At 42.5% G+C, this 288,358-nt stretch overlaps 4 protein-coding genes and 1 pseudogene across 5 annotated transcripts; 3 read left to right on the top strand and 2 right to left on the bottom strand.

Annotated features, from left to right (window-relative positions):
• Positions 1-33,222: 33,222 nt before the first annotated feature.
• Positions 33,223-35,310, bottom strand: LOC118842672 (annotated as a pseudogene).
• Positions 35,311-40,984: 5,674 nt separating this feature from the next.
• PSMD7 (proteasome 26S subunit, non-ATPase 7) lies at positions 40,985-52,553 on the top strand. Its single transcript, XM_036751638.1, has 7 exons — positions 40,985-41,178; positions 46,611-46,702; positions 47,418-47,510; positions 48,571-48,668; positions 49,009-49,089; positions 50,081-50,172; positions 51,524-52,553. The coding sequence occupies exons 1-7, from the start codon at positions 41,105-41,107 to the stop codon at positions 51,966-51,968; spliced, it is 975 nt and encodes a 324-aa protein (XP_036607533.1). The 5' UTR covers positions 40,985-41,104; the 3' UTR covers positions 51,969-52,553.
• A 19,496-nt stretch (positions 52,554-72,049) lies between these two features.
• WWP2 (WW domain containing E3 ubiquitin protein ligase 2) lies at positions 72,050-199,259 on the bottom strand. Of its 2 annotated transcripts, none has more exons than XM_036750360.1 (24): positions 199,159-199,259; positions 183,815-183,899; positions 181,572-181,719; positions 181,134-181,255; positions 165,449-165,586; positions 163,191-163,287; positions 142,989-143,113; positions 132,855-133,068; positions 111,043-111,132; positions 100,796-100,970; positions 93,842-93,896; positions 88,788-88,869; positions 88,181-88,309; positions 86,887-86,965; positions 86,460-86,531; positions 86,092-86,180; positions 84,056-84,215; positions 81,952-82,085; positions 81,415-81,555; positions 76,885-77,005; positions 75,519-75,623; positions 74,540-74,636; positions 74,221-74,293; positions 72,050-73,949 (listed from the first exon to the last, which is right to left on the bottom strand). In XM_036750360.1, exons 2-24 carry the CDS (start codon positions 183,882-183,884, stop codon positions 73,850-73,852), a joined length of 2,616 nt encoding a protein of 871 aa, XP_036606255.1. In that variant the 5' UTR covers positions 183,885-183,899; positions 199,159-199,259; the 3' UTR covers positions 72,050-73,849. The 2 variants fall into 2 exon arrangements, with proteins under 2 accessions (XP_036606255.1, XP_036606256.1); XM_036750361.1 differs by lacking the exon at positions 199,159-199,259 and adding an exon at positions 198,783-198,816.
• Positions 199,260-215,250: 15,991 nt separating this feature from the next.
• NOB1 (NIN1 (RPN12) binding protein 1 homolog) lies at positions 215,251-224,559 on the top strand. The gene is made up of 9 exons (XM_036752731.1): positions 215,251-215,341; positions 215,485-215,617; positions 218,808-218,941; positions 219,354-219,425; positions 219,582-219,713; positions 219,814-220,014; positions 220,659-220,756; positions 223,208-223,352; positions 223,945-224,559. The coding sequence occupies exons 1-9, from the start codon at positions 215,279-215,281 to the stop codon at positions 224,212-224,214; spliced, it is 1,248 nt and encodes a 415-aa protein (XP_036608626.1). The 5' UTR covers positions 215,251-215,278; the 3' UTR covers positions 224,215-224,559.
• Positions 224,560-262,249: 37,690 nt separating this feature from the next.
• Positions 262,250-286,991, top strand: NQO1 (NAD(P)H quinone dehydrogenase 1). Its single transcript, XM_036750475.1, has 6 exons — positions 262,250-262,445; positions 268,402-268,566; positions 268,669-268,799; positions 278,916-279,029; positions 282,243-282,344; positions 284,236-286,991. Exons 1-6 carry the CDS (start codon positions 262,439-262,441, stop codon positions 284,533-284,535), a joined length of 819 nt encoding a protein of 272 aa, XP_036606370.1. The 5' UTR covers positions 262,250-262,438; the 3' UTR covers positions 284,536-286,991.
• Positions 286,992-288,358: the final 1,367 nt, after the last annotated feature.

Here is a 288,358-nt window from a genome sequence, read left to right as displayed (position 1 = left end):
ATGGGTTTGTTCCACCAAGGCCAGTTCTCAAATGGTGAGGAAGCACAGCTGAACCTATGACCCTCCTGGGAGCTTCATCACTTTTTTGAGATGAAATCTTCCTAAGCTTGACTGATTCCTGGGAAACAGAAATCTAAGCAGAAAAGCATGTAGACAGGACATAATCATCTCATCTCTAGAAAGGACACAGGAGCCCAAAATAAGTGATTTGCATTTGCCATGATGACGGGGTTAGTGCTGGACTTGGCCTCTTGAACGAATTTACAGAATAGTAATCTATTGATTGCAGCACCTAGTACAGTGCCCCTCATAGAGTAGGTGCTTAATGAATGTGTGTTGAATTAAATTGGGGTCTCCAGTTCTGATTACGGAATATAAAACAAATAACAAGTATATTCATGTAAAAATACTCATGATCAACAATGAATACGATGACAACATTTAAAAGAAAAACAGCTTTAGCAGATTTCAAACTCTGATCAATGAAATGAAAGACCACGATGCCAAAGGACCGAAGATGATATATGCTACCCACCTTCTCACAGAGAGGCGACGGGCTTAAAATGTGAAAGGTGACGTACATTTTTTAGACATGGCCAATGAGGGAATTTGCTTAATCAGACTATGTATATTTTTGGCACAAGGATTTTCTTTTTCTTTTATTTGTTGATCATTGTGGGAGGAGAGAAGGGAGAGATAATATGTAATCATAATAAATAATGTTAGCCTGCTGGGTAGTGCAGTGTATAGAGTGCTAGGCCTGTCATCAGGAAGACCTGAATTCAATCTGACTTCAAACACTTATCAGCTATGTGACCTTGGGAAAGTCACTTAACTTCTATCTGCCTCAGTTTCCTCATCTGTAAAATGTAGGTGATAATAATAGCACCTACGTCCCAAGGTTGTTGTGAGATTAAAATGAGATGAAGATTATGAGCTCCTTCAGAGCAGGACCTGTTTGGGTTTTTCGCCCTTCTTTTGCCCTAAATGCTAGTTGATTTTTAAAGCAGTTTGAAAACCTTAAAGTGTTATATAAATGCTAGCCACTATTATTATCATTAGTGAATGATGAATAATAAATTAAAAAATAAAGTGTATAATATCCAAGTTTAGCTATACAATCCTAGAACCAGAGCCAGGGGAGCAATGGAGAAGCCTCAAGAGGTCATCTGGCCCATGGCCCTGCTTTCAAGTGTTATCATACTTAAGTGACCCAAAAGAAAATGATGGAAATGGAGCATCTAAAAAAAAAAAAGGTAGGAGGTTAAAAAAACTTCTTCATGGCCAGGAGAAAATACACTCACTTGCCAAAAAAGGCTCTCATACGACTCGAGCCCACATGTGGCATGACCCTGAATAAAGGCTCCTTTCTATACTCTCTCGCACAACTAACGATGAAAATGTTTTGCTCGTCAAACAGGCACGTTTAATTCAGCAGCAGCCCTTAAATCTGCCTTTCATTTTCCTACTGCCTTTCTGAAATTCCAGAGGAAGGCGTTATTGTTAAACAGCAGCAAGTGTTATTCTCACAGCAGTGCACATTAATAATAATTCAGTGTGGTGTCATGGAAGCCTGTGGGCTCTTAGCTGAATTTATTTGAAAAATAAAGTTTGTTTTTTTTCTCCGAGATCTTTACTTAAGTCAGCATGGAACTCTTGTAAAGATAACTACCAATAAGTCACAACTACCCAAGGATCAGCCTTTTTATTTTTTTGTAATTCATTACTCACCATGACAACATAATAAATGAGCCCTCAGAGACTAAGAAGTGCATAACTATTTAAAATTTTATATTTTATCTTACATTGTGTGCTTCCAGTCATAACTTTCAACTGTTTTTAAAAGAATTCTCTTAAATAGCATCTAGTAAAATGGTTCAATTCTCAACCACAACCTCCTAGATAATAGTACTTCAAAGTTAGAGGGAAAAAAATAACCCTTATTTGGTGAGTCATCCATAATTCTACAGTTTCTGATTTTTTTTTAAAAATGGATGCAACATCTGTTTTCTCCATTTTTGTTTGGAGTTCTGTTCGATGTCTCTGTATCCTTTCATATATGACTAATAGGAAAGATACAAGACTAATAAGAAACATAACTGCGACTTCATTGAGGGTTGGTTTTAGTTAACAGCTGGTCTTTAAACTATCCAACATAAAAGTACACATTTTTTAAAAAATGACCCCAAAACTGCTTCATAAAATAAAATATTTCATTTTTCAAAATCTTAGGATTATTCAAGAGATTATAGCACTAAAGGGTCCCTAGAGTTGAGGGTTGTATTGCTTTGTTTTTTTTTTTTTAAGAGAAAACAAGGAAAAAATAGAAAAGTTAAGTTTTCACCCTTAAATATGGGAGAAACTAAAGATTTTACAGTGCTATAAGTATCACAAATAAAACACATCCCTTCATAAGCTGTTATGTAAAAAGCAGGCTTCTAATACAAGTTTTTCCTTCCAAATTTTCAGGACCAATATAAAATGATAATGAACGACGCCAGCGCTGTCTTTCTCCCATGATGTGCAGTCACCCAAATCAGCAAGAATTTCCATCTTTCTATCTGTGTACAAAATAAGCTGGCAATATTGGACTTTCTCTGATAGCTCAACAGCTTTCTGGTGAAGTAAATCCCATTGTGGGGCATCATGAAGCCTGGCGTTCAATTTCTCAGCATGACGCTTCCTCAGGCGAACCTTCAAAATAACCTTCTCAGGTTATATAGAACATGTGTACATACTAACTACTTCTTTATTAATTAAATTATTAAATACTCAATTAAATATTAATTCATTTAAAATAAATCTTTTTTGTCCTCTCTCTCTCTCTCTTCCTCTCCCTCTCCCTCTCCCTCTGCCTGTCTCTCTCCTTTTCCCTCTCCCTGTCTCTCTCCTTTTCCCTCTTCCTCTCCCTCTCCTTCTCTCTCTCTCTCTCTCTTCTTTAACTGGATTATGAAAAATAGTATCTTTGGTCACACAACTAATAGAAAAATAAGAATTCAAAAAAGTTTAGGTTAGGATAAGTCAAGAAGAAAGTCATGGTCAAAAATCACTCTGAAAGTGACTCAGTTGTAATTATGTGATCCATCTATAAGGTCTGCCTAGTTTTCTCTACAGCCATGATAATGAACTTTTCAGCACTTTTGGTGAATTACTTGAAAGAAGAAATTACTCCCCCTTCCTATGAAAAGAAATCAATAGTGACCAACACAAGAGAAGAACATTAACCACTGGATTATAATTTTTAAAGGATAAATAAGTATATTTTAACACACATAAATTCAAAACAACCATGCCCGCCTCCCCAAAAAAATCTGTGTTCTAAATTTCTCCCCTACTAAAATATAACAGCTGCTCACAAAACTAATTTTCACTTCTCCTCCAGGATTATGCTTGCCTTTTGCTGCCTTACTTTGAAGGGAGACACCTTAACTTCTCATCAATAACTCCACCAGTGGGCAGTTGGAGGGAGATACAAATTTGACAATCAGTCCTAGGATAATTAAAAATTGATAGTAGTTTATAATTGTAATGTGTCATGTCCTTTCCAAGGAGTCTAAATGGACCTACATTACCCTCCACACATCAGGGATGACATGCACAATTTAGCAGTTGTACTCATTTTTCATTTTTCCCAGACTAGTGTGTACTGTTCCACAGCACTGAGATTGTTCCCAATAGCCTGTGTGCCTCACACAGCTCCATGTGAAGGTGAGAGCTTAATAAATACTATTTGGTGATGAATGTGCTCAATTTGCGAACATTCAAAATGCTGCATTTTTGAGTGCCCTAAAAATAGCCAAGTAGTCACGTCCTTTATGTCCAGATTAACTCCAAGTCCAACTAATTCATTTTGAACGTACAATCAATGCTTCATGACAGCTTCACTTTAAACAGTGGTTTTCACACCTGCCAACACCAGAGAGCAAATCTCACAACCAAAATCAAATACAAAGTCAATGGAAAAGGTAGATGATGCAGCTGCTTTTGTGTTGTTGTTTTTTTCAACATCAAAATTCTGGTGTGCCATTCTTTACTCTAACAAGAAAACTGTAATTTATTACAAAATCAGAATTCTATGATCTTTACCAAAGAACATTTCTACTCATCCTCCACCACACATACTGTAAATATATCAGGAACTCCCTGAATGTTAAGAGTCAATGTACATCACTTGAATGACCAGAGACTATTCCAGATGCATCCTCATTATTTACATCTAATCCATTCACTATTAAGCACTATGCAGAAAAAGGCCAAAATGCCAGCCAAGAAGTCTAACATGCACAAGTTTAGAGAGCAGGGAATAGAGAATGTGTCTTGGTTATAGAACAAAAGAACTCATTTTATCACTTGGCTTTACCGCTTGAGAAAATGGCTCCTGGTGTGCTGAACTCCATGATAAATGTGCCCCCTCTAGTTCTTTATTGCCTCTGTAAATCACAGGACTGACAGCAGTTAATAAGAAAAGCTTTTGAGTGGTTTTGAAGTTTTGCTTTGTACAAATAAAGTCTCATATTAAAGAATTTGCTAGTCCTCAAGGTGTGGAAAAATCAGCACAAGTAGGACTTCCATATTTTTAACTGTTTGTCTTCTTTCTTAATTCTAAAAAAAACCACAAACACACAAAACAAAAAAATACAACAAAACCCATAACCCTAGTTTCAGATGCAATTTTTTAAAAAAATATCCATTTAAATGATTTAGTATAGGTTTTTTATTTAATATTTAGGTTTTTCATAACCTAAATATTCAGAAAAACAATACCAAACACAAGAAGAGGTATGGGGTAGGAGGAAGGGAGTTACTATAGATTTATTGTTGGGCTTCTATCCAAAATGGTATGCTCTGCCTCTTTTAGCCAAAGCAAATTTTGGTGCAGTGTCTAGAAATAAGAATTCCAAATTCCACTTGGATAGTGTAAGAGGCAAAAAGTCATTTTATCAACTGTCAGCTAATGCATGAAGATAACTGAAATTCCTAAATTGGATATAAGATTTTAGGGGATATCCTATAAATAATATTTCCCACGATATATGCTATGTAAAAAAAGAATTTTTAAAATGACAATAATATGACATTCTTTTCTCTGATGAGCTCAAAGAATCTTAGAGAAATTATACCATTAATCATCACAGAATCATTGTTTCTTAATGAAAAAGACAGATACTGTCATCACCTTTTCGAAAAAGGAAACCAAGGCATGGTAAAGAAGAAATGCCTTTCCCCCAGATCATTTAATGAGTCAGTAGTAGAGTAAGACATGAAACTTTTAGTCCTGTATTTTTCCCAAAAGATTATAAATTCTTTCAAAACTCAGCACAAGCAACCCTGTCTACATAGAGTTTTTTCCTGATCGTCCCAGGAACTAGTGTTTCCCCCTCAGAAGTGACTTAGTGTCTGCGTACATATTTTTCCCCTGCTAGAACATAAGCTTCTCGAGGATAGGGGCTGTTTTACTTTTGTTTTTGTATCATTAGTGACTAGGAGAGTTCCAGGCAAAGAGGAGACTCTTATGAAATTCCTGTTGGCCGATTGATTGACTAATCGACTGATTTCATAAACTACAAAACAATGATTTTGAATTTATATTTCCTTAATGAAATTGCTTCTCCTTAACAAAGAGGCCCTTCTAATCTGGATGGTGTGGCTCAATACATTTCAACACAATCACCAAAGGGATACTTGCTAATTAAATGAAAAATGAACAACCTGGTTAGTTTACAGCAATAGAGGAAAAACTCCAGTTGGCAAAAAGCAATCAGATTTAGTAAAAATAAGACTTTCTAACAATTCACCTGGAGAAAGCAGTTTACAGTTTGGTACATACAGTACAACAAAGAGTGAAGAGCAAGACAATAGCTCATTTAAAATGCATTCTTTTACACAGCTCTGATTATTAAACACACATTTCATTGCAGTATACATTCAGTACACAGCTTTTAGCATTAAGGTTTCTTTGAATGGCATTTCAGTGAAACAAATTGGAACTAATGTTCTGATGATTTCGCCTTCTTTTCTGTGGCTTATATCATTCTAGACTAATTCTGGCCAATTCTTTCTAAAGCAGATTTTGTTAATTCACTCTTTCAAGTGAGCAAGAATTCATATTCATTCAGACTTCACTGATTGACCAAAAAAAAAAACAGATTTCCTATCTTAACAGGTAGTACTGAGATTGCATAACTCTCTTCTCAAACAGTTTTTGACACAGTTGTTGAAGGCCTCTTTGTGAATGACCTAACGAAGCTAAGACACTACTCCATGGCTCCCTACCAGATGGTAGTCGCACAAAGTTCAGACTTCCACAGACAACATGAAGCTTAAAATTAAATTTTTCCCCTAGAAACAGAACTCTTACTTCTGACTGAATTGACTGAATAAATTGCTGTATTTTTCTCCTTTGTTTTTCTAGCAGAAACTTAGGCAAATAAAATGGTAATGGGGCACTAGCCAATGAGGACTCAGGCTTTATGAGGATGCCCACCGTGCTCTGCCTGATGAGACCTCAAAATACACCCGGGTATTCTATGACTGTCTCCTGCCTGGAACGCTGTCCACTTAATAAATGTTTATTGCTGATTGAATGATGTACCGAATGGTAAAGAGCAACCTTTGGATTTGCTGCTGAATCAGAAATGAATGGGCATACAAAAGATTATTAATTTCCCAAACTGAGTTCCTTTTTTCCTGTTGACCATCAAGGTAAAACATGCTGTAAGCTCTCCTCTGGATGAGGAGACAGGCCTGCAACACTCCCCACCTGGGCCAACACATGGTCTATGTACACATGGCCTAGCAGTGTTGTATCAATTCTTACTTGCTCTTAGATGAAGGAATATTAGAAATAGAATGGGCTAGGCTACAATTGTGGGAGTTTCAAAACATTGGAAGAGCTATAAAGGATCCAGGAACTAGAGGCCATGCCAGAGTTTTCCAGCAATCAAACCTGGGGAGGCGGCAGCAATAACCCATCAGAGCAACCTGCTTGACTTAGGAGACAAGAAATAAACCAACCCAGCAGCCAAGATGCCCTTTTCTACAAAGATGGGAACCACTTCACCCATCAATTTTGCTGCATTCAGAAGTGAACTTATGGGGCGAATGCTTTATAACAACCACTCTTGAGTTTGAGCTTACTCTCCCCAGGGACCGAGGAGGTGCAGGGAGGAAGAATGTGTTTATAATTATTCTGTTCTTGCTCTATCTTCTCAATAAATATCCCTTTGGAAAAAGGAAAGACAACTCAGGGGTGTTTCATGGGCATTAGGGGAAGCCCTGAGGGGTAAGATGTAGATATCCAGCTTTCTGTGAACATGATTTGTCTGTGTGAGTGGGGGTTGGAATAAGGACCCTCAGCAATTATAGAAGCTGTAATACTATTATAGCATGAGGCAAAAGGGACAAGGACTCAGAGCTCATAAGAAGGTTAGGCTGAATCAAATATCGGGTAGGCTTTCTTCAGGTAGATCTATTCAAGGGTTTGCCCCTATAAATTTTCATCAAACTTCAGAATTAAGAGCCAGGTAGGTAGCACAATGGATGGAGTGTTGGATTTGGAGTCAGGAGGACTTGAGTTCAAATTCCACCTTGGCTGCTTACTTAGATGTGTGACTCAGATCATGTCACAACCAGTCTGCTTCCTTATTGACAAAATGGATGTAATAAAGCCCTCTCAGGGTTGTTAAGAGGATCAAAGGAGGTAATATATGTAAAGTGCTTTGCAAATCTTCAAACACTATGTAAATGCTAGTTATTAGCATTATTATTAAAATGGACTCTGGAAATTTAAACAGGCTTCCTAGGATTTGAAGCAATGATACAAGTGGTACTATTATTACACAGTCCTTAGGCCGAAAGGGACCTTGAAAGGCCCCTCTTCTAGCTCCTTTCCAAAACTAAACTAACACAATTTTGGAAAGAAAACTGCCTACTTTTTCCAAATTCGATTATTAATTAATCAAGTATTTTTAGGCACCCTAGTACGCATGAAGTAATGCACTAAGTTCTACAGGAATACAAGGATATGTAAGATAGCTTCTGCCCTAGGTGCAGTAGAGGGTATGACAGGTACATGAATAATTACAATATAAGGCATTATAGGATAAGTTTTCCCAAAGGGGTAGAATACTTTTTGATGTAACCCTCCTCAGTAGCCTGTTTCTATGGCCTTGCTGTTCCTCACACAAGATACTCCCACTCCCATCTCCATGTCTTTCCTCTAGTTATCCCTCATATGCACCTTCTGGCTTCCCTGGTCTACTTCAAGACTGTCAATCAGCCCACGAACATTAGCACCTTCTACGTGGCATGAACTCGCAGTAAGTACTAGGAACACAAAGAAGGGCAAAAAACAGTCCCTGATTTTAAAGGAGCTCACAGTCCAGTGAGGGTGACCACATGAAAACAACTGAGTACAAATGGGATATATACAGGCTAAACTGGAGATAATTAACCATGGGGAGGCACTAGCATTAAGGGGAATCAAAAAGAAAAGCTAAGTTCAAATCTCATCTTCTACAAGAAGCTTTTCCTGGTCCCCCTCTAGTGCCTTCTCTCTGAGGTTACCTCCCAGTGATGCTCTATATATTGGAACATGGGCTTTGTAATGACCATAGATATTGCGGGGTTTCCCTTCTTTGCAGGGGAGCGAGACAATGGAGTAGCACAACAACCAGCCAACCAGGACTTCTGAGGCTCAGAGTGCTTAAAATACCAGTGATCCTTTGTGAGCGAACTCTAGCCGAATTTAGAGATGCCTGGAGCAGCCAGAAACCACAGAACCAGCTCTGACCAGCTCAAGGACAGCCTTGAGCAGCAGCGGCAGATTCTGCTCAGGACTTTCTAAACATCCTGGCTTATTGTGTCTACAGATATCCACCTCCCCTTAACCCCACTCCCTGCTCAAAAGTCTCTACAAACTATTAATATCCCATCCCTTTCCACATCCTCTTTGGGCAGCTGAGAATTTCTCTCTCTCTCTCTCTCTCTCTCTCTCTCTCTCTCTCTCTCTCTCTCTCTCTCTCTCTTCTCTCTCTCTCTCTCTCTTCTCTCTCTCCCCCCACTTGGAAGTCTTCTTTTGCAAGCAAGCTCTTCTCAGACAACAAACACTTCGTAACCTGTGATCAGACTCTTTCATTTAGGGTCCCCTTTTGGGCCTTGGTTCTTCCTTTAACAATATCTTATGAGCTCTTGGGTGCAGGGACCATGTTTTTGCCTTTCTTATATCTCTAACATATAGCACAATGCCTAGCACCTAGTAAGTGCTTAATAAATGCTTGTTGACTTAGCTTGTTGCCAAACAATACTAAAGAAGTCATTACAAAGATCTAAACTAAAACTTTTCTATGCAGGATAGTTTTAATTTCTCTTATTTTGCTAAGGCAAATGAAGACCAACTGCCTGAGAACATGACAAAATTAAATGATAAACTCCATTCCTTTCTATGTCTATGAATGAACTAATTTTTAAAACTTCCTAATACCCTGTACAAATATTTCCTTCCTTGTGAGTTCAGTTCAGTTTTATGGAGCTATGTAAGCTTATCTACTTTGGATAATCTAACTGCCAAATATATACAGATGATGTCAAAGAAAACAAGGAGCAAGTTTCTTCATCCTACGGATTCCTGATAGGAAGGAGGCAAGTATTCTTGTCTTAGAGAACTGCATAAATGTCAGTGATGATGATGATGGTGATGATGATGAATTGAATCTGAGTGCATAAATAATCCCACAAAAAATTAAAAGAAATAAATCCTGCTTCTGTTAAGGGATCCACTCATTTCTAACACTGCTCTCCCACCTCACGGTATCTCCTACATGCACAGACACACAGACACAGACACAGACACACACACACAGACACACACACACACACACACACACACACCAAAAAAAAACCTTCTTTATATCAAGGAACTTTAAAATACAACAGTTGAAACACTGATAGGACTAAATAGGGGTGACACACTAAGTTTAAGGAAAAGGAATAGAAATGGAAATTCTTTAAGTTGAACAGCTGATAATAACTTCAGTATAGATTCACTCTCCCCACCCTGAAATTTGCTGTTGAGTCATTTTAGTCGTGTCTGTCTCTTCATGATCCCATTTAGGGTTTTCTTGGTAAAAACACACTAGTGGTTTGCCGTATTCTTCTCCAGATCACTTTACAGATGAGTAAATGGAGGCAAACAGGGTTAAGTGACTTGCCCAGGGTCACACAGCTAGTAAATATCCAAGGCCAGATTTGAACTCAAGTACTCCTTACTCCAGGGCTAAGCTCCATCCACTCTACCACCTAGCTGTTCAAAGAGAAATACGATTATATCAGTAATATAAATGAAAATAATTAAGGTTTATGCAATGCCTCTAAATATGAAGAATGGCACTAATTCCTTTTATGATAGCAGATCTATACTCTTTTACAGACCATTTCCATCCAGTTCTCAAAAGTCTCATCTATACAAGTGTGAGGCAAACTGTTATGAAATTCTAAGATCATCTATTTAGAGACAGTGGGGAGCTTAGAAGTCATCTACTTCTATCTCTTCATTTTGTGGATGAGGAAACCGAGGCCCAGAGAGGTGACATGATTTTCCCAGTCACCTGGTAGTAAGTGACACTGAGAATTCAAAAGAGAGGTCTGCAAAGCACAGAGGGAGTAGAAATTTGGGGCAATGAATCTAGATTGTGTAATTACTCCCTGAATACCTGTCAAGGTATGGCCTCCAGGCCACAGGTTTCCCCCCCACCCACCCACCTTGGTATACAATCTGAACTCACTAATGGCTATGGATTCCCTTTTGTACTTCGTCCCCTATTTCTCTAACCCAAAAGTGGAGAAGAGAGAAGTTACAGATCTTGAGATATGGAAGCCAAAGGGATGTATCACACCTTATGCAGGCATACAGTTGTTAGAGTAATAAAAGATAATGGCTGTGTAGAAGAATCCCATAGTCCTTAACCATGCCTAAATGCCTCAGAAATAAATCAAAGTTAAGCTCAAAAAAAGAGCAGAATGTGAAACAAAAAAGACCTCTTTTTCATATCTCTTTCCAGTGAAACTTAAAATGCTCTCATACAACTAGTTTGCTTACTGCTGACTATGCTTCTACTATCATTACTTGTAATTACCACCTTATTGTTACATGTTCATTTATTCATTCGTTTGTTAGTTCATTTACTTCCAAGTAGGCACTCCAAGCTCCCACCCAGGGACCTTGGGCTTCTGACTAGTGAGTATGCACCACAACTGTCCTCTACTCCCCAGCCATCTTGAGGCCATACATTTGTGTGTGTACCCTTCTACCTCAATCTCCCACTCCCCACTTTCTAACAACAGCTCTGAAAAATGTAATCAAATCAACACTATCAAAGCCCTCCTTCCAAGACTCCATTGCCCAAAATATATCTTCTTCCCCTATTAGAATGTAAACTCCTTCAGTCTTCCTTGCTTGTATTCCTATCCCCAGAGATTAGCACATTGCCTGGCATACAGACTTAACAAATGCTTTCTCTTTCTTTCATTCCTTTAGTCACTGATTCATTCAACAAGCGTTCATTAAGTCCCTACCCTTCTCCAGGCACCGGCCATCCAAAGACTAAAATAAAACAGTATCTTCCAGCTGTTTACATTCTTCTGGATCAGTGATGTTACATTTTTATTTGGTTTTCGTTTACAAACAGATTTCACAAAGGCATTTTCAATATCTCAGATATATTTAAATTGATGCCTATCAGCAGTTTTTAACAGGTTTTTGCTTTTTCTCTACCAGTCAATTGTTGCAATCATAAGTGTGAACTCATTTAAGAGAAAGAACCTGGCTTTCCCTAAAATCATTTAATAGATCTAAGCCAAAGTAGAAATTTTCTTGTGAAATTAATATTTAAGAAAAGAAAGGTTCTATTAATGATCAAAACACTTGACTTTATAGACCTAGTCTATTTAATGGGGAAAATCCCAGTCTCTCTTCTTGGTCTCCTGCCAGATCTTCTTTTTCCTGAAGAATCATTCTAAACTTCTAATCACAGTTCAACAACCATCTGCCAAATCATATACAGATATTGATATTTGCCACTCTACAGTTAAATTGCATCAAATGTCAATCAATGCAATCAACTCATTAGCTGGCTGTTATTGAGCTTCAAGATTCACTATATACTTCGGCAATTCTTTGATTAAGCAATGGCTGTATTCCCTGTCTGTATCTACTGACTGATCAGCTCAATGATACAGCTAATCTTCTGAAGCCAAATGAGTAAGAGAATCTTAGGAATTTTAGGGCTATTAGTGACTTTGGAAATCATCTCCACACAAATCCCTCATTTTATAGCAAAGGGAACTATGACCCAGAGAGATTTAGTAACTTGCCCAAGGTTGAAAGTAGGCTGAAAATAAAAAGCCCAGTGATTACTCTATTCCTCTTATTCAGAATATCAATATACCACAAACAATAAAATAATTCGTTAAGTGAAATTTTAAATTTTCTGAGAGAAGTTTTAAACAAAAGACATTCAATATCTTCTTATTGTCCCCAGCTCATAATCTGTCTTCATTCTACCATTTTCCAAGCTACCTGAGATTTTAAATTTCTCCAAATACGGTCACAACCAAGAAAAGATTGTGCGACTGTCACATACAGAATCTAAAAGCCAGAGGTCAAAGCCACTCACTGGTGTGCTGGCCCACTGCTCCAAATTTTATATCTCTTCTGTCCCTCAGTTATTGCCTGACATGATTTAACAACTGTAATTCCTTATTTAACGATGTCAAAGGTTTTTAGGAAATTGACTGTATTTCACCGACGATATATTTCTTCTTGATTACAGAGTGGTTAAAATGATTTTAAACCAAGACAGCAAAATAAAGCAGTAATAAAATCAATAAAAGGTGCTTAAAACATTCCTTCTATTAGGTAATGGCATTTAAAATATCCGTAGCTTGTAATGGCACTTAGGATATGCCCAAAAATCAATGAGCTGAATTACTTATTGAACTAGTTAATTTGAACATTGAGTTTTTTATGTATATTGATAAAATAGGCTACTGAATACTACTAGAAAGTAGCAATATCATTTTCGTGGTCAAATGTCTCCCTCTGCTGGGAAAAATAAATAAATTAATTCTCTCAGGGAAGGAACAAAAAGATATAGAAATTAAAAGCTGTAACCTCCAAAAACTCCACAAGAGGTCCCCGAATCTCTGTAGGCTTCCTAAATTCATGCAGCTTGGTAGACAATCTTTAAGGCTTATTTGGGTAGCAAGATTTCATACAAATACACTTCTTTATCTATTCACCTAAAGTATGAATCATATCCAAGTCCATGTAGATAATTAATGAAAAGAAAAATGAGTTCGTGGTCAAAAATCACCCTATGGATACCATAAGATTTTTCAGGCATCACTAGAATTCGACTTCTAATAACCTTGAATCCTTTCTCTTATGTCAAGGGGTTTTGGTTTTTGTTTGGGTTTGAGGGTTTTGTTTTTGTTTTGCAGTTTGATTTTTTTTTAAGGCTAAATCTATTTTCAAGGAAATGTCTACGTTTTTAGTGGCATACTGATATAAAGTAGTCTGTATAGGGCTACCTTTTAAAAATTCTTTGAGAACTCTAAAGTTTGAATTCATTATTTCATAGCACAAGAGAGCCTTGGAGTGTAAATAGGTAGGCTATGTGAGTTTCTGATAGTATTATTACCATGACTTTCTAAATATATTGGTGCTTGTAAAAGTTCATTTGCCTTTGCAAAGTATCTCGAGCCTTCATTTCCCCTCTTATCACTGAATCAATCTCTGTTCTCTCCTGCTCTGTGCCAGATGAACCCCAAGCTGATTCTGGAGTTCTGAAAAGTTTAGCTGGGGATTTTAAGCTATAATGACAAAGGCAGCTTCAGAAATTATTTATACAGCATGCTTAAGGAAAGAGGATGTTGAGAAGTCATCTGTAACTACTTTTAAAATTGTACCTAAAACTTTAAGGTAAACATTTTAAACTATGCGTATGTTTGAATTATTTTCATTGCAATGTTTTCATCAATAGTGGTTCACATAGCCCTGCATACACAGTAAAGTTCTATGCTTTTCAATTTTATTCAGTTTTTTACATTTAAAACAACATAGACTACTCCAGAGGAGAAGGTAGTAAAAAACCATTGTGGTTTGAATTGGCTTTTGGGTTTCTTCACAGGTAAAAACACTACAGCCCAAAGAATAAAGCAATAATCTCCATATATACAAGATTACCGGTGGAGTCTTAACTACGAGGAGAATCCTTCAAAGACCAGGAAAATAAATAAAATATCTTCCTTCATTCAAAGAAGCTTCATTCAATGAGTAACAAAGAGTGATTTTGAGAAGACTCATGAGCAAATGTTTATGTTTGAGTCTTGTTTGGCTAATAAAAAAACTGGATTTTACTATTAGAAATTGCAGGTCAAAGAATTTGCAAGTTGGAATGGACCTCAGTGGCCATCTATTCCAACCTATGTCCACTGTACAACATTCCTGGAAGACTTCCAAGGAGGAAGAATGTAATCACCATGAACCCAAATTAACCCTTCCTACCACTCCAGTTCAATCAAATTAATATTTTAAGTGCCTACTTTTTTGCAAGAGCAGTATGCTAAGTGCTGGGGATACAAAAATGAATAATGATACTGTTAAAATTCCTGACTTCAAAGAGCTTACAGTCCACTGGAGGTAGAGAGGAGGGTATGACATATACACAGCAGAATGTGATGGGAGCAAAAGGAGGGTCCAGACAAAGGGCTCCTGGAAGATTTTAGGAGAGAGAGAACTAGGAGGGAGTCACTGAGGAGCTAAACCTTGATGGAAAAGAATATTAAAAGGCAAAGATGAAGGAATGCATTCCAGACATAAGAGAGAGCTTGTACAAATAAACAGATGAAACAGAAGCTAAATTGAGACTAGGGAACCGTTCAATCTGTAGTACACTATGGCTGAAATGTAGAATTTGTGAAAGAATAAAGCTGGAAAGGTTGGTAAGAGCCAGATTGTGGGGGTCTCTACGTGAGAGGCTTCACATGATAAGGAGTGTTCATTTTACCCTATAGGTGTCAGCAGCATCCCAAGAGGGTGAGAGAGAAGGAGGCATCCCAGCTATGGGCAGAGGTAGACAAGGTTCAATCTTAGGAGACCCCAAAGAAAGGGATCAGGCTTGTCTTACACTTTATCACTCCTGACGCCCCCTCCCTGGGTTGGAGCTACAGGGAAAATCTCTTAAGTAAAGTTAAAGTGTGGCTCATATCTAAGGTCTTTCCAAAAAAAACTAAAAAGTTTCCTCTAGAAGAGTTATTGTGTATAGTACAATAAAAGGTATAGGACAGCTATTTTTTCCACCACAAAATGCTTCAAATGTTAAAGACTCCTACGTACACAAATACATAAAAACAAAATGGTAACTTTTAAATCCTATTTAATATTCTTCTTGGACGCTCATAATTAAAACACAAAACAGTTCATGGGAATGCTGAACAGGTATTTCATCTTCACCTCATATCTATACTGTCCAAACAATTCACTCAAAGACCCCTATCTTCTATTCAGCCAGCCACGCTGGCTAACCCTCCTGTTGGTGGTCATCTTCTCCTCCAAGAAGTGTACAGCTGCAGGGAGCACATCCCTTGGGCAACCAACACTTGATTCAATGACTCTAGACCTCTTAAAACTCACATAAGTAGCCACCTCTCTCAGAATTGCTATTTCCTCACTTATGCATAGGGAAAGAAACACAAAACAGAACTAGCAGCTAGGAACTTGAGATCCAGACTCAAGCTCACCTAGACATCAGATGTACTTGCTGTCATATGCATGAATCCACAACAACTATTGGTAGAAGAAGTGGGGAGGTCCCCCTCCATTGGAAGTCCAAAGGAAAGTTGACTGAGTTTCAAGCAACATGCTCAACAAGAAAGGGAGAGAGGAAGAGACTTTAGCCTCTCCTCTTAAGCCCACTGAGTAGGCAGCTCATGAGGATCTGACCAGGAGTCTCTGGTGGCTCATTCCCTCTAACAAGGAGCCAGAGCATGCATTTATGTCATTAAAAGTAGCCCAAGCACATGCTCGGTCCTATCTCATTTGTTATTTAGGCATGGGAAGTTCCTTGAGTTCACTTCCTTTACTCAGCTATATTGAAATGCTTCATTGGTATATAATCTTAAAAAAAAAGGAATAATGTCTCTGGCCCTTGAAAAATAAAAAGATGAAAAGCTTATGCTCTTTAATCTGTTTCCAGATCTCATATTTGTTTTGAAACAACTTGGTCCAAAGTAAACAAGTCAGGTAAAAAACCAAGGCATTTTTAGAATACTGTGCTGCTGGCAAGTATAAAATATTTGTAGCATAGACAAGGGCAAAAAATATAATTTAATTCACCTGAAAAGATTACAGTGATGTTAAGCTAGTTTTAGGCAATTCCTTTCATTATAATTGAAACTATCTAATAGAAGAAATGGATAGAGGGAGGACAGGCAGCAGTAAAATGAGATCCTGACCAACCCTAGCTGGAAAGGAAGCAGCTGCAAGGCCTGAATGTTTGTCTCCAGGGTTTCTTTGATATTTAACTGTCCTATGTGTTCGTGTGCCAAACATACATGTTTTATTTTAATCATAGTAATCCCTAACTCTGATTCTACAAGAAAATTAACTATTCAGATGGGAGGCTCCCTGTAGTTTATGCACCAAGATCTGTCTAAGCTGTCTAAGCTGAATCTGTCCAAGACAGAATGCCACCATATCCTGGGCTTTAAGGCTTCCAATCCAAAATGGAAAAATAATTTGTAATCCTCTTGTAGTGTGCCAGGCTTCCTACATGGATTAGTATTTCTGTGACATGAGGAAGAAATTGCAACAGTGTTGTTGGAGTTTTTCGTACTTTTTTTCACTTTCAAGCAAATAGACTATAATACAAACAAGAATAACAATGACTATGTAGTTACAAGAGGATAACATGATACTATCATTTATAGGAAAAATACAACAAAGGAAATAAACAAATCAAGTATTTCTACAACAATTATCCATTTGGGAAAATCAATACATTTGAAAAATGGGGGAAAGAGTAAGGATAATTTTCATATAGTTAAAAATAACTGATGCATATATTTTAATTAATTAGATAATAAATAAGAAAAATAAAGGCATTCTAACAGATCACCTAACATAGACAAGCCTGGGAATAGAAAAAGCAAAAATCATCATAACAGGTCACAATTACATTTCAACTTAACAAACATTTATTAAGCACCTAAGTGTATATTTAGCAACATAGACACATAAAGGTAAAATTGACATAGTTCCTTGCCCTCAAGAAACTTACATTCCACTTGGTACTAGCACACTAATACTTTCACATTCTTTATTTCAATGAGTTTTTGAGTGGAAGGGACCTTAGTGCTCATCTTGTCTAACCTTCTTTTACAAATGAGGAAGCCATGTTCTAGAGAAGTTAAGGCTCCCCCTCCTCCACTCCAACTACAGACCTCCCTTCCTGGCTTCCTTTAAGTCCCAACTAAAATACCACTTCCTAAGGATAGGATTTTATTTGTTTATCCTGTGTATATGTTGTTGTTGTTCAGTTGTTTCAGTCATGTCTGTCTGTTCATGACCCCATTTGGGGTTTTCTTGGCAAAGATACTGGAGTGGTCTGCCATTTCCTTCTCCAGCTCATTTTACAGATGAAGAAACAGAGGCAAACAGAGTTAAGTGACTTGCCCAGGGTCACACAGCTAGTAAGTGTCTGAGGCCGGATTTGAACTCAGGAAGATAAAAGTCTTCCTAATTCCAAGCCCAGTGTTCTATCCACTGTGCCATCCAGCTGCTCTATATATAACTTACTTTGTGTATATTTGTTTACATGTCTCCCCCATTAGAATGTAAGCTCCTTGAAGGTAGAGATTTTCTTTCACCTCTTTTTCCCCCAAGTCTTAGCATAGTGCCTGGCATATAGTAGGAGCTTAATAAATGTTTAATGAATTTAATTAAATTATTTTTCCAAGTTCACATGACTAACTGATAGCAAGAATAGTATTAAACCTACTGTCAACACCCTGAAGATTCTTAGAACAAACCTGTAAAGTGCGGGGCAGGTCCTACCCTCATTTTATAGAAGAACAAAATAAGGCATAAAGAAGAGGTAGGCAAGGTGACAGAGTAGAATGAGCACTGGCTATAGAGTCAACAAATATGGATTCAAATCCTGCCTCTTACAACTTCTGCCTGTGTGACCTTAGACAAGTCACTTGAGTTTCTCAGCCTTAGAATCGTCAACAGCAAAATGAGGAGGTTGACTAGCTGGTCTCTGAGGTACCCTCCAGATCTAGAGTTAGTCTCATTAAGTAACAGAACTATTTGAACAGCCACCCAAAATATATAACATGAAAGGCTTCCTGTAGCTTAATGGTGGTGCTTGAGCAGAATTTTGAAGGAAACAAATTATTCTAAGAGGAAGAAGTAAGGTGGGAGTGAATTCCAGACATGGGGAACAGTCTGTGCAAAGGCACAGAGATAGGAGACAGTATCACATGTGAAGATGAGCAAGCAGGTCATTTTGACTAGACTGTGGAGTGTGGGAAGAGGAGCAGTGTATAATAAGATTAGAGAGGTAGATGGGATCACTCTGTGAAAGGCTTTAGCTTTGAAAACCAAAGGAAGGTCCTTCCATTTGATCATAGAGGCAATAGGGAGCCATTGGGATTTATTGAGCAAGTAAGTAACATCAGGTTTACACTTCAGGGAAATCGCTTTGCCAGCTATCGGAAGGAAGAATTAGAAAGGAGAAGAGCTTAAATCAGACCCACTGGGAGGCTACTGTAAGTAGTCTAGGCAAGAGATGATGAGAGCCTAAACTTGGTTCATAACTGAGAAGAGAGAAGTAGCAAATAAGAGACGTGTTATATAGAAATGGCAAAATATAGCCCCTGATGTCAAGAATGACACTAAATGGGGACAGCTAGGTGGTGCAGTGAGTAGAGCACCAGCCCTGAAGTCAGGAGGACCTGGGTTCAAATGCGACCTCAGACACTTGACATATTTACTAGCTTGTGACCTTGGGCAAGTCATTTAACCCTAACTGCCCTGCCTTCCCCTCTCCAAAAAAAAATGACACTGAATTTGTGAATCTGATTGATGTGAAGGATGGTAGTACCCTCAACAGAAAGAGAGAAGCTCAGAAGAGGGATGTTTTTGAGGGGCAACATAAAATTGAATTCATCTTTTGAACATGTTGAGTTTGAAACACTTAAGGGACATCCAGTTTGATATATCCAATAGGTTGGTGAAGATGCACAAATTGATGTCAGGAGACCAGAGTTGGATATATAGATTTGGCAGTCACATGTGTGGAGATAATAATTAAACCCATGGGAGTTAGTGAGATCATTGAGAAAGAGTGCATAGTGAGAAGAAAAGAGATCTTGAGATGGATCCTTCAAGGACATAATTAGGAGTCCTGATGTGAATGATGATCTAGCAAAAGAGACTGAGAGACTGAGAGACTGAGTGGCCAGAGAGGTAGGAAGAAAGCCAGAGCTGAGAGAGCAGTCAGGAGAAGAATGGGGTCGACAGTGTCAAATGCTGCAGAAAGATCGAGAATGATGAGTACTGAAGAGAGATCACCGGATTCATCAATTAAGAGATCACTAAATAAAGATTCCACATACAATAAAATATTTATAGCTGTATTTTTTGTGGCCTAAAGAACTAGAAACAAAATAAATGACTATCAATTGAGTTCTAGATAAAAAAAATTATGGTATGTGAATGAAATGGATTATTACTGTTTTAAAAGAAACAACTAACATAATGAATAGAGAGAAGCACAGAAAGATTTATATGAATTGATGCAAAAATAAAGTAAGCAGAACAGGGGATACATTGTATACAATAACTACAACTATGCAAATGGAAAGAACAACCACCACAAAACAGTGTAACTGAGAGCTGTGAAATTATAAAAAACAAGCTTCCCCCCACCAAAAAAAAGAGATATAAGACACTTCTCCCCACTCCTTTGCAAAGGTCAGGGATTATAGGGAAGAAACGTTGCATGTGTCAGTTTTTTCTTTAACTGTTTGTCAGTTTTGTTGAATTTTTTATTCTCTTCCTCTTAAAAAAATGTTTTTGTTCTAAGGGATGATTTTCTGGGAGGGGAAGGGGAAAGGTATAGAAGGAAACCAAGGCAATGCAAAAAAAAAAAGAAATAAAAATCTATGTTTGAAAAAAGAGATAATAGCTACTTTGGGGAGAGCAGATTCAGTTGAGTGATAAAGTTGGAAGCCAGATTGCAAAGGGCTGAGAAGTGAGAGGAGAGAAGAGAGGGAAACGGATGTGGATGGAAACAAAGGGGCCAGAAAATGCAAATGGGTGAAGCAGTAGGAAGAAGATAGACAGGCATAGGAGAGAGGGATGGGAAAGGTTAGTCTGGACTGAACCAACCTAATAAATATCAGAGGAAAAGAACAACCCCGAAGTCTGATTAAGTGAATCTAAGTAATTAACAGGGAAAGGAGAAGGGAATAAGGATTTATAGAGTATCTGCTAGGTGCCAGGCACTGTGCTAAGAGCTTTACAGATATCACATTTGATCCTCACAACAACCATATCTTGGCTTTCTTCCTACCTATCTGATCACTCATTCTCAGTCTCTTTTGCTATATCATCATTCATATCAATCATAGAGTGCTATTATCATCCTCATTTTACAGATGAGGAAACTGAGACAGAACGAGGTTAAGTTACTAGTACAGGATCATACAGCTAATAATTGTCTGAGACCTGATTTAAACTCAAGTTGTCCTAACTCCAGGCCCAGCACCCTAGCCCCTGTTTCACTAGCTGCCCAACAGTGAAAGGAAGGTTTACAAATAATTGAAATAAGCATCCATCTATACTATAAAGCAAAAACAAAAATTTCCCAAGCCTCGATCCTTTTATAGTTAGTATAATTGTAATATTACAAACTTTAGGGGAAAGGAAGGAAGGAAAGATGGAAGGAAGGAGGAAACCTTTTGATTATATTTTGGAGAGCTATGTGGCACAGTGGATAGAATGCTGCACCTGGACTTAGGAAGACCTGAGCTCAAATCCAACATTTACCAGTTCTGTGACTCTGGGCAAGTCACTTAATCGCTGTCTGCTTCAGTTGTCTCATTTATAAAAGAAGCATAATAATAGTACCTAACAGGGGCAGCTAGGTGGCACAGTGAGTAGAGCACCAGCCCTGGAGTCAGGAGGACTTGAATTCAAATCCAGCCTCAGACACTTGACACACTTACTAGCTGTGAGACCTTGGGCAAGTCTCTTAACCCCAATTGCCCTGCCTTCTCCCCTCCAAAAACAATAAATAAATAATAGTACCTAACTACCAGAATTGTGAAGATAAGAGATGACATTTATAAATCCATTTGCAAATCTTAAAACACTATGCAAATACTAGCTATCATTATTATTTCCATAATTACACAAATACCTTCCCTGAACTGAAGGACAATTTGCAAGTCGTATTGTTACTCTGAATCAACTAGTGAAAACAATAAATCACTCATTAAAAACTGCCAAGGGAATGAGGTAGAGTCAAGATGACAGAGGAGCAAGGAGTACAGCCAAGGTCCCTAATACAACCCCTCCACAAAGATCTAGAAAATGAATCAGACTAAGTGATGAGCACAAAAAATTCAAGAAAAAAAAATCACAGTGTGTCACATCTCTAGCCCAGGTCAGCATAGCGAACTGGGCTAGAGGGGTCTATGGACACTGGAGAAAATAACAATGGACCAAATAATACAATGACTCAATAAGGCAACAAGAAATATTCAAAAGACTGAAAAAAATAGGGGAAATGGAAGATATAACTAAAACAACTGAACTGGAAAAAAGAAGAGAAAAAATTAATAATTATTGAACTACATGAAAATCAAGACCAAAAAAACCTTAGACACCATATTTCAATAATCATTAAAACTTCCCAGATCTCTTGGAACTAGAATAAGTAGAAATAGAAAGAATCCCCCAGTTACCTCCTAAAATAAACCCCAAAATGAAAACTCCCAGTAACATTATAGTCCAAATCCAGAGCTTCCAGATCAAAATAAAAAAACTATAATCAGTCAGAAAGAAAAAAATCAAGTATCAAGAAACCACACTCAGGATCACACAAGATTTGTCAGCCACCCTGGTAAAGAAGAAGAGAGCTTGGAATATTATATTCCAGAAGCCAAAAAATATAAACTTATAACTAAGAATAATACCCAGAAAAATAATGTAATCCCACAAAGGGAAAAAATGCATCTTTAATAAAAGACTTCCAAGCATTCTTGATGAAAAGACTAGAGCTGCACAGAAACTTTAAAATATAAACACAGAAACAAGATAAACATAAAAAGGTAAAAATGAATGATCATAAAGATAAACAGTTTATATTCCAACTTGGGGAAATGATATAAGTATTATCTCATAACTCAATCATCACCAGTGGTCATATGCAGAATCAAATTAGACAGAAGATCTAGGAGTGGTTCTATTATTTTTCAATCATCTAAAATCAGAATGAAAAGGGAGGGGAAAAGGAATGCATGGAGAGGTTGGACAGAAAATTATCTCAGAGGTACTCAAGCAGACATTTACAGAATCAAAGAAGAAGGGGTGAAAGAAGCAGGTGATACTTGAACCTCACTCTCTAGTCAAATGATGGAAGAATACATGCACACATGCTTACACACACACACACACACACACACACATGAAACTGGGTAAAAATACATTTCACTAAATACAGAAAAAGGGGAAAGGGGAGATAGGAAAGGGAAAGACAAGATGGATTAAGGGAGGGGTCAATCTAACTGTAGACAACATAAAATATTTGGGAGACTACCTGCCAAGACAAACCCAGGAACTATGTGAACACAATTACAAAACACATTTCACACAAATAAAGTCAGCTCTAAACAATTAGAAAAATATCAATTGCTCATGGGTAGACCAAGTTAATATAATAAAAATGACAATTCTACCTAAATTAATTTACTTATTCAGTGCCATACCAATCAAACTACCAAAAAATTATTTCATAGAGCTAGAAAAAATAAGTAACAAAAATTCATCTGGAAGAACAAAAGATAAAGAATATCAAGGGAATTAATGGGAGTGAGTGGAAATACAAAGGAAGACAGACTAGCTGTACCCGATCTAAAACTATATTATAAAGCAGCAATCATCAAAACTGTTTGGTACTGGCTAAGAAATGATGTGGTGGATCAGTGGAATAGGTTAGATACACAAGACACAGTAGTCAATGACTATAGTAATCTACTCTTTGATAAACCCAAAGACTCCAGCTTCTGTGATAAGAACTCACTATTTGACAAAAACTGCTGGGAAAACTGGAAAATAGTATGACGGAAACTAGGTATAGACCAACGTCTCACACCATGTACCAAAATAAGGTCAAAATGGGGACATGATTTAGACCTAAAGGGGAATACCATAAGTAAATTAAGAGAGCAAGGAATAGTTTACCTGTCAGATCTATGGAGAAGGGAAGAATCTATCACCAAACAAGAGACAGAGAACATAATGAAATGCAAATGGATAATTTTGATTACATTAAATCATTAAATTAAAAAGTTTTTGCACAAACACAATGGAATCAAGATTAGAAGGAAAACAGAAAGCTAGGAAACAATTTTTACAGCCAGTGTTTCTGATAAAGGCCTCATTTCTCAAATATATAGAGAACTGAATCAAATTTATAATGATACAAGTCATTCCCCAATTGATAAACGGTCAGAGGATATGAACAGGTAGTTTTCAGATGAAGAAATTAAAGCTATCTTTAGTCACAGGAAAAAAAATGCTCTGAATCACTATTGATTAAAGAAATGCAAATCAAAAGAACTCTGAGTACCAGCTCACACCTTTCAGATTGGCTAATATGACAGAAAAGGAAAATGATAAATGCTGGAGATTACATAGGAAAATTGGAACACTACTGAATTGCTGGTGGAGTTGTGAACTGATACAACCATTCTGGAGAGCAATTTGGAACTATGCCCAAAAAAGCAATCAAATTGTACATATCCTTTGATCCAGCAATACCACTGCTAGGTCTGTATCCCAAAGAGATCATATAAAAGGGAAAAGGACCTATATGTACAAAAATATTTATAGCAGCTCTTTTTGTGCCAGCAAAGAATTGGAAATTGAGGGGATGCCCATCAATTGGGGAATGGCTGAACAAGTTGTAGTATATGAATATAATGGAATACTATTGTGCTATAAGAAAAGATGAACAGGATGATTTCAGAAAAAACTAGAAAGATTTACATGAATTGATGCTGAGTGAAGTGAGGAGAACGAGGAGAACATTGTACATAGTAACAATAATATTGTGTGATTATCAACTATGATAGACTTAGCTTTTCTCAGCAATACAATGATACAAGATAATTCCAAAAGATTAATGATGGAAAATGCTATCCATATCCAGAGATAAAACTATAGAATCTGAATGGAGATCGAAGCATACTATTTTCACTTTGGGGTTGTTTTTCTTTTTCATGGTTTTCCCCTTTTGTTCTGACTCTTCTTTCGCAATGTAACTAATGCGGAAATATGTTTAACATATTGCTTGCTATCTTGGGGAGGTGGGTGGAAAAGGAGGGAGGAAGAAAAATTTAGAACTCAAAAATGTATTTAAAAAATGTTGAAAACTATCTTTACATGTAATTGGAAAAAATAAAATACTATTAAGTGGGGGGTGGAAGAAAGAGGATTAATCTCAAGCAAAATAAGTTCTAACTGAAGAGAGTGGATTTTGAAAAGAAGCTTAAAAGAAAAGAGATAGAGGAGAAGAACCTTTTATTGGGCTCTGGGTGAGGAAAAGAAAAGAGGGGCAGGGAACAGAAACAGATTACACTAAACATAGAGCACTGATGCTGAGCTCATTCCTCTCTCAACAACCTCTTCTTTATAAAGAGAGGATAGGAAATAAAGACAAGGAAAAGTATAACAGAAAAGGTATATACACAATTGATAATCATAATTAAATGTGAATGGGATGAACTCACTCACAAAATGAAAGAGGATATAAAAATGGATTAGAAAGCAAAATCCAACAACATGTTGTTTACAAAAAAAAAACATACTTAACAGTTAAAATAAGGAACTGGAGCAAAATCTATTATGCTTCAGCTGAAGTAAAATAAAAGGCAAAAGTAGAAATCATAATCTCAAAGCAATAGCAAAAACAGACTTAATTAAAAGAGATAAACAGGGAAACTACATTTTGCTGAAAAGCATGATAGACAATGAATATCAATAGTAAACACATATGCACCAAATGGTATGGTAAGAAAGTTAAATGAATTACAGGTAAAAATAAAAAGTAAAACTATAATAGTGGGGGACTTCAACTTTCCCCTCCTCAGCAATAAATCAAAACAAAAAGAAAGGACCTGAATTGAGTTTTAGTAAAATTAGATAAATCTCTGTAGATTAACAGAATGGAATAGAAATGGAATGGAATATTTCCCAGTTCTAGTGCCATCACAAAAATTGACGATGTATTGGGACATAAAAATCTCACAAACAAATACAGAAGAGCAGAAATATCAAATACATTACAACAAAGCACTAGGAAACAACCATTTTGTGGATTACAATACAATAAAAATTATATTCAATGAAAAGCCATTGATGAAATGATTAAAAATTAATCTAAGATGAAATAATAGAATATTAAAGAATGGTTAGGTCAAAGAACAAATCACTGAAACAATCAATAATTTTGTTAAAGACAATAACAATGAAACAACATACTAAGTTTTTGAGATACAGACAAAGTGTCCTTAAGGGAAAATTTATATCTCTAAACACTTTCATCAGTACAAGAGAGAAAGAGAGGATCAAGAAATTGGTCATGCAACATTTTAAAAAACAACAGCTAGTAAACCAACAAAGTAAAAACACCCAAGTAAAAGTCAAAATAGAAATCCTGAAAAATCAAAGAATAGAGTAACAAAATTCAAAGAAAAAACCTTTTGACTTAATAAATAAAATATTAGCTAATGATTTAAGAAGAAAACCAAATTACCATTATCAAAAATGAATAAGGTGAATTCCCAGTCAATGAAGAGGAAATTACAAAGTTATTAGGAACTATTTCACCCAATTATATGTCAGTAAAACTGACAATCTAAATGAAACAGATGAATAATTACAAAAACAATAAAATAAAATGCCCAGATTAACAGAACAAGACATAGAAATATGACAGTCTTAGAAAAAAGAAATAGAACATGCCATAAGTGAACTCTAAAAAGAAAAAAAGAGCAAAGACAGGATGGATTTACAAGCAAATTATATCAAATATTTAGAGAATAACTAATTCTAATATTATATTAACTGTTTGAAAATATAGGAAAAGCAGTCCTACTAATATCCTTCTACAATACAAATTTGGTCCTGACATCTACACCAGGGAGACTTCAAAAAGAGAAAGAAAACCATAGACCAATATCCTTAAAGAATATGTGTAAAAATTTTTCAATAAAATATTAGCAAAGAGACTACAGTGGCCTATCACCAAAAGTATATGGTATGATCAAATTAGATTTATAGCATAAAATCAAGTCTGGTTAAATATTAGAAAAACTACAAATATAACTGACCATATTAATAACAAGAACAAAAAAAAATCATGGTTATATCAATGGATACAGAAAAAGCTTTTGATAAGCTACTAACATTAATTAATTAATGTTAGTTATCAATGTTAAAAACCTAGAAAATATAGGAATAAATGGATCTTTCCTTAATATGATAAGCAGCAGCTATCTTAAATGAAAAACCAGTATTATCTGTGAGAAGAATCACTCTATAAACATTTATTAAGCACCTAGGCACTGTGCGGAGGACTAGTGATACAAGAAAAGGCAAAATGTAACACCTGCCCTCTAGAAGCTCACAATCTAATAGGTCCATTATCACTACCACTATTAAATCTAGTGCTTGAAATGCTAGCTATAGCAATGAGAAGAAAATGAAATTGAGAGAATAAGCATAAGCAAAGAGGAAACAAAATGATCACTTTTTGTAAATGATATGATGGCATATTTAGAGAACTCCATAGAGTCAAATAAAAAGCTAATTGAAAAAATTAACTTCAGAAAAGTTACAGGATATAAAATAAATCCACATAAATCATCAGCGTTTCTGTATGTTGCCAACAAAATCCAGTCAAATCCAATTCTTCATGATCCCATAGATGCCAGGCCCTTCTATCCTCCACTATCTCTCAGGGTCTGTCCAAATTCACGTTTGTTGTTTCCATGACATTATGTATCCATCTCATTCTCTATTGACTCCTTTTCCTTTTGCTGTCAATCTTTTCTGATATCAGGGTCTTTTCAAATGAGTCCTGTCTTCTTATTATATGGCCAATGTATTGAAGCTTCAGCTCCAGTATTTGACCTTCCAGTGAATAGCCTGAATTAATTTCTTTAAGTATTGACTGATTTGATCTTCTTGCTATCCAAAGGTCTCTCGAAAGTCTTCTCCAGCACAATTTGAAAGCATCATTTCTACAACTCTCAGATTTCCTTACAGTCCAATCTTCACAGCCACACAGTGTTGCTGGAAAAACCATAGCTTTGATTGTATGGACCTTTGTCAATAAGGTAATGTCTCTGCTTTTTAATGTGCTCTCCAGTTTTGTCATAGCTTTCCTTCCAAGAAGCAAGCTTCCTTTAATTTCATGACTGCAGTCACTGTCTGCTGTGATCTTGAAGCACAAGAATATAAAATCTGACATTGCTTCCATTTCTTCTCTCTCTGTTTTCCAGGAAGTAATGGGCCCAGTTGCCATGATCTTAAGTTGTTTTTTTTTTTTAATGTTAAGCTTTAAGGCAGCTTTTACACTTTCTTCTTTCACCCTCATCAAGAAGCTTCTTAGTTCTTCTTCACTTTCTGCCATCCGAGTGGTATTATCTGAACATCTGAGATTGTTGCTATTTCTCCCATCAACCCTGATTCCAGGTTTTGATTCATCCATCCTAGCATTTCACCTGATATATTCTGTATATGTTAAACAAATAAGGTGACAATATACATCCTTGTTGTACTCTTTTTCCCATCTTAAACCTATCAGTTTCATGTTCGGTTCTAACAGTTACTTCTTGGCCTGCACACAGATTCCTCAGGAGACTATCTGGTACTCCCATCTCTTTGAGGACTTGTTTCATTTTGCTATATCACCTATGAAGTAAGGATTAAAAATGTAAAAGGCAATAGCAAGTAGCCACTGAATACAGCTATGGAAAAGTATCTTTATAAAATAATGCTCTGAACATATATGGAGCTTATTTTTGCTTTTGTTGACTTTTCAACATACATATTTATTTTGTATCATATAGTTAATTCAATATCCAGCATTTTTTCAAAGGATAAGGAAGACTGTCAAGTCCAAAAACAGAAAGTAAAGCAAGGGCTACTTGAAATCAAAGCTTCAGGGCTCTCTCTATGGACCACTAGGTCCCCCAATTACTCTTATAACTATAAACACTACCCATCTTTGAAATCAATGAATTTCATCACTGAAAGAGATTTTAGCAATGATGCCCTTCAACATCCTGCTCTATTTGGAACCTGATACATGGATATGCAATTATCATCCAGCCTCTAGGATGACTAGGTGGCAGTGTGGATACAGTGCTGGACCTGGAGTCAGGAAGACCTAAGTTCAAATCCTGCCCCAAACACTAAGCAGCTATGTGATCCTGGGCAAATCACTTACCTTCTCAGTCACAATTTTATCTGTAAAATTATAATAATGGCACTTTCCTCACAGAGTTATTATGAGAATCAAATGAGATAAAATATGTAAAGTGCTATATAAATATTAGCTATTACTATTGTTTTAGAAAAAATGGAACAATATTCAAACTCAACCTAGAATTAAAGAAAATTGCTACATCTATAGTCAGTTTTTTTCCCACAAAAAGCTTTAAATTTTTTTCAGGAAAGATAAATTGAGATGAGGAACATGATTTATAAGAAAAGGTAGTCTGGAAGCTTGAAAAGACAAGAGATGACTGAGGAAAACTATAGATGGCTTCATCTTCTACTTGGCCCTCAAAAATCCCATCAAGTTCCTTCCTTTTGTAGTAGACAAAGACCCACCTGTGTCAAGGGATGGCTGTCACTGTGTGGCTCAAAGGGAGGCAGAATAGATATCTCTAGCCTCTTCTCCCCCCACCCTTCTCCAGGAGAGACTTTCATTCCTGACAGGAAGGGAAGCAGGAAGTTGGGGCTCGAGAGAGGGCTAACAGGCTGGACATCTAACTATCTGCTCCTTTAAATATTGTTCATCTAAGGGATATGATCTGGGTTCAAGCTAACTTCTGATTACTCATTTGGTGGGGAGGACCCCAAGCTCTAAATCTAAGGCTTGACCACTTTCTCACCAAATAATACCAGTTCCACAATTAACATCCATAATGAATAGCAAACCCATTTACCCAATCATAGCAAAACAGAAATGAGAGAAGGTATACATAGGAGAATATAGAAGAGACAATACAGAATGATAGAATTCTCCTATTGGGAGTGAGATAACAGTTCAAGCAGGAGAGAGGGTCCCAGTTCTCAACCAAAGGGAAATGCTCCACAATCCCTAGCATATAGCATAAGTTGAAGGTAGAGACATGATGGAGACTTGCCAGCTCCACTCATGTCTTCCCAGAGTCTTTTTCTTCAACAACCTGAAGTGGAACTGGCCTCTTCCATCTTCTCTCTCAAAGCTGAAAGTCAGAAGCACTCAAAGCAACCCAACAGAAAAGTCCCAAAGAAGACTCAAATTGATGAATGCCCAAAGGGGACTGGCCCTGAAGAATCCCAAAGGAGAACTGTCAGAGAACTGAAGCTCTTTCACCTCTCACCAACTCCACCCAGCCCCTCACATAGGACAGGGCATTCATCTCCATCAATAAGGAGGGAGTCCCATACTAATGTGCTTTGGGACAGGGATTACGCTATAAAACGTCTCTTAAATCTGTCTTTTCTTTTTTCCCATATTCATCATATAGTATAAAGCAGGAGTGGGGAACCTACATCCTCGAAGCCATATGTGGCCTTCCAGGGTCCTTGGGTATGGCTTTTTGACCGAGTCCAAGTTTTACAGAACAAATCCTTTTATGAAGGGGATTTGTTCTCTGAAGTTTGGATTTGGTCAAAGGGCTGCACTTGAGGACCTAGAGGGCCACATGTGGCCTCAAGGCTGTAGGCTCCCCCCTGCCCCCAGATAGGCTCTCAGGACTTCTCACATAGACCACTCTAAGATGCTTCTCTCTTCACTTATCTCCCTAATTCCAGGGTCTACCACCTCCTCTCCAACTCTTCCAATCCATCCTTCATATTACTAATTATATTAACCTTTCTAAAATGTTTTGAGAAATGTTGATGCTACTTCACTACTCAGAGATCTATAATGGCTCCCTATTGGACAAACCCTTCCCAGGTACAGTATACTCATCAGTTCCACCTACTCCATTCACTTTCCTATGGATGGCTATCCTAAGCTGTTTTTGATTTTTCAATTTGGATTTCTCTGGCACCCTTAACTTCAGTCTGATACAGAATTTGGATACATTTCCTGCCTTTCTGGAGAAAGATTGGTGGTTCAGTGGAGTGGCTAGAGTGCTGGGACTGAAGTCAAGAATACCAGTGTTCAAAACCAGACTCAATTGTGCGACCCTGGGCAAGTCACTTAACCTTTTTTGCTGCAATTTTCTCAACTAAAATGGGGATAATGATAGTACTTACCCCTGAGGCTTGTGGTGAGGATCAAATGATATAACATTTGTAAAGTACTTAACATGGTGCCTATCAGTAGTAGGCACTTCTTTCTTACCTCATCAAACATAAATTCTGCTTAGTTTCCAACATTTTATAATTAGGCCTTCCACACTACCTAAGAACATTATTTACCACTATTTCACCAAAGTTCAACCTCTGTTCTGGTCGCTATTGCATTTTTTTAATTCAGAAAATATTTGTTAAATATTTATGTGCAGGGCAGTTAAAGATAAAAAATGAAAAAAGATAGACTGTCCTCAAGGAGTTTACAATCCAACAGGAGGACAGTACATGCATAAAAACATCTATAATATGTTAGAATGTTATAAATGCATGGGAGAGATCAGAGAAGTATAAGAGAGTCGGTAATAAAAGAATCACTTCCAGTTGGTAGAAGCAAGAAAGACTCCAAGGAAGAAGAGACTTCTGATGTGAGTCTTGAAGGAAGAGAAGGATTTCAATAGGTGGAAATTATTTGTTTCTCAAATGTCCCAAACAGAAATGCAGAAGGAGTGAATAAATACAGCAGCCAAGGACAGTAACTGCAACAGAGTGACAGCAAGGAGATGGGGGGAAGACAGAAGTTCTGTGGAGGTAACACTGAAGAAGTGGGCCTGGGGCATTAGGGACAGAACTTGGCAACACTCTTCCTACAGAGGAATCTATCTTTTTTTGTTTTGTTTTCTCATAATACATATTGATTTGTGCCAATACAGACTAGTGCACTTACTGAGGTATACTGTTGGTAGAACTATGAATTGGTCTAATCATTCTGGAAAATATTTGAGATATTAAATTGTTCATATCTTTTGACCCACAGATCCCACCACTTGGCCCATACCCCAAGGAAGATAGAAAGAAAGGTCTCATATATCCAAATATACATTGCAATACATTTTGTGCTAGCAAAGAACTGGAAGGGAAGTGGGTGCCCTTCAATTTAGGAATGACTGAACAAACCATGCTTGCAATAGAATATTATTACATCATAAGAAACTATGAAGAATTTGGATAAACATGGAAAGATTTGCATGAACTGATGTTGAGTAAAATAAACAGGAACAGAGAAATAATATGACCTTGTGACTATAATCATGTAAATTTAAAAAAAAAGAAGTTGAATTCTAAGTAATTGTGATGAAAAAATCTTGGTTCCAGAAAACTGATAATGAAACATGTTTTCTCTCAGCAGAGAAGCAGGAGAGTATGAGGACAGGTTTCATTGACTAATAGATATGATCGATGTATTATTGTTTTTGCTTAACTTTTTTTTCTGTTACAAGGGAAGGTTCAGCGTTAAGGTGGAGGGAGATTCTAGCTGGAAATGTTGTGTTGCAAAAACAAAAAGGCATAAATAAAATTTATATGTTAAAGGTTTAAGCTTGGAACCCAGGAAAGAATACTTGGGCCCAACAAAGGCCAGAGTATAGTGGGAAAAGCATTGGATTTGGAATCAGAAAACCAAACTTGGAATTTTAGCTTTACAACTTATTAGCTGCGTGACCTTGGGTAAGCCACAGGAGCTCTCTCAGTCTCATTCTCTTTCTCTGTAAAAGGACAGGGACAGTAAACTAGATGATCTCTAAGGTCTCTTTCAGTTCTAAATCTTATAATACTCCACACAATGACCAATCACAATTCCAAAGGACCTATGATGAAACATGCAATCCACCTTGAAATAGAGCTGATGGACTGAATGTAGGTTGAAGCATATTTTCTTCATGCATACCCTTTTTTTGGACATGACAGGAATTTATTTTGCTTTATTTTACATGCATATATATAATATATATTTGTAATGAGGCTTTTCTTGCTTTCTCAATGGGTGGAACAGGGGTAAGTAGGAGAGAATTAAGAATTGAAAATAAAATCGAATATTATAAATATTAAGCTTTAAAAGTAAATAGTATGATATTGGTCTCTAATACTGTAAGGCACAAAGTCAATTGTTGAAAGCAGCTTACAGTGAATGAATTATCTCCATCATAAACTGCCTGCCTGTTTTTTTCCCCTAGAGGTAAAAGGCAATTAAGTAATAAAAGAGTTCCAAAATTTTATTTTAAAGGCAGTAAGAAAAACAAATTAAGATTTTTTTTCCATCTCTGTTCACCAAGATACTAAAAAGAATATATATAAGTTGGGTGTCCTGAATATCCTTCCAAGTCATGTCACTGTTGTCCAATGAAAGAGGCCATGGGATCATCTGGTCTCTGTTATTTCATTCTGGATGCCTCCATTTCCTCTTCTGTAGGCTCTCCAGCTTTGCACATGCTATTACAGGGCCTTTTCCTCTCATCTAGCTTCATGATCTCCTCAGTTTTTCATGTTTCTTCTTTTATTCATCTTCACCATTTGAACTACTCTTCTTGTGTTTCTTCTTTTTTCTTCTTCTTCTCCCCTTTCTGTTTTTCTTGGTGAAACTCCACCAGAGTTTTTGGTTTGCTCATTTGATCTTCTCCCACAGCATCATTAGCAATATATTCATCTGCATGAGCAATTTCCTTCCCAGTTTCTCCAGTATAGTTGGAGAATTTGACGAAGGAGTAATAGCACTTATACCCATCAACCTTCTTTCCAATAGGAACTCCCGATATGTATGACTGCTGATCTTGACATACTATTGGCTATTGAACAGCTATTGGATAGCTTGCTCTTGCTTTAATAATTGTTCCATGTCTTAAATATTCATAGCTTCTGTTTGAGTTAAAAGTAACAGAGGGAAGTGCATCCAAATGTTCTTGACCTCCATACTTCTTTAGGATGCTTTGAAATCTTTTTTGACTTTAAATGATTTATACAGCAACTCCAGTTTGTTGGATCTGCTTGGAGATGTACTTCAGACTCTGTTTTGTAAGTGTCCCAAGCAAACAACTATGTTTTTGACATTGAAATTATATCTTCAGTGTATTGAAACTAATTGTCTTCTGCATAACTAGCTTCATCAGGAGTATTTCCTATATTGGCATCGCTCTCATTTTTGGATGATAGCAGGAAGAAGTGACATCTAAATTTTGCAAGTATTTAGCAATATCTTTTTGAATCCTGAGATTCTAGACTATAATTTTGTCTTTTAGAGTCAAAATTCTGTCCAGACATATCAATGTTATCTGAATACTCATCTTCATCCTCATCTTCACTGGATGGCCTATTTCCATCTGAGAATTTGGTTCTTTTTCTCCCCACTGATATTTTGGGGAATTCACTTGTTCCATTAACTTTCCTGAGGCTAATTCTTCCTTTAGCTTCTGGGATTTCAGTGCATATTTAGCCAGATGAACTTTGGCATTTTCTTCTACAATCTTCATATGTTCTTCTAAGTTGTAGCAATTCCACCAATCCCTTTTCCCATCATAGTCAAACATAAATGAGGTTGGATATATTCATCTGCTGCTATATTCATTCCCATGAATTTGGTACCAACACACCTAGGTCTTTCAAAGCAGTCTTTTGGGGGGAGGCATGAATCAGAGCCCACATTTCTATCTGCTCCTTTGTGGCATTTCAGAGTCCTTCTCCTTCATTCCTCTCTTATGCCACTATCCAGATACTCTTTTTCTTTCTCAGACTGTGGTCTTTTTGATGGATCTACATACCATGGCACAGAGGAGATGTACTGAGGAATATGAAGACTGATAGCTTTTCCTTCTTCACCTGCTTCAGCTGAGGCATTCCCCAACTCTCTCTGTTCTACTTGACTGAGAAGAAAAAAGGGGTGGGGTGGGGGTGAATAATTGTATAACTGGATAAAAGTGAAAGACAGAAAGGGACTAATAAGAAAAACTACAAAGGAAAAGGGGTAACAAACAAAAGAAAAACAGGGGTGAAGGGAAATAGCGCTGCCTTAAAGAAAGATTAAAGTAAAGCCATTGAAGGAAGATACTACTGTATTTACAGCAAGAGTAGAGGAAAAGTCATAGCTTGAAAGGAAATCTATTTTAGAGACAAATGGAGGAAAAATATGAAATGAACTCATAACTTTAAATGTGAATAGATTAAACAATTCAATAAAATGAAAAAGAGCGACAGGATGTATAAGGAAACGAAACTTTACAATATGTTGTTTATAAGAAACACATTTTAAAAACACATTACAAAAAGCACATTTAAAAGTGTGCATGTATGTACACACATACACACAGAGTAAAACAGGAAATGGAAGATTTTATATAGATGAGAAAGCAGGCATATGAGTCTTTGGGGGGGTTGGTAATCAGGGTTAAGTAACTTGCCCAGGATCATAAAGCAAGTAAGTATCTGACGTCAGATTTGAACTCACTCTACAGCCAGTGCTCTATCTATTGAGTCACCCAACTCCCCTATAAATCAATCGTTACTGGTATTTTCTCAGTCACTTCTTTCCAGTATTAGTAAGGCCTTAAATTTTTTCCCATGATTTTGGTATGGTCCCCTCCTTCATACATTGCAAACTGATGCTTCAATACCATGACAATTGTTTTGCCTCCAGCATGTGTCACCTCTGTATACACTGGTCCCATCTGACTGCTTCTTCTGTATCTCCTACCATTTCTACTTCTAAGTAGAAATGTCAGAGTCCAAGTGGGATAATTCTACTAACCTTGATGGTGAAACTGTTGTTATAAAAATATTTGTGAATAACAAAAGACTGGCAAAATCAATATTGGAGGGACTACCAAAAAAATTAGTCACATTGTTGGTAAAACTGCAAACTCATTGGGATGAGAGCCTGAACTAGACTGGTAGCTGTGTGAATAGAGAGAAGGGAAAATAAAAGAGAGATACTATCAAGGTAGAAATGGCAAGTTTTGATAACCAGATCGAAGGTGTAAGGTGAGGGCAAAAGTGCACCTTCAATCTGGTTATCAAAACTTGCCATTTCTACCTTGATAGTATCTCTCTTTTATTTTCCCTTCTCTCTATTCACACAGCTACCACTCTAGTCCAGGCTCTCATCCCATCTCCTGGAATACTGAAAAAGATTTTGAACCGGTCTCTCTGTTCTCAAATCTCTGCCCACTTAAACCTGTCGTCTTCTACTCAACTGTCAAAGTGATTTTCCTAAGTCACAGGTTTGACCATGTCATTACACCTAGTCAATAAACTCCAGTGGCTTCCTACGGCCTCCAGGATCAAATATAAAGTCTTCTGTTTAGCTCTCCATAACCTGCTTCCTACCTTTCCAATCTTCTCACTCCTTATTCCCCTTTACAAACTCTACAATCCAGATCACTTCCTCTCCTGTGTCTATGCCTTGGCACTGCCCTTTCACGTCTACCTCTTAAATCCCACCTTCTTCAGGAGGCTCAGCTGCTGTATTAGCCACAGCACCACACACACACACACACACACACACACACACACACACACACACACACACACACCCATAGATTTCTCTCTGAAAATATATACCTTCTGAGAGATATGCCTTCTATGTGCTTCATTTACATGCTGTTGCCCTCATTAGAACACCATCCTGAGGGCACAGATCACGGGTTTTTTTCACTTTATTTAGTATCCCCAGCACTTAGCACAGTAACGGGCACATAGTAAGCACTTAACAAATGTGGTAACTGACTGATTGACTAATCTGTGGTAGCAAAGAATTGTGGATGCTTATCAACTGAGAAATGGCTAAACAAAATGGTTCATGAATATATTGGAATGTAATAACTGTATTAAAAGAAATAACTATGAGGAATCCAGGGAAGCATGAAAAGACATGGATGAGTGGATGTAAGATAAAGTATGCAGAACCAATAAACAATATACATAGCAACTACAACAGTGAAAGTGAAAATAAGAAAACAACAAAACCTGACACTTTATAGTGTTCATACAATTTGAGTAAGGGCAGCTAGGTGGCTCTGTGACCCTAGACAAGTCATTTAACCATTTTTCCTTCAGTTTCCTAACCTGTAAAATGAGATAGAGAAGGAAATGGCAAACTAGTCCAGTGTCTTTGCCAAGAAATCCCCAAATGGGGTCATGAAGAGTGGGACCTGACTGAAACAACTGAAAAACAAAATAATTATAGTGATCAAACTTGTCCCCAAAGAAGTGATGAGACAATGTACATAGTTCTCTTTTTGTAGAGCTGGGGGATTAAGGGTGGAGATGAAAGCATACATTGTCAAATCTAGTTGATGTGTGGTTTGGTATTACTGAGCTAATTTTTTTCTCTTCCTTTTTTATCCTGTGTTATGAGCGATAATTCACTAGAAAGGGAAGGAGGCAGGATACATTTTTAAAATATCTACAAAGGGTAACAACATAAAGTTAAATTAAGTGAATAAATTATTTGTAGATCATTTCCATTTTTCTTCTGCTTGTTGTTCCCATTCCATTTTTATCCTTAAATGCCTTTGGGAATTACTTTGCTTAGTTGGATCTCTTGCCAAACTGGTTTCATCTTCTACGGCTTCTCTTTGTTTTATGACTTAATACTGATCAAAATTATCCATCATCCTTATTTAAAAGATTTTACAAACTAGTTTATATTCAAAACCTGTATTGCCTGTGGCCACCATCCCTCTGCTTGTCAAGTGTTCACTAACTAAGGCACTTTTATGCTTTTTTGGGAGTTGATGTACAACAGTTAAATTTCTGCATAGACAATAATGTGTCAATGTCATTTCTACTGTCCATTACACATTTTCCATTATCTCGCTTGAAGATTTGGTTTAGAACTGCTTTGTTATTATGCCATATCTGGAGTCAAGTCTTCCCTCTGACAAATACTGGCTATGTGATCTTGAGCAAGTCAGAACCCCTCAGGGCTCTAGACAGCTCTCTAAAACTATATGTTGCAAAGAAGCCACCAACCTAGATGGGTAAAAGCATTTTCCTTACCTGGAAGTTCCTTATACCAATGAAATCACAGTTCTAGTCCTTATCCCCATTCCTATCTTTTTCTCAGTATTATTCTTTTTTCTAACTTTTTGCTAATTCTGACATCCTGACCTTTGCTCCAACAAGTCAGTGATCTGTACACAGATACCTGATTTAGAATGATTCTCACATCAACAAGTATTTTCCTGTTAAAATATAATGAATTTCATTTTTTGTGATGCCACTTGGTGCTCACCTCGCCTAGTGTCTATTGATTCTCTTTCAAAGAAAATATTCAAGATTTAATGATTTGAGGCTTCTGTATACTCTACATGTCTTTGTCCTCTCTTCATTCCTTATTCCTTAAATACATGCTTTACCATGTATTTATCTGATATCTTCACCTATTTCCACCTTTGCACTGAAATGCTAGGTGGCACAGTGGATAGACTATTGGGCCTGGAGTCAGAAAGATCTGAATTTAAATGTGGCTTCAAACACTAACTGTGTGACCATGAGTAAATCACATAACTTGTTTGCCACAGTTTCCTCAACTGTGAAGTGGGTATATAACAATAGTATCTACTTCTTAGGGTTGTTGTGTGGATAAAATGAGATATTTGTAAAGCACAGTGCCTGGCACATAGTAGATACTATATGTTAGCTAATATCATGATTATAATTTCCCTTTATCAATAGAATATATTGATTGCCATAGTATACATTCATTTAATTTGGAGGGTCTTATTGCATGCCTCATAAAATTGTTCTGCCCCCTCATCCTATACAATTGGTGTTGGCATACAAGCTGCAATTATTTTCATGGTAGACTTTTTGGAAATGCTTTTATGAACACTGTAGTACAAAGTGACCAAATGTACCATGAAATAGTATTTCTGATTGCCTTTAGTCAAATGATAAAACTGACTCTGCCATTTCTTTTCTTTGCTTCTCCAAAGAGCACTTGAGAACCACCTTCTTTAATCTTGAACTTTTTTTTTTTAATTTGTTCATGGTGAGAAGGTCAACCTTGGTAAGATTCAGTTCCTTCCGTAATATGTCCACTCATTGGTCATTGAACAAAGACCTCAAATTTGGAGAAATAACGACTAAGTCAACATTTACAGGATTAAAAATCATGAGATTCTTAGCGCTCTCTTCCCCCTTTTCTCTCATTTAACTACCATCTCAGTCCAGGAAAGCACAGGATTAGGGGATGTTTTGCATTTTGTTGTTGTTTGATGGACCGTTATGGACAAAGAATTCATTACCAAATGGCCAGACCACTGCTAGTGGTCCTCTCAATACTTAGGCTGGTGCTCAGAAAGCAGATTGTGTATGTTGCCAGAACAACACTTCCAGCATGGTAGAACTTTGCTAGAGCTTATGCTCCACTGGCCTAGCCTTTGAGAACCCAGGACCCTTCATATCACAACTGAGCACTAACATAAGGCTTTGTGTCTAAGAGGAGGCTGTGCTATTCTGGGCTGAACCTCATCGCACAGCAGCTAGTCAGGATTAGTAAAGCCAAACAGATTTCTGTAGAGCATACCTAGTTTTCATAAATGCTGAGCTCCACAGAAATCAAACAGAAAAGCTTTCTAAAATTCAAAGTATAGCATCTTAAGGAAATTCCTCTCAAAAAAATGACATTTTTAGATGAAAATTAACCTTCTGTTCATAAATCAGGACGATGGCATTGACCCTCGTTTATTAATTACAGGGAATCTTACTATCACCCATTCACTGACACAGCAGAAACTGGAACCAAAAGCCAATTGTATCTATTCAATTATCCATGACTTCAGAAAAGGAACATGGAAACTGTGCCAATTTTAAGATGCTACAAAGTGGACAAGTATGCTAACCTTGGAGTGTTGAAATTGGCATCAGTGGCCTGTAGTTTGAATTCTGGTCTGGGCAAGTCACTTAATCTTTATGGACCTGTTTCCTCATCTGTAAAATGAGAGGCTTGCATTAGATGTCCTCCAGGGAAGGTCCTGTCCAGATTTTAGCTGCAAGGTTATTTCTTCTCATTTTTCAGTGTCTGAATAACTCAGCCTAATTATCTGAAAATGGTCCCAGCTATCACTACATGAAGGCCTTTTAATACTTTATAGAGAAGTGACTATGAGATGTCAATATTTTTTCACTTAAATAGATGTTTTAGAGAAATAACTGCTTTGGGATTTGGACAATTGTTCATCCTTCATTTTCAGAGGACCAATGACATTATGGGGGTGATATCCTGATTTACATGTGAATTGGAGTTCTGTGAGCCAGAGTTGCACAAAGTCATCACCCTTATTCTCTCTTCCAGAGTCACAGAAATCCAGTGGCAAGACAAAAGTCAGGAAGACTGACAATGGCTCAGGTTGCCGTAGATGACCTTGGAATCTTCCATGTCTAACCAAGCTCTACGTGCTGCAGGACATCAGCTTTCAGCTGCCTTCCTGGCTTCATTGGAACAAATTGTTCTCATCAGCCCATTCCATCGGGGGAGTCTTCACATGCTTGGGGCAGTCCTCTCCCTGACTCACTGATGGGTTTGATGCCTGTGACTGGGATAAACCATAAGGGAAGACGGAAGCAGGGGGGTAGGACTAGGTGACCCCTAAGGTAGCCCTCCCAGCTCGGCTCTCTCTGCTTTACGGGCCCCTGTTCCATCTCCTGGAGCTAATAAATGCAATACACGGACTAAATCATCAGTCTTATAATTATGCAGTTGGTATACGGCAAGCAGGGGAGGTAAACAAAGACCAAAGGGGGTCAATCCCCTAAAAATATTAGGGAACGTAGGCGGCTACGAGTCTTAGCGGATAGAGCTCCCGCCTTGGAGTCAGGATTATCTATCTGTACCGGGCAGTTATTAGCTGTGCGGTCCTGGCAAGTCACTTCACGCCTGTGACTCAGTTTCCTCATCTTTAAAATGAGATTGGCTTCCATAGCCTTTAAGGGTCCTTCCAACTCAAATCTGGGCTCTTACGAAAGGAATAAAGACCTCACGCTAAGGGGGAAGGGCGAGATGGGGGGAAGGGGACTCTGGCCCGGGGCTCTCCAGGGCCAGGAAGCTCAGGGAGGCCCGGGTCTACCTGGGATGGGGGCTGGTGTAGACTTTTTCAGCGACCAAGGCCCCTTTCTGGCCCTCAGTTTCCCAATCTGTCAAACTAGAGTTCCGAACTCCTAAAGGGTCTCTGGTCTCCCACACCGGCTTTGCACCCGCCCGCGCTTGCCTTCTCAAGATGGCGGCGCTCGCTGGCGTGGTGCAGGCCGGGAGCGGAAGTGGAGGCGGGAGCGGGAGCGGAAGCGGAAGGAGGGTGGCTGCGTGAGGCGGCGGAAAGGGCGGAGTCGGAGCCTGGAGTTTGCGGACGCTGAGGGGAGTCGCTGCGGCTGCCGACTTTTGCCGGGAGACGGGCTTGGCGGGCTGGCGCGATGCCGGAGTTGGCGGTGCAGAAGGTCGTGGTTCACCCCCTGGTGCTCCTCAGTGTGGTGGATCACTTCAACCGGTGAGCGCGGCCCGTCCGGCGGGCGGACGGACGGAGGGGCTGAGGCCTAGGCCGGCGGCGGCGGCGGCTGAGGCTGAGTCACTGGGGCCGATGGGCCCGCCCGGCGGCGGGGAGGCCTCGGGAGCCACCGTGGCGCCCCTCGGCTCTTTCGCTCCAGGCTGCCTCCCCCAGCCCACAGCCCTCCACCCCCTCGCCCATCCCCCGGAGCCCCCACCCAGGGGGAGAGGGGGTTTAGGGTCAAATCCTCCGCCTGATAGGGTGGCCACGCTTGTAGCACCCACCTCGCACGGTTATTGATGTGCGCGATGTGTGTCAACGCTGTATTATTTATATATAGATATATATAGATAGATACGGGCCCTAGGTGGCTGGAGTAAGGAAGTCTGGTAAGGGGAATAAAACTCCCAAAAGAAACAGTCACAATATGCAGTATTAAAGGAAAACTGAATAGAGGTATTAAAACTGCCGGGTGAGATCTAAAGAATTAAGGCTCCTTTCTCCAGCCACCTTTGCCTCTGACAGCTGAACTGAAAACCCTGTACCAGCTCCCCGACGAGAGTTTACCTTTTAGAAAAGAATTATAATACGAGGGAAATACATTTTATTTCCTGCTTACATTTGGACTGTCCAGACTATCATACTTAAGTCAGTTTTTATGCTTTCAAATATAAACAAACACTTGTTGGACATACGTCCTTTGAACCTTAGATTCAGATTGTTTGTTCCAAGAAGATGGGTTCTGCTTCTTTTGAACTTGGCTTTATATAACAGAGTTCAACTTAACAACCAAAATCAAGCACACAAAACAAAAAAAAAAAAAAACAACCTATGTGGTGAATTGAGAATACCACCTAGTGTATAATATGTATGCTTTTTAGGGTGCTGATCATTGTTTTATTTTCCTTATGAATTAAAAACGATTCCAAAGGCATTCTTTAACTTCTGTTTTTTTGTGGAAGACCATCATTGTTTATTTTTATGAGTTGATTCATATGGAGTTTGATACTGTGCTCATTTTAACAGGTGTGGGAACTGTGTTAAACAAGTAAAGTCACTTGTCTGAAGCTAAATAAACAAATCAGTAAGATCCTGTAAGTAAGAGTCCCGAAGTTTGGTTGATCCCATATTTCTCTAGCTTTACCTGGCATAGAATAAATATCAACAGTAGCTTATTAAGAGAAAAATTGGGTCACACTGAAAAGCAATAAGGCAGTATGGCCACTGGAGTTTGTCAGTCGTCAGCTTCCCTGTTCTTTGATAACCAGTGGTGTGTGTGATAGAGTAGAGCCCTGGCCATGTCAGAAGGGCCCCAGACCCTAGGCAGTTTACTTGACTTCTCTAAAACTTAGTTTCCTGTGTAGATAATGATGCTTGTACCCACTTCACAGATTGGCTTTAGGATCAAATGAGATGATGAATGCAAAGTGTTTTGTAACTTAAAACTACCGTACGTCAATATCGGCTGCCACGATGGCAAGATAAATCATTCCATCTGTGTACTTTAAGATTCTTGTCTGTAACATGAGCTTGCCACCACCCATGCCCTCTGTCTCCTAGGGAAAAGCCAACACAAATTGGATGCTGTCTTATGAATAAAAATATTTGGAACACATTAGGAAAAAAAAAAGTAGAAATTTTAAATGATGATGGGAATATGTAAGTTCATCATTTTCCCAGTTCCTCTTTTCCTGCTCAGATAGGGTCACCAGATTCTCTCTGGTAATTGCATGCACAGAAGCTATAATAATAGTAATAGCTAAATTATACAGGGCTTACTATGTGTCAGGATCTGTTAAGTGCTTTTACGATTGTAATCTCATTTGATCATCGCAATGACCCTGGGAGGCAGGTGCTATTGTGATCCCCATTTTACACATGAAGAAACTGAGGCAGATGGAAGTAAAATGATTTGCCTGGGATCACACAGCTAGTTAATAAGTGTCTGAGACCAGATTTGATCTCAGGTCTTCCTGTCTCCAGACCCAGCCCTCTTACCCACTCAGTCGATTAACTGCCTTAATGGTTGATTTTAAGTATTCAAATCGGAGATTCTTAGATTCATGAACTTTGAAGAAAAAAATATACCTTTATTTTCACTAAAACTAAGTGAAATTTATTGTTTCCTTCAATTATGAATGTAAGCAACAAACATTTAGAGAAGGGGTCCATAGGTTTTACCAAAACACCAAAGGCATCCATGGTACAAAAAATGCTAAGGAATCCTGGTATGGCACTTGGATACGTACAAGATACATAGCATTATTAAATCCACTTGATCTTATGGACATAGATGAGATTCCCCTAGAAAAGCATAGCAGTCTCAGGATTCTCTTAGCATCTGTGAAACCAAGCCAGTAATATGCAGAAAAGTACTTGGCTTTCATGATAACATTCAGTTAACTTTGAAAAGATTTGGGGCTGTAACAAAATTGACACTTGGTCTAACCATTCTGGATATCATTTTGGAATTATTCAAGAAAATTGACTAAACTGTTAATACCTTCTGACCCAGCAAAACAGTTTCTAGCATTACACCCCAAGGAAGTCAAAAGGAAATATAGGTGTGGTATATGCCAAAACATAAGTGGCAGTTTTTATAGCAGCAGAAAACAAAGTGAGTGCCCATCATTTGGAGAATAGCTGAATAAACTTTGGAATATAAATATAATAGGATATTATTGTACAGTGAGAAAGGAATATGAGGAAATCAGGGAACTACAGGAATAGGATTCTAGATTTAGGACTGGACCTTAGAGGCCAAGTCCAACCCCTTCATTTTACAGATGAGGAAACTGAGGCACAAAAAGATTAAGTGATTTGCCCAGGGTTCTAGAGCTAATAAATATTTGAGGCAGAATTTAAACTCAGGTCTTCCTGGTATTTATAAACTGATGCAGGGTGAAAAGAGCACTAAAAGGAAGCCAGACTGAGTGATTAGAAAACCAGTAATGGTCCCAGAAAATGAAATTAAATATATTTCTTTACTCTCATCAGAGAGGCAAGAGACTACTACTAGGGCATAATGTTGTATGAATTGTTAGACATGATTTGGTTTCAGTGGAAGAGGTATTTCCAGAAGTAGCATTAAAAACAAAAGGCAATAAGACTTTAGGAGAGAAAAAAGTTTGAGAAAATGGGGGATACCGCGCTTGGAGAAACTTAGAAGGAAAAAAATTAAGTACAATAGCTTTTAAATATATTTTCCAAATTCTGGTCGAGTGACATTTGAAAGCCTTATAGTTAAGAAGCAGACCTATTTACTAAATTTTAACATTTTCTCCATCATTAACAGCGAAGCCAACCACATTTGGACTGTAATATCACAGCCTTGATATCAGGTGGAGCATAAAACCTGCTCACCAAAGGTGCTGAATAAATGATGCAAAATACTGTTCAGACTGATGGAGGGTGCCCATCACAGAGTTCAAGTGGAAAGAGGGATTCCCTATAGAAATGTGATCAAGTCCTCCAAATACCTTTGTTTGCCGATAACATTGCTCTGAGTCCCAGAACATTGAATAGCCTCCTGAAGGAGATCAATACTCATTCAAAAGCATTTAACCTTTACTAGCCACACCACAAAAATCAAGGGGATAAAGAGTACTTGTTCAAACTGAAGATACCTAGTTAAAGAGCTAGCTCACAGAGTTGGTCGGCAGCATGTTTATCTTGCACAGACACTGCAGAAGGTCAGTGACCTGGACCCATAATTGAATAGTAGGGAAGGAGTAGACTGGCTTGAATTTGGGAAATTTTATAGTGTTTTTAATGACCTTGGGCTTTCTTCCCTGAAACAAAAATCCCCTTTTAAAAATGCCAGTATTCTTCCCATGCTGTGATATGGCTTCAGATCATGGAATGCCACAGTCTTCATATAATTAAAATTGCGAGTCACCCACACAGCAATGGATAGATTCATAATAGGTGTGACTAGATTGTAGTATATTATTGTACGACAAAAATTATGTAAAAGTCTTCAAAGAGATTGTTCAGCCAGGGAAAAAAGTGGGCCAATTAAATTGCGAGAGTGAGGAGTAACATGAGGATAGTCAATGTACTCCATGCAGGCTCATATGATGTCAAAATCTAGAGCAAGAGCTCTTAACCTGGGGTCAATGGATAGATTTCAGGGGGTCTATGAACTTGGATGGGAAAAAAATTATATCTTTATTTTCATTAATCTAACATTTCCTGGAGGCAACAAACTGCTGCAATAATATTTGGCTTTATTAGACTTCCAAAGGAACGTATGACACAAAGATTTAATATCCCTAATTTCAAGAAAGGTCCCCATCACATGTGTAAATCTCCTTTCAAGAATTTATAAAAAGACACAACCAAGAATTGCGTGGATTGGGTTGGAGTGGATGAGTCTCATGCCATCAGAGGCTATGTCTCCATCAGAGATAGCCTCAGAATACCAGTGTTTCTGGATTGGATGAACTGCTCAGGACCGACTTGAAGGATTTCTAACTTTTTAGTAACAAATAGTTGATAATTAAAAAAACACCTCAAAACATGTCTGTTTCCTTTTAATTTAGTAACAGCTGCCAAGATCCATTTGTACCTATGCAATCAGTATTTTTTTTTATGTTTTTGTTAACCTTTTTTTTCCATATTATAATTTGCCTCAGTAACCCTCTCCCAGAGAGCCTCTCCCATGTCATAACAAATAATATTTTAACACAAAAAGAATGGGTGGAGGGGGGTCAGCATAACTGATCAGTATATCCCAAAAAGTCTGAAAATACGTACACTGTACCCCACTTACTCATGGACCTCCCACCTCTGCTTATTCTTTGTCATTTTACAACATTCACTTTTGATTTTGCAGGGAGGGGAGTGGGGGTGTTTCTTTCCATTTACATTGGGATAGTCTGTGTATATTACTTTCTGGGCTCTTTGCATCATTTTATGTAGAGCTCGTATTTTACTTCTCTGTATTCATCATACTTGTCATTCCTTACAGCGCAGTAATGTTACATTAATGCACCACCATTTCTTTTGGCCATTCCCCGGTCATTGGGCATCTGCTTTGTTTCCAATTCTTTGCCATCACAGAAAGTACTCCTATAAATATTTTGGTGTATATGGAGCTTACCAATGTCGTCCTTGGGATATGAGCCTAGTTTTGAACTCTCTTGAGTGTGAACACTTTAGTGCTTCATTTGCTTAATTCCGAGTTGCTTTCCAGAATGATTGTACTGATTCACGTCTCTACTAACAATGCACTAGTGTTCCTATCTTCCTCAAGTCCCTCTAACATTTACTATTACTGTCTTTTGTCACGTCTGCTAATTTGCAGGGTATGAGGTGAAACTTCACAATTGTTTTGTGATGAATATTTTTATGAGGCTGTAATTGATACCTGCAGGATTCACATGTTTGTGTATTTATTATCCAAACTGACTGTCTTCTGTTTTCTCTTTTAGAATAGGAAAGGTTGGGAATCAGAAACGTGTTGTTGGTGTGCTCTTGGGGTCATGGCAGAAAAAAGTACTTGATGTCTCCAACAGTTTTGCAGGTAACAGATAATATTACTTTCTGGCCAAAGGTAAGACCAAGAGTGGGGAAACCTGTGGCATCAAAGCCACATGTGGCCGCCTAGGTCTTCAAGGGCGGCCCTTTGATTGAATCCAAACTTCACAGGATAGATTCCCTTAATAAAAAGATATGTTCTGTAAAGTTTGGATTCAGTCAAAGGGCTGCATTTGAGGACCTGGAGGGCCACATGTGGCCTCGAGGCTGCAGGTTTCCTAACCCTGGGTGAGACTCGTTGTCAAACTATCCACCTTTGGTGCAGCTAGGTGGCTCAGTGAGTAGAGTAGTGGCCCTGGAGTCAGGAAGACCTGAGTTCAAATGAGGCCTCAGACACTTGACACACTAGATATGTGACCTCGGGCAAGTCACTTACCCCAATTGCCCTGCTCCCCCCTCCAAAAACAAAACCCGAAAAAAACCCGTCCACCTTTAAAGTTTTTATTTTTCTTGCTAATCGTTCCTCAAATATTCTGGCCATTTAACTAGTTAGGAATAACTAAAGTTGTCCACACAAATAGACATTATTGTTTATTTTTAATATTGATTCCAGGACAAGCCAGTAAATTGAGATTATATCTTTACTGATTCTAACATCTGTATAAATTATTAGGTGATAAGGTTGAGCACCATTTATTTTTATATATTTCTGTGCTTTTTATTAACCAACATAATAAACTACATCTTGCTTTTTTCTTTAGTCCCTTTTGATGAAGATGACAAAGATGACTCGGTCTGGTTTCTTGATCACGACTATTTGGAAAATATGTACGGAATGTTTAAGAAGGTCAATGGTATGTATTGTTTGAGAGGGACTTGTAACATCTTATAATTATGCATAGTCACAATCAAAAAGAGCTAGCTCCATGTAATTCTGACTTAATATCTAATCCAGCCCCCTTGTTTTGCAGATTAAGAAACAGACCTGCAGAGGTTAAATGAGCTGCCCACAATCACATTTTAGAAGGGGCAGAGCCAAGACTCTTAGCTCCTAATTCAGTGCTTTTTGCATTAGACTATATTATATTACAGTTCTATGACCAGAAATACATTTTAGGAAAATTATTTTGGCAGGAGACAGAATGTGTTCTTTCAGACGCTTACATTTTATCTTGCATTTAAATATTACTTTAAATTTTCTAGTTTTTCTGTTTATGTTTGTCTTACTTCAGATTAGATTCTTAACTCCTAGAGAAAGCATGAACTATAGTGTCTTTTAGGAGAGGAAGTCAATAAAGTGAACTTCACCATCTCTTCAGAGTTCATATTTTTCAGAAATATAAACAAAATCTGTTGCTAATTTTGTATTGTAGAACAGGGCTGTCCAAAATGTGGCCCACCATGCGATTTATGCGGCCCACCTACAAGCATAGAAATTTACATAAATGCTTTAATAAACAAAGCCGAGCTACTGCAGAGCTCTCACTAAAATGACAAATCAAAATATATCGTCTATTGTTTCAATTAAAACCTAAGGTTGGACAGCCCTGTTGTAGAAGATAAGTACTGTATATTCAGATATATATTAATATAGATTAATATAGGCTGCCTATAAAAATGTAAAATTCCCCTTATTGCCTCTCTTTTATTCCCCACGTTACTCACTGTAGAGTAGATGCTTAACAGTTGCTTGTTGATACTTCATTTCCTTTCCCCTCTTGGTAGAGAGTTTAAAGACTACAGGTATTGAATGTTGCATGCTCCAGCAGACCTAATTCCATTAGAGGGAGATGCCTGGGGTCTTTAGAAGTTCAGAAAACAAGACTTAAATCCTTCCAAACAATTTGGATTCCTTCCCTTAGGGAGTGACCTTTTCAAAATTATGCTTACAAGAATTCTTTTTTTTCTTCCCAGCCAGAGAAAGAATAGTTGGGTGGTACCATACAGGCCCAAAGCTACACAAGAATGACATTGCTATCAATGAACTCATGAAAAGATACTGTCCTAACTCGGTAAGTGCTCTCCAAAAAGTAACCCCTAGAGAGTGCCCCTTGGTTACTTGTATTGTCAGCTCAGACAGGATGGTCATAGAAAGGACTAATATGGGATTATAGTAAATTGTTTAAGCCCAAAGGGACATTAAATCCATTTATCACATGATAAATAGCTAATTCATTAATGATGATGAAAATGTAGAGCAGGTTCTGTAACGTGGACTTAACCTGGGCTCATTGCTGACAAAATAACCCTGTAATACAACCTACAGACGCATGGCTGGAGCCTGAAACTTGTCTCGTGCACTTTCTTCTCTGCCATGCCTGCGATGGTTTGCTAAAGTGTTTTCTCCTCCAGGTATTGGTGATTATCGATGTGAAGCCCAAGGACCTTGGGCTGCCCACAGAAGCATATATTTCCGTTGAAGAAGTTCATGATGTGAGTCATCCAACATTTTTGATTTTTAAAAGTCTTTTTTTTTACACTTTTCATCTGCTACAAGAACACATGGCTTTGGTTCTGTTTGGCATGTAACATTTCCAAGACAAAAACCCCTGTTGTATTTTTGGAAAAAAACATTGTTTCTGCTAACACTTTAGGTTTAAAAAGCTCTTCTTTGAGTTTTAATTCTTGAATTGTAGACTGTTAGAATCAGAAAGGATATTGAAGAACATCTAGTTCATTCCCTTCTTTTTGCAGCTAAGGAAACGGCAGCCTAGAGAATCAAGTGAAAAGTTGGTAACAAAACTGGACCCAGGTCCTAAGGAGTCCACACTCCTTCCCCCTCCCCCTCACTGCTCAGTGAGCGCCTTGGTGGTTTTGGTCCCAGGAACTGTTTTCAAATGATAGGATTATCTGTCCATCTAATAGATCAGTCCTGCAAAGGGCTAGCTGGCAGGACACCCAAAGAAAATATTTACCATGTGTGCACTGATATCTGCCTTGTACTCTGCTGCCCAGTGCCTCTCAGAAGAGTTGGAGACTGGCCAGAGAATTTTTGCAGAGCTGACTCTTGGCCTGACAGTGGCTCCTGACCTCTGTGTGGATCCTCATTATTACAGTTACAGGAGTGATGCAGGGATGGGGAAGAAGCAAGCCAGGGCCTAGTAGTATTGTTTTATTTTCAGGGCTTTTTCTAAACTATTAAGCAGCTACCAGGAAAAATTAAATTTAAGTTATTTCAACTCTACGAATGTTCCATCATCTAAACATATAAATACTAGGCAGGAGGTAGCTCCAGGTTTGCTCTAGTGTCTGTGTGGATCTGGCTTCTCAGCAGCTGCTGTAGATTGCAGCCCATTCACTGCCTTTCCCGGTGTGATTCTTGCCCTTGTCTGACTTGTCTCTTCTCAATAAAGGAGCCATCCAGAGCCTTGGTGCATTTCCTGTGAAGTATAATGTCATGACAGTCAGGCCTCCTCTCTTCCAGGACGGAACGCCAACCTCTAAGACATTTGAGCATGTGACCAGTGAAATCGGAGCAGAGGAAGCAGAAGAAGTGGGAGTGGAGCACCTGCTCCGGTGAGACCTGGTCCTAGTGGGTCATGGCCACTGTGTGGCAGAGCAAAGCTGTGACTGTCATAGAGGCACAGACCGAGCTCTGAAAGGGAGGTACCTCGGGAGCCATCTGGCTCAAACCCATGCTTTCCAGAGGGGAGACTGAGGCTCGCTTAAGATCACAACACAGGATTGAGCCCCATCCCCTTTCCACTATGCCACCTGCTTCCTATCATTTGCCTAGAGCACAGTGTAGTCATGTTTCTACATAAACTTCTTTTTCTAGGAGTCATTTATTTATTTTGTATCCTAGTGAGTCTGATTTGAATATGTCATATTTGTGTGGCTCTTCTGTTTGAAAAGGTACGATTGTTAAGATTCCTTTCAGTTGTGATTCTCTTACCTAACGAAGCTTCAGCATCCCATTGATGCGGCACTTTTTAGAAGTGGGAGACAGGAGTTACTGAATTTGACTTGTCTGTGATCAGATAAGTTATAGGATCTTTAGATAAGTTAATTTTTATCGGTATTATGTTTAACTTTGCAAAATACCATCTTCCCAACAGCACTATGAAATAGGTCATGCCATTATTGTGATCCTAGGATTTAGGGCTGAAAGGGACCTTAGAAATAAATTCTCTAGTTCAGTCTCTTTTCACAAATGAGGAAACTGAGATTTAAAGGGGTTAAGAAACTTCCATACCACCCTTCGTGACTTGGTTTCTAGATGTCCATGACCAGTATTGCTGTCATTAAGTAAGGCTTTTCACAATTCAGTAATGATCATCCTGCTAGAATCACCCTTTTCCCATATGGTACTTGAAGATTTGGAGGGTATGTGATCTCCTTGATCTGAGCCCGCCCCCCGCCTCACTGTCCCATCCTAGTCTTGCTGCTGCTTAGTAGGACATTTGTGTCCAAGCTGTTGAGGAGCTTCTCTGCCCTGAGCTACCTGAGTAGTGGGGGTTGATTTTAATTTAAAAAAAGAAGTATTTTGGTTAGTAAACATCTTTATTGATACCCTTTATGTTGTCTGGATTTTCTTTTGTAACCCTCATTCTTCCCAGAGAGCCATCCCTTTTAACAAAAAGATTTAATTTTCTCTTGTTCCTTGAATTCCTTTAGGAAGATTGAACTTTTTTCCTCTTTAAAGTCACTCCAGGTCAAAAATCTGTGATCCTATAAATTAATCGGGATTAAACCTAAGTCTAATAGTTAATATCTCCCCAAATCCTTAAATTTCCAGATAGTTTAGACACAAAATTCCTGTTTCACTTTACTTCCTTTCTCTGGCCAAGCTGGGTGTTTTCTTAGAGCCCTTGTTGGAAGGACAGTTGCCTAATACACTTTCCCATCCTATTCTGGACCATTGCAGAGACATCAAAGACACCACAGTGGGCACCCTTTCTCAGCGTATCACGAATCAGGTCCATGGCTTAAAGGGACTAAACTCCAAGCTTCTGGACATCAGGGGCTACCTGGAGAAAGTGGCCATGGGCAAGCTGCCCATCAACCACCAGATAATCTACCAGCTGCAGGACGTCTTCAATCTGTTGCCTGATGTCAACCTACAAGAGTTTGTCAAGGCGTTTTACCTGAAGACCAATGACCAGATGGTGGTGGTGTACCTGGCCTCACTAATCCGCTCGGTGGTTGCCTTGCACAACCTCATCAACAACAAGATTGCAAACCGGGACGCTGAGAAGAAAGAGGGGCAGGAAAAGGAGGAGAGCAAGAAGGAGAGGAAAGATGACAAGGAGAAAGACAAAGATAAGGAGAAGGGCGATGCCAAGAAAGAGGAGAAGAAGGAGAAAAAATAAAACTGGGGGTGTTGTTTGGAAATTAAAATATTGCAGGCTAAATGAGTATGCTGCTAGAGGGTTCTTTTCACTGTCAAGTGCTTGTTATAACGTTGTTTTGATAGTTCTCTGCCTTATCTCAGAAAGGGAAGGCCCTTGCTGTGGGATCATTCAAGTAATAGGAGGGTAAAGGGGACCGAGTTCCCCAAAGTGGCAGCTGCGACACAGGCATGTGCTATTGGAGTCTTATGGTCTGGGTGTCAAGCGTGTGGAAAGTGAGGAGGAGCAAAGATGTGGTGTAGCTTACTTTATTTTTTTCCTAATAAAACCATGTTTTGAAAAACCATTGTCTGCCCTCTTCTCATCCTTAAGACCATTTGGGTCTGTCCCCAGCAGTGCATAAAACTTGCAGACTATGCATAAATGCATGCACACTGCCTTTATCTGCCTGCGTTTTGTCCCTCCTCCTGAACTCTTGGTAGAGGATCCCACACCAAGGGATTTCACTTTCTGAGCCTGAGATTGCCTCAACAGCCTCAGGGTTTGAGATACAGCTCCATATATTGTTTACCTTCAAAGAGATAATTAAATGGTTTGGTTTGTAAATTTGTCTTCTAGTCATTTTTGACTCTGGAAGCTAATGATCAGGGAGTCTGGAATGAGTTCAGGTGATGAGACAACTCAGCTGAAGGTCTTGGAAGCAACAGAGCCAAGCCTGAAAGAAACTTACTTTACATATGACCCTTGAAAGGTATGGATCTCAACCCATTAAATATAGCTGAGATAGGTAGGCATCTTGGTGTAGAAAAGATTATACTGAACCAGGAGTGTGGTGATCCCTTGCCTAGTCCCAACTCTGCTCTCAACTTTACATGACTAGGGCCTAGACCATCACCCTCACTAGGCCTATGTCAGCATCAGTAAAATGAAGAATTAAGGATCTCTTAAGATCCTTTTATCTCAAGAAAGTCAATTGCAAGTAACCACTGGAAGGAAAAAGCAGACTGATACTAGTTTTAATTGCATTGTCTTATAAAGTCTGTAACTGCAGTTTTCAATGTCATTGACAAGATTCAAGTTCCAATATGCAAACCTGAATAAGTAGTTTCTAGCAGCCGCCTTCATCTTATTACCACTGAACCAAGTAAATTAATTTGCTGTCTGCTTTTTGGGCAGGATTTGATCCCTATTACTAAACAGGTATGTAGCTGAAACATAAATAAGAGGTGAAAGTTACTAGTGAATTTGGTGCCAGGCTAGTCCCTACTAAGGTACCTTCCAGCTCTAACATCCTATCATTCTTTGAAAGCTGCTTTTCATATAGCTGCATTACTGTAATACTGTCAGTTACACCATTCCTTCAGAATCATAGGAAAGACTGGTTCTGACAACAAGAAATGGGTCACTGGTGCTTCCCAGAATGGGAAGTTGGAACACCTTAAATAAAAGACATCAAGCACTAGTGTCTACTTGGGTAAATTCAGTGGACTAATTGATAATGTATAAGGTATGTGAGTTTCTGCCCTAAAGTTGATTACAGTTTTGGAAGGACATTAAGCAGATGATCTTATCTGTCAGTTGACTAGCATTTATTTAAGTACCAGCAAAGTGCCAGTCATTGTGCTAATAAGTCTTTGGAATTCAAAAAATAGACCCTGATCTCAAGTAGCTAACAGTCTGAGGGAGATAGCATACATGGAGTTAATCTCAGAAGGAAGGTTTAAGATTAAGGAGGACTAGGAAAGATTTTCCAGGCATGGGGGACAGCTAGGGAAAATACTTGAAGCTGGGATATGGAGTGTCACATTTGAAGAACAAGGAGGCCAGAGTCACTAGATCATAGTGAACATGTAAGGTATGAGAATACTGAAATGAGGAAGGGGCCAGGTTATAAAAGGCTTTGAAGGCCAAACAGGATTTTATATCTGATCCTGGAAGTAATAGGAGCCATTGGAATTTTTTGAATAGGGGCATGATATGGTCAGGCCTACTTTTTTAGGTTTTAGGAAGATCATTTAGACAGCCATGACATTGAATTTGGGAAGGACTGTAACAGGAAGACCAACCAGAAAGCTATTGCAGTAGTCCAGGTTTTAAATGATAGCACCTGCACCAAGGAGTGTCAGAGGAGAGAAGGGGAGTATGTTCAAGAAATGTTATAAAGGGAGAAATGATGACTTGGCAACAAGTGGATGTGAAGGGTGTGAGGATGGGTGGAGAGTGACACCTGCCTTTTGAGTTTGGGTGACCAGGAAGATGGTAGGACCCTCAACAGTAATGGGAAAGTTAGGAAGAGGGGGACATCAGAGGGAAAGCTAATGAGTATAGTTTTGGACATGTTGAATTTAAGATGTCTATGGGATATCCAGTTCCAGATATCTAAATACCAATTGGATATGCAAAACTGGAGGTTAGGAGAAGTTAGGGCTGGACAAGTAGATCTGAATCTTCTGAGTAGGAATGATAATTGAAAACATGAGAGCTGATGAGAGTTGTCTTATCTACCATGTAGGAAATACTAATTTTAAAAGAAATAAAAAATACTTAGTTCTAAAAATTACCCTGAATGCAAGTTGATGTGATTCAGAGGGCACTTTTGGAGTGATTGGCCTTATAATCAATTGTATGATCCGCTAAAGGGCTAGCTAACAAATGGCTGGTTAAAAGAATAGAAGATATACCAGTTTCACCATACAAATATAAGTGTATACAGAGCAGTGGTCACATTGTTGTTACAGAAAATGCCTATATTAATATTTAAAAGGCATAGTTCATAGTTTAAAAGATAGAAATGTGGTTTGGTGAGTAGAAACAAGGAAAATGTTTAATGGGATTTTTCTCTCTGCGGAAGTTCCAATACAGAAAAGGAAAGATTAGGGGAGCCCAAGTGTTGCCTGGAGGATGAGGGAAAGAGGAGAAAGCATGGGTTGGGTAGAGGAAGTAGCTTATAGATGAATACCTTTAAAGCCTAATTGAGAGACTGATTTGTTTAGAACCATTTCCCCAAACCTGAAGGAGTAGAGTGACAGCAGATGAAAGATTAACTTAGTTGCCATGTTTAGAAGAGGGGAGAGAGACAGGAGGAACAGAGGCTGGGTATATTTTGTTAGAGGTGAGGCCAAGACCCAGAGAAGTGACACGATGAAAATAGAATGGAGAGGGCAGATTCAAGACATGGTATGGAAGGAAAAATGGCATGTCTTCCTGATTGGGTCTAGAGAAATAGGATGGAAATGAGGGAAGAAAACTACCATTAAGCACCTCCTGGGTCACAGGCACTATCTAACCGAACAACTGAGCTTGAGGTTCAGTGAGGGATGCCTGATTGAAGATGATTGCCAGGCAAGGATTTAAAATCTGGCCTTGTTAATGGTTAGTCTGATTTGAACCCTTAACCATTTTTTCAGAGTCTGATAGAAGAGTAAAGTTATACCAGGTTGTGGGGTTGTAAATACTACACGTTTCTTACTTGATAGAAGTGACCATTGAGCACCAGAGTTAGAGGGTGCCAGTGACTCAAAAGGGAGGCTAATTATATGTTGAAAGCAAAGGATAACAAAACAGCCCGAGGTTGTACTCATATCCTAAGACCTCTAGTGTGTTGGGTAAATCCTCTGCAGAGGATTTTGGGAAGAGAATGGGCAAGAATGGTGCTGAAAAAAAAGGAATATTTAACTTGCACTCTGAACCTACAGGGGAAATATTCCTATTGATGACATCACAGACCCAGCAAAGTGTTGAGCAACTACGAATATTGGACCTGTCTAGTCCTTGTTACCGTATCATCAATGTGTCTCACATATGGTAAAAACAGCCGCCTCCTCCTTTCTGTTGAAAACTAGTATATGCCATATAGTATCACTAAGGGAGAATCAGTCCTCTTACAGCAAATGCTGCCTTCCATAAGATGATCAAGGGACCTAATACCATTGGAGTCACCATTTTGATTTACCTAGTAGCAGCTGGCTTAACTCCATAGCCCATAACCAATCATCCATCTTACAGGTGTGGTTTACCTAAGAGATTTGAAAAGTTACTGTTTTAAAAGTGAAAACTCCGGTAAATGACTGATCTCAAACCTACTTCTAGTCTCTACAGCATCGAGGTTATGCCATGTATTTCCATTTCCTAAAGCCCTCAGAATGACCGGTACAGATTTCTGCAATCTGATTGCTGCTACGCATCTTAAAAAGAGTGGTGTCGGGCCCCTGTCCTTAGCTGATTTCACATTTTGAATTCCCTAAATTCATAAGTAGATGACCTAAATTACAGATAGTTTGAGCAAGTAGAATGCCAAAAGATAATGGCCTACAACCAACCAAAACTTAGTACTTGGTAGGCTATCTCTTTTCCTTCCCCATTTTGATGATTAAATGTCTACTATATACTAAATACAGAGTGAAAAACCTAGGCCATTTCTGTACATCATATAATCCCTTGAGGTCACCCCCTATTCTCTCCTGTGCTGTAACAGTCTCTGGTAAAGAGATGACTCTTCCTCACCAAGGCCGACCCTTCTCTATGTACTTTTAATCTGTCCCCTCGTGTCTTCTCCAGTAGATTCCCCTCCCTAATCTTCACTCTCTCTCCATCTGTTGGCTCCTTCCCAGCTGCCTACAAGCATGCCTAAGTATACCTTATAAAATCCTCACTAGACTCCACCATGTGCTTCTCTCCACTCACACACCTGCCACCCTAGTTTTGACCCTCATGACATCACCTGGCCTACTGGAGGAGGCCCCACCCCCTGCCTCATCTTTCCTTTCTCCAGTGTTGCCAAATTGATTTTTTTTCATCAATTATATGTCCATGTTATTCCCCTCCTCCATAAAGTCCAGTAGTTCCCTGTTACTTCTGGGATCAAATATGAAATCCTCTGTTTGGCATTAAAAGACTTCACAACCTGACCACAACATACGTTTCCTGCCTTCTTACAGATGGCTCTCCTTCATACAAACCAGGCTGCAGCCAGACTGGCCTTCATACTTTTGCTCATTCATGGCATTCATCTCTCTCTCTACCTCTGCACTGTCTATCCTCAATGCCTGGAATGTTCCTCAACCTCACCTTTGCCTCCCTAACTTCCTTTGGGGCCTGGCTTAAGTGCGTCCTCCTACAGGAAGTCTTTCCTGATCCCCCAGGCTACCAGCACCTTTCCCCCAATATACCTTATATCATTATTACATATACCTTAATAATAATAACATTTACAGAGCAGTTTGAAGTTTACAAAGCACTCTATGAATATTATTTCATTTGATCCTCACAACAACCCTGGGAGGTAGTCAGACCCCCATGTAGATGAGGAAACTGTGGCAAATAGATTATGTAACTTGCCCAGAGTCTGAGGCCAGTTTGAACTTGGGTCTTCCTGAGTCCAGGTCCAGTATACCATCTGTTGCCCTATGTCACCTCCCCAGCTAGATTGTAAACTCCCTGAAGGCAGAGACTTTTTCACTTTTGTCTTTATATCCTCAAGATCTATTACAATACCTGGCCCAGAGTAGATACTTAAATGCTTGCTGACTGATTGATTGGATCTTCTGGGCAGGAAGTAGGGACCCTAGAATTTCACCCTAGTTTCCATTAGGTCTTCTAGCATAGAGTTCATCCACTTAAAACTATTCTGTTTCTTAAAAAAAAGGTATAAAGAAAGTTTTATACAAATATTTGGGTAGATCAAGTACTTATTCACTTGCCAACCAACTCTATCCACCATGCCATGTGCCTGCTAAATGCAATGAGGCTTGGAATTGGCCATGTTTGCATTGTACTCACAACAGCAGCAAATATTTTCAATATAAAAATTAGTTTATCCTTTCTCTTTTCAATATTTTATGGATGAATAAGTGAGAGAATAATCCCAACAAAATTACAGATTCAGACTCCATTCCTAGAGTCTGGCTATATGACCATTGTCTCTCTTAACTTTGGAGTCAATTTTTAATTAGGCAAATTTCTGCCAAGAAAATGTTCATTACAAAGGTTCCACTATCTACCTTCACTACCAATGCACACAAATGGTTGATTCCATGGATCAACACAATCTTACCTTCAGAAAATGCATGGGATCATTTGAATTTAAGAACTGGGGGGTGGTTAGCCTAGAAGAGAATATGATATCTACCTTAATGTGTCTTGGGGCTGCCATGTAAAAGAGAGATTCAATTTGTTCTCTTTGGCTCCAGAAGACATCTGGGGAGAAGCTAAAGAACAAAGGAGGCTCAATGCCAAGGAAAACTTTCTGATAACTGGAACTTGCCCAGAAATGGAAATGAGCGGCCTTTGGAGACAGTGAGTTCTCACTCACTAGCACAAGAGATTATTGCTGTGCTGATATGGATTAGGAAAGATGGCCTCTGAAGTCCCTTCCAAACATGAGATTACTGTGATTTTTCCTTCTTTCTTTCCTTCTTCCATCAAGGTCTCCCTATCTTGCCCACGTTGGAAGTACAGCAATAGCTCGTGGGCCTTGAATCTTTGACCTATTCCATTGGGCCAATTTGACCTTCCATAGGCAGCCTGGAGACTTTTGGAAGCTCATTATATTGGTGCTAGCTTTGGTGGGGACACCCAAACGGGAGTGGGGACTCCTGAACTTAAGAGATCCATCCTCCTAAGCTTCCCCTAAGAGCAAGGATTACAGGTGTATGCCAGCACATCCAGAGCTTCTGCAATTTTTCACATATCATTTCTGTTGGAAGTATGGTTAAGCTACATCATCTGCATTAACCAACTACCGCTGTCCATCTGTCTTTGGGCTGGCAAGTGGAGGAAAAAGCCACTGGACATACCTCCATAACTGCTGGCATTAATGGTGATAAAGGAGCCAAGAGGGTAGGAGATGGAGTTGTAAAGAGCAAAGCAGGAGAGGCACCCGTCTCCAATATGAATCGTATCATTTTGTCTGTTTTTGAAGCTTACCAGGCACTTCTTACCAACAACCCTATGTAAATATTGTCCCCATTTTATAGATGATGGCTCAGAGAACTGAATTATTTGCCAATGGCCATATAGTTAATATCATAAATAAGACTCAAATCCACATTTTCTGGCTCTTTTCACTATAGCAGACTTCTTACAGCCTGGGGAGACTTGGAACCAGTCTCCTCTTGCCTTCAAAACATTCAATACGTAAAAGAATCTATTCTGTTTTAAAGACTTCCCTCACCCCAGAAAGATTCTTACAACTTTTCTTAGCAAACTATTCCAGCGTTTAGTAGTTATAGGTCATTTCATAGGCAAGTTCTTATTTGCATTCCTGAGCTAAATGGTTTTTTTCCCATCGACTATCCAGTCTTTGGCTAGAGAGCATCCCAGTGTACATCTGCTTCAGCTTAACTGAGGGGAGTCAGTCAATGAACTTTTATTAATTGTCTACTATGTGCCAGGCACTATGCTAAGTGCTGGGGATAGGAAGAAAAGTAAAATACAATTTAATAGGGGAGACAACATGCAAAAGACTGTGTCCAAACAAGCTAAAAGCAGGACAAATTAGAAATAATCAACAAAAGGGAGAGTATAAATGTTTAAGGAATGAGGAAAACAAAAGTATGGAGGATAATCCAGAAAGGTGAGGAAAGTAAGAAGGGAGGGCAACCATGCAAATCAATAACATACCTTAAGAAGTAGGGTCGTTGCTGGTTTGATTTTCTTTCTAATCATCTCTTCCTTTAGATTTTCATGATAATTAATGAGATAATATTTGCGAAGCACTGTGCAGTCCTTAAAGTACTATATAAATATTATTATTATTTTTATTATTGTAGCAAAGTGGTGTAGTACAGCACCAGACCTGGAGTCAGGAAGACCTAAGTTCAAAATGCAGCCTCAGACACGTACTAGCTGTGTGAGCCTGGGTAAGTCTCTTAATCCTGTCTGCCTCAGTTTCCTCATCTGTAAAAGAAAGGCAAATGTCAAACCACTCCAGTATCTCTGCCAGGACATCCCCAAATGGGGTCACAAAGAGTCAGACATGACTGAAACGACTGAACAACAACAAAAAGCCTTAAGATCATAGGTTTTTGGAACTGGAAGGGGTCTTGAAGACCACTTAGTCTACTGATTAAGTTTGCTTTTCGTTCTTCTAAGGTCAACTGAAAATGGGCTTTGTAATACCAATTTATTGCCGTTTCGCTTAATCGTTCCCAGTAACCAGTTCAGTAATTCATGTATTTACCCTTGTAACATAAAACCAGTTGCATGGACTAATGGTTCTTTGGCACTAGATGGCAGTGTTGACTTGAGCCTATACCCTGAAATATGAAAAATTCAGTTCTCCACAAATAGCATTTTAGGGTCCAGATACCATCCGTATGACATTCAGAAGTAACCTTTAAAACCTCTCCACAGGACCCTTCTGGCTTTGGCTTCAGCTAAGGAAGGCTTGATTGAGTACGGTGGAAGTGAGCCCCACAAAAACTAAAACGTTTCTCTTTTGTCCTACTGATCTAACCCACACCATCCCAGCTAATCTAATATAGACTGACATAGTAAATTCTCTCTGCCAGCTAGACTTCTTATGCTCTAGATTTTTCACATGGCTGATCCAACACAGAATCTCTTGGAAGGCCATACAGCTCCTCATCCTCCTGGGCCGATTCAAGTGGACCATAATGTCCCTACTATCACTGATGCCCCTGTGGTTATTACCCATCATCTTCAGAGAACCCAAAACAGGGGCTGTTATTTCAGTTTTTTCTTATTATGTATCCTTGACAAGTCCCCTGATATTTCTTTCCTTTTGAGAAATGAAATGTTTTAGTACTCAATCTTTTTCAAATCAGCCCATTTCAGGGAACCACAAAAATTATAAATGAAGAACCAGTCTTGAGTAGAAGTAAAACTTGGTTTTGGTTTTGTTTTTCTTAAATTGTAGAAACATTTCAACCTAGTGTTTCTAGATATTTTAATGTAAATATTCCATATAGCTGTTTGTTTTTTAAACTTGATTGTAGAAAAAAGCATCAGACTTAGAGCCTGGGAGATAGTGATCTGAAATCCATCATGCTTACTAGCTGTGTGAACCCAGGCAAGTCACATACTGTCTGAGCTTCTGTTTATTCAGCTAAAAAATCAGAATGATAATCCTTGCCCTACTGATTCGCAAACATGAGAAAACTGCTTTGTGAACGCCAAAGCACCACATAAATGTTAGTTATTATGCTCCTTTCCTCCAACATGAAGGACATGCTCAACCTTCTCTCATATATGTTACAGCCAACATACGGAACCAGCAAATGTCTGCATTAATTGGCTAATCTCCTGACCAAAATAGCCAATTAAAAACCTAAGCTAAGCAAGAGAAAGATCTGTTCTAGCTCATGTCAACTAATGTTAGCATTTGTCTTATGACTGACCTTGTTGTGACTTGACCAAACAAGAGACTTCCCAAATACATACCGGACGTTAGCCAAACAGTGTAACTAATATTGATATTAGCCAGCTTAAGGTAATATCTCAAATACAACAAATATTTGGATTGATGATGAAAAAGTGGGTGGGTTATGGGGGAAAAAAACTAAGGTAGTTCAGGAAGAAAAACAGGAGAGGGCACTGATGAGTCATGATCAAAATAAAAGGCAAGCCAATAATGGCCCTTCAGCATGGAAATAAGGTTCTTAAGGAAGAGTCACAGGGCTTAGAACTGCAAGGGACCTTAGAGATCATCTGGGACAAGGATTTTTAACCTGGGAACCATGGATAGATTTCAGGGGGTCTGTGAACTTACGTGGGGGGAAATGACATCTTTGTCTTCACTAATGCCTAATTGGAATTTAGCACGTCCTTCCATTATGAATGGAGATGACAAACAAGGGGGTCCATAAGATTTCCCAGTTGGCCAAGTCCAGGGTCTAGGACACAAAAAATGTGAAGAACTCCTGATCTAGAAAAACTCTTCCATTTCACAAATGAGAAAACTGAAGCAGAAAGAGAGGAAGTGACTGGTCAAAGATTAATGAGAAACAAGTAACAGTTTATTTATTTAGAGTCAGATCTTCTGACTTAAACCAATGTTCTTTCTGCTAGACCCCTTTCACTTTGTACTTTTTTGGTGCCAACCCAGATACATATTAAACTTTAGATGACCAAAGCAAGCAAAAACTTCTCTAAAAGGAAATGAAAATCAAAAGTTAGGCCATGCTGGTGAAATTAATTCTGTTCCAGAAGAGAAATATGGATATTCCCATATTCAGCTCCCTTTTCTCTAAAGTTCTTCTAATGCTTGAGAAGGGGGAGCACAGGATCCCTGCCTTGTACTATCCTTCAAATTCACTGCTAATCACAATGGTGCCATTAACCCCTGCCTCTCCACCCTATAATTACCAAGAAAATGGCACAGAAATTGCCCTTGACCAATTAAATAAGACTTATGCCAAGTTGAGTTGGCTTGAGTCCCAGTCAAACATTAATGACATTCAGAGTCTGGACACTGCAGGAATGTAATGTGCCATACCAAAGGTGGCCTGTAACCATTGTTGCCACATGAAAGTGATGTCAGGCCTTTGGTAGGAAGCAGGGAAGAAAATTACTTCAGATTCTCCCAATTCTTTTGTCTTCCCTGAGACATTCAATAAGAGTAGGCTAGGAATTAAGATCTAAATTTCATTTGTACTGTCCACTTTTGATTACAGTTCTGGCCTATATGATCTGTATCTCTATAAAATGTCCATACTTTATTTTTATCTACAAAACAGGCTGATCTGACCAAAGTAATTGGCAACAGACTGCCAAAAATGTTTCTCTCTGTAACTTAAAATGCTTTCATTTATTGTACTGCAGACAGTGCTAGTTGGTTAGAGAGGCATAGGACCAGAGAGCTGAAAGAGATCTCAGAGGTCATTCTAGTCCAAGGCAACAAGAACACCCACTATGATGTATCCAACAGGTGGCCGTCTAGGCTTTTCTTGACAGCCTCCACGGCAGAGAGCCAACTACTTCCTAATACTGCCCATTCTATTTTTTAATAGCTCTAATTATAAAGAAATGTTTTTATTTATGTCAAGCTGCAATGTTCACCCACTGGCCATCCTAGTACTGACCTCTGAGGCCAGGTAGAACAAGTCTAATCTCTCTTCCAAATAAGAGCCCTTCAAATAATTGATAAAAGCTTTCACACCCCCCTTAGATTTTCTTCAAGCTAAAACATCCCCAGTTCCCTTTCACTTGTCCTCATATGGCATGAACTCAAAGTCCTCAACACTTCTGATCACCCTTTTCTGGATAAACTCTACTTATCAAAACCCTTCCCAAAGTTGTGTCACTCAGAAATGAGCAGTATTTCTAATATGACAAGGAAGACTATCTCTTCCCTAGTGCTGGACATTTTGTATCTTTTAATGTGTCTTAACATCACATTTGCTTTTTGGTTGCCACATCACACTGTTGACTTATATTGAATTTGATGTCCACTAAAATCCTGTTTTTCAAACAAATTGTGATCTACCAAGCCTTCGCTTTGGATCACTCCCACTCATTGAGGAGGCAAGAAATGTGATATCAGTTATACATGTGAAATCATGCAAAACATATTTCCATGTTAGCCATGTTGGGGGGAAAAAACAAGAAAAATGAAGTTTAAAAAAAAGTTGCTTCAATGTGCATTCAGACGCTATCAGTACTCTACCTGGAGTTGGAGAGCATTTTTTCATCCTAAGTCTTTCGGAATTGTCTCAGATGATTGTATCGATCAGAGTAGCTAAGTGTTTCACAGTTGACTATAGTTACAATATTGCTGTTACTGTGTAACAATGTTTTCCTGGTTCTGCTCACTTCACTTTGCATCAATCCATGTAAGTTTTCCCAGATTTTTCTGAAACCATCCTGCTCATCATTTCTTATAGCACAATAGTATTCCACCATATTACCACAACTTGTTCAGCCATTCCCCAATTCATGGGCATCCCATCATTTTCCAATTCTTTGCCACCACAAAAAGAGCTGCTATAGAAATATTTTTGTACAAATCAGTCTTTTTCCTTTTTCTTTGATCTTTTTGGGTTTGTCAAACATTAGATTACTATGGTCATTTACTATTGTGCATTGTGTACCTAACATTCCATTGATCCACCACTCTGTTTCTTAACCAGTACAAAATTGTTTTCATCATTACCACTTCGTAATATAGTTTCAAATCTAGCACTGCTAGGCTGCCTTCCTTTACATTTTTTTTCAGATTCCCCTGATATTCTTGACATTTTGTTCTTCCAGATGAATTTTATTATTTTTTCAAGCTCTATAAAATAATTTTTGTTTGATTGGTGTTGCACTGAATAGGTAAATTTAGATTGAATTATCATTTTTATTATATTGGCTTGGCCTACCCATGAACAATTAATATTTTTCCAGTTGTTTAGATATGTGTTTGTATGAAAAGCGTTTTGTAATTGTGTTTATACAGTCCCTAGGTTTGTTTTGGCAGGTAGACTCCCAAATATTTTATACTGTCTGCAGTTATTTTAAATGGAATTTCTCTTTCTATCTCTTCCTGCTGGAATTTTTTGGTAACATATAGAAATGCTGATAATTTATGTAGGTTTATTTTATATCCTACAACTTTGCTAAAGTTGTTAATTGTTTCAAGTACATTTTTAGTTGATTCTGCAGGATTCTTTAAGTATACTGTCATATCGTCTGCAAAGAGTGATGGTTTTGTTTCCTCATTGCCTATTCTAATTCCTTCAATTTCTTTTTCTTGTCATTACTATAGCTAGGATTTCTCGTACAATACTGAATAATTGTAGTGATAATGGGCATCCTTACTTCACCCCGATCTTACTTAGAAGGCTTCTGGCTTATCCCCATTACAGATAATGCTTGCTGATGATTTTAGATAGATACTACTTATCATTTTAAGGAACACTCAATTTATTCTTGTACTGTCTAGAGTTTTTAATAGGAATTAATGTAGTATTTTGTCAAAAACCTTTTCTGCATCTACTGATAATCGTATGATTTTTGTTCTTTTTGTTATTGATATAGTGAATTATGCTGGTAATTTTCCTAATATTGAACCAGCCCTGCATTGCTGGTATAAATTCCACCTGGTCATAGTACATGATCTTTGTGATATGTAGCTGTAATCAGAAAAGGAAAATGACAACTTTTGGAGAGGATATTGGAAAATTTAGATACTAAAGCACTTTAGGTGGAGTTGTGAACTGATTCAGCCATTCTGGAGAGCAATTTGGAACTATGCCCAAAGGGCTATAAGACCTTGCATACCATTTGACCCAACAATACCACCACTAGGTCTGTATCCCAGAGAGATTTTTAAAAAGGATCTGTATGTGCAAAAATATTTATAGCAGTTCTTTTTATGGTAGCAACAAATTGAAAATTGAGGGGATGCCCATCAGTTGGGGAATAGCTGAACTAGTTATGGTATATGAATGTGATGGAATACTATTGTGCTATAAGAAATGATGAGCAAGATGCCCAGAAAAACCCAGAAAGATTTATACAAACTGATGCAAGTAAAACCGTAACAGCAAAATTATACAGCGACCAACTGTGAATGATTTAGCTGTTCTCAGCAATACAAAATGACCCAAGACAATTCTGAAGGACTTATGATGAAAAATGCTATCCACCTCCAGTCTGAACGCAGATTGAAGCATACTTTTTAAAATTGTCTTCATTTTTCTTGTTTTGGGGGTTTTTTTGCCTTGTGTTTTCTTTTACAGCATGACTAATATGAAAATATGTTTTGCATGACTGCACTTGTATAACCTATATAAAATTGCTTGCCTTTTCAATGAGTGGGGAGGAGAAGGAGGGAGAGAATTTGGAACTCAAACTTTTTAAAAACAAATGTTAAAAATTGTTTTTATATGTAATTGGGAAAAATGAAATATTAGATTTATTGCTGTAATCTCATTGCTAAGTATTTTATTTAAATTTTTGCATGAACATTCATTAGGAATATTTACATGCACCCTGATCCCATCTCATCCATCTTCTCTAGCAGATTGTTCCTTCTATCATCCCCTCTCACTAATCTTCAATCTGTACCTTTCTACTGACTGTTTCACTGCTGCCTACAAACACAATCATATCTCCTCTATCATAAAACACTTTATCTGACTAGCCCAATTATCTATTATCCCTTCTCTCTCCTTCCTTTGAGAGGACTGTCTAGAATAGGTTCCTCCATCTCTCTGTCTTTCTGTTTTTCTCTGTCTCTTTCTCTCTGTCTGTCTGTCTCTACCCCCTCCTTCCTCCTTCCCTCCCTCCAGTTTGGGTTCTGACCTTATCATTCAGCAAAAACCACTCTCCCTAAAATTACTAACACCCTTTTAATTGTCACATCTAATGGCCTTTTCTCAGTCTTCATCCTTCTTAACTTCTCTGTAGCTGCTGAAACCATTGACCTCTTCTCCTGGATACTCCCTAGGTTTTTGTGACACTACTGTCTTCTTGTTCTCCTGCTCCCTGACTGCTTTATCTCAGTCTCCCCTTCTCGATCTTCATCCAGATCATACCAGCTAACCAGGGTGTCCTATTGGGCTCTGTCCTGGGCCCTCTTCTCCCTCTATAATATTTCCCTTGGTGATCTCATCAGCCACCATAGGTTCAATTATCATTTCTGTACCAATGATTCTCACATCTCCTTATCCAGCTTACCTTCTCTCCTACCCTTCAGACTCATATATCCAACTGCCTATTAACTATCTCAAACTGTATATCCAATAGACATCTTAAACTAAACATTTCCCAAAATGAACTATCTTTTCCCCAAGCCTTCTGCTCTTCCTAATTTTCCTATTAATGTGGAGGCTTCGTCATCCTTGTCGTCACCCAAGATTGCAACCTAGTATCAACCTTGAATTCTCACTCACCCCCCCCCATATCCAATTTGTTGCCAATCCCATCAATTCTACCTCCATAACATCTTTTGTATGTGACTTCTCTCCTCTGATACTGCTGTTGCAGGCCTTTATCACCTCATTCCTAGACCATTGCAATAGTCTACTGGTTGGTCTTCCTGCCTCAGGTCTCTCCCTACTCCATTCCACCCTCCACTCAGCAAAGTGATCTTTCAAAAGCACGGTTCTGATCGTGTCATTCTTTTATTAAATAAACTCCAGGATCAAAGAGAAAATCCTGTTTGGCATTCAAGGCCCTTTATAACCTGACCCCTTCCTCCTCTTCCTATTTTCTTACACCTTTATACCTTACTAGCCTCCTTGCTGTTCCTCACAGAAGACACTCCAGGTCCTGACTGTATTCTCACTGGTTGCCCTACACCTGGAATGCCCTTCCTCCCCAGCTCCAGCTCCACCTCCTGGCTTCCTCCAAGTCCCAGATAACATTCCATCTCCTATATAAGAAGCCTTTCTCAATTTCCTTTAATGCTAGAGTCTTTCCTGTTAATTATCTCCAATTTGCTCTGTATCTATCTTGTTTGCATATTGGTTTTGCACCCCAACTGTGATCTCCTTGAGAGCAGGAATTGTATTTTCCTGTTCTCTGTATCCCCAGTGCTTAGCACAGTGCCTGACATATAATAGGTGCTTAAATATGTGTTAACTTATTGATATCTAGCTACACAGTACCCACATTGTAAGGTTGGGTTTTTTGACCCCAAGTGTAAGCCTTTGCATCTATTCCTATTATTTTCATACTCTTAAACTTAGTTCCACTTTTTGGCCTACTAAGACACTTTTGAACCCAACACCCAATCCAATGTGTCTGTTCTCCCTCCTAATTTTGTCTAAGCTGGAAATTTGATAAATAAATATGCCTTTATCCAAAACACTGACAAAATGTTAAATGACATGGAGCCAAGGGTAGATCGTTGGGGTACTACATTAGAGACCTTCTTCCAAGTTGATATTCACCTATTAATAATTTCTCTTTTGTTCTGGTTGTTAAACCAGTTTCAGAGAAACCTATAGACTATCATCTGGCCCACATCTCTCCATAAGAAAAGCATGAATGACCTTATCAAATGCGTCACTAAAGTCAAGGTAAACTATATCTGGATCACCACTATGGGTGCAGAGGTGGAAGAGACCTCAGAGGCTGTCTATCTAGTCCAGACCCCTTATTTTATAGATGACTTGTCTAAAGTCACACAAATAGTATAGGTGAGAAGCAAGATTTTAACCTAGGTCCTCTGATTCTAGTGTGACCTCTTTCCATTGTCCCACTCTGTCTTCCACTTCCTTGATTTACCTGTTGAGTGGCCCCTTCAAAAAAGGAAATTATGTTGGTCTGGCATGACTTGTTCTAGATGAAGCCATAATGGCTCTTTGTGATCATTGCTTCCTTTTTTTGGATATTAACTATCCTTTGGATATGCTATCTTTGAGAGAGATTTATCCTTCTCTAGTCCTATAGGTACCTCTCCCATTTTCCATAATCTTTCAAAGATCTTCTGTGACTCATCAATACCAATGCCAATACTTTCAATATTCTAGCATGTACTTTGTCTTAGCGTGATAGCCTGAATTCAAAGGGCAGCTAGGTGCCACCTCTTATTATCTCCCTACTTATCTTGCATTTCAACTCTTTATGATTCTCTCATCCTCTTTTCCAGGTTATTTTCCTTCCCAGAAGTGGGAAGGGGAGACAAAATAAAGAGCTGAATAGTTCCACTTTCTCCTGCCATCTACCACCCTTGTCCTTGCCAACCAAAGTAGTGAGCCTAATGCTTCTTTGATCCTCTCTTTTCCCCAACATTGCTTAGGCATATTCTTTTGTTGTCTTTGACTTTCGTCTTGAGCCCAAGATAGTCTGAGCTGTATCACTTCTGTTCTGGGTTTGAATAATTTCTGGGAAATTCCTTTCCCTTAGTTTCTGGACAAATAGGTTTGGCCAAGCAAAGGGATTGGACTTTTGATTGGTACTTCATATACTGGGGTAATTTGCATTTGTGTGATGGGTCAAACAGACACTATTGGAAGCCAGAAAGGATACTCCATTACAGCTCCCAACCCTATTCTTACGGGACCATGACACACTTTCACATTCTTCCTCTGTTACCTGCCCTTGCTGCTATCTTTAGTTGGTATCTTTTAAAAATCTACATCGTTCATCAAGTTCCATGTATCTACATTGGTCTCATTAGACAACTTTCCCTCTTCTTCATTGAACTCTCTGTATCTTCATAATTTCGTCCTTGAGATCTTCCCATTCTACTTAGATTACTGAGTAGCATTTTGGTCCATGGAATCCGACTCTTAACCATTTCATTCTGTCAGCCCTCTGAAATCTGCTTTCCCTAAATTCATGGAGCATGTCAGCCAACATACTCAGCTTTCTTATTCTTTACCGCAAATTCTAAGATGGAGTGCTCATCTCCACCCATGGAATTTTCTCCATCATTTCTACTCCAAGACTTTGTTCCTCTTTCTTTGTAAGGACATCCGTAATAACAATCGCCATCGTTGCTTTCTCCACTTTCTTCAAGAAGCCATAGGTTCACAGGACCATTGATTTAGAGCTGGACAATAGAACAGAGGCCATGTGGTCCAACCTTCCTGCTTCACAGAAGAGGAAACCAGAGGCCTAGAGAAGGGGCAGGTTCTCCAATTCCAAATCTAGCACATTTTCTACTGTATTCTCAGCGTCTCAATTATTAAATTACCCTCCTATCTCTACGTTGCAATATAGCATTTTAAATCTTTCAAGGAACACATTCACAGCAGTAATATTGGTCTTAGTGGCACTGTTTTTTCTCTCCATGCCCTTTTCAAGGGCCAAGTTTGAATTGATGATTTATGTTCTGCTCTGGGACCTTGAATCTAACTAATTTCTGTCTCAGGGTGAAGCTGTGCCTAAGTTATCTTTAGTGAGATGCCTACATTACCCAAACAATTCCAGGTATGGAATTAGCATTTTGCCATCCTGTATCTAAAAACTGTCTTTAGGGAAAGAGACTACACACTTTCTGCTGGTCTCATTCTGGATCTACTGATCCTCCGTGTGTAGTTGGTAAGCAGAGCTCCAGGAAAATGTGAATGATGTTCTACATTGACTATCACGTCAGATGTGACCTTTCTTAAAATGGTTCCTATTAATCCACGTAAGCAAATGCCTCATTTTATCCCTTCACCCAGAGGATAAACACAACTCCTCAGCTGAAAGCCCTGCATGAAGAACCCAGGCTTTCTGGGCCAAACTCCTGAATGGGCATGCTTTTATTGGCAGACACAGACCCATAGGCTTGACTCTGGACCATCAGTTATGTGACAAGACTTTTCCAAAGTCTTTAAGGCGCTGTGGTAAGGAGCCCCCTTGCAAGTGGGCGTTCACAGTTTTCTTTAGCTGCACCTGGACGGTCCAAGAACTGACACCTCTGTTGGACTGGCAAAAAAAGAAATTGCTGTCAGCACCTTCCAGTCAAGTACAGCCCCATCGCCAGGGGGAAGATACAGCGAAGTCAACAGCTGGAAAGGTTGACAGGATTAATTGTGCCTGTCTCTTTCCCAACTCAGGGATGGGGACTTGTGGGCCTCGGCTGACCACTTCAGGTTTTCCACTGTGCACTGGTGGACACTGGCTGTGTAATAGATCGTAGGTGGAAGCAAGTTTTTGAAAATGTCTTGAAAACTTAGTGTGATGAGGTTAAAAGAGGCTCCACAGATAGATTTTTAAATTCTGCTGTAGCCCTGATGAGAGCTTTCCTGGATTTAACAAGAGAAGTACTTCAGGACATGGACTTGAGGATTCTGGTAGCACCGTTACCCAGAAATGGCACAATTCCCTGTAAGACAAACCACCCATTGCTATATAACACAGGAGGAAAGTGAGCAGAACTAGAGTTTTTTCTAGACACCATAAACAGCAGCAACATCACATGACTACAACCAATTAAGAAAATTAAGGTTTGACCATTTTCCTTAACAGCCAAAACCCCAAAACCAAAAAAACCCTGCAACAATTCAAGCTCAGTTGGTTGTGGGATTTGCAGTGTCACTGAAAAGTGGCCTCCCCAAGCTCTCACTGCTCTGGGGTTAACTCTGTAAGATGAACCAGGCTAATAATGTATGTGGCTATGCTTGGGATTATACTGAGTCCTGTGCAAAATATTGGGTATTGTTATTACTACAATGTTATACCTGGCAGTAACTTCGCCACACAGTGGGAGATGATGGGCAATGATGTCTTCCACTGGTATCCTCAAGATGGTGAGGGGTAGAAAAAGGCCCTGGCATACTGGATGGAACCGCGCCATGCAGCCCATTTGTGAAAAAGACACGAGTTCAAATGTAGCCTAAGACACTTACTAGCTATGTGACTGAGCATCATTTAATCGCTCTCTGCCTGAGTTTCTTCATTTGTAAAATGGGGATTATAATGGCACCTACCTTTCAGGTTTGTTGTGAAGATAAAATATTCATAAAGCACTTTAAGGTTTACAAAACACTCCTCATGACAACCTAATGAGGCAGGTAGCCAATAGCCAATCAGCTATCACTTTAGAACAGATGTCTTGGAGGCCTGCCTGTAGCTTAGCCACCTTTACAATGCTGGTGTTGAGTGATCCAGCGACACTAGCCTTGCTGTTGCATGAATGGCACTCCATCTCAGCTCCAGAAGCCTTATCTCTGACCATCCCCCACATCTGGAAGCTACAAAGGCTAATTCCTTTTGGATGCCATGGCTGAATATCTATGCTTCCCCAGCCCACTTTGTCCCCACCACTCAACTAAGAAAGGCCATAGCCCAGAAAGAGCATCTTAGGAGAAAGCATCTTCTCCATCAAACACCCCGGCCTGCCAAACCATCAATGGCCTGACATTCATGCCATCAATCTTTGAAACCCTGAGCTTTTCAGAAAAAGGCTTAAGAAGTCTGGTGTGGATAGCACTGAGCCATTACCCTCATGGAAACATTCTAGTTTCAAGGCCTACTGTAATTACCTACTCCAATCTTGGCACCTTTAAAACAAAGCAATCTTGGTATGTATGGTGATAGGAGTCCAGAAATGTCTGAAGGGGTGCAGGAGGGCAGCTGAACATAAGCCTGACAGCCCCAGGAACCCAAGAAGGTGACTCAGGCGTGCTTCCCAGAACAGCAAAGTGAGTGGACAACCCACCCTCTTCTCAGAAGGGGCAGTAAGTGATTCCACCGACTTCCACACCAACACCACCTGCAACTGCTGATTGTTTATTGCACAAGAGATCAGCATCACTGAGGCAGGAGGGATATTACAAAATGAGCTGGTGACCAGCCCGCTGCTACAGAAGTAGTTGGTTTTTTTTACAGACACTTCGTTTATGTACACATATGTACACACATACGAGCACACACACACATACACACACCTACTACTGACACCTCGTGGCTGAGGCAGGAAGCCCCAGCAGCGGCAGCCTGCATGATCAAAGGGGTTGCAGTACAACACGGCAAACAAGTGAGGAAACAAGGGCTGGTCCCCCCACTCCAAGCTAGGCATCATTCCAAGGAGGACACGACACACACTAACACGGAGCTGCCAGGCTCAGGTCCCCAGGAAGTGGAACCAGCCGGGAAGCAGCTGCCGAAGAACCCTACAATTAAAGCTAGAACCCTATGGCACGGGTCGGGTCAGGCGAAGAGGAGAGGGAGGAGGCATCTGGGGGCTGTTTGAGGAAAGCACACCTTCGGGAATCAAGAAGGCAAAAAGGGAAAGGCAAATACGGGGCCCCAAGGCTGGGGGGAAAGGTGCCACTTCCCGCCTTCCTTTCTGGCAGGCTGATAGAGCTTCATTCAGCAGGTGCAGAAAGAAGACAGCTCTTGCCACCAACTCTGATATTTTCTGTCTCACTCCAAAACAGGAGACAACGGGGTGCCCTGACGAGTGCCTCTCTGGGGTGGGGAAAGGGACCCTGCCCCTGGGAACCAGGAGCCTGCAAGTCAGGGTTTGCCTGCTGAAGCCCCTGGTCTGGCAGAGACACAAGGCCCCTGGGGGGAGGAAGCTGAACTAGCTGGGAGCCAGCTCTCCTGCCAAGCTGGGCCCTATTCCAGGGGAACTTTCAGAGAACTCGTTTCTGCATTGAGTCCCTGCCTTTAGGAAAATGGCCCTCACAAGCCTAGGCAGTCCTCTTAAGGCCAGACCTAGACTAGAGGACCTTGGACTGTGTGTCCCTGAGAGGGAGGAGGGGAGAACTCGAGCCCTTGGGGCCTGGTTCCCCAAAAGTTCCAGCCCAACCCAGAGCTAGGGCTCTATGGAGCAACAGCAGCATCACACCAAAAGGAATAAACAAAAACCCATGATCTGCTAATCGGGAATGACCACTGCATGGCCTCACCCCCTCCTCTTAGACTTAGAACGCTGAACCCCACTAGGCTCAAGCAGAGGAGGTGGGACAGGCTCAGCCTGGCCCTCAGGCTGCACCCCATATCCCTCACTCTCACATTCAATTTAAATGAATCACTAAAAAAATTTTAAACTTCTATTTCAAACACCAAAACTTCTATTGGGAAAGGCAAGGGAAACCTCCCCTCAGAAGCTCATCTAACCTGTATCTCTCATTACTACCCCTTCTTCTGGGTATTTGCTTGGTCCAATGAGAACGGGGGTTGCTTCCCCCCAACTCACATATGTGATTCTCCAGCACTGAGGAAGGTGAGCACACCTTCACTGAGGAGATTCTGGCCCTCTGGTCTCTGATATAGGGCACTCACACTCACACACACGCACACACCACACACACTGTGAGAAGAGGGGCGATGGGTAATCCTAGGCTCCATTTCAATCTCCCACCAGCTGGCTGCCAAGAGTGGGGGGGACAGGAGCTCATGGGCACTAGGGCCTGGGAAAATCTGCCAATGCTAGGAGAGGTAGAGATCCACCCCCACACCACCTGCTGGAGACCTCCTGAGAGTCAAATGTCCTGCTGCCACATGGACAGGACTTAGTGACTGCCCAGCCTAGCATAACAGGGAACTCAAGAGGGGGCTGCTCTTCATCACTCTTGTCCAAAACCCTCTGTCTCCTCAATGGCATACAGCAGCTTCTCTTTCAGCTGTTCATAGCTCTTGTAGGGGGGAAGATCCAGACGGTTGAAGCTGGAGAGAAAGAAGGAACAAGGCTGTCAGTGAAAATCCGGGGGCCTTGGACTCTCCCCCTGTAGGGCTGCCCACCCAGAGCAGAGGGAATCAGAAGGATGGGTCAGAGAGGCTGCATGCCTGAGCACATTGGGCACGTCTTCCCACTGCTTGCTTTAGGAAATGTCAGGCACAGACCACAGGCTCCCAATCAAGCACACGCATCAACCCCCATCTTGTTGGGGTGTTCTGTGTTCCCTAGGCCAGCACCTCCCCCAAAGGAGCAGCTTACCAGGTGTGGCTTCGAGGCAGCCAGGTTTCCTTGCCAACCTTGTCAATGCAGAACTTCTGGGGTCCATTGCTGCCTAGTGGCCATGATAAAAACACAGGGTTTAGTGAAAATTGCCTCATGGCTATGCCACCCCACTCCATTCATACCAGTTCCAGGCATGATCATCCCCAGCAAACACTCTGCCTGAGCCTATAGAACTCTGGGATTCCACAACTTCTGACAGTATTCATCTCAACCTACTCGATGGCTCTTCTCCTGACCACCCTGGACCTCCCCTCTCCTTGTACAGTCCCCACGTTTCACAGGGAAAAATACCAACCAATGAGTTCTGCAAATCCTCCCACAGGCAGGCGGCAGGTGCCGGTGACAAACTGTAGCAGGCGGATCCTCTTCTCATTGTCCATCTCCTTCACCACCTGAAACCCAAAGAATGGAGCCCCAGTCAGGCAAGACCTCGGGCCCCACACACTGTGTCCTAACCAACAACCTGATGAAACAGCTGAAGCACAGAAAGAGAGACACATTAGTTCTTGTCTCTGCCCTGGGCTATGACAATATCCCTATGGCTTTCTCAGTGGAGTTGTGATCCCAAAGCCAGATGAGACAGGGCTGGACACCCCACCCTAACCATCTCCCAAAAAATGGAACTGCTGAACATTAGAAGCAATCCACAAGGCAGTGCTGGGCCACTGGGGCCTTTTAGTCAGTCTTTTGGATCATAACATTCCAGCAGCAATCAGCCCATGGAGCCTAGGAAGAAAACTTGGCCCTGGGGCTCCCTAACCTTGGCTCCTCTTGGATCTTTGAAGGAGGAAGCGCTCAACTCAGGAAGACCAGGCCTGAACGTCCATCCCATTCCTCTTCCTGTCTGACTGGTAGGGAAGTCACTGACTGGCAAATGCTTCATCTCCAGCCACTACTCCTCATCCAGTGCTCTGCCTCCAGAACACCAGTGATTAGAACTGGCAGGAAGGTGACCACTAACTTCTACTTATCATCCCAGATTTGCCATGCCAGAGCCTTTCTAGGCCAGGAGAGCCCTGTACTTTCTTTTCAAGGAACCACATTTGAAATCCTGAGGACAAACAGCCACCGACAGTACATGTGTGTATGTATATGGGTGGGTGTTTCTCTACAAGCCACCAACACATGGGCTAAGAGGTAGGGGAGGGGTGGGAAAGGCAGCACAAGGTGCTTTGGACTGCCTCCCACTTAGGAGGCTCCTTGGGCCCATGCTCTGTGTCCACATCACCCACTCCTCCCTCCCTAGAAGGCACAAGGGCCTATCCCCCACTCACCTGCCAGAACCACTGGATGGGTCTGCTGTTCTTGGTATAGTGACGATAGATGGTGTTCTTCTGCCAGTCGGCCATATCAATCTCCTGCATGCCACACAGCATCAACTAGGAGACAAATGATGAGACCCATCAGCACCAGGGTCAGTTCCCATCCCCACTCAGGGGATAATACCCAACCCAAGAGGACAGTGGCCCTCTCTACCCCCCAAGCAGACACAGGCCCCAGCAGGAGAAGGATGTGTTAGAGCTGTAGAGGTATCTGGATTTTTCATTTCCCAATTAACTGAGCTTTACCCCCTTTAAGGGCCAAGGCTTTCATTTTAACCATTCGATATGGAAATCCTTCTAAAATGAATCGAATGCCTCCCTGCTTTCTTAAACAAAATGTTCTGCTCATAACTTAGCCTCTTCTTGCTGACTCTGGGCAAGCATTATGACTCAGTTATTGTACTGCATCGCCCTCAGACAGGTGTCTGAGGTCCCTAGGTCCAAGGTACCTCAAATTTTCATAAATTTCATTTCAAGGGTTTGATACTTTCCAGATTCTCATGCATTTTAATAGCTTTTCTGCCTTTTACTTGATAAGAGGCTGTCAGTTGTAATTTTCTGCTGTTGTCACTGTGCCAGGCCCACGCCTCCCTCACCCCTGAAATTTCTGATTTGTTGTTCTGATGCTTCTGGACTGGAAAATCAAATAACAAATCAAATCTGCTTAACTATGCAAAAAGGAAGAGAAAGTAGGCACTGACTGAGCATCTAAAAGCCCTCTCATGAGTATGGTAAGCATGGTTTATTTAGTGTGTGGACTTTTTAACGTGCGTTTTGGCTATTCAGAAGCCTCCTTTGCTAATTTTCTAGGGATTAATCTAAGTCCTAAAAGGCCAATGCTGCTATGAAAGCAGCCTCTGGGTATGAAAGGGCCATTCTCCCAAAAGGATACAGAAGAGGAAGTCTCTACAAATAAGTAACCCAGGAAGAGTCACCAGCTATACCAGCTGACTTTGCAACCCCCTGAGCATGTTAACCTGGGGCCTGGCCTCAAAGTCATGACTGTGGAGTCCAAGGAGGCCAGTTATCTAGTCTAACCCCTTCCTTTTACAGGTGAGTAAACTGAGGCCACAGAGATTAGGCAGTGATGAGTCTCAGATCCCTTGAATAACAGGCGTCAGACACGGGACTCAGCCTCAGCTGCTCAAGCTCTAAACCCTATGTTCTTTTCCAAAGTACCATAGGGCCTAGAGTATTGAGAAAGGGACTTCCCCAGAAGCAAGTTCTGACCTCTCAGCTACTTAAAAGGAAGCAACTGGGAGCACAGGCTATGGGGCCAACCAGGAACTGAGAGCCACAAGAAACTTGAGGATCTCACCTCTAGTTCCTTCTCATCAAAATAGCGGAGCCATTCCAATGGAGCCACTTCATTGAAGCCATCCAGGAATGCTTTGGTCTGCTCTTCTACGCCTCGGGTGAATCTCCAATCTGTCAGCAGCCTAAAACCAAAAGCTGGCCCATCAGCACCAAATAAGTTGAGTTTCCAACCCTCTTTGTCAGGTTCTCTGCCATCCATGGAGTCATTTTACATGTATCAACCCATACAGGCCAAGAAGCAAGCCTGGATTTAGCCCTGTGCTCCAGAGGCATGATTTTTATTCATTCATTAATTCAAATATTTACTGAGAGCCTACTCTGTGTAGGGTGCCACAGAGACTGAGATACAAAAATGAATAAGACACGATCCCCACCCTCAAGAAGCTTATAATCTAAGAGGAGATATAAGACAACTACATAAATGTGACAGTGTTGTTTTATAGGATATAAGACAGATAAAATGAGACATGAGAAGCCACCTCCCCTCACTGCTTTTGGAGAGGCGAGAAGTCCGCAGGTATGACACTGTAGGTTGTCAGATTTTTTGTTTTTACTGATTAGCTTTGTTGTTTTGTGATTTTCTCTTTTTCTTCTGATAAAATAAAAATTGTCATAAGGGGTGACTCTCTGGGAAAGAGGCAGGGGAAGTATACAGAAGAAAATTTTGGCCATGTAAAAAATATGTATCAATAAAAATTTATTTTTTAAAAAAGTTAAGTGCTCAGTGAAATCATGTCCAAATAGCAGATACTGAAATTATCTGGAAGAGAAAGAATTTAATCTTAGCCTTCAGGAATGGGTAGGTAGGATTTTCAGAGGCAGAGATGATGGGGAGACCATTCCAAGCAAGAAGGCTATGAGAATGTATCGTCTAGTTTAACTGGTATAGAGTACATGAAGGAGAGTAGTATTACAAGCCAAGGCTAGAAGGATGAAGCTAAGTCGAAAATGTATTTAATTTTTTGTGAAAGGAAAGTGATTTGACTAAAGACATGCATTAGGAAGATTAGTCTGACTATGTGCAGTATTTAGGAAGATCATAAGTGAGAGAGAAGTCTAGAGGCAGAAAGGCCAGCTAAGAGACTAATGAAAGATGTAACAAAGACCTAACAACAAAGGGGGAGATTCTACAGAACTTAGTGAGGTGTTGATAAAAAGAAAGAAGCAAAAAAAGGAAGGAATTGAAAATGAATACAAGACTTCAAGCTTGAGTGATGGGAGGAAGGAGTTGGTTAAAGCTGGAAGATGAGGAGTTCAGTTTGCAAAGGCCAGCCACGTTTGAGGTATGCCAGCAAGACACGCAAGGAAGATGTCCGATATATGGTTGGAATTACAAGCCTGGAATCTGAAAGAAATCAAAGCTGGAACTACAGACTATCCACAGGGGCTAAAGCTAGGCAGTTCAGTGGACAGAGTGCTGTGCCTGGAATCAGGAAGACCTGAGTTCAAATCCAGAATCCAGCCTCAGACACTTACTAGCTGTATGATTCTGGGCAAGTCAATTAACCCTGTTTGCCTCAGTTTCCTCATCTGTAAAATGGGCTAAATAAGGAAATGGCAAACCACTCCAGGATCTTTGCCTAGAAAACCCCAAATGGGGTCACAAATAGTCAGACACAAATGAACAACAAATATCATCCATATAATGATAAAATAACTAAAACCACGAGAATGGATGACATCGTCAAGGTAGAAGAGTGAAATGCTAATTATTTTAAAATTACAATTTATGTCATAATTACATTTTTTAAAGACTTCCTCTTTGAAGGTCTTTAAAAACTAAAACAGAGTCAGAGAAAGAACAGAAAAAAGAGGCAGAGACAGGCAAAGAAAGTTAAAGGCAGAGTTCTGAGGAATGGTTACATTTAGTAGGTAGGAAAAGAAAAGTAAAGGATATTCTTTTGTCACAGAAGCCCAAGAAAGAAAAAAGGGTCAAGAAACAGAAGGCAGTCATGTTAAATGCTGCAGAAAGATCAAGAAGGATGATAAGTGGAAAAAAAAAGTAGTGACATTTAGCAAACAGGTGGTCTTTGATGATCCTTGAGGGAATAATTTCAGTAGAGAGGAGGAAAGTTGGACAATAAGGGGTTGAGGAGTGAAGTGAATGAGGACGACGGCAGCAATCAATGACTACCAGCGTGGCAGTGGAAATGAGATAGCATGAAGAGACAATCTCTTTTTAAGCATGTCTGGAAGGAGGAGGAGCCATGGAGCAGATTGGAAATGCAAATATTTATTAAGCCAATATGAAAAGTAGAATAAAACTATGATGTGCTTGTCAGAGGCTCTAAAGTGTGCGGGAAGAGTTCAGAGTGCTTGTGCTGGACATTGCCTTTCCCAGAAAACGGGAGGCAAGATCACCTCCTGCAAGTGAAGTGAGTCGGGTGGGACTGGGGATGTGAGAAAAATGGAACGATCCGATCCCTGTGGTAGATGACAATGTGTGAATAAGATTAGTGCCATGCAGTAATGGGATCCCACGTCATAAATGGGCAGTGGTTCCAACCAAGAGTTTCAGGCCTTTCTCCGTCTACAAGCAATTGGCAGCTCAGGAGAGAGAATGTATAAAAACAATGTCAATGGAGAGAGGCTGATCTTGGGAATGAACACGGTGGGTGCGGGAGAGTTCAACAGACTTTCCATCCAGCAAACACTCATTAGGTAGCCCTACAGAGGCAAAAATCAAATGGTCTGGGAGTAAGGGATTTTTAGGGTAGTCGTGACAGTGTTGTTGAAACGGCTACACACCCATGGTGCTGTCTGGGCAGGGGGGCAGCAGAAGGCAAGAAGACATGCTGGACTGGGAGAAGGAGGACAAGGTAAGGGGCTAGAAGTCTGATGCACAAAAAGAGCAGTCAGTCAAAGTGAGCTGGGAGAAGGGCATAAGGCCACAATCAGAGAAAGGAATCACACGTGGTTCAGGCTCTTGGTGGGGGAAAGCAGTCAGAGTGCTTACAAGAAGAGCTGAGGACTGAAGCCTGTGTCACCACCAGACTGAGCAGACTAAGCAGAAGCTTTCAAAGGGGGGATAGGGGAGAGAAGGGGCTGCAGGTGCAAGAACAGAAAGGCTGGAACAAGCGAGCTGGGGGCTGGGGCTGGGGGTGGTCAGAGAAGAAAAGTCACACGAGAACATATGCTGAGGTAAGTGAAAACAGGACACAGAGCTCAAGAGGTTCATTTGGGAAGGAGAGAGAATTCTAGATTTTATTATCTGAGGCATTTTCTTCTCACTCACTGGAAATCCAGGCACAGGGCAGCCTTCATTATTCTAGGGGGCTGAAACTTTTTCAATATGAAAATACTCAGTGAAAAGGAGATAAAAATTCAATCAATCGATTAAAACAAGTCTTGGATGATGGGTGGATGGCAGTGCCAGCCAGCAAGGGATAATTCTTTGGCCTTGGGGTGATGCACTACATCTCTCTGCTGAACATCTCTGAAGCAGATTGGCTTCAAAGGCTTGGGATTATGTAGTGAAAACGCCACTTGTCCAGCAGCCAGACCTCGATGTCACCTGACCTGCCACTGACCAGGGAAGCCACTGAGGGTCGATCCCCCTCTTCCCACTGAATATCTGTGAAATGAGGCAGTAATGAATTCCTGCTTCCCTCTCGGCCTGATGGGAGGAAAGCTTGAGGGTGCCATGGAAATGGGAGTGATGATGCCAAGCCCAGTCTCATCACTGTTTCAACAAAGAACAAAAAAGGACTGTGAGACCACCCTCCATCCCCCTCAGTCTACAGCATGTAGGTACAGAGTTTTCCGCATGTTGCCTCCCCGTTAGAACGTGAGCTCCTTGAGGGCAGGGATGGTGTTTTTGCCCTTCTCTGCCTCCCCAAGTGCCCAGCAGAGGTACTTGGTAAATGCACTTGATAAATGCTTGCTGACTGACTGGCTGCTGCATTAGTTCTCCCTCCTTTACCACACTAGCTAGGTGGCATGACTATCACTCAGTTCACGTGCTCCAGAAATGAGTGTGCTTTCACTGTGGTGGAGGGAAGGGTGGTGAGGCAGACAGTGCCCTGCACTCGGGGTCAGCAGACCCTGCTCTGACACTCTGCCCACACTTCCTTGGATGTGTCATGGGATCTCTTGCCTATAAGATGGGGATCACAATACTTGTCCTACCCATGTCAGGGCAATAAAGCAAGTCAAGTGCCGCCTCAAAGGGAGTTACTGTGCGTCACTGGGGAGCCTTTGCCACTCAAGGCCTAGCCTGTGGCTGGCACCCCAAAGAAGGCCACAGGCATGAGGCGAACACACCATCTAGTGGGCAACTATGCTGTGGCTTCCTGTGCCCACCTCAGACCTGGGTTCCTTCATGTCAATGTACAAACGCTGACTCCAGGCAGTGTAATGGAAAGCCAAGGGCCCCAGAGAGGGGAATGAAGGGCCCCAGCCCCATCCCCCAGCTTCCATGACTTTCCAAAACAGGCCCATCATTTCTCTCCCCTGGCCTTTGCCCTATTGGCCCCAGAGCAGCTCAGGCTGCAGGCCTTCCCTCCCCCTCCCTCCATCCTTTGAGAATTACATGATGTATTCTTCTTTGTTCTCCTCTGTGACACGGATGCTCTCGCCACCTTCCTTCAATTCATGGGTTGTCACCTTACCCAGGATCTCCATGTCCTGGATGAAGTAGAGCTCTAGTCCACACTCCTCCAGGTTGTTTTCTCTGGGCGGGGAAAGGACCAGAAAAAAAAAAGATTTACATCATAGGGAGTGACCTCCTCAACCCACTCCCTCATCCTCACTTCAGGCCCAAGGCTGAGGACCCAAAGGGTCCGTGGGCTTCTAGTTACTGACTGCAGGATGTCCTGCCAGAACTAGAGGACCACTGGAATCAATCTCCTGATCCTAAACTTTGATCCAATCATGCAGCCTCAGCTCTACAACATATAAAGGTCATGATGTTTTCATTCCAACCTATCTGGGTTCTAGTTCCATAGGGAAGAAGCAAACAGTTGGATGATGGGGCTGGGTCCTGGATAAAGGGGCCCAAGGAACACTGGACACCCACCCACCCACCCATACAAAGGCCAGACCCCAGCTAGCAATGAAAACCACTCACTTGATCCAGACGATGGAGTTGTAGAATTCGGGATCAATGGACTCTAAGTCCTTCAGCGTTGGTCTCTTGTTTAGCATCCGCTTGTAGAAGGGGAGGGTGAAGCCAGTGTCGATAAACTTTCCATGATAGAGTGCCTAGGGAAGGAAGTGACAGGCAAAGTCACCTTGGCCTCTGGGCATTCCCAAGCGCTTGTGACAAAGCAGTAAAGCAAGTGCAAGTTCCACCCAGCCAGACCCTGGCCTCTACAGGGACCCAGAGGTGCTGGACGCTGGAGGGGGCTGAGGAGAGGAAAGCTCTTTCCTTCAAAACAAGGGCCCTCCCTGGCCCTCACGCCCCAACTTTGACACCTGAGTCAGACATGGGCCTGAGGGCCCCAGGACATGTTCCACCAACCACTGCTGCCATTCTTGGGCAGTGCCCGCAGAGGAGATCTGGGTGGCTGGCTTCTCCTTGGCTTAGCAGGCAGCTGCCCCTGGGCTTATTGGGAGCACTTGTCTAAACAGCTCCAGGGGGCTGCCTGACTCATGGGCTACAAGATCTGGGAGGCAGAGGCAGCCAAAAATAATGCAGACACTGGAGAGGGCTGGCGGGCCAGTCGTGAGTAATAGTCTGGGGTTTTACTGGTCTGTCCTGTCGGCTCTCAGGGCAGGCAGCCTTTGGGAGACCTGGAAGGAATGTACCCACTTCCTGAGCCCAGCACCTTGGCCAAAAACCTCTAGACAAGGGGGAAGGGCGACTCTGAGGCACAGGCAGTGAGGTCCCTGGAGTCCTCCAGGGGACGAAGGAGAAGAGGGAACTTGGCCACCCGGGGAAGCAGCTAAGTGACATCCAAGTAAGAACATGTCATTTCCCTCGGCCATCTTTGGTCTCCTGCCTTACACCACAATACAGCTCTTTGTCATTGCAACTGTCCTTCCGTGAGCAGACAAGCTCCTGGCCTGGGACTTCTATCACACTGCGGCCATCCTTCGGACACACTCTGACCCTCATTCCATGTGCATTCTGAATCTTCCTACTTGCACTCTCCTTCTTTATGTTTCCAAATGACATCTCACTAACACCTTCCAGTCACAGACAGTCCCTCAGGAAACTCCAAGTGGCTCCAATGTAATCAAATGGATGGTTTTGTAGTCAGACTATGACCTCCTACCATTCATTCATTCATGTTCTCTCTCTCTCTCTCTCTCTCTCTCTCTCTCTCTCTCTCTCTCTCTCTCATCTGATACTTACGGATATCCAGGTGCCTTAAATTGCTACCTATTTCTGAAGGGCCAGAGGGTCCTCAAATCCCTGCCTCCTCTCTGTTTCAACTGGGTTCTCTAAAGCTCTTACATTATGAGTTAGAAGTAATCAATTCATCCACAGTCATTTATCATGTGCCAGGAACTATGCAATAAGTCACTGGGGATACGAAAGGAAAAGCTTTTGCCCTCAGTGAGCTTATAATCTATATGGAGATTGCTAATTGACAATGGCTAAGCTTCAGAGATGTTCATCAGAGGGGTGTAGTGCATCACCCTAAAGCCAAAGAATTATCCCCTGCTGGATGGCACTGACATCCGCCCATTGCCAGCTCCTCAGGAGAGAGGAACTAGGCTGGGCCTTTTGGTTTCTGGTGGTGATCCTGCACCTCTATGACAGAAGATAGCCCCTCCTCCCAATCCAGCTATCCTGTGCCCACAAGCATAGCCAATGTGGCAGGAATGGCAGGGTGGCTACCAGATCAGTCAGGGAGAGGGGCAAAGGTTAAGAGTCCCCAGGACTTCCTTTCTGAATAAAGTGGGGTTTTTAGGTCAGTTGCTGGGAAAGGACCCTGGTACTGGTACCAGACAGGTCTTTTATCATGTCCATTCTAGGACAGAGTCCAAGGGGTTTTAGCACCAAAAAGCTCATAAACTCTTAGAGGACAGGAATGAAGCTCCGAGAAGGAATAAGCTGCCACCCGGCCATTCCACTCACAGAGTAATCCCCCTCCAGTGACAAGAGTCAGCATAATCACAACGCTCCCTTCACCTGGCCATTCCCTCCAAGGAGAGGACAGCCCTGCCTGGGTCTGCCCCTTGGGCATCAGAACAGGAGGGAGGACAGTCCCCAGAGCCCTTACCATCGCTATGAACCTGCCGATGAAGCGGAAGTAGGTGAGGTGGTCTGGGTTGATGGAGGAGGCCGGGTTGATCTGCAGACAGTAGTTGTTCTTCCCGGCATATTCAAACAAACAATACATGGGGTTGAGCACCTCGTGAGACAGGAGGAAGAACCATTCTCTGTGAGAGAAGAGAAAAGACAGAACCAAGGATAAAGGCAGCCTATCCTGAAGGTACCAGATTGCACTGATGTGTCTCTGCTACATCCTTAGGAGTGACACCTGGAGCAGGAATCCCAGGGACAAGGCCTCAACGGTCCTCCTGGGGGTCTTAAGGCAATAAATTGGTGGTAAAGGGCTGGTATGGGGGAGCAGGTGACCAGCCCCATACAGCAGTAGAGCCCAGGGAGGCACACGTGAGCAGAGGCTTCCTCAGGGAGTCAACATAACCAGCACCAGCTAAGGGCAGATGAATGACACTGATAACAGCAAAAACAGCAATGGTACCACCACCACCACCACCAACTTTTATCTGGCACGTTCACGTTTGCCAGGCACTTTACAAAATTCTCATGGCTCCTGTTCCTGCCTTCACTGGTCCTAGTTCAGACAGCTTGGGTACACGGCCTGTGCCCTACAACACAGAAGGAGGTGCCTTCACCACCGCCGCTGAAAGGCAGACCAGACAACATGCTGATGTGTGTGCTAAGATTTACCTCCTAAACCCAGCTCCCTGAACAGGTGTCCTTGCCTTGCCTCCTGTGGGTCTGGGTAATCCATGTTCTCTCTCAAATTGCCAATCTAATTTTCCATCATGTATTGTGTAGAGAATGTGCCAAACTGTGGTCTCCCCCTCACTCCTTCACACCCAAGGAAGCTGCTGTGCCACCTCCCCACCATGACACCCTCTCTCATCCTCCTGGACGGGTGCCTGAACCAACACCCCGCTCCTTGACTGTCCTTGCTCCTTGGGTACCAGGCTCGTGCCAGACTCACTGAGCTGAACCCAGAAGGAGCCATGATAAGTAAGTCGGGTTCCTTCAGTCCCTCCTCCCTGGCTCCTCAGCTGTTTGTGGCCAGAGAGACGAGGATTCCTCCGATGCAGAGAGCGCCCCAGTACCCTGTCCGTGGTTCTACCCTGTGGTAGAACAGCATGACGTAACCTACCATAGGGTAAAACCACTGGCAGGACACAGAGAGAGACACACACACACAAAGGGCAGGAGTCACACCGGAAGCCCACAAACCAAAGCCTGGAGGAGGACGTGGAGGAGGGTCACCACGGAGAAGGAACAATAAATCTAGAGTGGGACAAACACAAGAGCAACAAGAAGAGGACACGGTGGGCCGGAAGAGGCGTTAACCCAGAGCCAAGCACAGAGAAGCCCCCGAGCAGCAGAGGACACCTCCAGGAGGCCAGGGCCCCATGGCCTGGCAGACAAACTTCCTTCCTCTGCCCATGGGCTTGCTTAAGAATAGAGGGCAGCTTCTCCCACAGACTCTGTCTACTTGATTAGAAAGACAGAGGAGAAGGAAGGGCAATCATTCGGGGGTTCCAGTGGTCGAGCCAGCAACTTACTCTCTCCATTTGTAACCTCTTCTCCGCACACCACTGTCCTACAAATTGTGACCCAAATTACAGAAAAGGCAAGTGAGGGTACTTAAAACTCTGAGAACAACCTTGAGGTGAACACTGCCTCATCTGATCCAGGAACTGAGGGAAATGCCTTATTGACCTGGGGGAGTGGGTATGATGTGCACAATTTGGGCCCTGCTTGAACTTAAAGCATCAGAGTATAAAATGCATTTCCCCATCTTAAAAATAGGAAGAAGTCTCTGGTTTCTTTTCAGGTGCACACTTCACATTAACTCAGGAGGAGCCTGGGGAGGCAAAAGGTGATTTAACGCTGAGCCCATGAGAGAGAGGAATTCACCTGAGTTGATGCTACCTGAAACACGTCCGGCTATGGGTCTTGTTCTCCAAGGAGGGATAGAAAAAAAAAAAAAAAGGAACAGTCATCTGGTGAGGGTACTCAAGCCTCCATCACTAGGCTCACCTGGCAATGCCACCATAGTCCAGGCCCTCCTCACCACGCATGATGATGTACAGCCGGCGACGTAGGTCATATGGCTTCATGTTCATGATCTGAGAAGAAGAGAATACAGAGACACCCCCACCCAAAAAAAGTGTTAGTCCCCAGTTCTCCCAAAGCACAGCACAGAGCAAAACCAGGGAGGAATCTTAGGACACCCTTTCCCAAGCCCTTGGCTTGAAAAGAACAAGCATCTTTCTAAAAATGCTGTCATTTGGACCACTCCATGTTCTAACTGAGCAGCCAACAGATAAGAAGGCCAAGTGTGTGGCTTCTCCATGCTTCTGATCTCAGTAGAGGGGCAGAATTCTGGCTCCTTGCTGCTCTCCTACCTGTTGGAAAGAATCCTCAAAAAGCGTCTGCCTGGACACACTGATCTTCACGTGGCTGGGCAGGGCATTTGACTGGAAAAAAAAAAATTCCTTAGCAGGGAATCAAACGATCTTCACTTATTCTATGCCCTGCTCCACCCTTACAATCATTCCAACCCAGGGGGCCTGCACTGCAAGCAGCCTTAGCCCAGAAAGCCAACCTGAGTCCAGCTAACGATGAATGTCCAGCTTCCTGAACCACACCCACCACAAAAGTCAACTAGAGACAATGCATCTCCTCAGAACTAAACAGTCTAGCTTTCCTCCAACCCTCAAGACTATAGGACAATGCCTCATTTACTTCAGGCTGAAAATAACTTAGCAATCCTGATTAATATGGCTGGGGCATCCTCCAAATGTCTAAAGTATAACCAACAGTGTAACTCACATGGCAGAGAAAACGGAACTGGTGATACTTCCAGCGAAAGCTTCGATCATAGGCTCCAGGAGAACCACCTTGCTTGTTTCTATGAAAAGCAAACAGTTCCCATAGTTCATGAAATTTTCCAAGCATCAGCAATCTACCTGTGTCCTTTAAAGTGTTTTATTTTGGGAAAGTTGGTTAGTTTAACAATGAAGAAACTAAGACAAGGAGAAAGTGACTTTCTTTAAGCTATTAAGACCAGTCAACACTTAAATGACTTCACTGATCCAGGCCTTCAATGGTATGAACACTCTCCCCACAACCATTCCTTGGTAGATGGCTTCCTAAGCTGTCGTGCTGCTCCCCATCCCCAGTTAATCTGTTGAACAATCTTCTAGTGAGCAGCCTCTCTGCCAACCTACACCAGGTCTGTGATGATAAACACACATGTTGTCCATCCCTGGTCCAATCATCAAAGCCTTTCCAGTGTGGTAGTGCCCACCAGGGCTTATGCTCTGCCAAGATAGCAGCAGAGAAGCCAGGGTTGCCACCAGGCTATGATGAAGCATAGAGAAGGCCTTCAGTGGAGGACGGAGATAAACCTGGCACAGAAACACAGATTTCCTGCTTCCCGGAACCCTGACCAGGCAGCTCAGATCAGGTTCATTTTGGAGAGATACCAGAACCATTACTGTAAACCACATGGAAACGAGCTGAACTCCTCATCTGCCACCACTACCACCATCAGGCTGGCTGATTCAAGTCCACCAAATATATACTAAGCGTCTTGTATATAGGATGATTCGAATGTTTTTTCAAAAGAGATAATGGACTTTGGACAAATCCATCTGTGCTATTCCTACTGTTAAATATAGAATGATGGGACTGCAATATACTTGAGAAAGCTAGCTTGTTCCTGCCCCTGCCTCCAGGGATCCCCAACATCTCGGAGAGGTGTCCTCCCAGGCATTTTAAAATAGGGGTTTTTAACCTGAGAAGGGGTCCACAGGCTTCACCAGACTGCCAATGGGGTCCAAGACACAAAAAAAGTGAATAGCTCCTGTTTTAAAGAAACTCCAGAGTCCAAAGACCCTTCCTTCTTTCCAGGTAACTTTTGTCTACCATCCCTTTGGGCTTCCTGGGGATCCAAATTACAGCTTCAAACCTAGCCACCAGGGGGTGCTAGAGAGCAGCACAAAACCTGATGGGCTATTACCCAAACTCACCAGAGGAACCATCTCCTCCAAAGCTTCACTGTACAGAGCCAGGCTGAAAGAGACTAACTACCACAGCCCTGGAGGCAGTGGAAAGAACTTACCCTGATTCAAATCCGGGACGCGGGTCCTTAAAGGTTGTGGTGCGTGTATTGTGGTCCACAAAATAGCGCACTCCCTCACTGGTGTACTTCATCTCCCAGCCAGGGGGCAGGGCAGGCTCTTGGATCATCCTGCAGGACCCAAAAGAAATGTGTCATCATGAGCAACAGACGCAGGGAACACGTAACTTCTCTGCAGGGTCTGGGGCTCTCCCGTCCTTGTCCCACCTGTGTCTTGGCCAGTGAGTACAGGGACCTGGGCCTAATTATGGCCAGGCTCAAAGATCATCTTCGGCAGACAGCAGCAGAGATACCACCCCGAGGCCAAGAGAGATTGCCTCCTCCTAGATGGCACTGACACGGGGAGAATCTGCAATATTGGGGCACTATCCAACCCTCACCACCTTCCAAGGGGAGCCGTTTAGGTTCTCACTGGGGACCTGCCCGACTGCACTAGGGAGCGCAGGGCCGGGTTCACAAGTGGCTTCTTAGAGGTTACTAGCAGCAAATGCTAGATTCTACTGTCCCTTGGTGACAGATGCAGTGCCAAGCACAGTCATCAGGTGCTCTCTGTTGCCAGCCCAGACCCCAAACCCCCATCCATACATACCCTTGGGTACGAGGGTCCTCCCACTGGGTGGTGCGTGTGTTGTGATTAACATAATACACCCGCCCATTGTCCTGTCTCTTTTCTGGAAAAAGAGAAAAAGACAAGGTAAACAGCTGATCTGAATATTCCTTAGCATCTTTCTTTCCCTTTGAACTCATCCTGATACTCCTGCCCTTAAACCTTTTTAAAGGTCCAACTGATGACAACTTGGTACCTTCCCCTAGACTTCACTAGTGACAAGAGAAAGAAGCCTATTTCTGTCTCTGGGGTGAGCACTATCTCCTCTGTTGTGGCTTGGGCAAAGGGAGGTTGAGGAGAAGCAGTGGCACCTCTCCCAGCTGGGCACCAAATGCAACCACGGACCTGCCCTGACACATGCACCTCCCTACATTCAGTGCCCAGCACAGAGCAGGCGCTCAGTAAGTGCTGACTGACTGAGCCTCTCCCTGCCCCAGTTCTTGTCTAGCCCAGGCTTTGGGCTCTATGATTTTCCATCCATAAGGGACTGAACATTTAGACTTTGGGCACCTGAATGGCCCAGTCCTAGAAGCACCTAGAAGCAAAAAAGCTCTGCGGGCATCAGCATTCTTCTATTTTCTCCATCTTATCCAATTTTGTACAGGAGCACCCAATCACTGCCCCAACACTGCCTCAGATACTGAAATCCCTCTTCTATTAAACAGGATCCTAAGTTTTAAAGGTCCCACTGTCCAAACTCCTAATTTTATAGATGAAGAGAGACTGAGGCTCAGAGCAGAAATGGAATTCCAACCCAGGTCCTCTGATATAAGACCTCAGTGTTCCTTCCTCTAGACTAGGGCCTCCTTCCTTACATGCACACGGCTCCCCTTAATAGGCTCTAGATGCTTCACCCAAACGCCTACACCCCAATGACATTCATAATCTTTGTTTTGGTCCAATTGTAGGTCTACGCAGCTATGAGAAGAGTGCCCCTCTGGATAAGACACCCGAAGAGAGACAGACATTTGGGGTGACTAGTCTGAGAATTCTCTCTTTCAGCTTGCTCTTCTTACTCCTTAGGCTCCTGTGACCCTTTGCTGAAGGCTATCATAAGCCAAGGCCTGGCTGCTGCCTTGCTTCTTATACTGATGGAAATGTGTTCGATGACCAAACCTTCTGGAAAGGAAATATACCTTTTGGGGTCAAACAGAACATTTCAAGGTAAAAAACACTTGAGAATAGGTCTGTAAGAGTTGGCTTGGGTTTCTCCAAGCCAAGAGAACCCTAGCTAGTGACTCTCCAACCCCTATCAAGGTTCAAAAGAATTCCTGAAGGGCCCAAGGCTCTGAAGCCCACAGGAAACCAAGAGTTTCTATAGAGTCAGTCTTGAGGCCAAGAATCATTATGGAAGTGCTTTCAGCTCTCTGAGCCTAAGCTTTCTCATCAAAAACTAAAGTGATATTGGAACCCATTATCTCACAGAACTCAGAAAGCACCAATGTATGAGGTAAATATCACCATCGCCACTACTAAAGAGAGGAATCGCTTTCTCTTTCGCAAGGCCAAGGGATAAAAATCACCAGTCAGATCCAGAAGCAATAGCAAGCTGAAGCTCAAACAGGAGTCATCCCAGAAAACTTCAGCCAGCTGCGACCCCCTTTCTAAGGTCTGGCTCCAGAACTCCTGGGCATCTGTTTGAACACTTTTCCCCCCTAATCACACTAAACCTTTCCAGTAATCCTGGAATTTTAAGAGCTAGAAGGAGCCTTCTGGAGCTCATGCAATCCCACCCCCTCATTTTAGATAAGGAAACTGAGGCCCATGGAGGGAAATGCCTTGCCCAGGAACAGGGCTCAAACCCAGGTCTTTTTGACTCTATAAATTCAATGCTGTTCAACCTGACAGCCAAACCTTTTTCTATTGCTTTCTTCTCTCATCTGTACAGACAGGGAGAAAAGAAAGAAGGCCAGGAGACATGAAGTAGCTACAGTAGCCTCCAAACAGCCTGTGCATCCAGCCTGTGGCTGGAACCTTCCTTCTCCAGAGGCTTCTGTGGGCAAGAGCAGACCCCTCCCAGCAGAGAAGCTGCTGCTGCTTTGAATGAGAGTCTTCACGTCTGCCTCCCTGGGCGCAAAGCCAAGCTAACCACTGGGACTCAGGATCTGTCCAGCCTGTCTCAAGCCGATATAACTGAGTGTGCTGGTGATGGCTAAGCATGTTGACCTCGACTCACTGAAGCAGCTCCATCCTCTCAGAATAACAGGGTTTCAGATGTAGAAAGGGCATCTGAAATCATCTAAGAAAACAGAGGGAGTCTAGGGGGTGGGGGTGTAGAGTGGGGGAGGCGTCTAGAGTAGGGGTGGAGGAGAGAATCATTTGCCCCAAGGAGATACAAGAAGTTAATAGCGGTGCTGGGACCAGAACCCGGATCTCCTGACCCACCTTCTTCAGGGCTCTTTCCATAAGACCATTCTGCAAAGAGTATGAAAATGTGTCTCTTTTAGACTGTGTCTAAATCAGGGGTGGGGAACCTGTGGCCACCACATCTGACCTTAAGGCCAGGTTCCCCACCCCTGGTCTACATGGCTACACTGTTAGGCCAGTGACACCTAAGAAAAAGAACCCCCACCCCCACCCCCAGGGTATCCTGACAGCCTTCTGTGAGCCAGGACAATTTCTCATTTTGTTTGGCTGCTTGGTCCTATTTCTTTTTAAATATCCCCAGTAAAGCGGCTACTACCATGGACTCAGGCAGACCAACAAACAGTCCAAAAGAACTTGTGGTGAAGAAATGTTTCCTGACTCTTAAGCCAAAAAAATTCTTTTTCTCAATTTTGTCCTATTATAGCCTTCTAGTCCTTCCTGAACGCTTTTGCCTCTTCCCTTGGATTTTACATCCTGTAAACAGTTTTTAACCTGGCCCTCTGGCCTGCTCTCATCCCAATTTAGCTCAAGGCTTAGCACTGAAAAAACATTCTTCTCTCATCTGCTTACTTCTTTAAAAACCCTGAGTGGTTTTTCCTTATTGACAGCTTGACAGTGGGAGGAATTCAGAAATAAACAGCCTAAAATGTGGTACTCCTCCCCAGGGCCAAAGGAACAACTCCTGTTCCGACTGGGAGCGCTGGGTCACAATGCTCCAAATTCGGCTTGCTCTTTTCCACCAAATTAGATTACAAAATCATTTTAATTTGATGCACATTCTTACTTCTTGGAAACAGCTTTAGTGGAAAGCAAAGAGCACTGGAATGAGAGTCAGGTGACCTGGGTTCTAGCCCCGACCATGCCCAAGTCAGTCGCTTCTCCTACCCCAGCTTCAGTCTCGTCATCTGTAAAATGGGTAGAATGATACTTACAATACCCACCTCTAAGCACTCTGAAAACCTTCATTCCCATCCTAGATTACTGTGAGTTATCAACACCATCATTGCCCTTTACTGCCAAGAATACACACAAGAAGGGAGGGGGCTGGATCAGACGCACTCAAAGATCCCTTGGATTCCATAAGTTCACCCTTCCCGCTCTCCAAACTTCTGCAGCTTGTTGATGTGTGAAATCCCGATAACTTTTCTATTAATACACTTAGCCTGGCAGATCACCTGAGTAAGTGACGCCCCAGGAGCAAGTGAGGCACGTTCGGAACATACATTAACTCATCTGTGCTGCCAGAGAGACAACAGGTACAGAGCCCATTCTGAGCCCTTTAATGCGAGCATGATTCACTCAGTGATCTCCTTGTGGTCTAAAAGAACGGATGCTTCTTGCTAGTGTGACACCAAGGAGCAGTTTTTGGGCTGAAGAATCTAGTTCAGTAAATGTCTTTTTCCAGGCAGATACTTCCTCATCCTTTTCTTCCTTTCCAAGTCTCCGTGTCTCTGCCCTCCCTGGCAGCTGCATCTGATTCCCAATTTAATGCTATCACTCCCTTCTGCAGGACTTTGATGAAAGTAAAACCAGTACTCAGCCATCCCTACAGCTGTACCTGGCCACTTACCAGCTCGTCAGTGTCTCTTTAATGGCCCTCCTGGTCTCAAGCCTTTGTGACAACTCCAGACTCATTCATTAATTAGGAGAGCCTTCTTAATAAAATACACTAGAAAGACACACTCCAACCCAAAGAGCTGAAGAAGTCTGAGCAACCCTTCTGGGGCATGCTGGGAGAGGAAATCAGCACAGATTGCCTCTCTGTTGTGTTGGTGATATCAGCATTCTGTATAGCACATTACCAAGTCACTAGACCTAGTACGGTCTCATGTTCCTAGCATATAACCTAATCACTATGCGAAGTCCATCGGCAATCGAGCCCTCAGTCTCCCTAAAGTCATGGATTTATTTTTTCCCCATAACTATTTGCAACATTGGTAACTTTCTTTCATTTCATGCCTAGAGAAGTAGGGAAAGGTAAGTGCCAGATAGCAACGGAAAAGCAGAGGAGATAGCAGGATAAATAAAGCGAATTGCTGGGACCCACGGGTCCCCTAGAAGGAGCAACACATTAGAGTGCTCTGCTTCCTCCTTTTAACGTCCTCCCCAGCTGCATCACAACCAAAGGAGTTAGGTTGTCAACGAAAATAGGAAGAGTTATCATTGCTAGTTAGAATGAGGTTCAAGTCCCCAACATCTAGGCTTTCCAAGAGGACCCATGAAAGTGTTCAAATCCAGCCTCAAAGCCACAGACCAAAAACAAATGCCCTTTATCATAAAATTCACAGATAATCTCAACATTTCTTAACTTGGCTACTTGAGCAAAACCTAGAAAGATAGGTCCAAAAATCCTTTGAAAATCAGGAGAACCAAGACTTTCTGTAGGCTCATGCTGCTTTAACTAAGGCTAATGGGAGCTGAGGAAGAGAGGATGCCTCTGCTTTACTTTCTCAACCTTATGAACCTATTGCCCACAATTTCTCCAAAAGACAAAGTAAGGCTTTAGAAGGGCATCCCTAGTGTCAAGGAAGGAGAGCAGTAAGAAGCCTGGGAATGAAGACCAACAGCTGAGAAAAAGCCAAAGACCTTTGCAGGAGGAGGCACAGAATGGCAAGTGTGGGAAAGGAGGGTCTGGGTTCGGGGACAGACGCAACAGAATTACTACTTACCCCAGCCAGGAGGAAGAGGGCCGAGTGGATCATGGTCAGATGAGGCACCAGAAGACTAAATACAACAGACACAGCAAAAAATAACACACACACATATAAAACAAAGAGGTTAAAAAAATGACAATTAAAAAAAGAAGCAAATGTCAACAACTGATTCTTAAATTCTTCACCATCAGGTTCCCCCCCGCCCCCAATCCTAGACTTTCCTCTGGTACTTATGGAGCAGAAAGGGGAAATGTGAAGTGGTATCTGCTCCATCATGAACTTAAAAACAAAAAAGTCCACCAACCCAGCACCCCAAAGGTACAAATAAGGAGCTGAAAGGAGAGAGTGAGGTGAAGAGCAAGATGCATGGACGAATGTGGGTCAGGCAGGGCAGCTAAGGTAGGGGAAAGGGGCCGAGGGACCGCAGGAAAATTCAGGAGCAGGACTTCCCGGGAAGTTCAGACATGTGTGTCTGCTCTGCTCCTGCTGGCCAAGATGACTGAAATCACCACCACCTCCAACTTTCTCCAAGAACCACACACAAGAGGGGAAAAAATATCGCAGGCCTTTCCAATGAAATCATTCCCACAAGCCCTGCCCACGCCCAGAGCTTCCTGGCTGTAGACGGCCCCCTCCCCTCCTCATCTCCCTTCCCCCCTTTCTCAACACGCTGTGAGAGTAAGCAGCAGTGTGCGATATTAGTTCAAACTGAAGGGACATTCATGCCCTCACAGACAGGCGTCTCCCCCAAGCCCCTTCACCTCCCCCCGGAATGTTCCTATGGCCTTTCACAAAGCACCTTTATTCCTCCTCCTGCCAGGAGCCAGCTCTTCACCCGGCCTGAACCTGGGGATGCTCAGAGCTATGGACCGGCCTCACCAGAAGTTTGGTGAGGGGGGAGAGAAAGGGAAGAAGAGAAGTAGAGAGGAGGAAAGCAAAAGAAAGCGTGTGCTGGGAGAGAATTGGCTCTAGGGCTAGAGTGTCACTGTTTATATTCGAACTCCCCTTCCCCATCTCTGCTGGGAGCTCCCCAGGGAATGGCAATGCCAGACTGAACGTTCACATACCCCTGGAGGGGGGGAGTGGGAGGTAGAGGGAAGGGGGATGCTGTCAAACACTTTTCATAGTTAAATAAAAAAAGCATTGTTGCTAAAAAAAAAAAAGGACTTTTTATTTCACCTACTAAAATTTAATAGTTGTATTAGGGGATCACATTCCAAACGCAGGCTTCAGGATGCTTTATTTGCCTAGCTTGGGGAAAAGGGGGCCATGGATCAGGAAGGGAAATATATGAATGGAGCTCAGTATGAGCTTGTGAAAACATTGATCTAAATTGCCACCCACCCCACCCTCATAACGCTCCCTAAGAAGACAGAGGAACTTTTTTTTCCAAGGGGACAACACAGCCCACTACTCAATGCAAGAGTCTTAACAAAGGTTTAGTTTAGAACCCAAGGACGCCTTGAGGGGCTCCATGGACCTCTTTCAGCCAAGTGCCTCCTAGGAACTCAACATGAAATTGCAAAGGGGAAGAGAAAGAAAGGCTGAAGCCCCTGACAAGGTACAAAGGAAAAAGTCAAAGAATAAAAGCAAAATAAAGCAACTAAAAGTGATGTGCCTTCCATATTAAATCAAGCCCCCAAAGTTGCTCTCCTTAAGAGCACTTTAATTGGGTAGGAAAGGCAGAAACTTGTTTTCGTAGACACTTGCCCATCATTCCCCACCCATGACACGCATAAAATCTCAGACTACACGCAAGATTCTCTGCTCTTCATTACCAGAAAAAGCACCCAAACATACCATCCAGCACCGAATTCAGATGTCATGAGATGACACCCCAAGTAAAACTGAGTTGAAATTCTGTCCAGTAGTTCATCTATCAAGTACAACCACCATAAACACATTTAGGCAAATGAAGGAAAGAAACTGGAACCAGACGGGGAAACAGAATGCAGCTCTTTTCGGCAGAATGCATTAAGTAGAAAGATGCAGAAGTGCCTCTGGAGATGAGCTGCATAAAAGACAATTCTGAGAAAAGGGAGGTGATAGGAAAGGATAGACTTATTGGCCTAGGTCCTTCTCAGACGCCAAAGCTTCAGAAAATACATGAGCACTCCTTAAAGGGATTATTTTAAAAAAGTCTCTTCCTATCAGATCCTCCAAACCTGTAAGAAACAGAAGAAGAAAAGAAGGAAGGAAAGCATGAAAAAGAAACAGAGTAACATACTGGAGAATACAGTGAGCAAACGAGCCAGGAGGAATGCAGATGCTAACACTTACAGACATGGGTATTTTACTTGGACGTTAAGATTTTCTAAGCACTTAGCTCTGCTCCATAGATTTCTTATTTTAAAGAACTCAGTGCAGAAAAAAGAATGGAATAAGGACAGTGAACAGAACCAGATCAGAAATGATGAACATAAATCCTTGCTCAGAAAGACCTATTCCCCACCAAAAAACATACTTCAAATAACAGCATTTATATAATGCTTTAAAGTTAATTTTTAAGTTAAATTTTATTTTAATCTCAAAGACCAACCTTGTCTCCCTCCCACTTTCCTCCCCTTCCTCACAACCCGGCATTGAGAAGGCAAGGAAAACAAAACCCCTGTTACAAACAGGTACAGTAAAGCAAAACAAAATTTCTCACTGATCATGTCTAAAAATATATATGCTTCAATCTGCTCTTTGACTCCAACCCCTCTCTGTCAGGAGGTAGGCAGTATTGTTCCATCACAAGTCCTCAGGATTCATGGTTGGTTGTTGTGTTGATCAGAGTTTCCAAGTTTTCATATATATACATAGGGCAAACATCTACACATACATAATACAAATATATATGTACATATATGTATTATATGTGTGTGTGCATCATGTATGCATATTGTATACATACATAAAATCATACACATATATGCAAACATTCCAATCTATTCCTACATACATATATATACACACACGTATATCTGTGTATCTATTTTTTTCTCTTTTAATTAGTCAAGATCCTCTTTCTCACCTTTCCCTCTCAACTCTCATTCCCTCCTACTGAGAACACAAGAAAAACAAAACCTACTACACACATATACAGTCAATCAAAACAAATTTCCACACTGGCCACACCCAGATAAAAATCTGTCATATTCTGCATTTTGAATCTTTTACCTCTCTAGCAGGAAGTGGGTAGCATGCTTCAGGTTCCAGTGCCCTGGAATTATGATGGGTCATTACACTGATAAGAATTCCACACTATTGCACTGTATACACTGTAACTTGTTCAGACAGCCCCCAATTTATGGGTATTCTCTCAGATTCCCATCCTTTGCTACCTAAAAAAAGCTATATTTTTGTACATCCCTAGAATTCGTTTTGCATAGGACTAATGCTCCCTTACTCAATCTTCCTTCTTACCCACTCATTGAAAAAGCAAGAAAATGCCCATTACAAACATGTATAGTTATGTAAAACAAATCCCCATATTAGCCACATCCCAAAAGAGTGAAAGAGGAAAGGAAGGAAGAAAATATGCTTCACTCTTTACTCAGAATCTATCAGTTCTCTCTCTGGAGGTGGATAACACTTTTTGTCATGAGTCCTTTGGCACTGTGGTTGGTCATTGTGTTGACCAGTGTTCCTGAGTCTTTCAAAGCTATTCGTCTTTACAACATTTTTGTTATTGAACAAATTGTTCTCCTGGCTCTGCCTGCTTCATTCTCTATCAGTTCATACAAGTCTTCCCAGATTTCTCTGAAACCACCCCCCTCATCATTTCTTATAGTGCAATAGTCTTCCATTACGTTCACATACCACAACTTGTTCAGTCATTCCCCATCTGATGGGCATTCCCTCAGTTGCCACTTCTTGCCACCACAAAAAGAGATGCCATACATATTTTGTACATAGAGGCCCTTTTCCTCTCTTTGATCTTTTTGAGGGACAGACCTAGTAGGGCACTTCTGCGGCAAAGGGCACTCATATCTTAATAGCTTTTGGGGCACAGCTCAGCACAGCTGTCCAGAATAGGTGGACTAGTTCACAGCAACACCAACAATGCATTTTTGTGTGCCTGTTTCCTCACAGCCCCTCCAGCAAAATAGAATTCTTAACAATCAGAACTGTTCCAGGGTAGAAGGACACCATCTACTGGGATAAAGACTCCCTTACAAAAACTGCTGGGAAACTGGTAAAGTAGTGTGGCAGAAACTAGGTGTAGATCATTATCTTAATAAGCCGTATACCACGATAAATTCCAAATAGATACATAACCTGAATATAAAAGGTCATATCAGGGGAAAAAAATATAGTCTAATGGAAGGAGATTCCTCTTATAACTATTGTTAGGGGGAAAATCCTTACCTAAACAGAGAATAGAGATGATCATAAAAAAATAAAACTGCACATTTCAATTGCAGAAAATTGAAAGGTTTTTGCATATGCAAAATAAATGCAGTTAGAATCATAAGGGAAACAACTGGGAAAATATGAAAGAATCGACTCAAATATATAACAAGAACGAATCCCCAATATATGTGTTCAGAGAATAATCCTAACCAGCGGTCCTCAAATGAACAAATGCAAGTTTATCAAAAGCCACGTAAAAAATATTCCAAATCACTAATAAGAGAATCGCACAGTGAAAACTCAGGTTCCATCTCAGGCACATCAGATTGGCAAAGATAACAAAAAAGAAAAAATAGTAATTGTTGGAAAAGTTGGGGAAGGAGAGCTGTGAACTATCTCAACGTTTTTAGAAAAGTATTTGTAACCATACCCAAAGTCACAAAACTGTCCGTGCCTTTTGAGCCTGCAGCACTACTATTAGGTAAATTGAAAAGGTCAGGGACAGAAAGAAAAGACTCCCATGCATAAGAATGTTTACAGCAACACGTTCTGTTGTAGCAAAGGACTAGAAACAAAGTGGATGCCCATCAATCAGGGAATGGTTGAATAAACTGTAGCATATGACTGTGATGGAACTTTACTACACTGTAAGAAATGAGTGGGGCATACGGGAAGGGCTGGCCTCGGAAACAAGAAAGCCTGGGTTCAAGTCCTGTCTCTAACATACACAGACTGTGGGACCCGGGGCAAACTGCTTAATCTCTCAGGACTCTCAGGAGCTCCTCAGCCTTATAAGGCAGTCAGTGAAATAACAATTCTGTCCTAAGCCTATTTTATAAGAAATGAGGAATATGATGGATTCAGAGAAATATGGAAGGATGTGTATAAAATAAGGCAGATGGAAATGAACAGAAGAAGGAGGAGTAATACATGTGATCACAACAATTAGTAATGAGAGGAGTAACAACTTTGGAGGACTTCAGAACTCCGACCAAAGCAGCAACAATTATGTTATCACACACCTAATGAAATGTACCTCCCCCTCCCGGGGAGAGGCGATAGACAGAGGTACAGAACAAGGCAGCCATTCTCCAGCAAGGCCAATATGATTGACATTTATATTTGTGAAAGGGGAAGGGAAGGTGTTAGAGAAAAACAGACATGTCAAAAGAAGACATCGATAAAACAATTTTTAAAGGCACAGAAGAAAAAAGTCCAGAAGGGTTCATAAATACAACAATTTTGTTAGTGCCTTATTAAATTTAATATGTTCCTTTAAAAAACTGCATGTAAGAGAATTTCAGTTTCTTAGAAAATCCTCTTCCCTGTTCTTTTTTATCTTGAAATGTCTATTACTTGATTATTATGTTCACAATAAAAAAGAAAATGCTTTAAAAATAAGTGGGAAAAAAGAAGGGAATGTGCTGCCTTGGGAAATAGTGGATCCCCCTTTACTCTTGAAGGGGATGCTATTGAGCAGATACCTATTCAGGCATTGATTTAGACCAGGGCTGTCCAACCTTAGGTTTTTATTGAAACAACAGACAATATATTTTGATTTGCCATTTTAGTGAGAGCTCTGTAGTAGACCAGCTTCATTTACTAAAGCATTTATGTAAATTTCTATGCTTGTAGGTGGGCCACGTAAATCGCACTGCATGAGGCCCACGGGCTGCATTTTGGACAGCCCTGGATTAGACCAAATGATGTCCAAGACTCGTCCAACTAAGATTCTGTGAGAATATTCCATAAAAAGCTGTCAAGGACAACATGCAGGGGATAAGTGGCATAGAGATATCACTGAGGACAGAATATGCCAGGATCTGAGGGGCCTTGGCCAGGCTCACTCTCCAGACTTTTCTTTCTCCTCCAGGACAACTGCCTTGGCCCTTCCTCAGTACCTTTCCCTGTCCTCCTTCATCATCCTTCCTCCCACGTTCCATTTCCCCTTTATGTGGCATCAGCTCCTTAGACAAAGGGACTCTCTGGCTTGCTTGATGGGTATCAACAAGGCTTAGCATGGTGCCTAGCACACGGAGCTTTTCATAAATGCCTTATCTATCTACAAATCTAGGGTTCTGTGATTTTATGGGACTTGGGAGCTAGAAGCAAGGAGGTCTGTTAGGAGGCTTTGTTAAGACTCCCAGGAATGTGGTGATAAGGGTCTGAACTAAAATGGCAGAAGTGGAAATAGGAATAAAAGGACAGATGGGAGACATTTTGAAGGGACAAATCTAAAGAATGTGACAACTATTTGGATACAGGGATATAGAAGTCAGAAGACAGAAGGATGAATCAAAGTTGACTTCCAAGTTTCAAGCTCAGATGACTAGAAGACAAGGAGAATCATCAACAGATATAGGGAAGATTGGAAAGGGGATCAGTTTGGGGAAAGAGATGATGAATTACGCTTTAGATAGGGTGAACGTGGCCCAAGACAGACAAAGTTTCTTTAGGCAAAGATGAAAGAGATCAGAATTGGCAAGTAAGTAAAACCCCTCTTCTGAGGAAGTCACTGTTTGTGAACCCCTGCCTATCAGCCAGAACAACAGCAACAAGGGAATGCGCTATACCATTCACTGCGCACCAAAGAGCTTCTTTCTCTTGTTGAAAGCCCCTCATGACTCTTACCTGGTAGAGGAATCTTTGGCTGAACTGCTGCATGGCCCCCTGCAGCTGATTCCTTTGGGACTGCCACTGCTCATAGTTCCTCACGTACTCTGCTGTTGGACGCTGCCAGGTGGTGGTCCTGGTGTTGTGGTCCACATAGTAATATCTTCCTCGGGGGTCCACACGCTTTTCCCAGCTGGAAACATCAAGTCCAGAGTCAGCAGAGTGGCCTCTAAATCTTAGGGGACCCCAAGATTTACCAGGGTGAAGACAATGGGAGTAGGTTTGGGGCCCAGAAACTTGGAGGCCCACCAGGTAAACAGCTGGATCCCAGTCTCCAAGGCTTACAGAGAACATTCAGTATTAACAAAAACCCAGTGAAGCAGTGTATGCAGGAAAAAAGCTGGTCCATGGGACAGCAGGGCTTTCTATTGTCTCTTTTGTTATAAAATAGCCTTTCCAGGGTGAACCTTAGCTTTGGACGTGATGTGAAGGAAGCGTGGAGCAATGCAAGGAATAAAAATGGCAGGCAAGCCTAGTGGGCATAATATGATTCACACCACCAGGAAAGCCAGTCAAGACTAGCAAAAGCTCAATCTCGAGAGTGCACCGACATGCAGTAAATAGTTAACAATACAGTACAAAGCAAACCCAACAACATTAATATTCATCTTTTAGAAAGACCCTTGGCTGTCACCCTCTCTGGTCTCCCCTTGCTAGGAGTCCAGTGTCCTATTTCAATACTATGGATCTCCTGGTTTAATCTTCCAGCCAGTTTCTGTCTGCTGGCTCTCGGCTATCTCTCTAGAGCTTTTGACCCCAGCTCCTCCCCCATTATACTGCTCTTCCCCTTAAGCAATCTTTAGTCACCAGGCCTGGTTTCTAGAGCTGCTCCATTTGGACATCTGGTAATAACTTCAAACTCATCATCTTTCCCCCAAAATTACCTCTCCTTCCTGCCTTCTCCTGTTTCTATCAATGTCTCCAGGTGTGAAAAGTTGGATTTATCCTTGTCTCTTCCTCCACCCCCCTCCCCTTTCCTACATCAGTCAGTAGGGAATCAAGTCATAGCAGTCTTTCCTTCACAATGTCTCTTGTATTGATCCTTTCCTGTCTATTCCCGGAGCCATGAGCCTCATCTAGGCCTTCTATCCAGTTACTGCCTTCTGCTTACACCATGACGGTGTTCTCCTTACTGATTTCCCAACATCTAGAATCTCCTTTCTCTAATATAGCTTAAATATCACTACCGGGTTAATACCATTCTGCTCCTATCCTCCTATGCCCCTGCCGAAAAAGCTCCGATGGCCATTTGGTACTAAGTTCAAAATTCCCAGACTAGCATTCAAAGCCCTTCAAAATGTGGCCCCGACCCCTACTCTCTAAATCTCCCTCCCATTAACCTCCCTGTTGGGATTTGGGTGGGGGTGGGACGCCGCTTAGGGCTGGGTGGAGGGTGGGGCAGGGACTACAGCTTTCCGGGTATAACGCTTTTCCGGGTATATCGCTGGGCGGTGCCGGCTTAGGATGAAGCCCGTCCATATAAGGCAATGTTATAGCTCTCGCCACTGGATTGGCTGCAATAGGTTATATAATGTACGGGGATAGGGGAAGAGAGTCAGAGTCGAGCAGTCGCCGTGGAAGATGTACCAATAAAGACCGTGAGCGAGATCCTCTGGCGTTCTGTCTGGTGAATTCCGGTCTGGGTGGAGGCCAGGCCGGCCGGTGATGACCGAAGGCTCGGTGTAGGAGCAGAAGAGGTCCCCCGGGGAGGACTGCCCGCGACCCCCGGCCCAGGAAGAGGCCTAGGGGGAACGCGGCAGGTTGGCGCCCGAACAGGGACCGGCCTAGGACGGCTGGACCGTTGCAGAGTTCCGGAAGAGCCCCGGTGATAGGGGGGACTAGCCCGACTAGGGCGGACCAGACAGCTTCTCCGTGCAGGTAACGGGGAAAAGGCCCGGAGATGGGGCAAGCGCGCAGCCTCCCTTTGCTGCGGCCAGAGGATCGGGACTTATTAACTTTACAGGTCAGAACTGCTTTGTCTAAACGGGGGTTGTCCGCCTCCACGGAGCAGCTAAAGCGGCTCGTGGAAAAGTTGCTGGTGGTGGCTCCGTGGCTCATACACTCGGGGTTTCAGCCGGACCGTTTTCCGGTCTTACAGCAGCAAATGCTGTCTTATCAAAAACAGTGCCCGGGTTTTCTTCTTCCGGAGGACTTTGGCTTGATGGCCGCCATTAAGGGGTTGCTCGACCCCAGGCCTCCTCCGGACACCAGCACGGCAGAGACTCAGACGGAGACCCGGCCGCTCGGTGGGGGCCCGGGAGGGGAGACTGATCTGACTGAGGTGGTGGTAACTGGGCCAAGGCCCGCGGCCTCTGCTCCCCCGTTGTACCCTTGGGAGGATATGCAGGAGGCGGGAAATGAGCGGCCTCAGGCGGAACATACAGGACAATGGCCCCTTTTAGAGACGAAAAGACTAGTCTCGGAGAACTGCTACCACGCTTCAGGCGCAGTTCGACTTTTTGGAGCGGTGGGCGCACCCAGCAAAGATGGCGCCGGTTTCCGGCCGAGGGAGGAGTCGCGGGCGATTCCCTCCTGCGGGGAAGGGGAGGCGCGAGGGAGGGGTGGTGTGCCAGAGGGCCGCCCACTGCCCCGCCCTCCAGAACAGGAACGCAGATCTACTTCCTCTTTTCCCCACTCTGACGGCGAAAGCGAAAGCCGCTATGAGCGGCTCAGCCCGGGGGATAGATCAGGCGGGTACCTTCCTCTGATACCTCGCGCGATCCGCGAAGCTATGCGGTCCGGAGAGGTGGTGGACTCAGAAATCTCTGAGGCATTTCCATTATTTCTGGATAATGGTACCCGAGTTTTTCAGCCCCTGCCGCTGAAGACCATTAGGGAATTTAAGCAGGCGGTGCAGGAGAATGGCCCCGCTTCCCCGTTGGCACAGCGCCTTCTTTCTAATATGACTGTCTCCACAGTCTGGACCCCGCGTGATTTCGATGACCTCGCGTTGGGGGTCCTGAGCCCTGTGGACTACACGGCGTTCCAGGCTATCAAAGAATCGGAGGCTAGAGCGCTCCAAGCGCGCACCGAGGGGCCCCCGGGGCGGGTAGACCTGTTGTTGGGCCGGGGACAATACAGTGATCCCCGGGTACAGGCCACTTTTAGTAACCAGGAGCTGGAGGATGTGCGGGTAGTGCATCAACAGGCATGGCAAAGGCTGGGGCGTACCTCTGCAGGAACCCCAGCTGGCCTGGCCGATATGCGCCAGAAGCCAGGGGAGAGCGCACTTGAGTTTGCCACGCGAGTGCGGAGATACGTGGACAGCACGTTTGCAGGGCCGGGCCGGGAACTCATCATTAAGCAGATCCTCCGAGAGGGGTTCCGGGGGGAGGCGAAGACAGCTCTGGCGGCCTTGCCCCCCGACGCCACCCCGGACCAAATGATAGAAAAGGTGATGTCCCTCGCTCCTCCCTGTCCCATGGAAGTCTTGGCGACGGCCATAGAACGGGACCGGAGGGATCGCTTGAAAGAGGAGGCCGCGAGAAATGACGCCCTGGTAGAGGCTTTGAACCGCCTCGCGGTCTCCCGGGACTCCGGATCCGACCGTCGGTGCTTTAAATGTGGTCAGCTGGGTCACTTTCGGGCCCAGTGTCCACAAAGCTGCGGGTCGGGACGAGGCACCCCAAATTGCTTCCGCTGCGGAAAGCCTGGCCATATGGCGAAATTTTGCCGCTCCGACCAAAGGAACCCCACCCAGGAGTCGGGAAACGAGCACGGGGGGCCGAGAAAGTGGGCAACTCGCCCCCCCCGGGTCCAGTCCTTAAGGCCCGAGACTCAACCACCCTTCCCTCGTGGGGGGCAATAGAAATCCCGGTCCAAGGGCCAGCAGGAGTGCTCCTGGCCACGGGGAACCCTTTTCAGTCCCGCTATACCGTTCCCACCCAGGTGCTGGCCCCCGGTGACCCGTTACTGGTAGTTAACCCACACCCTATTCTAGTTGATATTTTTCCAGGTGAGGTCCTCGCTCAGGCAGTGCCGTTCCAGGACACAGAGGCTGATTCTTGCCTTTGGATGGAGAAGATCACAATGGACCGCCCCATGATGATCCTCCTGGTGGAGGGACAGCCAGTGCGGGGTCTCGTAGACACGGGAGCCGATCGCTCCGCGCTGCCCCGCAACCAGTGGCCTCCTCAAATTCCACGCCGACGAGCTGGCAAGCCAGTAAAGGGAGTGGGAGGAGTAGTGGAGGCATGGGAGGCCGCCAGGCCTATGACTTGGAGACGGGACGCGCTTGAGGGCCAGTTTAGCCCTTTGTGCGTTCCCGGTCTCACCTATGCACTATGGGGTCGTGACATCCTTGCACAGCTCGAGGTTACCTTGTCCGGCCCGGATACTTTAAACTCTTGAGGGCCACTGATCGTGACACGGGCACCCCCACACCCCGAATCACTTGGACATCTACCACGCCAGTGTGGGTAGACCAGTGGCCCCTCCCGTTGCAAAAGCTCGTCGTAATGGAGGAGATTGTCCAGGGTCTGCTCCTTCAGGGCCAAATTAGGCCCTCCACTAGCCCTTACAATTCTCCTGCCTTTGTCATTAAAAAACGCGGTGGAAAAGGCCGCTGGAGACTCCTGGTGGACTTGCGGGCCATCAACCGTATTATGTTACCGATGGGGAAGCTCCAGCCCAGGCTTCCTTCTCCCACGGCCATTCCGGCTGGATGGCCTTTGGCCGTGGTGGACATAAAGGACTGCTTTTTCTCCATTCCCCTCCACCCGAAAGACACCCCCAAGTTTGCGTTCTCTCTGCCATCTACTAATGTTTCTCGTCCCCACAGGCGGTTCGAGTTCAAGGTTCTCCCGCAGGGAATGGCCAACAGCCCTACGCTGTGCCAGAGACATGTGGACGGGGTGCTGGAACCGGTCCGTCGGGACCACCCTTCAGCTCTCCTTCTTCATTATATGGATGATATCCTGGTGGCGGCGCCTACTCAGCAATTGTTGGACCCTTGCTTGAGAGATGTTCGGAGGACGCTACACCGTGCGGGCCTGTTCCTGGATCCTGAGAAGGTCCAACTTACGGTCCCGGCTAAGTATCTTGGCTCGGTGGTGGGGGAGACCTCCGTGCGGCGCCCCTTTCCTGTGCTACAGGAGGCGCGCTGCAAGACTCTTAATGATTTTCAAAAACTTGTGGGCTCGGTGCAGTGGGTCCGCTCTTCTTAAATCTCCTCGAGCTTGGACCCCTGCAGCCCGCGATGCACTGCATCGCATCATTGCTCGAGCCACGTCCGCGCTGACACGATATGAGCCAAATAAGACAGTTTATTTTAGGCCCCTGCAAGACGGCCTATTACCATGGGGTGCCTTGTATCAGGCCCATGGAGTAATTGAGTGGATCTATGTTTCAGGCGCGGCCTCCTCGCTGGAGGGGCGCTTGGACGCTTTGGCTCGCCTTGTAATAGCAGCCCGGCGTCGCTGCCTAGCGTTGCTAGGCTGTGTGCCCACCCTGGACGCACCGTACCTTGTTCCCGTCCTTCCTGAACTGATGCAGGCGTCCTGGGCGTGGGCGGTGACACTGCTTGACGTCCCGGTGGGCGGCGGCCCTTTGCCCAAACTCTTGGAGACCATCCCCCTTTTCCCCATCTCCCTCGCCCCGTCCCCGGTGAGCCCGCAACCGGTACAGGGGCCCCAGATTTTTACCGATGCTTCTAAGGACCACAGAGTGGCGCTGTATATCCCCCATTTGCAACAGTGCCTGCGACTGCTCTCTCCATATCCCTCGGTGCGGCCCAGTGAGTTGTGGGCAATCCTTCAGGCGCTCCAGTTGTTCCCTGATACGCCTATTAATGTGATTTCAGATAGCAAATATGCTGTGGAGCTTGTTTCTGGCCTCCCAGACTCCTTTATTTCTCCCGGTGTACCGCTCCACCCACTCTTTTCCCTATGTTTCCCCTTCTTCCTTTTAATTTTAGTTTAAGGGGTGAGTTGTTGGGATTTGGGTGGGGGTGGGACGCCGCTTAGGGCTGGGTGGAGGGTGGGGCAGGGACTACAGCTTTCCGGGTATAACGCTTTTCCGGGTATATCGCTGGGCGGTGCCGGCTTAGGATGAAGCCCGTCCATATAAGGCAATGTTATAGCTCTCGCCACTGGATTGGCTGCAATAGGTTATATAATGTACGGGGATAGGGGAAGAGAGTCAGAGTCGAGCAGTCGCCGTGGAAGATGTACCAATAAAGACCGTGAGCGAGATCCTCTGGCGTTCTGTCTGGTGAATTCCGGTCTGGGTGGAGGCCAGGCCGGCCGGTGACGACCGAAGGCTCGGTGTAGGAGCAGAAGAGGTCCCCCGGGGAGGACTGCCCGCGACCCCCGGCCCAGGAAGAGGCCTAGGGGGAACGCGGCACCTCCCTACATGAATTCTCCTCTGACCCCAAGCCAAAGTAGCCTCTTTATCAATCCTCATTTGCATCTCTTCCTCCTCCTCCTCCAGGCTACTAATCCCTGGTGCTTCTCCTGCTTGGAATGCCCTCCCTCTTTCTCTACGTGTCCTTGAAACCCGCCCAGCTCAAGCTTCACTTTCTCTGGGGGTCTTTCCCAGTTATCTCAGTTAGTGGTGACCACTGTGGTCTTTGAGCTCTTAGAGTACTTATTGTTTACAGTAGACACCTGGCGCAAAGTATGCACCATCCACATTGTGATTTATCTTTCTGTGTAAATGGCCTGCTCGCCCAATTCCACAGTAAGGCCCTGGAGGGCAGAGATCATGTTTTATCGATGTTTGCATCCCCAGGGTTTAACAATGGTGCCCTGCTCACAGTGGGCACCTAAAAAGCATTTGTTAGTGATGTCAGTGATGACAATTGACATGGTCAAGCAAGAGCTTCCCCTTTTTCCAAGGCTTGAGAATGGCATCCTGTTCCAGTGTAGTCCCTGATCATTCTGGGAAATGTAATAAGACCAAAGAAGAAAAAAACAAGATCAACAGTCTCATGGAATAAATTATATTTAAAGCAAAGTTCTTAACCTGAGGCCATGAACTTGGATTGGGGGAGGGGGGGAAATCTCAGCTTCATTTTCACTAACTTTTGGTCTCCTCTGTAATCCTGTGGGTATAAAGACCTTATTCTGAGAAGTCCATAGGCTTCATTCACTAGACTGCCAAGGGGGTCCATGACCCCCCAAAAAGAATTTAAATGGACAAAATGACCAACTACCCTCAGACCAATAGCCAGTTACAAGAACAGGAGTACTTGGGGAAAAAATGGCTTCTCTATAATTCTAACTCTACCATGAGGGCTAAAGAATAGTCTAGAGCCAGAAGGGACCAAAAAGGAGTTCCAGATATCAAACTGAGAGTAGGAAATGAGGCCAACTGTAATAGATTTGTTTCTTCCAACACTGTGTTCCATTGCCCATCTTCCTGCATTTGACCTGGCTGTGCCCAGACCTTCACCCCTCAATCCCCCTTGCTGCTAACACCTTCCCTTCTGAGATATTCATCTGTTCTATGCATGTCTTTTGTGCACCTGGCAATTTACACATTATCTCCCCTATCAGAGTGGAGCTCCTGGAGGACAGAGGCTATGCTTTGCTTTTCTTTGTATCTCTAACACTTAGCAAGGTACCCAGCACACAGTAATCACTTCATAAGTGCTTGTCAACTGAATCACTGCCTGACAGACTGGAGAGGACCTCAGAGGTTAAACGACTGCTAGGACCCCAGGATTAGGGCTGGGGTGTACTTGTAAAAGCATCAACTCCAGCTCTCTCATTTTACAGGTGAAGACAAGTCACCCAAATACAAAGTGTCAGAAGTAGGCTTGAGAGCCAGGACCTCCAACTCCAGACCAATCACCCGTGCCCTGGCACCACTTTGTGAGCAAAGCTCCTTTCCTGGACCTCAGCTCTGCAGAGTGAAAGGACTAGCACTAGAGATATGGGGAGGAAAGGGTTGGCTTTCTTAAAAAGCCCTGGTAAGGGAAGACAAAAAGATTGTTTCATTTTATGAAGGTATAAAAAAAGAGGAGGAGATTACTTGCTTTTACAGATGCTATAAAGAAAGGAGTCAAGACTGGCTTCTGGCTGACAAAGTGGCAAAGACGAGGACTGCAAAACCCCAGGCCACCATCCTCAACACTTTCAGGTACCGCGGAAACATGAGAATAGTACAGTACATTTGTTCCATCTGCGCTTGATGCTGACGAGGCCCTGGCTCAGTCTTATCTCAGAGATAAAACCAGGTGGTGGCCGAGGCTGGATGACAGAAGGGCCGTGATCTGAAGACGGCCCTATCGCTCCTGTACAATGACTTCCCCAGGGTAGCTCTTCCCACTGACTGCTGATGAGAGCACAAATCTGTTCTGCCCAGCTCTCCCCATTGTGCCACTGCATGAGGAGCAAAGGGGCTTGAAGTACTGAGAAGAATGAAGCTTTGACTTCAAAATTATTTTCCTTTAAGAAGAATTCAGGAAATATTCATAGGGAAGGGCAAGAAGGGCTAGGATCAGGTCTCATCAGGGCAGGAGGCTGCAATGTGTCCCATGACAATCTCAATACCATAAGGAACTCAGAAAGCCCCCATCCAGGTCTCTGTGTCTCACCACAGTGCTAAAAGGAGGAGGAAGCTCCACTCTTAAACAGCATCACGGAACATCTTTATTTCCATGCCACCCAAGCACTGACTAAGCCCAGGCCTGAATAACTTGTAGGAAATGTCTCTGATATAATTGTGTCTAAAGAATAAAATGTCTAGCGGGTGTGTGTGTGTGTGTGTGAGAAAGAGAGAGAGAGAGAGAGAGAGAGAGAGAGAAAGAGAGAGAGAGAGAGGAGGAGGCAGGGGGAGGAAGGGTGGGAGAGAGGGAAAGGGACGGAGGGAGGGAGCGGGAGAGAGAGAAGGAGAAGAAGAAGAAGAGGAGGAGGAGGAGGAGGAGGAGGAGGAAGAAGAGGAGGAAGAAGAGGAGACAGACAGAATTTCCTAAACAAGGAATAAAACAAAACCATGCCCATTCAGACTTACATGGAAGGGGTGAGGTTGCCCTATACTACATCCCTATCACACAATGTGAACATCTGCAAAATGTACTACTGAAAGATAATGCTTAACTTGGGTCATTCTAAAAATGAAATTCTAAAGTCATTCAAAGTGAAGAAGAGAAAAAAGAAATAATAATGAGAAGTTATCAGAGACTCTATTCCCAGAAGGGGCGGGAAAGGGGGAAAAATCCTCCTACTGGAAAACCCTAAGCTAAGAGAAGACTCTCAATGGAAAGTCATAGGGAGAGAAGGTGGGGCCGTGTTTGCTCAGGGCCTGCCTGGCATCTGGGCGGCAGCCGAGCATGAGGCCTCTCAGGTGTCCAGCCTGCTGCTGGCCCCCTTTCCCACACCACATTTAAGAGGAAGGAGGGAAGCCTGCCCGCCCATGGACATATAAGCCCTTCATGGCTACTTTATTAGAAATGGGTTCTTTTTTCTGTGAGTGGGAGACATTCCCTTTCAAAAGCTCTCAATGTGGGGATTCACATTTGGAAAGTACGTTCTGTCCCTGGCAGACATGGAACCAAACCACTTCTCCTTCCACTTGGACAGTTCTCCTTCCCTGGAAGCCCCTCGTGTCTCTGGTTATGGCACAGTATGCTCCTCCCTCCCTCCAGAGCCCAGATGACTGCAGAGGCATACAGTCTGCAATGGCAGATCTCTCGAAGGATAGACTTAATATCTGATCTCTCCAGCTAATTTTTATAAGTTTTTCAAGAACACTCTCTACCCTTCCCTCCTCCCACCCTCTCTTCTGAATGCTACGATGATGATGCTCTAAAAATCTCCACACAGATTTGACAAATGAAAGCAGATTCCATATGAGCAAATAGGAAAAGTAACCAAGTAAAAGTCCAGGTAACCCAAGAGAAGTGCTACAATATTTGGTAAAACCAGGTAGAAGGTCCTAGAAACATGTGACTCAAAAACAGAAAATTTCCATGCAGTGAAATCTACTGACTTGCAACTGGGCATCTGCAGCCCAAGGTCTCTCCAGTGGCCTCAAATTCTAGGTCCCCAACCACTTTAGCCCAAGGCTCCCCTTGTTACTTAGCAAGGCTAGTTGCTGCCCACAGGTGATACGTGCAGGCCTCAAATCAATGCAGTAGAGACAGGAAAGGGGGAGAGACAAGTGGAAGGGAAGGGGCAAGAAGACTGGGAAGCACAGAGTCCCCTCTGCTGCACCTGCCCCAGACAGAGGATCCCTGGATCAGTCTTAGGGGGATGACTTACCCTGGAGGAAGAGGCCTTTCCCAAGTAGTCGTTTTCGTATTGTGATCGACATAATAGACCCTCCCATTGGGTAGCTCTCGTTGTTCCCACCTGAAAAGAAATAAAAGAGGTGTGAAGTGCCCAGCGAAAGGAAACCCAGGGCAGTGAGGAAGGGCAGTCCCTGACCACCGAAGCCCCACTGAATCCCATAAATCCAACCACTAGCATGTGCCTACTATGTGCAAGCTGAACAAAGTGAACCAAGATTTTTAAATGACTGAGGTACTGCCCTCAAGAAACTTATTATATTTGAGTGGATAATGGAGCTGCCAGAAATAGACCTAAAAGTCCATAATTCCTTAGAGGCTGTGATCCATAATCATCTATATCTTACTGTACAGTACCAGTTCTATTTTTCTTCCTGGATCACATCTTTGGGCGGAGGGTGGGAGGTGGGGCAATGTTAAATGATCGCTCGCAGCTCTGGCACACACTGCACTTTCCCAGGCTGTCCCCCACGCATAGAATGTTCTCCTTCTTTCTCTTCTCCAGCTGCTGGCAAATCAGGCTTCCTTCATGTCTCAGCTCAAACCCTACCTTCTATAGGTCTTTCCCAGTCCCCCTCAAGACTGCACCTTCCCCCTGAGATGGCCTTCCATTTGCACTGCATAGATCTTATATGTACAGAGTGATCTCTATGTTGTCTTCTCATTACACTTTGAGCTCCTTAAAAGCAGGAATTTTTTTTTTTGCCTCTGTTTATCCCCAGCACTTAACATAATGCCCAGTACACAGTCAGTATTTAATAAGTGCTTGCTGATTTGACCTTATATGGTCACTATCAAATATATCTTCAGAATGTAGGACCACTAGATGACTCAAAAAAAAACCCCAGATGTATCTTTTTTTATTTGCCCTCTTTAGTTTGCAAAATTTGACTTCTACTCCTATCACCAAAGGTGGAAAGAGTTAAAAACTCTTATCCATGCTAATCTGAAAGGCAACAAAGCAATCATAATACTAGCTGGTATTTCTAAAGCACTTTAAGGTTTAAAAAGCACTTCACAAAACCTGGAAGACTTATATGAACTGATGCAGAGTGAAATGAGCAAAACTAGAACACTGTACACGGCAACAGCAAGACTGTAAGTGTGATCCACTACGACGGACTACTCTGATCAATGCAACGATCCCCAACACTTCCAAAGAATTCATGATGAACAATGCCATCCACCTCCACAGAGAGAACCGATGACACCTGAGTGTAGACTGAACCTCTTTTTTTGTCACTTTTATTTTTTTTGCAACATGGCAAATGTGGAAATATGTTTTACATGACTTCTTATGTATGAGTATCGTATTTCTCACCTTCTCAACGGGTAGTGGAGGGAGAAAATAAGTGTTAAAAAAGATACACACATACACACAATCTCATTTGAGCCTCACAAAAACCTTGTGAGATAAGTGAGGAGGATATTATCTGTCCCCATTTCAACCTTACATTGCCTTCTTCTCAAGTCTCTTGCTTCCTTATTGTACTGCTGACCTTGCCCAACTAAGCTTCGGCGTTGGATTGCCCCCACCATCCGCTGCCTTCACTACTGCACTAACGTGCTGCTGAATGAGATGAAGAAGATCAGAAAACAATGCCAAATGGGTCCACCAGAAATTTATGTCACATAACTCAACTGAGTCCTCACTGCCACAAGGCAATCCTTTTCTCCCTCCCTAAGTAGGAGGATAATGACCCCCACCTCCATAGCAGCTCTTCCAAACCTCTTCACCCCACCTCAAACCTCCCACAGCTCTCCTCACCTCTCTCTGAGCAGAGAACCTTGCCTCACACTTAACGCCCCCCCCCAAAATAAATGTAAGCCGTTCACCAAGAGCTCCCTCTCTTCCTGTCACATCATCCCGATGCCTTCTCCTTTACCCATCTCAGAAGAAAAGACACAACTAACCTCATTCCATCTCATATCCTCCAAAAGAATGTCTCCATGTCATCCCTCCTCTCTCACTTATCTTTAATCTCTCCCCATCTACTAGTTGCCTCTCTGCTACCTACAAACATACCTTTGTCTCCCCCATCCTTCATCCATCCAGCCCCACTCACTACTGTCCTATACAGGAATATGTCCAACTGGCTCACTAAAGCCAAATTTTAATGATGCAGAATAAACCTTACAATGTGTTATAAATGCATTCTTCCCCCCCCAAGGGCTGGAGAACTGGTTGTTAAATATTTCTGAATCAGGCTATCAATAAGTATTTATGAAGCACATGCCAGGCACTGTGCTAAGAACAGGTATGGAGGGTAAAAGATGAAATGGGAAGAGAACTATCTCCAGACCTGAGCCACAAGGTGGAGTCAGTGTGGGAAACCCAATTCCCACAAACACTTGCTGTTTTAATTCCCTCACAGAGGATACAAAAAAGAGGCAAAAGACAGTCCCTGACCTCGAGGTGCTTATAATTTAATGGGAGAGACAGCATGCAAACTACATATAGGATAAATAAGAAATAGTTAACAGAGAGAAGACAGTGGAATGAAGAGGGATTGGGAAAGGCTTCTTCCTATAGGAGGTAGGATGAGACTTAAAGAAAGCTAGGGAGGTCAGTAGTTAGAACAGAGTGGGGAGAACATTCCAGGAATGGGAGAAAGCTAGAGAAAATGCCTGGAGCCAAGAGTTGGAGTGTCTGGTTCATGGAACAGTCAGGAGGCCAGTGACACTAGGCTGACAAATACATGTTACAGGGTAAGTTCTAAGAAGACTGGAAGGAATTAAGTTATGAAGGGCTTTGAATGCCATACACAGAATTTTGTATTTGTTCCTGGAGGTGATAGGGAGCCATCAGAATTTATCAGGTGACACGATCAGACCTGCACTTTAGGAAAACCTAAAAAGGACTGGATTAGAATGGGGAGAGACTTGAGGCAGGCTGACCCACCCACAGGCTACTGCAATAGTCCAAGTGTGAGGTGATGGGAGCCTGCACCAGAGGTGGCAGTGTCAGAGGAGAGAAGGGGCATACTTGAGGGATGTTGCAAAGGTGAGATGGATAGGCTTTGGCAACAGCTTGGACTGGAGGGGAGACGGGGTACAGGGAGAGAATGTGAGGAGTCCAGGATAACCCCACAGGTGGGGCTCTAGCACTCACTCCAAAGTTCCCTTTTCTTTTCTTTAATCTTCTTTTAGAAGATGAAATAGATTTTTATTGATATCTTTTGTTTTCACATTGTCTAGATTTATGTTTTCGATACTCTAAAATTAATAAATACTAAACAGGCATTTTCATATGTGTGTTTGTACATATATATTAGAACAGAAAAAGAGGACTGTACATAAAAATGCAGATCTCTGTTATACACAGTTTGATTTTGCTTTTAAGTATATAATAAAGACAACATGTAACTTTAAAAGCTGTCTTAATTTTCTATGATTCTCTCTGGCATTCCTTCTGTTCTCTTCTGTGTTTTTTTTTTAAATGCTTCAAAGATCTTTTTTTCCTTTCTTTTTTCTTTTTTTCCTCTATCCTATCCTACTCCCCCCTTTATCTTCCCACCCAACCCCCAAATTGGAAAAAAGGAAGACACATTGGTTGTGTCTGAAAATACATGGCTGATACTGCATCTTGAGTCCATTAACTCTCTGTCACAAAGTCCTTGGAATACCAGTCATTACATTTATCAGAATTCTTAAGCCTTTCAAAGTTGTTTTAATTTCAACAATGTTGTGATTATGGTATAAATTTTTCTACTGGTTCTACTCAATTCCCTCTTCATCAATTCATACAAATCTTCTCAGGCTTGTCTGAAACCACTCCTTTAATCATTTCTTATGGCACAATAATATTCCATTATTCCATATAATTTTTTCAGCCATTCCCCTGAAGGGTACCTTGGTTAACAGTTCTTTGATGCTGCAAAAAAAGGCTGCTATATTTGTCTATCCATACACGTAAAAATAATGTATATGTACTTTTGTATATATGTGCATTTATAGCAGCCTTTTGCATTTTATACGTGTACACACACACACACACACACACACACACACACGCACACGTCTTCTTCCTCGTTCCTTGATCTCTTTGGGTATAGGCCTAATAATGGTAACTGTGGGTCAAAGGAAAAGCACGGAATAGTGGCTTTTTGACTATGGTTCCAAATTGCTTTCCAGAATGGCTGGTCCAATTCACAGCACCACCAACGGTGTATTAGTGTGCCTGTCTAGGTTTTAGTGATAATAATCTATTCTGGGTTCTGTTGCTACCTATCTGACCACTCCTCAGTCTTCTTTCTTGGCTGGATCTTCATCCAGGTCACACTTCCCAACCGTGGGTTCCCCCCAGGCTCTGGTCTTGGCATTCTTCTCCACTTAAAACTATTTCATGTAGTGATCTCATCAGCCCCAAATATTATTTATATCCTGATGATTCTTAAATCTACTTAGCCAGCCCTAACCTCTCTGCTAAATTCCAGTCTTGCACATCCAACCATCTATTGAACATCTCGAACTGAATGTCCCAGAGACATCTTACACTCAACATTTCCAAAACTGAACTCATTTCATTGTCTTTGCCCAAAAACACTCCCTTCTTCCTAACTTCCCTATTCTCTATAATTCCCTATACCACCATCCTCCCAGTCACCTAGGTTCACAATCCTAGGTGTCATCCTCATTATCTCCCAAATCCAATTTATTTCTAAGTCCTATTCAATCTATCTTTGCCATATCACTCATATATACCCCCTTCTCTTCTCTGATACCGCTAAGCACTCTGGCACAAGCTCTCATCATCTCTCACATCTCTCACTGCAATAGCTTTCTGGTTAGTTTCCCTGCCTGAAGTCTCTCCCCATTCCAGCTCATCCTCCACTCAGCTGTCAAAGTGATCTTCCTAAATTGTAGTCTGACAACGGTTATTCTCATTCAATAATAAATGATTAGCATTTAAAGCCCTTTACAACCTGGCCCTCTGTGACTACCCAGGTATTCTCCCATCCAGAGCACTGACTTCCTTGCTGTTCCTCATACAGCATACTTCATCTGCTGAAGACTGTGGTTTTTCACTGGCTGGCTCTCATGTCTGGAGAGCCCCTGCTTGTCTCTACCTACTGGCTTCCTTCATATCTCACCTCAAATTCAACCTTGTACAAACAAGGCTTTCCTAGTCCCCTCCGCTGCTAGTGCTTTTCCCCTGAGATCATCTCCAACTCATCATATATTGCTTGTACATAGTTGTTTGTATTCTGAATTGCCTGTTAGATTATAAACATCTTCTTGAGGGTGGTACTTTTTTTCAGGGTTCTCTTTGTATCTACAGCACTTAGCACAAGGTGCCTGGCACATGACAAGTACTTAACAAATGCTTGTTGACTGATTTTTATCCATAATTAATCTAAGTACCTTTCTTGGAAATGTATTCAGTAACCCATTCGAATTTAAATTGGGGGAATACAAATATGAAAAAAAGAAACAATTCCTACTCTCAAGAGCTAACATTCTAGTTTAAGGAAAGAAAGCTATATGCAAGTATATATAGAATAAATAAAAAGAAAATAAATACAAAGCAGTTAAGTAAAAGATAGTTTGGGAGAGAGGACACTAGCATATGGGGTCATCAGGAAAGGCTTCAAAACTCTGACCAACACAACAACCAGCCACAATTCCAGAGAACCCAAGATAAAACACGCTGCCCACCAGCGTGTAGGCTGAAGCGTATTTTTTCTTTCTTTTCTGGACATGGCTAATGTGGCAAATTGTTTTATTTGACTATACATATTAGTAACAGGTTTTGTTTTCTTGCTTTCTCTGTGGGGAGGGGGTGGAGGTAGGAGGAAGAAGGAAAGAACTGAAAATAAAATAATACTGAATTTTTTTAAAAAGAGAGGCAGTGCTTGAGCTGTGTCTTTAAAGAAGAGAGGGACCCTAAGACCAGGAACTGAAGATTCTGGGGCACCAAGATGTTCACTTCTCCATGGTTTCCTGAATCTTAGCCTCACTCTTTAGATACATAGATGCACACTGTACAGAGGTAGTATTGAGAATTCTTCAGGGCCTGGGCCAGATGTCTGCTATACCTTTCCTCTCCTCCAACACAGAAGAGAATGAAATACCCTATTTTCCACCTGGAAGCTTTTGGCCAATCTCCTTGCCACAAAGCAACTAAACCAGAGTTGGTCTGCTTACTTTTCGGTCACTAATTCACCACCTGGGCAACTGTAAACCTGTGGGTAGCGCTTCCCCCTTGTCAAGAGCAAACTATCTGCTGTAGGTGTGAAGGATGTAGGGAGCTAAACACATTTCTTTTTATACCAGAAATTCTTTCCACAATTCCTCCATCTGTAGTCCCAACTTGTGACAATCCAACCTTTGTATTTCACCTTAGTTAAGCCACTTTTACAATGCTTTAGCTAATGCCTACATTTTGGACTAGAGCCTTGAGGTTTCCCCCCAATCCTCACAAAGGAGGCGATTAAAAACCACCACACCATTTTTTAAATGCCTTTAACTGTCCTCCAGCTGCCTTGCCCTTACACCAATCTTAACTACCAGAGAAGAAACAAATTTGCTTTTTGGAGTTCTTTTCACTTATAACCAAGGAACTATCTCCATTCTATCATTTAATCTCAGCTGATCCTAGGAATGAAGGAATCCCTTAGTGTCTAGACATTCAACATCTTTCTATGAATTTATCCTTTTGTTAGCTCAGTTAAAAAAAGATAACTATCACTTTTTCCCAAGTTTACCTCCCTTCAGTATCTAACTGTTGCTGAGATCAAATGTCCACTTTGGCTTCCCTGATCCATAACTGCAGCTAGGTGGTTTCCTTAAGGAGCAAGCACTCGACTGCACCCCTACTCAGTCAGCTATATTATACACACGATCCATAAAGTTCCTTTCGTTTCATTCACATTACACAGCTGGCAAATTCCAGCATCAATCAAAATAAGCCCATCAATCCTTCACTCCCCTCGGTTAACTGCTGACCCATAGTCAAACTCCTTAGCTGGGTCTCCTGGAGCTCAGGGACACGTGTGGGGTAGTCTTTTCATTAACACTCCCTGTCAGGTTATGTCTCTGTCCCTTTTAGTCAACTTTTATGCTGAAGTTAAAACATTTTTCCATCAAAATGCCAAAGGATTTCAAGGCTACTCTGAATGCTTACCCCACAGATCATATCCTCTCCACATGAATAGCTCTATTTCATATTTTTAGAAAGAGCATTCAAAGCATCAACCCTGTTTTCAGGCTCCTACCCAACACATTGCTCCTTGGCCTTAATGGAACCATGAACCAACTACTCAGGACCTTCACACTTTAGACTGCCTAAAAAAGGAGTTGGCAATTTCACTTAATTTTGGTTATCGGCTTCTAAAGTCACTTTTTGTCTTGAGAGAATTTTAACTTTCCATCAGTTAGATGTATGTACCTATGTCTAAGGATTATTGGATTAATTGTAAAAAATATCACTTTGCTGGATGAAAACTAACATACTAGTAATATCTGTAAATATTACAGATACACTCTGTGAATAAGAAGTCACAATCCCACCTTCTAGAGGTGCTCTGAGGCAGTGTGGTACAGTGGAAAGAGTGCTGGAACTAGAGTCTAAGGGCCTGGGTTCAAATCCAGCCTCTGCTACTTACTACCTGTGAGATCTTGGGCACCTGAATTTCCACAGCTGCAAAATAAAAGGGTTTACCTAAATCAGGGTTCTTAATCTGAGGTCTAAGAACTTTTTTTAAAGAATATTTTTTACAATGGCATTGCCTTATGTATTGGTAATTAAGGTGGGACTTTTTTTTATTATTGTTTTCTCTTTTAGAATGCTAAAGTAATCAAGTGCCTTTGATTAAGTCTTACCAGGTGTGAAGCCCCAGGCCCACACCCTTTTCCTGATCAGATGTGAAGCCTTTGGGCCCTAAGAAGGGTATATAAACTCAGAGGTTAGCGTTTTTTGTTTGGGGCTTTCACTCACTGGAAGTCCCCCGGCTTGAAAACCCAGATGTTGGTGCTTCTCTCTTTGGTAACTATGTATGTGATGCCTTGATCAGACAACGCCTATCTGGTGAATTGTGTTATTTGCTCTGTTGATATGGTCTCTGTTTGTAATTTCTATTTGTATTTGCTCTGAAGTTCGGGGTGCTGGCTTTTCCCCTTGAACTAAGTGGATGATATATGTATGTTTAATTAAAGTAAGACTGTTAATCCCTTAAAATTGCTTTCCTTAGAAAAGCAGATCAAAGAACTTGTGCTGGCAGCCCTTGTTGCTGGTCTTGTTGGGTCTTTACACCCCTACGGCAGCTACAAACAGCATTGTTGTTACACCCTGTAATTGGTTTTCATCGTAATCCATTGTATTTTACTTTATGCATTTAAAAACAGGATCCTAAGAAGGGTCCACTAAAAAGGTGAAGATTCCCTGGACTAGATTATCCTCAAAGGTCCCCTTTATCTCTAAAATTGATGATCTGATGAGTTCTAGTTTTCTGCCCAAGGCCAAAGATTGGGGTTCTTTCTAGTAGACTCTTCTTGGGTTGGTGCTGCCATTAGCCATGTCTATGAATCTTAAGCTCACAGACCAAGAACTGGAAAGGACCTCAGAGGTCATCTAGTCCCAACTCCTCATTTTTCAAAGGAGGAAACTAAGTACCACACCCCAAGTCATTTCAACAGTAAGCAGCAGAACTGGGATTCAGTCAGGGTTGCTGACGGCAAACCCAGGGCTCTTTCTACTCCACCACCCCACCCCCAAACACCTGACTCCTGAAAGGTAGAGTTTCCCAAGCGGCCCAATGCAAAGTTATTTGCCATTAGATCATCTGCTCAACCCAGGGCCCAGCCCCCTAGCCATCATACTTCCTGCCCACATTCCTCTGTTACTATTACTATTATAGGTGAACCTTATGACCTAGTTAGTAGTCAACAAGCATTCTGAGTACTTACCATGTGCCAGGCACTGTGCTACACTCTGGAGAAAGAAGGAAAGACAAAAACATGGTCTCTGCCCTGGAGAGACTCATAGTCTAGCGGGGAAAATAACACCTAAATATAAATACATACAGAGAGTACAAATGGGGGATAATCTCAGAGGAAGGCACTGATTATGGTGGGGGTGGGGTGGAGGAGGAGGAGATCAGATGGGATTTGAGCTGAGTCTCAAAAGAAGCGAGGAGGTGAAAAGGGAGAGCAGGCCAGGCATGGAACGTCAGTCTCTGCCATCTGTGAGGAATAGCAAGGAAGCCAATGACACTGGATCTGGGAGTACGTGGGGGAGAGTGAAGCTAAGAAGTCTGGAATAATAATTAAAACAACAGCTAACATGTATATAGTGCTTTAAGGTCTGCAAAGTGCTTTGCATATATTACCTCATTGGATACTCACAACAACCCTGGGAGGCAGGTACCATTATTAGCCCCATTTTACAGGTGAGGAAATTGAAGCAGAGAGGGGCTGAGTGACTTACCCAGGGTCATAGAGCATCTGAGGCCAGATTTAAATTTAGGTCTTCCTAATTCTAAGTCTAGTACTCTATATTCTGTGTTATGTAGTTGCCTAGGTACCACCCAGGTTATGAATGGGCTTTCAAAACCAATGGAAGGGAGTCACTGAAATGTAATGAGAGGGTGGTGGAATGACACAGTGAGGCTTATATTTTAAGAGGATCACTTTGATAGAAGAGTGGAGGATGAACTGGAGTGGGGAGAAATCTGAGTCAGGGAGACCAACCAGAAGGCTACTACAACCATCCAGAAAAGAGATAGGGAGGATTTACACCAGGATGGGGCCTATGAGTAGAAAGAGAAGCAAGATGTTATGAAAAGTAGAAATGACACTGGTTTCCCTTCCATTGAAGGACTGGTTTCCAAATTAAAGATACTAAATCGTTATTGATTAGAGAGATATAAATTAAAATAACTCTGAGGTACCAATTCATACCTATTAGATTGGCTAACACAACAGAAAAAGAAAATGACAAATGCTGGAGGGGATGTAGGAAAATGGGAATATTAAAGCACAGTTGGTGGAGTTGTCAATTGGCCCAACTATTCTGGAGAATAATTTGGATCTACACTCAAAAGGTTATAAAACTGTACATACCCTTTGACCCAAAAACACTGCTACTAGGCCTGTATCCAAAAGAAATCAAGGAAAAAAGAAAAGGACCCCTAAAAATGTTTATAGCAGCTCTTTTTGTGGTAACAAAGAATTGGAAATCAAGAGGATATCCATCAGTTAGGGAATGGCTGAACAAGTTATGGTATGTAACTGTGATGGAATGCTATTGTACTATTAAGAAATAATGGGGGGGGGGGGGGGCGCGAAGCCAAGATGGCGGCTGGATAGCAGGGACTTGCGTGAGCTCCCCTCCAGGTCCCTCCAAAAACCTATAAAAAATGGCACTGAACAAATTCTAGAGCTGCAGAACCCATAAAATAGCAGAGGGAAGCAGGGCTCCAGCCCAGGACAGCCTGGATAGTCACTGGGTAAGTTCTATCCCAAGGAGCTGTGAGCAGAGTGGAGCAGAGCCCAGCATGGGCTGCGCCCAGACCAACCAGACTGGGAGCCGGGCGGAACAGGCCCTAGCGCCCTGAATCAGTGAGCTGTGGCAGTTACCAGACTTCTCAACCCACAAACACCAAAAACAACAGAGAAGGTTAGTGGGAAAAACTGTGGGGGACAGAGTGAAAGGAGTTTGCTTTGGCCATTGCCCCGGAGGCAACGGAGGTGGTGCAGCTCTGAGGACAAAGCTACAGCTGCAGTTGCTTTAGGTCCCAAGCCCATCTGGTGGAAGGAATTAAGTGGCATATCAGAGCGGGAGTGCAGAGCCTGCTTAAGATCTGAGTCCGGTCCGGGTTGGCAGTTCTTGGGGGGGGCGGGGGGGGAGTGCTGGTGTGGCAGAGCCTGCTGTGTAGAAATAGCTCTGAAAACAACAGCACAACCCCTCAAGCTTGGGACAAAGTACTCTCTACTCTACAAGCAGTCATACCCTGACAAAAAACTAAAGGGTCAAGTAGTTGGCCAGAAACATGGCCAGACAGCGAAAACAGACTCAGATTCAGACTGACTTTAGAATCTTTCTTTGGTGACAAAGAAGACCAAAACATACAGCCAGAAGAAGTCAACAAAGTCAAACAGCCTACATCAAAAGTCTCCAAGAAAAATATGAACTGCTCTCAGGCCATGGAAGAGCTCAAAAAGGATTTGGAAAAGCAAGTTAGAGAAGTAGAGGAAAAATTAGGAAGAGAAATGAGAGTGATGCAAGAAAACCATGAAAAACAAGTCAATGACTTGCTAAAGGAGACCCCCAAAAAACTGAAGAAAATAACACCTTAAAAAATAGACTAACTCAAATGGCAAAAGAGCTCCAAAAAGCCAATGAGGAGAAGAATGCCTTGAAAGGCAGAATTACCCAAATGGAAAAGGAGGTCCAAAAGACCACCGAAGAAAATACTACCTTAAAAACTAGACTGGAGCAAGTGGAAGCTAGTGACTTTATAAGAAATCAAGATATTGTAAAACAGAACCAAAGGAATGAAAAAAATGGAAGACAATGTGAAATATCTCATTGGAAAAACCACTGACCTGGAAAATAGAACCAGGAGAGAGAATTTAAAAATTATTGGACTACCTGAAAGCCATGATCAAAAAAAGAGCCTACATATCATCTTTCAAGAAATTATCAAGGAAAACTACCCTGATATTCTAGAACCAGAAGGTAAAATAGAAATTGAAAGAATCCACCAATCACCTCTTGAAAAAGATTCCAAAAAGAAAACTCCTAGGAATATTGTCACCAAATTCCAGAGCTCCTACATCAGGGAGAAAATACTGCAAGCAGCCAGAAAGAAACAATTTGAGTATTGTGGAAACACAATCAGGATAACACAAGATCTAGCAGCTTCTACATTAAGGGATCAAAGGGCTTGGAATATGATATTCCAGAGGTCAATGGAGCTAGGATTAAAACCAAGAATCACCCACCCAGCAAAACTGAGTATTATGCTCCAAGGCAAAATATGGATTTTCAATAAGATAGAGGACTTTCAAGCTTTCTCAGTGAAGAGACCAGAGCTGAATAGAAAATTTGACTTTCAAACACAAGAATCAAGAGAAGCATGAAAAGGTAAACAAGAAAGAGAAATCACAAGGGACTTACTAAAGTTGAATGGTTTTGTTTACATTCCTATATGGAAAGATGATGTGTATAATTCATGAGATCTCAGTATGAGGGTAGCTGAAGGGAATATACATACATATAGATAGATAGATAGATAGACAGACAGACAGACAGAGGGCACAGGAAGAGTTGAATATGAAGGGATATCTAAAATAAAATCAAATTAAGGGATGAGAGAGGAATATATTGAGAGAGGGAGAAAGGGAGAAATAGAATGGGGTAAATTATCTCACATAAAAGTGGCAAGAAAAAGTGGTTCTCTAGGAGGGGAAGAGGGGGCAGGTGAGGGGGAATGAGTGAATCTTTCTCTTATTGGATTTGACCTGAGGAGGGAATAACATACACACTCAACTGAGTATCTTACCCCACAGGAAAGAAGGAGGAAGGAGATAAAAAAGGGGGGATGACAGAAGGGAGGGCGGATAGGGGGAGGAGGTAATCAAAAGCAAACATTTTTGAAAAGGGACAGGGTCAAGGGAGAAAACTGAATAAAGAGGGATAGGATAGGAAGGAGCAAAATAAGTTTTTCACAACATGAGTATTGTGGAAGGGTTTTGCATAATGATACACATGTGGCCTATGATGAATTGCTTGCCTTCTTAGGGAGGGGAGAAAATTTGGAACTCAAAGTTTTAAAAGCAGATGTTCAAAAAAAAAAAAAAGTTTTTGCATGCAACTAGGAAGTAAGATATACAGGCGATGGGGCATAAAAATCTATCTTGCCCTAAAAGAAAGTAAGGGAAAAAGGGTTTGGGGGGAGTGGGGTGACAGAAGGGAGGGTTGACTGGGGAATGGGGCAATCAGAATATATGCCATCTTGGAGTGGGGGGAGGGTAGAAATGGTGAGAAAATTTGTAATTCAAACTTGTGAAAATTAATGCTGAAAACCAAAAATATTAAATAAATAAATAAGGATTGCTATGCCAAAAAAAAAAAAAAGAAAGAAAGAATGAGGGAGACCGTTTCAGAAGAACCTGGGAAGACCTATATGATTTGGTGCAGACTGAAATGAGCAGAACCAGGAGATCATTATACACAGTAACAGCAATATTGTAATGACGATCAACTGTGAAAGACTTTGCTATGCTGATTAATACAATGATCCAAGACAATTGTGAAGGACTCATGATGAAAAATGCTCTCCACCTCCAGAGAGAGAGCTGATGAACTCTTGATAACAAATTTAAAATATAATTTTTCACTTTATTTTTCTTTCTTTTTTTGCAACATGGTTTTATAGAAATACATTTTGCCATGATTTCACATGTATGATTAATATCATATTGTTTGCCTTCTCAATTGGGGAGGGAAAGGGCTGGAGGGATAAAATTTGAAGCTCAAAATTTTTTTTAAATGTTTAAATAATAAGATTTTTGAAAGCTGAAGAGATATAGAGAAGTCTCAATAAGAATTGCTTTCTCTATGCTACAAACCGATGGTTATGCCTTCACTTTGGTAGCACATATATTTTAGGGTTTTGAGTGGGGCGGGGCAATTGGGGTTAAGTGACTTGTCCAAGGTCACACAGCTAGTACATGTGTCATGTGTCCAAAGCCACATATGAACTCAGATCCTCCTGACTCCAGGGCCAGTGCTCTACTCACTGCGCCACCTAGCTGCCCCAGCACATATATTAAAACTGGAATGATGAAGAGAAGATTACTCTTCTTGGGTTTATGCTCCCATTTACAGTGTCTCTGAATTGTAAACTCACACACCAAGAACATACCAGGAACTTCAGAGAACTCATCTAGTCCAAACCCCTCATTTCACAGAGGAAACAAAGTGACTGGCCCCAAATCACAAATGATAGGGAGCAGATACGGGATTCAACCAAACGACTGTAAGATAGCAATAGAATTGACCTGTTCTGAAAAGAAGTGTTCACGATGTTTTATAAGCTGTCAGTCTACATTCTGGAAGATATCTTCTGCCCACATTTCTCAGGGCTTCTGTTGGTTCTTTGTAAACTGGTGGTGAGGAATATTCAGCTCAATCATTCCCCAAGGACCTTTCTCAGTATTCTGAGCTACTCTTTAAGCCTAAGAACACTGAGCTCCCTTTCAAAAAATATAAACAACACTCTCTTTATTTCTTTTACACACAGGATGGCACGGCAGCAGTTCTTCAGGCCCCTGAATTACATACTGATTTTTTTCACCTTCTTTAACTAGTCCCTTTCTTTTGCCTTGGACAAGTTTCCAAAGTTTATAGTGGAAGTGTTAAAAAATAAAACCTTCATATAGTGGCAAGAAGGTTTCTGTAGTGTATACAAGCACACTCTATTCACACATTTTTCAGATGCAAATAAAGGGAAAATGAAAGAAAGTAATGATTACGAATTAATCACAGCTATGGAGAGAATGCAGATACACATCAACACTAAGCCCAGCAAGTGCTCTCTAAAATTCCCTCTACAGACAACAGTGAGATACAGGAAACATGCTCAGGAGGCAGTACTGTTCAGCATCACCAGCATACTGCCTCTTCACAAAGTGCCTTAAAACTCTTCAGGAATGAATCTGACTAGTGGTAAAATTCAGTTTGGATGCGATGAAAAAGCAGAAGCTGGTTTCTAATTCAGCTGAGAAGATCCAAACCCTGATTGTTGCTACAATGTCTCTACAAATCAAGTCTCACATGAGAACATGTCAACCCTGGGGGTCTCTGGGGCTGCCTTGAGAAGGTGTCTCTGAAGCTCAACATGGTGGTCACCATGAATCTGAAGGTCTTTGAAGCCACCTCGCCCCAATTAATTCTGCTCTGAGGCAGGAAATAGCTCGTGCAGCCAGTGACTGTGGGGAGAAAGGACTGTGGGGAGGTAACCCAGCAGTCCAAACAAAACGCCCTCCCTTATGTAAGAAACCACAGCGACATGCTGTTTGCCAGGACAACATAATAGGCCTCTGTGTGAAGCACTGTGGGGGAGCGTGCACACTCCCAGAGTTTACCTAAGCCATACCTGTGCATGCAGTGTTAATGAGAGCTCTGTCCCCAAAGCAAAAGCCCCACTGATAGGAACCAGATGCAGGATGGGTTGACAACAGCAGCCTTGCTATACTATCATTGGCTGGCCGAGACAGGAGGGCATGGTATACCCCTTTTAATTAATATTTTAGGCATCTTTTTAAAAAATCAATTCTTCCCCCCCACCCAATTTCCTTCAATCTAATCAAATTAAAAGCAAACTAGACAAAAAGGTTAGATGTTTTAAAAGGAAGAAAAAAAAAACCCAAAGGAATGGCCATTGTCGTATTTAGATCTATTGAGATCCACTCCGCACGCAGGGTCCTCTGGTCCCAATACTAATTTACGAGACTCCTCTGTGTTTATAATATCTGCTGTATATTTTTAATGACAGAACAAATGCTTCAAAATCCCCACATCAACAAGTTCAGAAGGAGAGATAGGAAGAGTCCAGGAGAACATGCTGGGATAAGGACAAGTAGGGGGCTTTGAGAAACTCTGTTTAACTGCACTCGGACATACTGGTTGAGGAAAGTGTTTTCTTAACACTTATTAACAAAGTAAGAATCTGAAATGGGCAATAAAGAACCTCACACACTCTGAAGGATTCAATTCAATTAAGTAAACATTTATTAAATACCTACTACATACGGGGCAGTCTGCTAGGAGGTAGGGAAAGAAATATGAAAACCAGTCTCAACCTTCTAGAAATTTACAACCTAAGCTGCAAGATTTCCATAAAAACTTATTTTAAAAGAAAGAGAAAGATTTCAAAAGACATAGAGGTAAATGGAGTCTATTCTAAGTACTGGGATAGAGGAAGGGCCAGTACAAATGTACAGAGGCAGAAGAGGGAGGATGAGAATGGAGAACCCCAATTTATGCAGTTTAACTGGATTGTAGAGCATTTGTCAGGGAACAACAGTATGAAATAACACTGAAAAGATAAATTAGAATAATTCTGAAGGTGTGAGTACTGTCAAGGAGAGCTTGTATTTTATCTTATGTGCAATGGGGACCCAAGCAAAGTTTTTGAACAAAAGAGACTAATGCAACCAGATCTATACATGAGGAAGACGACCGTGCAAAAGACTGGTTAGAAAACAGGGAGAATGGGGACTGGGAAGGTCTGCTAGCAGGCTGCCATAATAGTCTTGGCCAGAAATGATGAAGGATAGTCTGAATGAAAAAAAAAAAAAAACAGAGGGAGGGAAGAGAAATCAATGTTTGCAGAGGCAAAATTAACAGGCTTTGGCAAATCACTGGCTACAGTAGGAAGCCAAGTCAACAAGGACTCTTAGTGACTCCTGAGTACCTGGAATGGTGGATGTGCCATCTACAGAAATCAGGAAGTCAGGAGGAGAGGCGAATTGGAGGGAGAAAGGAACAGGTTCAGGTTTGGACGTGGTGAGTCTGAAGCATTACTGGGGCACTCAAGCAGGCAAAAAGAAAAGTGAAGAGCAACTGACTGAGTGGAGTGGGAGCAGAGCAGAAGGCAAGATAGCCCCATTTCAAGGCCACCTTAGACGCTTGCTAGTGTGTGAGTGATTACAAGGAAGCTATTTGGCCTCCCTGGGCCACAGTTTCTCTATCTGTAAAAGGAAGATAAGAACGCCTATAGTAATCACCTCATGGTGACTATGAGAAGGAGTATCATATTTCCAGACATTATCAAATGAGATAATGTGTGGAATGCTTTCTGCAAATGGTAAAGCACCAAAGAAATGCCAGTTGCTGTTATTAAATATGAAACTGGATCGGTAAAGCCAGAGAAACGGATGAGACCACCGGAGCAGAGAAGAGAAAGGGAAAAGGGGGAAGGCCAAGGACAAAGTCTTAGGGCAGACCCATTAATCAGAGAAGATAACCAAGAAACAGCGAGGTAAGACACCTGCAGTAATGTCATGAAGGCCAAGGGAAGGAGGAGCCTTAGAATCAAAAGCCCCAATTCTGTAGATTAGGAAGCCTGAATCACTGCAAAGCTAAGCAGTTTGACCGGGATCACACAGCTGGTGAATGTCTAGGGCAGGCTCTGAACACAGGACCTCCTGACTCCAAGTACAGCGCCCCATTCCCAGTCTGAGAATCAGATCATGTTTGTCTCCTAGAAAGAGTTTAGTAGAGTACCTACCCATATCACATAGATTATTTATCCTTCAAAAGTATGACAAAACTCAATTACAAGTTCACCTGGACAAGAATGTTTCCCTCATCTTCTCTAAGACTGGTTGATTGATCTATTTCTCGTCTTACCTTTCTTCTCGGGATTTAGTGTAGTACCTGGCACACAGCAAGCACTTAATAAATGCTTGTTGACTGACTTCTGTTAGTCTGAGTATTTTGTATTTTTGTAGGAATCCATCCATCTCATCAATACATGGAGAAGAACTTTAAGGTAATAGTACGTCTGAAAAGCATCCTGGGGTTTTAGCCGCCCGCAACTCAATAAGACAGTAGTGTTACACAGAATGTGATCTTAGTGCGCTTTTAAGAGTTTTGGCGTTCAGGAAAAAGGAGGTGATAGTCCTGTAGTGCTCTGCTGTGGTCAGACTACATATAAACCAATAGTGTAGACACTCAGTTTTGGGAAGAACACTGGTAAGCTGGAATGGTGTTATTTTAGTGTTGTAAGAGATCTCATAAGCTAACTAGTACAACCCGGGCCTCAATGGTTTCCAATAAAGCAGAGCCCATTTCCTCCCAAGCCAGCATATTCCACTTCTGAACAGCACTAATTATTAGGAATTTTTTCTTCGCCCTGAGAAGAAATCCACCTCTTTGAAACTTCCACCCACAATTCCTATTCCAGAAGTAAAGAACAGTCTGTATGGAAGTGGAGAAACGGGAGACTACATGTCATGAGTAAGAGGCAGCTGCTAACCATGGCTAACACAGGGAGTGCGATAGGCAACGGGAAACCATCCAAAGTGTTGGCAATGGAAAACAAAAGTCAGGCTGTGGGGGCTCATCTGTTAGGTTGAGGAGTTTTTCATTTATCCTAGAGGAAGCAGGGAGACACTAAAGATTTCTGAGCAGAAGAATGCCATGGTCATGGTCAGACCTGTATCTGTGTGGGAGATAGCTCAGACAGGGGAGAGACTAGAAGCAGAGAGACAAATTAGCCAGTCATTCCAATAGTCCAAACCAGAGATGATGAGAGTCTGAGTGAGGGTAGTGGTTGTACGAGATGGATGCAAGAGATGCTGCAGAGAGGACTTTGCAACTGCCTGAATGGGAAGGGTGTGAGGAAGAGTGAAGAGTCAAGGCTGACTGAGAAGTGGAAACCTGGGTGACCAGAAGGACAGAAACAAGTAAATATGGAGGGAGATTCCAAGAGGAAGTATGGAGGCAAGAATGAGTTCAGACTTGGACACATTCCATTTGAGATGCCAATGGGACATCCAGATGGAGATGTTTAGAAAGCAATTGCTGAACTGGAGTTCAGACGGGAGATTAGGATTCAATATATGTATTTAAGAGCAGGTTACTACAATTCTTCACAACATGACTAATGTGGAAATGTTTAATATGACTGTACATGTATAACCTATATCAGAGTGCATGCCGTCTTGGGGAAGGGGCAGCGGAGGAAGGGGGAGAAAATGTAGAACTCAAAATCTTATAGAAGTGAATGGTGAAAACTAAAAACAAACAAAAAAAATAAGAGTAAGTTACACAGAAATGATAAGTGAATTCCTGAGAGCTAATAAGATTGCCAGGAAAAGTGACTGTAAGGCCCAGAACAGAGCCCTGGGAGTAAGCCAGGCTTCCTGGATAGGAGATGAGTGATGATCCAGAGAAGAAGACTAACAAGAAACAGTCAGGCGACTAGAAAGAGAACTAGGAGAGTACAATGTCATAGAAGACAAGAGAGAAGAGACTATCTAAGGATAGGGAGTCAAAAGCTGCGAAGAAGTCAGATAGAACAAAATTAGGAAAAGGCCATGGATTTAGTGATTAAAAGATGAATGTAACATCAGTTAAGTGACTGGGTCTCAAAGGGTTAAGAAGCAAATTAGAGTGGGACGAATGTCCTGTTTTCATTAAAGACAAAGACTGCAAACTACATTTTGATGAACTGCACTGAATGACAGCTTAAAACCAGGATACTATCATTCACTTATTCATCCACTCAATTACTATGTGTTGAGAATCTACCAAGCTAGAAAAACATGCTCATTAGGCACTGGAAGAAACAAAGATCAGTGAGGCTGGCTCCCTGCCCTTATGGAGTTCACAATCTGGCAGAAGTGATATGATACAAAACAAATATGTTGTGACTATAATATGTAATAGAATCTGAGAAGAGCCTGAGAGTGGAACATAAAGTGGAACATAAAGAAGTGTTCAGAAAAATCGCTTTTGAAGGGAGACCAGTGGAGGCTTCATGGAAGTGGCATTTGACCTAGGTCTTGAAGGACAGGTAGAATTTTCCCAGGTGAGCACTGCATCCCTGTACAAGGAATGCCCTTGAGCAAAGACATAAAGGTAGGAAAGTACCTGACACGTACATGGACGTCCAAATACAGGGAGCCAAGTGATAACCTGTATGGCATAGAACACTGAAGCCCCAAACAAGTGGCCAGGAAGGAGGTGGGTGTACAACCTGAAGATTACTGAAACACAAGCTTCCTTTCTGTCTTGTCATTCTCCCTCTCCTTCTCTAAACAGAAAGCCTCGACTCTACTCTCCTCCATGCCATATTCTCTAATGATATGGACAGAAATATCACCAAGCAACAACTGGCACAGAACAACCCACACGGCTGGAAATGGCCAGCCAGTTACCCAAACCCTCGCACTGGGGTCGAGATGAAGAGCTGGAAAGCCATCTTGGCAGGGACACCTCCAATAACCATTGTCAGGGCCAAAGGTGCCCTTGACCTGGGAAGCTGGCTACAGAGAGGCGGGCAGGCTTTACCCGGTTCTAAATGCCCTTGGGAGAAGACGTTCCTCACTCACGCACCCCAGGCCCCAGACAAGAAGCTCGGCTGGCGGCAGGAGGAGAGAGGGAGGAGGGCACACAGCCATAGCTGGGGCAGGAATAAAGGGAGCTTTTTTCAGAGCTGACTGGAAACAGGAAGCGCCCAATCCCTGAGAACAGTAACCCTCACACACACTCTACATAAAGACACACTGAGCTGTTAACCCTAATTACCTGTGACGGACACACGAGTGAAGCCCCAACCTTCCAGGCAGCCGATTTAGCAAAAGGAAAACAAACAGCTCACAAGGAATACAGGCAGCTATTTTCCCCCTAAAACAGCCTTCTTGCTCCCAGATTATAACACAGATGTGAGATGAAAGATTAAACAAGGTTCCTCAGGTATTTCTCCCCACAAGAGTTACCAGCCCAGCAGGAAGCAACAGCACACAAGCACACACAGCCACAAAAACTTTTCCATGCCTGTTATTAAGTGCATCCTTCACTGCCACCAGCTCACACCTCCTAGGAGCTAGGTATTTTTTAGAAAGGGGGCTACGACATTCAACGTGCATGGGGCTGAAACTCAATGTTCTTAAAGCTAGTTTAAAAGGGCTCAGCTGGAGACACTGTAGCAGGGGATACACTGAGAGAAAAGCTACACGGCCTTCCTATTTTCCTTTCAAGTTTTAAAATACTGTTGTTTGTCATTCAATCATTTTCAGTCGTGTCTCACTCTCTGTGACTCCATTTGCCAAGAAAAACAGATACCGGACTGGTTTGCCATTTCCCTCTCCAGATCATTTGATGTATGAGGAAATTGAGGCAAACAGGATTAAGTGACTTGCCCAGGGTCATACAGCTAGTTATGAGTCTTCCCGACTCCAAGCCTGGCACTCTATCCACTGTGCCACTTACTTAACACCATTATGAAAAAATAAAATTATCCAAAAGAGTTGCATGACTGTCGTTGCTTCACTCTGCATTATCGTGTGTGTGTGTGCGTATGTGTATGTGTGCCTGCGCACACATCCACGTGTGCACTAGGGTCCCACACATGCCAATCTATGGCAGAGGTAGCACTCACTCCAGGTTTTTCTGACCTATACGTTCTTCCTGTACTCTTATGACTTATGAAAAATGCTATCCATCTCCAGAGAAAGAACTGATGGAGTCCAAATACAAATCAAAGCATACTTTTTAAAACTTTATTTTTCTTGTTTGCTTGGTTCTTTTGCCCTGTGTTTTCTTTCACAACATGACTAATATAGAAATATCTGAAATGTATAACCTATATTAAATTACTTGCCTTCTCAATTAGGGGGTAGGGGAGGAAAGAAGAGAATTTGGAATTCAATAATTTAAAAATATGTTAAAAATTATTTTACACATAATTGAGAAAAAATAAAATAATAAATTTTAAGGGAAAAAAAAACCTGTTGCCCAGACTTCTTTTGGGGGAAGATCTAAGTGAAGGCCCCACCATCAGGTTCTTATTCTCTATAAAAGCCATATTCTCAAGTTAAGGTTTTCCTTCAAACGTGAAAAAAGGTGGCCTTCATTTCACTCCCCGTAGGCGACAAAGATTCCAAGGCCACCTTTCCCACCAGGCTGGAGACTAATTGCGGCTCTCCCTTCTTCCAGGGAATGTTGACCATCTGGCAATAGCCAGCCATGCTTTTGGTGCCTGTATTAGTGAAGGAGCCAGAGTTTTCTGGAAGAAAAGGGCTGAGCCCATACAGGACACAACTTACCCAGGAGGCAGCGTTTCTGAAGCCTGCGATGTGACAAGAGGCTGCTGGGCACCCACACTAGAAGCTGGCTCTTGTCCTTCCCTAGGTTCTGTCATGGCCGGGAGAGAGGTAGCCCCCGGGGTCGGGGTCACACTTGACACTGCAGCAGGGGGCGAAGTCACACCAACCACAGGCCGCTCTTCAGGATCAGTGGCTGCCGCAGATTCTCCATTCACTGGAAGTACAGAAACTCAACAAATCAATCAGCTACTTTTTATCCATGGTCACTAAGTTTTACCTTAAACTTACTTTAGCTTTGCTAGCACAAGAACCTAGAACATTCTCATATTGTTGATAGCAGCAGCAATGACACATTTATCGATTTAATGCAGCTTCTAAAATTGACATGAACACATGCCCAGGGCCTAAAAGAATCAGGCAGAGGTTCTAAAATAAGTTGAAGACACCACCTACCTTCTGTGATGCTTTTTTTAGGTTCTTATAAGGATGTGTTTAGCAGCCTGATATGGAGAAATGCTTGTGTTTTAATCCAATGAAAGGGTAGCAACAAAGAACAGATGTGACCAGGATAATGAGGGGCTGCTCCTGGTAAAAGGCAGCAAGGCCAGTGCAAAGTCTGTAGGCCCAAATGATTCGCTCTATACTTATCTTTCTTTAATTGTTAAAATAAATTTTTATTGATATCTTTTTTTTAATCACCTACACTTCCCACTTCATTCCTTTCCCTTGCCCCTCCCAGGGACCCACCTTTTACAATAAAGGATACAAAAAAAGAGGAAGAAAAAAAATTCTTCAAAACTAACATATCCAAAAAGTCTGAAACATGTAGTGTTCCACATATTCAGAAGCAGAAAAAGGTATCGAGATATCTCCTCATGAAGATACCTAGACTTGGAATCAGAACCCTTGAGTTCAAATCTGTCCTCACACACTCACAAGCTGTGTGACCTGGGCAAGTCACTTAACCTCTATTTGCCTCAGTTTCCCCAACTATAAAATGAGGACAACAACAGCCCCTACCTCCCAGGGTTGTTGTGAGATCACATGAGATAATATTGGCAAAGTGCTTAGCAAACCTCTGCTTCGCATCTATTATCTGATTATGAATACATGTATATACGGTATGTGCACATATGTTAACTCTCTCTTCTTTGGGGTCAGGCTTTGTCACTTTCAATTGTGCTGGTGATGGTGGGAGTCACTGCCCATAATTTTGCTCTTTCCACTTATTTCACTTTGTATCAGTTCACAAAAAGCTCTCCACGTTATCTACGTAATCACTATATTCATTTCTCACAGGGCAGTAATATTTCATTACATTCATGAAGCATATCAGCCATTCTCCAATCCAAGAGTACAAGCTTTGTTTCTAGTTGTTAACTACAAAAAGTGCCGCTACCAATGTTATGGTGTATGTGAAGCCTCTCATCTTAGCACTGACCACCTTGAGGTAGATGCCCAGGAGTGGAATCTCTGGGTCAAAGGGTATGGATATTTTAATCACTTCCTTCCACTTATTCCAAATTGCTTTTCAGAAGGGTTGGACCAATTCACAGCTTCACCAACAATGCCCCAGTGCACCTATCCTTCTGAAAACCCTCCAATGCTGACTTTTCCCATCCTTTTTCATCCTAGCTGATTTGCTATAAGTGACCCAAAACCTCACAGTTGTTTTGATTTGCACTTCTCTTATTAATTCACAGTGGGTTTTTTTTCTATAGTTGTTAATAATCTGCAATTCTTTTGAGAAATGTTTGTTCATATCTTTTGCCACTTATCTACTGGGAAATACCTTTCGATCATAGATTTCTATTAATTTTGTACATAGATATCAAAACCTTATCACAGATACTTGATATAGGTTTTTAACAAGCCTTCCTCTCCACTTAATTGCTTCCCTTATATTGGTTACATTAATTTCGTTCATGCAAATGATTTTCGATTTCATTTAATCAAAATTACCTACTGCCTCAAACTGAACACAACATTCTCAATACGATTTGACCAGAATGAGGCCAAGTCAGACTAGTGGGGATGAAAAGAAAGCATAGGAGAAGGAACCCTGGAAATATCATCAGCAGGTCTGGTCAGTGATCTCCTCTACCTCTTGTCTGGTTAAGAATTCACCCCCTAGCCACAGCTGCTCTGTTATATTAGACCAATAAAACGTGTTTCTGGCAACAGTTTATAAAAGACATAATTCTCTCTGCTTTGCACTTTTGGGTTATCAGTCCTTTAAGGAGATCATACTCAAGGGAGCGGGCAAAAAATTATTTCTCACCATACAGATGAGGAAACCAAGATTCCAAAGTTCAGAGATTTATGTCAAAGAAGACAATGATCAGAAGCCACATCACTGGCAGGACTGAAAAGTGCCAGTTCCTAAGTGGCTATTTCACTTTTCCAGGTGGCCATACTGTCTCTCCTCCTCTAACTATATGTCAAAAAAGGAAGTCAGATAAGTACTGATTTGGTATGCTAACAAATGAAAACCTCTACTATTGATCTGGTGCTTCACCAGTATAATAATAATTGATGTTCATAATGGGAACCCAAAGTCCTGAAATGTCATTTGAATCAAAGATTAAATGGTAAAGATAAAACTGATTAAATTTGGTGTAGTTTTAAAGTTAAGCCGAGGTGTTTTGTTGATATTCTAAATCCTTGGAAATCAGCAGCCTACATGTGGTATTGAGAGTATATAACGCTCCAGGGTGTCCCCAAAGTCTCAGAACAGTTTTAAAGCTTTTATTATGTAAGACTTTTGAGATCCCTCTTATAAACCAGTATATTGCACAGAATCATATAATTCTCAGGTCAGAAGGAAACTTTAGAGGTCATCTATTCCAACCTCCCCAAAAGGATAGGAATCCCTTCTGTAGCACCCCTGGAACATGGTCATTCAGTTTCTATTTGAATACCTCTGGTGATGGGAAGAAGCCCCTTCCACTGCTAGACAGCTCTCAACATTGGGAATTTCTTATCTTACATTGAGCTGAAACCTGATTCCTCGAAATTCCTACCCAGTGGTCCCCACTTCTGCCTTCTGAAGCACAAAACCAAACTGGCCACCTCCACTCCATGACAGCACATCAAGTATCTGAAGATAGCGATCATGTCTCCAGAGCATTTCCCTCTCCAGACTAAACACACAGTTTCTTCCATTGTTTCTCAACCAACGTGGATTCCAGACCCTCCACCAACCTCATGGCATTTCTCTGGATATACTCTAATGTGACAGGGCCCCTCACAGGGTGGTGCCTCCAAATGAATACAACATTCTCAATGCAGTTTGACCAGAATGGGGCCAAGTCACACCTGCACCTCCCATAGTCCTAACCCCATTGGTTCTCTCAATGAGAAGCAGTATGGTATAGGAGAAGGAACCCTCTGACACTGTTTCTTTTTCTATAATAGGAGTTGGCAAACTGGCCCAAGGCTCAAATCTGGCTCTCCAAGTGTTTTTGTATGGCCCACAAGCTAAGCATGGGTTATACATTTTTAAATACTATTTTTAAACTTTAAATAACATTTTAAAAATATTTTTACATTATGAATAATACTTGAACATTTAAATTTAAATATTATTTTTAAAATGCAAAAGCCATGCTTTGATAGCCAGTGGGCTGAACTTGTTCTATGGGCCATAGTTTGCCAATTCCTGATCTATAATGTGGATCTAATACTTGTACCGCCAATCGCACAATGAGATAATGTGTAGAAAATGCTTTGTAACTACAGAGCACAGTCAAAATGTGAAGGACATAAGAAAAAGGAACACTATGGCATATGAATACTGGCACAGGGAACTCTCAGTGAGGAAAGGGCCTCTACCAATGTAGTTTAGGGTCTCAACGAACTGCTAAGCAGTAGGGCACCAGGCCATTTGGTATCCACCACAGCACTCGGCTGGTGTGTGTCAGATGCACTAGCACTTCTAGCTCACAACATCACACTGCTGGAACACAGCAAGCTCACGGCCTACTACAATCCCGAGATGTTTTCCACATGAACTGCTGCCATGCCGAGACCCCTAGTCCTATTCTCATGTAATGGATCTGTGAAACTGACATGCAGCACAGTAAAGGAGACAGGGGGTTGGCTTTAGAGTCAGAAGACCTGGGTTCAAGTTCCCCTGAAATATACACCAGCTGTGTGTCTACAGTATAGCAACTTAACCTCTGTGCTCTGGAAACCTTTTCAAGACTGCTGATCTGCATTCGTGGAGAAAACTTCTATATGGAAAAGTTCCTTCTAATGATGAAATCAAAGCTCTAAACCAAACCAATTATCCCAGTCTAAGTTTTATCTGACTTGTTTGGGCTCAGTTGGGATGATTAGTATTTCAGCCTTTCAAGATCCTTCCGATTCTACCATCTCTAATATTAACTACATGTTAAGAAGCATGAGAGAACACAACCATAGTATTAACATGCTAGCAGTGAGCAGACTTGGAGCCCACCACCTCAATTCCCCCAACTATAGCAGAGAGGAGACAACAGTCAGGCTAAATCAAGGATCTTCGAGGATGGGCACACTCACAAATTTAAAAAAATAAAACGGAATAAAGAGAAAGGAAAACTTGTCTTGGAGATCTGTTTGCTATATACCATATGCTGTGGTTATATTCAACTTGGCACTTTATTTTAGACTATCATTTATTGTTTTTTAGTGATTTCAGTGCTAATTTCTACATGTGTATATAGTCAAGTCTCTTTAAAAGGATCAAAATGTTCTTGGAAACAAAGATTGCACCATTAAGTTCTTTGTCATTAGCTGTCTCTCAGGTCCCAGCACGCCCCCCAAAATGAACCCTGTACTCATTACCTTCCCCAAAGGCTTTCCAGAATCTGTTTTTGCTCAAGCCACTTCTCTCGTCTGGAATGCCTTCCTCCAAACTCTTTGTCTTTTGAAGCCCTCTATGTCCATCCCAGTCTGCAAAGACATCATTGCTTCTGAATTCATGACACTGATTGCCTACATCAATCATCTGACAGATGTTTATTACCTTGGAACATGTCTTATACTGTGATTTAAATCTGATATTTTTATTTAAATTTTCATGTACTTATTATGCCTTGTCTTTCCAACTTGACTGGAGACTTCTTAAGGGTAAGGACCACACTAATATTTATTATGAAAGTGTCCTCCATACAGAAGGTGCTCAGTAAGTATCTGTTGACTGGCTGACAGGTACTCAATAAGGCACTTGTTAAATAAAAGGAATACTCTAGCAGGAAAAAAAATATTTGGAAGTAAGATAGGGAAAAGGGAGACAAAAAAAAAGGTTGATAATAAGGTGGCCTTACTGTATGGCATGAGGAGAGAGTAAAGAAATGTACAAAGCCAATAAATAACACATGTTAATAATCATACTTAACTGAGATTAAATGTGCATGGCTGAAATCAGTGGCAGCTGGAGAGCTTGGAATTTCTAAGATCATGATTATTTCACAATGTTCCTTCCATGTTGTTAGTAAACCTTGTAGTTTTATGAATCAGAATGTTCATTCAGTACTAGGACATACTCGAGTGGTTAGCAAAGGGTACTGGGAATTGGAAACTTTCTTCCAGATCCTGGATACCCTGCCAATTCTCTGTGTAAGCCTGGGTCTTAACGTGTGTGCAGTGCTTCAACGGTTGGTCAAACAGTGGTCTTTTCAGGCGCGCACACACAGAGGGTAGTCACCATCTGAATTTTTTAGACTAAAGTACAATTAATACAGTGTGAACCAGGGTAATGCAAGTCACTGAAGAACAAGGGTTTCTCTCATGTGAAGTTCAGGTAGCATTTTTCATAACCTTGAAAATCATGCAATTCAACAGCATATCATTATATTATTTTTCCCTATCAGATGGCCTCAAAGACTTAAAATTCCCTTCTTTAGATAACTGTGTGTTCATACAAGCCGTCTATCTAATTCTCCTTCCTTTTGCAGAAAAGTTTACACGCTAGCTGTGACAAGATGACAAGCACCTGAGATTCTGCTCCATTTTCTCTTTCAAAATGTTTTCCCATGCGTACAATTCAGTGAAAAGGGTTCCCTTAAAGAGTATCTTCTGTATGTGGTGTCTTCACAGCAGGAAGTATTTCCTGGAGGTGTGGAAATACCACTTTACCCTAGAAGTCTTCCTTCCCAGCTCAATCTTCAGCAGATTGGCCCAGATGAGGGCTCCCTATGTGTAGCCCTCCAAATCCTTTCTGTTCACAAGCAACCACGAGAAAACTACAAAGAAGAAAGAAGTGGCAATACAGCTGTTATTCTTTGGATACAAAAACAACATAGACATAGGTTAGTAGGGAGATCATAAAAAGTTAGAGTGATTTAAAGGAAAATCCTGTCTTTCTATTGGGTGAATTGTGAGAGAGGAGAAATAAAAAGGAACCAAGGAAGGACAGCAAGAAAGGAGAAAGAGAGGGAAGGAAAAATAGAAGGGCCCTATGTTGCTGATGGTTTTTAGGGGACAATGTCAGTTGGAGCAGTCAAACCATTAAGACAACCACCTTGAAACTTTTCAAAAGCAGGGATCGGTGGCTGGAGAGATTCTGGCTCCCTGCTATCTGTCTTGGCTATAATACTATAATATTTCTTGGGGCAAGGACAACAACTTTTAGTCTAATTTCATACAGTGTATGCATCATTTGTATGTAATGCTTGCATTCACTGAACATTTAATAAGGTGGCCAATAAATAAAAAACACTTTAGGTATAAAAGGAAAATGAAAACAATTCTTGCCTTCAAGGAGTTTATATCCTATAAGGGATACAACAAGAAATGAGTTAAGTAAATGTATGATGATTTGAGGAGGAAGACAGCTCTACTTAAAATCGATCAAAGTACAGGAAGATTCGAAAGATAGGAGGGGGCTAAGATGTAAAGTGCTTTGAAGGCAAGTATTTTGTACATGATCCTGGAGGCAACAGGAAGCCACTGCAGTTTATTTAAGATCTGTGCTTTAGGAAAATCACTTTGGTGACAGAATGGAGGATACATTGAAGTGGAGAGACTTATGGCAGACAGACCCACCAGCAGGCTATTGTAAGAATCCAGGAGCCAGGCGATAAAGGCCTGCACTTGAGTGGTGGCAATGTCAGAAGAGAGAAGGGGGCATATTCAAGGGATGTTGCAAAGGTGAGATCAACAGGCCTTGGATGTGTTTGGGGGTGGGGGGCGGAGTGTAAAAGAGAATAAGGAATCCATGATTACTCCTAGGTTGCTCTCTCCAGGAATAGGGAAGACAGGAAGGGGGAAGGGTTTAGGAACAAAGATAATGAATTCCATTTTGGATATATTGAGTTTAAGATGTCTTCTGGATATTCAGTTCAAAATATCTGAAAGGCAGCTAGAGATGCTAGAGTGTAGGTCAACATCGAGATGGGGCATTTGCAGAGAGATGACAATTAAATCCGCTGGAGCTAATGAGATCACCAAGTACTACAGAAGAAGAAAAGAAGAGGGGCCAGGACAGAACCAGAAGGGTTACCTACAGTTAAGAGAGCATTATCTGGAGGAGGATCCAGCAAAGGAAACAGAGAAGGAGTGGTCAGATAGGTAGGAAAAGAATCAGAGAGTGGTGGCCCAAAGACCTAGAGAGAAGAGGGTATCCAAAGAGAGAGTGATCAACAGTGTCAAAGGACTGCAGAGAGATCAAGAAAAATGAGGATTGAGAAAAGGACATTGGATTTGTCAGCAAGGGATCACTGCTTCCCATCAAAGATGTCTCCCTTAAAAGAATCTAAGGATTGAATCACAAGAGGCAGAAGTTATAAGGGAGAACGTTCCAGATAAGAAACCCACAATCACAATAACAGAGGGGGAGAAGATAGAATGCCAATTTCAAAGGATGGCAAACACAAATTCTAGGCCAGTTTGGCAGGAACATAGGAGGTGAGGTAAATAATGCCAAATAAGTCTGGAGCCAGGCTCTAAATGCGAAGGACTTCAAATGCCAAGTTAAGGAATTTGTACTTTATCAGAGAAGCAATAGGAAACCACAACAAACTTTACTGGAAGAGTGACACTGTCAGACCTGTGCTCTAGGATGATATTTTTGGCAACACCGGAATGAGGAGAGACAGAAAGAAAGAACCAGCAAATGAGGAGAGAAGGAAGATGGGGGGAGAATGAGGGAATGATTGATGGAGGAGGTTTCTGGAGGAGCCAAGACAGATGGACTTGGTCTTGACAAGAAGTGCCATCTCTTCCTCAGAAATAACAGCAGAGGAAGACACAATAAGGGATGACACAGAGAAGTTTTGAAGGAAGAAGAGACTGTCCAAAAAAGATAGCCTTTACTTTCTCTGTGAGGAAGTAAAGGTCTCTTGGTCAAAGGGAGAGGAGAGGAGTGGTACAAAATGCTTGAGGGCAGAAGATAAAATGTGAAATAGCCACTATGGGGACCATAACATAGAGTCAACTTGGAAAGTCTATGAAGATTACTGTGTAGCAGCAAGAGCCCAACTGAAATCAAATAATATAAATCTGTAGTGGACCCAGTCAGCATAGATGTGTAATTTCACCTAGTACTTTTTATCAACCTTCCAGAAGAAGTAGAGAAGGTGGATGGGGAGAGAAACCTAGGGTTGGGTTTGGCAAGGCATGGAGCCAAACAGAAGCTTAATCTAAATAACTGAAAACAACTATCATGTCTTCTCTTCTCCAAGCTAAACATTCTCAATGCCTTCAACTGATCCTCATACAGCACAAACTCAAGGCCCTCCACAATTCTGGCTACTCTCCTCTGGACACTTTCTAGACTATTAATGTTCTTCTCAAAGCTTAAGACCCAGAACTGAATATTTCAGATGGGATCTGACTACAGAAGAGCACAGTGGGACTATCAATTCCCCATGACTGAACACCGGGCCTCTCTTATGAATCCTGCAACAAAACACCTGCATCTTCTCCAGATGAACTGCTTCCTGGTACATCACCTTGTCCCTATAAGGCTGACTTTCAGAACCAAAGGGTAATACTTTACGTTTCTCCCCTATTAAACAGAGCCTATCAAGGTCTTTTTGAATCTTGATCCTGTCACCTAACATTAGATTTACGTCACCTCAAAGTTCAATAAGCCTTGATCAATGATCAAATGTTAAACAGCACAGGTCAAGCCCAGCACAGGGTTAACACCCATGGCGTTTCCCCAGAGAGGTCCTCACAAGAACAAATCTACTCTGGCTGCACCCCACTAAGCACCTTGTTCTTAATCTGCCTCAATGACGCATCTTCTAGCCCATGTCTCTACGGCATCCATGTTTTCCAAAAGAACAGCAGGAAGAAATCTGCCAAATACTTTACTGTCACGATAAAACCAAGGATGAGGAAGGAACAAGAATTAGTCGGCATTTGCTTAGGTCTCTCACCACTTGCAAATGGCCATGCCCAAAGGCAGAATACAAGCTTTCTCTGTTTGTACTAATAAGGATTTTTGCAAATAGGAAAAATTCAGTTCTCTGAAAACGGATTATCAAGAATCAGTGCAAACTGGTCTTGCCCCTCATCTGTATCCTGAATCATTTCAACATCCCAGGTATCTTCTCCAATCTATCATTTTGAGCAAAGACAAACTCGTGAGCCTGGCATGCAAATAGGATATAAACTTCTTAATGGGAGAGATGGTTTTGTTTATATCTTTGTAGTCTTAGGACCCAAAAAAGTACCATGTAAATAGGACATTTATTAATTAATAAATATTTCTTGAGTTGAATATTACTTAATCCTTATTCTAAAACTGGTGATTCCCATTCAATTTAAGAAAATTTGGGACAGCTATTAAAAGGTTATTCCCAAGGAAACAAGAAGGTACAAATTATTAGAAAAATCAAATCTTTATGTTTCTGTACAAAGAAAAACCTCCTTTGACCGATGTCTTAATGATGAAATGAAATAACAAAGAAAGCCATTTATCACAGGTAAGGCCTGGGCAGAGTAAGAATTGGAAAGAAGGCAAGTCAAGAGAAGAATGAATTGATTCATCCTTCTCCTTCAGCACCAGACCACCTTCTTACCCTGAAGTACTCAATAATTCTGTTTCATCTCTTTTTCTTATCACTGGCTCATGCCAGAGCTGGATTCCTAAGAACATCCTGAAACAACTGTCAGTGTAAATTATCATATGCTACAACTCACCTGTCCCATTGGCCAAGCCACTATGGTTCTGACTCTTGGCTGGTTGCCGGTGCCGATTCCTGCTATTGGGGCTCTGTTCAACATTTGCTGTGGCTCTGGTTGGTCCTACAGGATGTCTGTGTGTCCTTGGGAATCAAAGTATAAAAGAGATGTGAGCCATTATGAGAAAGAGGCATCTGCCATTGGAAGAAACTGTTTTCTTTTCCGTACCCCATTTATTGTAACCATGTGCTTTTATCAAAGGCCTTTTAAATCAAGACCCCCGGTGACCCCTGCAGACTATTAAGACAACCCACAAAAGGAGACACAGAAGAGTTTCTTTATCAATCAAAATATTGGTTAGATCTATATAGATATATATATTTCAAGTCCTTTGCTTCAATTGCCAAAACGAGAGTTAATTATTCCCTTGACCAAAAGTCATATATATCCTAGAACACAACATGATGTTGGATGGGCCAGCTGTTAATCCTAGCTGACCTAGAGGCTGTATAAAGATCTCCGTTCTCCAACTTCTAGGTCTCTCACGCTGGTGGTGGAAGAAGGAGCACAAAGCTAGGGGCTAATCAATTATCCATCAATAGACACATTATCTCCCTGTATGTGCTTTTTAACAGATAGGAAGCCAAAGGGCTATGAGAAGTAAATGCTGTAAGACCAAATCTACATTTAGTACAGAAATATTGACTAAAAGAACTTTAACAACTTGTCCCAGGAAATAGGGAGAAACAGTCCTCTGTCCTAAAGAAAACAGAAGGATCTGTCAGTAAAATCCCTCAGAGAAGACGGAACAATTAGGCTGTACCATTTCTAGCTGTCCTACATGCATGCGCTGAGAACATCCAACCTCACGGTTCAATTGTCTTACAGAGCATCTGAACTGACTTCCTTCAGGGTATTTACTTTCTATATTGAGATGTTTTATAAATACGTCTTGGTGACAAAGACCCCCATTTTCCAGATTCAGAGGATGGCCTGCTTGCCCCCTCTGACAAGATGAGCCCACAATGGAGTTGTTGGCTGAACTCAAATCTTAGCCCAGCACATAAAACTGTTTCAAATAAAGTTATCGACCCAAGTTTCTCTGAGAAGAGGACCCTCAACTGGGAGTACAAACAAGCGACAGCTGACAACTACTGGTGAAACCTGGGATTTGTTTTTAATTAGGGAGAAGGTATAAAAAAGGAACTGAATATCATCATATGAACCACCTTCTTTAATGAGAATACCATGAAGAAATAGGGTTTCTTGGCCTAGAGTTGAGCAGAAGAATGTCCTGAATGCTTACAAAAGACAAGACTGTTGAAAATGGGAAAGGCGGATGTCTGATCTGTGGAAATAAAAGTTTAATGTGGACTTTTTTAAACTCAATTTCCTAAATTCCATATGTCAAAGCTGCCAAAGGACCTCAGTCAAACAAAATAAAAATCTTCAAGTCCCTCTCTGCCCTCACGGGAAGAAATGTTTAACATCACTGAGCCTTTTAGCACACCTTCAGCCAGGCGCAAACATTGCGAGCAGGGCGACCCAGACGGCATTCCAAAATGAAAGCTTTGTCTTTAACATCTACAGTAGAGTGGGGGGAGGGGATGGCTGGGGGAGACCAAGTTAGTCGCTACCAGGTTTGTTCCAGCCAAGAATCCCCTTAAAAGGGCAAAACCCTCTCCAATTATTCATCCTGTGTGCAGCCCTCAGAAAAAGGCTGAGAGGGCTTGAGCACAGAAGAGCTGCTGAGGCAACAGAGAGTCTGCCCCATCAGCCCTGTCACACCCACGGGCTTGGACAAGCCTATAATTACTTCCAGTACTGGACTCCTTGTCCCCTACCAGGGCATGACAACTGGGTGGGGTCCATTACCATCCTCACTCCCTGACTCTTCTCCCTTCCACGAAAGGGTGTGTGGTCAAAGGCAAGAGAGAAGAGTTTAAGAAGCATTTAACCACTAATGACAGCAGCTTAGCCTCCACAGTATAATGGAGGAGGGCCTGCATTATTCTCCTCTCCTCCCTACCCCCTCCACCCTTGCCCCCACCCCCCCCAAGAAAACCAAAAGCAGCTGGGACCATTTTGGATAGATCACAGCCTCACCCCTGTACCCCTCCCCAGATTCCTTCCTTCCCCTAAATCTGAGGTTTCTAACTTTTTACTCCAATATTAAATTTAAAATAAAACAACCAGAAGAAAATAACTAGAGAGTTGGGAAGAATGTTCTGTTTAGCTCAGCTTCCTTCACTAAAGACTTTGATCAAACCTTAACGATGGAGCTCTATCTTGATTAGAACCTGGCCTCAATGCTGAAACCATCACAGCCCACACACACAAAAAAGCATCACAGCAAACTGCAGTGGTGGGTTTGGGGATGAGCTAGGCTTTCATCACAGACAACTGAATGTAGACTCTGCCAGCAACCTCAAACCTGGCTTGATCCCCCATTTTGGAGTGGGAGAAAAGTTATTTAGTCTCCTTGGCAACCCAGGACCAGTCTGAATATCGATATCCAACTCAGCCAAATCCCATATGTAGTCAGTACTGTCTCTGGCCACAAGAACTCAAGCTCACTTTGCAGAGTGCCCAGATCTGAAATCGGAATTCTGATCCCTAAACAGAGGCAGACATTTTCCTATCTAAAGTCCTTCTCTTTAAAAAATGCTGATTTCATAATCAAGACAGTTACTCTCATCCAGTGGTCCCTCAGCTATCTCAGTGGGTCAACTGTAGATGAAGAGAATGCCAAGAGAGGCAACAAATGAATATGACAAAGTCAAGGATGATCAGACAACTACGAAGTTTATTCATTTACTCAGGTAAAAGATGGTGGAAATGGAAAAACCAACCAAAAAGCTTTTGTTGTTGTTGTTCAGTTGTATCCATCTCTTTGTGATCCCAGGGACCACAGCACACTGGCCCTTTTATTCTCCACTATCTCTCAAAGCCTATCCAAGCTCATGTTCACTTTTTCCATGCTACTATTATCCATCTCATTCTCTGCCATCCCTTTTCCTTTTATCTTCAATCTTTCCCAACATCAGAGTTTTGTTGTTTTTTTTTTCAGTAAGTCCCATCTTCTCATTATGTGGCCAAAGTATTTAAGCTTCAGCTTCAGTAACTGACCTTCCAGTGAATAGTCTGAATTAATTTCTTTAAGTATTGACTGACTGGATCTCCTCGCTGTCCAAGGGACTCTCAAAAGTCTTCTCCAGAACCACAATTCAAAAGTGTCAATACTACAGCACTCACCTTTCCTTATAGTGCAAGTCTCACAGCCATCCATTGCTATTGGAAAAACCATAGCTTTGACTTTATGGACCTCTGTCAACAAGGCGATGTCTGCTTTTTAGCATGCTATCCAGGTCTGCCATAGCTTTCTTTCTAAGGAGCAGGCATCTTTTAATTTCATGGCTGCAGTCGGCATCTGCAGTGATCTTGGAACCCAAGACTATAAAATCTGACACTGCCACCATTTCTTCTACCTCTATTTGCCAGAAGTGATGAGACCAGCTACCAAGATCTTAGTTTTTTGGATGTTAAGCTTCACATTTACTATATGCTAAGTGCTGTGGTGAATCCCTAATAACAAATCTAGTGCTATCAGGATTTGGACGACAACGTGAGGTGCGCTGGATTTGGGGTTTTGAATACGCCTTCTGCTACCCATAACCTTCTTGATTCTGAACAAGTCACTTACCCCTCCGGGCCTTGATTCTCTCCATCTATGAAATGAGAGGGTTGGCATAGATCACATCTATTTCCTCCTGGAAATAACCTTAAGAGGTTCAACCCCCTCGTTTATAGACAAGAAAACTTGTCTGAGGGGTCTAAGAGGGAAGTCCCAAAGTTGCCCAGCATCATAAAGTCTCCCCTAACCTGCTCAGTCTTTGATCCAATAATATCTGCAGAAGACAGAACTAACGCTGATTCTGTGCCTCCATTCAAAATATGCCCAACACAGAAGCTAAAACTCTCAAAGACACACAAAAGTTGCCCAAATCCCACTTGTCCTATAATCATAAACCTCTAACTGACCAGTCAGTCCCAAAGAGTTATTAGGCCCAAATGATCTGGCTGCGCTCTCAAGTCCTGCCTCTCTCTCTCTCCTACAAGTCCTCTTAACTGTGCATTGTCTTTTAATAGCAGCATGGAAACAAATTTCAGTGGGGCCAAGCCAAGTTCCAGAAAGACAGGCCCAGAGGGAAAAGAGGCACTTAAAATAGAAGCAAGGAAAAAATGGGAAGTGGGGACAGAAGATACCACTTCTTCCATGCAGAGAAGTAAAAATGCAAGAGAGGGTCCCATTCCTCCCCATACCAAGCTCACCAGTAAAGTGCAGGTTGGACATGGGCTGGGGACGGCAAGGTGGGGGGGGGGGGGGAATGAGAGGAAAAAAGAGCAATCCAGAGTTAAATTAGGCCCATTCCAGACATCCCAGTCATAATTTATGACTCCTTTCCACACCCTGACTCTAGACTGCCAACCTCACAAATGACAGACAAGGTAAAAATAAATGTTTGTCCAGCCCACTGGCAAGTTTCAGGAAGACAAAGGATGCAGCTTTCTGGCTCCAATCAGGGCTGTAGAGCAATCATATCTGGCAAGGCTGATTTCCAGAACCAAAAAACTCAGCTTCAAAGTCACACAAAACCTAAGCCAGCAACACTGACACTGCATAAGAATGAGCCAACCTCTCCACCAGCCTTGGGAAAAGGGCCAGGCAAGATAGCCCCAGTTCAGGGAAAAATAGATTCACTACTTCAGTTCTAGCCCTAAGCCCATGAGAACAAGTCTCAATAGTAAATGGCTTGGAGATATCTTGAACAGAGAGAGCAGCACATTCTGTGACTCATGATTTGCTTCCATCCCAAACAAAACGCCAAGGTGTGCTGTGCCCTCTAGACTCCTACCAGGGCCCCCAAGAGAGGCAGCTCTGGGAGCCAGCCCTGACTGGGTTGTAGCAGATTTCTATACAAGCTCTACGAAGGAACTGTGTACAACTGAAGCAGAAAAGTAAAAGAGGCAAAAAGAGGCAGAGACTGAAAACAGCTCATAGACTTATGATGACCATACAGACTGAGGAAAAAGGCTTAGAGAAGCATTGCAAATCCCCAACTTAGACAACCATCAAATGTTATGTTTCCACACCTAAAGCCCCAGAAGATAATGTCATTCAAAGACAAGAAAAGGGAAAGGGAAGGGGTAAGAGACAAGAGGGTGATGAGCCCAGCACTCAAAAGGCTTCCCACACTTACTAGATGTGTGACCCTGGGCAAGTCACTCTATTTGCTCCAGTTTCCTACCTCAAAGGGTTGTTGTGAGGATAAAATGAGATAATATTTTGGGGGAAAAAACCACTTATCACAATGCCTGGCACATAGTAGGTATTGTGTAAACATTGATTCTCTCCTCCTTCCCCATTCTCACATCATTTTCCCCCATCAATTAAAGCAATGCATAAGCAGATGGTACAAAAAATAGAGAAATGTTTTATGTGAAGACTGAATGATGGAACATACACATAACCCAAAGATCTGATTCTGTTATGGATTTGCTGGGTGCTAATTCTTTGAAGTAAGGGCAGCCTCCACCTCAGCCTAGCCCTGAAGCCTGCCAGGAGGCAAAGCTCTGCTACACAAACAATGCTACATCTTGAGAGCATCTCTACCTCCCCAGTTTGAACATCACTCCCCCATGCAGCAGCAAACGGGAGAAGCAGTAAAGTCTCTGAGACTTCTGCCCCGTTCATCCCTTGCAGCCCCACACGAGGCAGTATCCAGGCCAGTGCTGTCCATAAACAGGAATCAGGCCTACTACGTGCCAGGATCTGCACTAAACACTTTCCTACAAATATTCTCTCATGGGATCCTCACAACAATCCTAAGCTTTTGTTAGCTCCATTTTACAGGTGAAGAAACCGAAGCAAACAGAGACTTAAGTGACTTGTCCAGGGTCACACACCTAGTAAGTGTCTGAGGTCAAATTTGAACTCGGATCTTCATGACTCCAGGCCCTGCTATTTGGGACTCTATTCGCTGAGCCATCAGCTGCCTCTAAGTAGAGACAAAGAGAAAAGCAGAAGAGCACTGAGAAGCCGCAGAGACACCGGGTAAGGAAGGAGATACAAATGCTAAATGTTATCTAGACCAGAGGTGTCACACACAGCCTCAACCATCCCGAATGCAGTCTGAACCAGATTAAAATGTAATTGGAAATACTGAACGAAATAAATAAAATTACAATAAAACAGAGATAACATACATTTTAAACTGACGCCAGTCTATAACTTTAGGGTTTGGATCCATGGCCCCTATTCCTGTCTCAGTTTGACACTTCTGGTCTGCTGGTCTAGGCCATTACATGCCAAGCCCAGGAGTAGGTAAAATGGGAGAGGGCAGTCCCCTAGAACACTAAACTTGGGAGGGGAGTGAAAGAAGGGAAATATGCAAAAACAGAATTTTTAGAAAACTTTTTAAGAGTGAACACATTTCTAATCCTGAGTCCCATACTCCCCAGAACATGTCTTTATTTTGTGATAGGGCACAGCATGTGTTAGGGTAAGAGTTCAGAACCTCTAGCAGCCAAGGGTGGGAAAGAGCCTGGTTTTCAAAACTTTCAGTGGGCCCCCAAAAATGCTTCATCCTGGTTTTCAGATGCCTCTCCAGGGAAATTCAGCAACACTAAGGCCCCCAGGAGCCTAAATGGGGCCACACAGAATCTTAAGTAGGCCCCTAAACCCAGGGCCTACTTATGAAAGGCACAGCAGCTAAAGGGACCAGAGTGTCAGCCAACTGAATCAGTGCCGCCCCCCTGCCAAGGAGTTTCTGAAGCACTGCTGGTTCTGCAGCCTCTCCTACTGTTTTCTTGCCCCCAAAACCACAAAGGTCAGAATCAATGCTATATTTAGAGCAAAAGGGACAAATGTATGTCTCCCAGGAGAGCAAGTCCTGCCCTCATGTATCATTATTCCTTACTATCAAAGTCCAGGGAAGAAAATCACCACCCAGAAGTCTTTCCACCCACACCCACATATTAAAGTGGCCAGAGTTCATCTACAAATACAATGGAATTCTGTTTGGCATCATGATTTGTTAGCTATGCTTTTCTTTTTCTTTTTTTAAAAATAAGTTTTTATTGATCTCTTTTTACATCATCATAATTTTCCCTGGTATCTCCCCCCACCCCCACCCCACCCTTTCACAGAGAACCATTCCATATAACTAACAATATTTTAAGGCCAAAAATTTTTAAAAGGAGGGGGGTGGAAATCAGCAAAACTAATCAATACACTGAAAAAGTCTGAAGATCTGTGCAGTGTACCACACTCACGGCACTAGCTATGCTTTTCAACACATCCAAGCTATGAGAGTCAAGGCAAATGAAAAAATAACTATGGCACAGGCAGGCTTTTGGCATTGTGCCTGGTACACTGTAGGTGCTATCATTATTATTATTAAATGATTCAACATGGGAAGCACAGATTATGCTTAATCAACATGTAGTCAGAGAAAAGACTACCTTTTTAAGTAAACTGCCCAGGGTACAAACCCAAAGCCTTAGCAGCCTCAATCCAAACTCACTGGGTCACCATTTTCTACTGTAGTTTCAATGGGATATGCCTCTTCCTGCCTTTTGTCATGAAATCCTGCTCTCTGAAACCCCAGTAACTGTCTCTGGGGAGAACACAGCATTTCACTGGTGGAGAAAATGATCTTGGGTCAAAATCTACAGCTCTATGTGGCTGAAGAGCCCTGGGTGGTAGGAGAGAGGGATGACTGACTACCCAGAAGCCAAGAGAGTATTCTTAGGTGCAAGCGAGCAACACTGACATTCTGACATAGCTGCTTGTCTCTGATTCCAAAGCTAACTTTCAATTTGCAAAGGGAAAATTTAGATTAGATTCAGAGTGTGTCAGTCAAGAGAAAAAGTTCAAAACAAAAACACCAACCACAGTGACAAAAAAGCTGAGACAGGAGGGTTTGAAATCTGAACATGGATGTGTTCAACTGGATGCCAATCCAGCCTCCAAAGGCCTTTAGGCTGAGCTGCAATAAAGCACAGCCTGTATACAGGATTTGGAGAGCATACCAAGAGGGCCAAGATGCCCAAGAACATGGAGCAGGATGGGGACTTCTCAGCCATATCCCATTTCTGCTCTGGCAAATGAAGGGATGGAAAGAAAACTTAAACCAGACCTAGAAGAAAGGACTGGTGCTCCTTCCCAAGTAGGAATATGCAGAAATAATCTGTAAGGATTCCCCTAAGTTCTTGATACCAGTAAAAACAAATGCAAATTCTATGACATGAATACAAAATAAATTTGAAAAAAAAATAAGAGTTTGCCTCATTACAATTTGGCTGCCTCCCCACGTAAGAAGAGCCATCAACGGGAGTCCCCACTCAGTAAGAACTGGATTCCAGAAGGTTATTTCAAATCACAAAGTACACCCAAGTGACAGCAGAAATACGAACCCCAAAAGGGGCCAACACAAAAGCCTTCAAGGGAGGAGTCAGTGAAGGATGCACACAGCTGGCTGCAAAATTCCACACACTATTAGCAAAATTATCAGCAAAATCTAAAATTGCACCAGCTCCCTAGGAGAAAGGCAGGGCAAAAGGAAGGCAAGCCCATGAGGGAAGCCAGTCCTGCAGTTATTCCAGAGATGGAAAACAGAAAAATGTAGTCTTCTTTGATGCTAATGACATCCAAATTCATCCTGTATAACTCGTTCATACAGTTGTTTGCATGTTGTATTCACCCTATTAGAATGTGAACTCCCTGAGGACAGGGACTATTTTACAATCAATGGGCAAGTAATTATTAAGTGCCTACTATGTGCCAGGCATTGTGCTGAGGATACAAAAAGAGGCAAAAGCTCCCCTCAAGGAGCTTACAATGTATGTGGGGGGGGGGGGACAACATGCAAACAAATATACACAAAGCAAGCCATACACACAAGAAAAATAGGAAATAATTAGCAGAGAAAAGGCACTGGAATTAAGAAAGGCTAGGCAAGGCATCCTATAGAAGGTGGGATTTTAGTTGGGACTTAAAGGAAACCAGTCAGTAGTCGGAGTGGAGGAGGGAGAACATTCTGGGCCTGGGGAAGAGCCAGACAAAATGCCCAGAACCGAGAGAGAGAGAGTCCTGTAGGTAGAAGAGCAAGGCTAGTGTCGCTGGATCAAAGAGTACATTTTGGGAGAGAAAGGTATAAGCAGACTGAAAAGGGAGGAGGGAGCGAGGTTATGAAAGGCTTTGAATGTCAAACAGAACATTTTGTATTCGATCCTGGAGAAAACAGGGAGACACTGGAGTTCACTGAGTAGGAGGGTGACATGATCAGATCCGTGCTTTAGGAAAATCACTGTAGTGGTTGAACGGAGGATGAATTAGAGTGGGAAGGAACTTGAAGCAGGCAGACTCTCGATGAGGGACTGCACCAGAATGGGGGAAGTGTTGGAGAAGAGAGGGTACAAAGGTGAAATCAAAAGGCCTTGGCAAGAGCTTGAGTATGAAGGGGTGAGGAGATAGTGAGGAGTCCAGGATGATGCCTAGACTGTGAGCCTGAGGGGTGGGAGGATGATGTCACCTTCTACACTCATAAGGAAGATAGGAGGGAGGGGGAGAGGGTTTGGGGGAAAGACAATGAGTTCGGTTTTTGAGTTTAAGATGTCTAGTGGACATCCAGTCTGAGATGTCTGAAAGGCATTTAGAGATGTGAGACTAGAGGTCAGCAAAGAGACTGAGGCAAGATAAGTTGATTTCTAGTCATCAGTACAGAAGTGGTCATTAAATCCATGGGAGCTGATGAGATCAAGTGAAGGAGTGTGGAGGGAGAAGAAAAGAGGTCCCAGGGCAGAACCCTGTGAGACACCTATGGTTAGAGGGTGTGGTTTGGATGATGGTCCAGCAAGAAAGACAGAGAAAAAGCAGTTAGATAGGTAGGAGGGAGAACCAGGAGAGAAGAGTGTCCAGAAAACCTAGAGAGAAGAAGTGTATCAAGAAGGAGAGAGTGATCAACAGTGTCAAAGGCTGCAGAGAAGTCAAAGGAGAATAAGGATTGAGTATTTGGCAACTAAGATCGTTAGTAACTCTGGAGGGAGCAATTTCCGTGGAATAAGGTCAGAAGCCAGCTTGTAAGGGGTTAAGAAGAAGGGAGAAGAAAGTGGCAGCACCTATTATAGATTGTCTTTTCCAGGAGGTTAGCCACAAAGGACAGAAGAGAAATAGGATGATGGAGGGATGGAAGGATCAGGTGAGGGATTTTTTTTTGGCCTTTCTTTATATCCCCAAAATCTAGCACAGTGCCTGGCGACAGAGTAGGCACGTTACCTATTTGCTTCATTATTTATTTAATTTGCTGTTTAATTAATTTACTACTATATAGTTAACAAATGCTCATTTGGCTGATTAATTCATTGAGAAGCTCCAGTATGCAATAATCAGAAAAAAAGGAAATTAGCTTCTTAGGATAAAATGTAAAAAGTTGTAAGTCAGGAGTATTTTGTTAGTGTTAATGAATGTAATATCTGAAATGTTATGTGAAAACTCTCAATACTAATGGAAAACAGCCAGTAATTCTGGTTAAAAAAAAGGGGGGGAACACAAAGAAAACTCACAATGAATATGATAATCTACATGCCATGATCATTAAGACAGTCAGGGTAATTACAAAACAGGGTAATAAGCAACATCACTGTTGACAAAACCAAGTTATCTCCTAGCCTAAAGAGAGCTGACTCTAGAGTCTGGGGGTCTGAGTTCAAATTCTGCCTCTTCCGCTTACTACCTGCATGACTTGGCCAAATTTCTCAACACTCAATGGCCTTCATATTCCTCACATGTAAAATGATGGGGCTGGACTAGATGGCCTTCGAAATTCCTTATGGCTCTAGATTTTTGGTCCTATAAATGTATTATGTTCAACTAAGAAAAAAAAACTACCTTGTTATCTACAATATTCAAACTAGCCAGGCAATGCAATCTAGCAAGTGTACCTACAATCAAAATCTGATTCAGGAAAATATACAAAGCTAGGAGTCAAGGCAAAGCATATATCACAAACTAAAAGATACTTGTATTCCAAGGATAATAGTTTCTCTTTTGAAAATGTTAGATGTCTTTCTTAAGCTTTGAAAACTAAAAAACTAAACTGTCACCAGACCATGTATAGGTAATCCATAAATTTGGAAATATACTTAAGATCAGTATAAACAACCTGCCATGTCACTGCATTCATGTTTTTAGAGTTCAGTCTCTTAGAGACCATCTAGCCCATGGCTGCTCCCTCTCTTCTTAGATCTATTATTAGCCTTAAGCCCGCCCCTTTTAGCCTCCTATCTCCAGGTGTCTAGCGGACATCTCAAATTGAATGCCTCATGGACTGAATCTTCAACTCAACATGTCCAAAACTGAACTCATCTTTTCCCCCAATCTCTTGCCTCTTCCTAATTTCCCAATTTCTGTCTAGAGTACCAATAACTTCCCAGTCGTCCACATTCAAAACAGAGGTCACCCTCTACTCCTCAGTCTCTCTTATTTCTACCTCCATAACAGCTCACATATGCCCACCTTCTCTCCTGACACTGCCACCATGCTGGTGTAGGCCCTTGGCCTCTCTCCCCTAGGCTGATAAAATAACAGCCTGCTGGCTGGTCTTCCTTCCTCAAGCCCAACCTCCACTCAGCTGTCAAATGGATTTTCCTAAAGCAGAAGGCTTCCTTGGCTTCCTCAAGGTCACACACGCATTTGATTCTAGAAGTGAAAGGGAACCATCAGAGTTTATCATGTCACACACCACCCCCCACCCCCAGGTGACAGGAGCAGACCTGACCTTTAAGAAAATCACTTGGGCAGCTGTGTGAATGGATTAAAGTAGGTAGAGGTGAGGCAGGAAGAACAATTAGGAGACTATTGCAAGAGTACAAAGGAGAGGTAACAAGGGTCTGACCTAAGGATGCAGCTATATGAGGAGAGAGAAAAGAACATATACAAGAGATGTTATGTTATTATTAGTGAAGAGCCAAATATGACCCCAAAGATATGAACCAGGTGACTGGAAGGATGGTGGAACCCTCACCACAGAAAGGAAGTTTAGAAGAGGGGAGGGTTTTCAGGAAAAGATAATTTCATGGTGGCAAAGAATTAGAAACTGAGGGGATGCCCATCAGTTGTGGAATGGCTGAACAAATTGTGGTATATGATTGTGATGGAATACTGTTGTGTTTTAAGAAATGATGATCAGGATGGTTTCAGATATATGAACGGATACAAAATGACGCAAGCAGAACCAGGAGAACACTATATACAGTAACAACAATATTGCACAATGATCAATTGTGAAAGACTTCGCTATTCTGATCAATATAATGATTCAAGATAATTCCAAAGGTCTTACAATGAAAAATGCTATCCATCTCTAGAGAAAGAACTGATGGAGCTGAATTCAAATTGAAGCATAATTTTTTCATTTTCTTTGTTTTTCTTAGCGGGTTGTTTTGTTTTGGGTTTTTTTTTTTGCGACATGGCTAACATGGAAATACGTTTTGCATGATTTAACATGTATGATTGGTATCACATTTCTTGCCTTTACAATAGGTGTGGGGGGGTGGGAGGGAAGGAGAGAATTTGGAACTCAAGTTTTTTAAATGAATGTTAAATAAATAACTGGGTTTTCTGGAAGAAAGAAAAAATGATGATTTTTGCTTTGGCTGTATTGAATTTAAGATGCCTACAAGATACCTAGTTCGAAATACTCAGGAGGCAGTTGGTGATATAGAATTCGGCCTTTAATTTGATCCTAGGCTCTTAGCAAGGTGCCTCATACATAGCAAGCACTTAATAAATGTTCATGAACTGACTGGAGCTCAGGAGAGAGCTGGATATCTAGATCTCAAAGTCATCTGCACAGAGATGATAAATGAAGCCCTGGGAACTGATGAGATGTCCAAGCGAGAATATAGAGAGAAAACACAGGTCCGAGACCCACAGCTGGCAGTGTGACACAGATGAAGATAAAGATAAATAGAGCACTCAGAGGGATGGCAAGGGAACCCAGAGAGAAGAATATCATGAAAACCCAGAGGGAGAGAGAATCCAGAAGGAGTCTCAGGAGGCCAGCAGCGCCAGATGCTAGAGAGACTTTAAAAAGGGTGAGGAGTGAGAAAACGCCATAAACTTGGCAAGCTTGCTGAGATCATTGTTAACTTTCGAAACAACAGTTCCATTTGAGTGATGAGGTAAGAAGTCGGACTGCAGAAGCGTTAGAAGAGAATGAGGGAAGAGGAAGTGGAAGCACAAAATGTGAATGGCTTCTTCCAGGATACTGAGGAGAGGATGGATCACAGCTGGGGATAGTAAGCTTCAGAAAGGGCTTATGAGGATGGGAAGAAAGGGGTATGTAAGCAGCAGGGAGGAACGTGTAGACAGGGACAAACTGAAGATTAGAGAGAGAAGGGCTGGCAAAGGGACCAATCTGCTAAAGGAGATGAGAGGGCCTGGGATCAAGGGCACAACTGCCCCTGGCAAAGGGAAGAGCCACCTACCTCATCAGAGGTTGTAGCAAATTGAGGAAATAGTGGGGGTGATGTCGTAAGGGGAGAAAAGGGAGCTCAGAATGGCTTGAGGTTTTTTTAGCACTCACCCAAGTAAGTGATGGGGAGGGGTAGTATGGTCTGAGGGGCTTAACGAGAGAAGAGAATGTCTGGAACAGCTGCTTTGGTGAGTGGGGTAGAGAATCATTTAAGAAGTAGAAGGATGGTCTTGCTACAGGGAGGGTCTAGTGGATATTAGATAACAAATCTGCAGGGGCAGCTAGGTGGCTTAGTAAATACAGCACCAGGCCTAAGGTCAGGAAGACCTGAGTTTAAAGCTGGCCTCAGACATTTACTGGTTGTATGAGCCTGGGCAAATCACTTAACCCTCAGTTACCTCATCTGTAAAATGAGCCAGAGAAGGAAACGGCAAACCACTCCGGTATCTCTGAGTCGGACATGACCGAAAGACTGAACAAGAAAACCAATCTGTAATGGACCAGTCGGCGCGGCTGTGTGAATTTGTTTAACTCTATTCAACAAGCATGTAAATGAGAGCAAAGAAGATGGAGGGTGGGAGTAAACCAGGACTGCGGCTTGGCAGGGCAGGAGAAGCAACAGGACAAGCGAGCAAAGGAGAGTGTGCAGCTGACTTGATCCACTACAGTCAAGACCTGCAAGAGAGAAGACTGTGGCCAAAGCAGAAATAATCATCCTGAAAAGCACTGAGGAGTGAAGGGCCTAGACTAGGTTATGATGAGGGCCAAAAGAAGAGTCTGAGGAACGTCAGGATTCTTGAACACGGAAGTGGAACACTTGGAAGTGACAGCAGCATCAAAGGTATGACCATCCCTGTACACAGTCATGGCGGAGGATAAGGTCCCAGGAGCTAAGTTCTGATACAGTCCAATATAGTGAAAAGTATCACCCCACACTAGATCACTTACAAACTCCGCCCTCCTTAAAAAGAGTATCCTTCCTTGACGTTCTCATTGGCCTACTATTTTTCTAGGCTGTCATAAGCTCTAGTTTAGTCACTGCCCACACATGATTTAATAAAATATTCCTTCAATGCCTTTATCTCTTTATCTCTTATCTATAACTTTCTAGTGATGAAAATTCCATACTACAGAACCTAGATACAGATCATTACGTTGAGACGGGAAGAAAGGTTCCCTCTCATTCCTTAAATGGGATGTCCCTTTCACACAGCTTACTATGGCCTAGATCCTTCCTTCATTTACTACTCATGATCAGAAATAAATTCTTACTGATAGGATCACTAATGTCATTGAGTCATTTTGGTTGTGACACCCCCCCACACACTGCTACTGCATCAAATGATATATCCCAAACCCAGGTGAGAGGCTGGATTACAAAATGCTGACTTGTGTTACAGATATTTATGGCTGCATGTCTCATCTCCTCCAGAGTAAAGTTCTTCAAAGAGAGAGATTCTTTTCTACGCTTTGCACCCTGAATGGTGCCCAACACCAAACTCCACAGATAGCTGTCAAATGAATGGATGAAGCAAACCCCACAATGGCTGGAAGCCTTACTTTCAAAAAATAGAAAGAGATTCATTTCCAACATTTTTAGTCTCATCCCATAGATGACAACTGCTCAGATCAGAACAAAACCAAAATATGAGATATGTCATCAACTGACAAGCATTTATCAAGTGTTCACTATATGGCAAGCACTGCGCTGAGCACGGCGGCCACAAAGAAGGCAAAACCATGGACCCTGCCCTGAAGGAATACACATTCAAATGTGGGAAAGCACATGGAAATGATGAGGTACACACAGGAGGACAGACAGAGTAGATGGAAGGTAAGCTGAGAGGGGAAGGCACTTGCAACTAGGGGGATTCAAGAAAAGGTCTTCTTGCACAAGGTAGAATTTGAGCTAAGTCCTGAAGGAAGCCAGGGAAGCTAAGAGACAGAGATGAAGAGGGAGAACAACTCAGGCATGGGGGATGGTTTGTGCCAAGGCACAAAGATGGGTGTTGCCTGGGTGAGGAACAGCACATAGGCCAGTGTAGCTGGCACCCCTGCTGTCTCTACCATGTTACATATATTCACTTCTCTTCGTATACTTTGTTAGTCCCCAATGATAAAAACAAGGCTTTTACAGAACATGCATAAAAAATAGGAACCACCATATAGAAAATATAAACAGATGACAAATTCCACTTCATGCTAACCGTGTATCCCATCAACTCTAAGTAATAGATATTCCCAACATAGTGGCTTTGGCTACTTCCATCCCAGGTCAAGGAGAGGAGACAAGCAGTCCATGAAAGGACGAGAGACTGGGTCCCGTATGCAGAGGCGTGGCTCCCATCTGTTCCTTTCCTCTTTTCCTGCTCATACCACCCCTCCCCTTCTGCCTTCCTTTGATTTATTCCCAGTGGGCTCACACCCAGCTTTAGTTTATTTTCCTTTCCATTCTGGGGCAGGCAGTCTGCAGACACAGTTGGCCAATTATTTAGAAGACTCCATATGTCTTTGGGGCTTTGTTCAAGTCTAGAATATTACAAGTCCATCATATCCTCCGAGCTTACTACAGACAAAGTGATTCAGTCAGTATACTTGATATATTTTCATCAAACTAGAAACAGAAAGGGAAAAAGTGATATGTGGTAAATGACAAAAATCCACAATAATATCTTAACCAAGGGACCCTCCACATACTTTCAGGCCTATTAATGAAAATACCTTTGGCAGTGGAGATTGAACTCAGCAATCCCAATTTTACCAGCTTCCATGACTCCTACAAGTCTCCCTCAAGAGAGGGAGATGTATGGTGTGGATGGTCGCTGGGATTCAAAAGGGTGTTGTGCTAAGGAATCATTTAACTCAGTCAGAAGACACCTGGGCAAATGCAGAGCTGAACTGATTTGCAGAGATAATTTTACTCCCCTGAATTCCCTTACAACTTAACTCCCTGCCCCCAAGATGGCCATGGGCCTACAAAGGAGGGGAAAGAAAATCTTTAGTAACTGGTCAACTGATTATTTCACACGGTAATGGAAGTAAATCTCAAGTAGCTGAGAATTCAGCCACTAATGAAAGGGCCCCAACACAGTGGCTTTCCACTCCAAAGCCTAGAATTCCACACTCATTTTCTAATGTCACAGCAACTTTGAAGAAGATTGCCAGGATAAGCTTAGGCTATATTTGGATAATTTCCCCTCTCCCTCCAGATGTGTTTCATTGGCTCTCCTCAGCTATCCTCAGATGTGATTTTGAACTATTGTGTGTCTATGAAAAGCTTCACCAGCTTATATCCTTGTCCCTCCTCCAGAAAGTTTTCCCCAAATACTCCAAAACCCACACTTTTTGTCCTTTCTCTAAACTCTTAAATTACTGCCTTTAAGGGCCCTGATCAAATAGGACCTTGTATTATTATGTAATCGATACATAGGGCTTCTCCTAAGAAAGTAAATTGCTCTGAAGACAAAGGCTCTTTCAGAGCAGCCCCACCGTGGAGAGTTAGAGGGGGCCTCTGCAGCGATCCTGCCCACCCCACCCCTGAACAAGCAGCCCCTCAACACATGGTCAATCACCCAGCTCCTACATGAAGACCTCCAAGGAGGGGAAACCTACTAATTTCCAACTCCCCCACCTTTGCCTTTAATGGATAGTTATAGAATTGAATTTTATCAGCTTACCAAAGACATGAAACACTTAGGGCTAACTGAGGGGCATGACAAGTACCGTGTCAGTTTCCATACTCCTCAATTTTTGCTCAAAATTCATTTACCCAACTCCCAGTAGAGATATTTTACCAGAGTAGCTGTGCCTCACCCAAAATGCATTTATAAATTCAATAGGACTGTCTACATGCAAATTTGGGGAAGTGGATGACAAACTGTGAGGCTGTAGCAAGAAAGCTGGATTTAGGGTCAGAGCACCTGGGCTTACCTCCCATGGGTGACTCTGATGGTCCACTTTACCTTTGAGGACCTCAGTTTCTTTATCTGTAAAAGGAAGGAGCTGACTAGCTGGACTATTTGGCTTCTGAGGCCCCTTTCGGCCGTAAAGCTACAATCCTACGCTGGCCATAAAGCATCACTTCGGGGCTGCTGCAATGTGTTTCTCCTAGATAAACCAAAATGAACATATTAACTATTAGTGGGCCTGGAGAGTCCTCAATTCTATAATTTATATGTCTTAATTTGGGAGGGGAGCACTGGGGGTACCTATAGGCAACAATTTCTCCCAAACGTCCCCTCTCCGGCTTCCTAAGATTGAGAAATGGCTATCTTCTAAGTAACAAAATACCTCCACTGATTGTCAACTCTGAGCCTGTTCCCAAAACAATTCAAGCCCAGTATGTTGCTGGGACCCCTCTGCATTGGCCCCCTCATGGGAAATCAGAATCGATTAAGACATTTCATGCACAGAGTTTGGGGAAATCGGAGATAATCCCACTTGGAAACAAAGCTCTGAGTCCTAGCTTAGTAGGCAGGAGCTAGCAGTAGCCTGATGATCTCAGGCCAAAGTGATCCTGAGGACACTAAGACCAAATCCAATCAGAGCTTAAGTGGATTAGCTCTTATGACACTGAATAAAGCATGGGAGAGGAGAAGGAAAGGACACTAGAGCTGGCTAGGCATCTGTATTTCAGTCTCTTCAGGGAGCCTGGCATGATTTAAGTCCCAGAAAAACCTGCCCCTCAGACAGTGAGAACTAAATATTTAGTCTAGGAGGTCGAGTACAGAAGCTAATCTTTCACTATGCTCCAGGGGCAAGAGAGCAAAGTGCCATCATTGAAAAGGTAGAAGGTGGATTCCTTCTCCTCCCATGGTTATCCATATTAAATTCAAGGTCCCCCTGAGCAATAATTCACCCTGTCTCAAGCTCCTGAAGCTATCACATGGGGCAGCAATTATAAAATGTGGGGGAGCTGACAGGCTCAGAAATACTACCCAACGAGCAGCATCTCCAAAATGGTTTTCTGTGAGATGGCAGCAGCCACCATGTATACTCACAGAATGCCCAGATCACAAGGGCATCATCCAAGGATTTCAGAGGCTTACTTATGGAAAAATGTTGCTACTAGTCATACAATACGGTAGTCTGGCCACCTGCAAAAAACCCATATGGGGCTTCACAGTGGATATTGAAATGATTTTGCCCATCATGAAGCAATCATTATTTACTGACCATCTATAACATGCAAAATAGAACCATCTCTGTGGTAGAGTCCAGTGGATGTTTTAACTTAACTTTTAACAAGTTAACAGTATAGAGAAAGAATGTATGTGTGTGTCTTCCCCCAAATCAGTCAGAGAAATTCTGTGGGCAAAGGTCAGATATGTAAATCCAAATATGTTCAAGGCATTCTGACAGCTCCCCTCCAGTCCTTGAACTAAACAGGAGCATTAGCTACCTCAACTACAAAGAAAGCTTTCTAAACCAATTGGAACTCCAAAATACTTGTGGCTAGAGATAAGAAAGAACCAACATTGTCAACGAGTGAGATGGTAAAGCTGCCCCTCTCTCCCAAACAGCTAGTCACCACTTTAGCCTGAGATCAGATCCAGTGTTTCCCATTCTGGATGCCAATTAGCTCCTTTAGCTGACATAAGATCTGCTAATGGCACCATTCATCTCAGTGCTTCGAAATCAGATTATCTATTCAGACTTTTAAAAAGCTGTCTAACAGATCATGGCTAAGCACGGCAACTGCCCCATCCCTTTACAATCTCTACAGAGCAGTTTATCTCATGTCACCCAAGGAATAAAAGAAAAGGATGCCTTTAATGAGAACATACATAAGCAAGCCAAATACCCAGTCTTCCCTTCCCACCCTCTTCTCAAACTATAGAAATGTCAAATCACATCAACTCATCAACCCATAAAACCAGCCTAGTCCACAGTGGTATGCTGAGATGATCCAGATTGGAATTGCCAAAGGCCATGCCTGTTCCCTGGAAGTCACACAGACACAAGCAATCATTATTTTTGCTTTTTAAAGCCCGCTGCTTCTTGGCATTTCTGCCTCAGGAAAATTTTGCCCAAATTTACCACGACTAATGGGGACTTTACCAATCAATTCATCAGCTGCTCCCTGAGGAGCACACCAGACTGCTGCTGTGAGATGGCTTTTTTCCTTAAAGTGCCTGGAGACTTTGTACACAGTAATAAACAGGTCAGGGCAGTCCCCACCCCCATGCTCTAGCATCAATGCAGTCATAACAGCTCTTCCCTGCCCAATAATTGTTGCCATGGGAATGCTCTTTCATGATTAACACAAGGATAGAATGGGAATTACACTAAATAAAATGCAGTCATTTATGATGGGAGCAACGACACAGACTCCAAGGGTTATGTATGTGGGTCCTAAAAGGGGCAGTGCAACAAAGGCACCTGATGGAAGAAAGGGCAGAGTCGAGATCTCCTCCTCCCCCTTTCCCAAATTTGGTCACTCAGGGCAATCAACTTTGCCAACCACCCCTACCAACGAGCCTAAACTCCTGCCTTTCCAAAGAGCCCACGGTCTACTCTCACTTCTGAACTACTGGAAAAAGCCCCAGTTCTTAACATTACTGGGAATTTCTGAAAGCTTTCCTCTATAAATTCTCTTAACTACTTCCCAACATCTTTCAATAATGCCAAAAATCTCCTCTACTTTGGGTGCTACAGATGCTTAGGGCTAAGAAAGCCGTACCTGGATCTACCTCCAAAGCAGTTTGTGCTGGGTGGTTGGTGCCGTGCCTCAGTCGCAGGAGCTGTCCCACTGGGCTCCCTCCCAGGTAGCTGTGCTCCTGAATGGGGAAATCCACACAAAGAGAACAGAAAGATTAGACACTCAGTCTCTGAAACACAGCTAGCACCGTTCCCCCCCCCCCCCCCCCCCCCCCGCAATGGCTGACAGAACTCTGGTTGGGACAGCAGTGACCACCAATGGAAGATTAAAGAATAAAGGTATCTGCCCTATGTTGGAAGACAAAGCACCTAGCATGCTATAGCCACTGGGAGAGAGAACCCATGAAGAAAGAAACAAGGGGAGAAAGATGGATGATACTTGACTCTACTAACATGAAATGGGGGCTACAAACAAAAATCTTAGGAAAAGATCCAATGTTGGAGCTATTTTACTCTAGGCCCTCCTAGGAAGTCTCAGGAGGAACCTTGGTGGCATGATGGTGGAGTGGCAGAGTGCTGCCCTGAGTTCAAATGCTGTCTCAGACACTTAACAGCTGCAGGACCCTGAGCAAGAACCCACCTCTCTATGCCCATTTCCTTCTCTGTAAAAAGGAGCTGGACTCGCCTGATGGCCTCTAAAGTCCTAGTTCTAATCCATGATCCTCGGTCCCAATTTCCTCACTTATAAGCTGAGGGATGTGATTTCTGAGGTCCCTTCCAGCTCTAGCATCCTCTCATTATAAGGTCTTGTGCTTACTTTAGATACTTCGAGGATCTGTGATTTCCCAGGGGTGAGTAGTCCTTCCATTGACACAGAATGAAACCTCCTGGCAACTCAGTAAATGGTCTTTAAGAATTGCTGTGGCTGAAAAAGTCACTACCCTGATGGGGCCATGGCCACCAGAGCCATTCTCCATCACAGAGAGCTTGAAGCCATCCCCTTGGGAGGTTCCTCTTGTGCTCCGCTGACCCCTGCCTCCCACCCCCAGGCTGGAGAAGACCACACTGAGATGGAGGACCTTAACAGATCTTGGCCTCTTAAATAGAAATTAATTTCAAGGTCACGGAAAGTGAGAAAGTGTGTAAGAGAACCCGAGAAGAAAATTACTAAGACCCTGGTCTTCGGACCCAAAGTGTCCCTAAAGCTGTCTTGCCGGTCTCCCTTGGCCCTTTTCTGCAGAGTCTCCTTGCCTGCTCCAGTGCAGGAACCTTCCAGCCCCATGAATGAAGGTCTAGTTGTGGAACATGTCTGTCTCTCTGTCCTCACTGTCACCATGTTCTGCCTCCTTATCTGAGAGTCAGAATACCGATCTTGTCTCCTTTAACCTAGAGAGCCTCTCTGGGAGGTAGAAAGCTCTAAGGTCATACTTCATGCAACAAGATAGTAAGCGAAATAGGAGGAAAGCTAATCCATTTCAGACTTCATGAAATAATTTCTTTCTGGATCCAAAGGATCCAAATTCATGCTAGACTAAATGAACCTCCTTATCAACTCTGAATAATGGGATAAAAATGTTCATCTCTCCTGGCTCTGATCATGTTTTGTTAGATTTGTATAGCTAGAACAGCCAGAATGCTGTGCCAGTATCCATGAAACATTACCCAGCAAGCCAGAAGAATGCCTCAAGAATGTGGGATAGATTCTCTATGGAGGAATTATAGAAAGACAGAGAAAAGAACTGCTCAGGATGAGAGAGCCTGGAGGGGCTGCAATCTATTCCATCAAGGAGTGGCCATGCTGAGGAGATCCTGTACACACTGAAATACTGAAGGCTATGAGTATCTGTACTATTGAGTATCCATCTCCAAAGAACATGTGTTCTCATACAGCACACCCTCAAATCTCTCCATAGGCATAAGCACAGAAGGAAGAAGAAAAATGAGCAAGAGGAAGAAGCTATTTCCAGAGATTCCCCAAGATTGAACATAGCTCACTACCTTTGCTGCTAAACCAAAGAGCAAGCATTTACTTTTCAATTTTATATTCGTCCTCAATCAAGTAAGTCCTAGGAAAACCAGATTAAAGGAGATCGGTTTCTTGACTTAGACACAAAACTTGAGACCAGAAAACACATCCAGCTCATTTATGAATCCAAGATGCTCTGGTACCTTTCACCCAAACAGGAACCAAAGCCATATCATGGATCAGGACTGACTGAAAGGCACACAGAATGAGGCTTCCTGGTACTGAATCAAACTCCTAGCACACCCCCGCCCCGGGTCTCAAGCCCTACCACTCCCCTCTTCAGGCACCACCATGTGCAGCAGGGCAGCACTCACCGTCTGTCACGGCATTGCCATTAGGCACACTTCCCAGATCAACAGTTGGCCCGTCCAGGAAAATTGTCAGCTCTCCGCCTGAGACAACGCTGCCTTTGTTCTCGGTCTGCAGGTTCAGGGTCAGCTGCGTGTTCTCCACTGTTGGAGACAGAAGGCAAACCAATTTCACCATTACTTAAAGATTTTTCAACTGAAAGCCTCCCATTTTACTTACTCTCTCTTTTTCTTTTCTGCCTCAATTCTATTTTTCTCTTACAGGACTCTGAAGGAAGGGTTAGGAGGTAGGTGACATATTAGAAAAAAGAGACCTGGAGAAAAGTTTCAGACAGTATCCATTGCACGAACCTCAAGGGCAATGGCAAAACAATCCCACTCATGGAGTTCATTCCTTCCAGCCGAAGAAGGAAATGAACATGATCACCTTCTCACTGGTTGAGTCTCATGAGGGCAGAGTAGTCAAGATTTGGCCCTGTGAGGGGGAGGGAGAGGAGGAAAGCTCTCGAAGTTAAGGAAGGAGGGTAACATAGCCATCTGGCACACTCGGAAAATTCAAATCTACGAGCCTGGCACAAAAGGGAGAATGTTGGTATCCGTGGCAAATACACTGTACAAACCAACAAAATCTGCAAATGTGGCATTTAAATAAATGTCTTCATTTTGTCAGCAGAATATGTCAGCATAATAAAGGATCAGTCTTAATCCCTTTCCATTCCAGGAACTATACTACATCCATGCAACTTTTTTAATCCCTTCTTTATTCTACTGCTATTTCTTCAGCCACTATCACCTCTTGGTAATAAGTTCTGTAACTAATTTTCTAGGAAGTAGCACTTTTTGCTTGTCTTTTTTTTTAACTTTTTTAAATTAATTTTTTTTTTTAGTTTACAACACTCAGTTCCACAAGTTTTTGAGTTCCAAATTCTCCCCCCCTCCCTCTCCTCTCCCCCCAAGACGGCATGTGGTTCTACATATACCTTCACATTAAACTTCTTTTCCCAATAATCAAATTGTAAAGAAGAATTATAACCAATGAAATGAACCATGAGAAAGATGTAACAAAACCAAAGATAAAATTTTTAAAAAGAAAGAGCAAACAGTTTGCTTCAATTTGCACTCAGATTCTGCAATTCTTTCACTGGATGTGGATAGTCTTTTCCATCATGAGTCTTTCTGAGTTGTCTTAGAACCTTGTATTGCTGAGGAGAGCCAAGTCTATCAAAGTTAGTCATCACAGAAGCAGTGTGTCTGTGGTTGTGTACAATGTTCTCCTAGTTCTGCTCCCTTCACTCATCATCAGATCATATAAGTCTCTTCAGGTTCTTACGAAGTCCGTCTGCTCCTCATTTCTTATAGCACAATAGTATTCCATTACATTCATATACCACAACTTGTTTAGCCATTCCCTAATTGATGGGCATCCCCTTGATTGCCAATTCTTTGCCACCACAAAAAGGGCTGCTATAAATATTTTTGTACATAAGGGTCCTTTTCCCCCTTGTATGATCTCTTTGGGATATAGCCCTAGAAGTGATATTGCTAGGTCAAAGCGTTTTTACATGTCTTCAAATGACAATTTTCCAACTTCAGTGTCCACTAATTCCAAATTAGATTGACAGTTCCCTTCCAACCGTCCTCCTTCTCCCCTAAAGTTCTATCTTAATCTCTCTACTCCATAAAGGGAGCTAGGGAGCTTCCCCTAACTTGGCAAGTCTAGAGGCCTTTATGCAGACCTCTTCCTCTTTCTCTGCCCTCCTTAAGGTACAGCAACTAGATACAGCAACAATGAGGATAAAACAATGTGGTCTGACTTGTTTCCAACACACTTCTTGATGATACCATTGTAGTATCCATTTTAGTCAGCCACCAAGCAAAAGCACTGGAGGAACAATAGATAAAAAATGCATAGATATATTCCTTCTATATATCTTCTCTCATCATCTCCTAAACATGATTTGGACGAATTTTCTTCCCAGCTGAAAAGACAAGAGTCAAATATCACAGAGCAAGAACCTCTCCCTGGCCATCTATAATATCACATCTTCTCACAGCCCCTCACATGAGCCAAAGGGGCCCAGCCTTCAAAGAGGCTGGCCTCAGCAGACAGACCACTGATGGGCCTGGAGAACAGACCTCTTTCTGGGAAGGCAGAGAGGCGGGGACCTCTAGGACAGAAGGGTACATATGCTGTCAGGCCCAGTGGCTGCATCCTGTGTTTTTACTTTATTGTTTTTCTTGATCATAAGGAAAGAATCAATGGGTGAGAGGGATGGGTATGAAAGTAAAAAGCATCAATGAAGAGTTTTTGTTTATTTTTTTTTAACACAACAGTGATGACACTGGCCCAACTCTGCTGGCTCTGATATCTCATGGCCCTAATTTTGCTTTTCTTCCTTGTTTTTCCACTGTTTCTGGCCAGATCCACTTATATAATACACACACACACACACGCCCAGAAGCAACTGTGCAGCCCTGTGCAGTACATTTTATCTTCATTTCACTCAGGGGGTATTATGTATTTTTTTTTTCATTAAACCTCTGAGAATACAAACTTCCATTCTTCAACCCTACAGAGCCAGGGGAGCTATACGATACATAATGGGGCTAAGAGAAGGTGATTAGCTAGTTGAATGACAGACTGGGGTACCCAGTGGAGCCAAGAAGGAGTGTGTGTGGCTGGAAAACACAGCCTGGAACTGGAGTTCTAAATAGGAACATTAGCTGTCCTCCTCCTGGAGCCCGGCAGGAAAGCTGACAGACTCTACAAACAGCCTTTCTTCTCTTGCACTCCTTCCTTTAAATTATGATAGTAATGCCAAATGGGTATAAGTCATCCGCCTGACGGCATGGACGAGTCAGCCTTAGCCAAGGCTTCTGACTGGGAGCGTCTGTCTGGCCCAGGTCTGTTTGTACTATCAGCAGATACCACATGAAACAAAGGCCACATTGCTCCCTCAGCAGTGACTAGAAAACACTCATTCTCTACTTTCCATAACTAACATTTTAGAGTCTCTGCCTATGCATCTCAACTGTGACCCATAGATCTACTACCCTCCAATTCTAATCATGGGGCCTCTTTAGCAGAGGAGATCAACTTACGGAATGGTTGGAGGAAATCAGATGCAATCAGAACAAAATGGGACATAAATACAAATGGAAATACCAAGCTAGTGGTAAAATTCAGTTACTTCCCAGAGTATGAATTTATGCTGGCCTGGGACATCAGCATAGGCCTGCTTCCTAAGTTAAAGGTTGGTGGTTGAAATGGTTAACTCCAAGATAATCTTGGAAAAAGCAAAGTGGGCTCAACAGACTGAAAATAAATTATCCCTGACACCCGGAATCAGGATGTCCCTCTTCTCTATTCCCTTTCTTCCAGATCAACTATATAGTATATCAAGCAGCACAAAAAGAGAAAACTATGAGCAAACGCAGCCAAGAGCCTTTTGCTAGCTTCCTCCTCTGATGCCTCACTGTGAGCTGGCAGTGACCATGAGTTCTGAAAAGCTATGCCAATGAACTGCCAGCCCTCGATGGTCTTAACAAATGCAGGCCCAGCAATGATCGTGTGCGTTATCAATCAAGGACCAGGGTGACACAGGATAGTGAGTTTCTCTGCCAAAGCAACTCACAAAGACCACCTGTTAAGGCAAGAATAATTTATTATCTGTGTAAATGGAAGGACCCATCCTACCTCCCCCCAAAACCCTATATTCCTAAAGTTCCAAGACATGTGCACACACTATCACACTGTGCCTACTCTATGGACAAAATGTTTGGCTCTACAATGGACATTTTTCACAAGCACTCTTGTTATTTTAAATAAGGTCTGAAGACCAGCCTAGTAGGCATGAGCACAAACTGGAGTTTGGTTTTCCAGGATCCATGGTCATAACAATTTCTTGTGCCAGGTGTTAGATACAAGTTCTATGGTTCAAAACATCTCCACCTCGACCCATGTAAATTGTAAGGGCCAGGTGCTGCCTGTTTAGATTGTAAAGGTCAGGACCCTGGAGGGGTGGAGTGTAAGTATAAAGCAGGTGGGCACTGGTCAGTGAGGTGGGAACCTTTAGGGTTGAAATGCACAAGCTAGGATGTTGTGTGTGCACCTTTGTTGGCCCCCATCAAGGCTTGGGGGGAATCTGTATTTGCCTCAACTGGCTCCCATTGAGGCTTGAGGAGATTTAGGGAATGCACAAGTTGCGTCTGTCTCGACTGGCCCCATCAAGATGTAGGGGGAGCTGCTCCCCTCCTTCTTGACAGCCCCTGCAACAAGGGTAATTGGAGAATGCTATAGGAGTTGGTGTTCAGCAACCCTTGTGAAAAGATTAGATAGAATAAAGTCTGCATTTATTTAATTGCTAACCCCTTTGAAGCTATCTTTCCTTTATAAAAGCAGATCGAAGAACTTGTGCTAGCAGGCCATCCTGAGTGTGCTAGGGTGCTTGCTAATACAGTAGGTCAACTACCACTGCCGCCCTAATTTGCCACATTAAGGGGAAAAAGGATCTGTGGAAACCCTCAAGTCTTACCTGAATCTCAGGTGCCAAGCAAAAGATTCCTTCACTTTCCCCTAAAGAGCAATCAATTTCTAGTAGATTCTTAATATAAGCCAATGAAACCATATCCAAATACAAGTTCAAACACCCTAACTCTAATTCCAAGGAAAGGGTCAAGAATCTTGATCCCAAATTCCTACATCGTCAAGCATCACATCAGCCATTTTCCCCAGTGCCTTCAGATAACTCACGTCCAGAAAAATACTGTCCATATGTTCAATGAGAGAGACTAGAATGCAACTTTTCCCTTCCTTAACTGTAGTGTTTAAATGTGTAGTTTCCATAAAGCATTAATAAGTACGGATGGATAGAATCTACAACACTGAAGGTTTTTTTTTTCCCTATGCTGACGACAAAAAAAAGCGGAAAACCTCAACTGGTAAATCATTACAGCCACACTATATAATAACAATACAACTACTATGTGTTTATGAAATCCAGGGCTTATGCTCTGACAAGGGATTTCTAAACACTCGAGATTTCTGCAGTGTATGTGAGAAAGCATTTTTCTATTTAGATGCTTAGCTGTGCTTGAAACCCTCCCTTCCAAAGTATGCATGCATTACTTTTAGAGAAGGGAATGCTATCCTTGATTTCTCATAACTCAAAAAACGAAGAAAAAGATTTCATTCAAATGTTTAGTATTCAACCTTTCTAAATCAACCTTTTTCTCATTCCTCACCATGAAAAAAAGTCTATACAGTACTTTTAGAAGAAACCAAGTACTGAAACTTTCAGCTCAGAAAGGATTCTTTATGGAAACTGACAATGATGCGGTTTACTTGGCTTTAACTCTAATGATTACTGAAACAAACAAGGCTCCTTCTTCACTCTGCCATCATTCCCATATTCCTCTCAAAAGGAAGAAAAAATAAACAGTGTGTTTATTAACAGGTAAAAGCTCCATTTTGCACATGACTGTGAACCTCTGTGTATGCCCAGAGCGGCTCGGCAACAAAGCACAGAGGAAATACCAGAAGAACACAGTGTAGTTTTCCCTTCCCAGTTCTTCACAAGAGTAGATCATACACACAGTCTGGAGTTTCACCAGCTTCCCCCCTTCCTATGGCTTGATCCCAATGCTCTTCCGCCATGTTCCTGGTGCAGAAAAAGGAGGCCACAGGCCTCCAGTATTAACTTGCATAAGAACCTGCCATACTTGAGACATCTTTGCCACCATCTGTCTTCCCATCAACCATGGCCTAACAGGAGAAATACACTGCTCTGAGTTGTCCTCAAACTAGCATCAGCCTGAGAACACCAAACTCTTGATACTCAGACAAATTCCACCATCCCACAATAGGACCCATTTTGTTTCAAACTCTTGCCTAAGGGGAAAGTCCTGATCTTATTTGCCATCTACACGTAAGCATTTCGGCTTACAGATGAAATGCAGACTAACAACACACGAGGTTACACTAACTTACCCTGAGAAAAGAGCTTCATCTCACAGGGCCAAGGCCAATTCAACCCTACACATATAAGAACTATCAGACTAAGAAAAAACATCCATGAGCCTCCTGGCCATGAATGTACTTCAAGTCCCAATGTACTTCACCCCAAACGTATGTGGACACACAACACACACACATACACACACACACACACACACTGTTCTCTTTATTTTAAAAAATAACAAATATAAACAGTATCAAAATCTCCCAGTCACCATTACAATCTATCCTGCAAGTCACATTAGACAAAGAGACTTTGCTGACCCAACAGAGGGTTCCCTTAAAACAGGATACAAAGCCTTCATCTATCCTGGTAAGTCTCACTGTTTGTTACACCCTAGCAAATTTCAGATTACAGGAATGATTTAGAGGAAATTATTATTATTTTGGGAAAAGCAGGTGAGTTTGACTTGAATGAAGTCTCAGTTCCCATCAGCACTGCTACCCTGCATCATTAGTACTTCTGTTCACCAAGGGAAGAGTGAAATTCCCACTCACCTCATTAATCTGGATTCCTAGAACCAGGTCTAATTTTAACGGATTCTGTATTTCCTTGCCCTCAGGAAACTACACTAACTACTATCCTTTTGTGCTGCATGACGCCAAAATCATTACTATAAACACTGTAAAGGAAACAGACTGCAACAAATCTTTACAATTAGCACTTCTGATAAAAGTCTGACAATCAAAAACCTGTTAGGAATTAACACAAACTCATAAAAATGCCATCATCCAATAGATAAGAAATCAAGGGTTGTAAAGAGTCAGTTCTCAAAAGAAACCCAATTTACAAAAAGACATGAAAAAAAGTACTAAAACTTTAAATTTCAGAGACATGCACATTAAAACTCTGAGATACCATCTTATATTCATCAAACTGGCAAAGATGGTAAAAGATGATAACATTCATTGCCGGTAGAATTATTGAAAAAATAAGCATGCCAATACCTTGTCAGCGGAGTTTGTGAATGAGTATAATCTTCTTGGAAAGCAAAAAAATTACAAAAATATTAATACTCTTTTACCCAGTGATCCCGAATGATATCCTAAGGAGACTATAGACAGGGAAAAAGACCTATGTGTTCCAAAGTAATCCTAACACCTTCGGTAATAGCCAAAAATAAAAAGGGAGGGCAAACTGTGTGTCCAATGTTTAGAAAATGATTGAATAAATTATATTATATGAATATATTGGAATATTATTACACTATAAAAATGGCAACTGTGAAGAATTAAAAGATAGATGGGAAGCATGAAGAGTAAAGAAAGAAGGGCCAACAGCCCCACAAACATGATGCCTACAACTAGGTAAATCAAGATGGCGATGCTATTTATAAGAAACCAGGTAAATACAGAAAAAAGAAGTAGGGAAGGGGTCATGGAAACGAAGAAGTCAAATTTGTTACTCCCCTGTTAAAACCAATAAATGCATCTTTCTTGATTGGGTTTTGTTTTGTTTTGTTGCAAAGCTTCATGACAGCCCCACAAAGGAGAGAAAGGACATCCAGCCAAAGGACTTCCTGGAGAGGTAAGCTACCCCTTTGCAAGAGGCGCTGTCTGAGTCCACTTTCCCTTGCACTACCTTGTGCTTGTGGAAGAGTGTGTCATAGACTTTGGAGGGGATGTTTATATTGGCTGTACTTACTATACATCACCTGAGTAAATACCTGTTTTTAACAACGAAAAACAGCTGGTGGTTACATTAAGAACAACAGCAAAAAATCAAATATCTCTACACAAATGGGCTTTGTGTCCCTGCACAAGTCACCTAACTTGTCAAGGGCCCCAGTAATTCTCTAGGACTACAAGTTGCTAAGGCAGATGTCCACCTGCATCAGTCGCTGCACTCATAAAATCACAGGTCTTATAAAATGAAACAAGGCAAAGTCTATAAGGGTAATCATTTCAGTGAGTGTCCAGTTCATTTTCATGCTCCCTCCTCAACAAAGTACAAAATAGTCCCACTAGGAAGAAGAAAAAACGGTCAGAATTCCAAACAGGCAAAGATGCAGGGCCCTGGGTGTGGCCTGCTGTTGGAGAGACACTTCTGCTTGGCTACCCAGGCTGTGAGCTCTCCCACTGGGAAAAGCAGAAGGTGATTCTGCCCCTCAGCAGTTAGCAGGGCTACAGAAATGACATGGCTGTAATCATGATCCCCTCCACTCACACAGTAGCTCTCTCTCTCTCCTTCTCTGAAGACTGAACCCAAAAAGGTACTCAAGGCATCTTGGGAGACAGTGAGAAAAAGGAAAACAGAGTACCATGAAGGAATACTATAACAGGGTAAAAACCTAGCTTAAGCCTTGCTACCCTCCAAATAGTCCCAATTACCCATGGAGATAACCCAAAGCTGGCATAAACAAGGAGACAGTCATCATGACAAAAGGCTGGTTCAGATTGGGGACCATAACTTAAAGTTAAATTTTTCATTCTGTTTGTGGCCCAGGGAGGGAGCAGCCTCATTCTCCTATCATGGGTTCTCATTTGAGGCCAGGTCATCATTCACTGTCCTATAGAAAATACAAGTTTTGCAGCCAACTGTTGGAATACCTTTTCAGATATATTACTGGCCAACCACGGGATAGAAGAAGGTTTAAGATTAAGTGTTGAAAGGAGAAGTGAAGGAATCTCTGGGACTACTATAATAAATACAATCCTAACTCTGTGACCTTGGGCAAGTCATTGACCACTCTGGATCTGTTTTCTTATACGTAGGAAAAGGGGTTGATTTAGTGACTTCTAAGATTCCTTTCAGTTTGTGGATTCTTCCTCAATATTAAATCAAATGGTGTTGGAAAGAAGGGGGATGGACCCTTCTATTTCTTCCTTCAACAGTTCCACCCAGGAACAAATTCGCCTGACATCTTTGCCACTTTCCAGACTTGACTTTTCAAAAACCCTAAAAGAATTCTCTGTATGCAAGGATCAAGAACATTCTCTTTCAAATGGGACCCCACTCAAAAGCTGGAAAGCTGTTCATTCTGAGAAAAACCTCTCTTTCTGGTGAGCTAAAACATGGGATTAAGGGTGAAACCCTGCTAACCTCGAACCTTTAGCAGAAAGAAAAAGGAAGATGATCTCAACCATAGCTTGTGTTTTTAGTTATAGAATCATTCCCTACTTTCAGAGATGGGATCGGGGACATTTGCCTGTACGTTCCATGTGGTTTAATTGAATCATTCTGGTGGTCATTATGCCCATTCCAAAGCTGATGCACTTACAAATCACTTTAAATACTGAAGCTAAATCCCAGGCTATGCAGAAGGGGCCAAGAACAGGGAAGAAGAGGACTTTTAGCACAGGACTTTTTCTTCCTTTCTGAAAGTGAGATTTTACAAGGCAACCTTAGAGCCTGAGACATAGAAAGCAGGCTTGTTTTAACATTCATTTCAGGGGCCTGTGTGTTTGCTTTTTAAGACTCATGACTAAAAGAAGCTTTTCTTTCAAACAGCTCTCCTCCTCTGCCACCAAAGTCCCAAAATGGGTCCAAATGCAGCTTTCAGGAGTTTGGGGGTGGGGGTGGGGTTGCTGTTGGCTTCTTAAAGAATTCCTTGAGGTTCTGGCTTGGGCATGTATGCCTGAGGTGCAGGAGGATGCAAAGCAAACACACAAGGCGCTTTTCAGAGGCTGTTAAAAAAAACAACCTTGGCATCTGGTGCCAATCAAGAAACAGTAGCCGCTGATGTAACTGCAACCCGATCGGAGTGCAATAAAACAAAGGCTTTCATTTGGAAGCTGTGGGCTGGCAGACTCGAGCACGCTGCAGAGCCCAATGGGGCTCCAGTGGTCTGATTCAGCACACAGTCCATCTAAGGCTGCATCAAGGGGCCAACAACACAACCAAGCTCCTGCATCCCCAGTCCGAAGGCTAAGGATGTCCCCGGAGAGTTGTCTCTCATTCTTCCAAGGCCACCTCCCCCTTACTGAGACAAGTGTGGCTGTGCTAGTGCTTTAGGGATGTCCTGGGGTTGAGACAACAGGATCTCAATAGTTTCCAGAGTTATAAATATAACACGTTGGTTATGGGTCCTTCAGAAATTGATTTAGCAGTTTCTGCTCTTGGGTACGAGCTCCTCAGGCCCAGCTCTAACACACAGAGGTATTTTAACAACACCTTTAAGCCAAACCTTCCTACCAGCTCCAGTAGCTAAGAGATATAGTCCCCCTCTTCCCCTATGCCCAAGTGCCTGGCACAGTGCAGATGTTAAGTTAATTCATGATGACTGATTGATTTCCCCGCCTCCACCGAGCTGGAATGATAGGAAATAAAATAGCAGCAAGCTTAGACTAGGAAAGGAGAGTTTGATCTATTTTCTGCCTCTATTTCTACTCCCATTTTAAAGATTTAGAGGATTAAAAGTTTAATTTATATTAAACAGGAAGATTAGAGTAAGTTTAGGGGTACAGTGGAGGAATAGCTGAACTATCACATGAGTGTAATGGAAAATTACTATCCTGATAGAAAAGGAAGAAAGGCAATATGGTTTAATAGAATGCTGGCTTTGAAAAACTGGGAAGAATACGGTTCGAGCCTGGCCTCTCACAGTTCCATGGTCAGTCAGGTCACTTAAATTTTCAGGCTCCCACTCAACTCCCTAAGATGAAAAATTATAGACGGGCTCATGACCTCCATCAGTAGAAGGGATTTCCAGGGCCCTCGCAGGAATGAAGCCACAGGTCTGGACCAAAAAAAATCAAAAGTGCATGACGATCATGAAGAATTCAGAGAAACATGGGAAGAGTTGGACAAATTGATGCAGGATAAACAAACACACAGAATGAAGACAACAACATAAAGAAAGACAACATTAAGAGGCAGCAAAGGGAGCATCTGATACAAAAGAAAACATGGTAACTATATGGTCCAAGCTGAGGCACACACCCTCCCTCTCTCTCCATTAGCAACTGCAAAGAGACACATAGTAGCCATCACAACCAAATGATTCCATGCAGAAGCTGACTTGTTTTCAGGGGATGTAACTCAGTGAGGTGGTGATGCTGGTGTATTTGCTGGGGAGTTTCTGTGGTGTCAAAACTGAATGTATTAAAAAGAAAAAGAAAGGTTTAAGTTATTTTTTAAATATGCACATGGCCTCCCCTCTTTCAGATAGATAAGGACCCCTGGTCTTGATAACAGGTATAGCTGTACAGCTCATGACCTGCAATCTGGCCTGAACACATAGAACATGCCTACAGATACAAATGAACCTTTGCTTCTTACTAGGAAATGGATACCTGGAATCAGAAAGAGACAAAAAGACAGACAGAGAAGCAACACAAAGAGGAAGAAAGACAGGGCCTGTAGAAATGCACCTCAGGCCACATCCTTCTACTTGAAAACAGGAAAATCTGGCAGCAGCCGCAAGGAGATCACATGGTGAACAGCACAGTGGATAAAGCTCCAAATACAAGATCCAAATACTGTCAACTTACTAACTGTATGACCATGGACAAGTCAACTTAACCTCAAAGACTCTCAGTTTTCTCCTTTGCAAAATGATGATGATAACATCTGTACTGCCCTGCCTCCCAGTGTTAGATGCACACTTCACAAAGCATACAGTGATACAGAAATGGGAGGTACTTGTCATTACTCATATTATTATGGAGGACACCATATTTAGCAAATGCAAATTGTTCTCAGACCTACCTGCCATTAGTGCAGAAAGAATTCAACATCCCCGCTCAAATACTCATTCCCATGCCCAAAGCTGCTCCTATGCAGAGAAGACCCCAGGAAGTAGTCTCCATCTGCAGTCCAGAGCCTAGCATCAAGTCCCATTGGAGGCAGAGGCAGGGGAGATGTCCCAGCACAAAGGCAGTAGCTGCCGGCCACTGCGTACTTCTAAGACTTTAAGAAAACTCGCCATCGCCATTTGCTCTGCCAAGGAAAAATCCAAAAGCTTTTTCTAGTGAGAACCTCAATGAGAAAAAAATCGGCATAAACAGCCAGTTGACTTTTCCAGTCATCTTCCATCAGTGCAGAGGAATAGTGGGACTAATGAAAAGGCCAATTGTACCTCGTGGAGCCGAAAAGCTACAGGTAAGAATGGCAAAGTGCCATCACCCAGATCCTAGCTGGGAAAATCAGCTTTGGACAGATCAGTCCACTCACTTAAAGAATTTCTTAACACAATGTGACCCAAAAACACTAATAAAAGCTCAACTGCATGTCACTGAATCTAATACTCACAAAATACAAAACCTACATGGGGAACAGAGATCATGACAGGAAAACTGACACCCCTTTCTAGAGGCAGATAAGGAAATCTGTGGATAGAGTAGTGGACTGGTAGGAAGGCAGACCTGGATTCAAAATCTAACTCCAACGACAACACATCACTTACTCTCTCAGTTTCCTCACCTGTAAAATGGGGATAATAATCCCTGTACCTACCTCACAGGGTTGTTGTAAGGATCATGTAAGATCATGCATGGAAAATGGTCTGACAACTTTAAAGCATTCTAGAAAGCCAGTTATTATTAGGGACAATTTTCCCCCAAAACTCTTGTCCAACCCAACATGGAACTGATCAATGCAATCTCCTGTTTAGGCTGAGGGCTGCTATTTACCCTCTCTAAAGACAGGAGGCCCCTAAACGCTTCTCTCTAAGACGTTACCCCTCCCATGTTTCCAGGACGGCAAGCATCAGCGGAGACAGAAGCAAACCTCTCTCTGACTTACAATCGCTGCATACAGCTCTGCTCTGAATAGAAGGCTTTATGAAGTCAGAAAGCCACAGCTATGGACCACACCACAGACCGCAAACAGCAGTAAATATCCATAGGGTTTGTTTTTCTAAGTGAGCAGTAGTACCCTGTCTAATTAAGGTACCATTTCCATCATATTCCAATATGGTACACCCCACTACCAAACCCAGCCACCCATACAACACCCCATAGCAAGACTCAGCCAGCGAGCTTTCAAAAATGGGGTTCCAGGGTGGCAATTCTTATTCTTCTGGCTTGCTAACAGGTAGATAGGGAAGACGTCAGTCGTCGTGGTGACTGTGAACTGCTTTCTGTAAGGAAGTGAGCACAATTCTTGAAAGCAATTTGGAATTATAGAAAGAAAATTACTGAAATATCCATACCCTCAGACCCAGAGATTCTCCCTGCTAGGCATATAAGCCAAAGAGTTCAAAGCCAGAAAGAAAGAGCCCATATACACCAAAATATTCAAAAGAGCACTTTTTATAATAGCAAGAAACTGGGGGAAAAAAGAAAAGGAGATGCCCATTGACAGGGGAAATGGCTGCACAAATTGTGGTACATGCATGGAACATTATGGCACCTTAAAAGTGATGACCATGAAAAAGAAAAAAGCCTGGGAAGATTTATCTGAACTGATGGAAAGTGAAGTGAGCAAAACCAGGAAAATAGGACACACAGTGACGAAGACAATGTAAATGGAAAGGTCAACAACAAAACAACATAAATGGAATATCTTGAGAGTATATGAACCAAGCTTGACTCTCGATATAGGACAATACCTTCCCTTCCCCCAATTCTTCAGAGAATGGGGGACAATGGGTGTGGAACACTACATATCACATCAGAATTTTTCCTTATGTTGGTTTTGCTGAACATTGTTTTTCCTTCCTCTTTTTTCTTATTTATTAAAAAAGGATTACTCTCTGGGGAGAGGCAAAGGAAGGGATATGGCAGGAAATGTAGATGATAAAAACCAAAAGGTTATCAATAAATATTTTTTTTAAAAAGAACATTTTGTAATGATGACCAAGCCTGGCCTCAAAGAGAGAGAAATGTCTCTCCCTCCCTCCTCTGCAGAGGTGGGAGACTATGGGTTCAGAGCACTACACATACTGCTATACTCGAATAACAGTTTGTCTAGTTTTGCTGAATTTTTTTTTGCTCTTTCTCTTTTGTTCTCTATTGTAAGAGATGAGAGGAAGAGAAGAAACGAGCATTTATTAAGTATCTACTGTGTGCCAGGCACTGTGCTTAGTGATTTACAGATAACTCATTGGATCTTCACAACAACTACCTGGTGAGGCAGGTGCTATTTTAATCCCCATTTAACCCCTCACCTGAAAGGTGAGGAAACTCAGGCAGAGAAAGGCGAAGTAACTTGCCCAGGGTCGCCCAGCTAGTAACTGTCTGAGGCCAGATTTGAACTCAGGCCTTCTGGACTCCAAGCCCAGAAGTGTATAGAAGGGAGAGACAGCAATGATATCATGGGAAATAAAGGTGATGTAAAAACAAAAGGTATCAACGAAAATGTCAAAGACAAAAAGGGAAGCCAATTCTTGGAAGTGGCAGAGAAGGGTTAAGAGAAGCAGAGAAGCAGCCAATGAGAACCAGTCACCTGCATGCTCTTCCTAAGGGAGGCATACTACTGGCTATCAACCTTGCCCACAGTAGATTTACTTGTTCCTGTGGCAAAGCCAATTCTCCAAACAAACAAGCATTATGTGCATACCAGGGAGCTGAGAGGCTTGCCCAGAAAACCACACAAAGAGAAAGGAGGCCTCACACTGCAGACCATAAATTGGTAGGAATATCATCGATTGACTGATCAAAAACCATTTATTAGGTGCCTACTTTGTGCCAGGCACTTACTATCTGGAGACACACTATGATTCGGTGAGAAGCCTAGCCAACAAATCTCTCTCCTAAGAGCCATCTTGTTGCCTTCTTCATCTTCAGCTTTAAAAAGGCAGGATGGGTTCCCCAAATGATCAGAGGGCCCCAACAAAGAGCCTTGGGGATTTTTCCATAGATCTAAAATGGCCATCATACAGTTCCCAAGGCCACCAAGGACAAACCTCATCCCTGCATTTGTCAGGGAAGGTTAGAAGACTTGGGAGTTTATGCAGTAGCCCAGTCAGAAGGGAAGAGGTAACTGAGTAAACTCTCTTTGTTCTCCCTAGGAACCTCCACGCCGTACCACATCTTTCAAGCTAAGTCCCATGTTTAGAAAATAGCTCCTGAATGGCAAACGTCAGGCGAGACTGACACTGTCCTAGCTGTGGCTTACAACAAACACATATGGTTGTGCTCTGAATGGAATTCTTTATGACGTGGGGCCAGGATACCACAGCTGTGGGCCAGTCCACTGGCCAGGAATGGTGATAAATAGCCACTAGGTTAGTGTTTCCAGGCAGGCGGAGGCACCTTGGCTAATTAAGGTACATCATAAGCAAGAGATTGCTTGGCAATGACTTACTGAGTGCCTGCTATGTGCAAAGCCCTACCACACACAATGCTATCTTGTTCTAGCCTGAGATTAAAAGTAGAAGGGGAATAACTAAAAATAAGAAGTTTGGGGCTATTTTTCCCCACATATCATATACCTATTCTACCACTAAGACAGGCAGGGAAAGGGTTTGTTCAAGCAGCCCAAAGTAACCCACAGCAGGGGCAAATTATCACCTCCCTCTTCCGAAGGCCCTAAGAGGGAGGGCCTGAATTCTGTTGTGGCAGACAATCATATTCTTTCCCCTTCCAAAAGTCCTAGACTGATCATCAGAGGAAAACAGAGTCCTAGGGCTGTCTGATGCTGCTAACAGTTTAACCACAGAGTTGAATTGTCTATGACGCTTGGGAAATTTGGCTTACAAAAGCTGAAGGCTGACAGCATGAACACGCCTTAGTGACTGCCCATAATGTTTTGCATCAAAAGCACCTCTGTCATTCCTTTACCATACTTACTTTTACCCCCGTTGTTCTTCAGCACATTGGAGAGATTGACAGAAGCAGTGCCCAGCAACTCATTTCTCAGGGTATGGCAGCTCCAAACCTTCAGATCTAAGTGGCTCTGTGCTGTGACATTCCTGAAAAACAAATCTCTGATTTATCCCACTCACACACCAAGCACATCAGCTACCCCTACAGCTCAGGAGAGTAGTGCTAAAACCCTGAGAAGAAGCCTACTGGGTACAAATGGATCTCCTTGTCACTCACAAAGATGACCCTGAAATTTCCTCACTGGTAACAGATACTTTTTGACTGCAGTGATACGGACACACTGATAAGAGAAGTGCAGAATGGAAAAAAGGGACAGTGAGAGGCTGGCCACACCAGGCTCTCCAACAAGGGCTTCCTTCTCTTCCCATATGTCTATTTCTAGAGACAGAAAAGTTCTCTTACAAGATGATGATTTCATTCCAGAGCAGCTCAGAACTCCCAATCCGTTTCCCAGTCTTCTTCGTCTCGCTGGGGAGCCCATCCACTGCCACCTCCACAAAGGAGTTAATTCGAGGCTGGCGACTGTGCACCTTGGGCTTTGCTGACACCACTGTGCAGAAAAAGAGAGACAAGGGGAGTCATCAAAGCCAGGTCCAAGGCCTCCTTCATACCCCTCGGGGGTAGAGTTTCTGAAACTCACTTGGCTGTGGGAGACTAAGGATTCATGGAACATAAAGCTAAGCAAATATCTTAGCTGTCCTGGGAATTCAGCCCCTGAGCCATCAACAATCAAAGCAAGTACTATCTACCGTGAAAAACAAGAATACTCTGAGTAGTGATTACAGGACCCCCTCAGTCTTCTCTGTCTTCCACCTAAGTACCCACAAATCAGAGGGCGTGCCCAGCACTATCTCTCTGACCCACAATGGCACATATACTCCTTCCCAACAAGGCTTGTCAAGATCCCAGTTAAATTAGAAGCTTTCTATTACTGTGGTCCCTTTGTATGGATCTTTTTTAAAAACACTTCAGGACTCTGGGACCAGGAAACATTTTCCACATCATTCTGCTCTTGGCATACGTATTGCTTTGTAAGGATTTGTAAGAATTTTATAATCTTCTCCCTCTCACTGAGATCTCTTAGGTGGCTATATGGTGAGATTCCCTTGCATCAAGACACCTCTAAGGCTGCTATCCCACCACCAGAAAAGGTAGCATCACCCAGAGGACCAAGTTTACAGGGCGCATGCATGCTTAATAAATAAATACCTCTTGATTACAAGATTGTTTTCTAAAATACCTGCCTATTTTAGAAGCTTAAAATCTCACATGAGACCAGTGAAGTGGAGAAAAGAAAAGTCCAGGAGTGAGAGAGAGCCAAAGCTTGACTTCAAAAGTGACAAGGTGCCTGGGGCTGGTGGGGGGGAAAGAGGGGCGCAAATAAGGGATACGGCCGCCACCTAGTGGTGATGGGGAGTCTAGGCACCCAGAAGTGATGGACCAATGGGGAGCAAAGCTTCTCAACGATGACTACACTCAATGAGATGGTACTTTTCAGCGGATGAAGCAATTTAGTGAACTCATTTCATCCTCACGCCAACCTTGTCAGATAAGTAACCTACAGTATTGCGTCCATGTTACCAATGGGGAAACAGGCTTCAAGGTGGAAGATTTTCCCAAGGTCAAAAAGCCAGTCTGCAGCAAAGGACAGACTTCAGTGCTCCTTCCACTAGAGCCCAGCTCAAAAAGGCCAAAGGGCTGGCTAACAGGAAGAAGTTAAATTTGTTCCTAAAAGACAATAACTCAATACCCAAAGCAAGTCTCAATAAAAGAACAAAAGTACCTGAGAAGGGCATACCTACTCTCCAGTAACACTAATTTCTATTTCTAGTGTCATCAAATTATCTTCTTCCAAGAACAAGAAATGCCGGATACTAAGATTCAACACGGGGATGACCTTCAGGAGCCTATCTATCAACAAGCATTCATTAAATGTTTACTGTGTGAAGGAAACAGTAAAAACAGTGGGATCTTCAATGTTCTAAAAATGTCTACATAGCAGGCACTGGGCTAGACACTGAGGACAAAAAGACAAAAATGAAAAGCCCTGCTCTCAAGAACCTTATATTCTCATTAAAAAATAGCAGTTCACAGGGTGCTAGTAGAGGGGCACGTTTGGGTCTGGCACACACCAAGGTCTCCTAAAGGATGAAATCATTGGTGGAGGCAGCCTTCCATATGCCCTGCTGAACCAGCTCCTCTCAGAGACTACATCGGAAATGGAACTCTGGGGCACTGATGATAAACCTGGAAAACTACAATATAGTTTTGGCCAGAGATGGCCCTGTTGAGAGGCCTGAGATCAACCCCTAAATGTTGTCTCCATCATTCCACAGGTGTGGGCCCAGAGCTGGGCCTGCTCTCAGGTCAAGAAACTAGCCTTCCTACCTTCTTCTGAGACTATTCGGGGGAAGATCTACAGGTGATGAATAGGACAACTGTACAAGGCGGGGTACCCACTTCGGGGAGATGCAGTCTCCTCTTCAACAGTTCTAACCAACAACTGGGACTGTCCAATAGAAGGCTAAGTTCAAAGAGGCTAGTACTCTCTGACCAAGACAATGCCAGATATCTCTTCAGCAAAAGGTTCTCCTTCCTGCTACAGGTCACTGGCCCTCAGCAAGACAAACACGAGTTTCACTCACCTTTCAAAGTAAGCTGAGACTTCTCGAAAGGCAGGCCCACCCCTGCCCTGCTGGAGCTGGCAGATGCCATGTCATCACCATGAGACTGGAAGACAACAAATCAACAAGCTTTAGAAAGGGTTCGCGTGAGAAAAGGGGAAATACCAGAGACAGAACTCAGTTTTAAAATGGAGATTTAGTAGGACAGAGCCAAGAGGTCATTAGTGGCAAAATGAACTGGGTCAACCAGGGACTGCTGTGGACTTGGTGGATTTGACAGCTGCTCAGATTTGGGCGACCTTCACACAAGTATCCAGGGAAGAAGAGCGCGGAGGGGGCATTTTCATCCTGGCACAGAGACCCTCTGAATTGTGGCTTGACAATGCACTCTCCGATTCCTCTGAGATACTGGAGGTTTTGGGAGTTCAAAGGGACCCTAGCAATCCTGTAGCTGAACTCCCTAATTGTGCAAATGAGGAAACTGAGGTCACTGAGGTCCAGATGGGAAATGACTTGGCCACACTCAGACAAGTTGTAAGCAGCAACAAGTAAGTGGATAAGAAACCACGGTCTTGTGATTCAAAATGCAGGACTCTGTTTGCCATGCCATGCTGTGTCCAGGAGAAAAAGAGGAACTTTGGAAGATGCCACTTCAGAAAGCCCCAGACAGAAAGCCCAGATGTGAGCAGCACACTAGCCAGGGAAGACGCTAGCCACTATGAGCCTTTTCTTTCATTTTTTATTCTGAATTTTACACCAACAAAACAACAACAGCAAAACATTTCTACATATAAAGTAGAATGGAAAAAGAGGATTCTACGAAGTTGCCAACCTCTATTACGTACCGCAGAGATGCTGCCGGCAAAACTGCCCAGTATAGCCCAACCCAGACTAAAATGTCATCGGGAAATTTTAACAAAATAAATTTGTTAAAACTACAACACAGATAATGTTGATTTGTGGTTTTCTAAAGTGAGATGCAGCCCTCAGGTATCCATTTCTTTTGAATCTGACACCCCTCATGTTCAGCTTGCTCTTTTAGAGTATATAATAAATTCACCTTGCTACTTTCAAAGCTGAATAGCTTATCTGGTTCCTTGTGAATTTCTTTCAGTTCTCTTTTAAGCATTTGAAAAGCCATTTTAGTGATCGCCTTTTCTTTCTTTTCCCTGGTAACTATCACTAGCTCCTCTCTTCCCCCTTAAACACCACATACACACAAATGCTAAGAGAAAAACATAATCACTCTAACATATAGCACGGTCAAACAAAACAAATCCCCACTGTGGTCAAGTCCAAAAGAGCACAGCTCCTTCTGCCCTGCCCTGGGCAGGAGGTGGGCGGCATGTTCCTGTCCAGTCGGGGTTGATCTTCACACTACTCGGCCACAAACCTTTGCTGAAATCAACGTGCTGCCCCCCGTGTTATTCTAAGGGCACCACGTCATCAGCCATAGCCTCGTGTGCTCCTGTGGTTTCATTGTACATGATCTTTGATCCAGGTCTGATTCTGAGCAGTGGTACAGCATGATTCCTATCCCTGGGCTTCACCCAAGAATGCCAGTACCACCTTTAGTGGGGACCTGTGTTCTACTCTCTAGAGCCAACTGAAATGGACCTGGAAAAAGAGTTCACAGCTGATGAAAATCAGGGCACTCTGATCTCCTAGGTCAGATCCACTTCTTCGGGACTAAAATACAGGGAACTTTTTACTTCTAGCTCAACTACAAGGGCAGTAGTGACCTCTAAAATATCATACGGAACAAAAGGAGCACAACTTAACTCAATTTCTGAAGCAGACAAAGGGCTGCACCAGGGGCTTTGGATCCTTGAGTTTGAAATGAGTTGATGAAATATTACCATGCCCAAATCCCACAAGGCTTCAGGGGTCAGGGTTGCAGGGAGATCCACTGGTGGAAATGCTCCCAAAGGCCTTCAAAGCTGGAAATGCAATAACCACTAAGCTGGCTCCTTTTCTTGCCTTACACAACCTCATTAGAGGCAGTTTCCAGGAGCGCAAACTTACTTGTTATCTGAAGACCTATTCGAGAAAGAAGCAGGCATTTTAGCCTCAGCTCCTTCTCCCCAAATCCCCACAGAAATTAAATGCTCAACTCTTGTCTCTCCTGGATGTGACAGTACAGAAAACTTAGCCCGTGGTAACCACGGTAATTGCAATGCTCATAACTGTCATTTATAAGGAGCTTTAAGGCAGTCTCATTGTTGCTGATCCCTGTAAGGGAAGGGCTTTCCCCAATTTACAGATGGAAAAACTGAGGTTCACAGATGGTAAGAGACTTGCTCCTAGACACACAGCTGCTAAGTGTAAAGGCAACACTCAGCCTCGGCTTCTTCTTGACTCCAATTCCTTTTTTAGGGACAAGTCTTATGATTTCATTGGTATAATGAAAACCCCACCCCCGAGTAACCTTCCTCTACCAAGGCAGCCTGGCACATGGCTTATAACTTTTAGTCTTTGAGAGCTCAGAGATTAAGTAACTTGCCCAAGGTCACAAGGACATGTGACCACAGGCAGGCCTGCCTGGGCCCTAGATCTCCCTCCCACCTCGGCCGGCTCCCCAGTCGCCAGGCCCGCTCCTTTTTCCAAGTCTCTTTCCATGACAACTCAGAATTGATTGACTCCTCTGGTCCAAAAAGACAACCAATGAGATTGATAATAACTAGGAAGAATGACATTAAGAGGAGACAAAATCCTGCCCTTTATCAGTGGGTTCAACACTCTGAGGGTCTGTGAGTCTATGGGGTTGGAGAATACTCCCACCAGCGCCAGCTCCGGCCTGCTTTGGTAAATGAGTGTTTTCATAATATGATGTGACTAAAGAGACTGATGATAATGACAGCTAACATTTATGTGGTGCTTACTATGTGCCAGGAACTGTGCTGAGCACTTTACAACTATTATCTCACTTGGTCCTCGCGATAGCCCTGAGAGAAGAGTGCTATTATCACCTCCATTTTACAGGTGAGGAAACTGAGGCAAGCAGAAGTTAAGTGACTTGCCCAGGGCCACACAGCCACTAAGTGTCTGAAGCCAAATTTGAACTTGGGTCTTCCTGACTCCAGGCCTGGCTCTCTTGTCCACTGCATCACCCAGCAGCCAATACTTCTACACATTTCATTAGACTGGTCCTTGAACAACAGACATTTAGGCCCACCCTCACTCCATAAACCCAACCCTTCCAGCTTGGTAGGAATGGCTAGAGCTTATGTTCTACTTCAAAGACTCACCCTTGCACCATAAGGAGGCGTCCCAGGGGGCTCTGGGTGAGGCAACCTTGATAAATGCCATCTCTGAGTTCACTTTCCCACTCCTCGTGGAGGTTATTCCAGATCTCTTCATTCCCTCTCAAGCCTCCTACATGCAGCATCATGGACACTAACTGTCTGTGTCCCACAAGGCTTTGTCCTGGGCCCTCTTCTCATCTTCCATGAGGCTATCTCACCTGGCAATCTCATCAGCCCCCTTGAGTCCAATGCTCACTGCTGCGCACTATATAACCAGCCCTAGTCTCTCTACTGAGCCACAGACATGCGTCTCTAACTTCCTCCAAGACATCTCGAATTGGATGTCCTGTAGGCAATTCAAACTCAACGTGTCCAAAACAGAACTCGTTATCTCCGCCACCCCCCCCCCCCGCCCCAAACCTCCCTTCTTCCCAGCTTCCCTGTTACTACCAAGGACACCACCATCCTCCCAGTCACCCAGGCTGGCAACCTCAGCATCAACCACAACTCCTCCCTCTCACTCAACTTACCTACCCCACCTATTGTCAAATCTTTCTGAGATCTTTCCTATCTGTCCCCTTCTCTCCGGCCATATGGCCCTCATCACTCCTCCCTTGACCTACTGCTCTAGCCTGCTGGTTGGTCTCCCTGCCTCAAGTCTCTGCACACTCCAATTTCTCCTTCACTCAGCTGCCAAAGTGATTTTCCTAAAGCAGAGGTCTGATCGTCCCCTCCCTCAACAAACTCCACCAGCTCTCTAGTACTTCTAGGCTCATCCTGGCCCCTTCCTATCCTTCCAGCTTTCTTATATTTTATTCCCCTGAATATATTAAAAAAATCCAGCCTGTCCTTCTTACTGTTCCTTGAATATGACACTCTCTCTCCTAACTCCATTCACTCCTACCAGCTCCCCCTCCTTACCTTGGCTTCCTGGCTTCCACAGCTTCCCTCAAGACTCAGCTCATTCAAGAAACATTTAATAAGCACCTACTCATGTAACTGGGGAAAAAAATAATATAAAAAAATAAGCGCCTACTACGTGCCAGACACTATATGAAGCACTGAGGATGCAAAGGAAGGCAAAATGTAGGTCCCTGCTTTCCCAGTCAAATGAAGGAGAAAACATGCAAATGGCTATGTACAAACAAGTTACTTAGAAGATAAATTGGAAATAATCAACAGAGGGAAGGCATCAGAATTAAGCGAGATTGGGAAAGGCTTCCTGTAGAAGGCAGGGTTTTAGCTGGGATATAAAAGAAGCCAGGAAGCCAGGAGGTGGATGTGAGGAAAGAGAGCATTCCAGGCATGGGGGGCAGACAGTGAAAACGTCCAGAATTGCAAGATATGGGGTGCTTTGTTTGAGAAACGACAAGGAAGCTGGTGTCACTGGGTTGGGATGGAGGTAGGAGTGTGAGTAAGGTATAAGAAGACAGGAAAAGTAAAGGGGAGTAGGGAGGGGGCTGGCTATAAAGAGTTTTGAGAACGAAGAACAAACAGAGAATTTAAAATTTGATCCCGGAGGTGATAGGGAGCCACTGGGGCCTACTGAGTAGGGGGATATGACTAGCTTAGATTGGTCAGACCTCACTTTGACAGGTGACTGGAGTGAGGAGCGACTTGTGACAAGGAGACCAACCAGGAGGCCACTGTAATAGCTCAGACTTAGTATGCTGCACCAGGGTGGTTGGCAATGTCAGAGGACACAAGGGGGCAAGTGTGCAATTCTCTTCCTTTCTCCACTGCCAGGACTTTTCCTCTGAGATAATCCTCCATTTACACCGTATTAATCTTCTATGTGTATAGTTATCCGCATGTTGTCCCCTCCATCATGTGAGCTCCTTGAAGGCAGGGACTTATTTTTGACTTTCTTTGTACTGACAGTACTTAGCATAGTGCCTGATGCACAGGTGGTATTTAACAATTGCTTGCTGACTGACTGGCTAGCTGTCATTCCTAGAATACTCCCCCTCCTCCTTCCTAGCTTCCTTCAAGACTCAACTCAACCACCCACAACAGACCCTTCCCAGTCCCCCAAACTGCTAGCTCCATCCTCGGAGATGACCATGTGTAACACTGTGTCTTGTATGTCCACAGTTATCAGCATGTTGGCTCCCCAATTAGAATGGGACTCTATTTTTGCCCTTCTTTCTATCCCCAGCATTTGTACTTAATAAATGCTTGCTGACTGACTACTGAAGCACCAAGTTTGCATGTGTTCTTTTAAGCTTTGGATTACAAAGACATGTCTTTAGAATAGATAACAGGCAAATGTTCTTCTTCCAAAATGTTAATTCTGCCACTGCAGGCCTGTCCAGGCTCATTAGGTGGTGTTGTTTATGACCCTTTTCCAGTTTTGGGCCAGTATGAGGAAGTGAGGCCACAGCCTAGCATCAGAGAGGTCAGAAAAAAGGAAGGGACCTACAGTGGTATAAACATGTCCCCACCAACTCTTTGACTTAGATTTCTCTGCTTGGGATACACATTACAAATGAATATGGGATGGGAAGGCACATGACTCCTACAAAATTCACACTGTTGGCACTGAGGCAAAGTAGCTGCCCCCCATAACAAGACTATGCCCCATACTAGGAACAATGGCAGAACCTGGAGGGTGTGGCCCACCTACACAAGTGACTTTCCCATTGTGGATATTTTCTCCTCAGTCTGCTCCTTGATAACAACCCAATAGCTGGCCCTTTCAAATTACCAGGGAGTAATCTCTTTTGCATTAATCCAAGCTGAGAGAGAAAAAAAAAAGCTTTTAAAATGTAATCATGCTGGTTCTACACATGCAAAAACAAACTACTATGGAAGTTCTCTGTCAATCTTAAAATAGATAAACATGATGGTGTTATTAGTTATCATTTTTGGAAAAAAAGAAGCTCCCCTGTAACTCAGAAAATCTACAGGAGCTCCAAGTGGAAGGGAGAACTTGGGAGGTCCTCTAGCCTATAACGAAGCAAGAATCACCTTTTACAATAAACATCCCTAGCAATTGGTTATCCAGCCTTCCCTTGAATAGCTCTAGGGATAGAGAACTCACTACCCGCTGAGGCGAGCTGCAGAAAGTTCGATGAAAGAGTTTGTTCAGACCTCCCAAAAAAACAAATGCTAACCCAATCCTATGAAATTGTCCTGTCCCAAGAATTCTCTTTTGGATTAGAGGGGGAGGGGTCAGGACAGGGAAATAAAACTCAGAAATATTTCAGAGCTCAACACACAAAAGCACCTTGCGAGCCCTAAACTGGAGACAAGTCTGTAATTGGGAAAGAGTCCATCACCATCTTGGATTCACAAGGAATATCGTGTTTTTTCCCAAACCAGGTAAAACTATGTCCAGAATGAAAGATGTTTAATGGAAAAAATGGAATTGCTCTAACCATTTATGAAACACTGGTTCTGCTAAAGACCCGACAGGGAGAGGGCCCTAAATCTTCAAAGGCCACACCAACAGAATGCAAGCTTGGGCAGGGCCTGCCACCTAGAAAGCCTTTGAGCACGGCCCTACCAATGGACTGTGGGTCCAAGCTAAGTTCTAAGAAGCCCATAACCAGAAGATTTTTTTCCTTACCACAGCAATTCAGGAAGACTAGCCACCAAGGTGTGGGGATGAGGGGCAGGAGGAGAGAGATTGAGGTCAACACGGACAAAGGAAGTGCTCTTATTAATTAAATTATGTATCTTCCAAAATACAAAAAAACCACTTATAAAACATACTGAGATCACTCCAACCATGATACTGACCTCAGAAGAAAAACTTGGTCAGAGGTCTAAGACAACAACACATAACTTCCTCTAGAACTGACGTTTTTCCCACAGGAAGTCGTGTATGTGTGTATGTGTATATACATATGTGTATACATATATTACCCATGTATGTGTATGTGTATATATTTATGCACATATGTGTACAGATACATACGAATGTGTGTGTGTGTGTGTATTTTTTTTGAAAGTGAGGGCCAGGAGTTGAGCAGCTTACTTGGGGTCACACAGCTATTATTCAACTCAGCCTAAAGGATGTCTCTGCTGGATTTTAATAGGAAATGACTATCTACGTTGACCCAAAACTAAAGGCTACTGTTTCAGGAAAGGGATGGTTCTACTGGTTCTGTGTAACTGAAATTAGAAGCCTTCCAAGTATCAGGGAAACATCTCTAGTAGATCAACTTCAAAAGGGCTCCCATATCTATCTAAACACCAAGGCAACACGATTATTTTTCTTAATAGATGAATCCCACAAACTCAGTTCCTCCAGGATGACAGTAAGTAACTGACTTGCTGGGTTTATTGCTTCTTGCTTAGCATTCTTAACTATACAGAAACAGGACTATTAAAGGGTATTGTGATTTTTAAAGGTTTATTTTTCATAGTGTTTATTTTTAAATGGCTAGATTCTCAAACATTCCAAAAGTAAGAGTCATCATCGTCATCTGTGGTCATTAATAATGGAGGGGGAAGGGAATAAGCAATAATGTAATGGCTTTTAAGTGCCAAGCACTATGCTAAGTGTTTTACGAATATTATCTCATTTGACCCTTACAACATCCCTGGGAGGTAGACACTGGTAATACCCCTATTTTACAAATGAGGAAACTGAGACTAAGACACATTAAGTGACTTGCCCAGGGTCACACAGCTACTAGATGTCTGCGGCCACATTTAAACTCGGGTCCTCCTAAAGCCAAGCCCAGTGCTCTCTGTCTACTGCACCAACAGCTATTTATTACTAATTATTGTTATTAATGATATTAACAGCTCGCATTCATATAGTATTTTTTAATTATAGGTTACAAACCTTTCCTCATAACGACCCTAGGAGGTAGATAGTGTAAATGTTCTTAACCATATGTGTGTATACACATATATACCCGTGTGTGTGTATATATATGTGTATACATATATACCTGTGCATGTGTATACACTTACACACATACGTGTACAGATACATACAAACATGAGTGTGTGTATATACTTTTTTTTTGAAAGTGAGGCCCAGGAGTTGAGCAGCTTGCTTGGGGTCACACAGCTATTAAGTGTCTGTGCCAGGAGGTAACCCCACGGCTAACGTTACCAGGTAAGCCTGGCGCTCTCTCCAGGACACCAAGCTGTCCCACATTCCGTTTTACTGCCTTTTACTTTGTGTCTGTATCACCAAAGATACAAAGATATGTGTGTGTGTGAGTGTGTGTGTGTGTGTGTGTGTGTGTATGACAGATATGTGAAATAATGGATAAAAGATTAGCTGGAAGCCAAGCAGAAAGCAGAGAGCACCCAGTGATGGGGCCACTCAGTAGTATCTAAAGCAACCATTCGTTAGACTCCAGTGCCAGGGCTCACCAGCACAGGTACTTAACTCTCCCTTCTCCCTGTTCCCTCCCCCCCTCGTCCCCTTTCCAACTCCCTTTCTGCTCCTCATTTCCCCCCCTTTTCCTCTGCCTTCACCTTGGACCTGCTCCAGACACTGCTTAATGCTATCATAGGACTAAGACAGAATGGCAGAGTGGACAGAAGGCTGCATTTCAGATTCGAGAAGCCCTGGGTTCAGATCATGCCTCACACGCTAGCCATGAGATCCTCAGTAAGTCAGTTAACCTAAACTAGCCTCAGTAAGAGGAGGATAACAATATAACACCAACCTCACAGGATGGGTGGGAGGATTTAATGAGATAACATTTTGAAATGCCACCCATGAGCCTGGCTCTGTGCTAGGTGATGGGGATACAAAGAAAGGCTCAAGCAGTCCCTGTCCTCAAGGAGCTCCCTCACTTTGTAACCCTTAAAGCACAACACAACTGTCAGCTGTTATTACTGTTCTTGTTGCTGCTACTTCCACCAGCACGGAGAAAAGACACGGAGAAAAGACGTTTCTGGCCTGTTAAACTGTCAGGTACTGAGACTGTCAGTACCTCTGGGAGCTCCTGCCCCCTCCCCCTTGTTACGGCCTCCAACAGCATCAACATCATCTTAATCTTTAAACAAAATGAAACAAAAAGTTAAGATTCAGCATCTGTGCCCAGGCTCACCCCAGCATCCCAAAAAGATTTCTGCACTTCACTAGCCCCACCTGCTGGTCCAAGGTTTGCAAGCCTCCCATTTCAGAATGTGAGCAAAAAGACTGAGCAGGATCCCTTTAACCTGAATTACTTTAAAGCAACTGTGGCCACAAAGTAAGAGAGAAAAAAACTTCAGAGAGAAAACAAAGGAGGAACTTGAGTAGCCAGCGCACATGAGCCAGAAGAGCTGGAAAAGGCGGAGAAGTGTGGCCGAGGCAGCCGCCCACCTGCACTCTTGGATTTGACTTCTGAGAAACAAAGATGCTCACGCTCAAGACTGACCCTGATTGCTGCTTTGAGTTAACTTCGGCACTCTATTGTTCTTTTCCGTATGGCAGCTAGCTGGAGCAGTAGACAGAGCACTGGCACTGGAGTCAGGAGGACCTGAGTTCAAATCCAACCTCAGACACTTACTTAATGACTCTGAGCTAGTCACTTAACCCCGTTTGCCTCAGTTCCTCATCTGTCAAATGAGCAGAAGCAGGAAATGGCAAACCACTCTAGTATCTTTGACAAGAAAACCCAAATGGGGTCAAGAAGAGTCAGACGTGACTGGAAACAACTCCACAATACCATCACAATAGTGCACTTAAAGCAAGCTGCTCTGACTTCCCATCTTCTTTCAGCCCAAGGCTGAAGACATCAAAAGGTTTTGATTTAGGACGGGACTTCACGACTCCTAAGACAGCATCTAGTCTGAAATGAAGGACATTTTACAAATGAAGAAACTGAGGCCCAGAATGCAGAAATGCCTTGCCCTTGGCTACGCAGGTAGTAAGTAACCTGAAGAGCCAGGAGATAAACCCTGGTCCTTAGAAGCAAATTCCAAGAACAGGGCTTTGTGCATCTCAAACAACCACCACCACAACCACCAAAACCAAAATAGATTTTTATAGAGAGCAGAAGCACCCAATTATAGTCCCACCAGATGAGATCTCTCGCTACATCTAGCTTGACATCCATCCTGACATCCATGTCAGGTAAGACTCTTCAGATTAAATCACTATACCTTGTCTTCTAAGTGTCCAAAGTCCCACCCTGACATTTTCTACCTTTCATACTACTGGAATCTTAAGAATCTGGGAATTTATCTTCTAGTTTTGACTGGAGACCACTCAATCTTGACTTCATGACGAAGGGAAATCTCCAGGGGATCATGCAGGAAGAACAGAGAGGACACTTGACCATCAAACAACAAGATTTTCTTTTGAATAGACCCAGCTGTGGGAAGAGGCATTCTTGCCTTACTTTTTTCTAACCAGAAGCAAGCCCACTGGAGAAGGTGATGGAAAAGAAAGGCTTCATCCCCAATCCTCTCACTTTCTCCCCTTCTCCCTCTCCTGCTCTCCACGGACTTCCCATTGCAGTCTCTGGCCTTCTCCTCACCAGCTGTGTTGACTGTAATGGAGCACAAGAAGTCCAGGAGGCTCTGCCAAGACCTCCCTGCCCATGTCATCCTGAGCGGGTCATTCAACAACTTTGGGGGGCTGAAGTTTTCTCAGCTGTCAAAAGAGGAAGCAGGATGAGGGCAGGGGCTTTTAAGCCTTTTTGGTGTCAAGGACCCCTCAAGCAGTGACCAGGAAAGCTGATGGAGCCCTTCTCAGAATGGTGCTTTTAAATGCATAAAAGAAAAGTCATTACAGGATTGCAAAGGATACTATTTACATGAAAAGAGTTATCAAAATATTTTTAAAAACAAACTCATGGAACTCAGTTTCTGAACCACTACCCCAAATGGCTGCTAAGGTCCCTTCTGCTCTGGAATTCTATGACACCAGCACTAAAAATACTAAAATACTAAAAATCAAATAAATAGAACCTGACTTTTTTCAAAGTCTCCAGGGGACTAAAATGGGGAGAAAAGACGTCATATAAAGGGTATCAAGGTGGCATAATGGATAGAGCACTGGGCCTGGAGTCAGGAAGGCCTGGATTCAAATCCAGCCTCAGGCATTTACTAGCTGTGTGAACCTGGGCATGTCACTTAACCTCTGTCTGCTTCAGTTTTCCTAACTGTAAAATGGGGATAACAGTGCCTACCTCATAGAGTTGTTGTGAGGATTAAATGAGATATTTGTAAAGCTTGGCACAGTGCCTGGAATACAGTAGGTGCTACATAAAGGCTTAATTCATTCCCCTTTCCCCCTTCATATCCCTGAGAAGTTAGCAAGTATGTGTATGTGTGTGTGTACACACACATACACATACACACACACACACATACATACGTATGTATAAAAAATACTTACAATGTGTCAGACAATCCTGCCCTCAAGGAGTTTAGCTACTAATGGAAGATATGATATGAAAATAGTTGTGTGTGTACGATATATACATATATACAGTGTAATGGTGTAAATAAGTGGAAGGCAATCTCAGAGGGAAGGAGGGGACACAGGAGGTACAGGAGGAAGGGAGGAGGCTGGGAAAGGCTTCTCACAAAAGATGGGCTTTGAGCTGAGTCTTGAAGGAAGTCAGAGAAGCCAGAAGGTGGAGGTGAGCAGGGACAGCATTCCAGGCATGGGGGACAGCCAATGCAAATGCATAGGATAGGGAGGTTAGCCAGCTTTCAATTCTATCAGCAGATTTTCCATTTTCCTGAGCCTCAAAGAAATTCCAGAGTCTGTGTAGAAAAAAACAAAACATAACCGAACCTACCCCACAGATCCTTGAAAACAACTTTATCTATCACTTCCTATGATTGTGTTCATAAGTAACACTACTCCTACAAACAGGAAAGAACTCCCACCCTCCTGACACCCACTCTTCCTGATGCCCCAAAGCCCAGAAGCCACTATGTAGGCTAGAAGGCACACAGGGAGAGACGGCCTTCCCATCAAAACAACTCCAGACTTTTCAAGAGAAACTCCTATCAGGAGAAACTTCCAAATGTCTTAACAACTATCTTAACAAAGACCAAATCCAACTAAGATCGATCCCATTGAATTCAACAACTATTTAAAACGCACCTACTGCGTGTGTAAAAGACCACTGGACCAGGCACTGGGTGTGAAAAATCAGGAAACCTTAAGTTCAAAGCCAACCTCACATAGTTCTCAGCCGTGTGACCCTGGGTGAATCACATAACCTCTGTCTGCCTCAGTTTTCCTATCTCCAGGATAATCACAGCACCTACCTCTCAGGGTTGCTGTGAAGATTAAGTGAGAGAAAATTTGTAAAGGACTTAGCCTAGTGCTTGGCAGATAGTAAGTGCTATCTACATAAATGCTTATCCCCCACCCCCACCATCAAAGGCAACATGCTGGGATATAACGTTTCCAGAGGTATTAAACTAACTTTTAATAAACTTCAAGTGGAAATTAAACAACTTGATGTACTACAGGGTAAAGTTTTTTGCTTGAAAATCTAACATCTGGCAGAACAGACCCTTTAAGGAGGACAGTGTTTCCTCTAGGAAACAAAGAGCCACTAATGATAGCTAAAGCTTCCCGCCCTCCCAATTTCTGTCCCTTTCTTTGGTAATAATGGAGTAATAACTTAGAAATGGCGCCTGAAAATAGATAACTTTGTCTAACCACATTTGGGGCAAAGGAGTGAACAATAAAAGAGCTGGATTCTCAATTTCACTGTCATTTGCCAAAGGTCCCTGGGCAAGTCACTCTAATTCTAGGTTTACTCTCCTAAAAATGGGAATGCCAACTGCCCTGCCTATACCACAGGGTGTTTTGAGAATTAAATGAGACTCTCATCTCTGAAAGCATTATAGCTATTTCTACTATTTACCAACAACTATCCCTAGGCCCAGCATGAATCTTCTCTCAGTGACAGATTTCAAAATGGCAATTTCATGTTTTCAAATTTTGGTAACAAAGCCACACAACTGAGGTAAAGTAGATAGTTTTAAATAGGCATTTCAACTAAAAGTGAAACAGCCACATAGAGGACACAAAACGGCACTGAGGAAGAGCTGGGAACATGACTTTATCTCTGTCCCTTATTTATAAAGAGATATCTACTGTCTGAGACACCCGGTTTTGTCCTAAACAGAAAGCAAGCTGGAGTAGGGACCCATATGATTTGAGAAAAAACATAAAGGTATGAAAGTAAACAGTAGTACAAAGGCCTCTTGGAGGTAATTACTAAATTGACTCTGATAAACAGATGCAAAGCACTGAGTTTTTCTTCCATAAAGGGAATTGAAGCAACAATTTTCCAACCCAAAAATATTACAAAAACATTATGTGCATTTTGTAGGATTTTAGTTCCTTTTTAATGCTTGTAATCTTCCACGAAGCTGCGCATTATAAAGTGGACAAAACCAGAAATTTGGCAGCAGAGCACCTCAGTACAAAGCTTTGCTCAGTAGCCTACTAGCTATGTGACCTTGGACAAATCTTTTCCCCTCTCTGGGCCTCCTTTGCTCATCTGTAAAAGGAAGTGGCTGGACTAGAGACGATCTTCAAGGTCCTCTCCTGCTCTAAAACCTACTCTCATGTTTAATCTGGGGCAGACAAGTGACCTTGAGATCTTGGGGTTGAATCACCTGTAACTTTCTGGACCAAAGCCCCTTACCTAGCCACTACTCCCCCAGGAGTACTGTTTCCTCCCTTAGAAGAGAAACTTCTTAAGGACAGCGGCTGTCATTACCTTTGCATTTGTATCCCTAGCGCTCAGCCAATGCTTGACACATAAAACAGCGCTTAACACATGACTTTTCATTCGTTGAAGGCTAGGTGAGCAGAAAATGTCCTCTTACAAGCCTCACCTACCTGGAAGACTTTATATACAGCTACTTCAACAGACCGTACATCTGTCATCCAAGGCCCAATCTAATTAATGTTTGTAGAGCCTCATCACTAAAGCTAAAGTCACCAAGTAATGAATGTTTTTGGCTACTGAAACTCATAAATACCATTTATTGAGGCAGAGAAGAGTTACAATCTGGACCCTTTCCTCCCTGAAATCTTTAATAATTTTGGTTTAAAAAAAACATTGACGCTTATTTTATTTTCAAAACTGCCTTTCCCTTGGGCTTCATAATTAATGTCCAAACTTCTGGGGGACAGTAGAAGGAGTTTTAAAATAGAACTACTGCTGAGACTGTGGATTAGTCTCTATATAAAGCAAGCTGCATGATGGGATAAGGAAAAACTATGATTCTGAGTCACAGTCATTGCAAACATTAACAAAGGTCTCTCTCTAGGTCAACCCTACCTATTTGTTTATCAAGATAAGCAGGACCAGACTGCGCCATCACCTGGTTAAGGAAACCGAATAATTTAGATCAAACACAAGAAAAAATAGAGCAGAACATAGGACTTCAGCCTTTTAAAGTTGTGACGACCCAAGTACTAGGCAAAGTCATCACCGGAGAAATAAGGGCCGGTTCAATGCCAGAACAAGGCACATCCCTCTTCTTCTAATTTAAATTTTTTTTTTTGAAGCTTTGAGTGTGAGTTGGGCTAAAGAAGGCTACAAAGAAAGATGATCTGAAGAGATCAGAGACTCCCGCAGCAGTGGAAAAACCACACCAGCAAAACTAGGGAGTCGGATGAAAGAAACACTGAAAGATTAACAAGACGAAGTTAACTCTTGCAAAGGGGAAAGGGAGGTGGGGGAGGGGAGGGCGACAGAAGCCCAAGTAGGTGGAAGAAGGGCGCCCGTCCCCCCGGCAGGGCTTCCCTCCATGCCCGGGTCTCCCCACCACCTTCGCCCCAGGCTTCTCACACTCTGGGCTCCTCGAGCGTGGGGACTGTTTGGTTTTTGCCTTTCCGGGTATCCCGGCACACAGTAAGCGCTGGATAGATGCTACTTGACGACCCGATCGCCAGAGGTCACCAGGACCGGGTCATGCCCTGCCCCCGGCTCTCCGCTGGGAGGACGCTCCCGCCCCCTCCCTTCCCCTCCCCCCGAGCCTCCCAAAGTGGGTGTATGGACAACCCCTCCTCAGAGGCCGGAACCACCGTCCCAGGCCCCTCCCACAGGAAGCCACCTCCCCCCGCCTCAAAAGCCGGCAGTCAGCCTCGGCCCGGCCCGGCCCGGGCTGCCCGACCCTCCCAGGGCCCGCCTGCCCGGCCGCCGGGCTGGGACACGAGACCCCTACCTGCAGCAGGCCAAGCAGCGGCACCGAACTCCTCTTCTACTTCCGCCTTCGACCGCTGGAACTCGGGCCGGGTCATGTGGCCATCGTTGGTCACCTGACCCGGAAGAGGCGATGCCGACCCACACAGGTGTGGGCAGGCGAAGCCGAGAGCGCGCGGGCGCCAGGAGTTGGGCGGGGCGGAAAGCGGAGGCCCGGGGATGGGGGCGGTGCGCGTGACCAGGGGAGCGCGGCACGCGTGGCAGCCTGTGTCGTGGCAGTGCGAGGCTTGTGAGGAGCCGGCTGCTTTCCCGCCTGGCGGCCTGAAATTTCTTTGTATTTATTTTGTGTTAACTTTCTAGAATAGGAGATGTAATCTCCTTTAGAGTGTAAGCTCCCTGTGGGCAGGGTCTGTCTTTGGCTTTTTGTTATGTTTTTGGGTCTATCCTCAGTTTCAGGCCACAAAATAGGCGTTTTATTTTCTTGGAGAAAATTCTAGAATGAATGCATGAAAAATCATTTATTAAACGCTTACAGTTTGCAAAATACTGTAAGCTGGGGTTACAAACTCAATTCAATTATCATCTATTATCTATTCTGTATTGGGGCAGCTAGATGACGCAGTGCCCGGAGTCAGGAAGACCTGAGTTCAAGTGTGGCCTCAGACATTTACTGTGTGACCCTTGGCAAGTCACTTAACCCTGTTTGCCTCAGTTTCCTCAGCTGTAAAATAAGCTAGAGAAGAAAATGACAAACCACTTCAGTAGCTTTGCCAAGAAAATTCCGCAAAGGGTGTCAGAAAGACTCTGACACAACTGAAAATGACTAAACCACAATGTTCCAGGGACTCTGATAAGTTCTGAGGATACAAAAACAGGCACAAGACTATTTGTAAGACAGTACCACTTCTGAAAGCACTCAGCATACTGGTGGTTGGGGCCTCTGAGGGGAGTTATCCATATACTCCACTTTGGGAAGGTGGGGGGAGGGGTCAGGAGCACCTTTCCTCTGGGGTGGGGGGAGACAGGAAAGATCACCCATGGAGAAGGTTTCAATTAACAAGCGTTTATTTTCTACATCTCCCACGTCAGTGGGGACAGGGGAATTGAGAAAAGAAAGAAGGAGAAATGAAATTGTGTGGTCAACCAAAACACCTTTTCCCAGTGGCCATGTCCAAAAATGTATATCTTAAGATGCACCTTGGTTGCATCCTTCTATCGGGGTGAGTAGCATTGCTAGGTAGCATTATTCCTCATCAGTTCTCAGGAGTCATGATCAGAAATGCTTCTTGACTATTCAATAAAAGAATGCCTATAATAGGTGGTCGGAAATTAGACTAAGTTAACAAAGGAAGATGAAGGGCAGAATTTTCCAGGTACCTGCTGTTGCCAGGCAGCATGACCAAGAGGAAGATGGAAGCTGCTTTAGTTATGAGACCTAGCATTCATATATGTCCTTAATGTTTGCAAAATGCTTTACATATATCCACGTAATAACCCTGTAAGGCAGATGCTATTATTTACAGATTAAGAAAGCGAAGGTTTGTGAGGTCACAGGACTTGCCCAGGGTCCCACCCCTAGTAAGTATCTAAGGCAGGATTTGAACTTGGGTCTTTTTGACTCCAAGTCCAGCATTCAATCCATCTCATTGACTTACACCTCTCTATCCACCTAGCATGTTAGCATGGATGTGCTGACCCATTTCCCAACTGGCTACTCTGGATTACTCCCACACTCCCTCTGTACTTACTTTACCATGACCCCAGGAACCTCATCATCCTGTAAGATCTCTTTAGCCTTGGTACTCACACTTCCTCAGTTCTGATTGGAAGACAAAGCAAAGAGCTCCTCCCAAAACCTCCGATTAAGGGGTACCAGGCAAGCCAAGTCTTCTTTTCCTACCGGGCTGTACTCCTTTGTATCCCTTTCACAGTCTTCCCCTCTCCACTCCTTTTCAGTTGCCTTTGTTGTCTTCCCAAGTTACATTGTAATTTCCTGCTGTGTACAGAATTTCTTTTTCCTATTTTTATCCCCAAAGCTTAGTAGAGTGCCTGGCACACAGTAAATGTTTATCGATTGCTGTTGTTCAACCTTGTCCAACTCTTGGTGACCCCTTTTAGGGTTTTCTTGGCAAAGATACTGGAGTGGTTTGCCATTTCCTTCTCCAGTTCATTTTACAGATAAGGAAACTGAGGCAAACAGGGTTAAGCGACTTGCCCAGGTTCACACAGCTAAGTAAGGGTCTGAAGTCAGATTTGAACTCTGGTCTAAGCAATTGGAAAAATATCAATTGCTCTTGGGTAAGCTGAGCCAATATGATAAAAATGACAGTTCTACCTAAATTTATTTATTCAGTACCATATCAATCAAATGATCAAAATTATTTTATAAAGCTAGAAAAAATAATAACAAAATTCATCTGGAAGAACAAAAGCTCAAGGATATCAAGGAAATCAATGAAAATAAATGTGAAAGAAGGTAGTCTAGCCATACCAGATCTCAAACTGTATTATGAAGCGGTAATTATCAAAACAATCTGGTACTGGCTAAGAAATAGAGTGGTGGATCAGTGGAATAGATTAGGCACAAATTACATTATAGATAGCATATGATAAACCCAAAGATCTGAGCTTTTGGAATAAAAATTCATTATTTGACAAAAACTGCTGGAAAACTGGAAAACAGTATGGCAGAAACTAGGTATACACCAGCATCTCATACTATATACCAAGATATGGTCAAAATGGGTACATGATTTACTCACAAAGGGTGATACCATAAGCATTTTAAGAGAAAATGGAATAGCTTATCTGTCAGATTTATGGATAAGGGAAGATTTTAGGTCCAAAGAAGATATAGAGAACATTACAAAATGTAAAATAGATAATTTCGATTATATGATATTTTAAAGCTTTTGCACAAATGAAACTAATGTAGCCAAAATTATAAGGAAAGCAGAAAACTGGGGAAATTTTTTTTGCAACAAGTACCTGTGATAATGGCCTCATTTCTCAAATATAAATATAAAAACTGAGTCAAATTTATTCCCCAATTGAGAAATAGTCAAAGGATATGAACGGGTAGTTTTCAGACAAAGAAATCAAAGCTATCTAAAGTCATATGAAAAAAATGCTCTAAATCACTATTGATTAGAGGAATGCAAATTGAAACAACTCTAAGGTACTATCTCACACCTATCAGAGTGGCTAAGATGACAAAAAAGGAAAATGTTGGATTCTGGAGGAGATGTGGGAAAACTGGGACAGTATTCATGGAGTTGTGAACTGATCCAGCCATTCTGGAGAGCAATTTGGAACTCAGCCCAAAAGGCAATCAAACTGTGTATACCCTTTGATCCAGCAATATCACTACTAGGTCTACATCTCAAAGAGAGCATTAAAAAGGGAAAAGGACCTACATGTTAAAAAATATTTATAGCAGCTCTTTTTGTGGTGGCAAAGAATTGGAAATTGAGGGGATGCCCATCAACTGGAGAATGGCTAAACAAACTGCAATATATGATTGTAATGGAATATTATTGTGTTATAAGAAATGACAGGCAGGATGATTTCAGAAAAACTTAGAAAGACATATACGAACTGATGCACAGTGAAGTGAACAGAACCAGGACATTGTCCACAGTAACAGCAATATTGTTCAGTGAAGAACTGTGAATGACTTAGGTATTCTTAGCAATACAATGATCTAACGCAATCCCAAAGGACTAATGATGAAGCATGCTAGTCACTGATATTGTTTGAATACAGGCTGAAACATGCTATTTTTTACTTTCTTTCATTTTTTTCTTTTATTCTAGTCTTCTTGTACAAAGTAACTAATATGGAAATGTTTTACATAATTGCACATGTATAATCTATATCTGATTGCTTACCGTCTCAGTGAGGGAGAAAGAGAGGGAAGGTTAGAATCTGGAACTCAAAACTTTAAATAAAAATGTTAAAATATTTGAAAAGAGAAAAGAAAACCAGATTTGAACTCTGGAAGTTGAGTCTTCCTGATTCCTGGCCTGGTGCTCTATGCACTATGGCGCCACCTAGTTGCCTCTTCCTCCCGCTGTCCCAAAATGCGTCTTCAATCCATCAGTTCTCCGTCAGGAGGGGAGTAGTTTGCCTCATCCTTTGTCCTCTGGAATCTTGGTTAGTTAGTTATTACATTGATGAGAGTTCTTAAATGTTTCAAAGTTGTGTTTTTTTAGTTACAATGATGCCATTAATGTACAAGTTGTCCTGGTCTGCTGATTTCACTGTTGTTCACGCAAGTCTCTGAGATTACCTTCTGTCTACTCTATCTACATCTTATTTGTACCTAGTTATTTTTATGCTTTCCTTTTCATTTAGAATGTGATCTCCTTGAAGGTAGGGCCTGTTCGTGCCCTTCTTTGTAATCCCAGCTCTTAGCACAGTACCTGGAACATAATTATTTTTGTCCTTCATAATTCAAGAGGACCAAAATGACATTACAATCTTGGGGTCAACGTACAGTGTGTCTGATTGTGGTTGATGGGACCAAAATGAGCTGGGAAGGCTCTACCACAGGTCAGTCACAAATAGTCCATGTGAACATTGGGGTGGATTCTCTAAATTTGCACATCTTGCATTTCTTTTGAGCCATTTCAATTCTGCTTTGCTCTTAGAGCACAGCGCCTTCTCTGATGTGGACATGCCATGCTGAGCAGTCCTGTGCTAATGTCTCCCAAGTCACACAATCAATTCCAAAGTTTTTCAGAGAGACTTTGAGAGTGTCCTTGTATTGCTTTTTCTGACCACCATGTGAGTGCTTGCCCTGTGTGAATTCTCCATAAAATAGTCTTTTAGGCGAGCGTACATTTGGCATTCAAACAACGTGGCCAGGCTATCATAGTTGTACTCTCTGCAGTAGAGTTTGGCTGCTTGGTAGTTTAATTCAAGAACTCTCTCCACCAACTTCTCTTCTCCTATCCCCATGCTGTGGAAGTCGGCTGAAGGTGATTGTACCATTAAGCTAACTGCATCTGCTACAAATTCACATTACTTCAACAATTCAATTAAAATCAGTAAACATTTTATTAAGCGCCTACTATGTGCCAGGCACTGTCCTAAGCCTTGGGGTACCAATAAGAAAAAGATAATCCTTGCCCTAAAGGAGTTTGCAATCTCATGGCAGGAGCTTGGTGGTGCAGCTGATAGAGCTCTGTGCTTGGAATCAGGATGATCCATTTCATGAGCTCAAATCTGGCCTCAGACACTTAGCTGTGTGACCCAGGGCAAGTCACTTAACCCTGTTTGCCTCAGTACCTTGTCTGTAAAATGAGCTGGAGAAGGAAAAGGCAAACCACTCCAGTGTCTTTGCCAAAAAAACAAACAAAAAAAAAACCCAACAAACCAAATAGAGTCATGAAGAGTCGGACACAACTGAGCAACAATCTCATGGGGAATGCACAATACAAAAAGGAAGCTGGAAAGGAGAGGGGAAGTGAGGGGCATCTGGCCCAGGGCCATGATTCTTTGGAGTCCAAACCTAGCTGAGCTGCTGATGGAAAGTAGAGACTTACCTAGAAAGTTCTGAAGCCAGCCTTTATTGTCTATTTCACTAGGTGCTGGGGATACAAAATGAAAAACACAAGATGGCACCTGCCCTAATTACATTCTATTTAAAGAATTCACATGTACACAGATAAGTAAATATATGGTAATTTGAGACTCACTAACAACTTAAGAGACAAAGAAAAGCTTCCCTTAGAAGGCAGCACCGAAGTGAGTATTGAGGAAGTAAGCTAAGGGTGCCCAAAGGCAGAGAGGGAATGAATTCCAAACATGAGGAAATAATGTGGGAATGAGCAGAAGCAGGGGATCAGGGAATGGCTAGCTGTCCAAATTGGCTAGCTGACAGTTTGTGAAAGGGAGTGTGATAGTCTGATGGCCCAGTTTGAATAGGGTTTGAATTACAAAGTGCTGGAAATACTACATGAGAGAAACTTGTGGTGTAGTGGAAAGAACACTAGTCTTGGAATCAGAGAACCTGGATTTGAATTCCAGCTCAGCCTCTTTTTTTCCCGTGTGACCGTAGGCAAGTCCTTTTTTCTCTTTGGCCCTGTTTTCTCATTTGTAAAATGAGAGAGTGATTTGGACTAGATGACCTCCAAAGGCCCTTCCAGCTCTAAATCGATGATCTTATGACTTAGAAGCTTAAAGAGGTTTGCTGAAGGTCAGCCTGTACAAATACTCAGAGGCTGCAGATGGGACGCCAAGTTTGGGGAACAACTTGTATTCCAATGTGGCTGGACATAGTGTAAGAAGAAATAGAGGGGGGGAAAGTCTGTAAAAGTAGGTTGAAGCCAGGTATTCCAGGCTGAAGAAATTATATTTCATCCTTAGAGTCATTTGGGAGCCACTGAAAAATTTTGAGCAGAAGAATAATATGGTCAGATCCATAACTTAGGATAATTATTTTGGTAACTTATGTCAAGGATGATTGGAGAAGGAAACTTCTTGAAAAAGAAAGAGCAGTTAGGAGATCATTGCAAAAGTCAAGATGAGTGGTGATGCTGGCCTAAACTATAGTGGTGCTTGTGTTAGTAGAGAGGAGGAGATGGATATGAAAGATGGCATGAAGATGGAATTAATAAAAGATGGCAGGTGATTAGACATGGGGTTGTAGAAGGGTCAATCAAAGATAACTCTGAGGTTGCAAACCTTGGGTACTAGATGGGTAGAAATACCCTATCCTAGATGGAAGTTTGGAGGAGGGACAGGTCTAGAGGGAAAGTGACATGGACTATTTTGGACATGGTGAGTTGAAAATGCCAAAGAGACATGCAAACACAGATATCTAACAGGCATCTGATGATGTAGAAGAAGAGTTCAGGAGTGAGACAACAGCCCAAATTCATAGATTTGGGAATCATTAAGAGTAATGCTAGTTGAACCCATAGGTACAAATAAATTAACCAACCAATAAGCATTTATTAAGCAGAGGTTTGAGTGACATTGAGACCCATTTCTCTGTTCATAAGCTGAAGTTTTTGGCTTTGAAATGGATTGTCCCTGAGAACTCCAAGACTATGTTTATGGAGCAAGGTTATAAGTATGAACTGATAACAACCAACTGAAATATTCTGACCAGTGCCAAGTTAACAACAATAACAAATACTTATTAATTGCCTACTACGTTCCAGGCACTGAGCTAAGCACTGGTAATACAAAGAATGGCAAAAAACAAAAACAAAAAACAGCTTGTAGTCTAAAGGGGGAGACACTATGCAAACAACTATGTATAACAGTGGGAAGCTAGGTGGCAGTGATAGAGTACTGGACCTGGAGTCAGGAGGACCTGAGTTCAAATCTGGCCTCAAACACTTACTAGCTGTGTGACTCCAGGCAAATTACTTAAGCCCTGTTTGCCTCAGTTTCCTCATCTGTAAAAATGAGCTGGAGAAGGAAATGGCAAAAGCACTCCAGTATCTTTGTCAAGAAAATCCCAAATAGGGTCATGAAGAGTTATATATGACTGAAACTACTGAACAAAATGTACAAAAAACATAAATTGGATTATAAAGGATAAATTGGAAATCTCAAAGGGAAAGGCACTAGCACTAAGAACAAGGGAAAAGATTTCTTTTAAAAAGTGAGATTTATCTGAGACTTGAAGAAAACTAGGGAAGCTAGGAGGCAAAGGTGAAGGAGAGCATTCCAGGCATTGGGGACAGCCAATGAAAATGAAGAGTTGGGAGATAACAGTGTCTCGTGAGAGGAACAGCCAAGAGACCAATGTCATTGGATTTCAGAGGATGTTGAGAGCAGTAAGGTGTAAGAAGACTAGAAAGGTAAGGAGAGACCAGGTTACAAAGGACATTAAAAGCCAGAGGGTTTTATATTAGATTCTGTAGTTAATAGGGAGCCATTGGAGTTTGTTGAATAGAGAGGGTGACTTGGTCAAATCTGCCCTTTGGAAGATCATTCTGATAGCTGAATGTAAGGTGGACTGTAGCAGGGAGAGCCTTAAGGTAGGCAGACCCACCAGCCAGCTCTAACAATAGCCCAGGGTTGAGGTGATGAGGGCCTGCACTAGAGTGGTGGCAGTGTCAGAGGAGAGAAGGGGCCATATTTGAGAGATGTAGCAAAGATGAAATCGGGGAGGAGTGGGAGATGATGAGGAATCCAGGATGACCCCTGGGTTTTGAGCCTGAGGGACTGGGAAAGTGATGAAGTACAGAGATTTCCCTTAACAACAGACACGTGGGGACAAGGGAAGACAATGGTGGTAACTGGAGAGGTATAGAGTCTGCTCAGGAAACTTTGACCTACTCCATTTTTCTGATCTAGGCCAGTTCAGCCCTCTTCAGGCTGCCTGGTGGTCCTCTACTCTTAGGGACTCAATATATTGATTCTGGATAACTGGTTGGCTTAACCCTACTCTGCCTAGAATTCCCAAACCCAAGGAACTCACCAGCCTCAGTTTCCCCAACAGCATGCACCACCATGCCCAGCTCTATATAGTGACTTTTGCTCTTTCTCTCTAAGAAAGCTCAAGTCAACCAAGACACATACTTGCTTGGATACTTTAACTGTGATCCAAGAGAACAAGGTAGTGTTTAGTTGAATAACTCACAGGATGTACAGGCTGGAAGCTCTATACCTCAAATTTCCAGCTTGAAGGGAGGGACCACCTGATCCCTGGGGGTTAATAAGCTATTGTTTAGTTATGTGAATGATTCTATAACTCTTCCAACAAGCAAAACCTTAAACATGAACTTGGGTGTTTACTTTTCTTTTCTCCTAGAAGAATGAGTTTGCTGTAACCAAGGATATAGCTGGGAGAATAAACACTGATTACTGGGGCTAAAATTATATCCTTTTACCTAGAGGGATGGAGAAGAGAATAAGAAAGTAAGTTCTTACTTTCATTTCATTCTGCTCTCCCCTCCTCCCCCACCTCTGGACTGTTGCTAACTGTTGCTATGTACATTGACACCTAGGGGTTCCAGAGAGAAAGAGAGAGAAAGAGATGATAGATAGATAGATATATAGACACACATACATATAAATTACAAGATGATTTGTGGAGGGAGTGTACTAATAACTAGGAGTAGGAAAGAATCAGGAAAGACTATGTAGAAGATGGTGCTTAAGTTTAATCCTGAAGGAAACCAAGGATTCCAAGGAACAAAAGTGAGGAGGAAGACAGCCCAAATTCCAAACATGGGGGATAGCTAATGCAGAGGCTCAGAGACGGGAGATGAAATAGCATTGGCACAGAACAGCAAATTGGCCAGTATGACTGAATGGCAGACCCCATAGAGGGAGTGATGTATAAGAAGACTAGAAAGGTAGGAAGGGGCTTGGTTGTACAGAGATTCAAGGAACAAACAAAGGAGTTTGTATTTGATTCTAGGTGAGATAAGAAGCCCCTGGAGTTTATTGAATAGAAAGGAACACAGTCAGACCTGCACTTTTGGAGAATCACTCTGGCTGATATGTGGAGTAGGGATTGGAATGGGGAGAGTCTTGAGGTTCAGAAATCAAATAAATTGGCTATGGTAATAATCCAGTTAAGAGTTGATGAAGTCATCAGTTAAGAGAGATAGTGTTGAGAGAAAAATGACAATCCCAGGACAGAGACTTCTGGTACACACATGTTTAGGGGACAGAATATTGGCAGAGATTGAAGTAGATGGCCACAGTGGTCCCTTCTGTCACAAAGCTAAATGGCAGAGTTGGAACGGTAACCCACATGTCCCAGCTCTCAACCTAGTGTTCTTTCCATTACCCAATGCTGCTTCCCTAGCTCAGGTAAAGTTGGCAGAGTTGGCCCTGAGCTGTGTCTTGAAATAAAGATGGAATTTCTATAGGCAGAGATATGAAAGACTTTTTGGGCAGGGGGAAATGGTATGAGTACAAAGGGAAAAATATAGAAAGTATGTTTGGAGAATGACAAGGACATCGGTTTGCCTGGACTATCATTCCTTCAGGAGGTAGAGCGGGAAGAGAAGGTAAGCTTCCTTCACACACATGTACTAAGGTATGAAGCCACCTACTGAAAGCAATTAGGAAGCATATGGTAACTATCTTAAGAAGCTGTTTTAGCAGAATAGTGGGATAGAAACCAGATTTCCATAGGTTGGAGAAAAGCGCACAAAATAAATAAGTGGAAATAGCGAGTATATACCATTTTTTTAAGTGAGCTATGAAAAAAGGAGGGAAATAAGCATCTGCTAGAAGATGCAGCCAATAGAAGTAAGGATTGACTTTATTTTTCTAACTAGGAAATATTGTCCATGATTTTTTTTTTTGCAGGGCAGAGGAAGGATAGAATAGGGACTTGGATTTGAAAAGGGTAAAAAGATTTGGCATAGTCATTGAGGGCAGTATAGAAGGAAATCCATAAAGGAAGAATGATCATATTGCTGAGCAGCACAGAATTCCCTATTGAAGTCTGATAAAGAGATGAACTGATTAATTCATTAATTAATGAGTAAATAAAAAAGCATATACTAAGCATTTTCTTTTTATCATTTTCTATTTTATTCAACAAATCTTTATTTTTATAAAATATAAGGTAGAATATTTGCATGCATATATACAGATAAATATATACACACATACATACGCACATATGCATATATATACATACACACGAACTTCATCTACCTCTTTTATTTGATTTTAAAATCCTTTTTAAGCTCTTCCAGGAGGATTTTTTGGACTTGAGCCCAATTCATATTTCTCTTTGAGGCTTTGCATGTAGGCATTTTGACAATGTCATCATCTTCTGAGTTTGTATTTTGATCTTCCCTGTCACCATACTAGCTTTCTATGGTCAGGGTTTTATTTTTATTTTTTGCTCATTTTCTATCCTATTTCATGAATTTTAAAGTTGAGTTCTGCTCCTGGGGCACAGGGGGCACTCTCCCAAGCTTCTTGGGCCAGGAGCCAGGGACCAAGGTCCTGGTCACTTCCTGGGCCAGGGTCACTGACTTGCTGTGACAGCTCATCTGTTGCACTCCAGGGCTGGCAGTTCACCTGCTGTGCCCAGGCTAGAGGCCTCATAGCTGTTATGCTATGTGGCTAGGCTGCTGAGCCAGGTTGCTGATCTGTGCTGGGGCTAGGGGCCTCCCACTGGCTTGCCCAGACACTGTCTGGGTTGTGTTCCCATTACCCATGTGAGACAGACCTATCCCGCAGTCCTCCTAAGTTGTATTGGACTGGAAAATTGTTTCACCCTGTCCTTTTGTGGCTTCTGTCATTCCAGAATTCATTTTAAGGCTTTATTTAAAGTTGTTTCAAGAGAAACTGGGGAGAGTTTAGGCAACTTCCTGCCTTTTCTCTGCCATTTTGGCTCTGCCTCCCATACATACACTTCAAGAACAGAATTTGAACCCAGATTCTCCCGAATCTAAATTGGCCCTTCTAATGACTTCATTACATGGCTTTTCTCTAAAATAATAATGATCACTATCACCACATATGACCATGGCATGTCAGTTAACCTTTCATTGGTCTCAAGCAACTCTCTAAGACTATAAGTTACGGACAAATGTCAATCTGCATCCATGGAGGGAGTTTACACACCTGGAGTTCCCTACATCAATGAAATCAGAGGACCAGATCACTGCAAGGTAGAGAATGACAGGGGCAAAGGAAAGTGTCAACCAAAGTATTTTAGGAAACTGAGAACAATGCAAGAAGCACAAGTAAAAGAAATAGACCTAAATGGAGACTTTATAATGAAATCTTGGACAATGGGATCAAAGAACAAATCATAGAAACAATGAATAACTATGTGGAAGACAATGATAATGATGAAGAACAGACAAGAAATGTGAATTTGGGGTTTCTCAGTGTAAGGCAGACATAGGTCACCCTGGACAAGGAGGCTCTGATTCCTGTCAAGAGAGGCAATGAGAAGCCATGTCTTGAGAAGCCACATGAAAAGCCCCCAAGAAGACTCAGCAAAGTGGATGAGAAGGTTTAGAAGAGAAGTTGCTTACAGAAGGCACAACCTGACAGAGCTAAGAAACTGAAAAAAGGTAACAAGAAACGCATCTTATACCAGGTGATTAGAGACAAGAAGATTCTGCAGTTGATGTGGAGAGCTGATCTGACTGGTGGAAAGCTTGATGCTGGAAACCAACTGGAAAACCACGTTCTGTGCTACGAGAAGAGTTGGGTGAGGAAAATTGGCCTCACTTTCTAGTATCATCTATAGCTTGAGGGAAAATAAATTCTTAAAAGGCTCACCTAAATTGTCCTTTACTGCCCTCTTTGACTCAAGAGTGGAAAACCCCTCAAAGCTTACATAATAAGCAAGATTTGAATAGCATATTTGTAAATTCCAGTATTAAAGGGAACCACTTTTCATTACGGGCCGCTAGGTGGCTCCATAGTGCACAGAGCGCCAGGCCTGGAATCAGGAAGACTCATCTTCCTGAGTTCAAGTCTAGCCTCAGACACTTACCAGCTGGGTGTCCTTGGGCAAGTCACTTAAGCCTGTTTAACAGACATAACTGAGACAACTCAACAACAACCACTTTTCACTGAAAGAGGAATGGGTCATTCAGGCTTAATTTCTAGCAACCAGAAAGTTCTACAGACCTCAGGCTTGAGGCTGCTATTAGCTAAAAGAGCATAACATCACTTCAGTGGCCCTTGAGTAGCAGAAAGGTGGCTTTGTTGAGGAGGAGAGTGGAGAGGCTCAGGAGAGGAATAGATGTCCATAATCAAATATCCACAAAAGTTGATCAGAGTTTTGAATTACCTCAGGTTCATTGGCTTCACTAATCTTGTGCCTCACCTATAGGCAGCTAGGTGGCACCATAGCGCACAGAGCACCAGCCCCGGAGGCAGGAAGACTCATCTTTCTGAGCTCAAATCCTGCCTCAGCCACTTAATAGCTGTGTGACCTTGGGCAAGCCGCTTAACCTCTATTTGTCCCAGTTTCTTCAACTGTAAAAAAAGGGAAAATAATAGCATCTACCTCCCAGGACTGTTGTATCAAATAAGATAATATTTGTAAAGCATTTAGCACAGTTCCTGACACGTAGCAGGCACTATATAAATGCTTACTATTATTATTAGTAAGTTCAAACCCAGCCTCAGATACTCACTGCTGTATAACCCTGGCTAAGAAACTTAACTTATCTCAGCCTGTTTTCTCACGTTAAATGGGAGTAGAAATAGTACCTACCTCCCAAGGTTGTTATGAGGATCAAACGAGATAGTGTATATAAAGAACTTTGCAAACCTTAAAGCCCTATATGAATGCCTAGCTATTTATTTTTCCATGTGTATGCTCATTCTCCATAGAGACAACATGTGCATTGCAGGGAGAGCCTAACCCAGGCTTATGTGGAGAGTGCTATGCTTTCGTTATTCCTGATTTTTCTTTCCAGTTAATGCTTATTCTTGCTTTTGCCACACCATTCACTGTTTTGTGTTTAACAATAAATGGTGTCATTGCAACCGATTTCTGTAAAGGGGAAAGACACTGGTGGGAACTCAAAAGCTACAGTATAATGTGTAGGCATCCTTTTCCCCATACCAGAGTTACCCTACGGCTCTGAGAATTGTAGCCACATGGTGGCTATGGCTGGCAATCATGTCTGGTCATTCTTCTTTCACCCCTATCTGCCAACATGAGTGTAGGGTGGGGTAAGTGAGGTAGCCCAGAGAGAAGAGGGAGGATGGGCGCCACATTGGACGTCTCTCTCTCTACATAGGCTAAAAAAAGTACCTATATCAATAGAATACCAAAAAGCTTCCTGAAATAATCTAATTTCAGAGAAGTAAATTGAACTAGTTGAAAAGGAATTACCAATGGGGGGAAAACACTGATCCCATATGGATTTACAGAATTCTAACAAAATTTTAAAGAACAACTAATAATTATACTTCAAAAATTCTTAAAAATTGAAAAAGAAAGCACTTTTCTAAACTCTTTATGAGATGTAATCTGAGTACTTAAATCAATGAATGAAAAAACAAAAAATACTATAGAAGAATATAAATATAGCAATTCAAAAATTTTAAATAAAAACCTTGAAATTACTGTAAGAATTTATCCAGAAAATCCTTCAATATAATTAAGTTGAACTGTGACCAACTATGATAGACTTAGCTCTTCTCAGCAATACAATCATAAGACAACTCCAAAAAACTCATTATGGAAAATGCTATCCATATCCAGAGAAAGAACTATAGAGTCTGAATGCAGACAGAAGCATACAATCTTCTCTCTTTTTTTTTCTTTCTTGTGGTTTTCCCCTTCTGTTCTGATTCTTCTTTCACAATATGACTAACGTGGAAATATGTTTAATATGATAGTACATGTATAGCCTATATCAGATTGAATGCCATCTTGGGGAAGGGGGAGAGGAGGGAGGGAAAAAAATTTGAAACTCAAAATCTTGCAAAAGTGAATGTTGAAAACTATCTTTGCATGTAATTGAAAAAATTAAATACTATTAAATGGAAAAAAATATAATTAAGTTGAATTTATACCAGAGATAAAAGGAAGTATCAACATTAGGAAAGCAACTAATATAATTAATCATGTTAAAAACAAAAACATCCTAAATCACATGACTAATCAATAAATGCAGAAAAAGATTTCGACAATGCACAAAACTCATTTACACTAAAAGCCCTACAAAACATAGTCATAGAAAGAATTTAATAACATGATTTTTAAAAAGTATTTACCTAAAACCAAAAACTAGCATTATATGTAGTAGGAAACCCCAGAAACTTTTTCAATAAATACAGAAGTAAATCAAGGATATTCTCACTCCCCACTGTTGTTGCTTGACAGTTTTAGAAGTGCCATCAATAGCAAGAAAACAAGAAAAAGGAAATTATGAGGTAGAGAAAGACAAAAATTAAGTTCTATTAAATGCTAGTTCCTGAGGATACAAAAGTATAAATGATATTTCTTAACTTCAATAAACTTACTATGGAGCTATAATAATAAAAAAAAACCTCTCTAGTTTGAGGTTGTTCATTTATTTTGTACTTTGCCTCTCTCAGAGGTCACTTTTCTGAAATAAAGCAAGAGAATATGAACAAGTATGTGCCTACTTTCTGATATTCGGACCTATGCTTCAGGTAAATCAATTCGGCAGCTGTGGGAAGAATGAATTGGAAAGGAAAAAGACTAGAGTCAAGAAGACCAACGAGGAAGCCATCAAAATAATTCAGGTTAGAGCTGATAAGGGCTGAACTAAAGGGAGCTCTTGGGTGACTAGGGAGTAGTAGTGAGGGGAGAGCTCTTGAGGAGGTAGAATTGACAAGCCTTGGTAACTGATTGCATGTGGGGAAGTGAGGAAGAGTGAAGAGCAGGAGATGATTCATAGGCTGTGAACCTGGGTGACTGAAGAATGGAAATATCCTCAATAGGGGCTTTGGGGGTGGAGGGAATGACTGGGGGAGAGATTCTATTTTAGACTTAGTGGGTTTGAGGTGCCTATGGGGTCACTGGTGGCACCACAGTGCACAGAGCACCATGCCTGGAGTCGGATAACCCATCTTCCTGAGTTCAAATCGGGCCTTAGACACTTGCCAGCTGCGTGATGTTGGGGGGCAAGTCACTTAACCTTATTGGCCTCAGTTTCCTCATCTGTAAAATGCGCTAGAGAAGGAAATGGCAAACCACTCCAGTATCTCTGCCAAGAAAACCTAAAAAGGGGTCATGAAGAGTTAGCCGGGACTGAACAACAACAAATAATAAATACTTGATGATAACTTAATGAATGAGTAATTAAATAAATTAGTAAACAAATAAAGGAAAGGATGAATCATCAATCAATGAACATTGATTAAATGACTACTAAAAATTAAGCTATGTGCCAGGCACAGGCCTAAGCCTGGGAATACAAAAAAAAAAAAAGAGAGGAAAAAAAAGGTCCTGCCCTCAAGGAGCTAACAAGATGATAACAAGATGACGAGGTTAGTCTCGCAGGCAGCAGAGGTCCCTCCTCCCCAATGAACTTTTGCGACGGCGTCTGGGATGGGGCGGAGCCCCTGCTTTTCCTCCTCCAACCAGCAGAGGGAGACGAGCTGGGGAAACGTGCCGGGTCTGCTTTTCTCGGCCTCCTCCCGGCGCGACGGCAGACTGCGCAAGCGCGGGCGTGCCGACGCCACGTCCTGTCAAGATGGTGCTGGTAGAGCACGTTGTGGCGGACGCCGGCGCCTTCCTGCGAGACGCGGCGCTGCAGGCACGAGGAGCTCTGGCGTGGGAGCGGAGGGGAGGGCGGAGGAGGGGACGGCCTCCGGAACGCTGGGGTCGGGGTGGGGGCGCTGGGAGGGAGGCAGAGCTCTTCCCCCTCCCTCTTCGCTGACCCCTTGAACCCCCCCGCAGGACTTCGGGAAAACCATCTACACCATCCGGGAGGTGGTGACCGAGATCCGCGACAAGGCGACCCGGCGGCGCCTCGCCGTCCTGCCCTACGAGCTGCACTTCAAGGAGCCCTGCCCGGAGTACGTGAGGCTGGGTGAGTGCGGGGGCCCGGGCCCCCCGGCCCCTCCCCTACCTCTCCGCCCCCCCCTTTTCCTTTTCTCTGCTCCCCCTCTTCTCTACTTGTCCCCCTTCCTCCCCTTCTCCCCCTCCTCTCCTATCTGCCCTTTCCCCTCCTTTTCCTCTTCTTTTCTGCTCCACCTTTTCTCTACTTGCTTTCCCCGCTCCCCTTCCTTTTTCCCTCCCCTTCTCCTTGCTTCTCTTCTCCCCCTCGTCTCTTCTTCCCCTTCTGCCCCTCTCCCTCCTTCTTCTCTTCATCTCTCCATCCTTTCTACTCCCCTCCCAGTCCCTTCTTCCCTTCTCCTCCTCTCCCCCTTTGCCCCTCCCCTGTACTCCCCACCCCCTCGCCCTCTTCCCCTCCCTCTCCCCCTCTGTGCTGCTTCACCCGCACCAAGACTTCTGGGACTTGCCGCCTCTGTTGCTCACCCCGGCCAAAGCGGCTGTTGGCTTGGAGACTTGGTCCGGAGTCGGGTGGTCACATGTTAGGGATGACCTCTGGGAGAGCAGCTTCCGCAGAATTCTGGGGGCAGCAGGGTGACGGTGAAGGGCTGAGCCGGCGTGTGGTGCAGGTGCGTGTCTTGACTGTACGTGGAAGGAGATGGGGGTGCGCAGAGTGAAGATTGGGGATGGGGTAGAGAGCCTCAGGTTCATCAGACCAGGCGTCTGGCATACACAGCCAGGCCCTGCCCTCCAGGAGCTTCCTCGAGTGGGCACTTGCCGCAGAGGCTGTGTTCTGGGCCCTACGGGGTTCGCTCTCCTAGTGTCTGCGGGATCTCATCTGCTCCAGGGGTTTCGCTGTCATCTTGACCCACGTGAGTCCGCTCTCCTATCACCAGCTGCTTGTTAGTTTCAGACTCCCTGTCTCAGACAGAATTCTTCATCTTTTCCCCGTTTCTGTTGAAATCACTACCGTCTGAAAGGTTGCCAAGTCCTGTTGATTCCACCCCCCCACCCTGCTTACCTTTCACTCTGCCACTTAGTAGGTCTCCCCACCGCTCTCCCCTCTCTGAGACATCCTCCAAACAGCTGCCAGAGTCACATTCCTAAAGCACAGGTTTGACCAGTAACCTCCTCTATTTAATAAACCAATGGCTCTCTCAGGGCAGTCAGGCGGCACAGTGGATAGAGTGCTGGGGCTGGAGTCAAGAAGACCTGAATTTAAATCCTGGCTCAGATACTTACTAGCTGTGTGACCAGTGGGCGGGTCTCTTAACCCTGTTTGCCTCAGTTTCCTCATCTATCAAATGATCTGGAGAAGGAAACGGCAAACTCCAGTATCTTTGCCAAGAAAACTCCAAATGGGGTCATGACTGAACAACAACGGAATGGCTCTCTGTTGCCTCTAGTATCACATACAGACTCTTCTGTTTGGTATTCAAATCCCTTAACAACCTGACTCCATCCTGCCTGTATGTTAGTAACCTTGCACACACTCTTGGTCTAGCCTGGCATCCTTGCTGCCACTCACATGCCTCATCTCCCTTTGCACAAGCTTTCTGATCTCCCTTGCCCATAATGTCCAGTCTTGCCTCTTAGAATCCCTGGTGTCCTTCAGAGTTCAGCTTGAATGCTTCTGCCTTATGAGACCTTTCCTGATCCTGCCCAGCTGCTAGTGTGTCCCCTCCCAAACTACCTGGTCTGTGTTTGGTATGTTCAGTGCACATGCCTGCTCCCTAAACAGAATGAACGTCTGGTCCGACTCTTGAATGTTTTCTTGGTATGCCCAGTACCTAGCATGCAGTAGGCACTGATTAAATGCTGTTGAATTGATTGATAGAGAAAAGTGTGTATTACACAAGTGACAGGTCAGAAGAGAAATCAGAGCACTGAGAACATGTTTTGGTGGAGAGAATGGATGAGCCACCCAAGGGGTGCCCTTGAAGTAAAAGGTAGGGAGTCTGAAAGAATGAGAAACGAGAAAGGATTGCATCCCAGCTATGGGAAATGACTTGTCCAAATGCCTGGAGGTGAGAGGTGGCATGTAAAGTTCAGAGAACGGCCAGTGTCCAGTTGGGCTGGAATGTAGGGTAAGTAGAGTGGAATAATAAGGTGAACTAAGGCTAGGGATTTTATATTTTATGCCTCCCTTCTGCCAGCATATTTTATTTGGGAGCAGATGTTAGAGATTACTTAGTCACATCTGTTGCTTAGGATGGTGATTTTGGCACCTGAGGGAAGGCCATATTGGAGAGGAGACAGACAGGGTCGGGAGACCAGTTAATAGGCTAAGATGACATAGTGGATGAAATCAAGGAGACCGTGTGAGTCAGGGAAAGGGGGTGGTTTCCAGAGATGATGTGGAAAGACTCAATAGGACTTGGCCGTTGATCAGCTCTGGGGGAGAGGGCTGTTGGGAGGAGGGAGATTTTGAACCTGGCTAGCTGGGAAAGGTGGGAAGTGGGGTGGATGACAAAAGTGCAGTTTTGGACATATTGAATTTGGAGGTGTGAACAGGATGTTCTTTAGTTAGCTGGTGAAATGGAGTTTTTTCAGAAGAGAGATTAGGGTTGGAAATCTAAATTTGGGAGTCATCTGCATAGGACTGGTAAAAAAGGCTATGGGAGCTGGTGAGATCACCAAGAGGTAGTGTAGAGAGATGGTAGCCATGGGGTACAGCTTTGATTAGGGAGTGAGAAATGGAGACTGAGTGATGGACAGCCCCAGAGGAGAACCCAGACATAGTTCTCCATGAAAATCAAGGGAAGAGAGAAGGGAGAATAAGGTTGGGGGGCCTGGGAAGAGATAATTAATAGTGCTGAAAGTTCAAAGAAGGTCAGTGATAATAACAGCACCTCACCTTGTGTATTACTTTTCAATAGAGCACTGAAGTCAGAAACCAAATTACAAGGACCATAAGAAGTGAGTAGGCGATGAGGAACTAGCAGTGAGTGAAGTTAATTCTAGTAGGTTAACAAAGAAAGGTAGAAATAGAAGATTAGCTTGAGGGAGTGGAAGGCTCAGGTGAAGTGTGTGTATTTAAAATTAACTAAACATTTATTAAGGGCTTACTGTGTGCCAGGCACTGTGCTAAATGCTGGGGATACAGGAGAGGCAAAAGATGTTCCCTGCCCGCAGGGAGCTCACTAACTAATGGGGAAGACCACATGCAAAAGTACACAAAGTGAGATATGTACAGGATAAATAGAAAATAATCCTCTTGTTTATAGTGACCGAATTTTCCAAGAAGACTGGTGATTACCCCAGCCTCTCAGCCACAGATATCCAGGTGTTGGCCTTGACTTACCAATTGGAGGCAGAGCTTGTGGGGGTGGCTCACCTGAAGAAAGAGCCAGAACCAAAGGTATAGGATCCCTTGTGGTCATGCTTGAAGTGAATAGTGAGTCATTGCCTTTCTTTGGGGAAATTTGGGGAAAACAGCTTTCTTAATTTAAGTCTGAATGAATACATGATGGGCCTGTACTTCACTGCCCACAGGGATTGGTAAACCAAAGTGATGATTGTGAACTGTTTTGGTGAATTTGTGATCATGTCTGCTTGAAATTCTTCCTCGAGGCCATATTTCTAAGAGCTGTGTCCTACCAAGTGTAATAAGTTAATCTTCCTCTCACGGCCATCTGCCAAGAGGGCTGTAAATTGCAGTTCTGGTTTTAAAAAAGGTGCTTTGTGTGGAGTGGTGTATATGGGGGCAGAGATGGGTGAGTGTGTATCCTCACATTGTCTTCTTGCTCAGAGCTGTCCCTGTTGTACTGCAGGTTAAAGTGAGCTCATCAGTGCTACATCCAGAAAATCCTCTACATGTTCCTGGTTTTCACCTGCCTTCCAAGGTAATCTTTTGTGCTGGCTACCGAGGGGCTCCTGGACATAGCTCTGTAGGCAGTGTCCACTCCGATTTTTATGGTCTGCTGTGCTACAAACCTGCAGAGCTGACTCATTCTTTATAATCTGCCATCCTCAGTCATTTTCTTTGTAAAAAATTTCAGCCCAGACTTCCAGAGGAAACAGTATGTCATGTGCCTCCTGCTGCTGAGCCTGCTGAGAACGTAGAGTATAATTCCTTTCTGTTCTGGAGAAACCCTTTGCCCAGTATTGATGTCGATCTTCAGGAGTTGACGGTGAGGTTTCTCCCTTGCTCCTTGATGGCAGCAAAGTAGCTGGTATCTCCCCACTCAGTTCTCCCATATGTCAAATTTTTATGAATTCTTAATTTTCCAGGCTGGAGAAGATCAGAGTGTCCTAAATGAGAAAGAAGAGGATGGAAGAGGAAATAAGAGTGAAGATAGTGCTGAGGAGGATGAGGAGGATGGAGGATGGATAACACCCAGCAATATTAAACAAGTCCAGCAAGAACTGGGGCAGTATGATAGTCCTGATGATGTCCAGGTTGGCTGTGTAACCACAGACTTTGCCATGCAGGTAAGCTAATAAATAAGCAGTCTCTGAGCTAAGCTTTTGGGAGGTTTGCTAATCTAGATCGTGGCACGCTTGTGCTTTATCCAGGCCCGTTTTCTTCCCTTGTAAAAGCCCAGCCAAGGGTGTTCAAAGAATATTTCATTCATTTTCCATCTCTGGGATTTGAATGCTTTGGAAATTGTCTGCTTTGTTAGTATAGCAGTATCACTCAGTTAAGTCGTCGTGTGGACCAATTTAAAGCTTTGAGCCTTCATTCTAATTTCCATTGTCCGTATTTCAGGCTTTAGTGATATCTTTATTCTCAGTCAAATTTTGAAGAAAATGTGTTCTGCCACAAAGACAGTGTATTTGGTTATGAAAAAACATGACTTATATGTGCTAAGATTTTGCTAACTCATGAGACTTTGAAAAACTGGTAATTCTATTGATAGGGATAGTCAGCCGTCACACACAAAAGCATTCAAAACTGTAGAAATACTTGTGCCCTTGTCTTCAGTCTCGTGTATCTGGTAAGGTGTATAAAACCCACTTTTCTATAGGAAAGCCCTGCTCAGGCTGGAACTGGGGAGCCATGTATCCCTATTTTTGCTGATTTGGCTCTTTGGGGTGTTGTGAGGTTCACCTCTGTTTGAACTTTCTGATTGCAGAATGTTCTGCTCCAGATGGGGCTCCATGTGCTTGCGGTGAATGGGATGCTCATCCGGGAGGCCAGAAGCTACATACTGCGTTGTCATGGCTGCTTCAAGTACGTGGAGCTAATTGAATTTCAGATGAGGAGATGCTTGGTCTGTTTTATAGCTGTCCTATCAGAGCCCTCAATACTTGAAGGAAGTTGATATGAATCTATTACAGCTAAGTTAGTATAGTGTTTGTATGTGGCAGCTTTGTGAAGGAGCTGGCACACATTGCCAGCCCAGTCACAGTCTCTAGGCCTCCACTGAGCCCATCTCGTATGGGGGTAAAACTGCCACAAGACTCTGGTCTCTTGGCAGACCCAGGAGGGCAAACAAAAATACAAGCTTATGTACAAATACTTTGTGCTTCAGTAATTAACAGTAGAAGAGTTGGTTTAATTGAACAAACACAGATTGCGCCACGTGTACAAAAACATTGTGCTGAATTCTGTGAACCTTCAGCTTGGCTTGCCAGAGGATGTGGGATTAGTCAAGGAGTAGGAAGGCAAACAACAGGTGACCATCAGGTTGTGAAGATGATCATATGATGGGGGCCCTGCCCTCAGCCAAGAAAGCACCCAGGGAGGGGGGTGGGGGTGCTGATGGCCTGGAGTCCTCACCAGGGGGATCCTTACTGGTCCCAGAGCAGTTCTCCCACCTGGGACACACCAGAATCATAAACACTCATCTGGAAAAATGAAGCAAAATTTCTGTTACACTTTAGCATGGGGAACTGCAGACCTTCTTTCCATTCATTTTGTAGATGGCAATAGAAGATAAAGTAAGCAGACATTTAGTCCAGTGCCCTCATTTACAGAGGAAGAAATTTAAACTAGTTTAAACTCTCAGATGAGGCAACATAGAATGGGCTTTTTAAAGTAGTAGCTAGGTGGTTCTCCAGGAATAAAAATCCCAGGGCGATACCAGTAGGTCACCTGGGCCTCTCTCATGTATAATCTTTGAAAAGACAGTAACAGGGACTCTCAGGGTGCATAAATAAGCCCAGTGGTCCTTCCCTCCACATCCAGTGCCTCTCTTGGTGGGAAGCAGTGTCTGCCCTCTGGCATACATAGTCTTCTTCCTTCTAAGACAACTACTCTCTTTATTTCTTGCTGTAATGTGGATGAACAATAGTGGTATAGCTGAACTTATCTTTTCCCCAGACCTATTTATCAGTTTAATTCCCCAAATTTGTGCTTGTTGTCCTGAGAGCTTGTGAATGATCTCCATTCTTGGGAAATCAGCTCTGGGCATAAGAAATAAGTGCTTACACAAGTGAGTAAACACTCCTAGATCTGCATAAGAGGTGTGAGGAGTGCCTTGGCATGCACGTACATGGCTCACTTTACTCAGTGTGGAAAGGGGTTACAGGGGTTAGGTCAGAGACTATACCTGCTTTTGAAGAGTTTACCGTCCAGATGAGGGGATAAGACACTAGCACAGGCAGCTGTGGTATGTGATCTTACTGGCAGGTGCATTGGAGAGTTCTAAAACAGAAGATTGTATGAGGGCACAGAAAATCAGGGTTGACTTGGGGCTCAGAGGAGGCTTCCTGGAGGAGGGGACATTTGAAAGGACCTGGAAAGGAACTTGGGGTCAAGGGACAGTTGTGGGATTCAGAGCTCTCTTACTTTATAGGTAAAGCAGCAGGCCCAAAGGAGCAGTGACAGGTGTTAGTGGCAGAGCCCAAGCCACAATCGAGGCTTTCTAAGTCCAGCATTCTTTTCAGCCGTACCCTGCCAGCTGCACCTTATTGAAATTCTCCTTACTGTAGGGATTATGTGATCTCTGGTCTGGATTCCCCATTATTTCCTGTTAGTCTCCAGACTATAGCAAAAGCTTCTCAAGCACAATAACTGTATTGTGTGCTTTTATATTCTCACAATCCCAGGCACACAATAGTAAAGAAATACAAAACAGGATTATTTTGTTGTTCAGTTGTTTCAGTCACGTCTAATTCTTCATGACCCCATTTGGGGTTTTCTTGGCAGAGACACTGGAGTGGTTTGCCATTTCTTTCTCCACCTCATTTTACAGATGAGGAAACTGAGGCAAGCAGGGTTAAGTGACTTGCTCAGGGTCACACAGGTAGTAAGTGTTTGAGGCCAGATTTGAACTTAAGAAGATAAGTCTTCCTGACTCCAGACCCAGTGCTCTATGCACTATGGTGCCACCTGGCTGCCAAAATAAGTGTTTCACTCCTTAGAAATGTCTCCTAAACTCACATTTAGGGGCTTGGGCTATACAAATTTGTCCCTTGAAGAAGTGCAGTGATATTGTAATAATTTGTTAATTCTTTCCATTTCAGTTTGTTTTTATGGAACCTTTATGGCCCATCTCCCAGGAGAATGTAGAGTGTTTTAAGACCTTTGGTGTTAAGGCTGTTTAAAGAACCTTTGCAAATGTCATAGATATCTATCTATCACCATTCAGCTCTTTTGCCAGAAGCTTTCCACACTGTTGTCTCCCAAGTGGGTAGGTTTGCTGCCCGTAGCTCAGGCATTTCCTTCTGTTCCCTCTAGGACCACCTCCGACATGACCAGGGTCTTCTGTGCACATTGTGGAAATAGAACACTGAAAAAAGTGGCTGTGACGGTCAATGATGATGGCAGCCTTCACATGCACTTCTCTCGAAACCCCAAGGTGCTGAATGCACGCGGCCTTCGGGTGAGTGGTCAGCCCATTGTCTGCTTCATCAGAGCAAAACCTCAAGTTGGCAGGAAGTAGGGAGTGGACATTGTTAGAGGCTCCAGAACTTCAGTGATTAGCATCACTAGGATTAGAATTAACAGACAGAAATGTGTCAGTCAACCAGGAATTGTTTAGCCAGAGTCATTTTGTGGTTTAGCGCTGTGTGGGGCCTGCAGGGGCCAGGGGAAGGAGGCTTGAGGCCCCTGAGGGGTACACAGCAGGAAGTCTGCGCCTGGACTGTGATACAGAGAGAGAGAAACCACACAGTGACCAAGGGGAGGGGACGGAGTGATGAGCCAGACTGTCATACACGGGAAGCTTTAGGTTCTCTGTACATTTTCTCTTGTTTTCCAAGGTAAGTACAGTAGTAATATGTATTGGAAGGAAGGACTCTAAACTGGTCTCTTTTTTTCTCCTTTGCCACATCCACACTCATGTCTGACAAACTAAATCTGTCCCAAAATGGCAAGGAAGTACCTAGCTGACAACAGGAATGTTAAGACATGTCACATCCTCCCTGGGTTCTGTGTTCCCTCATGTCTAACAGGCTTTCTCCTCTTGTGTGCAGTATTCCCTTCCTGCTCCCAAAGGAGGGAAGCATGCCAATAACCCCCACCTGACGGAGGACCAGCGATTCCCACAGCAGCGACTGTCAAGAAAGGCAAGGCAGAAAACCAATGTGTTTGATCCTGATTACATAGCGGGGGTGTCTCCTTTTGTAGAGAATGATATCTACAGCCGGGCAGCCATGCTCCAGATCAGAGACAGTGCTCTGGGTGCTGGAAGGAGGCGGCTGAACCCCAATGCTTCAACAAAGAAATTTGTGAAAAAGAGGTGAAGAGAATATGGGGAGCCCCATGGACAAGGCTGAGCAGCTGCCACCGGAGCAACCTTTCTCAGCAGTTTTCAGAAGCCTTTGGAAGGCAGGAATGGGTCAGGAGCTTATGTTTGAATGTAGCCTTGAGGATAGTTCTACAATGACTTGGCAGCTGGGATGGAACTGAATATTGGCTTTATCTCCAGTGAATTCTGGACCACACCTTGGCCTGTCGGGCTGACCTGACTCCCTACCACTTTCAATGGAATTTGGAAAGAATAGTGCCTCTCTATTCTCATGTACCTTGAAAGGGGCAATACCTGTCTCCTCGTATTTTTCTAATAAATGCGCTGTTCACATGCTTTATTTCTTTTCATTAAGCACCTCTTTTATTCCTCAGCATTTACAGCAGCCAAAGGTGACATCTATGTTCCAGCCAACTCTAGTTTGAAGGGATGGTAAAGAGTACTTTGGGGACATTTGAATGTTTTAGGGCCACAAAGAATTAAACCGCTGTGGGTATCATTCTGTAAGATGAGTATACACTAGTGCCCATTGTGGGTCATGTCTGAATCCATTGAAAGAGATTTCTCTGCCTGCTTTGATGATGACAGGCTGTCTCCTTCACATCAGGGGCCCTAGTGTTTTGACGGGTATTTTTCAGATGAAGAGGCAGCATGAGGTGGGCTGGGCTCAGGTTCAGCCTCTGATGTATTTTGTGACCAAGGCCACAAGTCACTTCTCGGTGCACCCTTGGTGGCTAAGGCTTAGGTTGCAAATTGCTGCCTTGGTGGGGGGAGTTTGACTCTGAGGTGTTTACTAATAGTCACAAGTCTGAGCCAAATACGCTTCAGGCTCAGTGGAATTGGAGTAAAAAGAAGCTTGTTGTAAATGATTCACTCAAGTCATTCTTATGTTTAGCTCACTATACAGTGAGTGACAGTATATGACACATAGTATTATTTTTTTTGTACCTAATCATCTACAAAGGAGTGATGTTTTCCTCCTAAGCACCATGAACCTCTCAAACTATTTATAGGATCATAGATTTTGAGCTGGGAGGAAGAATCCTAGTGATAATCTGGGCCTGAATCCCCTCGTCTTTTAGATGATGGAGCTGAGGCCCAGAATTTAAAACCCAGGTCCAGGTGCAGATCTAGCACTCTCCATTCTACCATGGTCATGGTCCTAGATGAGGTCTGGGGACAGCTGTAGATGGCAGTCTTTCAGAACTGGTGTGAAAATTTTTCTCTTACTCTCAGACACGGTGGGGCAAAGAGAGGTGGTGATCAAGAGCCGTTGGTCACGTCCGTTGGAATCTTTTACAATGAGCCCATAGACTGAGGCAGTTGGGAATACTGGAGTGTGAGTTGGGAGGGCTCTGTACCTGGGGGTTTTCTCTGCTTGGCATCATGGTTTACAATACTCGGGATGTTTTAGGTATACATAATAAATTAATATGGAGTTCATCGGTTCCAAGAAAATAAGTTTCCACATACATAGTACTCTGCATAACAAAGATGAAAGCAACATGGCCTCTCCTATCCAGGAGCTCAGTCTACCACAGGACATAGAACATGTACATAGATCAGGATGATACAAAGATTAGTGAAATGGGGCAAAGGAGATGATCAAAAGTACGTACTCCAAGGAAATGTGATGAGGGAGTGAACACGCTTCAGTCTCTCAAGATCAGGAAAGATCTCAGGATCCGCGCAGCAGGTGGGTGTAGAGAGGAAAGGCTCCAGACCAGAGAGGGAAGTGGGCTGACCAATTCAGGTAACAGCTTTAGCGTGAAATCATTGTGTTTGAAATGCCCAGTGGGTGGAAAAGTAACCATCTCATGGACTGTCTCACCTGTCAGACTGAGGAGTTTGTGTGTTATCTGTGTGTTATACTAGGGGGCAGTAGGAAGCCACAGTGAGTATAGGAGAGTCAGACCTCTGCCTTAGTAAGATGATTTTGGCTCCTATGTAAATGATGGGTTGGAAAGAGGAAGGAGTGTAGGCTCTTACAATAGTCCGGAGGCAGTGAGAACCTGGACCAGGCTGTTAGTGCTGTGGATGGAGAAACTTGGAAAGATGCATTTGGCAGCTGATTGGATGTGGGACCTCAGGGAAAGCCAATGATGTTTATGTCACCAATGGTACGAAGTCTGAGGGAGTGACTGATCTAAATCTAAGCATGGGCAAATTTTGAACTTGAGTGCGACACCCATGTAGAAATGGTATACCATGCAGTTAGTTATGTAAACCTGGAGACCAGGGCTGCTTAAATAGATTTGGGAGTCATTTACGTAGGTTTGATCATTGAACCCATGAGAATCTATGACTTCCCCAGATTTGAAAATAACCACCCCCAAACTCAGGGACATATGTAAGTTGGCTTATATGGGATTAACCAAAGGCTCAGGATCAATGGTACAGGTAGGAAGAGACCCATAAAAATTAAAGCATTGATTATGTTCTGGGCACTGTGCTAAGTGCTGGGGATACAATTAGTAAGCCAGCAAGGCAGTCCCTGTCCTCAAAAATCTTCCATTCTAATGGGGGAAAACACATAAAGGGGAATTCAAAACAATGTGGAAAGAAGGAGGTATTGGATAAGGAAAACTGATTTATCAAAGCGTGGGAAGCCAGGGACAGAGTCCAAATTTTCCAGTGGGGTGGAGATAATTGCCGAAGAAGGACTATATGAAGAAGTCTGAAGGAAGTATCTCTGATTACAGAGTCATGAAGAGAGGAAGATATCCAGAATAGGGATTGACAACCATCTCCAAGCCAGAGAGAGGCTGAGAGGGATGAAAAGATGAATTTAGCAATAAAGAAATACCTGGTAAGCTTGGAGAGAATGGTTTCAGTCAAGTAAGTTCAGAAGCCAGATTGCTGGGTGCTGGGAATTGTGAGGGAGAGGAGAAAGTTGGAGCATTTGAGTAGGGCCAGCTCTTTCCAGGAGTTTGGCTGTGGGAAAGATACAAGACTATAGCCGGAGGGCATGAGAAATCAAGGGACTGTTTTTTTAAGGATGGGATGGGGGACTTCTGTTTGTAGGCAGAAGGAAAGGAGCCAGTAAGGTTGAAAATTTGGAAAAGAGGGCATCATTGAAGGAGGAGATGGGGGCGGGGAGCAGGAGTTATGCAATAAATGACCTCAATTTTTTTTTTAAGTTAAAATACGGGCTTCTGCCAAGAGACGGCAAAGTAGTCACATCAGTGACTTGAAAAGTTTTGGAACAGCTGCTATGGGGAAAGTTAACAGAAGTGATCAGGGCTAAGAGTAAAAGGATCAGCATTCACTGGGAGAGGCCAGTGGATTCTGGGTGGCATGTTTGTAGTGGATTCACCCAGTCAGCAGCGGTGTGTGACATTCTGCAGGGGCCTTCAGCAGCATTATCTGTGACTAGAAGTGCCCACGGGCCACCAGGAGCAGGACGGAGAGACATCTACCATCCCCTTAATCAAGTCAGACCATTCGCTGCTATAAAATGACCACAGAAACAATTCTTTTTGGCCAAAACAGCCTTGAAAAGGAAGGCTCCTAGGATGATAGCTGTAGAGCTAGAGAGGGCCTTTAGAGGCGGTCAAGCCCAAGCCTGCTCTTTTACAGATACAGAAACTGAGGCTCAGAGATATTAAGTGACCTGCCCTGAGTCACGCAGCTAATAAGTACCCGAGGAAAGATGCCATCCTGGATATTCCTGATTGCAATCTCAGTATCTATCCGCTGCACCATCCACCACTCTCCTTCCCTCTCACACAGTGTCCTTTGCCAATGTTTTCACCGTGCCATGGGGCTCAGTCTTCACTGGCCCCTGCCATTCCACCGTCTTTGTTAGACTTGGAGGAATTTCTCTTGCTGTTTGGTTCCAATAGCCCAAACCTGTTTACAATTCTTCACATTTTCCCCCACCTGGCTCAACTGCTAACATTAAAAGAATCCCCGTGGCAACACTTCTGACAAACGGTCAGCCAGCCTCTCTGCCTCTAATTACTAGGAAGGTATTCCTTTCCTCATTTTTCCTTATCCTAGGCTGTAGGCCTGCTTCTTGTTTCCCAGGTCTGTGAGTGAAAGAGAAAGAAAGGAAAAATGTAGAAGTGGGGAAAATGTGTTCAGATTAGACGTTTCACAAAGAATTTAAAAGGCAGACATTGGCCACCAGATGGAGACATGTTGCACTAGCAGACAGTGGAAGGAGGGAGCTTCTAGCAATGAAAGCTTAGTAACAGGGATAAAAGGAGAAGTAAGGGAAGAGAATAGGCTTTACAGGTACTAACTCATTTGAATCTCACAACAGCTAGGTAGCCCCATTCTACAGCTGAGGAAACAGGCAGATAGGTTAAGTGATTCGACCAGGGTCACACATTTAGTAAGTATCTGAGGCTGTATTTAAATTCAGGTCTTCCTGCCTCCAGGCCCAGAACTTAGTCCACTGCACCTCTAAAGCAAATATTAATTATGTAATAAGATGGGTACTCGTCCACAAGGGCTATAGAATTTAGAACTGGAAGGTACTTGAGAGGCCATCCAGTGTGCCCTCTTTATCTTACAGGTAAGGAAATTGAAGCCTAGAGAGATTAAGTAGAATTAGAGGTGGGATTTGAACCCTGGTCTTCTTAGACCAGATGTGCCATTCCCACCATACTATCCCCCTCCCCCTCCTGAACTTGGCCTTTAAAAAAAATGAACGTATCAACAAGTTAGAGAACCTAAGAGGGTACCCTTCAATGGTAGAATGGCTAAGGGAATTATGGTATATGAATGTGACACGAGAAACACCAGTTTCAGAGAAACCTGTAAAGACAGGTCTGAATTGATGCCGGGTGAAGTGAACAGAACCAGAATTGGACAGTGACTACAATACTGTAAAGACAAACAACTTTGGAGACCTAAGCCCTCAGAGGAATGTAATGACCCATCACGATTCCAGAGGACCAATGATAACTTATGCTACATGCCTACCTCCCAAAAGACAGGGGATGGACTCAACCTACAGACATAAATTTTTGGATGTGGCCATCATGGGAATTTATTTTGTTCAACTTAGGGAATATTTGTTAGAAGGGGTTCTATTTTTCTTTTAAATTAGGGAGTGGGGTGGGAGGGAAAGAATGAAAAAAATGCTTGTTAACTGAAAAAGAAAAACAATGGGTGAATGGACAGGTTGAGATTAGGGATAGGTTAGTCATTCAGTGTGGCTAGAGCAAAGTATATGAAATAAGGTCAGAAAGGGAGGCAGGAGGCAAACTGTGGAGAGCTTTAAATTCCATCCTGAGGAGCTGAATTTTTTTTTCCTAAAGGTCAGATTCCTTTTACCCAAGTGCCATTATAATAAAAAGTTAGCTTAGCCAAAGGCATTCTCACAATCCCAAGAAAACCAAACACAATCCCATTGGACAATGCCACGGAGTCTACCATCAGGGCATTTGCCCTCTCTAATAGCCATCTTGGCAGTGAAAAGAGGAAGTGATGGGGGGGGAGAGAGAAGTGATTTAAAGCAGAAGATTATATTGTTTTCTTCCCAAACGCAGAGATCTGCCCCCTCCAGGGAAACTTGGCTGGTTTCCACAGGAACCATCTCAAGGGACTACAAACTTCCGAATTCCCTAGATACAGCAGACTGGTGCTCTGGGTGGCTGTCCCAGGTCCATCATCTATGTCTCAGAGAAAAGCAAAGGGGCTCTGGGGGCTCCTTGTGCAAGAAAGATGTTGTCCGCATGGACACTAAGCATTACCTGGTGCCTAATGAGGCTGTTTATATTCTCTGATCTGGAGGGTGAGGGAGGGGAGCCAGAGGGGACATGGATGGGGGGGACTCAGGAGACTTCCTCCACCCCCTGCTTTTTTATTTCTGACTGTGGATAACAAGTGCCATCAACAATGCCTTCATAAGACGAAATGGTCTTGAGTGGTACCCTGGGGAAGAAGGCCTCAAAGGCATCCTCCATATTCAGTAATCACACCACACCAAGGATATTCCAGCTGGGACATATTATGCACACAAGCCTCTGCTACACCCCAGTGAAGCAGGACACAGAGGGGTGATAATAACAATAATATCTGACATTTACACGGCATCTTAAGGTTTGTGGAGCAAGCACTTCGTATACATTATCTCCTTTGCTCCTCAAAACAACCCTGGAATGTGTTTCTGTAAGTATTTGCAGAATCACAGAATCTCAGAGTTGGAAGGGACCACCTAGTTCAACTGATAACTTTAAAAAAAAAATCCCCACGACAACACTTTCGACAAATGGTCAGCCAGCGTTTCCTTGAAGCCCTCTGGTGAGAGGGACCCACAGTCTCCCAAGGCAATCCATTCCACTTTTGGACACTTCTAATTACTAGGAAGGTATTCCTTTCCAACACACACACACACACACACACACACATACACACACACACGAATACACATATTTACATATACATGTATATATTAATGTATGTATACGTATGTAATATATACATGTGCACGTTATATGTGTGTACATGTCTGTATGTGTATGTACATGTATGCACATATGCATGTGTATATGTCTCTATATGTGCATATGTCTATGTATGTACACATATGTGTATGTATATGTATAACCTAGATCAAGTTGCTTGCATTCTCAATGAGGGCAGAGGGGAGGGAGGGAACTCAACATTTTTAAAAACCAAATGTTAATTGTTTTTAGATGTAATTGGGGAAAAATAAAATAATACATGAAATAAAAATATATGTATATATATATTTTTTTTCAAAACTTAACAGACACCAAATAAAATAAGCCTCTCCTTATACAAAGTAGAAGATGTAAAACTGAAAATCTAATGTAAAATAAGTTAAACCTCTAGGAGTTTTTCATTTCATGGGCTACCATGAAAACCCATGAAAGCGTTGCATAGGACAAGGAGGGATGAATGGTTCTGATCTGTGTCATGGAAGGGAATATTCACACAGATGAGATCAGAGATGTGTGGCAGTGTGGTGCAGACCACCAGCTCTGGGGTGAAAAGACTTGGATATAAATCCCATCCCTGATGCTCCCTTCATGTGTAAGGGGCAAGTCAATGACCTCTGTGTCTCAGTTCTCTGTAAGATAAAGGGATTAGCCAAGGTGGCCTCTTCTCTGGCCTCTTTCAATTCTGGATCTAGGAGTCTGACTCTTTGAGCAGTCTCTATGTCAAACCTAAATTTGCCCCTTTGCAACTTCCATCCATGTTCCTAGGTCTGCACACTGGGACCAACTCAAACAAGCCTAATCTCTCTTCTATAAGGCAGCCTTTATTTAAAAAAAAAAGTTCTGGGTTTTTTTTTTAGTATTTTTTTTATTTCTCCCCAGTTACATGTAAAAACAATTTTTAACATTCATTAAAAAAACTTTAACTTCCAAATTTTCTCCCTCTTACCCCCCCCAATTGAGAAGGCAAGCAATTTTATATAGGTTTACATGTGTAGTCATGTAAAATATTTCCATAATAGTCATATTGTGAAAGAAAACATAGATCAAAAAAGTCCCCCCAAAAACCTCAAGAAAAGTAAAGAAAGCCAAAAAAGTATGCTTCAATCTGCATTCAGACACCATCAGTTGTTTCTCTGGGGATGGAGAGCATTTTTCATCCTATTGCTGAGAACGGCTAAGTCATTCACAGCTGATCATCTTACAATATTGCTATTACTTTACACACAGTACATTTTCCTTTGCATTAGCTCATGCAAATCTTTCCAGGTTTTTCCAAGAGCATTCCATTCATCATTTCCCATAGTACAATAGTATTCTATCACACTTACATATCACAACTCATTCAGTCACTCCCCAATTGATGGGCATTTCCTCAATTTCCAATTCTTTGCCACCAGAAAAAAGCTATTACAAATTCTTCTGTACATATAGATTCTTTTCCTTTTATTTTTATCTCTTTTGGGATACAGACCTGCTAGTTCAAAAGGTATGCATGGTTTTATAGCCCTTTGGGCATAGTTCCAAATTGCTCTACAGAATGGTTGAATCAGTTCACAACTCTACCAACAATGCATTATTGTCTCATTTTAAAAAATGTTTTAATGACTTTTTCCCCTTTATTGTTATCTCTTTCCAATCTCACCCACAGTGCACCCTTCTCAAGGGAACAACCCTTGTAACAAAGCACAGTTGAACAAAACAAATGAGCCAATTGCCTTGGTCTGACAATATATGCCTCATTCTGGACCCCATAGTCCAGAACACCTCTAGTAAGAGCCAGTGCTCTTGAAAGAGTAGATTGTTAAATTTTCAGTGTGAGCATTTATACCTCCAAAATCAGTAAAAATGTTACAAGTCAGATTTATTGTTTTGTTGATTGTCCAATTTTCAGAAAGTTCTGGGGAAATTGTTTATAATGTATATTAAACTTAAAAGTGTGCTGTGTGTACTTTTGGGGGGGAGCTGATTGTTAAACTTTTTTGGGGGGGAAGAGCTGTTTGTTAAACATTTCTTAGCAAACTTTGGGTGGGAGCAATACTTCACCCATTGTCCTCTAAAGTCACAATTGTTTACTGTGTTAATTAGAGTTCTGAAAGTCTTTCAATGTTGGTAGAATGCAAACTACTTGAGAGCAGGGATTTGTTTCATTTTTTACTTCATTGATTCATTTTTACTCCATTGATTTACTTCATTGATTCTTGATCTATTATTGGTTTTTGTCTTTATATTACAATGCTTATTGTATAAATTCTTCTACTAGTACTGCTTACTTTGAGTTTAATCATAAAACCAAAGCATCCTTCCAGTTTTGTTTTGTTTTTTTGAGGATTAAAGCATCTTTAATTGAGATAACAGGATAACCACCCTGGAGGATGTCCAGTGGATTTCCCATTGAAGAGACCCATGAAAAAAATTTTATAATTTTAGGGGGGGCACAGGGAGACAGGATGAGGTAGCAAGGCCTTGTCATGGGACCCCAGTGGCCTTGGCAATCTGAGCAAGGAAAGCCACTCATTTTCTTCAGTATTTTTTGGGGTCTCCTTTAGCAAACTGTTGACTCATTTTTCATGCTTTTCTTGCATCACTCTGATTTCTCTTCCCAATTTTTCCTCTACTTCTCTTACTTGATTTTCCAAATCCTTTTTGAGCTCTTCTGTGGCCTGAGACCAATTCATATTTTTTCTTGGAGGCTTTTGATGTAGGATCTTTGATTTTGTTCACTTCTTCTGGCTGTATGTTTTGATCTTCTTTGTCACCAAAATAAGATTCTATAGTCTGAGTCCTTTTATGCTGCCTGCTTATTTTCCCAGCCAGTTACTTGACTTTTGAGCTTTTGGTCAGGGTATGACTGCTCTCAAAGTGGAGAGTGCTCTGTCCCAAGCTTCAGGGGTTTTGCGCTGCTGTTTTCAGAGCTACTTCTATTCTGAGGTGGTATGATATTCCTCTCCTAGGTTTTGCTCTGGTCTGTGAGTGCAAGTACTGCTTTCTGCCATGTAATTATCAGGAAGACTCCCTCTCCACAGTCACCACAGGCTCTGCCAGCCCAGCGCTCCTCCTCCCTCAAGGACCGCCAACCAGGACTGCGACCCAGATCCAAGCAGGGCAAAGCAAGAGAACCCTGCCTCTGCACCAGCAAAGTGCTCCCTGCACTCCCGCCCTGATCAGCCCCTTGATTCCCCCCACCATCTGTGGGCCTGGAGCTCCAGGAGTAGCCACCACTGCCATTGCAGCCACCTTGGCCACCCCGGGGCTGGGGCCAGACTGTGCCCCTCTCTCACTCAGGTCTAACAGTTTTCTCACTGACCTGCTCAGTTGCCTTTGGCATTTGTGGGTTGAGAAGTCTGGAAAATGCCACAGCTCAGTGATTCAGGGCCCTGAGGCCTGCTCTGCCTGTTCTTCTCCGGCCTTATCTGCCAGGGCATGGCCCATGCGGGGCTGTACTCTGCTCTCAGCATGGTGTGATAGACCCTTCCCAGTGACCATCCAGGCCGTCTTGGGCTGGAGATTTGTTTCACTCTGTCATTTCACGGGTTCTGTAGCTCCAGAATTTGTTTAGAGTCATTTTTTACAGGTGTTTGGAGGGATTTGGGGGAGAGCTTAAGCAAGTCTCTGTTTTCATGCTGCCATCTTGGCTCCGCACCCCCGCCCCCATCCTTCAGGTTCTTAAAGACAACAGTTATATCCCTTATGAATCTTCTGTCCTCCAAGCGAGTTCAACATCCACACTTTTTTCAGCTGGTCTTGAGACTCTTCACTGTTTGAATTGTCCTTCCCCGGAAGTTGTTCAGCTCTCGGGGTTCTTCCTATACCTTAATACCCAGAACTGACCACAAGAACACAATACTATACACATGGTCTGACTTTTGGTCTTGAGTCATTTTTCAGTTGTGTCCAACTCTTTGTGACCCCATTCGGGTTTTTCGGCAAAGATTTTGGTTAGCCATCTCCTTCTCTTGCTCATTTTACAGATAAGGAAACAGACAAAACGGTTAAGTAACTTGCAGAGGATCACACAGTTAATTATTATCTGAGGCCAAATTTGAATTCGGGTAAGTCTTCCAGATTCTAGGCCCAGTGCTCCATCCACTGCACCACCTGGCACCTGCCCTGTGCTCTGATTAGGGCAGAAAACAGCTTGACTAGGTGGCTCAAGGAGATAGAGCTTTGGACTTGGTATCAGGAAGTCCTGAGTTTGAACAGTGCCTTAGACATTTCCCAGCTGTGATTCTCCGGGTAAGTTACTTAACCTCTCTGAGCCTCAGTTTCTTCATTTGTAAAATGAAGATAATAATGTCACCTACCTCACCTGTCAAGGATCAAACATGGTAACGCAAACCTTAAAGTGATATAAAAACATGACCTAGCATTCCCAGATGCTGTCTGAGATCACATTAGTATTTTTTTAAATTAAGTCTTGTTAATGGCTTTTGTTTTTATATCACAGTCATTTCTAGAAACAGTCTCTCTTCCTCTGGCAAATGAATCCTTCCTTGTAATAAAGAAACTATTAGTCAAGAGAAAGGGCAGCAAGGTGGTACTGCAGAGACAGCTCGGGAGTCAGCAAAACTCATCTCCCTATGTTCAGCCCAAATTGGTTCAGAAGCTAGAATGCTCTCAGGACATAATTTAGGCCCAAGTTATGCTCACTGCCCCTGCTGGGCTCAGTATTGTGCCTCCCGCTCCCCACCTTTGTTCACGACTTCCCATTGGCTCTCCATACTCATGCACTTATGTTTCCTACTCACCATGATGGCTGCTTGCTTTTCCTTCCTCCTTCTTTGCTTCTCAGTTTCTATGATTCCCATCACTCAAGGTCAGGATCAGTGGCATTCTGGGTAGTTTGCCTTCAAGTCAAGTCTGAAACCCTCTGGGAGCTAGGAAGGGGACTGACTATTAGGCAGCAGTCAGAACTACTCATCTCTAGTTCTTGTCCAACTGGAGGCACCAGGGCCTGGCACATCATAAGTGCATGTGATGACTCCACTTTCTACAGGTACGATATTCTCCTCTAAGTAAAGCCAATATAAAATTTTAGCCTCCATTGCCAGAGAACAAGGTGTGACTGAAGGTGAGTAAGGGTCTATCTTAAAGCTAATGTTCACACCACGCTAAATGATGACCGTGTTTTACACGGCTTATGTGGAAACGTTTTACATGACTTCACATGGATAATTGAGATCATCATTGCTGCCTTCTCAATGGATGGGGAAGAGGCTGGAGGGAGGAAGAGAATTTGGAACTAAATTTTTTTTAATGAATGTTAGAAATTGTCTTTTTGTGTAATTGGGAAAAATAAAAGTTTTTAAAATGAACATTAAAATAAAGTATAATTTTTTAAAAATTAAAATAATTAGTATGTTTTCATCTTTGGGGGTCCAGGGTCCATTAGATGAAAAATTCAGAGTGCAGTCATAATCTCTCTGAGCCCCCAGTTTGGAAAATTACCAACATCTAGGCGGTTTGGTTGTCTGCTTTAGGTTACATTTATATCTCTCTCCAGTTAACCACAGGCCTCTTTGTGGTTGGGGTAAAATTCAGATTACCGCAAGTGTTTGGGTAAGCAGCAGAATATATTACCACATCTGTTGCTACACAGGCTCTAGAATAGAAGCTGTGGAAAGAGTCTTGGAACTTTGTCTGTCTCATGTTTGAGGAAGTGGGGACAGCTGGTGGCCTCAACCTGAGTCTTTTGCTTTGAGATGACCTTGGGGCCACTTCTTTTTGTGCCATAGCTCAATCCTCCTTTCTTTTTCTCCTTTCCCTGATTTCCTCTGAGCTGTTGGTCCTTGCCAGCTCAGCCCTGGATGTCCCCATCTGTTCTATACCAACCTTCAAAATCTCAAGCCTCTTAATTTTCACGTTGGCCTGCTATAGGATATCCACTGGATATCGGGTCAATATGACTCCTGTTCTTCCAGGGACTTTTCTCACTTAAAATCTTTGATTGATTAATTGAGACTTGTTCTCCCTTGTTGAGGCATAAGGGCATCTTATCACTTACCCTAAGTGGGGTAGGGTGACAATCTATTTACTCAAACATCCCACCCATACATTAACTTATTTGTACAAAGTAAAAGCACGATCTCACTTTGCTCTCAGGTTCAGTTTTGGTAAGCAATGAATAACTTCTGAATCTAAAAATATATACATAAAGCAGTTGAGGAGACATTGGGCAATAACAATGGCATAGGGGCCTGGAATCACAAAAAGCTTCCTTAGGATTTCCCTGCAAAGTCTGCCTTGATTTATGTTCTTCCTGAATCTCAACATACTATGTTTTCTTGCAGTGAAATGAAGTGGTTTTTATTCTAGTGGGTAGAGTTTATTTACAAATTTTTTTATTATTTATTTAATATTTTTCGTTTTCAGAATTGATTTCCCCAAGATTTTGAATTACAAATTTTCTCCCCATTTCTACCCTCCCCCACTCCAAGATGGCATATATTCTGATTGCCCCATTCCCCAGTCAGCCTTCCCCTCTGTCACCTCACTCCCCCTCATCCCCTTTTCCCTTACTTTCTTGTGGGGCAAGATAGGTTTCTATGCCCCAATGCCTGTATATCTTATTTTCCAGTTGCATGCAAAAACAACTTTTTTTTTTGAGCATCTGCTTTTAAACCTTTGAGTTCCAAATTCTCTCATCTCTTCCCTCCCCACCCACCCTCCTTAAGAAGGCAAGGAATTCAACATAGGCCACACATGTATCATTATGTAAAACCCTTCCACAATACTCATGTTGTGAAAGACTAACTATATTTTGCTCCCTCCTATCCTGTCCCCCTTTATTCAATTTTCTCCCTTGATCGTGTCCCTTTTTGAAAGTGTTTGCTTTTGAGTACCTCCTCCCCCATCTGCCTTCCCTTCTATTGTCCCCCCTTTTTTATCCCCTTCCTCCTTCTTTCCTGCAGGGTAAGATACCCAATTGAGTGTGTATGTTATTCCCTCCTCAGGTCAAATCCTATGAGAGCAAGATTCTCCCATTCTCCCTCACCTGCCCCCTCTTCCCTTCCAATGAACTGCTTTTTCTTGCCACTTTTATGTGAGATAATTTACCCCATTCTATCTCTCCCTTTCTCCCTCTCTCAATATATTCCTCTCTCATCCCTTAATTTGATTTTATTTTTTTAGATATCATCCCTTCATATTCAACTCACCCTGTGCCCTCTGTCTATATATACATATATATATATATATATGTATATATACCCTTCAACTACCCTAATACTGAGGTTTCATGAATTACACACATCATCTTTCCATGTAGGAATGTAAACAAAACAGTTCAACTTTAGTAAGTCCCTTGCGATTTCTCTTTCTTGTTTACCTTTTCATGTTTCTCTTGATTCTTGTGTTTGAAAGTCAAATTTTCTATTCACCTCTGGTCTTTTCCCTGAGAAAGCTTGAAAGCCCTCTATTTTATTGAAAATCCATATTTTGCCTTGGAGCATTATACTCAGTTTTGCTGGGTAGGTGATTCTTGGTTTTAATCCTAGCTCCATTGACCTCCGGAATATCATATTCCAAGCCCTTTGATCCCTTGATGTAGAAGCTGCTAGATCTTGTATTATCCTGATTGTGTTTCCACAGTACTCAAACTGTTTCTTTCTGGCTGCTTGCAGTATTTTCTCCTTGATCTGGGAGCTCCAGAATTTGGCGACAATATGCCTAGGAGTTTTCTTTTTAGGATCTTTTTCAGGATGCGATCTGTGGATTCTTTCAATTTCTATTTTACCCTCTGGCTCTAAAATATCAGGGCAGTTTTCCTTGATAATTTTTTGAAAGATGATGTCTAAGCTCTTTTTTTGGTCATGGCTTTCAGGTAGTCCAGTGATTTTTAAATTATCTCTCCTGGATCTATTTTCCAGGTCAGTGGTATTTCCAATGAGATATTTCACTTTGTCTTCCATTTTTTCATTTCTTTCGTTCTGTTTTATAATATATTGATTTCTCATAAAGTCACTAGCTTCTACTTGCTCTAATCTAATTTCGAAGGTAGTATTCTCTTCAGTGGTCTTTTGGACCTCCTTTTCCATTTGGCTAATTCTGCCTTTCCAGGCATTCTTCTCCTCATTGGCTTTTTGGAGCTGTTTTGCCATTTGAGTTAGTCTATTTTCTAAGGTATTGTTTTCTTCAGTATTTTTTTGGGTCTCCTTTAGCAAGTCATTGACTTGTTTTTCATGGTTTTCTCACATCACTCTCATTTCTCTTCCTAATTTTTCCTCTACTTCTCTTACTTGCTTTTCCAAATCCTTTTTGAGCTCTTCCATGGCCTGAGACCAGTTCACATTTTTCTTGGGGGCTTTTGATGTAGGCTGTTTGACTTTGTTGACTTCTTCTGGCTGTATGTTTTGGTCTTCTTTGTCACCAAAGAAAGATTCCAAAGTCTGAGTCTAAATCTGAGACCATTTTGGCTGTCTGTCCATGTTCCCAGCCAACTACTTAACCCTTGGGCTTTTTGTCAGGGTATGACTGCTTGTAGAGTAGAGAGTACTTTGTCCCAAGCTTGAGGGGCTGCACTGCTGTTTTCAGAGCTACTTCTACACAGCAAGCTCTGCCACACCAGCACTCCTTCTCCCCCAAGTACTGCTAACCAGGCTTGCGGCCCAGATCCAGGTAGGGCAAAGCAGTTTTTGCACTCCCGCTCTAGTCCGCCACTTAATTCCTCCCACCAGGTGGGCCTGGGGCCAGAGGCAACTGCAGCTGTAGCTCTGGAAGCAGCCTCAGTGCTGCGCCACCTCTACACCCCCCCCCCCCGGTGGTGGCTGACCACAAACTCCTTTCACTTTGTTCCGGCAGCTTTTCCCACTAACCTTCTCTGTTGTCTTTGGCATTTGTGGGTTGAGAAGTCTGGTAACTGCCACAGCTTACTGATTCAGGGTATTATGCCTATTCTACCTGGCTTCTGGTCTGGTTGGTCCTGGTGGCCCATGCTGGGCTGTGCTCCATTCCACTCCCAGATCCTAGTGTGATAGACCCTTCCCAGCAACCATCCAGGCTGTCCTGGGCTGGAGCCCTGCTTTCCTTTGCTATTTTGTGGGTTCTGCAGCTCTAGAATTTGTTCAGAGCCATTTTTTATAGTTGTTTGGAGGGACCTGGGGGGAGCTTAAGCAAGTCCCTGCTTTCTAGCTGCCATCTTGGCTCTGCCCCCTATTTACAAAATTTTTATTCATACATTCTTTCTCATAGATATCACAATATGAATACTCTAAAAACCACTTTTTCTCTTCCTTAAAGCCCTTCACTGGACTTGCCAAATTGCCCAAGACAATGATCATCAACTCCTCCATCATCTTTTGATGCCCTTGCATCCAAATTGAAGGTAGTTCTCAAAGGTTCCATCTTGTGGCATACAGCATCTTTCCTTCCTTAGAGAAGAGATGATCAAAGGCTTTTTTTTAATCTACATATCATTTGAATGAACTGTGAGTCATCAACAATAATTCCTCCAGGGAGATGGACAACCACCAGGCCTTCCCATCTACCCTGTCATTGCATCTTAAAGTTCCCTGGGTCTTACCATATTCACTGCTACTGTGCCCTCCAGACCTCTGGGAGCTGTCAATTGGTAACCTGCTGGTGCACCCTAAGGACTCCTGAGCTTTGACAGTGGTCCAGGTGTTACTAGACAGAATTGAGGCCAAACTGATTACTACAATCAAATATCTTAAGATTACTAGACTGAATATGCCAGATGCTGTGGATTGTTGTTGTTTGTCCTTCGTTCTCAAAGAGAACTGATGGTATCAGGGTGGTTATGTCTTGGCTTGCAAGTGAATTGGATTTAAGTGAGGGAGGGCTGTGCAAAGTCATCAACCTCACTCTCTCCTCCAGAGTCATTAGAGTCCAGAGGCTGAGGTCAGGACAACTGTTGATGGCCCTGGATGCTATGAATATTGTTTACTCTGACTTTAGGAAAGCATTTGGCAAACTCTCTTATTCTATTTTTGTGGATCAGATGGAAGAAGAGCTGTAGACTAGACAATTCAGTAAGTCTAAGACTAGTTGAACAACCAGGCCCAAACAATAGTTACAAATGGTTCTATGTCACCTATCTGTACTGTTTAATATTTAATATTTTCATCAGTGGCCTGGATGGGAGGCAGACTTTTAAAAATTACAGATGGCGTAGAACTAAGAGTGATCACTAACATGCCAAATAGAAGAGTTGGGATACAAAAAGACCATGGCGCAGAACAAATTGAAAAAGATGAAATTTCACGGAGGATTCCACCCGTGTGCCTCTCTCATGCCTCATCATGGTAGGAAGATGACCCCTTTCTGGAAAACTATACCAATGGAGCGCAAGCTCTAGCCGATGCTACTGAATCAGAAAGACTTCACGCAAGGTTCTGTGAGAAACTGTAGGTCTCTTATCTAAAAGTGTAGAGAGGCTCCTTATCTGGTACACCAGATGCAATGAGTTTTCTCATACCCATTAAGTTGTAGATGGTGACAATCTTCACCCTTTGGGGGAGCACATTCAGTGGTGAAATTATCAGTCCGTAAAGCATTAAAATAAATATAAAGTCCTATATTTGGGTTCAAATGCAATTTACAAAGTTCCTTCATATGAGCTTTAAGTCGGAACATTTACCCTCTACAACTTTAATTAATCTAATCAGCAACTTTCAAGCTCAGTTTTTGGCTTGCCCTTCCTTTGGAGTATGCTCCAATATAAATATTTGCAGATAATTATTTACTTATGTATTTTCTTGATTATACTTTAAATTCTTTAAGGTAAGAGGATGAGTCTTTTCACAGCCTGATAGCATTGAACATAATATAGAGCTGAGTACCTTGACCTCAGTAATTCTGGTTAACAGTAATGGATGTGTTATAACCAATAAAAGTGGGAAATGGGTGGAGGAGTGGACTTAGTAAGGCCCAAATTGGACTCCAGCCTCAGACACAGCCTCCAGCTGTGTGGCCCTGGCCAAGTTATTTAATATCTCAGCCTCAGTTTCCTCATCTACAAATTGGGAATGATAGCACCTAACTCCCTGGGTTATTGCGAAGACCAAAAGAGATTGATGTGTGTAAAGGGCTTTGCGAACCTTAAAGTGCTATATAAACCCCAGCAGTTAATATTCTTAAAAGATTCAAGTAGGCAAGAACCATTAAGATTTCTGTTTATAACTCTATTTTTAAGGAGAACCATTTATTAGATGACATTAGGCCAGCCTTTGGTCACTTATCAGTAGATTAAATTATTAAATGAAATGCTCTGTTGTCATCCCCCTCCAGAACCAAGCATCACCTTCCTGCCATGATAAAGCCTCAGACAAGGATATTAGTGGAGTCCTCTATGAAATGTCGTCTTATTAAAGGCAGCTGATTATGCTGGGTCATGATACAGACATCTAGATTCTAACCCCAGCTCTGCCACTAGCTTGGTTGCTGTTGTTCAGTCATGTCCAACTCTTCCTGCCCCTGTTTGGGGTTTTCTTGGTGGAGGTACTGGAGTGGTTTGCCATTTCCTTCTCCAGCTCATTTTACAGATGAGGAAACTGAGGCAAACAGGTTAAATGACTTGTCCAATGTCACACAGCTAGTAATTGTCTGAGGCAGGATTTGAACTCGCAAAGATGGATCTTCCTGATTCCTAGCTCAGTTCTCTATCCACTGTGACACCTAGCTGTCCTAGCTAGCTGGGATATTTAACATTCCCCAGATGTTAAACCCTTCCCCCATCCCCAACTATCTTGTGTTTATAAGTTTTTACGTGTAGCAAGTTGTACTTCTATTAGCTAGGTGTCACAGTGGATGCCTGGAGTCAGGAAGCCCTGAGTTCACATCCAGTCTCAGATACTAGCTGTGTGACCCTGGGTAAGTCACTCTATCTGCCTCAGTTTCCTTAGCATGGGGGCATAGGGATAATATTAGCCTTATCTCCCACCATTGTTGCAAGGATCAAATGAGATAATATTTGTCAAGTGCTTAGCACAGTGTCTGGCACAGGGTAGGTACTTAAGAAATACTTGTCCCCTTCCTTTCTTCCTTCCTGCCCTCAGCAGAAGGTAAGCTCCTAGAGAGCAGGGGCTGTTTTATGGCTGTCTCTGTACCCTCAGCATATTCCTACTACTTATCATGAGGTGCCTGGCACATAGCAATAGGAATGGTGTTTGCTTCCTTTGGTGTAGGGCAATGGTGTCAAACTCGATAGAAACTGGCCACTAAACTATACAGAGAGATCTCTGCATCGACCTAAGAAACCACCGATTAACATTATCTATCTTCTATAGTATTTTTATTTATTTTGTTAAAGATTTCCCAATTACATTTTAGTCTGGTTTGGGCCCTGTCACAGGAGTGTTAATGCCAAGGGCTAGTGTAAGGAACTCCCTACACTAATTCTGGCATTCAGGACCTACACCTGGTATCAGCCTCTCTACACCTGTTTTTGTTGGCACCTTTTCTGCAACTTAGTAGGTGTTTAATATACGCAGACTAACTAGAGTGACTGGTTCCTGACCACTAGAATTTACACAGTTTTATTTTTAGGTGAACAAAGGACCCTTGCTCTCTTTACCAAGGCACCAATTAAGGTAATGGGACTCCAGGAACCTTTGAATATCCAGTAATGAAGAAGCTAGATAAGGGTACACCCAGGGGTCTGCAGTATTCTTTTGGTCCTTAGAGAATTTTGGCATTGTCTATATATCCCCCAGGCTTGCCTCCGGGGGAAAGAAGCCTAGTTAGAGCAGAATTTCAGTACACCCTTCGGCTGATGATATCCATAGGTGTGACTAGGGAGCTACCTTTCAGGACTCTTTCAAAATGTTTGTTGATTGATTCTGTCAACCTGAAAGTTTGGTTAAAGAAGGCGAACAAGCTAGGTGATAGAAATTTTATACTGTTTATTCATTTATTCCCTTAAAGCTAACGGATACATAGATGTATGGAGCCAAAGTCTGACTGCCTGAACAGAAGAATAAGAAGGCTTGAATACATTTTAGTCCCAACTCAGCATGTCTGCATTACTTCAGTTTTATGATTCCCATGTATGTTTAACCATGATACAAGAAAAGGACTTTTCTTAATTGGATACGTTGTAAATACAATAAGAGAGTTGACAAAGTGTCAATTGAAATTATGACCCAGGATCTCTGTGTTTAATTTACCATTAACATGCCATAGCACAGTATATACCCATAAAATATTAAGATAAGACAAAAGTAACATTATTCAAGATAGTTTCTTGGGTTAAAGGTCTCATCCTTAATGGCCACAGAGTTAAGAGCAAAGAATGCTCTTAAGTCAGCCTGATCAGGCCTTGTTGACATAGGAAGAGGCATTCTCTGAGTTTACTCAGAGAACAAAGAAGCTGTTAGGTCCAGGCTCTTCTTCTGGTTGATTAGTTCAGTCTCTGGCTCTTATTGGGGTTACTAAATTAATATTGAATGATTATCAATTCTTATACGTTACCTACCTCGAAATAAGACATACAGGCAATGGGGTATAGAAATCTATCTTGCCCTACAAGAAAGTAAGGGGAAAGGGAATAAGCGGGGGTGGGGGGATGGGGAGTGGGGTGGGGAGGGAGGGGAGAGGTAAGGAGTGGGGTGATAGAAGAGAGGGCAGACTGGGGAAAGGGGCAATCAGAATATATGCTATCTTGCAGTGGGGGGAGGGTAGAAATGGGGAGAAAATTTGTAACTCAAAATCTTGTGGAAATCAATGTTGAAAACTAAAAATACTAATAAATAAATAAGCATTTAAAAAAAGTTTAAAAAAACAAGTTACCCACCTTCACAAACAAGCATATAACCATATTAACACAAAAATTCCTAATGAAATCCAAAGTGACTACATAGAAAATATGCTAGAAGTCCTGCTAGAGTCATTGACTTTGGTGTATCCCACCAAGAACAACAGTTCAAAGTTGTCATCCAGTCTAATAATGAACATTGACTCTCATTAGCTAAAATGCTCATATAAGGGGGATATTGGCCAATACGGATCAAGTTCTTAGAGCAGGATGCAGCCCACAAGACTCCAGAGGGTGACCCAAACCAGAGTAAAATATAACTGGCAAATATTTAGTAAAATAAATAAAAACACAATAGAACATAGATAATGTTAATATGTGGTTTGCTAAGTCAACAAGCACTGGCTTCAAGAACCCTCTTATTTGAGTTTGATACCACTGCCTTAGAGCATGCTTAGATCTGTTCCTCCTGGTGGGTTACATAGAATGTGTGCAGATATTCCCTGCCTACTTCCAATCCAACATATGGTTTTGGGCTATAGGTGATTGAATAGTTGGTACAATGCGACAATGAAGTCTTCTGATTGGCTTTGGGGCAAGAAGAACAGATGACTCAGGAGGTACTAAACCAGAACTGAGTTTGAATACAAAAGGGAAAATCTACTGATCCCTCATTCTTTTCCTCTCTAGGGTGAGCCATGAAAAGCTAGGTGAGGGAAAGGGTGGCTTCCTTATCTCCCACTGAATTGACATATGTTCATGTGCAAAGGATACTTCTTTTGTGTTCATTCTTTCCAAATTGTAGATGAAAGTGTAGTTTTTGTCCTTTGCTCTTGAAGAGGACCATCACATCAGGGAGGTGATGACATGACTTACAGTTAATTTTGATTTGAGTGAGGGAGGGCTGTGCAAGGTCACCAGCCTCACTTTCTCCTCCAGAGCCATTTGGTTCCAGTGGCCAGATATTCATCAAGATGACTGGAGATGGCCCAGGATGCATTGGGAGACCCTGGCCCTTTTGGGGTTAAGGTCTTTCCAGGTTCTCACTTTGAGCGAGGTAAGGCCTATTCACTGAATAGGCCTCTTTAAGAAGTGAGTAGGCACTGAGCTGAGTTACCCAACTGGCTGGGTCCCCATTATCAGAAGTCCCACTAGTGACTGGAGAAAGAAGTTGAGCCTTCTGGAGCAGAAGTGGCAGAAGACAAAGAAAGCGGCTATAAAGTAATGTGAGATGACAGTAACTAAGGACAGTTGTGGCTTTAGGGATGATGAACTCTTGTGATAAAGAGAAATATTGGCTATGGACTCTAGAAAGTCATTGAACATTAGAGCTCAGGGGAGAGCTGCACCTACAGGAAACATCATGAGGACTCTGCAGAGGGAGGAAAGCACTTCCAGGGCTAGGAGTCAAGAGGTACCTGTTTGTCACATTCACCTCATCACCATTGTACTTTAAGTTTGAGCCTTCTCTTCTCTGGGAACTTTTTTGCCCAAAGGAAGGATGTGCCACCAATTTGAGAAAGTTATTTTGTAACAACTACTCTTCCTGCATCTTCCCAGTAAACCCTTTTTTCTAAATACTGATAGAATCCAACTGATTGATCAGTAATAGGAGACACACCAATGGAGGCTCAGGAGCTACAGTGTTAGCGATCCCTGTGCAGAGGTCCAAGTTTACTCCTACAACATTGAAGAGAGTAGTAGCAGTAACTGCCTTCTGGGAACCCAGTCTGATCATTGGAGTGGGAATTGGGAGGGTGAACCCAAAGAGTATATTATATTCATTTTTTGCCACTGGCTGAAAGAACCATCCCATATTGTCCATAAGTGCTATTGTCTAGGAAGAAATAATGCATCTAATAGGTCACTTTGTCAGAGAAGGAACAATTGAGATTCAGTCCTTCAGACTTTTCACACTTTGGGTTGCAAATATGAAGTGGAATTTCTTTACTCTTCATACACACACAGACACACACAGACACAGACACACAACAGACACACACACACAGAGAGAGAGAGAGAGAGAGAGAGAGAGAGAGAGAGAGAGAGAGAGAGGGAGGGAGGGAAGGGGAACCAATCTAGACCAAAGAGAGACAGAACCAGTGATAAACTGTATAGCTATGTCCCCAGTTCAGGAGATGCCGATAAATACTAATGTTGCTCCGGTTCCACACTCCTTCACTACCCTGTGCCAGAATCCATACTTACCTCCAGGTATGATCCCTTGTAGAGCCCTAGACCCCCTACATCTACCACCCCTGAGTAATATGGAAGGGGCAGCTCCTCATGGATAGTAGTACCCTCTTCCCATCATGCAGGCAGGAGGCTCAATGGATAGAGCGCTGTACCAGCATTCAACAATAACTTCCAATATTTTTACATGTTGTTTCCCCCAGTAGGGTGTAAGCTGCTTATGCAAAGATCTAAGGCAACTAACTCCAAAAGACTTGTGATGGAAAATTCTGTCCACATCTAGAGAAAGAACTATGGAGTCTGAATGCAGACCAAAGCATACTACTTGATCTCTCTCTCTCTTTTTTGTTTGGTGGTGGTTATTGTTTCTTCTTTCTCATGGTTTCTCCCATTGTTTCTGATTCTTCTTTACAACATGACTAATGTGAAAATATGTTTAATATGAATGCATATGTATAGCCTTTATCAGATTGCATGCTGTCCTGGGGAGCGGAGAGAGGAGGGAGGAGGAGAAAATTTAGAATTCAAAATCTTATGGAAGTGAGTGCTGAAAACTAAAAATTAATTAATTTTTTTAAAAAGAATATAAGCTTCTTGAGGGCAGGGACCACTTCATTTTTGTCTTGTAAGGAAGCATTAAATGCATACAGCATTAGACTTGGAGTCATAGAGATCCGAGTTCAGATCCTGTCTCAGACACTCACTAGCTGTGTGACCCCATACAAGTCATTTATTTGCCTTAATGCTAGCACCTTCTCTCTGTTGATTATCTCCAATTTATCCTGTATATAGGGGTAGTGAAGTGGCATGTGGATAAAGTTCTGGGTTTGGAGTCAGGAAGATCTGAGTTCAAATGCAGCCTCAGATGCTTACTAGCTTTGTGACCCTAGACGAGCCACTTAACTTCTGTTTGCCTCAGTTTCCTCATCTGTAAAATAGGGACAATAATATCCTCTACCTCCTAGGGTTGTTGTGAGAATCAAGTGATTTAGTCATTGTAAAGCAGTTGGCACAGCGCCTGACACATAATAATAAGTGCTATATAAAAGTGATGGTGATGATGTTTGTACATAGTTGTTTGTGTGTTGTCTCCTCCATTAAACCGTGAGCTCCTTGAGAGGAGAGTCTGTCTTATGCTTTTCTTCATTTCCCCAGGGCTCAGCACAGTGCCTGACTGGCTGACCACGGTGGGGGTGGGTGAGTAAGAAATGAACTAGGGGCCTGCATGATGATAGCCTAGTTGGGTCACGTGGAGAGAGACAGGTGGCAGACTGGGCACCTGGAGATGAACAGAGGTAGCAGCAGATCCATCTTCAGCCCTGGGATCATCTAGGGTACTCCCCAGCTAGAAAGAATGACTGAATCCATGTTTTTACTACTGAAGTCATGACTTTGGAGGACCCTGAGTCCCAATCTACCCTAGGGAGGAAATGGGAGAAACATGGATCATGCTATTTTCAAAATTTTGACATTTATTTCTGTCTTACCTAATTACTAACTATTTCATGAAACTGCAGAATTTGGTTGTTGGAAGGGAACTGCCTCATTGGCCAACCTATGCATGAAAGGCATCCCTCCTGTGACAGACTTGATGAGTGGTCCTCCAGCCTCTGCTTGAAGACTTTGGAAAGAGAGCACATCCCTTATTGGGGCAGCCCATCCCACTTTGGGACAACTCCAATTGTCAGGAAAGCTCTTCTTCGCTCCAAGCCTAAATTAGCCCATGAAATTTCTGATGGATTGTTCCTAGTCTAGTCTCTGGGGCCTCTGCTCTGGATTTCTTGTGAAACAGGGATCAGAACAAATCTAGTCTTTCTTCCACATCATGGCTCTTCCGATACTTTTAGATAACTATCATGATTCTCTGAGTATTCTTTCCTCTTGTTAGGCTCCTTTAACCAATGTGATGTTTAAAAAGTTCAAGAGACATAATTTCTGGGTAATTGAATCATTTTATTAATGAGACTAGCATGTTATTAATAAAAGAGGTCAGTGGCATTCTTGAATGCCAAAGACCCCTTATGGTGGTGGACTCACAGTTTACATGCCCTTGGAAGAGCAGGTGTTCCTGAGGGTGGCAATCAACTCTGATTGGTTAATAATTAATGAGAGAATGAATAGTACAACAGGAGGTGGGTTATGTTCCAATGAGGGTCTTGAGTTAAGAGATCTGGATCACCCAAGTCTTGGTCAAAGACACTTGTCCATTTCCATCTCCCCTGTCTGACAAAAGGGAGAATTCACATTTTCCCAGACTGGTCAGTAGACACAAAGAGCAAGAATCTACCCATTAGCCTAAACTTAGAATTTCTTTTCCTGTCCTATTAGATCTTAGTCTCGGTAAGTCTCTGAGAAAGATTTCCCACATTGGCTGATTTCTTGTGTTGGCAACCAAAAATGGGCTCCTTAGCACTTAGTCAACAAGTGCCCTTGACTAGTCTGGCTTTTTCCCCTGAACTGAATGCTGTTTGTATGTTGGACTGGAGTAAGCTTGTCAGCCCCTTCACCTTGCTTCCCTTGCTTAAGCTGATGGAAAGAACCTGTGCTTTCCTGGCCAACCCCTTCACCTTGCTTAAGCAGATTGAAAGAACCTGTGCTTTCCCCGGCGTACCTTACACCCCCGCAAAAGCCGGATGGTTAAAAGCAGCTCCCGTTGGAGCCAGAGGCTGCTATAGCCACAGCCACAGCCACAGCCACAGCCACAGCCACAGCCACAGCCACAGCCACAGCCACAGCCACAGCCACAGCAGGAGCTGCCAGTGGCAGAGCTGACCTACGGGAAGAAGCTGAACAAGGACTTCAGGCCAGTGGGTAATCTTTTTACCATAGAGGGGGAAGCATGATTTTGCTTTACGCAATCATGCTTCTCTGTAGCCTCCTGGTTACTCTTTCAAGGCGTACTTATTGGGCCTGGAAGCTTTTGATCAATATATCAAAATGGGGTTGCTGGTTCATGGGTTGGTTACTGTGGAGCCTAAATATATGTTTTGATTCTTCTGCCTTCTACTTTGAGAGTTTCTTATATCCAGCGGTTCCGAACCTTTCAGACATGTTTATGATCCTATTTGAGATTATAAACTCTGCCCTCCTAATACATTTCTGCATGATGAAAGAGAAAAAGAGAAAAACCTTAGTCCTGATTCAATAATTAGTTATTAACACTAATCTTCATATCACATTGACTCAAGGCTATTCTTTGGCATTCTTTCAATGCTCTTCTGTGCCTGGGGAGGGGCAGCTAGGTGGCACAGTGGATAGAGCTCAGGGCCTCTCCCTGAATTCAAACCTGGCCTTAGACATGTACTAGCTGTGTGACCCTGGGCAAGTCACTTCACCCTGTTTGCCTCAGTTCCTCATCTGTAAAATGAGCTGGAGGAGGAAACGGCAAACCACTCCAGTATCTTTGCCAAGAAGATCCCAAATGGGGTCACGGAGAGTTGGACACAACTGAAAAATGACTTAACAACAACATGCGTGGTAAGCAGCCAGAAACTCAGTTAAATTCAGAAATTCCCAGTTTGGGACCTGGGTGGAGCAAAATGAGTTAATATAGGCACATGACCATAAAAATGACAAATAACAGCTAGCTTTTATATAGTATTTGCAAAACACTTTACTTATCTCATTGACCCTCACAACAACCCTGTGAGGTAGGTGCTTATCCCTTTTTAAGCTGCCCCAAAAATGTTCTTCAAATTCAAACCCAAACCCAAGCAGATCCACAGAGGAAGCTTGCTTGGGCTACCCCAGAACTCTCCTCCATTCCTCATGAAAGCAGAGCTGGTGGAGAAGGGATCATTCATTGTCTGTCTATTTTCCCCCTTTGCTATGGGTTCTCCTTCGGCATCTGAATTAGCCTCTACCCCCAGCCACTGCTGTCTCAGCCCATACTTGGTCCAAAGCACTTGGATGCCCAGCCCCTTCTTTGTTTATTTCTTCTTCTAGTCATGGAAGGCCTCTACCACGAGAGTGTCCAACTGGACTAAAATGCTAGCCATGCCCAGAAAACCTGGAATTAATTGAGCTCAGCTCCCCTCTCCCTTCCTTTGCTCACTCCTAGGGAGTTGCTGGATTCTCTTAAATCTCATCATTATGGCCAGATGTTTTGATCCTGCTCTGGATTTCAGGAAGAAGGATAGCATTCAAGCTCCCAGGAAGCTTACCTCATTTATTAGGTAGTAAATTATTATTATTATTATTCTAGATATAATTTATTGACTTTAAAAACAACTGTGACATAACCACCCAGGTGACTTTCTTCTTGATTCTGAAACATATCTCCCCATTTTTAAGGTCTGTCTAGAAGCTAGTTAGCTCTACCAGAAATGCAGGCTGACTTCAGTAACTCTTGGATTTGGGGGTTCACCAATATCTAGCAAGTGTGCTGGTAAATGTTCAACAACTGACTCTCTGGGGAAAAAAAACAAACCAACCAAGAATAGGCTTTAAAAATTTCTTTTATATTTTTTCCCAATTACATGTAAATACAATTTTTATCATTCATTTTAAAAAAATTTGAATTTTTAAAATTTAAATGTTTTAATTTTTAAAAATTTCCTAATTCTGTTCTTCCCTCCCTTCCCCACCCCCTCCTTGAGAAGGTGAGCAATTTGGTATAGGTTATACATGTGCAGTTATGCAAAACCTATTTCCATATTAGTCATGTTGTAAAAGAAAACACAGACCAAAAAAAGAACTCAAAAAAAGTTAAAAAAAAAAAAAGTATTCTTAGATCTTCGTCCAGACTCCATCAGCTCTTTCTCTGGAGGTAGATTGCATTTTTCATCATAAATCCTTCTGAATTACAAGAACGCACTTTCAAATTTAATTTGCATTATTAACATTTTCTCCCTTAAGTCTAGACCATCAACAAAGCAATAAACCAAACCCTGATTTATAGCCTTTGCATGTTTTTAAATGCTCACACCGAAAATTTAGCAATTGGTTCTGGTCAGCGGAGCTAACCACACTGCTAGGTTTACCCTGTTTTCTACTCAGGAAGAGAATTAAGACCAGAGCCCTTGGCAAATGCACCAGTCGAGGATAATCAGGCCCTTTGACTATACCAACATGGGTAGAGTCAGGAAGGATTGCTTAAAAGTCCTGTTGACCTCAGGAGTTTGTATGGTGTCACCTGTTGCTTGGATTACTTCTGTTTCCATGGGTCCTCTCCTTTGGAAGAAGCAGCCTAGTCTAACTTGATTGCTGCACACCATTCTCTTCTGACTCCCAAGTCCAACTTGGTTCCCATCATACCGCACTGTATCTCGTAAACTTGACATGTTTCCATCAGTGTGAAATTAAAATTCTTTGGCAGGTATGAAAGGCTTACTTGGTTGGCTAGGATCAGCCTCACTTCTATAAATAGAATATATAATATAATAATATATAAATAGAATCCTACACACCATTCAAAGCCTAGTTTAAGGCACACCTCCTTTGTGAAGTCTTCCTTGTCCATCACAGCCCAACGTGCTATTTCCTCCCTCTGAAGTACCATAGGATTCATTGTCTGTTTATCGTTTGCACCACTCATTTGGCATGTTGTACCTCTCCTTTTAGGTCTTAACTATCTTGTTAGATTATAAGCTCCCTGAGGGTGAGAACCATGTTGGTTACTGGAGTCCAACTGTATCGGATTCTCATCCATCTCTTTTTCTTCTATACGCTCTCAATGGAGGCTAGCACAGTGCTTTGTGGGGCTCAATAAATGTTTGATTGATAAAAGAAGACAATCCACACATGATTAAGAGTTGGAAACAAAAGTTTAAACAGGACTTTAATTAATAAATTTCCTTGTTGGTTTTCTCTGGACCAAATAAAGAAGGAAGAATACTTTTGTTGTGGTTCAGTTGTGGTTGACTCTTCATGACCCCATTTGGGGTTTTCTTGGCAAAGATGCTGGAGTGGTTTGCTATTTCCTTCTCCAGCTCATTTTACAGATAAGGAAACTGAGGAAAACAGTGTTAAGTGAACTGCCCGGGGTCACACAACTAGTAAGTGTCTGAGGTCAAATTTGAATTCAGGTCCTCCTGACCCTAAGCCAGACAATCTATCCACTGGGCCACCTAGCTGCCCTTGAGCATACTCTATCTTTGTGAAATCTGAACGTCGACAAATCTAAACGCTTCATGAATTTGCTTTTTAAGAATTTGCTATTTCTGCCTTACCCTTCCACCTCCAATTTCTGAGCGTTTGTTTTAAGCAGATAAGTATGTCTTTGGTCCTAACTGTCCATCAGAACCTGGAGGGCTCAGGCCAAAATGATGAGAGAAATAATGCTCTTGCATTTGTCCATCTCATTTGGTCTTTATCTTGGGCATGCAAGAGGCTGGAAGAGTGTTCCTGCCCAGAGGAGTGGTGCTCAGACTTTTCTTTTCACTCACAGTGTCTAGTCTCCTCTGCAGCAAGGAATCAGGGCACACTGAATGCTTATGTTGGCACAGGCAGAAGACTGGCATATGTACTGTCTTCCTTCAGTCAGAGCATTTTTGAGGCGTTATTCAAGATCAGACATGCTTTAGTGTGTTTGAGTAATAAGCAAATTTTGTTTATTTTGTAAATACTACAGAGGGAGAAGCATTTCTGGAACATATCCAGAGTTGCCCTTCCTGGTTCTAGACTATGTGCGAACTTTGGACCCTGGCTTCTGGCCATAGTTTGGCCCAGTGCTAGGAGGATGTGGCATTTGGGATATGACATGGCAGATCCTGAGTGGTCCCTTGGTCCTAATCTTGTCAGCTGGTAGTGGGGAGGAGGGTGGAGTTGGGCCCTGTGCCAGTTAAAAGAAGAGGCAGGCAATTCTGGCTCAGTTCTTTGTTTGGACTCTTCAGTATGGCCGGCTGTGGTCTCCATCTCTAGACTCCTCATGCTGGGACAAAGGAGGATGGGCAGCAAATTTTCCCCCATCCCCAAATTCCCCCCGCCCCCCGAGCCTAGACTTAACTAGCGGATCTTGCTCCTGGGCTCCTGTCTACCTTTTCCACTTTGTGTTTCTTTCCTGGAGTAGATGACCAAGCATATTGGGGGTTGGGAGGGAGGGGGAGAATGTTATCTAGACTTGGAGGTAAGAGTTCAAGGGGGCAGGGAAAGTCTCCAGCAGCTACCCCAATACTCTTGGAAAGGATGCCCACTGACAAGGGGCTTGGCTACTGGTTTTATTAGCAGATAAATATAGCCAATCACTTCATCAATAAACATTGATTAAATGCCTACCTTGTGCCAGGCACTGTGCCAAGTGCTGGGGATACAAAGGTAAAAGCCAGTCCCTACTTCGAAGGAACTTACAGTCTAATGGGGAAGACAATATGCAAACAACTATGTACAAATGATCTATAGACAGGATAAATTGGAAATAATCAACAGAGGGAAGGCGCTAGAATTAGGAGGTTTTGAGAGAGTCAGGCATTTGGATGGTACATAGAAGAGGACAAAAAGGAATGTGAAGGAACAAGCATTTATTAAACACCTACTATTTGCCAGGCACCGTGCTAAGCACTTTACAAATATTATCTCATTTAAATGGAATATCTAGCTGTCTTACAAACTGCTTTATGCTGCGATGAGGTTTTCAGAGGTCACATGGTACTGTGGAAAGAGGACTGGATTTGGAGACTGAAGGCCTGAGTTCAAATACTGATTCTTCCACTTATTTGCTCTGTGACCTTGGGCAAGTCCTCTAACCACTCATATGGCTCAGTTTCCTCATTTGTAAACCAAGAAGTTTCTACTAGAGGTTCTCCAAGGACCCTTGAAGCTTTAAATCTACGATCCTATCAGCATTCCAGGAGATTGTGATAGTAGTTACACAGGAAGTTACTGTTTTAATCATTCCATTATTAAGCACTGAGTGTTTTCTGTTTAGCGAATAAGCATTTATTAATCATCTGCTTACTTTGGTAAATGCTGGGGACACAAAGAAAGGCAACTCTCCTTAAAAAAAAAACCCAAATCCAGTCCCCAATCTCAAGGAACTCACATTCTCATCAGGGGCCGGGAAGAAGACAGCATGCAAACAGCTATTTACGAATAAAATGCATATGGAATAAATTGTAGGTGATCTCAGAAGGAGGAGAATAAGATTAAGATCAGAAAGGGTTTCTTGAAGAAGTTGGGACTGTAGCTGAGACTTGAAGGAAGCCAGGAGGGAGGGATGAGGAGGCAGAGCATTCCCGGGAAAATGCCTGGAGCTGAGAGATGGAGAGTCTCACTGGAGTAATAGCAAGGAGGCAGGTGTCACTGGATCAGAGTGATTCTGCGGGGTCAGGGGAAAGCGTGAGATTAGATAGAAAGGGGCCAGCTTATGAAGGGCTTTAAACTCCAAACAAAGGATTTTATATGGAACCATAAAGTTAACATGTAACCTTATATAAGTTTATAATCTAATTTTATGTAAGCTTATGTGTAACCTTAAAACTCACTGATATGGGACTCTCTCCTTACTGGTGGAGGCCAATGCCCCATAGGTGAGGGGCAAGACAGAGTTGTCCAGAACAGAAGAGAAGACAGATCTAGTCTCTTCAGTCTTTTGGTTTTCTTCAGGCTTCTCAGCTTGAGAGAGAAGATGTGTAATATTGACCTTTCTTAAGGATGTTTGTGTGGGATGGATTTTACGAATCCAAAAATTAACAACAGAGGCATCTCAAGGTGAAAGTAGAAAGGAAAATTTATTACGATCCTGCAGGAAAGGGCAACCCGGACATTGAAAGGACTGGGGGTCCTCTCAGTGTCAGAGCGCACTGGACACAGAAAATTGGGGTGTTTATATAGGTCCCTAACCGCAATTCCCCCTCCCAACCTCCTTCCTCTCAGCTTGCAGACGTAAGCTTTGAGGGTACTATCTAGACGCGATAAATCTACCCAGGGACAATGGCAAGGAACAAACAGTATGGTTATTTTTTTACAAGCAGGTGACAGTCATAAACTTCCCACCATTCTTGTTTCATTCTACTATCAATCTCAAGGTAGTAAATCTGTACAAACAGTTCGGTTATCGGTGACAGGCAGGAATTAGTTGTTAGTTACCTCATCTTCACATCTGTGGCTATGGCGGATATCCCCAGTATCCTTACACCTTGCCTCCCATCATTCTTATACCTAACTAATCTTGCACATCTATATTGCACCTGGCTTTTCGGCTTTTCATCCATTCTTCCCCAAACGGAGGTTCTCTTATCTTGGGGTCAATGTACAGGGGGTGAGTATCCTGTGTCTTATCCTTATCCTCAGAGAATTTTTATGGTTGCTGACTTATTCACCTCAACCCTTCTTTCTTTCAGGCCTCTCGCCATTAGGTAAATACACAGGACCTGTTCTTAACCTCGGGGGCCTTATGGTCACTAGCTAGGCTTGTGGAGGGGAAAACATCTGAGTAGAGATAATGGCTTTACAGAAAGGAAAATATCTAAGTAGGGAAATGGGACTCACTATCCTACTTATTTCTATTTATCTAATTTGTTCCCTTTTATGAGAGGTCTTCACTCGTCCCACACATGTTTAAGGGAAAAGACTGTTGGTTTTTTTTTTTTTGGAGGGGGGAAGGCAGGGCAATTGGGGTTAAGTGACTTGCCCAAGGTCACATAGCTAGTAAGTGGGTCAAGTGTCTGAGGCCAGATTTAAACTCAGGTCCTCCTGACTCCAGGGCTGGCACTCTACTCACTGTACCACCTAGCTGTCCCTCTCCCCGAAAAGACTCTGGAAGAAGCTGATATGAGAGGAGGTGGCAGTTTCCATTATGTCTCTATCCCTGCTACATTAGAGACTTCAGGGAATTTCCCCTTTGGGTAAGATCTGGGACTCTCTCTCCCCTCCCCCTCCTCTTCCCTTCTCTCTCTCTCTCCCTTCCTCCCTCTCTTTCTTTCTCTCTCTCTCTCTCTCTCTTATCTGCTATATATTTCATATGTATACATTCTCTCTTTCTGTTTTGCTGTTGACTAGGATGTGTTTCTTTGCTATTCTCTAGGTGTGTTCACTGTGGAACTAGTATTTGGGGATCCCCTTTCCCTGTTAAGAAATAGTGATCAGAAGATTAGCTAACCTTAAAATTACATCCCCTAGAGTAATAATATTTAAGTGTGCAGATAGATATCATTCTAGCCTGGTACCCCCCTTCTCTGAGGAGAGAAGAGGGCCTAGCTTTTGGTCTCAACATCCTGCTTTCCCTCCAGGAAGGAATCAAAGTCTCCCTTTGGAGAATGGCAGGGAGAGGAGATGATAGAAACATTCATTCTTCCTTTCCTCAAACCACCTACAACATTCCCTCTGCTACATGTCAAACACACTTCTTGTTACATATATTTGATCCTAGAAGTAATAGCGACCCACTGGATTTTATTGATGGGGGAATGACGTGGTCAGATCTGTGCTTTAATGAGATCACTTTGAAGCTGAGTGGAGAATGGACTGGAGTGGGAGAGACTGGAGGCAGGGAGACCAACCAGCAGACTACTGGGATAGTCAAGGCATGAAGTGCTCAGGGCCTGCCCCAGGGCAGTGGCAGAATCAGAGGAGAGAAAAGAGGGGATGTTCAAAATGAAATGGCTTAGTATCTCTTTTGTGTGCAAGAATAAATTGCCCACCCTACATCTACTGTACACTGAGTACATTTCAATTTCTACCTTTTTGAAACCCATGGGTATGAACCATAAGCTTACATACACTTTTCCTCCAGGTTTCCAGGTGGGGATTTAATGAGCCAATGAGTGTGAAAAAGAGTCTAGCTCCTCTCATAGAGGTGGCTCCCCCAAGACTAAACAGGTTCGACCACATTCAGGAGCCTAGAGCAAGAGAGGCGCCCTTTAGCCTTAGGGTGGAGGCCAGAATGCTGCAATATCCCAGTCCCTGTGGGCCCAGAAGGGCTTCTTCCACAGTTTAGTCTATATTCGCTATATTACTTATTCTGGGTAAGTAACCTTTATCTTAAGCAAAATTAATTATGCTTTCTTTTATCCGCAAAAACATTAATATCAATTTTTTTCACTAGATCTAACCAAACTCATGTAGTATTGAAGTACTGACTCAGAGAATTCCTCAGTGACAAACCACAGAGTTACTATGCCTGATGCCACAGTAAAGTCCAAATGGCTCCCCTTCCTAAATAAACAAAGGAGAAAACAAGATCCAGCATCTTCCAGGCCTGTTGCTAGGGGTAGAATTCTTTTTTAAAAAATTTATTTTTAGTTTTCAACATTCATTTTCACAAGATTTTGAGTTCCAAATTTTCTCCCCATCTCTCCCCTCCCCCACCCCAAGATAGCACACATTCTGATTAGCCCTGCCCCCAGTCTGCCCTTCCATCACCCCCGACCCTTATCCCTTACTTTCTTGTAGGGCAAGATGGACTTCTATATAGGAGTAGAACTCTTTACCAAATAAGGGATAAAGGAGATTAGTCAATCTATAAATATTTAGTACTATCCTAAGCACAGGGGACACAAACATGAAAAAGACAGTGCACAGTCCCTGCCCTCTAGGAGTCTACAATCTAATGGGGGAAGTCGACACAGAAGAGGAAGCTGAAAAGGGGGAGGAGGAAGGGAACGTATCTGAGAAGGATGGAATCCAGTCCAAAGGAGTGTACACAGTAGAAATGAAACGATGGCTGTCCTGGAAGCTCTCTTTAAATGGAGGCTTTGGGAAGAGTTCTTTGCTTCATTCTCCCAACTTTCAAGGTGGCAATTTTCTTCAGTGGTCTTTTGGACCTCTTTTTCCATTTGGCTTATTCTGCCTTTCAAGGCATTTTTCTCCTCATTGGCTTTTTGGAGCTCTTTTGACATTTGGGTTAGTCTATTCTTTAAGGTGTTATTTTCTTCAGTATTTTTCTGGGTCTCCTCAAGCAAGTCATTGACTTGTTTTTCATGATTTTCTTGCATCACTCTCATTTCTCTTCCCAATTTTTCCTCTACTTCTCTTACTTGCTTTTCCAAATCCTTTTTGAGCTCTTCCATGGCCTGAGACCAATTCACATTTTTCTTGGAGGCTTTTGATGTAGGCTCTTTGACTTTGTTGACTTCTTCTGGCTGTATGTTTTGATCTTCTTTATCACCAAAAAAGGAATCTAGAGTTTGAATTTGAGTCTGAGTTCGTTTTCGCTGCCTGTTCATGTTCCCAGCCAACTACTTGACCCTTGAGCTTTTTGCCAGGCTATGACTGCTTCTAGAATAGAGAGTACTTCGTCCCAAGTTTTAGGGTCCAAGCACTGCTGTTTTCAGAGCTACTTCTCCTCCACTGTCACCCCAGGCTCTGTCACAGCAGCGCTCCTCCTCCCCCAAGAAAAAATACCAACTAGGCCTGCAATCCAAATGCAAGCAGGGCACAGCAGGAGAACTCGCCTTTGTGCCCACAAAGCGCTCCTTGCACTCCCACTCTGATATGCTGCTAGATTCCTCCCACCGTGTGAGCCAGGGACTTGGGAAGCAGCTGACGCTGGAGCTCTGGAAGCAGCCTCAGGAGCTTCCTGCTGCTACCACTGCCACTGCCACACCACCACAGCACCACCTCTGCCACCCCCTGGGCTTGTGGCTGGACGGCTCTGAACTTGATCCCGCAGTTTCCCACCAACCTGCTCTTTGGCGTTTGTGGGTTGAGAAGTCTGGTAACTGCCACAGCTCAATGATTCATAGCCCTAAGGCCTTTTCCCAGCCAGCTGACTCCAGGACTAATCTGTCCTGGCCCAGCCCACACTGGGCTGCGCTCCGCTCCACTCCCAGCACCGTGTGATAGACCCTTCCCAGTGACCATCCAGGCTCTCCTGGGATGCAGACCTGTTTCCCTCTGCTATTTCGTGGGTTCCACAGCTCTGGAATTTATTCAGAGCCATTTTTTACAGGTGTTTGGAGGGACCTGAAGGGGAGCTTAAGCAAGTCCCTGCTTTCCAGCTGCCATCTTGGCTCTGCCCCACCTCATTCTCCAACTTTCCATAAGAAACCATAAAAGAGACAATTTTGACTACATTAAATAAGTTTTTGCACAAATAAAATCTATGAAGAAAATAGAAGAGAAATGGCAAGGTGGAAAAGTGTGTGTGTGTGTGTGTGTGTGTGTGTGTGTGTGTGTGTGCGCGCACGCAGCTAGGTGGCACAGTGGATAGAGCACCAGGAGTGCTGTCAGGGAGACCTGAGTTCAAATCCAGCCTCAGACACTAGCTTGGTAACCCTGGGCAAGTCACAACTCCATTTGCCTCATGAAGAGTTTGACCCAACTTAAAAACCACTTTACAATATATGTAGGTATGTATGTGTATACATATATGCATACACATATATATGCAAATATGTGTGTATATATAGACACCTTCAAGATATATACATATATACACATACACAGATATTAATATATCTTTAAGGGTTTGTAAAGACAAATTGAGAGAAATATTGGCTTTAGATCTAGAAAGGCACCAATCCTCAGAGCCCAGCAGAAAACTACATCCATGAGGAAAATCATGAAGTATCTGGGAAGGGAGAGAAAGGACTCCCAAAGGGGGAAGTCAGGAGGGTGTCCCTTGGCCATGAATGCGATTCTCTACTTTAACTTTGAGCCCCTCCCCCAGAGACTTTGTGTATGCAAGGAGAGAGTATGCCCCTCATGGGGGGGGGGAGGGATCGATCATTTTTTAACTACTCTTGGTGTGATACCCTCTCAGTAAATACCTTTTGTAAAAGCTAACAGAGTTGAACAGGTTGACCAATAATGGGAAGCATGCCGGACAAGCCCATGTGAGTGACAGTACTAGAAACCGCAGGAACTCTCAGGGTTGTCCCTAGAGAAAAGGAGTAGTTAGCATCCACTTTGGGTGCTGTTTCGTTTCCAGTTCTTTGGTACTACAAAAAGCGGTGCTATAAAGATTTGTGTGCATGGGGATGGAGCCTTTTTGTCATTGACCCTTTTGGGGTATGCATCCTCCCAGAGGATCAAAGGGTAAGGACATTTCAGCCATTTTCTTAGCATAATTCCAAATTGGGTACCAGAATGGTCAGACCATTTCCTACAGTTCATCAGTCATCGCTTGCTGCCAGTACAGCCCACCTTCTCCCCCTTTCATATCGTGATTTCTATGGCTCTCTGGTCACTCCAAGGCCACAACAACTGCCTTCTTGTATCCCCACAGTCCCTAAGACATCCATAAAGGCAGAGCTTGTGCTCAGTCCAGGTGCCTACCCAGATGAAAAGGACTTGGGATACTCAGGAATAGAGCACAAAGAGGGAGTGAGAACAGAATTAAATTCTATCCTTCCTGAGGCTCTGAACCTGATTCAATGCCAAAGAGCTCTGCCCAAACCGCATGAAAAGGAGGGAACAAACACTTGCCTTAGTCTCTGCCTCAGGGACAAAGAGCATGCATCTTAGCTTTGGCTTCAGTGCCTGTCACTATGACTCAGCAGAATCCCAGGCCCAGAGACCCAAACAGATTTTCCCTGTTGTTTTGAAAACCTTATTTTATCCTTTGTTGCTAACATCTGTCATTTCCCAGAAAGCATCCCTCCTTCCGCCGTTTCCCCCAGAGAGCCATCCCTAGCAACAAACCTTCAAAAAGAAAGGGGAAAAAAACCATATATATATGCAAAATCAATGAGAGTATCTCCCTTTACTTTCCAGAGTGACAGTTTTGGAGGCTGGGGGATACAGGGCCACTTCCACCCTTGTCCTGGGGCACCAGAGAAGCCCCTTGGGGTGCTATCACAGAGGGCTCCATCACACAGACCTTCCTTAAGGTCCTAGGTTGGTCCTGAATGGAGACAATGTCGTCCCAATCTAGAAAGGCATCATCCCCCCAGGTCCCTGCTGTCCTGGCAACTAACCTGGGATCACTCCACACCCACAGACACACACAACTCATACAGGATTACCCACCCAACTACCAGGATCATTCACACACAACCCCCACCCCCAGCCTGCCAACTAACCCAGGGACCCACCCACCCACAACTAATCCAAGAGTTCTCTCTTTCCTTCTGCCCTTCCCTCTCCTTCTCTCTATTCCCCTCCCCACCCTCTCCTTTTCCCTCACTCTGCCCCCTTCCCCTTCCTCTCCTCTTTCCCCCACCCTTTCCTCTCTCTGCCCCCTTCCCCTTCCTCTTGTCTTCCCCCCACCCTCTCCTTTTCCTCTCCCAGTCTCTTTCTCCTTCCTCTCTCGTCTTCCCCCCACCCTTTCCTTTTCCTCTCCCAGTCTCTTTCTCCTTCCTCTCTCGTCTTCCCCCCACCCTCTCCTTTTCCCTCTCTCTATCCCCTTCCCCTTCCTCTCATCTTCCCCTACCCTCTCCTTTTCCCTCTCTCTATCCCCTTCCTCTCTTCTTTCCCCCATCCTTTCGTTTATCTCAGTCCCCTTCCGTTCCTCTCTGGTCTTCCCCCACCCTCTCCTTTTCCCTCTCTCTATCCCCTTCCCCTTCCTCTCCCGTCTTCCCCCCACCCCCTCCTTTTCCCTCTCTGTCGCCTTCCCCTTCCTCTCTTCTTTCCCCCACCCTTTCCCCACTCTCTGTCCCCTTCCGTTCCCCTCTGGTCTTTCCCCCACCCTCTCCTTTTCCCTCTCTCTATCCCCTTCCCCTTCCTCTCCCGTCTTCCCCCACCCTCTCCTTTTCCCTCTCTCTATCCCCTTCCCCTTCCTCTCCCGTCTTCCCCCAACCCTCTCCTTTTCCCTCTCTGTACCCCCCACCCCCACCCCTTCCTCTCCACCCCTCGGTCCGCCGATAACCCCGCCCACTTAAACCCTCGGGAATTCTCTCTGCCCGCTGCCCGCCGCTCCCCGTTGACTTCCTACCCTAAGTGGGCTGGCCATGACCACAGAACTATAAAGGGCCTGGCTCCAACGCCCACCTTGAACTGCGTAGCGTAGACGCTGCTCGCTGCCGGGGTCGGGATCCTTGGCCGCTGCTCCTCTGACCAGTTCGATTCCCTCTGCCGGACCGATGGCCGGTGAGTGCCTCCCCTCCAGTCCCCTCCCTTGCCCTCCTGCCCGGGGCAGCAGCTCCTCCCTTCGCAGAGACCTTACCAAGTTCCCAAGGATGTGGCTTTCTGCTGGGCTCTGAGGATGGCTGCCTTTCTAGGTCTGGAGCCAACATTCATTCCTCTCAGTTTGTCTCTGCAAACCTTTAAGGTATATTAATATATCTGTATGTATATGTATACATATATATCTTGAAAGTGTGTGTATATGTATTTGCGTACCTATGTGTGTGTACATACACACACGCACACACACACACACACAGTTTAGTGGTTTTTCAGTTGTGTCCAGCTCTTCATGACCCCATGACCTGGAAAGTCAATTATCCCATGAAGTGGCATGCCCAGGAGAAATGTACCCTCCCTCCTTTACCTTGGGCTAAACTGGCATCATTGAAGTCCCTCACACCCTCCTCTCTAATTCCAGCCCAACCTTTCAAAATAAAGGATTAAAGGAATGGGCCACCAGAAGTATTTAGTCACTCCTGACTGAAGGAAACCTTGAAAACTCCCTTCTGTGTTTCTTCTCATAAAACCTCAAGAATTTTAGAATTGGAGAGACCTTAGCAATCCTGGAGTTCCACCCCCTCAGTGTTTTTTTTTTTTAATTTGGAGCAATTAAAGATAAGATTATTGATATCTTGCATTTCTTCTTTTGAAAACTGTCTCCTTTTCCCACTTATGTACTGGAGACTAGCTCTTTACCCAAAATATTTTCATTAGTTCCCTATGTTTCTTGGATATCAGACTTTTGTCTGAAGTGTTTGATGGAAAAATTCCCCCCACTTCCCACCCACTGGACAGTTTTTTATTCCACTTATATTTATTTTGTTTGTGTAAAAGCTTCAAAATTTTATATAGTTGAAAGACCTGGGTTCAGATTCTGCTTTTAACCTACCGTGTGACCCTGGACCCCTGGATCCTTGTAACAAAGAAAAATTATCAAAGAAAAACTGTTTAAGCAGTTAGGAATGCACGAGACATTCTACCTCCAAGTCTACTGCCCACAGGAGGTAGTGACACCCTGTCCCCTGTCTTGTTGGAACAAGATTGGCTATTGCAGTTTTTCAGAGTTTGGCTTCCTTAGTATCATTTATTAATCACCTTCATAGTAATCATCATTCTTCTGGTCCTGCTTAGCTCATATCTAACTTCCCATGTTTCTTCACTTTCCTCACATTTGTCATTTTCTGCACAATTTTACATGACATTCAGATATCACTATTTGTTCAACCGTTTACTAGTTGTTTCAGATATTGGTCTTTTCTTTACCAATACCAAATGTTTTTCATGGTTATTACTTTGCTAATTTTATTTTAATTGCCTCTTCCTCTGCTTCCTCCTGCAGCTGCTCTGGGTTTGGGACAATTTCCTGGTTTGGGCATCCTGCAGACTCAACAGGTCCAAAACAGAATTCATTATCTTCCTGTCTCCCTGCACCCCGACCTTCCCTTCTCTCTAACTTCGCTCTTACTGTCTAAGGCACCACTATCCTCCCACTCACCCAGTCTTGAAACCTAGGTGCCATCCTCAACTCCTCACACTCTCGCCCACTTGTTTTATCCAATCTGTTGCCAAGTACGGTCGATTTTACTTTGTAACATCTCTGCGGAACTATTGCAGTAATCTGCCTGTTCGTCTCCTTGCCTCATGTCTCTCCCTACTCCAGTCCATCAACTCAGCTTTCAAATTAACCTTCACAAAGCACAAATCTGACCACGTCACCCATCCACGTCACCCACCATTCCCATTTAGTAAGCTCCAGTGACTCTCTATCTCCTCCTAATCAAATACAAAATTATATTTTTTATTCAAAGTCCTTTATGACCTGGCCCGCCCTAACTGCTTGTTTTCTTACACCTTGTGTGGGTCAGAGACCACTACTCACATTAAAAATAGAGAGCATTCTTGAGAAAAGGCAAAAAGGAATTTATTAATTTTTCATGAGAAAGGACACACCTCAGCATGGCCCAGGATGATGTCAGCACGTGTGTGTGTGTGTGTGTGTGTGTGTGTGTGTGTGTGTGTGTGTGTCATACAGCTCAAAGCAAGTTATATAGACCCTAATGCAGAGTTCCCCCAAACCTCCCCCACCAAGTTCCTCTTTCCATTAACTGGGTTTGGAGCTCACATTCTAAACGTGGAATTTTCTCCCCAGTAACAAAGAAAAAGAACAAAAAGGCAGGGACTGTATATTTAGCAAAAAGGGAGTAAAAGCTGGATAAACAAGACCTTGCAGGTTTCTGTCTCCTGTTGTAATTTCTTATCTCTGCTTTCTCAGCAGAGCAGTTTCTAAAAATATAGAAGGGGTGTGGGGCTTCACTATTTCAGTGGTCCATTCAGTACCATACTGAGGGGGTTCACTATTTCGGTATTCCACTCAACCTTATTCCTGGATATCTGTTATCTGTGATACAGGGATACTGACCTCCTTGCTGTTCCTCAAAGGAGACCCTCAATTTCCCCACTCTGGTCATTTTCACCAGCTGTCTCCCATGCATGAATTGCTGTCCCTCCTCATCTCTGTTTTCTGGCTTCCTTCGAGTCCCAGCTAAAATCTTTCCCTATCCATTTAATAATTAATATCTTGCTTCTGTTGCCTTACCCTGTATGTATCTTGTTTGTCCATAGCTGTTCACGTATTTCTCCCACTAGACTGTGAGGTTCTTACGAGCAGGGACTGTCTTTTGTGTTTCTTTGTATCTCTAGTGCTTACCATATGATAGGAATTTAATAAATGCTTATTGGCCGACTGACTGACTGACTGGGTGGGTGCCCTCAGATACAGGTGGTTCTGCAATTCTTGAATGTCTTCCTTCCTCACCTGCCTTAGAATCCTCAGCTTCCTTCAGAGGACAAATCGAGTACTTCTCCTGTAAGAAGCCTTTCCTCATTCCCCCAGCCATTAATGCTCACTCCTTTTGAATCTTATTTTACATTAAGAGAGACAGAGACAGAGAGACAGAGGAGCAGAGAAATAGATAGAGAGAAAAACAATGAGATTTAAGTGCAAATGAAATGATTAAATAATTTAAACAGTGACTTGTCTCTTCTTTTTCCTTCTGGCCAATAATAGGTCTGTCTCTAATCTAATTTAGTCAATGATCAGGGAAATCCAATTTTATTTGCTTTATGCAATGTAGAATATATTTTGGAATGTTTATTATTATTAAAGAATTATTATATATAATATATAATATAATATATGTAATAATTATTATTAAAGAATAAAAACCAGCCAATGGGATAAAAAACAATTGTTCATGCCTTCACAAATTAAACTGTATAGGCAACTCTAAACATGACTAATGTGAAAATAAATGACAGAGTAAATAGCTATTAGGCATAACGTGCCTACATTTCCTCTAATGTCGAAATCCATAATTGCATGAACAAAGAAGCCAGCGGGGCTGGAGAGGGAGCTGCAGATCCTTTTGGTAGTCAAAAGCATTTTCCCTTTCCTAGGTTCTACGTTTACCCCTTTTGTCCTCCTGTTTTTTAAAAAAGGAATTTAAAAATACACTGTACTTAAGCGCTTTTCAAATTCAGCAGAGGGAGTGTTAGACTTGGAGCTGAGAAGACCTGGGTTCAAATCCTGCCTCTGTGGCTCATTAGTTGTGTGACCTGGGGCATATCACTTCACCTGTGTGGGCCTCAGTTTCCTCATTTGTAAAATAAGAGCTAGACTCTGGCTTCTAAAGTTTCCTTCCAGCTCTAAATCTATGACCCTGTAACCTAGACAGAATCTGGAGTTCCTCAGTATTTAGCATACTGTGTTGCTGTCATCGTTCAGTCATGCCCAACTCTTTGTGACTCCATGGAACATAACACACCAGGTTCATCACTGTTTCCCTAGCTACAAAAGTGTGTGTGTGTGTGTATACATGCACATATAGATAGCTATCTATAAACATACACATATATACACATGCACACTTACACGCATATATTTAAGACTATATGATGCTTATTTCCTCCTATCATCTGTTTCTCTGGAGGTGAATAGCATCTTCCTTCACAGGTCCAAATCTTTCCATCTTATTTTAAACCAACCAGCTCACCATTTCTTACACCACAGCAGTATTCCAACCCAGTCACCTCCAATCTGAGAGATTGCCTATGAAAGTTTTCCCCCAATTTTCTGCGTTCCTTCTATTCCTGTCTGTATGGGTTTTATTTATACAAGAAAATTTAAATTTAAAATAATCGAAATGATCCATTTTATACTTCGACAATGTCCTCACCTTAAAATATAGTTTAAGTGGGGCAGCTAGGTGGCGCAGTGAGTAGAGCACCAGCCCTGGAGTCAGGAGGACCTGAGTTCAAATGTGGCCTCAGACACTTGACACATGTACTAGCTGTGTGACCTTGGGCAAGTCACTTAACTCCAATCGCCCTGCCAAAAAAAACCCAAAAATAAAATATAGTGTAAGGTCTAATACTGCTGAATTTGCTTCCTTTACATCACTTTTCCCTGGTTTCTTTGAAGCTCTTGACCTTTTGTTCTTCCGTATGAACTTTGTTATTATTTTTTCTAACTCAGAAAGATAATTTTTTTAAGTAAGTTAATTGGGATGGCATTGAATAAATAAATTAGTTAGGTAAAATTGTCATTTTTTTACTATATTAGCTTTACCTACCCATGAACAATAAATATTACTTCAATTATTTAAATCCGACTTTATTCATATAAGTGTTTTATGTTTATGTTCATATAGTTCCTGTGTCTATTTTGGCAGGTATACTCTCAAGAATTTCATACTGTCTAGTTATTTTAAGTGGTCTAAAACAATTTTAAATAATATTGCTGACACAGTGCAGTTTCTCTGTTTTTCTCTTTTGATTAAATCTATTTTAGCTTTAGCTTTGTCTGAGATCATGATTACTGCCCCTGCTCTTTTTACATAATAAATTCTACTCCTGACCTTTATTTTATCTTTGTGTGTAGCTCTCATTTTTATAGCATTTCCTGAAAGCAACATACTGTTGAATTCAAATTTTTGATCCTCTATCAGTTTTCATTTTGTGGGTAAATTCATCCCATTCACATTTTAAACTATAATTACTTGTATATTTTCCTCCTTTCTATTTTTCCCCACTATTCTTCTCCCCCTATTCCTCTGCTTTACTTCTATCCACTGCCTTGATTTTCTATTCCTTAACCTTCCTCTCCAAGTCTCTCCCTTATCCTCTCCCCCACCCCACTCTTGACCTCTTATTTCTTTCTATGTTCAAAAGATTTTTTTACCTATACATATATATATATATATATATATGTTGTTCCCTCTTTAACCCATTCCCAGTGAGAGTAAGGTTCTATCACTATCCGCCCTTTCCCCACTAGCTCCTTCTGTATCAATTTTTCCTTTTATGCCTCATTTGTATGCAATAATTACTCTTTTTTATCTCTCCCTACCCAGTTTTATTTTTTTATAATCACCTCATCATATTTAATTATTGATTCTTACGGTACAATAGTATTCCATTACATTTAGATGCCATAGCTTGTTCAGTCATTTTCCTTTAGTTGGGCACCTACATTGGTTTGTTTCCCAATGTTGTGATCTGACTAAGGTATCTGTGAACTACTCTAGGTCAAGGGAATAATTCACCCTGGTTTTGACAATTGAAGCAAAGGATCTGAAAAATATATATGTATTGACTAATATGGAAATGTTTTACATGACTGCACATGTATATAAGCTATATTAAATTGCTTGCCTTCTCAAGGAGGGGAAAGGGGAGGGAGAAAGGGAGAGAATATGGAACTCAAAATTTAAAACAAAGAGCTTACATTCTGTGAGGGCACATATGACATCTTGATTAATTCTGTGATCTCTATGGCTCTGCTGACCAGCTCACACCAGTGGAAGCACCGCCGGTTAGTCATTCATTACTTCTGTGTTTCCTGTGATGTGTTTTACAGCCAAGAAAGCACTGATAGTTCTGGCTCACTCAGAAAAGACATCCTTCAACTATGCCTTGAAAGCAGCTGCCCAGGAGGCTTTAAAGAAGAAGGGCTGGGAGGTCACAGTGTCAGACCTGTATGCCCTGAATTTTAATCCACTGATCTCTAGAAAGGACATCACAGGTACCTGATCTACTTACTACTCTCTTTGAGCTGAGCCCTCTAGACCTAATGCTGACTCCCATGGGCACCAGCCTCTGATCCCCCTCCTCCTTGTTTCTTCAGGTGGCCTAAAGGACCCTGACAACTTTAAGTATCCAGTTGAATCTGTTCAGGCTTACAAGGAGGGGCGGCTGAGCTCGGACATTGTCGCCGAACAGAAGAAGGTAGCAGATGCGGATCTCGTGATATTTCAGGTATTGGGCTGGGGGAGAGAGAACAGTATGGGAAAACGGGGCTTCTTCCATCAGCGCTAAGCTTGTGTGATCTTAAGCAAGGCCCATTGCATCTTGCTTCAGGTTCCTCTGCCCCGCCTACCTCAAAGGACCTTCATGAGGACAGGATGAGATTGTAGATAGAAAAGTGCTTTCAGGTTGAAAGCGATCATGTAATCATTACTTCTGATATTTGTATAATCCTTTCAAGTTTTCAAAGTCATTTAACATGCCCTGTGTCATTGGAGGTTCACAAAAACCCTGGGAAGCAGGTAGTACATGTATTACTGTCCCTGTTTTATAGATGAGATAGTATGCGTTTTGTTGTTCAGTCATTTCAGGTGTGTCTGAGTCTTTGTGATCCCATTTGGGATTTTCTTGGCAAAGATACCAAAGTAGTTTGCCATTGCCTTTTCCAGTTCATTTTACAGGTGAGGAAAGTGAGGCAAATAGGAGTAAGTGACTTGGCCAGGGTCACACAGCTAGTACGTATCTGAGGCTGGATTTGAACTCAGGTCTTCCTAACTCTAGACCTGGTGGCACTCAATCTCTCACGCCACCTAGCTGCCCTAAGATCTTGTAGTTTAGTGGACAAAGAGCTGGCCTCAAACCCAGGAGGACCCGAGTTTGAGTCCATCCTCTATTTTTTTTATTTGCATGAACAGTACAGGGAACTTAACAGCATGAAAAGTCCATTCACTGAAGCAGATTAACAACCTGCTGGCAACTTAGCTTTTAAATTAAATTTTATTTTATTTTCAAAGATGTGCCTTCACTCCTTCCCCATCCCCCCCACATTAAGAAAGCAAGAAAAACAAAACCCTTGTTACAAACATGTACATTCAAGCAAAACAGATTCCCACAGTGACCATGTCCAAAAAGCCCCACACATATAATATATACATATCTGTGTATGCCTACACATACATACATACACATGTGTATGTATGTATACATGCATGTATATGTATGTATATGTGTATGTTCTCTCTCTCACCTCTTTACCATGTGGTGGGCAGTACGTTTCATCACGAGTCCTTCAGAATTGTGGCTGGTTGTTGTGGCAGCCTATTTTCTGAAAGAACTACCTAAGGCACTGAAAGCTCAATGATTTCTCATAATGACTGTATGACCCTGAGCAAGTCACTCAACTTCCCTGGGACCTAGGCAACTGACAAAATAAGATGCCACGGTGACCAACCCTGCTTCTTTGGAGAGTTTTGCTTCTCTTTAAGACAGTAAGCTGCAGAGAAGGCATTGACCTTCATTGGAAGAGGGAATTTCCTCTGGTAGTAACTCTGTCCCTTTTTATTTGCACATGAGGAAACAGGCTCAGACAGCTTCGTTGACTTGCCTGTGGTCACCCAGATAGTTAGAGGCAGGATTTAAACCCAGGTCTTCCTTGCACCAAATCCAATATTTTATCCATGACACAGTGCACCCTTTTAATATGGTGTAAAGTGTATGTGCATCGTCGACCTGAAAGTTTGGTTAAAGGAGGCAAACAGGCTAGGTGATATATAAATTCATATAGTTTATTCTCTTAAAGCTAGCAGATACATGATCATGGAATCAGAAGCAAACTTCCAATTGACTAACAGAAGAATGACAAAGTTTAGATTCTTTTTTTTTTTTGCAGGGGGGAAGGCAGGGCAGTTGGGTAAGTGACTTGCCCAAGGTCACACAGGTAGTAAGTGTGTCAAGTGTCTGAGGCTGGATTTGAACTCAGGTCCTCCTGACTCCAGGGTCGGTGCTCTACTCACTGCAACACCTAGCTGCCCCAGAATGACAAGGTTTAAATACACTTTAGAACAATCCCAACTCCAATTTATGGTCCCCATATCATAAGAAAGGAAGTTTCCTAGTTGAATGAGTCGTAAATATAGTAAGACAAGACAATTGACAAGGCAGTGTCACTTAGGGACTACGATCCCAAGATGTTTGTACCTCTCCTGTATATGCCCCTGGAATATCAAGATAAGAGAAATCCCACTGTTCTGGTTGCAGACATCCTGTCACCAAAAAATACTCCTTGTTAGCCTTATCTGGTCTTTGAAGTTGCTGACACAGCAAAGGGCATCTTTAGAGTAAAGCAAAGCATTTTGGACAGTGTCAGGCTTTGGGTCTTATTGGGGTTCAAATAATCTGAAAGGATTGTCAGCGTATTTAAAGATGACAGCTGAGTGCCCTGCTCTCCATGTGTGTGGATGGGATTAACTGAAGTTTCATAAGGGACAACTCATTTTCCCTATGGTAGTTCGTGGGTGTAATGGCCATTGGTTTCCCATTCATAGTGGGGTCTGATGATGCGCGCAGGTTTCCCTGTCTCTGCATCCTGGGATATTTATGGCCTACCCATAACAAATTACTTCATCTCTGTTTCATAATCCATTGACACAGAGGGTAAAGTGTTGGATTTGCAGTTTAAAAAGAACGGGGTTCTTTGTACATTTACTACCTGTGTGATCTTAGACAAGTCAGTTAACCCCTGTCTGCTTTGGTTTCCTCATCTGTAAGTTGGGAAGAATCATAATACCCATCTCACTTAACTCACAGGGTTGTTGTAAGGATCACATGAAATAATGTACACAAAGAGCTTTGCAAACCTTAAATGACTATATACTATATACGTGTCAATTACTGTAATTACATCTTAATAGAAAGGCCTTTGGGGGGGCATTTCCCTTAGTCCTTGAAGAGGTAGGTACATCTAGTAATGCCAGTCTGGGTCTTTTGCTGTGAGATAACTGTAGGGAGCCAATAACCCTCCTCTATCTCTCTCCTTTCTTAACCACAGCTCAATCTTACTTTCTCTCTCTCTTTTCAGTGGTTACCTCTGGCCTGCTGAATCTTTACATCTCATTTCCTGTTGTCCCCACTTTTTCCTCTCTGTTGTCAGACATTTGAGATCCCTCTCTGTTCTGAAACTGGGCTGATATTTTATAAAGGACCTAAGAGGTGTGATCAGGTTTCTTCAGTCAGGTGTGAACACTCTGACCTGTCACTCAAGTCACTCAAACACTCTGAACTGTCACTCAAATCCATCAAAGGACTTTTCACACATAATATAAAGCCTATGATCAGTTGATTGAGACTTGGCATTTTATCCTTTCCTTAGATGGGGGTATGTGTGACCTGATTGGTTTTCTCCATCAACACTCCCCCTGACCCTTCCATTAGCTACGGCTATTGCTTCCCAGTTAAAGCTGTGGTCATTGAGGTTCTCCTTCAATTTGTTGTCGTTCAGTTGTTTCTCTGTCGTGGTTGGACTCTTTGTGACCCCATTTGGGGTTTTCTTGGCAGAGATACTGGAGTGTTTTGCCATTTCCTTCTCCAGCTTGTTTGACAGATGAGAAAACTGAAGCAAACAGGATTAAGTGACTTGCCCAGGGTCACACAGCTGGGAAGTGTCTGAGGCCAGATTTGAACTTGGGGAGAGGAGTCCTCCTGACTCCTAGCCCCATGCTGCATGCACTATGGCACCACCTGATTGTCCTCTCATTCAATAAGTCTTCATAACACTTTTCCCTGAAGTTTTCCTTCCTGTGGTAGCCTACTGTGCTAGAATGGTGAGAACATCTTCATTATAACCCATTCAGTAAATCTGTCATTTGTGCTAACAAGACTACCTTCAATGACTCCATGTTACTGATCCAGTCTTGCCTTTTGAGATTGAGAATAGGACCTAGATGACACCTGCAGAACTTCTTAGGAAAGGGGAAGGGAGTAAGCATTTATTAAGTGCCTATTGTGTGTTAGGCACTTTTACAAATACATTATTTGACCTTTTCTGGAAGATTGGGGTTCTCTGAGGTATTCCTAACTCTTTTAATCATACAGTAGACTGCAGATGACCACTGCCTTCTTGTTCTTTACCTTGCTTTGAAGCCTGCTACCATATATCCATGCCACATGGTCAGTTTCCGCAGATTCACAGAATGTCAGAGCTGGAACGGATCTCAGTGGTGGAGGCCATTCAGCCTAACTCAGACCTGAGCAAGAATCCACTCCATATCACACCCGACAAATGGGCCTCCTGACTGAAGACTTCCATTGAAGGAGCCTCTGCTACCCTTTTCACAGCCTGTTTGACTTGGAGTGGGTTGGGAGTTTTTCCTGATCTCAATCCTCAATTTATTTCTTCAGAGGTTCCACTTATTCATGGTTCTGCCCTCTGGGGGCTAAATTATTGTTGTTTGTCCTTTGTTTTTGAAGAGTTCCAGTGGCTTCACAGGCGATGTTTTGATTTGCACATGAATTGCACAAAGTCATCAGCCTCACTCTGTTTTCCAGAGTCATGGAAGTCCAGTGACAAGACAAAAGTTAGGATGACTGGCAATGGCTTGGGATGCAGTGGATGACCTGGGCGTCTTTGATGTCTGACCACGCTCTAAGCTGCCTTTGTGGCCATTGAAACAGATTGCTCTCATTCACCCTTTCTGCCAGGGGAAGTCTTCACATGCTTGGCGTAGACACTGCCCAACCTCACCGATGAATTTGAGGCCTCTGGGGCTAAAATAGAACAAGGTTAAATGACCCTTCCATGTGATAGCCTCTTGATCACTCAAAGACAGCTAACATGTGCACCCTAAGCCTTTCCTTCTTCAGGTTAACTATTCCAGGTTCCTTCAGACTGTCCTTATATATATATGGATTTAATGCCCATCACCATCTTGGTTATTCTGCTCCAACAACTTTCCGTCTTATCGATGTCCCTTCTAAACTGTGGTGATCATAATTGAACATAGAATTCCAGATTGGCTCTGATCAAATCAGAGTATTTATTAAGTGCCTACTGTGTGCTTGATACTGTGCTTGACTCTGGGGATACAAGTACAAAGAATTAAATAATCCCTACTCACAATGTGCTTATATTCCAATGAGAGAAACATCAAATACATATAACATATTCAGAATAAACATAAAATTAAAAAATACATATGTAGACAAAATAGATACAATTTAGTTTGGGAGGGAGGGCACTAGCAAGGAAAGGCTTTATGCAGAAGATGGTGCCTGAGCTGCATCTTAAGGAAGAGACAGATGCTATAAGGATCTCCTTATTCCAGGAGCCCAACATTTTCCTGGCTTTTCTGGCTGCCATATCACATCGCTGGCTAATGCTGAACTTGTAGTCCGTGCTTCTTAATTTGGTTCTTCTAAGTCTTTAATTCGCTCTCATTGATCAGGGTCATCAAGGTCACCATCATAGCTTTTAGGCCAATATCTCCAATGAGACATTTTTGGCTGCATGGAAGGCTTTCCCTACTCATTTGTTCTGTCATTGTTTTTTGGTTTTGTTTTTTCTTTTTTGAAAAAGAGAGCGCAACTCCAATGGGCTGGCCCCATTGTTCAAGTGCCAAATGTACGCTTGCCAAAAAGACTATTTTATGGAGAACTCACACAGGACAAGCACTCAGATGGTGGTCAGAAGAAGTGATACAAGGACACTCTCAAGGTCGCTCTTAAGAACTTTGGAATTGATTGTATGACACGGGAGACACTGGCACAGTACTGCCTGGCATGGTGTGACCTCATCAGAGAAGTTGCTATGCTCTGTAAGCAAAGCAGAATTGAAACAGCTCAAAAGAAACGTGAGATGTGCAAATTTAGAGAATTCACCCCAAATATTCATGGACTATTTGTGCCTGACCTGCGGTGGCTCATATTGGTCTGATCAGCCACAGCCAGACACACTGTAACTTCATTCTAGCATAGTGATGTCATTTTGGTCTTCTTTGAGAATGAAGGACAGCAACCACCACTATTCTATCATTTTTTTTTTTCTGAAAAACTGGTACAGTGAACTCTCTTGTCTCATGTAATTTTCATTAATGATTTCTTGAAATAGAGCTCCAGAAAAGCAGGCTTTGATAAAGCCCATTGGGATTCAAATGGAGCTACTTGCCTATGCCTTTAAACCCAAAATCTCTCTGGCTCTCGCTGATTGGCCAATAACACATCCCAGACCAAGCTTCTCTTGGTCACTCTTTGGGTCTTGATGGCTCAGAGTTAGTGTAAATGGCAGCTGTTTCTGCTCTGGCCAGAAACCCTGAGGATCTTTTTCTCCCAGTTAGATTTTTTTGTTTTTTAGTAGACAAACTAGGCCATCTTTTGCCTCATTTCTTATCTACCCTTAAATCACTGAATGGACATTGCCCCAGACAAACAAAAGGGAAAGACCTTAGTTTAAAAAGGCCAAGGTCACCCACTGTATCGGGGCTATTTCTAGCCATCCTGGCCTGGAGTCCTAACTGGATTCTGATGACTCTGGAAAAGAGTGAGGCTGATGACTTTGCCCAGTTCTGTCTCACTTAAATCCAACTCACTTGCAAGCCAAGACATCCCCCTCCTGATGTCATCGGTCCTCTTCCAGAATGAAGCACAAGCAACAGCTACAGTATGATTTCACCTTCCAGATTTTCCATCGGTTCCTAATGTTGTGACGATGCTGTCTAACAGTTAGCTAGCTATCCTCGTTCTCCTATTTATGTCTAGGTTTTGGTTATCCTGTTCAGTTATCATGTTCCTGGGCAACTACTTAAAAAACTTTCCCAGAGAAACAAAAGTTTAGTCTAAACGTGGATTGCCAAGTTTGGAGTTGCATCTGCAAGTCTGAATACATTAAGTAAAATAAAGTAACCGTCAGTTCACTCGTCAGAGAGCTGGGAAGGCATCAGGCTTATAGGAGACCTCTCTTTCTAAGAAAAACTTGTTGTGTCTTGTGTTTTTTCCCCCCTAGTTTGGCATGTATTGGTTGCCCCTTAAGGGCAAGAACATGATGTTAAGCGCTCTCGGGGTACAGAAGAGGTGAAAGATTTTGAAGATTGATGCAATGGATAAAACCTAGATCTAGAGTCAGAGAAACCTGAGTTCATTTACTTATTAACTGTGTGACCATGAACAAGGCTGCCTCAGTTTCCTCATCTGTAAAATGAGACACAATAGCACCTACCTTTCAGAGTTGTTGTGAGGATAAGATGAGACAATATTTGTAAAGTACCTTGCAAACCTTAAGGCACTATGTAAATGCTAGAAACTACCTATTTTAAGAAAAATGTTTCATGTTTCATTTAATCTGAGGCACACTGCCAAAGACGGATTGTTCTTTAGATATGTTACTAATAATATTCACAGCACAAGTAACTGAATTCAGTGAAAAGACAAATGACATCTACAGATTGTGAATTTCTGGCATCAGGCCTCCCACTCTAGTAAGGGCCATTAATGGCTGCAAGCTGCCTTTGGTGGGCACACACTATTCATTCAAGTCCAAAATTGAGCCGAGAGACATTTCCCACAGCTCAAGTACTTGTCCCCATCAGATTCTATAATTGGGTACCAAAAGAGGAGAATTAAAGTAAGCAAACTGGAGCTGAAAACATAGAAACCAGCCAGGCTGAAGATCCCTGCTATCGCTGCTGAGAGCGCAGACATGGGTGTCACTGAAGTCCTAATGAACCATGTGCCATGTCGTTTAGACACCCTTGCAATGAACATTGCTCTCCTTCAGGCTTATTTTTTTTTCTGCCCTGGTCTGAACTGTGTTGAGTGCATGACGGGCACAGAAGATGAGGCAGAGGAGACAGAGCATGCCATTTTAGACCTAAAGCAACTGAGAGATGAGACCCAAGTCATTATATTTTAAAACTAAAATGAGAGGGAGAGAGGGACAGGGTCAGGGACTTCCACCTTTCAATAGAGTAGGGGTGCTTATTTTAATAACTGCATTTCAATATCATTGACTTCTTTTTTAATCTCGTGCATTTTATTTTATGCATAGAAATATTATTCTGGGAAGGGGTCCATAGGTTTCATCAGATTGCTAGAGGAGTCCATCACACACACACACACACACACAGCACGTGAGAGCATAGGATCAGAGTTGTAAGAGCCTAAAAACATCTATTTTTAAAAAATAAATTTTTATTGCTATATTTTGTTTTTACATCACCTAAATTTCTCCCTACAGCCTATTCCCTTTCCTTCCCAGAGAACCATCCCTTATTAAAAAAAAAAAGAGAGAGAGAAAAGAAAAAGAAATAAGTAGGGGAAAAAAGCAACAAAACAGATGAATACATCAAAAAAAATCTGACAATATACGCAGTACTCCAAGCTTGTGTACCTCCATCTCTGCAAAGGAGTGAGGAAGGATGTCTTTATATGCATCTTCTTTTGGCCCAAATGTTCTTTATAATTTCACAACATTAATTTTGGGTGGTTTTGTGTTGGTTGTTCCTTCCGTTTACACTATTGTACTGTTCTCTTGGCCCTGCTCATTTCATTCTTCATTAGTTCATCCTAAATCTTCCTGCTTCTCTATATTCATCATATTCGTTGTAATATTCTATTCCTACATTTGTATACTGCAATTGAGAACATCTGTTCTTTACTCCAGGATACCTAGGTGGTGCAGTGGTTAGAATACTGGGCCTGGAGTCAGGAAGATCTGAATTCAAATGTGGCCTCAGATGCTTACTATCTGTGTGACCCTGGGCAAGTCACTTAACCCTGTTTGCCTCGGTTTCCTCATCAGCAAAATGAGCTGGAGAAGGAAATGGCAAACCACTCCAGTATCTTTGACGAGAAAACCCCAAATGGGGTCACAAAGAGTCAGACACAACTGAAATGAATAAACAGTGAAATTCTTTGTTCCTATTATGTCATCGTTTAGCAAGGACTAGAAACTAAACAGCATGCTACAAAGATTTTCCTTCATGAAGGAATCCCTCAGTCAGGCCCAAGCCAGTTGAGTGGCTCATTGTGAGCATTTCTGTTTGTGGGAGTCAGTGAGAGCCTGTGCTTTATAAAGAGGAGGTGCCTATGTAACATTTGCCAACCACCATCTTTATTCCAGTAGCTTTAACCAGGCTACTGGAAAAATATGGATCGGGGCATAATATAATATATGATAGTAAATTCTACCTCAACCATTTCTACCTCAACTTCTCAGTCAAAGGTGATTCTTTATCAGACCTTGGGCATAATCACACCCACCCACTTGTATCCCTGAACAATCCTGGGAATGATAATGTGACCTACGATTTTCTTTTTTCTTAATGCTAGTTAAATGATGGACTTTTCAGGTTAAAAGGAAAGGATGCTAGGAGGCAGCAGAAGTCTAACTACTCTGAGGAGTTGGGAAGTCCCCTGCTCCCTCCCCTCCAGCATCTTTTTTTTTAAATTTATTTTTGTTAGGGGGGAAGGCAAGGCAATTGGGGTTAAGTGACTTGCCCAAGGTCACACAGCTATTAAGTATCAAGTGTCTGAGGTCAGATTTGAACTCAGGTCCTCCTGACTCCAGGGCTGGAGCTCTATTCACTGCACCACCTAGCTGCCCCTCTAGCATCTTTAAAGCAGCATGATGTAGAAAGGGGGTGGGTCAAACTCAAATAGAAATCAATCCCTGCGGGCATCAAATTAATTTTAAAAAACACAAATTAACATTGTCTATGTTACACTCAATTTTTATTTATTTTGTTAAACATTTCCCAACTACATTTTAATCGGGCCCTGGGGAGTGTTATAGGCCACATGTTTGACCCTTCTGGTAAAGGGGCTAGAATGCCAGGCTTGGAGTCATGGGTTTATAGTTCTATAGATGGAAGGAATCTCAGAGAACATCTAGTCTATCTATTCATTTTACAGATATGGAAACTTAATATCTGCATTTCAATATCATTGGCTTCCTTTTTAATCCCGTGTGTTTTACTTTATGCGTAAAAATATTATTCTGGGATTTGCCTGAGGTCACACTGATCAGAGATGGGATTTGAACTGAGGCCCTGGAATTCCACAGTCAATGCCCCTTCCAATATACCGAGCCACCTCCCGGAATAAAAAACACCTAGGTTCAAATCCTGCCTCTGATGCTTACAGGCAAGTTAATTCACTTCTGAGTCCCAGTTTCCCCATCTCTAAAATGAGACATTTGGAGTAGATGGTCTTTAAGGCATCTTCCAGCTCTGTCTATGAAAAAGGGATTCTGAACCTTATCTACTCTGCCAAAAAAACAAGCCAGAACAAACAAAACAAAACAACACCCCCACCCCCACCCCAAACCTCCTAACCCATTTGTTCTTCCATTTTGTTTTTCAGTTTCCAATGCAGTGGTTTGGATTGCCTGCTATCCTGAAGGGTTGGTTCGATAGAGTTTTCATTGGAGAATTTGCCTATTCATACGCCACCATGTATGATAAAGGGCCCTTTAAGGTAGGTGGCTGACTGGGGCTGGCTTTCCTTGTAGTAGTTTGGCTTTCAGCTATATGCTGGCTCCAGTCGTCCTTATGACTATCTGGTCACTGCACCCAGATGGCTCTGCAGGAGAAAGCGAGGCTGTTGACCTTGCACTGCTCCCCTCCACTCAAATCAAACTCAACTGCAAGTCATATCATCATTTCCCTGATGCCATGGCCCTCTTCAAAAACAAAGGACAAATACAACCTGTGAGTAGATGGAGCTGCCTGAATGGGGACCCAGCTAGTTGGGTAACTCAGCTCATCCTCTCCCTCTCCTTCTCTTCTCCAAAGGAAGGTAAATTTCAATGGCCTGAAGCTGCCCACTTAAATTGGGGTTTGCTGGCTGGATTTCTTTCTTTCTGTCTTTCTCTCTCTTTTCTCTCTCTCTCTCTCTCTCTCTCTCTCTCTCTCTCTCTCTCTCTCTCTCTCTCTCTCTCTCGCTTTCTTTCTTTTTTTCTCCCACAAAACCTTAAACCTAGTTCACTCTGAAGCTCATAGATTAGACCACAATAGGTCCCTGCCCAAGCTCCACTTAATGGCTGTACTCTGGGCATTCCTGACTTAAATGTCAATGGTAACTGTTTCTCTTTGGAACAGCAACCCTGAGGGTCTTCCCCTCCTAGCTTGACTTTTTTTTCTTTTTTTTTCTAATTAAAGGGGTCATCCCTTGACTTCCTAAAGAAGCCTATTCACTGATTGGGCATTGTCTCACTCTGAGTAAATGAAAAGGCCTTAGCCTAAAAGAGCCAGGGTCTCCCATTGCATCCTGGGTCATCTCCAGTCTTCCTGATGAATATCTGGTCACTGGTTCCAGATGGCTCTGGAGGAGGAAGTGAGGCTGGTGACCTTGCACAGCCTTCCCCTACTCAAATCAAAGTCAACTGCAAGTCATGTCATCATTTCCTTAATGCCATGGTCCTCTTCAAAAATGAAAGACAAACACAGCAACAACATTATTCTGGCTCAGAACAGAGCTCTAAAGATGATCAGGGATCAGAAACAACCTCCATATATTTGGCGGGATATTTAGAAAGTGTTATAAGCTAAGTAGGAGAAAACAGTAGGTGAGGGGAACAGATATTTCTGTATGTGTAGCAGCTTTCAGGTAATGTGATATTTATTCTTTGGGCCTAAAACAATGTAACAGAAGAAAAGCAATGTTCTCCTTTGTCTGGGTCCAAGATTCACATTAGATAAGTGGTTTGCTGGGGACTGGTCAAAGGCCATTACAAAATAATGGAGGTAGCCTCTTTTCATCAAAGGCCAAGATGAGTCACCAAGACCAGGTTCCAGAGTCTGAGTCATTTAATTGAGACAACCCTTTATCCTGATCAGCAACATGGTGCCCACTGAGCATGTATATTCAATTCAATCCAATAAGCAATTGTTAGTTAAGCACTTACTCTGTACCTGGGCTATAGTAGGTCTACAGGTGGGCATGGAGCATGGGCTAGCCACGTGCTCAGGCTGTGGTTCACTTGGTTCACACCTTGTGCTCATGGATGGCCAGTCTCGGGGGCTATGCAGGCAAACCAGAGAAAGCTCCTCTCCTCAAGGGGGCACTTACCAAATTAAACTTGTAAATACTTGGCTACTGTAGCCTCAGACCATTACCAGCTCCTTGTTTGCCCTTGCCCTACATATTCAATGTGCTGCTAAATCTGACTGTTTCTACCTCCACAGCAACATCTTTGGCTTCCGAGTTCTTCTCTCTAGTCACATAGTCACCATCTTGCTTCACGGCCTTATCTCCCCTAGCGTGAGCTCTTAAATGAGTCTCCTGATTGTTCTCCCTGTCTCAACTCCCGTATGGTGAATTTGTATTTATCCTATATTTTCTTTTTTTGTTTGTTTTTTTGGCAGGGCAAGTGGAGTTAAGTGACTTGCCCAAGGTCACACAGCTGTTAAACGTGTCAAGTGTCTGAGGCCAGATTTGAACTCAGGTCCTCATGACTCCAGGGCCCGTGCTCTACTCACTGTGCCACCTAGCTGCCCCAATCCTATATTTTCTTATACATGCCTACGTTGCTTCCCTCAGCAAAACAGAAGCTCTGTGAGAGCAGGGACTGTTTAATTTTTGTCTTTCCCTCCCCAGTTCTTAGCATAGTGCCTGGTACACAGGGCTTAATAAATGCTTTTATTGGTTGACTCATTTATGCACTCGAACCCACATTTATTAAGTGAATAAATACATCCGTCCAACATTTATTAAGTGTAGGCCTTACTAAATGTTTGTTGAATGTATGGATAATGTTGGCCACTCACTAGAAGAGATACAGAGTTTAGATAAGACATAGCCCCTGACCTCATGAGTCTTCTAGTGTAGTAGACCTTATCTCAAATGCCTTTGTCCCCAGATTCCTTTTTACCCCTTGGTATCTTGGAGAAGCATAAATTCATAAAAGCACAATTGCCTTGCTACTTTGGAAATTTTTTTATAAAGCACCCCATCATTAAAATTTAGCAGTGTATGCCCCTAATACGTATACACTTATATCATATTTTATATATATCTCATTATTTATGTGTGTTACTATACTCATAATTATTATACTCACGTTATGCCTTGTGTATTAATTTACATTATTAAATGTGTGTATTACCATACTAAAATGATGTATCTTATAAAATTTATACATAGACATAGAAATTTTTAAAGGACAAAATAAAGGTGAAATATTATTTGTTTCTAGAGTCTATCAGGAGGCTTTGTTGATTGAGTAGGAAAGTGACTTAGACCTTTGGGAATATTAATTAGAGAGGGGAAACCAATGAGGAAGTCCCCCACAGTCCACCCCTTTGGAGACCACTGCTTTAGATCACATTCATTTTATAGTATCATCATTGGAGACCACAGCCGCCGTTAATTTAAACTAGGCTCCCTTAAACACGGGCTCCCTTCTCCTGCATCACTCACTCACTCACAAAATACGACATTCTTGACCTCAATTGCCACCTTCCCACAAGTGGAATCTTCCCCTCCCTGTCCATATCCCACCTGTTCTCCATTTCCTTTGTCACTGTTTCTGCAGAGTCATACTCAGTAGGGTGGAGGGGGAGGTGCCACAGTGTTAAGCTGTATAGGGCAGGTTGATACACTCATTTCCCTGGAGCTACCTCATTAATCCCCTGTCACCACCAGCATCGCCTCTTCAGTCTGGAGAATAATGAAGTTTTTCTTCCACAGAACAAGAAGGCTGTGCTCTCCATCACCACTGGAGGGGCTGGCTCCATGTATTCACTGTTGGGTGTCCACGGGGACATGAATGTCCTTCTCTGGCCAATCCAGGTACCACATTTTCATTGCATTTTGGGTCATTAAATGAACCTTCTCAGGAATCTCTGTTCTGTAGTGGGTAGAGTGATGTGTGGCAGGGCTACATCATGGAGAAACTCCCTGTGTGGTGCATACTAACGCATCACTAGCTCCTTTCTTCACCAAAAGCCCCCTTAATTCCAGCTTCTGCCCCCTCCCTGTGTATGTCATACATACACCCCATTTTCTCTGCATGGCCCTCCAGTGTATCTGACCGTGTATCCTCCTGATGGGAAGCAGGATGGCATAGAATCAGGGCTGACCTTGGAGAGTTTACAAACTAGGGTTCAAATGCCACCTCCGACACAAGACAGTGATAGCAATGATAGCTACCCTTTTATATAGCATTTTAAGGTTTGCAAGGTACTTTGCATAGATCATCTCACCTGTTCTTCACAATTATCACCCCCAGATTACAGGTGAAGAAACAGATGCTGAGGGACGTTAAGCCACGTGCCCACCTTGTAGGTGTCTGAGGCAGGATTTGAACTCAGTTTTTTCAGATTCCTGATCCAGTGCTCACACTAGCTATGTGGCCATGTCCAAGGCACTTTTCTTGTCAGTGCTTCAGGCCACTCTAAGTTATAGATGAGTCGATGGCATTTCCATCCTAGAAGGTCCCTCTGAAGATGAAGCTGCCCCCAAACAAAAAGTCAAAAATATGGCAGTTCTCATTCCCAGAAGCTCTTTCTGCTAGTGGAAATCCTTCTTGCTCATTCCTTCCAACACCACTCTTCAGCCTTCTCAAGAGATTCTACTATCTGTGCCAAAGTCACTGCCTCTTTGAATGCCTACTACAGAAAGGAGGTGCCATCTTTCATAAAGAGGGTGGGGTTTAGAGAAGTGTAAACCTTGTGGCTCCCTGAGAACATGGGTGGTAGTTATTTATACCGAGTGACGTGAAATGGCCCTTGGGGTGGCAGCTTGGGGGCCTAGCTTCCTAAGGAGCCAAAGAAGTCACCCTCTTGTCATAGAACATGTAGCTTCTTGGATTATTTAGCTAGTAGAGTGACCATAGGGGAATCCCTCAGAGAAAAGAACAGCTGGCCTAGACTCTCAGAACAGCTGCTATTACTGTTATTGCACAGAGAAGACCTTTTCCTATTTTTTTGATCCTTTTTTGGTATAGGCCTAGGCCAAGTCATTTAACCCTTCACTGACCCAAGTGTGAACAAAGCAGCTGTTACTTTGTTGGAGGGCGTTTTCTCACTAGTAATTTCCTAGACCAAGAAAATCTCAAGTTCAGTTCTTTCTCTCTGACCCTGTCTCTCTCTCTGTTTCTTCCTCTTCCTCTCTCCCCCTCCTTCTTTTCTTCCTTCCAATCTCTCTTACTCCCTCCCTCCCTCCCTCTTTTTCTCCCTTTCCCCTTCTCTCTCTTCCCCCTCTCCCCGCTCCATTTTCTCTCTCTCTCTTTCCCTTCATATATCTGTCTCCCTCTCTTTCTCCCTTCCTCCACCCCCTTCCCTCCCTCCCTCCCTCTTTCTCTCTCTTTCTGTCTCTGTCTGTCTCTCTGCCTCTATGTCTCTGTTTGTCTCTCTATCTTTGTCTCTGTCTGTCTGTGTCTCTCCTCTATCTGTGTCTTTAGAATCCAATATCCTGGACTGAACCTGTCATTTCACTGTAAGTAAGGAAATTCCCTCCCAGTGAAACTTGGCATCTGCTTTGCTACTTATCAGTTAGAGAGTTGTGTCTGGGGCACTGAGTTGTCAGGGTCAGTTAGTCAGTATCTGCCAGTAGAAGCCAGGATGTCACTAGCCATATTTCCTAAGTTATTTTGCAGAGCAGCTTAGTTATAAACATTCTGGTAACTTAGGTACTTCCTCATGCATTCTCTCACTCATCCCTGTGTCTTTTGTATTCCTAGAGCGGCATTCTGTACTTCTGTGGTTTTCAAGTCTTGGAACCTCAGCTTACCTACGGTATTGGGCACACACCAGCAGAGGAACGGCTTCAGATTCTGGAAAGATGGAAAAAACGCCTGGAAAACATCTGGGAAGAGAAGCCGCTGTCCTTTGCTCCAAGCAGCTACTTTGATTTGAAGTCAGGGTTCTTGTTGAAAAAAGAAGTTCAGGAAGAACAAAAAGACAAGAAAGTTGGGCTTTCTGTTGGTCACCACTTAGGCAAAAGCATCCCAACTGACAACCAGATCAAAGCCAAGAAATAGGACACCACAAAACTCATTCTCTTCTAAGAATTTATCGAATCATCTGATTTCATTTTTAACGTCTTCTTGCCCTGACCCTTTAGGACTCTCTCCAAATCTATTTTGAGGGACTGAGTGAGGATGACAGTTCAATGGCACTCAAAAGCTTCTAGATATTTTTTGTAATTGAGTTCTTAACTTTAGCAGGTTCTAAGGCTTGTTCCATGGGCTGGCTAAACCTGATGTAGTCCCCAGTTCTTTTGGTTACTTGGATTTTACGAATACAGTATGTCCAACACTGGAGATTAAATAGAATTGTTCTTGTTGCAGAACAAGAGTTGGAATTTATGCAGAGCAGGACATCATGTATGTATTTTAAAATTTAAAAAAAGTTTATTCACGTGAGTGTTTTCTTAATTTGAAAAGGAGCTAGCCTACAATAAATGAATGGTACCAAGAAAAAGCAAAACTAGGTAAACCTTTCTTTGCCATGGATATTTGTGTCTGAAATCCTATCCTCAACCCATTTATGTTTCAAAGCCTCCAAGGTATTTAATTGATTTATAGTCACTTGATGGTAGGTTCTAACCTTCTGTATAACAGGGGATATGATTTTTAAGTTTCACTGTATTTGTAATTCAGGGGTGTCAGGCTCCCTCCCTCACCTTTCAAATTCAGTTTTTTTTAATTGGACCTCCATCTTTTTTTCATTGATGATTAGGTTCAGGTTTGCAGAATGTCATCTTGGTTTGTATCTTTAGCTCCTTTGCTTTTGCTAATATATATTCCATTCCCTTCTGTGGTTTTTAGTTGGTGCAGAATTGTCTTGTAGTATTTGAATTTCATTTTCTTTAGGCTTGAAGGTCTTTCTTTTGGTTGTTTGCAGGATTTGTTGCTCGCCATCAGAAGTGAACTGCTCAATTTAACCACCATGTGCCTTGGAGCAGGATAGGTTTGTTTGTTTATTTGTTTTCCTGGAGGTGATTCTGTGGATTCTTTTATTGGTGCTTTGTTTTCTATGGTGAGAAGTTCTGGGTAGATTTCTTGTATTATTTCTTGCATTATGGTATTCAGATTTTTGACTTGTCATTTTCTTTTCAGAGATTTATGATTCCTTAGTTCTTTTTACATATGCTATATTCAAAGTCAATATATTTAGCTTGTATGGCGATCATGTATTCTTTTAATGTTATCTTTTTTCTTAAATTACTTTTTCTAGATTTTTTTTTGCTTAAATATATTTTTATTCCTAATCAGTTCCTCTCTTTTTTGCTTCTTTGGAGAGACTTGACATCATGGATTCAGGTTTTTCTACTTTCCTAATTATTTTGGCCGTGCAAGCCATAAATGCTTCCATTTGTTCCCTTTTAATTTTGTCTTTCCAGATTCTTACTTCCTTCTTAAACCATGTGGGACCATTCTGGTGCAGTTCCATGCTTGTATAGGAACTCACAGGGTCCTCTGTCTCGTCTGGTGTTGGGCCAATTTCCTTTGTCTCCCAATACTTATTTAGGGATCTTTGTAGTTACTTAGATGTCTTTGTGGCTGTTATTCCTTCTATTTTAATATGTTCCCCATAGTTTTATCTTTTGTACTCTAGATTTTAAACTGAGGTTTCTTGTTATGAAGATCATTTTATTTTTATGTTTTGGTCTTTTCCCCCTCATATTTCCCCTTTGCTCACATTCTCTCTCCTTCCCCTTTAATGGAAGGTACCTGAAGGCTGGACCTCAAGGTTGTCTCAGTTTCCTCTCATAGTTGGGAAATTCATTTTTTACCTCTCATTCTCATGGGTGGACAAAACTAGATGGTGGACAAAAGGAAGATGCCAGCTCCCTTTCCTTTAGGCCAGGTGTGGCAGCCCTTCACACACACTAACACTCTGACCCAGTTTTTTCTCATTTCATTTTCTGGCTGAGTGCTGCTGCCCAAGACAGAGTGTGCTCCCACCTTTCTATACTTCCTCCTCCTCTGCAAGTGGGGAGTTAGAGTTTAGGTCTGCTGTTTGTTGCTGCAGAATGGTGGGGTCAAGGGAGGGGCAGGGTGTCCTGATAAAGATGACAAAATCAGCAAGGCCATTTCTGAGTGAATTCCAGTGCATAAATAGATGGGTCCAGTTGTGAAACCTGTCAGAGCATGGGGGCTGGTGGGAAATAGGGTGCTGAGTGAGCATGTTAGGAATTAATTTTCTTTGCTATTAATTCATAAGGCTGTTAATGTTGTGCAGAGTTCTTAGCCCCTTGGCTTGCAGAGAGAGCTGCAATTGTTTTGCTTCTTGATCATAACTCTTAGTTTGGGAAAATTTTAAGAGGGAAGACTGAAGAAAATGTCTAGTTCATTTGGTTGGTCATATGATAAAGACATCCAAATCTCAGCATTAGGAAGGCCCTTAGTGATTGATTATCTAGGCTAGAAATGTTTTTGAATTAAATTTTTTTTAATCCACAAAAATCCGCCTTCTCTCTCTACCACTCTTCCAATTGAGGAAAAAACAAACCAAAATACCTGTTACAAACATGTATAGTTAATCAAAACAAATTCCCACTTTGCCTATATAAAAAAATGTTAATCTGTACTCTGAATCTCTCTGAGGCAGATAGTACATTTCATCAGTAGTCCTCTGGAATCGTGATTGCTCATTGAACTGATAAAGAGTTCCTAAGTCTTTCAAAGTTGTTTAACTTTACAATATTGTTGTTATTGAATTTTAAATATATCTATATATATCTATATATCTATATCTATATCTATATCTATATCTATCGTTCTCTTAGCTCTACTTACTTCACTCTGTATCAGTTCATGTAAATCTTCCCAGGTTTCTCTGAAACTATCCCCATCATTTCTTATAGCATAATACCATTTCATCACACTCATATATTCATTTAGCCATTCCCTAATTGGTGGGCACCCCTTCAGCTTCCCATTCTCTGCCACCACAAAAAAGAGCTGCTGTGTTTCTTCTCAAACAGATTAGATCAGTTTTCCTTAAACATACATTCTTTTTCCTGGACCTTTCAGAGATCAAAATGTTCACATGCAAAAATAGCAGTACTTTATGTGGTATGCATGTTGGCTCACCCAGTAGAACATGAAGACCTTGAGGTCAGAGGCTCCCTTTTCTTTGAACTTCCAGTGCCTGGCATGTAGTAAGAGCTTCTAAATGTTTGATGATTGATTGGTTATTTAGGTGAGTCATATAATTATTAGCTGCTCTTCTTTTGAAGTAAATAAAGTAAATGCGCTTTCTCTATGCTCAGAGGGAATGTCTTCTATGGGGAAGCCCAAGGAGAGAAAGGAGTTATAGGATGATGTCACTGGGGATCTGTAGTCCAGAGGATGGAGCTTCATGAAATCAGCATCAGTCTCAACACCGCTCTATCAAACCCAACACACTTAATGAAATATCTTTTGATTCTTTAAATCTTAAAAAGTGAAATATCTTGTTGATACTTTTTTTTTCTGTTATGGTCATTCCCCAATGAATATCTCAACCCTAGACCTACCCCAAAAAAACTCTTCCCTTCTCATCTTCCCTGCCCCAAATCATCCATTATAACAGAAGCATCAGCAGTAGGAAGCAGAGGACCAGCGTTGGAATTTTGATTATACTAATATACTTATTATACTAATACTAGTATACTAATTAGTATATACTAATATACTTATTATATTAATACTAGTATACTAATATACTTATTATAACACTGGACTTAGGCAGTGACCTTGCCCAAGTCCCCTAACTTCTCTTAGCCTCACCTTCCTCACCTGTAAAATGAAAGGGTTGGGCTCTCAAGTTCCTTATAATTCTAAATCTATAATCCTAAATTAAGGAAAGCAGGTT

Source organism: Trichosurus vulpecula, chromosome 3 (genome assembly GCF_011100635.1).
Source record: "Trichosurus vulpecula isolate mTriVul1 chromosome 3, mTriVul1.pri, whole genome shotgun sequence".
In the NCBI taxonomy this organism is placed as follows: Eukaryota; Metazoa; Chordata; class Mammalia; order Diprotodontia; family Phalangeridae; genus Trichosurus; species Trichosurus vulpecula.
This window is presented reverse-complemented; position numbering and strand designations above follow the sequence as displayed.

Bases quoted from the DNA above. Each gene is read 5' to 3' on its own strand.
- PSMD7 (XM_036751638.1), top strand. From the start codon at position 41,105: ATGCCGGAGTTGGCGGTGCAGAAGGTCGTGGTTCACCCCCTGGTGCTC. The intron at 48,669-49,008 runs GTAAGTGCTCTC...TTTCTCCTCCAG, and splicing joins AAAGATACTGTCCTAACTCG to GTATTGGTGATTATCGATGT. The intron at 49,090-50,080 runs GTGAGTCATCCA...CCTCTCTTCCAG, and splicing joins CCGTTGAAGAAGTTCATGAT to GACGGAACGCCAACCTCTAA.
- WWP2 (XM_036750360.1), bottom strand. From the start codon at position 183,884: ATGGCATCTGCCAGCTCCAGCAGGGCAGGGGTGGGCCTGCCTTTCGAG. The intron at 163,288-165,448 runs GTGAGTGCTGCC...TTCCCCATTCAG, and splicing joins TGGCAATGCCGTGACAGACG to GAGCACAGCTACCTGGGAGG. The intron at 100,971-111,042 runs GTAAGTCATCCC...TGATGTTTCCAG, and splicing joins GAAAGGCCTCTTCCTCCAGG to CTGGGAAAAGCGTGTGGACC.
- NOB1 (XM_036752731.1), top strand. From the start codon at position 215,279: ATGGTGCTGGTAGAGCACGTTGTGGCGGACGCCGGCGCCTTCCTGCGA. The intron at 219,426-219,581 runs GTAATCTTTTGT...AAAAAATTTCAG, and splicing joins GTTTTCACCTGCCTTCCAAG to CCCAGACTTCCAGAGGAAAC. The intron at 220,757-223,207 runs GTACGTGGAGCT...TGTTCCCTCTAG, and splicing joins CGTTGTCATGGCTGCTTCAA to GACCACCTCCGACATGACCA.
- NQO1 (XM_036750475.1), top strand. The intron at 268,567-268,668 runs GTACCTGATCTA...TTGTTTCTTCAG, and splicing joins CTCTAGAAAGGACATCACAG to GTGGCCTAAAGGACCCTGAC. The intron at 268,800-278,915 runs GTATTGGGCTGG...TTTGTTTTTCAG, and splicing joins CGGATCTCGTGATATTTCAG to TTTCCAATGCAGTGGTTTGG.